This window comes from Mustela nivalis (genome assembly GCF_964662115.1).
Source record: "Mustela nivalis genome assembly, chromosome: 8".
In the NCBI taxonomy this organism is placed as follows: Eukaryota; Metazoa; Chordata; class Mammalia; order Carnivora; family Mustelidae; genus Mustela; species Mustela nivalis.
Window position 1 is genome coordinate 75,748,412 of NC_139027.1, and position 261,792 is coordinate 76,010,203.

Consider the following 261,792-nt stretch of genomic DNA (forward strand, 5'->3'; position numbering starts at 1 on the left):
GTTAGTCGCCACTTAGAGTCTTTTGTTTGAAATGTGTTTATTAATTGATTGTTTGGAAATTTTTGCCAAAGAAAAAAGTAAGTAGTGGCCAGGTTCCTAGAATAATGCACTTACCCAATTGTATTGTAGTATAATCCTGAAGAATTAGCCACCACAGATAATCTAATTTTGCTAGACAAAGACTTGAAGTGTTCCTGGGATGCCGAGAACACATTTCACCTGTCCACCTACTCCTAGCCGCCATGGAATTCGGACCCCCCACCACCACCACCCCCGTGCAGAGTCTCTAGGCTGATTGCTGTGGACCAAAGGCTCCAGGAATGTGGGGACTGAGGGAAGGGAAGTGAGGGGCAGGAACAACAAGGTGGAGAGGCTTCTCTGCTAACTAGTTCATAGAGAAATGGAATCTCCTCTTGCTTTTCCCTATTCTCCTTTACCTGAAAGAAGAAAGGGATCTTACTGCTACAGGATTAACTTTAAACTCCAAATGAAGGGGAGTCTGGCTGGCTCAGTTGGTGAAGCATTTGCTTCAGCTCAGGTCATGATCTCAGGATCCTGGGATTCAGCCTGAGTCTCTGCTCAGCAGGGAGTCTGCTTCTCCCTGTCTCTGCTCCTCCCCCCACTTGTGTGCCCTCACTCTCTGTCAAATAAATAAATAAATAAAATCTTTATAAAAAAAAAAAAAACCTACAAATTAGAGTGCACACATAGATATTTAACATGAAGTAAGATTCATCCTTATCCCGGTGGGACCAAGACTCAGGCTTCTCTTGGACACTTAAGTGGGAAGGTGGGTGCTATAGAGAAGAGATGGATGGTCCTGGATGGAAGCTGGGGTCAAGAGATGAAATACACACGTGCTGTATGCCGTAATTTTACCTGTTGAACTTAATTTTACCTGTATCAAACATAGTCACAGTGATTCTGGAGGCATGTTGATAATCAACATCAATCTGAAGTCTTCATTGTATCCTTTATAAGTAATTTTAGGTCCAGTAATAGTCAAGAAACAAAAACTTGCTCACCAGGATAACATCCATTAGTGAATAATTCCAGAATGAGACGCACATATTCACCACAATGCTTTATACAGGGTTCCCTTCCTTCCAGCACTTTGCTAACAATCTACTCAGTGGGAGTGGTGGGTGAATGGGGGTTGGCAACCCTTTCTGAAGGTAGATTACATTGGTGGCTTGATTAAATCAGACAACTCTTCAAAAGCACAGGTAACAAAGTAAAAAAAAAAAAAAAATAGACAAATGGGACAACTCCAAACTTCACAACTTCTGCACATCAAAAGAAACAACAGAGGCATCCTGTAGAATGGGAAAAAATAGAATGGGAAAATATAATTGCAAGTCATTGCAATAATTGCAAGTCATATATCTGATAAAGGGGTTAATATCCAGGATACATAAGGAACTTATCGACAAAACAGCTTCTTCAGCAGAAAACATGACAATTTCCTCCAGAAGGGGAATGACTTGAGTTTCCTGATTCCAGTTTGAACAATCCAAGAGAAAGGCTCTTCTGGGCCCAACTCTGGTGTTTTCTCTGAACCACTTCAAATGCTCAATATGAAGGGCACCTGGGCAACACAGTTGATTAAGCATCTGGCTGTTGATTCTGGCTCAGGTCATGACGTAGAGGTCGTGAGATCAAGCCCGAGTCCAGCTCCAAGCTGAGCGAGGAGCCCGCTTAAGATTCTCTCAGCCCCTCTCCTTCTGCTCCTCCCTTATCTGCCCCTCCCCCATGCAGCATGTGTGCTCGCTCTCTCTCTCAAAAAATGAAAATTTGAAAAAAGCTCAGTGAGGAGAATGCTTAAATAAATTATGAGAAACCTGTATAGTGGGATATTATACAGCCATCAAAGTTGTGTTTATGATGGATTTTTTAAAATTGAGATGGAAAACACATGTTAAAATCAGAATGTTAATTAACTCTAGTTATTATGAGGACAGATTAGGTGAAATACACCAAAATGTTTAATAGTTATTGCTTCTAGGGTGTGTTCTTTCACCCTCTTCCTTTTTTTTTTTTTTTTTCTTTTCTTTTTTTAAGGGAGAGAGTATAGATTCGGTGCTTATAAACGGGCAGTTCACAAACATGAAGCCTGGAAATCACTGAAATAAACGAACGAGCAAACCTAAGCGCTTAAACTTTACAACAAAAGGAAAGTTACGTTTACAATTGCTTAAACTGAAGTTTCATCGTAATCACTCCCACTTTTTCTTTGCAGTTTCGAGCCGGTTTTAAACAGGATTGAGATTTTTGGATTGCTCGACCACTCGCTAATTACCAAAACCCTGGGCCTCTCCTCCTCCCCTGCCGCCGTTCCCGGCTTGAGGACAGGTAAAGGAGCCTCAAAGGTGCTTACAGCAATGTTTGCCTCTTCTCTCTCCGGAGACTCTTTTGAGGAGCAAATCGCTAGGTGCACAAGAGTACACTATAGACACTTGAGGGTTTGCACCGAGATAGTACCCTGAAGGCAGCGCTCCCGCGGCAAGGGCCGGCCCCGGAGCGTCCTCCCACACCTGGAGGTAATGGGTGGAGGCCACCCTCTTCCTTTTTTTTCCATATACTAGTTTTTCCTACCATAAGCTTATATAACTTGGAAAACAAGGGGAAAAATGTGAAAACTATGTCACTGTCTAGGCTATTGTTAATAGCCTCCATGTGGACCTCCAGACTCCAAAACATCCTTCAAACATCTGCAAAAAATTACCTCACTGAAACTCAGGTCCAGCCATGGAGCACCCCTATTTTAAAATCATATTTGATTTCTCACAACAACACAGTAAAATCCAGACTGCAGGATCCCTCCACGAAGCCCATTCTACCCGCCCGGCCTGGGTTGCTCTCCCACTGTAGCCACCCCAGACCCTTTAAATGCTTCTGCCTCAACCATTCACAATTCCCCGAACACACTCTGCATACATCTTTATTCTTCTGCACTGTTGTTGTTGTTAAGATTTTACTTATTTACTTATTTGACAGAGAAAGACACAGCGAGAGAGGGAACACAAGCAGGGGGAGTGGGAGAGGAAGAAAGAGGTTCCCCACTGAGCTGGGGGGAGGGCGGGGGGGGCGGGGGGGCTTGATCCCAGGACTCTGGGATCATGACCCGAACTGAAGGCAGACGCTTAACGACTGAGCCACCCAGGCATCCGTCTGCACTGTTGTTTATTCCACCCAACAAGCATCATAAAATTTTCCTCTCCTGTATCACTACTATTGAAATCCTTGAGTCTTAGGGGTGATCCAGTAGGGGAGCTCAAATCTTTATATATTCCTACCTTAAGAACAATTTTCATCTACCCAGGAAGGCCACTTATTTTGTCCATATATGAAGCCTCAGGAGGCATAAGGGTAGGAAAAGGGAGCTCATCTGCTCAATGAGATCAGCAGAATCCACTGATTGACCTCTGAACCAGTGCTGGTGACCAGGGCCCAGCCAGACAACTTCTACCTTCTTTGCTACCAGGCTTCTTTCTTCCACTTTCCATCCCAGTTATCCAAACAATTATACCTTTAAGATGCTAGTACTGTGCCTGGCACATAGCAAGCAAATGGCTTAGGTACTTTTGGTATTCATATCAACAGGGCTTCCTAATTAACATTCAAAGGTTCCAGAACTCAAATTATTATAATTCATTACCCTCTGTCCCACACCAGTTTGTGAGCTTATAGGCAGGCTAGCTCCAGTGATTAGATGCTGATTCAGTAACAGATGTACCAAACTCCCTTGAGATCATCCTCTCTCTATTGAACTGGTCTCCCATTACATCCCTTGACATAGTCTGCTATGTCTTCAAAATGCACCTAGGTGTTGGAAGGATTTTGTTCCCAAAGATTTTATGACATGAATGCCTTTCTTCTTTCCTTAAAAAAATGTTTTGTGTCATTTCCAGGAATGTGATCTTTGTGTTTCTTTGTTCAAAGTTGCTGATCAGTAGCTTACAACATGATAATAACAAGCACAAAGAACTTACAATGTGTCAGCCACACCTAATTCATGTGTCACATATATTTATTTCATTTCAAATTCATACATTTCCCTTGCTTTACATGAGGCTCAGAGATACTGAGAGTTTTACCCACTGTGGCAATGAGGCAACTTAGCCAGTGTGGCTGAATCAGAACAGAAATCTAAGTCCATCTAAAGCCCATCTTCTTGAACATCACACCATTACACCAAGCCAAACGGCAGAAAGGTGTAAGGAGAGTATCTCCTTGGATACTCAAGACATCTTGGGCCAGAGAGGCTGGGTCTATGGAGCATTCAAAATAGATCAAATGCGGTCTTGCCCTGAAGATTTCAATAACCCTCTTTGGCATAATTAGTTATTTTTTTAAAAGATTTCATTTATTTGGGGGCGCCTGGGTGGCTCAGTGGGTTGGGCCGCTGCCTTCGGCTCGGGTCATGATCTCAGGGTCCTGGGATCGAGTCCCGCGTCGGGCTCTCTGCTCAGCAGGGAGCCTGCATCCTCCTCTCTCTCTCTCTCTCTCTCAGCCTGCCTCTCTGCCTGCTTGTGATCTCTCTCTGTCAAATAAATGAATAAAATCTTTTAAAAATTTTTAAAAAAAGATTTTATTCATTTATTTGACAGAGACCACAAGCAGACAGAGAGGTAGGCAGAGAGAGAGGAAGGGAAACAGACTCTCCGCTGAGCAGAGAGCCCGATGCGGGGCTTGATCTCAGGACCCTGAGATCATGACCTGAGCCAAAGACAGAGGCTTAACCCACTGAGCCACCCAGGAGCCCCAATAATTTCTTATTCTTATGATGTGATTTTTTGGTACTGCTCTAGAATAGTAAGTAGCAAGCACTGGCTTTTTTTGGGTTATTATACTTAGTTGTGTGCAGGGATCTTGGCTTTCTCCCCTCTTCATTCCATACTCTGTGTAGCACTCTCGCATATAGTAATAACTATTGACTCAGAGATAAAGTAAATGAAGCATCATGGAGATGCGTTTGGCTTATTAATTTATTAATAAGTGATGCGCTATTGCAAAAACCCCAAAACAACTAAACAAGCAGAAAGTTGGAAAATACTAAAATCACAAATATTCTTTGCCTCTAGTAAATCACTAGAAAACAGCTCTGGAGTTTGTTTCGCCCTCCATTCCCAGAGCATTGCTATTGGGGAGGAAAAAGACACTGAAGAGAGAGCAGACTTCCCTGGCATATAGTTGAACTTTAAAAATTTTTATTTTTTTTATTATTTATTTATTTATTTTAGGTTTTATGTATTTATTTGACAGAGAGAAACAGCAAGAGAGTGAACACAAGCAGGGAGATGGAGAGGGAGAAGCATGCGTCCTGCTGAGCAGGGAGGCGGATGTGCGGTTGCAGGGCTGGATCCCAAGATTCCAGGATCATGACCTGGGCCGAAGGCAGATGCTTAACGACTGAGCCCCCCAGGCGCCCCCCAGTAGAATACTTTCTAAGTAAAAGAACACTTCCAGCCCAGAGCTTTTAGATTCCAGGTTTGTCAGACAAGTCACCTCATTCTCTCACATAGAGGATGAGGCATTGAGCCAGTTGAAAAGGAACGCTGAGAACTACATTTCCCATGATGCCCATCTTTCCAACGCAACGCAGCCTGCGACGTCGCTCCCATGGCAACTGAAGAGTCCGCACCAGCCGGCTGGTCTCCGAGCTCGCTGGCGTCTTGGTTTCGAGGTGGCCTCAAACGCTGAGCCCACGACGCTGGCGCGGTCGAGCCACGATGCCCAGGTATTTCCGCAGCCTTGCTTGCCCCCGGCTTCCTCTTCTCTCGAGAGTGTGGCTTTATCCCCTTTCCCACCCCAGCCTGGAAGGGGCAAGGGAGGGAGGGCCGCTCCGCTGGGACTATATTCAGGGAGAGGAGCCCAGGCGGGACCGGCCTGTGGAAGAAAATTCTGGATCTTTTCTTCTTGAAACCGCTGTCTGGATGGTCAGGGTTCCCTGGGAACTACCCCCTGAGCGTATGGATTCGGTCACAAGCAGGTAGAAAAGTTACCCAGGTGGAAAACTAAGTTTTTTTTAAGATCATTAAACTCCAGTTGTTCACTTACTAAGTAAAAATTTATTGCAGGCCAAGGAATGTTCTAGAAGCAGGGGTTCAGTCTGTGAATTAGACCACAAAGCCACTTCGTCAGGGTTCCCCGCATCTCCCCTCCTGGTGCAGGGGCTCAGGACAACAGTAAATAAGAAAAACTTGAGAAAGCTATGTGAAAGTGTAAAATGCAGTTGGGGAATGGGGGCGCTGTAAAATATATTTTAGCTCTTCAGTTCTGTGATGTCAGTTTTAATATCCTCTACGTCACACTAAACCTTCTCTGAACAACTTAATAAAGACTTAGAGGGGTTCTGGGGTCCATCACAGAGCAGGATAAATCTGTTTTTCTCACCTGTGGATCATGGCCGGATCTCTGTTGAATTTATGAACCTTAATGAGAAAAATTGTCAGCTTCCTTCCCATCGAGGTATAATTGGTTGCAGTTACAAAGTTATGGTTATAGTGACAAATTGCCACCAGGGTCACCTCCTGCTCTCCTCTGCTGGGAGCTTGGAAAACAGATAATCACATTTTGAAAGAATGGTGTGTAAATGAAGAGCAGATAGGCCTGGACTGAGTTCCAGGGGGTTCACCTGTGAAATAAATACATACATTTTCGTGTAAACATTTAGGGACACCTCTATTGGTCTTTTATAGCCCCTTCATCCCTGTTTCTTGAATAATAATTATTATAAGCTGTCAGTAATTTTAGATAATTATATGTAGGTCAAGCCCTAAATGAAATGAATTAGCACATTTTAACAATCAATCATGACATTCTTAGAAGGTTGGTATTCTTTATTGGCATTTTAGAGATGGAGAAACAGAAGTGAGCCTGCGGAAAAGCACAAAAGCTTACATATATTAGGTGCTCAATAAATATTTGTTGAATTAATAAAGGAATGAAGAATCCAGAGAGGCTGGGTAATTTGCCCAAGTTGGTATATACAGAAAGTCGCAGAGTCAGGCTTGGAACACCTCAAATCTTGTCTATTTTTTTCAGTTTAATACTCCATTTTTCATTTCAGCTTTAAAAAAGGGCATAATCTTATTTGTGAAAAAGTACAAATGTTTGTAGAGAGGTGAATGAAAAGATGATTTTCAAAATGTGATTTTAGATTATTTTTTTCTTTCACTGTATTTCATACATTAAAACAGGGAATCTTGAGCCAGAAATATAATTTAAAAACAAAAAAGAAAAATTTCAGAAAACAAAGATTGTTTGGTGTGCTGGTTTTACATGCTTCCCATTTTCCCGGATGTTGGTGGATTTCAAGTTGTAGATTTCCAGAATTCTTAGTACATTAAGTTACATGCCTGAGAAACTCACACACACAGCTTTCAACCTTGGCTGGAAGTCCCAAAATAAGGCAGCCTCAAATCCTAGTGACAAAGGCTCTGCTTATCATTTTCAGCTTTCTTCTATGAACCAGGACAAAGAAAATGAATAATCCTCAGAAGTTTTATCCACCACTTATCTCCCAGGAAATAATGTTGATTTGTTTTATAAATTTAACTGAAATAAAACGTCTCTGAGCTTGAAATAAATATTGAAAAGGGTTCCCTTTGATTCTCTGAATTTTGTTTTTCTGCCTCTCCTAGTGAAACTCTCTGGGAAATTGCAAAAGCCGAAGTGGAAAAACATGGAAGTAGTGGAGGTGAAGGTCATGGGCTTGAAATTGGAGAAAAATCTGTTTTCTTCATTGGCAGTAAAAATGGGGTAATGAATTTCTTTTTCTTACTTTTTTCCCCCCAATGATTTAACAACCAGTGGTAAAATTCATTTTAATACTTTGGTAAAAATTTGGATACTTCAATTCTTTAGCCAGTTAACCAGTCTCTGGCCTGCTGGTTATGTTGGAGCTGGTTGTGCCTTGTATGAGGGTGGCCTATGCATGGTGAGTGGGGACTAAATTCCAGCCTGGGCACATCTTTTGTCAGGTGGTGTGCTCCAATCTGGGCCACAGCAGCCTGGAGGAAGGAGCATACATTTCTTTCTTTTTTTTTTTTTTTTTAAGATTTTATTTATTTGACAGAAAGAGATCACAAGTAGGCAAAGAGGCAGGCAGAGAGAGAGAGGGGGAAGCACGCTCCCCACTGAGCAGAGAGCCTGGTGTGAGGCTCGATCCCAGGACCCTGGGATCATGACCTGAGCTGAAGGCAGAGGCTTACCCTACTGAGCCATCCAGCCACCCACCCAGCATACATTTCAAATTAAATTACCCGGCAGAGGATTCCTCTTTCCCCAAAGCACCATAGATGCTAATCCAATGGCCACAGTTTTGGTAACTTGTACAATTGAAACAAACTTATAGATGACAGAAACTGAACCAGACAGAACATGATACATTTACCCTTCACTTCTCCTGACTAGAGTCACAGAAACCGAAGGAAACCTGGAGATACTCTAGTCATCTACTCTGGGGTCCATGGGGTATGTCTTAGGGCCAGTAAAGTCTGGATGTGTATGCAGAATTGTGTGTGATTGTGCATCACTGTGTTGTTGTTGTTGTTTACGGGAGATAGGTTCTCCCAGCATTCTAGCCCCTTTGAAGAAGTTAAGAGCCACTATGAACAGTGGTTGTATACTTCAGGTTTGACTATCTCTAACAATGGAGGTGTTGTCTTCCATAAGGCAGCCTGGTTCCATTTGCCTTAATTGCTAGTTAAGAAGAAAACCCGAGTTTCATTGTAACTTCCAGTGTTCCTAATTCTGACCTGTAGAATTACACAAATATTTGGTATTCCTAATTCCAAAGTCCTAATTCCTGGTCCTAATCCCGACTTGAAACAATAGAAGAATAAGTCTGATTTTTCTTCTGCTTTTTAAATTTTCAATTCTTTTAAAAATGCCCTTCGAATAATTAACAGCAGCCGCTTTGTCTCCCTGAGTATGTTTCAGCTTTAATATCTTCATTACTTTTGGTCATGCCTTCTGTGTCATGGATTCCGTATCAGTCATGGATTTTTCTGTTATAATTTTATTAACTCTCAGTTGTCATTATACTAATGTGTAATTTTCAGGAGGGAACAGAAATTTGGAGGTTTTGCTTCATTGCAGTAGACTAGAAGGTCTGCCAGCTTCTCTTTTTCCAGACGTTACACTCCTGTTATTGTATAGAAAGATTCTAATAATCCCATAACCCTGTTCACTAAGATTGAGTGTGAGATCTGCCTTTCTCATATGTGCCATTTTGTCCTTAATTTTCTTAGATTGGGTCCTTTGTTACAGTCTGTTTGTATTTTTAATTTTATTAAACTGATTCACATGTGTGGTTTAAAAGGTGAATAAAGTAAATTACTAGACCTCTCTACGTTTTCAGGGTCTCTCCTTAAAGCAGCCTTTTTAATATCTTTTACTGTTTTTTCAAAAATAATTTACTTCTTTATTTATGAAATAACTTATAGGCTATTTTTAGATTTAAAATCTTAGACACTATCTTGAATCTTTGATAATAGTAGAAAAGGATTTAGTTCTAGCTCTTTTTCTGTGTTTTGTTTTGTTTTGTTTTTAAGTAGTCGCTACACCGAACATGGGGGTCAAACTTACAGCCCGGAGATCAGGAGTTGCAAGCTCTACTGACTGAGCTAGCAAGGTGCCCCTAGTTCTTTCTCTTTTAAACGCTCATTTCTAGCCCAGCCCTCGTCTGCAACCTAATTGTTGTTATAATGTAGGGCGAAATCAGTATTCAGTGTGAATTTATTATTTCTAAAACTTATTTGCTGCTGAGCCAAATGGGTTACTTTCTCTTTCTCTCTCACTTTCTCTCTTTTTGTTTCTTTCCTTCTTCCCTTCCTCCCCTTTTTTTTTCTTTTAAGACTGTATTATTTGACAGAGAACACAAGCAGGGGGAGCAGCAGGAGAGAGAGAAGCAGGCTCTCAGCTGAGCACAAAGTCCAGGGCAGGGCTCAGCCCCAGGACCCTAGAATCATGACCTGAGCCAAAGGCAGATGCTTAGTCAACTGAGCCACCCAGGCTCCCCTCTATTTTTTTTTTTTAGATTTTGTTTATTTATTTGAGAGAAGGAGAGAGGACCCTGGAGGGGATGCTGGAGAGAGCATCCCAAGACCCTGAGACCATGACCCAAGCTGAAGTCAGATGCTTAACTGACTAAGCTACCCAGGCACCCCTCCATTTTGGGGGGGTTCTTTTTTTAAGATTTTATTTATTAAAGTGCATATGCACAGTTAGGGGGGTGGCAGAGGAAGAAGAGGAGAGAGAATCCTCAAGCCGACTCCATGCCCAGCACAGAACCCAACTTGGGGCTCAGTCTCATAACCCCAAGATCCTGACCTGAACCAAAATTGAGAGTTGGATGCTCAACTAACTGAGCCATCTAGGCACCCCACTTTCTTTTCTTGAATAACTTTTTCAGGAGTTTAAAAAGGCCTTGTTTTTTAAATTTGCTTAGCTTTTATGTGTACCTGAGTTTTTATATGCATTAGTTATTTGTTGCTACTTAATAAATTACCCTAAAACACAGCAGCGTTTAAAATGGCAGACATTACTATGAGGGCCAGGAGTCTGAGAGCAGCTGAGTTTTGTGGTTCTGGCTCAGCGTCTTTCGTGAAGTTGTAGTCAAGATGTCATCTGGGACTAAAGACATGTCACAGCTCAACTGAAGAGTAAGTTTCCAGGTTGTTGACATGGTTGTGGCAAGAGGCCCGAGTTCCTTGATGGCCATAAGCCACGCTTCAGTTCTTCACATATACACCTCTCCATAGGGCTGCTTACAACCTGGTGGCTTGCTTCCCCCAGAGCAAGAGATCCAAAAGAGAGCAGGTGCCTGGAATAGAAGCCGAAGCCTTTTATAACCTAATCTCGGAACTGACTTGCCATCACTTCCGCCATGGCTATTGATCACAAAGACAAAGTCCAGTACAGTGTGAGGGACCACACTTGGGTGTGAATACCAGCAAGGGGGATCTTGAAGCTGGCTCCCCAGCTATGTGTTGTTAATTCTTTCCACAATCCCCAGCAGGCATTCAGTAGAATCTTCATCTAGACCGTTGTATCAGATCATCTGAAAGTTCCCATTTTCACACAGAGTCCTGCCACCTTTTTGACCCACCATGCTAGTCTGTGCCGTGGTTCACAGGAGTGGCTACATAGCTACCATCTTGCCCCAGCATCTTGGAAATTCCCTTTGCCTCTTTCTTGAGTTGGAACTTTAGTTTCCTGGATCCTGTGTCTTCCCTGTTCTTGGTTTACTCACTTATCTTGGTGGAGAACATTGTTTTGTCATTTCCTGGGAAAGCATTACATGGGAAATAAAATTTATGAGACCCTGTATGTCTAAAAATTTCTTTATTTTCCCTCACTCTGGGTTGAATGTCTATCTGGGTATAAAATCCTACATTAGAAGAGTTCCTTAACCTCTTTCTGATCCTACTTTCTGTTTGAGTCTGGATTGTTTACTTTGGGAGGGACGGAAAACTGAATTCAAACTGATGTAGGCCCTCTTTTGAATAGTTGGTATCCTCTTCACCATTAGGCTTTGGCTGTATTCCTCAGTGATGTGTACACGAGATACCATATATTAATTCATTTCATACGGTCAGGCAACAGTCTACCATCACAACATTATATCTGTTCTGCTCTTTATTTTCATCCAACTGCACCCTTCTTGCATGTTTATGAATTTCCATATAAATACACAAAGTGGTTCTGTATTTTCTTTCCCTTTTTGTCTCTCTTTATCCCTTTACACCATATATTGCACTCGCAAGTCTCGTGCCACAAGTTCTGGTAATTCATATGAGGTCGTTTTGCTTCTCTGTGATAATACTGCACTTATTACTCCCCACACTGTTGTGTATCTGTAGCTGTAAAAATTCTTTCCAGGCTTTGTCACAGCTGTTTTCTCTTGTGAATTACTTGGACCCTCTTCCGTTATCATCTTAAAGTTTTTCTTAATGGGATACCTAATGACATCTCAATTTATTTGGACTTTTTTCTCTCATTCTCTCCATTCTGATTTAGATTGTCGAGTCTCTCTTCATGGTCTTATCATCCTCTTGACATAGGTTTCCTCTCTTATCAAGTGATAAATTATTCAGTACCTTAGGGTATGGGCCAGAAAACTTAGTCATTAACTAGCCTTTTACTTCCCAGAGCTTCTGTTCTCATCCCATACCTCATCCTCTAGATAGAAGAAAAGTGGGAAGGAAATGGCTTGACTTGTAAATTTTTCTTTCTCCAGTTTTCCACAGTGTATCATCTGGTTGTGAGACGATGCTTCCCAGTGTTCCTTAAGAGATAGCAGATACTAGTTACAGTCTTCCACATACAATTGTACTGGTCATGGCATCCTTTTTTACTGAGCCTGAAGATGAAATCTAATCCAGCATTCCAGGAAGGTGTTGACAATTCAGATAAAATTGGTTTGTCATCTCTGGCTCTAGTAATGTTTTTTATCACCACACAATTAGGAGAAGTCAGCTAGAATCTGTGGGTTGATATGTGCACGAACCTTCAGATCGACAGAGAGCTGATTTCATGTGGAATACCACATTCTGTCACTTGAGGTCTTAAGAATTACGCACCGTAAGGAAGAAGTCAGTTAAATAATTTTGGGGGCACCTGGGTGACTCAGTTGGTTGAGCACTGCCTTCAGCTTGGGTCATGATCCCAGGGTCCTGGGATCAAGCCCCACTTTGGGCTCTCTGCCCAGCGGGGAGCCTGCTTCTCCCTCTCCGTCTGCCTGCTGCTCCCCTGTTTGTGCTCTCTCCCTCTCAAATAATAAAGAAAGAAATAAGGAAAAGAATAAGAAGCAATTTTGATTAACATATGAATATTCTGACTGAAATGTAATTGAAAAATATTCAGATGAAAGAATGTTAACAAATAATTATTTTATTGTCTAATGTTATAACTACATTTAAAAAATAATATTTAGACATTTTACTCAAATTCATGGTCATGGAGCCATTGAATTTGAAGTTGGTAAACTAACTTTGTACTTAGCTAATACCGTATTTAACAGGAATTAGAAAGTACTTATTGAACTAGGAAAAATTATAAGGGTAAACAAAATATTTAAGAAATGTTTTAACTTGGTTTTTATTTCATAAGTTGAAAACAATCAGGTCTTCTACTTCATTTCAGTATGAAAGCCAGGGTTTATTTAGATAAGTCAGGAAAAATAAATAATAATATCTAAGCATGTAGGTTAATAAGTCAGTGTCTTAATAATATTCATATTTTGGATTTAGGTACTTTTAGGCTTATCATTTAGGAATAATTGGATCATGTGAATGATGTTTGTCATAGGGTTATTTGCTACTGTGGAAAGCCTGAGGAAAACACAGCAGCGCATCCCCAGGACCACTGATTGGTAGGAAGAGACCTCTCCCCGCTCATTTTCTGTTTTATTTAGCCAAGGAGACAAAAAGTTTTTGGAAGTGACCGTACGGAGCAGAAACAGATGTATCATGTCTTCATGCAGCTTTGCTTGACCCGTAGCAGTTCTTGCCAGGAAGGCAGAACTCCTGGTGACACTGTCTGAAAGAGGTCGAGGCTTGCAGATCCAAGATGCTGGAATTTATTTGGCATAATAGTTCATTTCTTTTTTTCTTTTTTTAAAATTATTATTATTTTTTTATTTGACAGATGGAGATCACAAGCAGACAGAGAGGCAGGCAGAGAGAGAGGGAAGCAGGCTCCCGGCTGAGCAGAGATGTGGGGCTCAATCCCAGGACCCTGGGATCATGACCTGAGCCAAAGGCAGAGGCTTTAACCCACTGAGCCACCCAGGTGTCCCTGATAGTTCATTTCTATCTGGGCTTCCTATTACTCTTCTGCTTTTGTGCTTCATGCTACCACATAAGGACATGTTGACAGTGAAACTTTCTGGAACTAAGCTCTGCATCAGTGAGGCTACCTCTTTACCAGGTGGTATCAGTGGCCAGGTAGCCAGAGGACTCCCCTGTCTTGGGCTGTGTCCCAGAAGGCCCCTCCCCCCACCAACAACTGGACATCCATCATTGGGAGATAACATACAGAACATTAATATTCTACGTATTGGAGGGTAATATTATACAACCATAAAAGAATTGTTAGTAATGAAAGGAAGGAATATGAAGTTAATTGAAAAAAGCAAGACAGAAATTTTTATATACAGTATGACTGTATGTCTATAAAAATGCAAAGATTGGGCACCTAGGTGGCTCAGTGGGTTAAGCCGCTGCCTTCGGCTCAGGTTATGATCTCAGGGTTCTGGGATCGAGTCCTGCGTCAGGCTCTCAGCTCAGCGGGAAGCCTGCTTTTCTTTCTCTCTCTCTCTCTCTGCCTGCCTCTCTGTCTACTTGTGATCTCTCTGTCAAATAAATACATAAATAAATCTTAAAAAATAAAAAATGCAAAGATTAAGAAATAGAAATATATATGGCAAAATTTTACTCAGTGTTTTTATTTTGTTTTTAATTTCTGTATTTTGCAAAGATATCTTATTGGCCCACTTTTTAAAATCTGAACTTAATTGTGCAAATAAAATTTTCATAGGGATCACTTATATTTAAAAATTTTAACCCAACTCTAGTATACGCACGCGTCATTTCATGAGTTTATTGTTGTGAGGAGAGTGATTTTTGCATTGGATACAGTACTTTTTCAGTTTCCCACTTACTACTATATAGATACACACACGGATTTAAAACAACGAGTAAATAACTAGTACTAGTGTTACGGCACAAGTAAATTTCTATTACAAAGAGTATTCTGTGTGGGGCACCTGGGTGGCTCAGTGGGTTAAGCCTCTGCCTTCGGCTTAGGTCATGATCTCAGGGTCCTGGGATTGAGCCCCACATTGGGCTCTCTGCTCAGCGGGGAGCCTGCTTCCCTTCCCCTCTCTCTGCTGCCTCTCTGCCTATTTGTGATCTCTCTCTCTGTCAAATAAATTAAAAAATCGAAAAAACAACAAGAACAACAAAGAGTATTCTGCGGAAGAAGCCATCTTGCAGGTGGCTTATCCTAATAGTACTGATTAGGGACACAAATTTTAGCACACAAATGCTCACACCTGAAATGTCCCACCAGCATCCCCAGTAGTCACTCTCTGTTAACAGTTGTTCTAAACTTTGTTGTTGTGACAACCTAGTTCTGTTTTTGTTTTTTTTTTTGTTTTTTTTTTTTTTAAAGATTTTATTTATTTATTTGACAGAGAGAGATCACAGTAGGAGAGAGGAAGGGAAGAGATCACAGAGAGAGGAAGGGAAGCAGGCTCTCCGCTGAGCAGAGAGCCCGATGTGGGACTCGATCCCAGGACCCTGAGATCATGACCTGAGCCGAAGGCAGCAGCTTAACCCACTGAGCCACCCAGGCGCCCCCAACCTAGTTCTGTTTTATTTGTTGTTTGTGAAGCCACCCTTTTCTTTTAAAGAGAAGTATGTGGCCTATTCAAGCCGGGTATTTATTTTCATTTATGTAAATCAAAACTAATTTTGCTTTTGAAGATTGGCAAACTCTCTTGACATAGGTAGAACTTTTGAGGATATTGTTCTCCCTTTTTTGGTCATTAAATGTATATTTTAATGTTCAATTTTACTCACAATCAAGGGAATACAAATTAAAATACAGTAGCATGTTCATCTACCAGATCTGAATTGGCTGTTTTCCCTTCATAAGCACTTCACTCTGCAGCAGACCAGCCTGGGCTGGCTATCATGGCGAGGGGTGGAGAGAGAATGGAAACACATGGGCATCTTGAGGCCCTACCTCAGAACTGGCACCCCAGAGGAACTTTCTGGAACTAAGCTCTGCATCAGCGAGGCTACCTCTTTACCAGGTGGTATCAGTGGCCAGGTAGCCAGAGGACTCCCCTGTCTTGGGCTGTGTCCACCCACCCATAATTTTTTGAGGCAGCTGTTCTTTCAAGTATCTGAGTCCATGCTTTATGCAGAACAATATTTTGAAAAATAAAGAGAAGCAAGCAATTAATGCTTCTATTCTTCAGCTAATCATAATCACCCTTTACCAGAGAAACTAACTGCCTTGCTGCCTCCTCTCTCTTTGCGTACTTCTATTCATCCATTCAGTAGACAGCTCTTTTTTTTTTTTTTTAAAGGTTTTATTTGTTTATTTGACAGAGAGAGACAGAGAGGTCACAAGTAGGCAGAGAGGCAGGCAGAGAGAGAGAGAGAGGGAGAAGCAGGCTCCCCGCCAAGGAGAGAGCCCGATGCGGGGCTCGATCCCAGGACCCTGGGACCATGACCCGGGCCGAAGGCAGAGGCTTAACCCACTGAGCCACCCAGGCGCCCCCAGTAGACAGCTCTTGAACATCTTCTGTGTGCCAGGCATCCTGCCCGACTCTGGGGAAATAGAAATGAAAGATATGTACTCTGCTGTGTGGGAACTTGCTTGTTAGTACTTGTACAGCATCGCACCAGACAGATGCTGTGATGGAAACCAGGGCTCTCACTTCAGCCAAAGAGGCTGGATGACTGGGAAAGCCCCCTGAAGAGAGGGTGATGTCCAGAGCTTAAAGAGTAGGAAGCAAGGAAAAAGAGTCATTCAGGTGAAGAGGAGAGAATCAAGAAAAACCTATGAAATAGCAGTTGCAATAAATGGGAGAGAGAACATACTAGACAAACGTGATAGGATTGTCTGTCATTGCTGACTGCTGTTTTGATGATGGGGATTGAGAATTTAGGTGACAGCGTTCCGCACAGCATGTATAATTTTTTGCCGTCATCACTCACTCAACGTGGATACAGCATGAGGAAAGGAGTTGATTGAGTTTATCAGGGTTGGTTTTTGCCAAGTGGGTGCAGTACAGAGCTAGAAAGCTTGGGGAGGGGGTGATATTTGCAAGGGTAATTGTAATGATAAACTATGGACTGTAGGATGGAAAATGAGAGATGTGGAGGTAGGAGGGAGTCGATGGAGAAGGAGAAATGTTGATTGGTCAGTGGACTTTGGAGGCCTCTTACTAGGGCCAAAGAGTTGTTACTTTCGGGATTCCTGAAAAAGTAGTTGGAGAATGTGTTGGCATGTGTGATTTTGGACATAGTTTCCAGTGGTGACATGATTGAAGATGTAACCTTGGAAGTGATGTATGGCAGAAGTGGAGTGAAGGGAAGAGTCTATGTGAGGAGGCAGAGGCACTGAGACGTCTGCATGTTCGGTGGGTTGCCCATGCCTATGTGGGTCTGAAGTTAACAAGGCTAATGACAGTAGCTGGGAGAGAAAGGGAGACTGAGCCAGAGAAGATGACGACAACCATCACAGTAGACTGGTACAAACCTCTAAGGCTTTTGCAAAAGGAGCGAAGTAGAATAATTATTTGAAGGGGGTTGGGGGGTGGGGGCATGTGGGTGGCTCAGTCGCTTGTGCCTCTGACTCTTGGTTTCACCTCAGTTGATGATCTCATGGGTTGTGGGATGGATCCCATGTTAGTTCCATGCTCAGTGGGGAGCCTGCCTGAGGACTCTCTCCCCCTGCCTCTCCATCCACTCACTCTCCCTGTCCTTTCTGTCTCTCTCAAATAAATCTTTAAAAAAAAAAATAATAAAGGTGACATTGGGGAGGAAGGAGAGCCCTGAAGTACATAAGGTGTAGAAAAGAATAGCCTTCTTTAACAGGATTGCAGAGGAAGTGGTCCAGAGGCAGCCGTATTTTAGGTAAGACCAGCAGGTGGAGAGCACATTCTGAAGAAGTTGAGTTTACTGGGGAGTTCGCTAATCATGGAGCTGGAGCTGTAGAGTGGAAGGATGTTGGAAGAAGGGAGGGGTTTATTGTGCCTGATGAAGGGATGCATAGAGGATTATGGAATTAGAGCTTCAGAGAAAAAGACTGGACTTCCAATGTCACTGAGGTAATGGGAGGAAAGACAGGATTCATTCTGGTATCTCTAAGTGAACTTGTATTAGGTCAGAGTTTACTGAACCAGGAGAGCTAGGAGTCTCTGGATCTACTCTCAGAGGACACTAAGTTCACTAGTGATTTTAAAAAATTTGGATCATATTTTAATGATAATCTAAAAGTTTGTTTCAGTGCCCAGAATTGAGTTTATGTTTATTTGGAATTACCACCACATAATACTACACATTTACATGAAATTTAAATCAATATTTAAATCAACATTATTGGACCATGAGAATTTGAGAAAATTGGCTAATTATATCTAAGATTCCTTCTAATTCTAAAATACATTCGTTCTGATTCTGTGTTTTCTTGTACATAGAGTACATTAGTTTTTAGGTGTAGTGGTCTCCCCCTGTCTGCAAGGCTCCAAGACCCCCCAGTGAATCTCTGAAACTGCACATAGTACTGAACATAGTATATACTATGTTTTTTTCTATACTTACCTACCTATGATAAAATTTAATTTATAAATTAGGCATAGTAAGAGATTAACAACAATAACAAAATTAAACAATTATAACAATATAATACAAGTTGAATGTGGTTTGTCATTCAAAATACCTTACTACACTGTGCTCACCCTTCTTGTGATGATCTGAGATGATAAAATGCCCATGTGATGAGGTGAAGTGACGGGAATGACATAGCATCTGCCTTTGGCTCTAGTCATGATCCTGGGGTCCAGGGACCAAGCACACATAGGGCTCCCTGCTCAATGGGGATTCTGCTTCTCCCTCAGCCTTTTGCCGTTGCTCATGCTCGCTCTCTCTCAAATGAATGAATAAATCTTTCAAAATAAATAAATAATCTGCAAATCCATCACCTAGAAGCATTCACGATTAGCTTAGCAGTACCCCTCTGGATCTGTTTATTTTTGGGTAAGTGTTTCTGTGCTTCTTTCTGGATCTGTTTATGTGTATGTGTAGGTATGTAGATCTCAAAAAAAGCAGGAAAAGATACTTTAAAAATTGAAAACAGGGTTATGCTAATCTATTATAAATGTTTTACGATGTCAGTAAATATGTTCCTATATCACCATTCCTAACAGCTGCGTGTTACTCCATACAAGGATTGTCGTAATTAATTTAGCCCATCCCCTGTTTGGGGACATTTAGGTGGCTTTTAGTTTTTCACTTTGATGTAATACCTGTCAATAGACATCCTCCAATAATTTACATTTTTGGTCCTATTTCAATTATTTATGTTTCCCATTATAAAAAAGTAATAAACTTGATCGTATCCCAGATATAATCTAGAGTAATTTATTTGTGATCATACTTTTTTTGGTTAAAAAAAAATCATAGGTTTTTAAGGACAACACATATCTAGTCAAATGTTCTTTGTTTTTGTCATTCTGGGATTTTCCAAACTATTTTCCTTGGAACCCAAAAGCTTCTTCCATTGGAACTTCACCTGCTGCTCCTCTTGTATCTCTTTTCTTGTAAGAGAATTTTTTTTTTAAAGTTTTACTATTAAGAAAAAAAATCAGGGGTTCCTGGGAGGCTCATTCATTAAACATCCACTTCAGGTCATGATCCCAAGGTCCTGGGATTGAGCTCCACATTGGGCTTCCTGCTTGGTGGGAAGCCTGCTTCTCCCTCTCCTACTCCCCCTGCTTGTGTTCCCTCCCTCTCTTGCTGTCTCTCTCTCTCTCTCTCAAATAAATAAATAAAATCTTAAAAAAAAAAAAAAAAGTCAATGATTAAGCCACTAAGCCAATCCCTAAGATGTAAAGCTAAGTTTCATGATTAGTGGCAGAGATGACCAGAGCCTATATGTTCTGACTCCTAACAAGAAACTTAGAATAAGTTTATTTTCTAAAAATAAAATGATAAACAAGAAATACTCTAACCCAGTATCTGGATTGCTTACTTTGAACATATTTGCAGCATGTCCTTTATTTGTAATCTTTCTTCTTTATTTCCACTTCAACAATTGGAATTAAAAACATTTTAGAAGACACTAATCATCTGCTTAACCAGTAATTAGCATTGATGAATAGAGGGAAAATTTCAGACAGCTGCCAAGTTGACCACTAAAGTGAGGTATGATTTGCTAGTATTTGTCATCTGCAGGACTTTATAATTATAATAATAGCAGTGTAGTTACACTGTGATGGAAAGTTGACAGTTAACTTTTTCCACTTATCAAACTTAGGAACAATTCTGAAAGTTTCTAGTTTCCAGGTAATTTATCATTCAAGTGATTAAAATCTATTTTTGGCCACAATTATGAACAATAACAAAATTTTACATGTGGATGACATTAACAGAGTATTCTTTCTTCTTTAATTTCTAGGGAAAGACTACTATTATTCTAAGGTGTCTTGACAGGTAAGTGTTATGTTAACCTTTAGACTACATTTTCTGTTTATTCTAGTTGTACAGGGCACGTTAGATTCTAAAAGGCATATGGAAGGAGAACAATTTTGAGGCCCAAATAGTATTAATTCTTAGTGAATTCTTAATATGGTCTTTAAGAGCTTCTTTAAAGACAAAAACAACAATAAGCAAATAAAATGTATATACATATTTTTTGGTATATATACACACATATACATATATATAAATGTGCAATTTGTAGATATAAACACACACAGGATTAGTGTTGAATTTTCCTATTTGGGGAATAAATGAACATAACTGTGATACTACTTACCTGCTTTTTGGCTGTGCTACTCTGATACTTGGTTTATTATTTTACCTAGCCCATGATTATTGAACATTAATTCTAATCTTTAAATTGCCCATGGAAGCATTTTTGAAGCACAATGTTGGTCTTCAAACTGTACCTTTTACCATGTGTTTTTTATACTTCCTAACCTTCTGTATGGCCATCAGATTAAGATTTGGGTTTATGATCAGTGGGCATTGCAGGAAATGAGAAGTAAAGTCTTCAACTGATTTTGGAAGAGATCCCTTCATTCTAATACCTATGTCTTAAAACTTCTCCAAAAACATCAACATAGATGGAATTTTCTCTTAAGGTTACATTAAAGAAACATCATCCATTTGAAAAATAAAGAATTCAAATAATAGAATCCTGACTTTGTGTAATTTCCTTTCACCAACAGAATTGTTTCTTGGAAGAACCATCCATACTGACACCTGTATCATCTTTCCATCCCCAGGAATGATGGCTCTTTCTAGACCATATGTGTTTCTTTTTACAAATAAGTTGTCTGACACAATATCAGCTTAGGCTGAAATATGACACTAAACTGAATTTCAGTTCCTTGGTAGTCTACTTAGAAAAAAAGACAGTTCTGCCTATTATATGCTAAATACCAGAGCTTATAAATTTTGTCTTAAAAGTGGCAGTCTGTTTTGTAAAAGAAAATTGGTAACTTTTAGGAAATACAACCGAGGGGCGCCTTGGGTGGCTTAGTGGGTTAAGCCTCTGGCTTCAACTCAAGTCATGATCCCAGAGTCCTGGGATGGAGCCCCGCATCGGGCTCTCTGCTCAGCAGGTAGCCTGCTTCCTCCTCTCTCTGCCTGCTTCTCTGCCTGCTTGTAATCTCTCTCCCTGTCTAATTAATTAACTAATTAATTAATTTTTAAAAAGGAAATACAACCGAACATTTTACTATATATGTATCAAAAAAAGATATATGTAGGGATGATATGCAAAGTACCTAATAAAGATAAATATATAAATCACAAATTTAAAAAGGATTTCTCTTTGTTCTCCAAATTAAAAAAGATATATACCAATACTGTTCACCCTTAAAAAGGAAGAAAGTTCTGATGCATGCTACAGCATAGGTGAACCTTGAGACCATTATACTAGGTGAAATAAGTCACAAAAAGACAAATACTGTATGATTCCACTTCTGTGAGGCGTCTCAGAGCAGTCACATTCACAGAAGCAGAAGGTAGAATGGGAATGGTATTTGCCAGGGTCTGGAGCGGGAGGGGAAAATAGTGAGTTATTGTTTAATGGGTATACAGTTTCAGTTTTGTAAGATGAAGAAGGCCGAGAGTTTGTGCAGCAGTGTGAATACACTTAACATTACTGATCTGTACACGTAAAAATGGTTAAGAAGTAAGTTTATCTTATGTGTTTTTCACTACAATAAGAAATGAAATCAGTAAATAAGTAGATATATTCTATAAAACTGCTTACCAAGCAGTATTAGCTGCTGTGCCAGTAATTCGTCAATTCATTTGTCTGTTTTTAGGACTTGATGTAATTTGTTAGTTTGCAGCTCTCACTAGTTAAATGATGTCTGTGTTTGAGTCATGAGTTCAGATAGAGAAGTACATTAAATCTTCCATTGATGTCTTCAGTGAATCGATAATCATTCGATTCCCAGCTCCCCACGTCAGGGCCAAGCACACATCTGGTTTCTGCGCTTCCCCTGTGACCCGAATGCCGAGAGCTGTGTCCTGACATGGCGCCTGCCCTGGGCAGCCACACCACCTTCTCTGCTTGCCCTGACAGAGCCCGTGAGGGCTACCGCGTTGTGCACGTACCATTTTTCGTCTCTGCAGCTGTGAATAAAATCCTCGAAGATGGTTTTGTGAAGGCTTGTTTATTTTTTATATAAAATTTTTAGCAGCTTTACCTCAGTGCTATTCCACAAATTAACTTCTCTCCCTAATAGAACAAGTTTTTAAGAGGAAGCAAAAATGAATTGGGTAAAATAGGTTAGCATAAGGGAACACATGATGGTAACACTGTCTGTCTTTATCATGCAGGGATGAGCCACCAAAACCAACATTAGCTTTGGAATATACATATGGAAGAAGAGCAAAAGGGCATAATATAGTGAGTGGTTTTTTAAGTGATATTGCTGTGCCTGTAGATGGAGAATTAATAATGCCAACTTTGTTTTAGATTTTTGTCTTATCTATAATCAGTAAACATAGCCAGTTGTACATTTCATCGCTATGTGCTTTTAGACTTCAAATGCACCTTTGCAGATGTGAAGCCAACCCAAACTGTGAAAATAATTTAGCCTTCTTCTGGGTTGTGCCTTAGAATGCTGGAGTAAGTTTCCCTTGTAACTTTTTTGTACAGTTTTTGGACACATTATATTAATTGTGTTAATGTGACTTTTTCTTCTTTAAAGTGGGAATAATATTGTTACATCCTGTCACCCCCAAAAATCTGCTAAAAATACGAGTTTGACCTGTAGAATATTTTTTAAAATATGTTATTCAAGATCCAAATTATTAGCATTTTTACAAGTATATCTTGAAGTTAGTAAAACTACTTGAGACCTAAGGCCATAATTGGTTACAATCCTATTTTCACTTGTTTCGACTCAAAGGAAAGTTGGAGATTAGTTAGGACAGGAGAGTTTATGGCATATGTTAGAAGGATAAAAAAAATTCTGAAATAGAATCCTCATGTGGAGTTCTCCCATTAAAAAAGGTCATTTCTGGGGCGCCTGGGTGGCTCAGTGGGTTAAGCCGCTGCCTTCGGCTCAGGTCATGATCTCAGGGTCCTGGGATCGAGTCCCGCGTCGGGTTCTCTGCTCAGCGGAGAGCCTGCTTCCCTTCCTCTCTCTCTGCCTGCCTCTCTGCCTACTTGTGATCTCTCTCTGTCAAATAAATAAATAAAATATTAAAAAAAAATGTTTAAAAAAGGTCATTTCTTAGAGTTAGGCGTATGGAAGCACAATCATACTGCGCTTCTCCCATAAGAGACAAATTCTTACAGATTGATCTAGTCCAAATGTTAGATCATTAGTTAAAACTGCCTGTTGCTAGATTTGCCAGTGAAGATTGGTTATTAAGACTGTGATATTAAAAAGAAAAGAAACAACATAATATAGTGAGATGTGGGAAAACCTTCTTTTTGTGACTCACATGAATTTTAATATGAACGAAGACAGAGAAATGGGATTATCATTTTCATTGGAAACTTTGAAATAACTTTCATAGCTTCACTTTTGAGAAGAGCTCTAAAAACTTCCCTTGGTCAAATTGTGATTCAAGGGAGATTTTGCAGTGAAAAATTATTTCCCCCATAAACATTAGTGATTAATATATTAACAGCAAATATTCAAATATCAATAGCAAAACAATCTTAGTGATTATGAGATGATAATTTGTCAAAAATACTCACCTAAAGCGTGCTTTTTAAAAATTAAAAAAAATTTTTTTTATTAATGTATAATGTATTATTAGCCCCAGGGGTACAGGTCTGTGAATCGTCAGGCTTACACACTTCACAGCACTCACCATAGCACATATCTTCCCCAGTGTCCATAACCCAGCCACCCTCTCTAAAACTTGCTTTAACGACTGTCTCTTCCAGGTTAATGGCAATAGATATATGAAAACTCATGTGACTTTCTTTTTCCCCTAAACTTTGTGTTGGCAAGTTGGGCTTTTCCATATTCGTTTTGGAAGATTGAATGTCTTTCTCAAATTTAATGTTTCTTAAGAGTTCCAAATGGAAGCAGTGTGTCTGCTCCTCACACAGACATGGTATCCCAAAGTCTCCTGAGCAACCAGGAGGAAGCAGAGAAGCCATTAGTTAGTAGTCAAAGACGGTTGTCACGGAATAGATGCTCTTACTCCCGAGCTGCATGGCTGCCTCACTGTTAAAATCCCCCAGTGCTTAGGAGTCCTTTGAAAGGGAATTAGTTTTTCTGTCTCTTCTTGTTCTCCACCTACCATGTTAAGGTTTCATCCTTGTTTTTTTGGAATAGATGTCTCAGTGCATTTTGGGAAGAGAAAGAGGGAAGCTTTGAATGCCAAGAAAAGGTTTATTGAGGACTGCAATATTTTGTATCCATAATTATTACTAGCTGATGCTACGAACTTAAGTAGTATTGAAAAATAAAATAATAATAATAACATGAAAAATACCTGTTTTTTCAGCCGAAAGATATTGCTCACTTCTGGGAACTAGGTGGAGGCACGTCTTTATTGGACTTAATCAGCATCCCCATCACAAGTGATACCTTACGGTAAGTGAGCCCAACCCAGGAACAGTTGTTCGTCACGTACCCAGTAGTGTCCAGGAATGAATATGCCTGGGCTGTTGGGAGTCAGAATTTGAGGGGGCAGTTTTATGTTGCTGAAGGGTTACACTCCCTTCCTTTCTGTGCTCTTCAGGTGTCGTGCTTTTCCAAGAGATGTTTAAAAAAAGCAGGGTTTGGTTTGTGCTGACAGCTGGCATTCCAACTGGTAACATATTTTGTAAGCCTGCAAGCAAACAAACAAGATATGTCAAATAAGTCAAATAACACTTGAGCAATGAATTCACTTGGCAAACATAAATTTAAAAACCTTGGTTCTTTTGAGTACCCGCCCAAGTGTGAGCTAATTCAGCCCTGTGCATTTTCTTCAGCTGGATATTTAAATCTACCTTCGAATTTAATGCTAATTAGTACCCCAGAAGCTTTACCCAAGGGAACAGTGACTTAGAGGAGGGACAGAGTCTCTCTATTTGCTGACCTTAAATAGGAACTTGAGGAAAACCTCAAACTCTTTGGTTGTGTTCCCTGACAATGACTCCCACATGTTGGCCAAATCAGACATGGAAAATTGTGACATTTCTCGCAGTGTTCCTGGGAATACGTCTTAGCCAAGGAAAACATGCATTTTTAAATCTGAAATATCTTACTCTTGTCAGAGTTAACAGAAACCATTGCTGCTGCCTGGACCAGATACAAAGGGCTTGACAGTTACTTGTTACATTTCAGCTGTTAAGATCTTTAGGGTATGGACTGATTTCTCTTGAACAGAACAATTGTTTTTCCATAAGCTAGCTGTTTGCTGATAATGTTGGCTTTATTTGTCCAGTGTTATTTCCTTCTTTTAAAGAAATTTCATTAGCTGTCTTTTACTTGTTATAAAAGTAGCATATGCTCATATGCTCATGTAGAGATCTTGGGAAAACACTGAAAGGTAGGAAGAAGGTAAGAGTACCCATAATCACCTGAAAATAACTCTTGTTAACATGCCAAGGTATTTCTTTCAGTGTCCTCAGCCTTTATAAATGTACTTTGTACAGTTTAGGGATGTTTTCTATGTGTGTTTAGATCTTGCTTTTTCACGTTTAACCACCATTTCCCCCTGACATTATGTTTCAGCAACATGGAATTTTACCGCTATATAGATTTTCATTTGTCCTCCTTTAACAGAGACAAATCATGGAGGGTCCCCTGGGAATAAGGGCCACTCCTATTGGTGTGGTTGAGAGAAGGCAGGACGGGAGAGATGCTGAGGAACCAGAGCTGCCAGGCATTGTGGCCTGAGGTGGAAAGAAGAGCAAATGGCTGGGAGCTGCTCTTACTGGGCTGGGAGCTGGCTCCAGTTCTGGCCATGACTCTGCTGCCATCACCCTGTCAAATGATCTCACTCCCCTCCTCTGGCCCAAGAGGCTCCAGGCCTGATGGTCTTGTGGAAATTCTGCTTTCTGCAGGAAGCCACATTCTCCCACAGCTTCTTTAATGTCTCACTTTGTGAGTTCTTGGGTCTTCGTTCCCTGGAAGCCCAGGGCAGCCGTGGCTTGCTTTACGAGGGGAGGTCAGGGTTCTGATAAACACACAGAAGGGAAGCTGGAGGCCTGCATCCAAAGTAGTTTGCTGAGTGCTTAAGGAATTCATGAAAAACATTTCACGCCTAATGTTGTTGCAGATCTTAGAGTGTTTTGTGACTGGAATCAATTTGACACATAATTAATTTCCTTGTGTTGGACAAAGCCCAGCAACTTGTGAAAAATAATATTGCCAAATGCTATTAGATACTGTTTATCTTTCATACAATGATTATAAGTGCATTAAACAGACTTTACATAATTTGTAATGGAGCATTTCCTGTGGTTTCATTCCCTGTTTAAAGAGGTGGTTGTGTTTAAAAAAAAAAAAAAAAAAAGTTTGTTTTTTTTTAATAGGAGATCATGCCATTTGAGACAACATGGATGGGCCTACAGGGTACTGTGCTACATGAAATAAGTAAGAATGAGAAAGACAGATACCAGGGGTGCCTGGTTGGCTCAGTGGGTTAAAGCCTCTCTCTTCGGCTTGGGTCATGATCTCAGGGTCCTGGGATCGAGCCCCGCATCGGGCTCTCTGCTCAGCAGGGAGCCTGCTTCCTCCCCTCTCTCTGCCTGCCTCTCTGCCTACTTGTGATCTCTGTCTGTCAAATAAATAAATAAAATCTAAAAAAAAAAAAAAAAAAAAAAAAAAGAAAGACAGATACCATAGGAATCCACTTATAAATGGAATCTAAAAAAAAAGAAACCAAAAGCAGAATCAGACACGTAAATACAGAGAGCACACTGATGGCTGCCGGAGGGAGGGGGTGAAGGGATGCGCACAGTGCATGAAGGGGAGCGGGAGACACAGGCTTCTGGTTATGAGTAAGTCACAGGGATAAGAGGCATAGCATAAGGAATACAGTCAGTGATATCGTAATAGTGATGTAATGGGACAGACGGCAGCCACACTCACAGTGGGGACAGCATCGTGTATAAACTTGTCAATCACTAAGTTATACACCTGAAACTAATGTGACAGTCTGTCAACTATACTCAAAAATTATTTTGCTGTTATTTGCTATGAAGGAAAAATAACACAGGTGTGTACAGTGCAATGGAAATACAAACTTTAATTTTGGAAAAAGGTTGAGTATTCTGTTATGTTTTCACCTCAAGTTACTTTTTATTTGGAAAAATAATAGATTTTTGGTTACATAACATTTTACCACAGTAAAAAAAGTAAAACCATAATCAGTGTGTTTTTTAAACAACCATACTAACCCCCTACAATAAATTTAATTTCTTATAAAGATATATATTATTTATTATTATAGTCAAGTAAAGCTATTATGGGTTTATTAAAATGATGTAGATCTGATTAGCTATACAACTTAATGACGTGCTGATTTTATAGCAAACCTTGATAATTACTGTATAAAAGACTATTTTCTGAAGTTAGACCTATAGTATAGAATTTAGTTACTGTTTCGCTTGAATTACACAAAATAGCTGGTTTTTCTCTAACCAAAAGAACTGATATAATTATAAAATGACTAACATGTATTTGTAATTCCTTGCTATATCTAACAGAATGGTTGCCCTGTTGATCAGGGGGAACATACTGGCTTGTGATTATGGCTCTTCATACTTACTATGACCATGTTCTGAAATACTCCTTTTGTTTTTTGTTTTGATAAAATGTCCTCACATTTTATCCCTTGCCACTTTTAAGTGTACATGTATCTACTCCTTGTGCAGCCATCACCACTATCTCCAGATTTTTTTTCATTCTTCCCAACTTCCATTCTCTGTCCCCATGAAACACTGATTCCCTACAGTCCCCTTCCCGGGCCCTTGGCAGCCACCTTCATACGAACTATGAATTTCTGTGAATCCGACTACTCTAGGGCTCTCCTGTTCATGAAGTGGTGCGGTACTTGTCCTTTGAGTCTGGCTTCTTTCACGCCACAGAATGTCTTCAGGTTCACCCGTGTGAGAATTTCCTTCCATTGGTATTCTGCTGGGTGGATATACTGCATTTTGTTGAAGAATTCAGCCATGGATGGGTATTTGGGTCATTCCCACCTTTTGGCTATTGTGAATAGTGCTGCCATGAGCGTTAGTGTAGAGATACGTGTTCGAGTCCCTGATCTCAAATACTCCTGGAAGTGGAATTGCTGGATCATATGGTAATTGCTTAATTTTTTGAGGAACCAGCATACTGTTTAACACAGGAGGAATTTCACATTTTACATTCTCCCCAGCAATGCTCAAGGATTCTGATTTCTCTGTTTTCTTACCAGCACTTGTTATTGGTGTTTTGTTCTGTTTTTGTCTTACCATAGCTATCCTAAGGAGTATGTTAGTAATCCTTATGTTACTGTAAGGATTAGGGATATTGGGCATCTTTTCATATATTAATGGCCGTTTGTAGATCTTCTTGGGAGAAATGTCTGTTGGTGTCTTTTGCCCATTTTTTTGTGGGTTTGTTGTTGATGAGTTTGATTTGTTTGACAGGAACACGAGTACACATTCATGTGATGATGGCAGTGGTGTGCATGGTCACCAGGGGTGTGCATTCAGAGAGGCCCCATCGTAGATCAGGACGTGTGGCTCTGGATCTACGGCTCTACAGTTTACTAGTTCTATAAATCTGCGCCTCGGACTTCTAATCCATATGATGGGCATCATAACATCTTCTCGGAAGGGTTGTTGCAAAGATTTAGTAAAGGAGATAGTCCCCTGCCTGGGGCCATCCGTACATCTGTTCTCTGTGACCTAATTGTCATGTTGTTGCTTGTGCTCTCATTCTTTGTTTCCATTCTCTAGAGGACACAGTAAAATTGGATTGGATCATCACATTGTTGGACCTGATCACTTGCAGATTATTTGAATTGGATTATTATTAGTACAAACAAAACCTTCAGTGCCACTGTTGGTTATAACACTTAAATATCACTAGAGTAAATTGCTGGAATAAATAAGGCTATAACTTTGGGCTGTCTCTGTGTGTGTTTTGTCTTAGAAAAGTGCTAAATGTTTTGTTTGATCTTTAAGCGATAGTGTTATTCTTAGAGAATAAATTTCATTATAATAAAGTTTCAAGACTGTAATTACTTTGAGTCTTTTTTAAGAAATGTTTTTATTTTTTTTAGGACATTTTCTCTTGTTCTTGTTTTGGATCTTTCGAAACCTAATGACCTTTGGCCCACCATGGAAAATCTGTTGCAAGCCACAAAAAGCCATGTGGATAAAATGATAATGAAACTGGGCAAGACCAATTCTAAAGCAGCTTCTGAAATGAGACAGAAGATATGGAGTAATATGCAGAAGGACCATCCAGTGAGTTACTGTTGGGATTATTCCCGGAATCCTTAGGCCCATACATAGTTAAAGATAACATCACAAACAGCTTCCTTAGATTTTTATGCATGATTTGAAATTCATTTGATGTAGATGAACTTGTTCACTGGAAAATTATAGCAATTTAATAAAACCTCAGTGAGAGAAAAACAAGGAAAATGATTTCTCATGTCTTCTTGTTAGACATTCACTGTGATTGTTATGGCATATTATACCAATCAAAAGAAATAGAGTTTTGAAGTAGTAGTTTGATATTGATTTTATAACCTCTGTAAAATGAAGATAAAAAACGGACTGTACAAAAGTCACCTGGCAAAGAGCAGATGAAGCTACAAGTTTAAGCAGTGAGTAGAGTTTTCACAGCCTTCATTGTCACTCTGTACTTTACATTCATTTAGTGTCTGTCATATATTCAATATCTTTTGATTATCTGACAACTAACTAAATTGAAAAGTTGCAGCGATGGTAACACAGGTCTTTCAGTACAACCATGAATATTATTTTCTAGAAAACCTGCAGCACTATCTTACGTTGCCCAGCTTTATAGGGAATATGAGGATGAAACTGATAGTTTATGGTTTCCATCCGTGCAGTGTAAATGCTACTGCAACAAAAGCTAATACCAAATAGTAAATAATAAAAACAGGCCGATGACATGTTATTTAAGAAAATGGGACAGAATATAACAAATAAATAAATATGGTAATTTAGGAATTGCCATTTCTTGTTTTATTCTTGAGGTATATAATTTAGCAAGTGAAAGTTAAAAATTCAGACAACCTCTATGTCAAGCCAAATCAACATTTCTAAAAAGACTAAAATGGTATATTTTTAGAAGTAAATAGAATTTTCTGAATACATAGTACTAAGCAATTTATAATAATCAATAAAATATGTTAACAGGATCGTGAATTAATCGACCCATTTCTAATACCTCTGGTCATAATTGGAAGTAAATACGATATTTTTCAGGTAAGCTTTTCCACTTCTAGTTAAGGTGGTGGTTTATGCTTACCCAGGCTTTATGGTAGAGGAACAAAAATTATAGTGATATGAGAAAAATGACTCTGTGAGGGAGAAATCAAGGAGTCACACATCTTAAGGATTTTGGAAAAGAAGACATAGTGGGGAAAGAAAATATGTAAAGAACAATACATACAGTGGAGTGGGGATAAGGCAGTCAGGGGGGATGGGTGGATTGAGAAACTGAATCTTTCACTGAGTCACTGAGGGATAGGGCTGATTTCCTAACTTTCAAATTGAAGAAAGTGGAAAATTGGTTTCTTCTTATCTTTGCTTGTCAGAGAATCCCTAGGGTATTCCACACTGTAAAATGTGTGCTCATATCTAAATTCTATTGAGCTAAGTGTTTAAACAAGAAAAGATCTGATAGCTATAGTTCTAGAAGGCTGCAGCTACTGTTCAACTCTCTATAGGAACAAATATCAGGGTAATGGAGTCCTACTCCTCAGGGTATGTTCCAAAAAAAAAAAAAATCATATATTTCTATACTTGATAATTTTCACCTTCCTGCTACAAGAATTTAATTTTCTCAACTTGCTTTTTCTTTTTAAAAACCTATTTCTTCAGGATTTTGACTCTGAGAAGAGGAAGGTTATATGCAAGACCCTTCGATTTGTTGCACATTATTATGGAGCATCGTTAATGGTTCGTACATTTCTTATACTTTGGCTTGAGTGTGGGCAGCATCAAACTTAGAAAGATTAGCAATTTGATGCACAGTTGCAAATACTAATGTTTTTACTAGTACACATAGTCCCATCCTTCCCTTTCCTACTGCCTCCAAATCCTCTTGTTATAGAATGTTTGATAATGTATTTCTAGAACATACTCTGCTAGATGGCCAACCATGTCTTCAGAGCAATTGCTTATGTCCATAAACCCCGGTCAGAATCTCGGGCAGATTCTCTGCCGAACATGGAGCCTAATCTGGAGGGGCGCCTGGGTGGCTCAGTGAGTTAAAGCCTCTGCCTTCTGCTCAGATCATGATCCCAGGGTCCTGGGGTTGAGCCCCACATCAGGCTCTCTGCTTGGCGGGGAGTCTGCTTCTCCCCCCAACCCCTGCCTACTTGTGATCTCTGTCAAATAAATGAAGAAAATCTTAGGGGCACCTGGATGGCTCAGTGGGTTGAGCCTCTGCCTTTGGCTCGGGTCATGGTCTCAGGGTCCCAGGATCGAGCCCCACATCAGGCTCTCTGCTCAGCAGGGAGCCTACTTCCTCCCTCTCTCTGCCTGCCTCTCTGCCTACTTGTGATCTTTGTCTGTCAAATAAATAAATAAAATCCTTAAAAAAAAAAAAAAAAAGAATTAGAACCTGGGGGCCCCTGGGTGGCTTAGTTGGTTAAGCGGCTGCCTTTGGCTTAGGTCATGATCCCAGGGTCCTGAGATTGAGCCCCACATTAGGCTCCCTGCTCAGCGGAGAGCCTGCTTCTCCCTCTTCCTCTGCCTGCTGCTCTGTGTACTTGTGCTCTCTTTCTCTCTGCCGAATAAATAATAAAAGTCTTAAAAAAAAAAAAAAAAGAATTAGAATCTGTCTTCTCCTAAGAGAAAAGAGAAAAAAAACCCTTTAACAATGTGTTCTTTTTTTAAACTTCAAAACAGAACAAAACACTGTTTTGTGTTAGGGGTTAAAACCATGAACTTGAGAGTCATGCTGCCTGGGTTCAAATGTCAGGACAGCCATTTATCAGATGAATGATCTCAGGCCATGTCATCTCACTCAAGCCCCAATCTCCTCCAGGGTAAAATGGACAAAACCCAGTGCCTTCTTCATAGGGTTGTTGTGAAAGTAAGTGAGAGAGTAAGGTGATGTGCTCACCACAGGGCCTGAAACAGTATTCCTTAGTAAATGTTGCTTATTATAATAACTGTTACCCTTACCTTCCATAGCAGGAATAAGGGATTAAGGGTATTCTTTAATGCAATAAGATATAAAAGCACTTTAATTTAAAAGAAATACTATCTTCCCATTTGAATGGTTTCTTTTTCCTGGTACATTAAGTGCTCGGAGGAAGCTGGAGACAACACGGTCTATCCCTGGCCTTCATGGCTAGGATATTATGACTAAAACTGATGAATATGATCTATATTTAAAATTTTTATACTTCTGAAGACTCCAAATTGCATTGTGTATTTTTCTAAAAATCAATACCTTTTATGTTTATACTCTATCTCTTTGTATATTAAATTGACAGAGTGCTTTGGAAATACTTTTTTTTTAACTGTTTCAAAGAGATATGGGGAGTTTAAAATGAATGTATCTAGAATACAGAAGCAAAGACCATGGATCTTGTAGTTTCTTATTTTTACTATAAGATAGTTCTGGTTGCTTAGCAGAGGGAACACTCTATCTTTTTAGGAACAGATCACATTCATGACCAGTTGGAATCTAGTCTAGTGAACAAATATTAGATCAGCCCAGGCCTCAGCATGTCTAGAAGGTCCTACGAGATCAGGGTCTTCTAGGGAATGGATTTGAGAAAAGCTTCATCTCAGCTTTCAGCAAGCTAGAGGGATGAGAGGTTGGGTTAGAGGAGCCCTTCTGGACCAGGAGAACCATAACGATTGTATAGCTTCCCAGACCAGGAAGAGAGTTACAAAGCCCCCTCCTTCCATTTGACTTCTCGTCTTCCCCACCCTCCCATTCAAGAGAATCCGTTTGGTGCTGCTTGAAAAGATAGATGGATACTCAACAGTTATTTTTTTAGCCCTTTAGTTGATCCTTTCTAATTTGGTCAAGAAGATGGACTCACCATTATGAGTTAATAAAAATTTAAAAATAGAAAGACATGGATAGGGGTCCCTGGGTGGCTTAGTTAAGTGTCTGCCTTCTCCTCAGGTCATGGTCCCAGCATCCCGAGATTGAGCTCCACGTTGGGCTCTCTGCTCAGCAGGAAGCCTCCTTCTCCCTCTGCCTCTACCTGCTGCTCCCCCTGTTTGTGCTCCATCAAATAAATAAATAAAATCTTTAAACAAAAAAAGAAAAAACATTGATAAGTAGGACCAGATTCAGTGGAGATCTGCCAGGATGGTATGAGACTTAAAAATGTGATGTGTGGGGGCGTCTGGGTGGCTCAGTGGGTTGGGCCTCTGCCTTTGGCTCAGGTCATGATCTCAGAGTCCTGAGATCGAGCCCTGCATTGGGCTCTCTCCTCAGCAGGGAGCCTGCTTCCCCCCTTTCTCTGCCTGCTTCTCTGCCTACATATGATCTCTCTCTCTCTGTCAAATAAATAAATAAATGAAATCTTTTTTAAAAAATGTGATATATGAGGAGGAGTATAAAATTATGTTTTGTCATCAAGAATGTGATAATGCTCTTTAAATATTCAAAGGATAGGTATTAGAAGGAATCCAAAAGGATTAGGGATTAGATATTCTTTGCTCTCTCGGAGTCAAGAACAAGGAATCAGTGGAGCAGAGTTTATCTCAAAATAAGAAAGAACTTTCTAATACTACCATTATCTGAAAATGGAGTGAGTTGCTTTGGGAGATGATGGGTTTCCGTTGAGTTTATCCAAGCAGAAGCTCTATAGCTATTTGTGGAGGATGTTTCAAGGCAATTGATGTGACAGATTTGAGGTGGGGGGGGAGGTCGGAAAGTTTCTCATGTCCTCCCAGCCCTTCTGTGAAATGACATTTGTGATGAGGTATTTTCCTTTCCACATAGGAAACATAAATAATAATACTAATAAAGTTGTGTTTTAAAAATTTAGTTAGTTTTTTTTAATACTTTTAAGCCTCAAGTATTAAAAAATGTTTCAATTTTCAAAAGTCAGTGTATTAAATTTTATATATTCACGTGAGTAAATACTTTGCCTGGGATCCTGTCCTTAATCCAGAATGAATCTTACCCTGAAAACTGATTTCTTTGCCTTATAAAATTACTTTTCATTTTGCTGCAGGGTTGTTTTTCCCACTTTCGTACATCTTAGCCATTCTGATTTGGCTGATTAACTTCTGGTATTTCCAAAAATCAAATCAAATTTCCAAAAATCCAAAATCAAGTCTTAAAAGATCTGTAGGGTAAGCACATGTCCTGATGTTCACCTGAGGTCTCAGCTTAATTATTAATAATATCACCCGCTTTAATTCTCTGGAGTGTTCTGGTTATGGTCACCCTAGTTGCATACCACCCCTGAGAATGTTTAGTAGCTTCCTTTGCAGACTTAAGGGCAATTCTGAAGAGAAGTTAAAATATCTTTTTAATGAGTATCAGTATTGTTGAACTAGTCTGTAGTTTCCCTGCTGGCTTTTTGGAAGACAGTAATATGCCCGTGGATGGAAAAGTTGTTTATGATGTATACCTCCTATTTTCTACCAACCAGACTGTATTTTGAAAATAATTATGATCCATATGTGGGAGTAGCTGAAATGATTAGTACATACACATGTCCCTTCAGTATTGTGCACTCAGGAAGCTTGAAGAATGAGTTAAAACAAATTTATTGAGATTATTTTCCTTTTTTCAGGTTGCTGTCTGCTCTAACACAAGTGTGTGTTGGGCAAATAAATAATTCTGTCTGCAATTTGTACTTGTTCAGAGCCATATTGTATTTTACCTGTTTCTGTGATTTGAAAGCACAGCATATATTCTCCTGATTTTATTTTTTTAGTTTACCAGTAAATCAGAAGCTCTATTACTAAAAATACGTGGAGTTATCAACCAGTTAGCATTTGGCATTGACAAAAGGTACTGTTAAACTATACTTTTTGTATCTTTTTAATTTTTTTTGCCAATAATCTCATCTGATTATTGTTCTCAACTCATTATTGTTTCTTCGAAGAAAGTGTCCCCAGGTGGCTATTCTTAGAGAAATAATTCCATATTATTTCCTATTTCTTGTATTGTTTAAATATTATCTCAAATTGTACAACTAAAATGTTATATAACACTTAAGAGACTAGAATAAAATAGTAATATTACAGTTATTTCACTGATTTCTTCTAATTCTCTCATTTTAGTAGCTTTCCTTGTGTTACATTTTCTTATATTGATTAGGAACCGAACTGATCATTGTAGTATGTATATTTTTCTTAACATTGCTACTTTTCTTGGTTTTCATTTAAGGTAATTTGGGTCTGTCACTGTTTTTTCCCCTATAAAACTTTATTGATGCCAGACTTTTAGTTTTTGAAAAAGGTTAAGTAGATATTCACTCACTCATTTGGGGACAGTGCTCTCTCAGCAGTAGCTAGATATAAAACTTGGCTCTTGTATTTACAGTAGAGCATGGCAGGATATTCGATTGCTAAACTAAATTAGACTCTCTTTTCTTCTTACCCATGTAGCAAATCAATATGTGTGGATCAGAATAAACCACTGTTTATCACAGCAGGATTGGATTCTTTAAGTCAAATAGGTTGGTGAACTTATTAAGATTGTTCAGTCTTTTTTTAATTGCTTATTGATTTCATCCTAGCCTGTGTTCACTTCATCTCCAATATACCACCATTTCTGAGTTCATTATCATTGCTGTTATTTATGTATTTATTTGTATATACAGTATTGATGCAGCATGCATCACATTGACATATTTGTAATGGAAGGAATGTTGCCACATAAGAAACTGATTTTGGATCTCTCTTTCACTAGAAAATTTTGCATGTATTTCTTTTCCCTCACTGATTTCCTGGTACTTTTAAATTTTAGCTTGTGGGGTTAAAAGAAAACCAGAAACACAAGAGTGGTCGGGAAAGTGAAAGCTATATATTACAGGCCTTGATGAAAAAAGTGATGGACTAAACCAAAAAAGAACAGTTGTACTAATTATGTATGCTTTAATTCTTCATTATGAAAATAGTTTGCTTCAGATGATGGGATGTATTTCCTAAACTTACGGACATTTTAGGCTTGTGAGCAGAAAGAATTTGAAAGCTTTGTATAATCAAGCTCCTTATCTTCCCACAGAAACTACTTTCATTGTGGAGGTTTGGGGCCTAGCAACTCCTTCTACTCAGATGCTGACATAGTTTGGTTTTAATGCTCTAGTAGATAGTAGTTTTGTTCTTTATTTCTTATCCATAATTACTATTACATGCTAAAGTTGACTGGACTTCAAATGTAAATCTTTGTAATGAGATTATAGATTGAATTGGAATGAAAAGAGTAGAGGTTGTTAATGAGTGGTCACAAAGACTGGTTTTATGTTATAACTGTCATTAATACCAACTTAATTTCATTAGCTATGAGAATCACTGTGTGTACCGATAGATAATGCCCCTGAAAATAGCTGGAGGTCAAAAAGGAATGAGAATTAATGAATTTAAAAACCATGGAGCTTAGACCTCATCAAAATTAAAAACTTTTGCTCTTGATAGTCCATTTGAAAAGAATAAGAGGACATGCTACATGATGGGAGAAAATATTTTCAACTGCATATGTAACAAAGGACTATAGATATCTAGAATATATAAAGAACTTAACAGTAAAAACAAAATCCCATTAGAAAACAGCCAAAAGACAAGCATTTCACCAAGGATATACAAATGGCAAATAAGCATATGAAAAGATGTTTAATATCTTTAATCATTAGGGAAATGTAAATTGAAACCACAGTGAGGTCATCAGAATAGCTAACAAAAAATAGCGACAACACCAAATGCTGGCAAGAATATGGAGAAACTAGATACTCCTACATTGCTGGTGGGAATGTAAAATGGTAACAGCCACTCTTGAAGACAGTTTGACAGTTTTTTTTATTTTTATAAAACTAAACATACTATTATATGATCTGGAAATGCATTATTGGGTATTTATCTCAGAGAAATTAAAAGTTACGTTCACATGAAAATATCTACACAAATGTTCATGGTGGCTTCATTTGTAATAGTCCCAAACTTGAACAACCAGATGTTGTTTAAAACTCTGTACTATGGTATGGTATGTCCACACTGTAGAATACTACAGAGCAATAAAAAGGAACAAACTATTGGTACACGCAGTAACTTGGATGAATCACCAGGGAATTATACTGAGTGAAGAAAAGCCAATCAGAAAAGATTATATACAATATGATTCTATTTATGTAAAATTTTTGTGATGAAAAATTTTAGAAATGGGAGGAAAGATTAATGGTTATCAGAGGTTAGGGACAGGACTGTAGGTGGGGAGGTGTAGGAGAAGAGATTCGGAAGGGGTGGTGTGGATATAAAAGGGAAGAGCAAGGGATCCTTGAAACAGTGGCATTGTGCAGTATCTTGTCTGTGGGGGTGGATACATTTACCTACAAAGGTGATAAAACTTGTATAGAACTTAATACACACACACACACACACACACACACACACACAAATGAGGACAAGTAAAAAACTTGGGAAAGCTGGGTAAGATTGGTGGATTGCATCACTATCTTTCCCACCAAAGTGGTAAGGAGGTCCTGAAAGAGCAACATTATAAATACTAGAAAAGAAAGAATGAGAAATCTCAGATTATAGATTGACTATTGCCAAGAAGTGGCAAGGTTTTTTCAAATTAAATTACACAATCCGTACATAAAGATACTCTCATTATAAAATGTTAGAATAGTTCATCCAAGGATCAAGTTTGATGTGCATACTTCCAGACTATTTTCTATACATGGGAAGTAGAAAAACCTACTTGTTTGAACATAACTGGATCATTCTGTAGCTAGCATTTTGAAAGTTTCCCTTTCTACTCAGTATGTCTTAGTGGTTTTCCGTGTTAATACTGTAGCTGGATTTGGTGTTTTGACTGCTGTAGGGTTACAAAGCATAGCTGTGCATAGTGATTTGGTTCACTATACCCTCACTGATGGACAGTTTGTGGCCAGTTTTTCACTAATAAAAATGATGCAGTGTGAAATCATTAATATCTGTGTGCAGGTGTTTCTGGATTATACACCAAAAATGGGGGTTTCTGGGTAATAGCGTATAACCTTTTTCCATATTTGTATGTCAGTTAGTAGTGCCAAATTAGCTTCTAAATTAGTTGTCCCAATTTGTACTCTAATGAGTAGCACATAAGAGTGTTTCCTTACAAATTCACAAACACATGAGAATATCAAACTTAGTAGTTCACCAGATGGCAACATAAGTATGGGGAAAGAGAATCCCAACTCTTTACTCTGTCTCTTCTTCCTCTAGTACTAGATAATCTGTGGCCTTGCTACACTGGGTTGGTGTAAATGTTAAGAGTGGCTGTATTAGGGAAAAGGGGAATGAGTGATCTTGGATTTGTATTTTTCTGAGTGTCCTGCTTTATTGATTGTCAGGTTTTAATCAGTGTAGTCATTTTGTGTACAATTTCCAATTTTAGGATCTCCTCCTGTTCCTGATAATGATATTGGAAAACTTCATGCCCATTCACCAATGGATTTGTGGAAGAAAGTGTATGAAAGGGTCTTTCCACCAAAGGTAAAGATTTCTAATTCTTTTAAAGCAAGAATTTTTTTGCATTATTCAATTTATTAGAAAATGTTCCAGTGAGCCTATTATAATTACTTTGTTTTCTACTCTTGCATGCTCAAAAATCAATTAAATATGTGCCAAAAAACTATTATACATGAGGCACTGTGGGTTTTAAAAGATGAGCAAGACACAGCTCTTGCTCCACTTTCAAATTCAGCTCCCAGGGTGCCGGAGAAGGGAGAGACAGCAACTGGAAGGAGAGGGTGGGAGAGGGCCTGGTGGCATCTGAAATGGGCCACAGTGGTGATGATAAAACCTCAAAAGACCATAGACAGTCTGGCTGAGGCAGATGGTAGTCATGGACGGTTTGGGGGTGTGGGCATAAATGACTTGAAGTGTAATTTCAGAGTATCAACACACTAAAAGATATCAAGGACCCTGCAAGAGACCCTCAGTATGCTGAAAGTGAAGTTGATGAAATGAGAATTCAGAAGGATCAGGTAGTATCTTTATCATTTATTTTATCTCGAGTTTTATCACAAAATATCTCTAGAATTTCATAGATTTTTCTCAATTTATTTTCTTTTTCTTTTTTTACTTTAAATATTATCAAAGGGGTGCCTGGCTGGCTCGGTTGTTAGATTGTGCAACTCTTGATGTTTGGGATCATGAGTTCGAGCTCCATGGTTGGTGTAGAGAGTACTTAAAAATAAAATCTTAAAAATATATATAATTGAAATTGTACATCGTCACTATATAAAAGAAATTCTGATGTGCATAAAGAAGGAATTTAGGGCACCTGGGTGGCTTAGTGGGTTAAGCCTCTGCCTTCAGCTCAGGTCATGATCTCAGGGTCCTGGGATCGAGTCCCACATCGGGCTCCCTGCTCAGCAGGGAGCCTGCTTCCTCCTCTCTCTGCCTGACTCTCTGCCTACTAGTGATCTCTGTCTATCAAATAAATAAATAAAAGATTAAAAAAAAAAAAGAAGGAATTTAAACCATTCCATCACCCAGAGATGACATAATGTTCACGTATCCTTTTTGGGTTTTCCAGTTTATGTTGAAGATGGATAGTGATTCTTACTTTGCTGGGGAGAGAATGTCACAATATTCTTTTGTTTGTGGATTTATTTAGAAAATTCAGATAAACTTTTCTTGTACCAGAAAAATACAGGACTACCCAGTATGAAAGGATGCAAACACAGGATCTCTTAGGAAAGTGGTTAAAAATGGACTGTGTTCCACAGATGTCCAGCTAGTGCCATTTGTGATACAAAAGTCTGATATAAGAATGCAAGAGCTGGTAAATTCATCATGACCTGAAACTTAAAATTTTCTCAGATCTTTGAAATGAGACACTGTGCAGAACCCAAATTTTATATCAGCAAGCATTATAAACTGAATGCCCTGACAGCCCCTCCGGTGGGATTTGTAGAGCTCTGGCACTTGGGCCGTCACATTGTTGTAAGGGTAACCTGAACACAGCCATCCACAGGAGCAGTGACTAGGGTATTTTTCTCAGCACTAATTTCTCACCTTCAGGGACCCTAGAATAAGAAAACAAAACATCCTATTTAAACATAGGCCAGAAGACTTTTGAAAACTATGTCATGAATATTTAAAGGGTTCTGTTGCTGTCGCAAAGTGAGAGGCATGTTGTCAGAACAGTCATATGGCCTCACATGACCTTTATTATGTGTGCAGCTTAGCTAAGGATTAGCTGGAAGCCATCCCTGAATTAATATTTACCGAGGAGTCAATGACTACCTGCCATTGTTGATAAGAATATCTGTTTATATTGCATAGTGACCCCTTTTATTAGTACATACAGGTATTATGAAGGGGCTAGGGTGTTTTTCAGCATCATGATTTTACACATTCAAATCCATATTCCATAACCTAAAACTAGGAATTTTAACCTAAAAATAGGAATTTGGATTGAAACTGGAAAGCGACCCCGAGATACCTATCATTCTTCACTGTAAACTATTAACACAGCTTATGCAAGAATTCATCTGTGTTCCGTGAAATTCTAGCCAGCTGTCTGTAGCTCTTCACATTGCCTGTTTTTTTTGTCTTTTTTATTTTTTAGATTATTTATTTCTTTATCTGAGAGACAGCATGAGCAGGGGTAGAGGAAGAGGGAGAAAGAGACTCCCCACTGAGCAGGGAGCCCGACACAGGGCTGGGGTCCAGGGATCATGACCTGAGCTGAGGACAGCAGCTTAATGAACAGAGCCACCTAGATGCCCCTCTTTTTGATCTTCTAATATCATTATTGCCACATAATATTTTTCAGTGAAAGCAGCATTTTGATCTTTAGATTTGATTTCATTTGCCATTTGGAACAATAATACTCATTTAAAAGAAATGTCTCACTCAGGGTTCTCCATAATTACATGAAAGTCTGCCCTTACTTAAAAACCATCTGTAAATGCTTAGAGAAGCTCATACTGTGTGCCATTTGTCTGCATACCTTTAACCCAGATACTTCTGATTTTGGTGCTACTTGGGAGGACAGTTGCATATGAGTGGAGGGCTGGCCCTGAGTCCATCGGAGACCACATGTGATCCCTCCTCTCGATTCCCTCCCCGTCCACAAGCCCCATTATTAGTGGCTTAAATAAGCATCAGGAAAAAAAAACAAAAAGTTTGGGGACTTAATCTTTGGCAGTGAAATCAGAGCATGTCACTTCTAAGATGAAGAGGCTCGCTCATGAGTTGCATTCAGTTCCTTCAACTCTGGAGCCACTGAAAAGGCTCAGGTCATATAAAGTCATTAGGCAAGAAGGATGTATTCATCCCCGGGCCTCAGAAGAACTGCGTTTGAACCACATCTCAATTCAGTAATCCTCCTGGTGGCATGGAAGCACCAAGCCCCCCCAAATTCTGTAATACCCATTACAAGTCCTTGGTAGTAAAATGTGTCATTTATGATACTTCTCCAGACTCCTCCTTACTCCATCTCCACAGCTGCATGTAGATCCTCACAGGGACTGAAATCAGTCCTCACAGGTTTGAGGATTAGCTTTAAGGCCCCTTTCACCTTTCCTGAAGACTGTCTTTGCTTAATTAGCTCTCTTTTCTCTGCTCAGTTCTTTGTTTAGCCATGCTTCACATGGACACCAGAAAATATTACCTCATAGTCACTTGTCATCTGCAAAGAGGGAGAGTTTGACTACTTCTTTGCCAATTCAGATGCCTTTTCTTTTTGTTGTCTGACTGCTGAGGCTAGGACTTCTAGGACTATGTTGAACAGCAGTTGTGAGAGTGGACATCCCTTACATATTCCTGATCTTAGGAGAAAAGCTCTGTTTTTCCCCATTGAGAAGGATAGCCACTGGGCTTGTCATAGATGGCTTTTATGATGTTGAGGTATGTGCCCTCTATCCCTACACTGTGAAGAGTTTTAATCAAGAAAGGATGCTGTACTTTGTTGCATGCTTTTTATGCATTTCTTGAGAGGATCATATAGTTCTTGTCCTTTTATTTTTAATTAATGTATTGTGTCACATTAATTGGTTTGCAGATGTTCAGGAAAAATCCCACTTGGTCGTGGTGAATAATCCTTTTAATGTACTATTGGATCCTATTGGCTGGTATTTTGGTGAGAATTTTGGCATCCATGTTCATCAGGGATATTGGTCTGTAAATCTCTTTATTGACGAGGTCTTTGGTTTGAGATCAAGGTTATGCTGGCCTCACAGAGTTTGGAAGTTTTCCTTCCATTTCAGTTTTTTGCAACAGCTTCAGAAGAAGAGGTATGAATTCTTTTTTAAATGTTGGGATCGATTCCCGCATCAGGCTCTCTAATCAGCAGGGGGCCTGCTTCCCTCTCTCTGCCTGCCTTTCTGTCTACTTATGATTTCTGTCAAATAAATAAATAAAATCTTAAAAAATAATAATAAATCTTTGGTAGAATTCTCCTGGGAAGTCACATGGCCCTGGGCTCTTGTTAGAGGAGATTTTTTGATTACCACTTCAGTTTCCTTGCTGATCATGGGTCTGTTCACATTTTCTCTTTCTTCCTGGTTCAGTTTTGGTAGTTTATATATCTCTGGGAATGCACCCATTTCTTCCAGATTGCATAATTTGTTGGCATATAGTTGCTCATAAAATGTTCTTATAATTTTTGTATTTCTTTGGTGTTGGTTGTGATCTCTCCTTTCATTCATGATTTTTTTGGGGTCCTTTCTCTTTTTGATAAGTCTGGCCAGGGTTTTATCAGTCTTATTAATTCTTTCAGAAAACCAGCTCTTAGTTTCTTTGATATGTTCCACTGTTTTGGTTTCTATTTCATTGATTTCTGCTCTAATCCCAAAAGACTCCACCCCAAAATTGCTAGATATAAAATCTAGCAGGATATAAAATCAATGCACGGAAATCAGTTGGGTCTATACACCGACAATGAGACAGAAGAAAGAGAAATAAAGGACTTGCTCCCATATATAATCACACCCAAAACCATTAGGATACCTAGGAATAAACCTAACCAAAGAGGCAAAGGATCTATTCAAGAAACTATAGAATACTCATGAAAGAAATTGAGGAAGACACAAAGAAATGGAAAAAAGTTCCATGCTCATGGAACTTTTCACAATTCAAATATTGTGAAAAGGTCTATGCTACCTAGAGCAATCTGCACATTTAGTGCAATCCCTATCAAAATACCATCAACTTTTTTCACAGAACTGGAACAAATAATCCTAAAATTTGTACAGAACTAGAAAAGACCCAAATAGCCCAAGGAATGTTGAAAAAGAAAAGCAAAAACTGGTGGCATCACCATTCCAGACTTCAGGCTCCATTACAAAGCTGTAACCATCAAGATAGTATGATACTGGCACAAAAACAGACACACAGATCAATAGAACAGAATAGAGAGCCCAGAAATGACCCTCAACTCTATGGTCAACTAATCTTTGACAAAGCAGGAAGGAATATCCAACGGAAAAATGTCTCTTCAACAAATGGTGTTGGGAAAATTGGACAGCTACATGCAAAAGAATGAAACTGGACCATTTCCTTACACCACACACAAAAATAGACCAAAATGGATGAAAGACCTAAATACGAGACAGGAATCCATCAAAATCCTAGAGGAGAACACAGGCAGCAACCTCTTCAACCTTGGCTGCAACAGCTTCTTTCTAGACACTTCTCCAAAGGCAAGGGAAACAAAGGCAAAAATGAATACTGAGACTTCATCAGGATAAAAAGTTTTGTACAGCAAAGGAAGGTCATCAAAACCAAAAGACAGTTGAAAGACTGGGAGAAGATATTTGCCAATGATGTATCAGATAAAGGGCTAGTATCCAAAATCCCAAACACCCAAAGAGCAAATAACCCAATCAAGAAATGGACAGAAGCCATAAACAGACATTTCTCCAAAGACCTCCAAATGGCCAACAAAGACATGAAAAAATCCTCAGCTTCACTCAGCATCAGCGAAATACAAATCAAAACCACAATGAGATACTACCCCACACCAGTCAGAATGACTAAAATTAACAAGTCGGGAAACAACAGAAGTTGGCAAGGATGCAGAGAAAAGGGAACCCTCCTACAACTGTTGGTGGGAAGGCAAGCTGGTGCAGCCACTCTGGAAAACTGAATGGAGGTTCCTCAAAAAGTTGAAAATAGAGCTACTGTATCACCTAGCAATCGCACTACTGGGTTATTTACCCCAAAGATACAAATGTAGTGATCTGAAGGGGCACCTGCACCCTAATGTTTATGGTACCAATGTCCACAATAGCCAAACTATGGAAAGAGCCGAGATGTCCATTGATAGATGAATGGATAAAGATGTGGTGTATATATACAATGGAATATTACACAACCATCCAAAAAAAATGAAAATTTGCCATTTGCAATGATGTGGATGGAACTAGAGGGTATTCTGCTAAATGAAATAACTCAATCAGAGAAAGATAATTATCATATGATCTCACTGATATGTGGAATTTAAGAAACAAGGCAGAGGATCATAGAGGAAGAGAGGAAATAATGTAACAAGGCAAAACCAGAGAAGGAGACAAACTATAAGAGACTCTTAAATCATAGGAAACTGAGTTTCCTGGAGGGGAGAGGGGTAGAGGGACGGGGTTAACTGGGGTGATGGGCATTAGGGAAGGTATGTGTTGTAGAGAGCATTGGGTATTATATAAGACTGATGAATCACAGACCTGCATCCCTGAAATGAGTAATACATTGTATGTTAATTAACTGAGTTTAAATTAAAAAGATACTTCCTCAGGTTTTGCTAATTTTTAAAAGCCCTCTAGTTTTAATGTTTCCTTTTTAAAAAAATTCCAATGTAGTTAATAGTGTTCTATTAGTTTCAGGTGTACAAAATAGTAATTTACCAGTTCTATACATTACTTAGTGCTCATCATAAGTGTACTCAATCCCCATCACCTGCTCCCACCCACCTCCGCTCTGATGACTATGGGTTTGTTCTCTAAAGCTGAGTCTGGTTTTTGTTTCTTTTTCCTCTGCTCATTTGTTTCTTAAATCCCACATATGAGTGAAATCATATGGTAATTGTCTCTGACTTATTTCACTTAGCATAATACCCTGTAGATCCATCCATGTTGTTGCAAATGGCAAGATCTTGCTATTGTGGCTAATATTCCATTGTGTATGTACACATCTTCTTTTTCCCTTCATCTATCGATGGACACTTAGATTGCTTCCATAATTTAAGAAATCCTCTAGTTTTAAAGCATTCCTGATTTTAAGGGGGCATATGTTTAGAAAGTATTTGTTGAATACTTCTACCTCTTTTCTATATTTTTATTGCCAAAGAAAGCAAAAAAAAAAAAGTTTGGTTGAACAATATTTTTAAGGTCGTCTTGGCCAGCCACATACATCTATTTTGAATCCGTTTTAAAAAATCAACTTGTCGGGCGCCTGGGTGGCTCAGTGGGTTAAGCCGCTGCCTTCGGCTCAGGTCATGATCTCAGGGTCCTGGGATCGAGGCCCGCATCGGGCTCTCTGCTCAGCAGAGAGCCTGCTTCCTCCTCTCTCTCTGCCTGCTTGTGATCTCTCTCTGTCAAATAAATAAATAAAAAATCTTAAAAAAAAAAAATCAACTTGTCTTTAATCCCTAAGCCTAATAATTTAAATTCATAAAACACACTGATTTACATGTTTAGGGAAAAATGTTCTTACTGTCCTTTATTGAAAATGCTATTTCAAGCATTTTAAGACTGTGGTCCACTTATGGTTGAAAACTTCAGAAATTCTTAAGAGGCAAGGTAGAAACCTTAGTTTGCATTCACTTTCTCAGTGGGTTAAGCCTCTGCCTTCAGCTCAGGTCCTGGTCTCAGGGTCCTGGGATCAAGCCCCATATTGGGCTCTCTGCTCAGCAGGGAGCCTGCTTCCTCCCTCTCTCTGCCTGCCTCTCTGCCTACTTGTGATCTCTGTCAAATAAATAAAATCTTTAAAAAATAAAATAGCTCTCTAAAACAACAATGAAGAATTGCAGTATAAAGAAAATCCTCTTACCTACTCTTCCTTTAGAGAATTAAATCATATTATTTTGACTTCCCATGACAGGCGTATTGAAGGTCTAGTGGTCATCGTGAGTTCTTTATCACACCAGTCATTCTTTGTGATATGACCTGTGTGACCAGCCCTGTTCTCTCGGTTTGCTCTCTGCAGAAGGGAGACAGATATCTTTAGCAAAGAATCTCAAAGCAATGTCCTCACCCTTATCATTGATAAAAATAATACAGTGCTTCCAATTAAAAGCAAGATAAATGATTACTGTTTATTCCTTAGGAGTTAACAGTATTTGAAACCCTTTGTGGGAGATGACAGGTGAACTGAATTAACATCACTTAAAAAAAAAAACCGAGCTGCAAAGACTACTTTGGAGTTACTATACAAAAACTTCCAAAGTCTGTCTTCAGTTTTAAAACTTTTAACATTTAAACTTAAGTAACTTGAATACAGGTATAAAAGAGACAATCCACAATTTTTCTGAAAATGAGAATGCAATTTTCTTTTCATAACAACTATGAACTTCAATTATGTTAGCCAGAGAACAGTGATTGCCTTATCTTGCAGAGTAACCACTTTCAGCTTATCTGAAATAATATACTTTGTACAATTACTGTGACACTGAACAACATGTAAGAAGCCAAGAGGCAATCCCCTGTGATAATCCCTTTACATATGAGTCACTTCATGCAGGGTTTCCACCCATACTAGAATTTATCTTATGAATTGTAAAAGTAACATATGCTCATTACAAAAAAAAAAAAAAAAAAAAAAAACCCTCAAAAGATACACAAGTATATGAAGTAGAAAGTGAAGGTATCCTGTCCTCTCTCCACCCATTTGTTTCTTTCATGTGGCACAGAAGACTGCTGTTTTTGCTGGCTGCCCCTGGGCATTGATGTCTTTAATAACGTCCTTACTAGGAGATAGCAAAGTTGTTTCTCATCCTGCCCCAGTATACACAGTGAATATCCTATTTATATCCTTGCACTCTTCTCTATTATTCTATGAGACACATTTTGAAAGGCATAATCACTGGGTCAAAAGAATATATACATTTTAAATATTGATAATTTGACAACTTCAACCTAGTTTTGGCAAGAGCTGAATAGGAAACAAAAATAATATCACTTGGGGCACCTGGGTGGCTCAGTGGGTTAAAGCCTCTGCCTTTGGCTCAGGTCATGGTCTCAGGGTCCTGGGATCGAGCCCCACATCGGGCTCTCTGCTCAGCAGGGAGCCTGCTTCCCTTCCTGTCTCTGCCTGCCTCTCTGCCTACTTGTAATCTCTATCTTCAAATAAATAAATAAAATCTTTAAAAAAAAATAATATCACTTTTAAATAAAGTATGACAAATGCATTTAAGAATAGAAAGAATCTGTACATATATGTAGTATATAATTTCATCTTTAATAAGTGCCTAAGTGTTACTTAGGCTACACAGAAACTCTGAAGACTCTACATTTCTAGAAAATAAATCAATTTTAAAAATTTACAGAATAATTGTCTAGAAATTTTGAGGATGGTAATACCATAAAGGATGTACTGTCATACCCCATAAATGCTTAGACCATTTTAAGGTGCCTAGTTTAAATTTTAAAGTTTTTTTCTTAAGTAACATGTATTTTTGTTTTAGGAACTGGAACAATACAAAAGAAGTTCTTCCAAGTCTTGGAAACAAATTGAGCTTGATTCTTGAACCTCATTCAACTATACTGTATTTATTTCTTCTCCCCCCCCCCACCAAAAGTAAGTTTATTTTATTAATTAGCTATAATGGTAATAAGTGAAGGACGCCGTGTAATTTGTTAAAGGAAAAGTGGCTTTTCTTGTATTAGTGCAACACTCTGGATACTTTTAAGTCTTTTACAAGGGGAAAAAGTGTAATTACATGCAATATTTTTTTTTTAAATAAAAATCTTCTTTCTCTAATATGTTTAACTAGTATATACTCAGTTCAGCATTTGTAAGTTTCTGCTTATATCATTTCAGGATTATGAAAGCAAGAGCCTTTAGTAACAGTTACCAGTGGAGTTTAAGCATTTATATTAGATTCCTTCTCGAAGGAGCTCTTGGGTGGGTCACTTGCCCAAGTACCATTATTTGACTCTAAAACACAGGCACAACAGGCACCTCAAGAACCCATTTAAAATGCATATTCCTGGGGTACCTGGGTGGCTCAGTGTGTTAAAGCCTCTGCCTTTGGCTCAGGTCAGGTCATGATCTCAGATCTCAAGGTCCTCGGATCGAGCCCTACATTGGGCTCTTTCCTCGGCGGGGAGCCTGCTTCCCCCTCTCTGTCTGCCTCTCTGCCTACCTGTGATCTCTGTCTGTCAAATAAATAAATAAAATCTTTAAAAACAAAAAAACAAGAGGATTAAATGAATATTCACTTAAAAGCATTCACTTTTAAAATAGCTCTCTAGGGGCACCTGGGTGGCTCAGTGGGTTAAGCCTCTGCCTTCAGCTGAGGTCCTGGTCTCAGGGTCCCGGGATCAAGCCCCACATCGGGCTCTCTGCTCAGCAGGAACTCTGCTTCCCTCTCTCTCTGCCTGCCTCTCTGCCTACTTGTGATCTCTGTCAAATAAATAAATAAAATCTTTTTTAAAAATGCACATTCCTAGGTGCCTCCTTCCATGGCAGGCAGTGCATCAGTTTCATAAAATGCACTTTCCTGGGGCTTGTGGGTGGCTCACTCATTAAGTGTCTGCCTTCAGCTCAGGTCATGATCCCAGAGTCCTGGGTTTGAGCCCCACATCAAGCTCCCTGCTCTGCAAGAAGCCAGGTTTTCCCTTTCCCACTCCCCCTGCTTGTATTCCTTCCCTTGCTGCCTTGTCAAATAAATAAATAAAATATTTTTTAAAATAAAGTAAAACGCACATTCTTGAGTCCCCACACCCAGAGATCCTGAATCAGGCCCACAGTAATCTGCATTTTTAATTAGCACCTCTGATGATTGTGACATAATTAATTTGAGCATAACTTTTTTTTAAAGATTTTATTTATTTAGGGGTGCCTGGGTGGCTCAGTGGGTTAAAGCCTCTGCCTTCGGCTCAGGTCATGATCCCAGGGTCCTGGGGTCGAGCCCCAAATCAGGCTCTCTGCTCAGCAGGGAGCCTGCTCCCCCTCTGCCCCGCCTGCACCTCTGCCTACTTGTGATCTCTGTCAAATAAATAAATAAAAATCTTAGAGAGAACGTGAGGGTGGGAGGGGCGAGGGGTAAAAGGAGAAGCAGACTCCCCACTGAGCAGGGCCCTGATGCAGGTCTTGATCCCAGGACCCTGAGATCAAGACCTGTGCCAAAGGCAGATGCTTAGCGACTGAGCCACCCAGGTGCCCAGCGTAACTTTTTGAAGAACAGGTAAATTTAAGGATATAATCTATCAATAAGCAGGCCCAAACTTCATGAATTGGTAATAATGAAAGATCATTTCCAAAGGGAAATAGCTTTTAATTAAGAAGCCTTCTTGATCTTATGAGTTTGTGTACCTGCTAGCCAAATTCAATCTGGAATAAGCATAATTATTGTCATTGACCAAGAAAGTAATTTACTTGTGTTCTTCCATTTCCATTACAAAATATGCTCATTCTAATACACTATACACCCAGCTTCAAATAAGCACATTTAGTAAACCCAGAACACCAAAACCGTTGAGTGGTATCTGAGTGGAGAACAAACTACCTGATCACTGCAGTGAAATAAGACTTCATAAACAACTTGGGGCACCTGGGTAGCTCAGTCAGTTAAGCATCTGCCTTCAGCTCAGGTCATGATCCTAGTGTCCGGGGATCCAGGCCCACACCAGGCCCTCTGCTCAGCAGGAAGCCTGCTTCTCCCTCTCCTCTACCTGCTGCTCCCAGTGCTTGTGCTCTATCAAATTAATAAAATCTTTTTTTTTTTTTTTAATGTTCCTCATTTTTAAAAAAAGACTTCAGGATGCCTGGGTGCTCAGTGGGTCAGGCCTCTGCCTTTGGCTCAGGTCATGATCTCAGGGTCCTAGGATCGAGCCCACATCAGGCTTCCTGCTCAGCAGGGATCCTGCTTCCCCCTTTCTCTCTGCCTGCCTCTTTGCCTACCTGTGATCTCTCTTTCCCTCTGTCACATAAATAAAATCTTTAAAAAAAAAAAAAAAAAAGACTTCATAAACTACTTGCAGTCCATGTGATTCCAGCACTCTTGACAACAGGAGTTTCAGCATGTTTCCAAAGATCCTCAGTCTTAGGTGCAGGCACCCTGCCCAAGTGCTATGGAGAAAGAGCTCCCTTTAAATTAATAGTGAACAATAATCTCAGAAACATCTACTGACTTGGGAAGAAACAGCCTGTTCCACAACAGTAATAGAAATTTCTATTATATAATTTGATTGTCTTACATATCACTGTCCATTTTTACTTGAGACACAGACTGTCACATGTTGAAAGTCATTGTGTTTTTCTAAGATGGTATCAGTTAACATTTAATAGCTTGAAGTCACATGCTATGTCAATTTTCCAAATGTTTCTGAGCTAGAATGAAATTCATCTGCATATGAATAGTAGAAATGTTTCCACTTACAGTGCACACCCATATTTTTAGTAAGTTGAAATCAGCAATTTCAAAAGAGGTTCCTGTGGGACTCTCTTTGAACTACTTTAAGAGATTATCATCTGCAGAATTGTCTATAACTGATGTGACATATATAATCTGTAAGGCATTATGTAACTATTATACCATAATCATCAGTGTCAGAGACCTTTTATAAAAATTGACAATACTATTCTGGTAACTTGCCAATGCCTGCAGATCCTTAAATACAGTTCTAAGAAATAGAATTTTAACATGGTTTCCTTAATGAAATGATCTTTTCTGCTATAATATGAGACATTTCAAATGCTATAATTTATCATTCTTTACAAGTTAGGTCACAGCAACTGAACAAGTTCATGTACTAAGATGTTCTCCCTCAGCATTACCATGGTAACAAGGAGACAGGGTCTTTTCAGACTTGTACATGAATTACCTGAAGATCAATCAGAAAGATAATCAGTCATTTAGTATAGAACCCATTTTTAATCACCTATATACATCATTTCATCCCTAAAAATATGTAATACAGGTATCTCTATTTATCAGCATTATTTCTCTTTATGATTCAAGATCCCGAGTTTTGTGTGTGTAACTTGGTTTTTCTTAGTGTAAATACCATGTCAGTTGAACAGCTTTTTTGTATGGACTTAAATAACGCCTCCTATCTAGCCTTAAGGATGTCACTTCTCAGTGCATACACTTTAGCTAGTAACATTCACTTTTGATTTTATAAGGAAACTACGTGAAAAGTGGAAAAATAGTAAACTAATCTTTTTTTTTCTTTTTAAAGATTTTATTTATTTATTTGACAGAGAGAGATCACAAGTAGGCAGAGAGGCAGGCAGAGAGAGAGGAGGAAGCAGGCTCCCTGCTGAGCAGAGAGCCTGATGTGGGGCTCAATCCCAGGACCCTGAGATCATGACCTGAGCCGAAGGCAGCGGCTTAACCCACTGAGCCACCCAGGCGCCCCAGTAAACTAATCTTTAAAGACATTACCTGAGGTCTGTCTTGTATGCTGTGATCTCTGCTCAGCCCATTCCCACAGGTTTTCACTTTATCTCCCAAAAAATCACCAGGTGCTCTGTGTCAGGGGTCGTCTTCATCCAGCATCTGTCAACATCCTTTCAGTGTGACTGGGTAACTCAGACCCTCATGTGGACGTGCACACATAAATATGGGCTTTTCAGTGATAATGAAAGCATTGCCATCAACCGCCCAATTTTGCAGGATGTTTTGTTTCACTCAAACCCACAACTCTTTTTTGTTACTTACAGTCAGTAACCACTCAAATGTCTTCTTATTAAGCCTTTTATCAAATAGAAGCATAATTTTAAAAATTTTATCTTTAAGTAGTCTCTACACCTAATATGGGGTTCAAACTCACAACCCTGAGATCAAGAGTCACATGCTCCACTGACAGAGCCAATCAGGTGCCCTGTAAGCATAATTTTTTAACTGACTTATTTTGCTATCTAAAACAGCAAAATTTGGGGGCGCCTGGGTGGCTCAGTGGGTTAAGCTGCTGCCTTCGGCTCAGGTTGTGATCTCAGGGTCCTGGGATCGAGTCCCGCATCGGGCTCTCTGCTCCGCGGGGAGCCTGCTTCCCTCTCTCTCTCTCTCTGCCTGCCTCTCTACTTACCTGTGATCTCTCTCTGTCAAATAAATAAATAAAATATTAAAAAAAATAATAAAATAAAAAATAAAACAGCAAAATTTTTTTGTGCCTAAAACAAAGAAAACAGTCACACTAGTCTCCCATAACTTTATGAATTATTACTATTTACATTTTTGGACCAGCTCACTCTCCAAATAACATGTGTCCCTGCAAGTCAGAATATCATTCAAAGCCTGCATGATCTCTGAGTCACAGATGAAGTTACAAGACTTAAGATGTACTATCAAGAAACAAGTGGCTTTCTTTTTTCAGACATTCAAAGTAGTCCTGCACGTCTGGGTCTTAAGGTCATTTTCACAGCCATGTTCTTTACTATCTGCTAATGAGATGATCCCTTATTTTAAAAACAACTATTCCTAGGATGACAAGAACTGGGATAAAGGCATACAGAGCCAGAAAGTTTGTTGTGAATCTGGATGTTGCACCCGGACAGATTCTCTCAATAAATGTAATTCCTTGAGTGAAGACACACATTGGATTATTTGTCACAGAACCATTTGAGCTGCCTGCAGAGAAAAAATGGACAGTGTCAGATGTGATGCTTCCCCAGGTACTTTCTTCAACAAGTATTTACCAACTACCCAATAAGTACACTTCATCATGGACGATATAGGACATTTAAGAGACCCTGGAATTCATTTTTAGATGAAGCAATAGTGAGTGTTCTGGGCCCTGGCTTCATTTGAAGATAGAAATGGGTTTGTTTCCATTTGGGGTATAAACTCATTACCATAGTACTGATAAAGATCATGATCACTTATGATCATCTAGTACTGAATATCCTAAGGTTACTGCTGTTACCACCTAAAAATGTTTAAAACAATTACTAAATTATGCCAATTCTTTAGTTGCCTTCAGGGAGTGGCCTGGGATTTTCATGGCCAGAAGGACCTTGTTATGCTCCCACTGCCTCTAATGGGATAGGGGAACAGACTTTTGCCAAAAATGGCTTTACTCAGCTATACTCTACATACATTTTTAGGGAACAAGAAGCCACTGCAACCTGCTTCAACCTGTTCTGTTCAGTCGGTATAAAAACTGATTCTAGGGGTGCCTGGGTGGTGGCTCAGTCAGTTAAGCATCTGACTCTTGGTTTCAGCTGAGGTCTTGATCTCACAATCATGGGATTGAGCACCGTGTAGGGCTCTGTGCTCAGTGCAAAGTCTGCTCTAGGTTCTCTCCTTCTGCCCCCCTGCCACTCACGTGCACACAGACTCTCTCTCAAGTAAATAAAATCTTTAAAAACAAACAAAAAAACCTGATTCCACCCAGAGTATACCTCAGTGTACTTAGGCCTGTCATTTTTCTTCAAAGATTTTATTTAAGTAATTTCTACCCCCAACGTGGAGCTCAAACTCAACCCCAAGATCAAGAGTCACATGCTCTTCCAACTGAACCAGCCAGGCGCCCCAAGTCTACAGTTTTCTGAGAAAATCAGAGTGGCCTTAAGCTGATGGCCTTTGACAGGTGACTAACTTGCCTTTTACTCAAAACAGTGTTTTAAATCTATTATAAAATATAACTTGTATTTAAAAAATACATTTCCCCCAAGGAATCACTTCCTCAGAGTACTTTGTAAAAAAAATAATATTCCAAAATAGAGTACTTACCACAAGTGAAATTCTGTCCATAGAACTCATTGACTATAAGAATCTCAGAGCAGTATTTTTGGAATGTAAAATAACTGAAGATTTTTAAAGGAATGGACATTTCTTCTGTGTTTCTGAAGAAAAAAAAGAGAGCAAGCTGAAATTCAGTAGGCTCTGATAATAGTCCTATTAGATGAAAAGAAAGGCAACCCTCAGCCCTCATTTTATGTTTCCCATTTTGAAGATAGTTTTTATCTCTCATGAAAATTGTGCTCACTGTGAAAAACAATTCTGAGAAGTACAAAGATAAACCACTGCCCAGAAATAACTGTGGTTAATATTTTGGTGATATGTGTAACATGTATTATAAAATTGTACGTAAGTGGAATCACACTCTTCATGCTCTTTTCTAACCTTTTTTTCAACTAAACATATGCGTCAGGCAGCCTTCGAAGTCAGTAAGCATAGCACTCCATCACTTTTAATTATAGCTCAGTGGTCCATTATAGTAGAAATCTTAATTTAACGCTCCCCCGATGATGGATTGGTGTCTAATTTTTTTTGATAAGCATCATTGATATAAACATAAAACACACACATAACTCATCACTTTAGAGGGTATTTGTGATTAAACAGATATTTGGTGGATCTAGTATGTGAAGTGAGAATTAACTATGATACAAGGGGAGAGGCTAGAGAGAGCAAGCAGACAGATGTCCATTGTAAAAATGAACTCTGTCCCCTCTTCAGTCTTTTTGCTGAACTTAGGGCCTCCTCTGTCCACTATGTAACTTATATCAGTCAACAAATATGTATTAAATTCTATTTGTGAGGCACTAGTTCTAAGTGTTTGAGGAAGTCAAAAGAAGTGTCCTACCCCTAGAGAACTCACAGTGTAATCGGAGACATAGAATATATATCCTTAAGACTATAAAAATACATAGTGGTAAACAATTTGTACCAAGTATAATAATCCAGCACATGTCCATGACATTGTTGTACTTAGTATTTATGGTTTTTACCTATTCCCAGGTGACCCCCCCAAACCCCACGACTTTCAGTTACTGGCAATATTCTAAGGCACAAAATTCAGTCAGCCCATTGAGAGGCTGCTAACTGGAAAGGACAGGTAGGAACCCGGGTAGGAAGGAAAGAAGGGGAAGGACATTCTAGGAAGGAAGGACGGTATGAGCACAGGCATGTCAAGGACTGCATACAGGAGTGAATAGGCCAGAAGGGCTGGAACAGAGGACCTGAAGCTGAGTTTGGAATGCCAGCCAGGAACCTGCTGTTTTGGACCCTTGCAGTGGGTTGATATTGAAAGACCATAAAAGCAGTGTTTTAGGAAAATCAGTGTGGCACCAGCAAGCAGAGGGATCATTAGAAGGGCAGATAAAGAAAAGCAGGAAAGCAAAAGGGAGCAGGTGACGGCAGCAGCTCAAGGATTAGATGACAAAGGATGATGCCCATGAGAGTGTGGCTGCCCAGCTGGCCAGAAGGTTACCCCCTTAAGCAGGAACCACACACCTTCATCTTGCAGTGCACCCCACAGGGTGGAATACTACAGGTAAAGGCCTCACATGTATTTGTGGCGAGACAGCAATGAAAAACCCCAACAGAAGCTGGGGACTATTCCAGTGCAAGGGCCATCCAGGGGAAGAGTGTAGTCATTCATTCACTCAATTCAGTAGATATTTTCTGCAAACCTACTTGGTTCAAAGCCTTGGGCCAGCCACTAAGAAGAACTATAATGATGAATGAGGCATAGCTGCTGGCCTCGAGTCTGCCGTCCTTGGAAAGGAAGGCTGCAACAGAAGTGGCAGGCTTTCAGAGAGCTGATCTATCCAAGGGAACAGCAAGCAGGTTTCGTGCAGGTGGCAAAGGGACACAAACAGGTTCATGAAAGACACGGGACGACAATCAGGCTAAATCACAGAAATCCTTGGAGTATTTCAGAGAGGAATGAACTAAAGATCTAAATTTATTGACATGGGACTGTCTACATTATATCATTAAATGCACACTTAACTCCTTCACAATAGTACAATCTCATTTTCATTAAAGATTATATGAGTCTAGCAAGATACACAACAAAATTTAAGTTGTGAGACTTCAGTAACTTTAACTTTCTTCCTTATACACTACCATATTGTGTACAGTTTTTCCCCCAAAGAACCTGCATTATTTTGTATGTAGAAAGAACAAAGCTATTTCTGTTTGTGTTTAGAGGAGGAGGCAGCCAAAAATGCAAATGTTGCAGGCACGCAGTCAGGAAAGGCAATGACTTGAGGGAAGAATGTGAACTTTATGATGAGGAGGTCAATGGGGCTGGCCCCTGAAGAGCAGAGCTTCAATTCAGTGATGGGAGCAGAACCCAGGTGAAGCCCTGATGTTGAGGTTTTGAAAAAAAAAAAAAAAAAAAAAAAAACAGGAGACTTTGGTAATGCTGGCCACTGCCTGCCTTTTCAGAACAATAAATTTCCTTTTTCTACAAACCAAATACACAAAATAGTGCCAGACTGACTGGAACAAGTAATGATTGCAATATTTAAGAGATGGGGTGCCTGGGTGGCTCAGTGGGTTAAGCCTCTGCCTTTGGCTCAGGTCATGATCTCAGGGTCCTGGGATTGAGCCCTGCACTGGGCTCTCTGCTTGGCGGGGAGTCTGCTTCCTCTCTCTCTGCCTGCCTCTCTGCCTACTTGTGATCTCTCTCTCTCTCTCTGTCAAATAAATAAATAAAATATTTAGTAGGAAAAAAAAAATATTCAAGAGGTGATCCTGCCCAACGTTGGATCTGTACCTTGCTGGCTTGATTTGATTTGTGCATTTTTTATAGAGGCTAACAATCATTTTTTTTTTTTAAGATTTTATTTATTTATTTGAAAGACGGAGATCACAAGTAGGCAGAGAGGCAGGCAGAGAGAGAGAGAGGGAAGCAGGCCTCCTGCGGAGCAGGGAGCCCGATGCGGGGCTCGATCCCAGGACCCCGAGATCATGACCCAAGCCAAAGGCAGCAGCCCAAACCACTGAGCCACCCAGGCGCCCCGAGGCTAACAATCATTTAAGCAACACAAATACAGTGCAATAATGGCATCATAAACAAGGTCCTCCTGGATTAATCAAAACCAGCTCACTTTGCTTTGTGATATTTCACCTTTCTATAACTCACTACAGCTTATGAAGTGCTTCTGATTATCTCATTTGCTTCTCATGTTTCCCTTGTGGCAGAAGGGACCAGATCACGAGCGCCCTTTTATAAATGAGAAAACTAATTTAGATAGAAAAGGGACTTGCCCGCGGTCATGTGGCAGATATAAGGCAGAGGAAGTCTCTGACTCCTGGGTCAGTCCTCTCTCCAGGGAGCCACGTGCAGCCTGGGAGTCTTCACAGTGGCTTGAGTGGAGCAAAGTCAAGTCCAACCTGAGTTTTCTTACCCAAACATGAATTGTTCCGAGAGTGAAATAATTAAATATATAAATATAATAATTTTATCTGTAGATGCTCTGGAGCTTTTTTAAATTAAAGAACCAGCTACCTTCACATTTCCTCAGGGAACCACCGCTCACATCACTCACCTGGGACCACTGTCACCCTTCTAAAATTTTCCATCCTTTCTGCTGCTTTTTAATTTTTTTTTAGAGATTTTATTTATTTATTTGACAGAGCAAGAGAACACAAGCGGGCAGAACAGTAGGAGAGGGAGAAGCAGGCTCCCCACTGAGCAGGGAGCCCGATGTGGGGCTCCATCCCAGGACCCTGGGATCATGACCTGAGCTGAAGGCAGAGGCTTAACCCACTGAGCCACCCAGGCTCCCCTGCTTTTTTAAAATATATGTGTGTATATATATATTTTTTTCTCTTGCTTATTTATAAAGTGCTTTTTATAGAAATTCACAAAACAAAAATATGAAGAAAAAACTAAATTACCCAGAGATAATTACTATTAACATTTGTTAACATTTGTGTCCTTCTAGTCCTGATACTTTCTTGATCTTTTATCATGCAAGCTCTTATCTGACTGTTCTTACTTCCTAAAAGAAAACAGGGGAATAGAGAACCAGAACAGAGACAGTGCCAGGGCGGAAATGAATTAAATGCATGCAGTTTGCTTATAGTAAGAGGCTGTGAGTTTTTCCAGAGAATGGATTGGTTTTCTTCCTCCTGTTACAACATGTGAATCATATGAATAACACACCTAAATTGTCATTTCCTGATTCTCAGTGTGAAGACATTTTACTGAATAAATGGTAAATAGATCAAGGTCTAAATAATGATAAGCAAGCACTATAAACTCCCCAGACCATAACGTGATATCTTTAGCCCGTGTCACATAGCTTTCCTCTTAATTTGTTATCGAGTGATCATTAACCACAAATCATCAATGAAAATCCTCTGAATTGTTGTATCTTACCTTACTAATCCAGAGCCCACAAGTATCCCAGCAATGCAGAGCAGAGCCACTATGCTGTTGACCACATTTGGGTTTTGGACCATACCAAGTAGCACAAGAGTTAGAAATTCACCAATTAAGTGGGGGGCCAAGAGAGCAGCAGAGAAATATCCAAATCTGGCAACCTCGGGATATAAGCCCAGAGTCCTGGAAAAACATAGGGTCTTTAGTTTCCTCTCCAAGGATTATTTAAGAAAAACACCACACGTGCCTTTCATGAATAAGTCCATGGTGGTTAGTCAGTGGGAAGAGTTTGTGGGGTAAGCCACACTCTCCTCTGAGAGGCCTTTTCGGAACAGAGCCAAACTTGGAGACCATTTAGTAGCACTACAGTTGTTTCTCCAGCTTCATGTACCACCTGTTCCCTTTCACAGCTTCTTCAGTTCTCAGAGGAAAATATTAACACGTGTTGCACCTGGGTAGCTTAGTTGGTTAAAAGTTGCCTTCAGCTTAGGTCATGGTCCTGGCGTCCTGGGATCGAGTCCTGCTTCAGACTCCCTGCTTGTGGGGAGCTTGCTTCTCCCTCTTCTTCTGCCATTCCCCCTCACCCTGACCTGGCTTGTGCTTTCTGGCTCTATCAAATAAGTAAATAAAATCTTAAAAAATATATATTAACGCTTGAACAGTGATCACAACTGGAGCAATTAGTAGAGTGGTTGAACTCCCCAGGCTTCTCCAAAAATAACCACGTTCTGCCTATGCTGGCACTGCTCCTGTCCTAGCTAGCCTACTCTCCCAGTGTTAAGGGCTCACTCAGCCTACTTCTCTGCTCCTCCATCCCGGTTATGTGGGGTTGCTGCCAGTGTGAAAACCCTTCACTGCCGCCATCCTCTGGTGAATTAGCTCTCCCAGGTCTGTTCCATTCCATTCTTGTCTTTTATTCTACCAGCCCCTTCCATTGATTTGATCTTCATTTTCTTGTAAACAGACTTTCCTACATCCATGCCCCTTAACTCTTAAACTCCTTTCACTAAATACACTTCCTAGATAATAGTATGTCCTCAACAACCATTAGTTATGGCTGCTCTCTCTTCCATCTGTAGAGTAAGGAAAAGGAGTTGGCATGTCTCGTAGGCATGCCTCCTGACCACTCTCCAAGGCCATCTATCTTTCCTCTCATACAAATCATGAAATTTGCTTGTACTGTTCTCTTTCTCAGTGCAATCCTTTGTGGCTTTTATGACATTCTCTCTCACCTTTGATGATCTTATGATATCTGTACCAGGGTCAGTCTTTGCATTCCGATCCACTGTCATTATCCTCAAGGTCTTTTTAACCTTCCTGATTAGCCATCAACATCAACACTTCCTAATTAGGTATCCTGATCTGTTCCAGTGGCCCCATCCACCTAAGCTTCATCACTCACCAAATCTTGGACTTAAATTTTACTCAGAATTATTCCATTTTCCCAAGATTTCAGATTCTAAAAGTGCTCTGATTATGGTGTCCCTCCAGCCTCCTATTTCCCCAAATCCCAAGCTACCTCAGGTCCTTACTGCCCCCACCCCCTGCTATTCTTTGCCTTAGCAGTGCCCACACCTTGGAAGCCCTGTTCTTTAACTTAAATTCTCTCCCTGAAGGTGTGCTGAACAAGGCATATTGCTATACTTATCAGATCCACTCTCCTTCACCTGACCCCCAGATCCCTAATTTTTTCTCATTGTAGCACCATCTGTTCACTCCTCTTTATGGAGTCTTCTGTTGTACATAATATGGTGCCTAGCACTTAGTAGGCATTCAACAATTATTTCTGTCATTTAATTGAAGTATTTGCTACAGTAACAGCTGTGCTGCTACTGGAAATGATTGACTTTTTATGCCTGACTTTTTATCAAAAATAGTCATGACCTGTATGCTTACACTGAACCTAGTTTAAAACTGCTGTTTTCTCAAATCTTTTTTTTTTAAAGATTTTATTTATTTATTTCACAGCTCACAAATAGGCAGGGAAGCAGGCTCCCCGCTGAGCAGAGAGCCCAATGGGGACTCAATCCCAGGACCCTGGGATCATGACCTGAGCCGAAGGCAGAAGCTTTAACCACTGAGCCACCCCAGGTCCCCTGTTTTCTCAAATCTTAAAAGTACTTTCTCATGCACAGTTTTTCGTGCTTCACAAATTCTAAAGTGCATAGGACCTACCTGGGGCATCCTTTTAAACACAGAACCCAATTCAGTAGCTGGACCGGCGATTCTGCATGTTAGTCAAGCTCCAAAGTATGGCTGATGCTGGTCCATGGGCCACACTGAGTGGCAAGAGTCTAAATTAGCAAGGTCTTCAATTTTCAGCAACCTTGATTTACTCAAAAATAACTGGATTTTTAAAAATCTGCTGGATTTTTAAATCCCTGCATCATGCAGCCTGATCTAGACAGGTCTGTGCTTTACATCATAGATTAGAAATTCAACATGCTCCCAAGTGTCAAAGAACAAGGAGGCTTCATCAGGGCCAGCAGGAAGGCCCTGTGGTCCTTGCCATTATCCTCAGTGAAGAGCCCAGCCTCCTGCTAACTTAGAGCAAGTTAGCACTCGCCAGAATGATGCCAATTTCTAATCACCTGCGCCAAGACCCTCCTACTCTTCATCTGGAAGCTCAAACTTATTAGGCGCTGGTTTGTCTTTAAGTTATGTATCACTTAGTTCATAGTAATTTTTCATCTCACATATCATGGGTCTATACACTGGCTATGTTAGGAGCACCTGCTTATGAATCCCATGGCTCTAAGAAAGACAATATCTCAAGAACTGCCTGAAGTTCTCTTGGGACAACAAGCTAGGTACCATTACTCTACTAGAGGCTCAGAATACCAGGTACTACCCCCATCTTAAGGGAAAGCCATGGGATTTAGGGAAGATACTTCTCCCTAGGATGACAAATCCTACAAATAACTACCCATTTTTGGACTTCTATTTTTTAAAAGCTCTAAGAAACAAATAGCAGCATTGTCTATAAGCCATTACTCACAACCTAAGAGCATCAGGGATACTTCATGGTTTCCCAGTGCCTCTTCCCATAGCCCCTCTCCTGTCACTCAGGCCCACTCACACCAGCCCAACTCTGATGTCGCAGGTGGGTTGGTGGAACCTCAGGCCGAGTTGCCGCTCCGGCTGACAGGAGCCATGCTTCATCAAGATGCAGCAGCTAGTTGTTGCCCCTACACCTGGATCCCAAAGACTTCAGGGCAGTTTTCTCTGCCCAGGCCCCGCAGAGGATGTGGGACATGCCAGTCCGTGGCACCATGTAGTCCTGTGGTTCTGCTCTCAGGTCCCATGTGACTCCAGCCAGGTTCTTTTATTTGTCTTGAAGCAAAGGACACTGTACTGGTCATTGATGGCCAAAGACAGACCTCCAGGGCCAAGAAGAAGGAGTTCTTCACCCTGGAACTCCTCCTCCATCAGTCCCAGTGACCATGTGGAACTTGCCAGGAGGCCTGACCCAGAAGGACTGAACACCTTTGAACACCCCCTTACCAGTAGCATACACTGCTGAATATCATGGTGGCAAGGACACTGAAGGGGAGCACATGCAGCACATAGGCCAGCAGCATCTGCCACTTCTGGTACAAGCCATCTTGGCTCTCCTGGTCGCTGACAGTTCGCAGCACAGGAACTGGAAACAGAAGGCAGGTTTCAGAATAGCCAGTCACGACACAGCTCAAACTGAACTTGAGTTGTCAGGGCTGGGTGGTGGGGACCAGCTGGGACTTCCTAGTCTTGGAAAGTGGGGACTGCTGTCGATAGAACTTTAAGTACTTCCCACCACAGAACTCTACCCTACCTGAATTACAGTATGATTGCATAAGCTGTCAAAGTTTCTTTCTTTCTCTCTAAAGTCAATGGAGGGTTGTCACAAATTCAAGAATATATGTGCATAAGGGTCATGAGGTAGTTTGTCCTCTTTTTGTGCAGGGTCTTGGCACAGAACATCAGGCAATTAGGCACTGCTGCTGGATTCTCACTGAGTTTGAAAATTAAGTGCTAAAATCGGCTCCAAAAAGAATAGAATAATGCCAAGTTGGCAGGTATCTGGGCCTCCAGGGCCTGTACATCCTAATGGCAAAGATAGGAATACCAGGAATGATCTTTTAAAAAACCCTTCCCAAACCCTGCCCCATCAGCAGCTTCTAACTTCTCGTTTCTCTGGATCCTTAGACCCTTAGCGAGATCTACTTGGTGAACTAATTCACACTATGAGGTTAGTAACTCCGTACTTAATCCTTCCCCAGGGGGAGAATCTGGAGAGAGCCAAGTTTAGCTCAGTGAAATACCCTTATAATAGTGGAATCTTGCAAGATGCCAGCTGGAGAGGAGAGATCATCCGGAAGAGGGGAAGTGCCCTCCCCACCCCTAAGGGGGCACCTCCTGGGCATGGGCACTCACACAGATTGACAGCGTTCAGCATGCCTGTGTATGGGGTGGCACCCACTAACTGGTACAGGAGCCCCACGCGGTCCTGGACAGCGCCCTTCAGCACATCGCTTGGCACCCGCAGAAGGTAGAAGATGAGGAACAAACCCATGATCAGATTCTGAACAAGACGCATCATCACCGCCAGCTTATTTCTCATTAAGTTCCTTGTCACTCTCCTGAAAGCCAAACAACCTCGCTTTAATTCTCTTTCTCTTATTGGTGGATGTCTAACCACCTACAACAGGGTGAAGTTCTTACCTCAAGAGAACATCCAGTTTAGAGAGAGCTCCAGGAGAATCTTTGGTTTTGAAAGGAACCATTGGTAATGTTTTCAGGTGTTTTGTTCTTTCAATATTTTCCAAGGTTTTGCGATAAATTGCTGATTCTTTGTAGACAGATTCAATCATTTGAACTCTCTTGTAGGTTTCTATTTCCCGTTCTTTGCTTTGGGTATCCACTGATGTCAGGTCCACTAATTTTTTTTTCCCCAAAAGAAATGACCCATGTGTTTTTAAATGCATACATATGCACAATGGCTCATAATGTATGTTTTATCATTGATTCAGGAGTACTAGCTAGTACCTCATCCCATCAGAATAATACCTGGTGATCATGCCCACCTGTAAAATCAGAATATTTTAAACCTATCAGCTAGGCCTTGAGGATTCAACTGGGGCTGTCTGGGAGAATTTAGAAGCTGTGCTGATTCTTCTCTGACAAAGCGAACATGCAGCGATTTAAGAGAGGCCCCCACCTCATTCTGATAGGTCATCTATGGCAAGTTATCTGATCTAGCCAAGTTAACTCCTTAAAGAGTGAAATTACCAAAACAAAAGCAAGAATAAAATCCACTAGTGCTGTTGACATCTAGGCAGAAATCTGAGATGACAAAATTGAATGATCATTCATCATGGGAAATGTGGGGGAAAAAACTTACTATAAAAGTCAAAAGGGTTTGAATGTTCGGGACAAGGGTAACTGCAACCACTGAAGAAATCAAGCATTTCTGCTGGTGTCCCACAGAAAACCAGCTCTCCGTAGCTCAGAATGGCGATTTTATCAAAGAGCTGGTGGGAGAATCGATGGCATTAGTGTATATCAGGTCACCATATCCTTCTGGAGAATAAATTTCCAAGCAGTCAGTCCCTGTTGATCTCACCCATGCATCGGGATTCTTACTGTGCCCACTGGAGACACACAAAGCATGTTTCTATTTTTTTAAATCTGAGTTGCCAGTGTGTTATTGTGCTGCATCTGGCCTGGGCCCAGATGAACTCCTGGACCTGGCCAGTGGTCCTAGGTTTGAGGGCCAGCCATGTTCCTGAGTGAGTGACCTTGGACCAGATGTTTGTTTGACCTCAGACCCTTGATTCAATTTCGCATCATTTCTAAGTCTCCCTCTTTTCTGTAAAGTAGCAGTACTGATACCCACGTCATAGGATTGTTGTGTGGACCAAAGAACTAGTGCAGAGAAAGTATTTGGTACATGGTAGGTGCCCTTCCCATATCAGGAGCTATTGGCCCCAAGAGCCCTGGTTGACGAGTACTAATCTCTACCTCACGATCCCCAGCTCAACACGTACATCTACCCACCCTTGATGAGTTAAGCAGGAACAAGAGTCACCCTCACCTGGAAGAGCTCAGAGCGTGGCTGATGGATGGTGACAATCACAATGCGGTCCCTGTGAGCCAGCTCTGCCAGGAGGACGACGATTTGATTTGCTGTCATGCAGTCCAGGCCTGTGGTAGGCTCATCAAACAGCATGAACTCTGCAGGCAAGAAGGGTCAGGTTTCTGAGTCACTGACGAGACTGGGCTCTGGACTCTAAACTCAGAATTTTGAATTACTGAGGCATCTTACCCCATCCCATCTTAACCTATCCACACAGTGCACCGTTAGAAGTACCTACATGTAAATGGCTTTCAGCCCGAGTCCAAATGAGGGAACCTTACTTCAGAGACGCAGCTCCAGAGCACATCTTGGCCTTAATCATTAAAGGGTACAGGGCAGCAACAAGATCACGCCTCTCAAATGTACTATGGATTGCTTGGGCTCTGTCCAGAGGACCATGACAAAGAACAAGGGCTGACGAGTGGGCACCAAGTTGTTTTCAAAAGGCTAGCTAAGAGAAGGCTGGTTAAAAAGACATAACCTCAGGGCACCTGGGTGACTCAGTCATTAAGCCTCTGCCTTCAGCTTGGGTCATGGTTCCCAGGGTCCTGAGATCAAGTCCCACATCAGGCTGCCTGATTGGCAGGAAGCCTGCTTCTCCGTCTCCCACTCCCCCTGCTTGTGTTCCTCCTCTCGCTGCGTCTCTCTTTAATAAATGAAGAAAATCTTAAAAAAAAAAAAAAAAAAAAGACATAACCTCACTTCATGTGAAGCACTTTCGAACGTTGACAGGGTCTTTGCACAGCAAAAAACTGCCTGATAAAGTCTGAGCTGGGATAGGCATTAAATTCTTTAGAAGGTTTAACTGCAGCTATCTACCCAGAAAGTGAGAAGGGCTCTTAAGAATGTCTCTCTTGGGGTGCCTGGGTGGCTCAGTGGGTTAAGCCGCTGCCTTCGGTTCGGGTCATGATCTCAGAGTCCTGGGATCGAGCCCCACATCGGGCTCTCTGCTCAGCAGGGAGCCTGCTTCCTCCTCTCTCTCTGCCTGCCTCTCTGCCTGCTTGTGATCTCTGTCTGTCAAATAAATAAATAAAATCTTTAAAAAAAAAAAAAAAAAAAAAGAATGTCTCTCTTGGGGCACCTGGGTGGCTCAGTGGGTTAAAGCCTCTGCCTTCGGCTCAGGTCATGATCTCAGGGTCCTGGGAGCGAGCCCTGCCTCAGGCTCTCTGCTCAGCAGGGAGCCTGCTTCCTCCTTTCCTCTCTCTGGCTGCCTCTGCCTACTTGTGATCTCTGTCTGTCAAATAAATAAATAAGATATTTTTTTTTAAAGATTTTATTTATTTATTTGACAGAGAGAGATCACAAGTAGATGGAGAGGCAGGCAGAGAGAGAGAAGCAGGCTCCCTGCTGAGCAGAGAGCCCGATGCGGAACTTGATCCCAGGACCCTGAGATCATGACCTGAGCTGAAGGCAGCAGCTTAACCCACTGAGCCACCCAGGCGCCCCTAAATATTTAAAAAAAAAAAGAACGTCTCTCTTCTTTGCCTTCTAGTGAAGAGAAGGCAGTCTTAGTGGGCCCCTGTGGAGTATCCAGGTGCAGCATGTCCTCTTCCAAGTGCTTATAAGAGCTGAGAGTTCCCCAGTAATGAGGAGAATAACCAAACCCAGCAGGAAAGGCAGGTGACTGGATACCCCATCTTGATAGCTCCTCCCTCCAAAATACACACTTTTTTGTGTATCATTGAAAGTCCTGCTTTAATTCCTGCCATTTAATATGTTCTTTTAGGCACACCAAAACTCATTGACTTTCTATAGCCACCACCCCCACCAGTGCTGCTACTCTAATAACAAGGGACGGGCCAGAGTCCTGTGCTCACGGAAGACCCTAACTGAACATTAAAACACAGATGCAGTGCTTCTAAGTCCAAGAGCTATTTTGTACTTGGATAGAATAACACCAAGAACTATGTAGTATTTCCATTCTGTGGGTTGCCTCTTTGTTTTGTTGACTGTTTCCTTTGCTGTGCAGAAGTTTTTGATCTTGATGAAGTTCCAAAAGTTCTTTTTCGCTTTTCTTTCCTTTGCCTTTGGAGACATGTCTTGAAAGAGGCTGCTGTGGTTGATGTCAAAGAGGTTACTGCCTATGTTCTCTTCTAGGATTTTGATAGATTCCTGCCTCACATTGAGGTCTTTTACCCATTTCAAATTTATCTTTGTGTATGGTGTAAGAGAATGATCGAGTTTCATTCTTCAACACATTGCTGTCCAATTTTCCCAGCACCATTTATTGAAGAGACTGTCTTTTTTCCACTGTGTATTTTTTCCTGCTTTGTCGAAGATTATTTGACCGCAGAGTTGAGGGTCGGTATCTGAGCTCTCTATTCTGTTCCACCCATCTATGTGTCTGTTTTTGTGCCAGTACCATGCTGTCTTGGTGATCACAGCTTTGTAGTAAAGGAGAAGATATTTGCAAATGACACTACAGACAAAGGGCTGATATCCAAGATCTATAAAGAACTCCTCAAACTCAACACAAATAAAACAGATAATCCTGTCAAAAAATGGGCAGAAGAGGGGCACCTGGGTGGCTCAGTGGGTTGGGCCTCTGCCTTCAGCTCGGGTCCTTATACAGTCCTGGGATCGAGCCCCACATTGGGCTCTCTGCTCGGCAGGGAGCCTGTTTCCCCCTTCTCTCTGCCTGGTTCTCTGCCCACTTTTGATATCTGTCAAATAAGTAAATAAAATCTTAAAAAAAAATGGGCAGAAGATATGAACAGACACTTCTCCAATGAAGACATACAAATGGCTAACAGACACATGAAAAAATGCTCATCATCATTAGCCATCAGGGAGATTCAAATCAAAATCAAATCATTAGCCATCAGGAAGATTCAAATTGAGATTATCACCAGTTAGAATGGCAAAAATTAACAAGACAGTAAATAACAAGTGTTGGAGAGGATGTGGAGAAAGGGGAACCCTCTCACACTGTTGGTGGGAATGCAAGTTGGTATAGCCACTTTGGAAAACAGTGTGGAGATCCCCTAAGAAACTAAAAATAGAGCTACCCTATGACTCTGCAATTGCACCACTGGGTATTTACCCCAAAGGTACAAATGTAGTGAAAAGGGCCATCTGTACCCCAATGTTCATAGCAGCAATAGCCACAGTTGCCAAACTGTGGAAAGAACCAAGAGGCCTTTCAACGGACAAATGGACAAAGAAGATATGGTCCATATACACTATGGAGTATTATGCCTCCATCAGAAAGGATGAATACCCAGCTTTTGTATCAGCATGGATAGGACTAGAAAAGGTTATGCTGAGTGAAATAAGTCAAGCCGAGAGAGTCAATTATCATATGGTTTCACTTACTTGCAGAGCATAAGGAATAATATGGAAGACATCGGGAGATGGAAAGGAGAAGTGAGTTGAGAGAAGTCGGAGGGGGAGACAAACCATGAGACACTGTGAATTCCGAGAAACAAACTGAGGGTTTTGGAAAGGGGGGTGGGGAGGTGAGCCTGGTGGTGAGTATTATGGAAGGCACAAATTGCATCGAGCACTGGGTGTGATGCATAAACAATGAATTTTGGAAGACTGAAAAAAATTAAAAAGAACTATGTAGTATTTCCAAAGAAACTGGATCCCCAGTCTAAAGAACCTCAGTGATGTCTGTTCCACACAAACCCCTTTCCAAATGGAGACTGTAAAAAAAGGACTGAAAATGTCTGCAGACCCATGGAAGACACCCAGGCAGCAGCTAGTAGCAGTTCTGGGTCCCACTTACTGGGATCCTGGAGGAGCTGGGCTGCAATGGAGACCCGGCGCCGCTCGCCATTGGAAATCCCCCCAAGGTTGCAGCTGCCAATCAGTCGATCTGCCACATGGCTCAGACTCAGTTCCACCATAACTGCGTCCACCTGCAGGAAACACAAGTCCAGGAAGGCTGGTCATTGCTGGGCTATTGCTCCAATTCATGGAGTTCTGATGGCATGGGAGAGGCAACATACTTCCCTTGAGTGCTCGGGCCACTTTCAGACTCACCACACCCTAGGGAAAACATGCCTACTATGATAAAATCCAATTTGCTCTAAGTCATAATATAGTACATGTGTCACGTTAAAATAAATTAATATAACTGTTTTTTCAAAAGTCTCTAGAGCAGCAAAAACTATATTTGTTTCAGGGAAATTCACCAGGAAACAAGGAGAGGTCACTGGACTCATATTTTCAGATGCTGCATTAAGTCCAGCATACAGAAAAATCCCCTAAAGGCATAGGGACAATGCAGTTTTTTTTAATGTTTGGTTTTTGAAATTTTATTGTTTTTTTTTAAGATTTTATTTATTTGACAGAGATCACAAGTAGGCAGAGGCAGGCAGAGAGAGAGAAGGGGAAGCAGGCTCCCTGCTGAGTAGAGAGCCCCCGGGATCATGACCTGAGCCGAAGGCAGAGGCTTTAACCCACTGAGCCACCCAGGCGCCCCTGAAATTTTATTGTGTTTTATATGTGTTAAAAAAAAAAAAAAAAAGTCCTGATTTGGTTTGAACGAACCTTGGCTACCTTATGTAACCCAAATAAGTCCTGGAGTCCTGTGTGGTCCAATCTCGGTGTGATTTTGCATCAAATATAATCAAGCTACCAAAAGTAATTAAAAATGATGCCAATATTTATTTGACTCTCTTTAAAAATTTTCCAGGGGACCCAGTTTATAACCTGCATCCACACTTAATATCCTGTCTCACAGTTCTCGCTGTATTTATCTTGGACTCTGCCGCACCCTGAAACTATCTCCTTAGTCTTCCTCAACTCCCCTACAACAATAACAACTAGAAAAGTTCTTGACTGACTTTCTAATCAAGGAAGTTGGGCTTTTCCTTCCCCTCCTTCTTTCCTTCCTCAGCTTAGCCCATCTCCAGAGACCCTTTCAAAAATCTCTACTTCTGGCCCTGCCTTGCTGATTACCCCTATCTGCATAGGGCCCTGGGGAAAGCAGCTAGAAACAGACTGAAAATACTTATATATATGGTAGTGAGTTTGATTCCCATATACCTCTAATGAGATTGTGTTACTTTTATAATGAAAAAAGAAACAAAACACTGCATTAAAAAATAACAACAAATAGGCTGGAGTAAAAGAGGGGATGATTTGTGGGACAAAGTTCCCGTGGAGCCAGGGGATGAGATCAGCAGCATGGGGGAAAGGTTTGACCAAAAGAAGGAACACATATGAAATAAACCTAAAGGAATAACAAGGTTAAAATGCATAAATAAACCAGTATGATTTATTCTGGAAAAAAGAAGGTCCTCCTTTTGCCATCAGAATTGAAGGATTCTGGAATTGAGTTTTGCTTGGCATAGCCAGGTTGAAGTGCTCACCAGCCAGGGCAGATTCCTGAGCATCCCTTTCATCTGCTCTGCAACTCCAAGAAAGGAGTAAAGCTTGCCCCTCCCGGCTCGGAAGGGATGGACATGTATTTAACCTGTTTCACAGGACCCAAAGCCTTTCCCGTGTTTAGCAAACGTTGCGAAACTACTGGGGATGGAATGTACAGTGTCTTAGAAGGAACCCTTGGGATCATTGGGATGCACTGGGATCATCAACCTCTACGCTGTATGTTCTCAGATAAAACTGACTCATTCCTCACATCAACTCCAAGAGAGACACATTATTATCTATTTATTACAGAGGAGAAGATAGATCCTCAGAGAGGTGCATAACTTGCCCGAGGTCAAACTATTTTGCCTGAGGTCAAACTGTTAGCAAGTGGCAGAGCTGGGGCTGAAAGACCTGTCTGTGTTCTCTCAAATGGTCCATGAAGCTCAAGGATTTGCCAACAGTCCAGCAGACACAGCCTGCCCATGTCAAGCACAGCTTTATGTTCAGGTTCCTCAGAGGAACCTGTATTATCACCTGTATTATCACCACCACTTCCTTCTCACTAAATTACTTTATCAGGATTTTATACCCTATGGACTAGATTTGCTCAGAAAGTACTTTCCAGCAGAGAGAACTTTTACAGGACTTTGAGGGACTGCCAGTGCCAGAGGAACATTTACTGGAGGGAATTTTTTTTTTTTTTTTAAAGATTTGAGAGAAAGAGCACAAGCAAGGGAGCGGCAGAGGGAAAGGGAGAAGCAGGGTCCCTGCTGAGCAGGGAGCTCGATGTGGGACTGGATCCCAGGACCCTGAAATCACAACCTGAGCTGAAGGCAGATGCTTAACTGACTGAGCCACCCAGGCACCCTCAGGGGAAAGTTTTTTGCCATCAATCGATTTCAAGGCATCCATGAATTTTCTGAATATTTATGTGAGCATGAGCATTTTCTGGAGAAGAGCTCAGTGGCATTCTTAGATTCACTCTCTCTGTGGGATATGTGATATAAGTGGATCACCAACTCAGAAGCATCTGTTTATGATGGCATTCCTGCCACCCAAATACAAATAGGATCTTCTCCTGCCCCTTTTAGAGACAGAAATACTAAAGCAAGCAGAAAGTCTGCAGATGAACTCCTCTATCACTCACAGTCAGGGCTACTGTGAACATGCCTGTGCTTCAATATGGGCTGAAGACAACCTCCATTTCCTCTCATCGCAATGGGATTCAGGAGATCCCAGAGCTCAGGAAGACATGATGGGAGCTAGAGGGCCTGGGTTCGCATTCCAGCTCTGCCCTTCCCAACTGTCTGATCTTAATCTCGTATTTCAGGAGATATGCCTCCCACATAGGGTTGATGCCAGGATACGGTGAAATACTGTGCATGAGCAAAGCCTGACTGATGCCAGCCAACTAGGAGAGTTCAGAGTACACACACACCTTGTTTCATTGCACTTTACTTTACTGCATTCACAGATAACGCATTCTCTACGAACTGATGGTTTGTACCAACCCTGTACTAAACAAGTCTACTCACCCCATTTTTTCAATAGGATTTGCTCACTTCATGTCTGTCTCAGTAAAGTATTTTTAAATTAAAGTAAGTATATTGGGTTTTGGGTCACCTGGGTGGCTCAGTGGGTTAAGCATCTGCCTTCAGCTCAGGTCATGATCTCAGGGTTCTGGGATCAAGCTCCACATGGGGTTCTCTACTCAGCAGGGAGCCTGCTTCTCTCTCTTTCTCTGCCTGCTGCTCTATCTGTGATCTCTGTCAAATAAATAAAAACTTTTGAAGAAAAAAAAATTTTTTAAGTATATTGGGTTTCTTTTAGACATAATGCTACTGTACACCTCACAGACTGGAGTATTAGTGTAAATGTAACTTATACGCACTGGGAAACCAAAAAACTCATTGGACTTTATTTTGATATTTGCTTTGTTGCAGTGGTCTGGAGCCAAACCTGTAGTATCTCTGAGGTATGCCTGTATAACCCAGTTGAATGGTAAGAGCCTTGCAATGCCTTCTGAGCACTCTACGGTAACCTCCAGGAAGGAACGAGAGCTAGGCATCCCTGTGAGGCTGATGGTCTTTCTTGAGGGCCACACTCCTTGCTAAGACTCCTCTGGAATAAAAGCTATCCTTCAGCACTGTCTAGGACTCTCAAACAAAAAAATGCCCTTTAACCACCTGGGCATTATATCAAACAAATCTTCTGGTACTTGGGACACAGCTTAGACCTAATATCACTCTCCAAGCCCTGTCTGAAAGTCCAGTGCCAAGGACAGATTGAGCAAGTCCCTAGTGACAGACGCTGCAATGCCTGATAAAAATGGTGTACCCTCAGCTGATATGGAGGACTTCCTTGGAGCCTCAATGGCATTAAAAAAGGCCGGCCTGCAGCCTGAACTGTAGATATAATTTGTGTGCCCACGTGGAGCCTCACCACTGTGGCTTCGCTGAAGCCTCTGAGGCTGATGTTGCTGGTCTCCCCCCGTGACTCTGAGGGTTCCCCAGGGAACTGTACCTGCTTTGGAAGTGGCACATCTCTGTATCCTTAGTTCCCTGTTTTCAGTCCAGACAGAAATGAGGCAACAATTCCAGGTAAGGTCCCCACAGGCTTACCTATGACTACTGCCAAATTAGATACATTTAAAGCAATAGATTGAAACGTCAGAAGAGGAGACAAGTCAATAGTTACTTCCTTTGTTAACTTAATATAGTTTGGATGAGACACATTCAAAAGGCCTCAAAGAAAGCTGAGAAAAATCTCAATAGGGCAAAGTACAGTGAGGAAAACAACCATTATTATTCAAACACAGAGCTCCTAAAACAGCACCATCTAATAGAAATATAATATAAGCCACACAGAATTTAAATATTTTAGTAGCCATATTTTAGAAAGAAACAAGTGAAATTAATTTTAACATATTTAACCTGGTGCAGCCAAAATACACCATTTCAAACTTGTTAACCAATATTTTTTTATGAGGTGTAGCAAATGCAATTTTAATTAGGGATGTAATTAAATGCAATTTATTTATTTATTTAGTTTTTTTTTTAATTTCAATCTTTTATTATTATTATTATTATTAAATTAATTTATTTATTTTCAGAAAAACAGTATTATTTTTTCACCACACCAGTGCTCCATGCAATCCGTGCCCTCTATAATACCCACCACCTGGTACCCTAACCTCCCACCACCCCGCCACTTCAAACCCCTCAGGTTGTTTTTCAGAGTCCATAGTCTCTCATGATTCACCTCCCCTTCCAATTTACCCCAACTTTTAAAAATTAATAAGATATTTCACATTCTCTTTTTTCAGACTAAGTTTCTAAAATTCTGTGTGTACTTCCCATTCATAGCACATCTCAGTCAGGCCCGGCCACGTGTCAAGCGCTCAAAGCCACAGGTGACCAGTAGCTACCATACTGGACAACACAGGTCTAGACTAAAGGGATGAAGACTGGAGGGGAGAAATGGGCAAGTAGACGGAAGCAGGAGTGTGAAGCCCCATAGGCTGATACCCTAAGAGGACCGCAGGAGGCCCAAGGCTACCCACCTTTCTCTGGAAAAACCCCGGGGAGCCCTGGCGCACAGCCAGCAGCGCCGCATAGCGTAGAGTCTCCCGCACGGTCAGGTTGCTCAGCAGTGTGTCACTCTGCGAGAGAGGGAGGCAGGAGGCGTCAGCATGGCTGAGACCAGGCTGAGACCAGGCTGTGGGTGGCTGTGGCAGGGTCCCCAGAAAGCACCCACCTGCTGGACATAGGAGAAGCAGTCCTGGAACTGCTCCCTGCGCAATGGCTGGCCGTTAACAAACACGTCCCCGAGGAAGGTCCCTGTGCGCCGCAGCCTCCCGGACATGGCATCCAGCAGCGTGGTTTTCCCTGAGCCTGTGAGACAAGAAAATAAGGCCAGAGAGGACTCCCTCGATGAGGCATTGCTGGGCTGTCCCCAGACACTCAGTTGGTCTAGCACCAACTTGCTCTTTCCTAACCCCCCTGGGTCAAACTCTACCAATGAGCCTTTCTGGCTTGTCTCCTGAGTCAGAGAGGGACAAGCCAGTCAGGACTGGAGGAACTTTGCCTGTTTATGGGTTTTTACAGCGGTTTTGAGTTGAAAAAGAAAATATAGGCAGTTTCTTTCCCCTGGTTTGGTTTTTCTTGGGTTAGAAATTAGGTGATACCATTAGGACAAGGCACCAACCAGTCCCTTCTGTTCACAGTGGACACAAACCTACATGAGCCCAGAGAGTCAATGGAGACAGGAACCAGCATTGGCAGGCTACTAAAAAGTTAAATTAACAGAGGAAATAGGCAGAAGGTTCTGAACTGTCTGAAAAGATAGCAAGAGAATTCTACCAAGGATATGATGATTTGTGCAAAACGAAGAGAAGATCTTTTGTTCAAATATTATAAAGAAACTGCCTCTTGCCATGAGGGATACAAAGATGAAGCCAAGCTCCTATGCAGTGGTTTTCTTAACTAACCCATGGCTGACCAAGCTCAGGGTTAGCTCCAGCATCTTCAACAGGGTGGGAAGAGAGGAGGGGGACTGTAAAGAAATGAAATGTGGTATCATTCGAGCTGTCTTTCAAAACATGTTCTGAAACTTCCTGGTCATGATCCTAGGCCTTGTATGTGGTTCTGAATAGAATCTTCCTTGACTTCCCTTTCTGGGATCCAATCTCCACTCTGACGAAAGGTCCAAATGTCCTGGAGCCTGGATCCCCTCACAACATCAAAACTGACCTGGCTGAGGTCATCAAGGTTGCTTCCTTGTTGCCACATCTGGTGGGCACCTTCCTGTGTGCTGACCTCTCAACAGCATTTATACCATTGCTTGCCTTTCTCTGTAAAACTCTGTCCTCTGGCTTTGATGCTACTTCATCCTCTTGGTTTTATCCCTCTGTTCTGGCTGCTTCTTCCCAGCATCCTCTGGGTGACACTCAGGGTTCTTTCTTAGGCCTTCTGGTCTTCCCATGTGACACATTCCCACTGAGCAACAGAGCCCCAACTTGCTAGCCAGCATGCAAGGGAGACACCTTGGAGGTAGATTCTCCAGCCCTGCTCAAGCCTTCAGATGACTATAGCCCAGCAGACTTCTCACTACTACCTCAAGAGATACCCCAGATAGAACTATCCAACAACGTCACTTCCAAATTTCTGACTCATAGAAATCCTGAGAGGTAATAATGATTTTTATTGTTTTAAGCCACTTAGTTCTGGGATGCTTTTGACATAGACACGGATGGCTTGGGGCGCCTAGGTGGGTAAGTCAGTCAAGTGTCCACTCTTGATTTTTGGCTCAGGTCGTGACCTTGGGGTTGTGAAATCAAGCTGTGTGTTGGGCTTGTGCTCCACACACAATCTTCTTGTCTCTCTCCCTCTGATCCTCTCCCCACTGTGCACACTCTCTTGCTCTCTACAATAAATAAAACCTTAAAAAAAAAAGGTCTCTTTTTGTAAGATATTTCAACTATTTATTAACTCGTTAATGAAAGGACCAGCAGAGTGAAAAAGCTCATTCAAAAAAAGAATACAAGGAGAAAAAGGATACAAGAAACTAACATGTATAATCGATGGAAAATAAACCGTCAAAAATATGATGCAAAGTTAGACATGCAAATAGTTAATGCCCTAGAGTATCACATGAAAAGGTACAGGTAATGAAAGAAAAATAGACAAACTGAACTTCATGGAAGTTTTAAAATTTTGTGCCTCAAAAGACACTATCCCCAAGGATGCCTGGCTGGCTTGGTTAGAGAAGTGTGTGACTCTTGATCTTGGGGTCATGAATTTGAGCCCCACACTGGGTATAGAGATTACTTAAATAAATAAACTTATAAAAGGAAAAGGGACACTGTCCCCAGTATAAAAAGACAACACACAGGATGCTGGTGGAAATACTTGCAAATCACTTATCTGGTATTAATTAATATCAGATTAATATCTGAATGTATAGAGTGCTTCCAAAACTCAGCAACAACCAAAAAAACCCCAATTAACCCAATTCAAGATTGGGTGACAACTTAAACAGACATTTCTCCAAAGAAGATATATGAATAGCCAATAAGCATATAAGCTTTAGGGAACTGCAAATTAAAACTGGAATGAGGGCACCTGGGTGTCTCAGTCTGTTAGGTGTCTGCATTCAGCTCAGTTCATGATTCCAGGATCCTGGGATGGATCCCTGTATTGGGCTCCCAGCTCAGTGGGGAATCTGCCCTCTGCTTGCCCCTCTCATGCATGCGCATTCTCCCCCAAAAATAAATAAAATCTAAAAAAAGAAGACAAAACTGCATGAGATACTACCTTGCACCCTTTAGGATGGCTACTATCAAAAAACTGGAAAATAACAAGTGTTGGTGAGGATGCAGAGAAATTGGAATTCTTATGCACTGTTGATGGGAATACAACATGGTATAACCACTGTGAAAAACAGTATAGAGAGGTTCCTCAAAAATTTAAAAACAGAATTACTATATGACCCAGCAATTCCACTTCTTGGTATATCCACTAAAGAACTGAAAACAAGCTTTCAAACAGGTATTTGTCCACCCATCTTCATTTCATTATTCACAATAGGTAAAATGGGGAAGCAACTTAGGTGTCCATTAATGGAGAACAGATAAGCAAGTATGGTACATATATCAATGGAATATCTATTCATTCTGCTTTAAAAGGGAAGGAAATTCTGACATAGATTACAACATGGATGAACCCTGAGGTCATTATGGTAAGTGAAATAAGCCAGGCACAAAAAGACATACAATATGATTCCACTTATATGAGACAGTAATCAATCATAGAGACAGAAAGTATAATGGTGAGGCAAGAAGAAAGGGGACTTAGTGCTTAATGAATGTAGAGCTTCAATTTTACAAGATGAAGAGCTAAGGGGATAGATGGTGGAGAGGGTTGCACAACAATGTGAATGTATTTAACACCACGGACCTGTACACTTAAAAATAGTTAAGTGGTGGGGCGCCTGGGTGGCTCAGTGGGTTAGGCCGCTGCCTTCGGCTCGGGTCATGATCTCAGAGTCCTGGGATCGAGTCCCGCATCGGGCTCTCTGCTCAGCGGAGAGCCTGCTTCCCTCTCTCTCTCTCTGCCTGCCTCTCCATCTACTTGTGATTTCTCTCTGTCAAATAAATAAATAAAATCTTTAAAAAAAAATAGTTAAGTGGTAAGTTTGATGTGTATTCTACCACAATAAAAGAAGAAAAAAATAAAAGGTTAATGCCCTGAAGGGTAATAAAACCATGACCTTTGGGGTTATCTTCCCTGAAAGGACATAAATTCTAACTAAATAGTCCTCTGCAAGGGAGAAAGCAGCCCAGAGTCTAGGTCCCAACTGATAGTAAATATTGAGTTAAATATAGTTACCCTCCCCTGGAGTGTTGGGTGACCCTAGGCAGACTTGCATTGCACCATTTTGTCAGGTACCCAAGTCTTTTACCTCACTGATAAAAATTTCAGAAATAGTCTTGTATTAGGTAGGACACCAATGAAATCATCATTTTGTGAAACACTAACAGTAATTCATAGAATTGATTTGTTCACTCAGTGATTCAACAAATATTTACCAAGTACCTTCTATGTGGCCAGCCCTGTTCTAGCTGTTGAGACTACACCAGGGAAAAAAAACAAAAACAACAAAAAAAACAAAGACAAAGCTCCCCCACCACTGGGGGAACTTACAGTCTACTATGAGTCCATGGTCAGTATCCAAAATGATAGATGTTGTCATAAAGCCATGATTAGGCATCATCAGAATCCAGCCCAAGAGCTCCCAGATCAAGACCTCTAACCCACTGTCCTAAGATGTGCATAAAGCATGACACTGGCTTGTGGGACACCATTCTGAGAAAGTGAGTTCATTCTTTGTTGTGTGCAATAATACCATCCTAATCCTACAGAAGGCAACAAACAAATCACAGGAATAACTCAGCTTTTCTCCTTCTTAAAGGAAAATTAGAATGGCCCTGGATATTATGGTACATATATATATTAGAAATGGTTTGGGGGCACCTGGGTGGCTCAGTCAGTTAAATGTCCAACTTGTGGTTTTGGCTCAAATCACGATCTCAGGGTCATTGAGACTGAGGGCCATGTTGGGCTCCAAGCTCAGCAGGAAGTCTGCTTGAGATTCTCTCCCTCTGCCCTTCTCCCACCCCCAATAAAAATTGAAAAAAAAAAAAAAAGAAAAAAGAAAAACTAGAAATAGGAACAGAAAATCTCAGCAAAGTATAACAGTTTTAGTCAAAGAATTCCTTCTCATTTAATCTTAATGTTACTACTGTCACCCAGTTTTCACCTGCTATAGCAGGGGAAAGGCTAGGGATTTAACTCTCCAGGTCAAACGAGGCTGTCCATGCTTGACTTTTGTCACAGACTTGTGTTACACACTGATAGTCAAGAGAATAATGCAAGTGGGTAATGCCAGTAAATGTCAACAATATCAGTGCAAGCAAGAACTCAATCAGAAAGCACCTCTGAAGCCAATTTGTAAGAATCTTTCATCCTTAAATTGTGCAGGATAACTTACAGCAGTGGACCCAGTGGTGTCCACACAGAGCCTCTCATCAGACTCAATGCACCCATCCTCCAGGTGCTGAGGATTCACAGCTGTGACGCCTATGGAGCACTGCCCTCTGACACAAAGGGCTTCCTCTCTGGAGGCTAGACCCTCCTAGGACAATAACTGGCTGATACAGTGACACAAAGACAAACTGTAATTCAGTCTCAAGTGTAGATATCCCAGGAAAAGAGGAGAAGATGGGAAATGGGCACACAGATGGCCTCGTGGAGTCTGTAATATTTAGTTCCTTAAAAACAAAAAGGATCTGAAAAATAAATAAAAAACAAACAAAAACCAAAAGGATCTGAAGCAATTATGGTGTAATGTTAAGATCTGACAAAGCCTTACAGGGTATTTTAACTAAGTTGATGTATATTTTTTTTAAGATTTTTTATTTATTTGAGAGCAAGAGTGAGAGAGCACAAACAGGATGAGGGGCAGAGGGAGAAGCAGGCTCTCCACTGAGCAGAGAGCCGGATTCGGGACTCCATCCCAAGACCCTGGGATCATGACCTGAGCTGGTCAGACACTTAACCAACTGAGCCACCCAGGTACCCCTAAGTTGAATTCAAATAAAAAATTTTTTAAAAGATTTGATAAAACCGGGTATTATTATATAAACATTCTTTATATTATTTCCTATTCTTGCTTATTGGAAATACATCGTAATTTTTTTTTAAATAATGAATACAGAACTAAATGGGCATGCAACCTTGTGGCTTGCTTAATTCCTTATCCTACCTCTTGGCAGGGTAGAGATCAGGGGAATTGTGTTTACTGAGCACCCTACGTGCCAGGCACCAAGCTGAGTACTTTCTATACTGAAATAGGAATTATCTGACATGTTAGGCAGGATTTTATTCTTTTCCAAGGATCTCTCTAAAGGCTTCACATTAGTTCCAGATTCTATTCAGGAAGACATGTCATTTGGTTTCATTCTAATATCAAACTTCTAACTTTCTTGCCACAACTTAAACTTATTTCCTTAATGTTCAAAGCAAGCGAAAGCCTTTTCTGAATGCTCCTTGAGGATGTAAATTTAAAGAACTCTTTCCCAAGCTTACCTGAGCTCCCTAAGATGCACAGGATCTCCCCACTCTCGACGTACAAGGAGACATCTTTGAGGATCTGCCTGTCCCACCGCTGCCGGCAAGATGTGAAGTCCCACCAGGGCCCAGCTTGGTGGCTTTAAAGGGAAGAGAGTGTGGGGCTCCAGAAGGGACCCGACCCTTGTCCCTCCAGCACTGATCCTCGCTGTCTCTGGACAGGTTCCTAAATATGGTTGGGGCTCAGCGTCCTTCTCTGCAGACACTGGCAGGTAGCGACCAAGAAATATCATCTATGTAAAGCCCCTGTCCAGGAGCTGCTCTGAATGCCAGCTCTCTGGCAGTGTGGGAGATAAAATATACAGGACATGGTTTATTCCTTCAGTTGACCACGCATTCCTTCGCCAGGCTTCACTACACTCTGGGCTACCCCAAGCCCTCTCCATCCCCATGGCGCAGCTGTACACAGAGAACACAACAGGAAGGGATTAAGGGGCACAAGGCAGAGCACAGCTGCCTCACTAGCATAGCTTCCAGGACTTCCCATGGGCAAGAGAAGGACCGTTTGCCACTGCTCCTCATTTACTACTGGCAGCCCTTTCCCTCCATTCTCTCCACCCTGATCCACTAAGGAGGGAGCCCAGAGCCTCCACACATTGCCCTCATTAGTGAAAAAAGCCAGCAGAGACCCACCTACCTCGGATCACCACCACAACTCAAACAAAGCCCAGCTTCAAACTCCTAGTAGGCTAAAGAAGCATGGACTTACCTGACATGGTAGGAGACATGGAGAATGCCCAGGCTGTGTCGAGGCTTTGAAGCAACTATGGGAACCTCCTCTGGGGAGTTCTGGGGGTCTCTGTTTACTTGGGTCCCCAAGGACCCCATAGGGGTCAAAGATGGAAATTCATTCATGGCCAAGAAACATCAGAAACAGGTAAATTTTGGGGTGGCCTGACTCTCCCCAGAGAAGCCTCAGTAAAGGAGCCAGGAACACACTGCCCCGCCTGCTCCTCACCGTGCTCTGGTATCCCTCCCCAGACCTTTCCAACAGCGGGACTGGAGTTTGGCCACGGATGCCATTATCTGATGTACCTTTACCCAGAGTGTGTGTGCTATCTTGGCAGTGGGCAGAACACACAGCCTGTGTTTGTAGGAGGGCCAGCCTGGGAGGAGTGCTAGGAGAGAGGCGTACTGAACCAAGGCCAGAGACTACCCAGCCCTGAGAAAGACAATACACTGGTGCTGTCCGGTAGCCACTGAGGTGGAAAGGAAGCTGCAGCAGAGGGGCACAGACACCACGGGGCCCCATGGCTGAGAAGGCCTCAGAGAAGAGAGGACTGTGGAACAGGGCTGCTCCCCAGGATGCTTCTGTGAGTGATGGGCAGTCACCTCAGTCATGGGGGGCGGGAGCAAATGGGACCTTTCTTTCCTCCCTCAGGAACTTTGTTTTAACTCGACCAGGACCACAAGGAGAGGGAGAACATGGCAGCAGGACTCTATTTCCTGGGCATCAAAGGGCTGAGGGGAAGGGATTTAGGGGATGGGTAGGGGGCCTCTGAGGTCACTTCCTACATGAAGAAACGCTCCTACAAGGAAATGATGTTCCTGTTTGTGACTTGGGCTGATGTAGCTTTTTCTGAATGAGACTCCAAAGCAGAAATGTTTTCACACATACCAGGGACTCTGCAGTGTCTCCTTCATCTGTGTGTCTGTCAAGCTCAGAGTCCGCTGCTCTAAACTGCTGAGATAGGATGGCAGGTGACTTCTATGGGAACATGAGAATTTATGCACAAACATGGCTACAACAGGCAAACATAAGACCCCAGAGAGAGCTAGAAGGGACAGAGGGCAGCCAGGGGGACAAGAGGTTGGGGCACAAGTTCTCCACCCTTATCTTACATGAGAAATGTTTACTTGAGAAATGGCCTTTGGCTAAAATCAGGGTGTGGGTTGGATTTGAAGCAGGATGCTAAATTGGAAGATGGAAATAGAGCAGAGCCCACCCTCTATCTCCACCCCACCCCAGACCAGCTTGCTGTCTTTGCCTGCCATGGAGAGGAGGGAAAGACGAGAAGGTCTAAGGACTCCACACCCAACAGGGAAGGCCACAAGTCACCTAGTCTGGCCCTGAGTTGCTAGGATGTGACTTCTACCCAGCACGTTCCTAGTTCACTCTGCAGCCATGACAAACAGCCACTTCTGATGTGCAAACACAGCCGGTCCTTGCCAAGAAATGACTCCTAGGGCTGAGACTGCAGTGTTCATGGCCTGAATATGATATAAAGTCAGCGGTGGCTTTGGGGACGCTTTCTGCCGAAAAGGTCTGACAATTCGGCCACCACAGCATGGAATGCAAACAAATGCCCAAATCCAACATCCAGGAATGCCTACTGTTTCCAGTTTCCTTTTCTCCAATCCTCTTACTCAAGGTTCCAAGTGACAATCTACCCCCAACATTTAAGGCATCTGGAACAACAGAATGAGGGCTACATATCTTATGTCTAGAGGTTTTAAAATTATCAATCAAGCTAAGCACTTGAAAACAGTTTCTGTCTTCTGGACATACCTTCCTCACATCCTGAAAGATCAGGTGTAAATTCAGAAATTCTAGGAAATTGTGGAGCAGCAGTTATAATGTGCGGGCATAGGGGTGCCAGCTCCCAGCCCAAGCTACAGCCTGTTCCCCCTTCTCTGCCCAACCCTAGATCTACTCATGACTCACACACCCCTATGTGGTCATACCATCCTGCCTATCCACATTGCATTCACACTCCACAGACAACTGGCCCTCTGGCCTGGGGTGCCTGGAGTGGCAAGTGTCCTTGGCCCACAGACTCCTCAGTCCCTGGGCAGAAGCAGAGCCCAAGAGGGCCCCAGTCCTCAGGGCAAAGATATGTGAGATCTGGTCTGACCATTTTAGTAAAGGCCCAGGCTCACCCTCTCAACCAGGAATAAACCCTGCATGTTTCTACCAGGCATGGAGTCCTCAGGGCCATCACTACTCAAGGGCATGGATTCCTCAACTTAGAATAAGGAACTTGGGCTCTGTGCTCCCAGAGTTCCTTTCTAATCTATGCTTCTGACTCAGGAATTTGATCAGAAGTTAATACAAGGAGAAATTACAATGTAGCCCAGCAGGAGCCAAGCAGGTTACCTACAAATAAAACTGCTTTTGCTTTTTTTGGGTGTCACCTGTCAGAAATTCAAGTGATGTTCTGACAGTTATACTGATTAAGATGTCAGCTGAATAGATATTTAAGTATTTGAAAAATACAGAGGATTTGTCAAAACCTCAGGAAGAGTCTAATAAATCCTTCCTGGGGCCAAGGAAATATTTCAAAATGGAACAGAGGCTGCCCCCAACCCAGCAACGAATTCTTCCTCTGAAATTTTCCCTGCCTGTGCAGCTCCAGGAAGGTAGTCTCTAGATGGCTGGTGCAGAGCTGAACCTGCCTGGAATGCAGCACCTTTCTCAGCTGCCCTCAATCTCCCCCAAGAGAGATCTCCTTCTCCATCTTTGAGGTCACAGACCCTGGGCCCTCCTCCATCTCCACGGCCAGCTCCTGCCTTAGATGTACTGACAACTAAGAGGCAAGGTGGCAGAAGTATTCTGGAGTTCTACTTGCTCTCTCACTCTCACTTGGAAAACATGTTTTAAAATGTTTCAGACACATCAGAATATAGAATAATGAACCCTCACGTACGCACCACTAATTACCAAGAGCTCTGAGGCTCGCTCTCTTCGCCTTTCTCTGTAACCTCTCTCCTGCATTCTTCTCTGTTCCCCAGAGATCGCCCTTCTGCTAAATGAGGCATTCATCTTTCCCATTTTTTTCCTGTATAATTTAGGATCTTTATGGTAATAGTTCTAACATCAGACAAGATAAGTAGCTATGGTCTGTTGTTTCCATACTGCTGTCGAACTCTAGGGACTACTTACTCAGAGGCTGCTGCCATAGACTATCGCCTATACTGATTTCCCTCCTTTCTCTTGGGGCTGGAACATCCTTTCAGAGGACCTCTGACCTCCACTACTACAGCGAAGTCTGACAGAGACTTTTGGATGTTATTTTCACATAAGTCATAAGTCAGTTTATTTTCACACAAAGCACAGGTAGGCATTGTGTACACAGTGTAAAATATACCCTGAATGGATGCTTTAGGTCAGCTTGCCTCTATACCTAGCCTGTCATGCTCCATCCTAACCACCTGTCCCATTCATTAAAACCTAAGCTTCTTTGCATGGTGACAGATGGTGACTAGATATAGTGTAGTGACCATTTTGCAGTGTACACAAATTTGGAATTGTTGTGCTGTATACCTGAACTAATATAATGTTATATACCAATTTTACCTCAATTAAAAAGAAAAAAAGCTAAGCTTCTCAGAAACCATCTTTGTCACATCCAAACCCAAGACTGAAAAGAGTGATATGGGCTCCGAGTAAGTACTGGACGCTTGATTGAAGAACACGTCAGTATGAGAAGAGCAGCTCTTGGGAAAAAGATCGGAGTCAACTGGAACTTGTTAATAAATACGCTTTATCCTGCACTAAAAAAAGAAAGAAAAATGTTATGCATTTAAAAATAGAAAAATAGGGGCACCTGGGTGGCTTAGTGGGTTAAAGCCTCTGCTTTCTGCTCAGGTCATGATCTCAAGGTCTTGGGATCAAGCCCCGTATCGGGCTCTCTGCTCAGCAGGAAGCCTGCTTCCCTCTTTCTCTCTCTTCCTGCCTCTCTGCCTTCTTGTGATCTCTGTCAAATAAATAAATAAAATCTTTAAAAATAAAAAAATAAATAAAAATAGAAAAATAGAAACCTTTCGGGACGGCTGGGTGGTTCGGTTGGCTCGGATCATATTCCCAGGGTCCTGGGATTGAGTCCCGCATCAGGCTCCTTGCTCCGCGGGAAGCCTGCTTCTCCCTCTGCTTCTGCCTGCCATTCTGCCTGCCTGTGCTCTTTCTCTCTCACTCTAACAAATAAATAAATAAAATCTTAAAAAAAAAATAGAAACTTTTCTAGACAGGTTGTTCTTTTGGGGGACCTCAATGATTTAAATGATTGAACTGATAAAATAGAAGGAATTCAGATCTGCTGATGGCTAATACCAAAGATATCAGCTGATCCCATGAAACACTGATTTAACTGATATACAAATATAGGATCACTCCAACAACAGCAAGATGATGATGATGACCATGACAATGACAGGGACTTCTTCTGAAACCTCCCAACAGCATTCTGAATGGCTGTGTTGTGCTAAACTCATCATTAGAATAAAATGCAACTTTTCCAAGGATGGTGTCTTCCAAATATTGAGCATTAGCTTTTTGATATCTATTTCCTCTCACATGTCGGGTACATTGCATTCTGTTTGGCATTAGGAGATAATAAGCCAGACGCAGGAAAGAAAAATTTTAGGCCAGCCCCCAGCTCAGGTGCCCCCAGAGCACAGAAGCTCACAAAGCTCTCTCCAGTCCAGAGTCTGAGTCTTGTCCATCATAGGCTGCCTGGGTCCAGGCTCCACCAATCTTGAGACTGAGTTTTCTAGAGCCAGGAGCTGTGCTGGAGAGAAGTCCCAAAACACCCTCTGCAGGGAAGGACAAATTCGCACTCACGGATGCTCCTATTTTCTCATAGCCCTTGGGATCCACCTGCCCAAATGCATGTTTTCCAGTTCTCAATCTCAACCACACTAGTTGCTGCTCTCACCTCCTGGGTCTCCTCCGTTTTCTCTTAAGTGCTCAGCAGCTTTTGAAGGAACCCCTCACCTGTCATGTCTTCCAGCAGGGCCTCCAGGACAGCTTGTTCTCCTCCGAAAGTGACAACAGCCTATACTTCACCTACAGTGGCCAGTCCAACACCTTGGAGGTCCAAGATCTCAGCTACCAGGTAGAAGCACACCTGAGGAGAAGTGGGAGGAGTGGGCAGAGAAGGCCAAATGATCCTCCAAGTGAGAACTGAAGGGTGAGCCCATGCCGGCCATGTTAATGCCTCATATGTTGAGTGAATGTACAGGAACGCCCTCAACTACACATAACATAGCTGGAGGTTGATAGGCTAAGAGAACGAAACCTTTGTTAAAACATGAATTATGTGAGGAGCGCCTAGGTGGCTCAGTGGGTTGAAGCCTCTGCCTTTGGCTCAGGTCATGATCTCAGCGTCCTGGGATCGAGCCCCACATCGGGCTCTCTGCTCAGCGGGGAGCCTGCTTCCCCCTCTCTCTCTGCCTGCCTCTTTGCCTATGTGATCTCTGTCTGTCAAATAAATAAATAAAATCTTTAAAAAAAAAAAATAAATTATGTGAACTGTGGGGGAGAAAAAAACTTCAAACTTTTTTTAACTTCAGATTTTGGAATAATTTTAGACTTTACAAAAATAGTAAAGAAGGACCCCTGGGTGGCTCAGTGGGTTAAGCCTCTGCTTCCAGCTCAGGTCATGATCTCAGGGTCCTGGGATTGAGCCCCGCATCGGGCTTTCTTCTCAGTGGGGAGCCTGCTTCCCCCCTCTCTCTGCCTGCCTCTCTGACTACTTGTGATCTGCCTGTCAAATAAATAAATAAAATCTTTAAAAAATGGTAAAGAGTTTCCATATACCCTTTGCCCAACTTCCCCTAATATGTTAACATCTTGCATTACCCAGTGGAAAACAAACAAAACTAAGAAATTAACAATACCATGACACCATTCTACAGACTTCAGGTTTCACCACTTTACATTTTATTATTATTTGTTTGCAAAATATACTGTCCCTTGAACTAATAAGACATCCAGAATGCAAGGACTGCTGGCCTTTCAGAGGCTTTCAGTGTACCTCTGGTCAGATTCAAGCCTTCCATTTCCCAGACCCACCTGGCAGACCCCAGTTGGTCCAAATGGAACATGCAGGGGGATGCAATACTGAACCTCAGAGGTCCAACCCAGGCTTCCTGTAAATATATGTTAGAACAAGCTAATGAGGCACACCATAACCTTTCTCTGCTCTGCCACTCATTAGCTGTGTGAACTTGAAAGAGATTTACACAATGCCTTGTACATGGTAAACCCTTAATAAATCATTAATAAATTATTATCCTTAAGTGAAGACATCATTTTGCTTTATGTTGTATTTTCCTTTCTGTTCTGCTGTTGTACTTGCTTCCCATGTCTCAATTTCAGACTTGGAAATAGAAGCTTCAGGTTCTCAGCACAGGGTCTTGGCAGAGGCGCCAAACTCATGCTTGATAGAACCTGGGCATGGGCCCCTCAACCTGTTGTGTATCCTATATAGAGGTGAATAGAAGTGAAAGGTGAAACCCTCTGACCACTCAGCTCTCTGAGGAACCTTCCAATGTTTCCCCACAGGTCGATATGGACTCCCAGGTGCCCTGGTTTAAGAAGCTGGCTCAGTTCAAGATGCCTTGGACATCTCACAAGGATTCTTGTGATCTGGGCATCCAAAACCTGAGCTTCAAAGTGAGAAGTGGGCAGATGCTGGCCATCATAGGGAGCTCAGGTACCACTAAGGGCAAATAGTGAGGCAATGGGTTTGGTCTCTCCTGGAAAGCAGACCAGTCCCTCAGAAAGATGGATGCTCCTCACAGAACCCTTGCTGATGAGTAGAACAGCAGAGCAGAGTGGGTGAGAGCACAGGTTCTGGGTCAGACAAACCTGGATTCAAATCCCAGTTCCTCCATTTACTATCTCTCAGGCAGTTGCCATCATTATGAATCACAAATATGCCTCTTGAAGCGGTAGCCAGGGCCTGGTCCCTAGTTAACACCTATATTGAGACAAAGCAACAACCTTTCCAAGATCATCAGTCAGCTCCAGAATTCAATGTTCTTGTCAGGGGACTCCTCCACCACCAGGGACATTCACTCACTGTTGCCCTACGACCCGGTAGGCACAGCCCCTGCTGCAATTCCCACTTCTCAGAGAGGCTCTCTAAGTCTTAGTGTAGGCTTCAAACACTTGCAAAGATCCAGATTCTTGGAGTGCCTCAGAGTCACTTCCACAGGCTAAACAAACTTATACAATGCCAAAGGTGAATGGAGTCTTGGAGAACAAAGTTTACTCTCTCCAGTGTATTCTATCTTTCTTTCTCCTTACCAGTTTGGAAGCCTCTTTAAAGGAAGGTTTTTAAATTATCAGTATTTTCAGTCATCAATATCTCTAGAGTATCCTCCTGTCTCCCCTCAACACGTGCACACCTTCATTTGACAAATAGGCAGACTAAAGTCTAGAAAAGGTGAGTGATTCACCTAAGAACATATATCTCATGCAGAGTTGGAACTAGAACTTTGATCTTCTGATTCCCAGATCAGGGCATTTCTCTCTTACATGGTGTGAGAACATGTTATACCTTTTAATTAATCATTTCCAGAAGTAAAGATTACTGAACTTTTGAACATCTCCAAATTTTTAGTCTTCTGATAGGGAAATTCTATTTATTATCTAACCGAAGATCAAATAAGATAATGTGTGCCAATGCACTTTGTAACTTAAATAACACCCACAGGTCAAGTCCTGCCCACTTTTGGCCCTGCCTCTATAATTGATCTGAACAAGAAAACAAGAGACACTTCATAGGCCAATTTTATTTTGGTAACTCCTGGTAGTTTTTATGTCCTATATGCTTTTTCCTTCATGAACTGAGAATCTGGGGAATATGTGGGCCCTGTGGAGGCACTTCCACTAAGCCTCAGAGTCATCACAATTAATACTCACTACACTTGCCCTGAGAGCTGTTAGCATCCCTTAGGAAAGTGAAGTTCAGAGAAACTGAGTAGTCTCCAGGACTTCTGACTCTAGGCTCAATGTTATTTAGCTTCAAGTTTATTTGACTGAAATTATTTAAGTGATTTCTTAAGATTTATTTATTTGAGAGAGAGGGGAGGGGGGAGGAACCTCAAATAAACTCCCCACTGAGTGTGAAACCTGCTGCCAAGGGGCTCAATCTCAGGACCCTGAGAACATAACCTGAACCAAAAAATCAGACGAGATCGGGCGCGTTCAGGGTGGTATGGCCGTAGACCTGAACCAAAAAATCAATAGTTGGTTGCTTAACCAACTGAGCCACCCAGATCCCCCTAAATGATTTCTTAGAAAGATTTATCAATTATACATCCTGTGGTTCTTACTCCGCTTAAGAAATTAAGAATGAAACAAAGAATGGATGAATGCTCAACATAATTTATAATAAATAAAAACGTTGCTCCAGATACTTTGGCTGCTTCTGCAGAATCAGTAGTAGTAACAAATGTGTTTTCCAATGAATTAATGTATTTAATTGGAGACTCCTGCTATCTTATAAGGCCCTTGAATGCCTTTGGTGTTGTCTTCTGGTCTGCAGGTCTGCCCAGTTTCACTAGGCAATCTCCACTGGAAAGGCCACTCATACCTCTCATAAAATGTTTATGAAATGTGGTCTTTGAACTCCTGATTGGGAATCTCATTTTACCTATGAATGTTGACAAAGTCCCCAGCTATCTCTGATCCTGCATCTAATATCTGAGGCTGGATAGGGAGCAGGACCAGAGCACTCCACTCTGGTTTCTCTGAATATTTTACTCTACTTATGTTCTCAGGGACCTTGAATGAGGTGTAACTTGGAGGTGGCATGCAAGTCCCTTTCTACTGTGAGAACCTCTGGTCAGTAAGCGTAAGGATTAGTGGGGAGGCTTCTTGAGTTTTGTTTTTTTGCACTGGAGGCATGGGGCTTCTTGCAAGAAGCATGTGTGTATGGCAAGGAGATGTGGTTACATTTGTGTATTGGCTCTTCCCTGTTTGAAAACAAGTTGCAAAATTTGCTGAGGGGCACCTGGGTGGCTCAGTAGGTTGAGTGTCTGATTTTGGCTTGGGTCATGGTCCCAGGGTCCTGGGATGGAGCCCCATGTTGGGGTCCATGCTCAGCTTGTGCTCTCTCTCTCAAAAAAATAAAAACTTTTTTTTAAAATTGCTCTCTGAAAGAAACTGATAGTAAAGAAACCAAACCCTCATATGGGGGGAATGGGGCAGAGCGTCATCCCTAGCTGTCTGCAGTGTTCTCACAGCTACAGCCCAACTGGCATTCACAGCTTAAATGGCTGTCAAAGAGTCTCATCAAACGCTTCTGGAAACCTGATCCAATCAGACACTTCCCCAAATCAATAGCAATCACTGTCACTCAGAGGGGGATGGTGTTAACTTAGGGCAACAGATCACTTTTTCTAGAGAGTAAAAAGTACCACAGATTAAAACAGGAGAAAGACAAATATAGAGAAATACACATGTATACTGTGGTTTAGTTTTAAAATCATGTCCACATCTATTATTCCTCTATTTTTTTCCTCCTTATTTCTGAAAGTAAGTTCCAGTTTTGCATTTTTAAAAAACACCCTATTTGTGAGGTCAAGACCCATGCTGGGTTCCTCTCTCAGCTGAGAGTCTGCTTGAGATTCCCTCCCTCTCCCCCTGCCCTCCAGCCCACACCTTCTCTCCCTCTAAAATAAACAAATATTTTTTTAAAACACCCTATTAATTCTCCAAAATTAGTCTTTCCCACAAAGCCAGCTTCTGAGCCAAAGGTTGCTGGCACTTTTACCACCCAAGAATGGCTAAGCTTCATGGGGCAATTAACACTAGTACTACTTGATAAAGAAATGGGCTTATTAGAGGTGGAAAGAGGCATCTACTTCAGACGCAGCCAGGGCCAGGACTCCAGCCCTCTCCTGCCATGCAGCCCCTGGCTAAATGGCTTGAACCCCCAGCGTCCATGTGCCTCCAGCGCCTCAACGGTATCAAATTGGCTGCAGGTGAGAGGCCTGGAGCTCCAGGTGTTGGGACTGCCCCATTCGGGTCCGAAAGCTGTGCCACTTTCCCTGGGGGCTGGTCACTGCTGCAAGGACAGAGCAGTCCAGGGTGGCTGGAGAGTGTGTGGGCTGCCGTGGCTTCCAGGTTGGCCCCCACACCTCTGCTCTCAGAATGTCTATGGTGGCTTCACAGGCTGTGGGAGAGCCTCTTTGCTGGACGTGATCACCGGGAGGGACCACGGCGGCAAAATTAAGTCAGGCCAAATCTGGATCAATGGGCAGCCCAGCACGCCTCAGCTGGTGAGGAAGCATGTGGCCCACGTGCGCCAGCACGACCAGCTGCTCCCTAACCTAACCGTCCGTGAGACCCTGGCTTTTGTTGCCCAGCTACGCCTGCCCAGAACCTTCTCCCAGGCTCAGCGCGACGAAAGGGTAACTACCTGATCCTGGTGACCCCAAGTAATCATGACATCCTTCCCCTCTCCCACTCTCCCTCCCTGCCTCAGGGCCCAGCTCCAGGTCGACTTCGAGCCTCCCAGCTCACCATCCTTCCAACCGTTCGCTCAGCCTGGCCCTCAGGCTACCTTTAAACCCCCACAACCCTCTGTTAGCCGCCCGGGCCCTGGCCAGTTCCCTCCATGGCACAGGGAAGAATGTGTGAGGCGTCTCAATCTACCTGTTCTCCTGTCTTCCGGGTGGGCAGGGAGCCCAGCTGTCCTGTCCCCAGGGCGCGCCCACATTTCCAACATGGCGCCACGGCCTGCACGTGGGATCCTCTCAGGGCAAGCGGAAAGAATGTGGGAACAAACACAGCGTGGGCCAGTGAAGGCTGGCGCACAAACCCATTCAGAAGGGCAGGCGCTTTGCGCTGGGGGACAACACCCACGTGGCCCCGAGCCAGGCGCACCGCGGGGCGTCTAAAAGCCAGCCATTCGGGGCGCCTGGGTGGCTCAGGTGGTTAAGCCGCTGCCTTCGGCTCAGGTCATGATCTCAGGGTCCTGGGATCGAGTCCCACATCGGGCTCTCTGCTCAGCAGGGGGCCTGCTTCCCTTCCCCTCTCTGTGATCTCTTCCCTTCCTCTCTCCTACTGTGATCTCTCTCTGTCAAATAAATAAAATCTTTAAAAAAAAATAAAATAAAATAAAAATAAAAGCCAGCCATTCTCCGCAGGTGGACGACGTGATCGCCGAGCTGCGCCTGCGCCAGTGCGCCAACACGCGTGTGGGCAACGCGTACGTGAGGGGCGTGTCGGGCGGCGAGCGGCGCAGAGTCAGCATCGGGGTGCAGCTGCTGTGGAATCCAGGTGAGCGCGCGAGGTGGGGCCGCGGCGCTCACCGGGCTCCGGCCCGGCCAGCCGGAGTCCCACTGGCTCACGAGGCCCCTCTCTCCGCTGGAAAGGAATCCTCATCCTGGATGAGCCCACCTCCGGGCTCGACAGCTTCACGGCCCACAACCTGGTGAAAACCCTGTCCCGGCTGGCCAAAGGCAACCGGTTGGTGCTCATCTCCCTCCACCAGCCTCGGTCGGACATCTTCAGGCTGTTTGATTTGGTCCTCCTGATGACGTCCGGCAGCACCATCTACTTCGGGGCAGCCCAGCACATGGTGCAATACTTCACAGCCATCGGCCACCCCTGTCCTCGCTACAGCAACCCTGCCGACTTCTACGGTGAGTTGCCGGGCAGCGCCTCCGCCCACCGAACCCCGCCAGGGTCTGGTGGAGAGATTCCGGGAGGGAAGCTCAGAGGCTTCGGGGGAGCAGGGCCTAGGAGGGGGGCGGGCACAGCGGCTATAGAACGTGTGTCCCTTTGCCAGGTATCAAATGCTAGAAACAAAAGGCCCAAATAAAGCAGATTTCTCCTCGGGCGCCTGGGTGGCTCAGTGGGTTAAGCCGCTGCCTTCGGCTCAGGTCATGACCTCAGGGTCCTGGGATCGAGTCCCGCATCGGGCTCTCTGCTCAGCGGGGAGCCTGCTTCCTCCTCCTCCTCCTCTCTCTCTCTCTCTCTCTCTCTGCCTGCCTCTCTGCCTACTTGTAATCTCTCTCTGTCAAATAAAAATAAATAAAATCTTAAAAAAAAAAAAAAAAAAAAGGCAGATTTCTCCTGCGCACAATGGATAAGAAGCCTAGGAGAATTCTAGGAGAATTCCAGTGGCTGGAGGAGATAGAATCCAGGAAGGTTTGGACCAGTTTCTAGAATTGTGGTCTTTATTCAGACTCTGTAGGGAAACTTAGGGTTCCCAAGGTCAGGAGGCCACCAGGAAATCTTAAAGCCGTGCCCTGGTGCCCTCACAGAGGCAGAGAGCCTGAAGGCACTGGGTGGGAGAGAGGGGCCCAGGGAACAGGAGCTCAGAGCCATTTGGAGGTCCTGGTCAGTGAATCTCTGGGTAGGAAAATTGTTGGGTCAACCCAGAGAGGCCTTTCTGCCTGGGGTTCTGAGCTCTCAGCATAGGGTAAGCCAATTCCTTCATTCCTGGGGAGGCAGTTGTCTTTATAGGTGCCTGACCTGAAAGCAGATGCCTGGATCCTGAATGCTGAGGAGTGTCATGGAGTGTCATGGCTGCTGGCCAGGCCACACAGCTTCACCAGCATTGGGGGAGACGGGAGCTGTGGCTTGTCTAATTTGTCACCTGGAGCTCCTGGCTTCCTCCCAAGATACTCCAGTGTGGCAAGGGCGTCACCAATAACCATGACAACAGGGACCATGTCCTTAAGGGTAGACACTGGTCCCAAAGGCACCAAGCTCCAGAAGGTTTCCCTTGGACTCTCACAGCCCTGCCAGGGTCATCTCCGTCCTTACAAATGAGAAGATCAAAGCCTGAAAAGTTAAACCCCTTGCAGAGAACTTGTAAGGTGCAAAATTGGGACTCATAGCCAGTGTATCTGGCCTCCCATCCTAACTCCTGGCCCTTGGCCCACATCCTCCTCCCAGCATCCAACATCCATCCCCCCACCCCCCAGGAGGACAGGCCACTCTCTCCAGCCTGCAGCCCGTGTGCACTCACACTGTGTGAACTCACAGGGCACCTGTCATCCTGGCCAAAGGGAGCAATGTGCAGTAACCCCAGAGAGGGGTTACTAGAAGCCAAATGTCCACAACAGACCTGAAAAAAACCTTTTTCTTTATACTGTTATCATTTGGGGAGGGGGGGCTCTTGCCTACCACCTACCAATCTGGGGTACAGGGCCTGGTAGTACCCAGAGAGTCTGGTGTTCTGAGCTACAGGCCTACACACTAAGGAGAATATTGCATTTTACAAGACTCCTCCTAGACATTATCCTGCCCTAGGACATGTCATGAAAATGGCAGGAAGGAAGAGACAGAGGTTAAGAGGGGGAATAGTGGGAGGTGAGCCACACTCCGGCCTGGAGTAAAACTGGGCTCAGGAGGGCCCTGGTTATGTTTGGGTGGTGTGCCTTTCTGACATACAGGAGCCCCATGAGAGTAGAGCTGTGGCTGGGGTTCCCAGATGCTCCCCAGAAATAGTACGGAGGTGGGTGTTGAGCAGCCTTCAGAGCAGCAACAGCTCTACTTAGAATTGTCCAGACTTGGACACCCTCTGGCCAAAACACTCTTCCCTTTTAGACAGCTTGCTGATGGAGCCAAATTACTAATTTACAGTGAGAACTAGAACTTCCTGGTTCCCAGAGTGCCCAACTGTCTCATGGCCAGCCCACCTTCTCCCCATGGGCAGGAACACCGGGGAGGCTGAGTCCTCATCTCAAGTTTCTTAAATGGCTGGAGTTGGAGCCAGGACATAATTGTGCCATGACCTTTGGCTCCAAAGGTCCAGTGCTTTCCGTTCTTTTCTAGGGATGTCTCCATAATGAGCCTGGGTGTTGGGATGGGGGCCAGGGCCCACAGGGCCTCTGGTGTTACCTTTCCCCTGCAACAGGCTTTCCCCTGAATTGGATGTGGCCAGGCCCAGCAGGGTGGGAGGCCACCCTGGGTGCCTCTGTGCCTCTCTCTGCTCTGCTTATCACTTCATGGTCCACTCTCAGAGAGTGGAGAGCATGTCCTGGAGCCCCCAAGGGCTGACCAGCATTGTGAACTGGCCTTGCGTCAAGCTCCTCACCTGTGAACAGGTACAGAGACCCAGCCACCCATGGCCCCGCATCCTCTCCTTACAGTGGACTTGACTAGCATCGACAGGCAAAGCAGAGAGCAGGAAGTGGCCACCAGAGAGAAGGCTCAGTCCCTTGCGGCCTTGTTTCGAGAAAAAGTTCGTGGCTTTGATGACTTTCTGTGGAGAGCCGAGGCAAGGGAGCTGGGTGAGGGCACTTGCCCAGAGAGGTAAGGCAAGCCAGGGTGGCTCTGGGTGGAGCTATATAAGCTATATAAGGTGGCTCCTTATAGAAGGCAGTCACGCCCTCACCCCATGTCACACCCTTCTTCTTGACAGCCGGGCCCTCCCCCAGGACACCGACCAGCCCCCAACTCCCATTGAGCTGCCTGGCTCTATGCAGCAGTTCACCGTGCTGATCCGGTAATTATCTGCCATTTCACTCCACTACCACCAACCCTGTCCCACAAGCCCTTTCTATCTAAAGTGAATTTGGAGGAAAAAGCAACAGGTAGCATCATTTTTAAAAACCACTGTCACCAAGACCACCACTAATGCTCTTTGCAACTTTTATTCTTTAAGCAAAATTAAAATGTCCTTACTGGCCAGATGATTGGAGAAATTTCATAGGATTGTGGTGAAAAATTCAGACAATACAGGAGAAACTCAAGTGGAAAGGAAAGGTTACTGTCACATCAGCCCTCAGAAAAAACTAGACCCACATGTTTGGTGTGTTTCTTTCCAGATACTCCCGTGCATGCAGCATTTTAATACGTAGATGTGATCATACTTTGCATACTGTTCTGTAACCATTTTTTTTGTTTTTGGCCTCATATTGAATAGGTGTCTACCTTTCATCTGACTAGGTCTTCTTCAGCATTCCAATATTCGCATTCCATAATATAATTCACTTCCCCGCTAAGAACATAGTCATGTTCCTTTTTTTTTTTTTTTTTAGGCTTTTGCTATGACAAGTAATGCTGTGACAACAATCCTTGTACATATCTCTTTACACACCTGATTGGTTATTTCCATAAGATAATGTCTTTAAGTAAAATTGCACAGTTGATACGTTGATAGTAAGTTGATAGTTGATAAAGTAAATTATTGTGTACCTAGTGTGAGACAGATGCTTTCACCAATGATCTCATTTGAGTCTCACAGTCCTTGTGAGGGGGTAGTGCTATTCCCATTCTACAGATGAGAAAAGAGAGACTTACAGAGATTAAATGACATTGCCAGTGTGACAGGGCTGGTATATATTGTTCCCTTGGCACCTCTTTTGTCTTCTAAGTCGTCAGATTTTCAACGACTTCCGAGACCTGCCAACTCTCCTCATCCATGGAGCAGAGGCCTGCCTGATGTCCCTGGTCATTGGGTTCCTCTATTATGGCCACGGGGCCATCAAGCTCTCCTTCATGGACACAGCTGCCCTCTTGTTCATGATTGGAGCTCTCATCCCTTTCAACGTGGTCCTGGATGTTATTGCCAAATGTGAGTGTTGCTTGCTCTCTTGTGACCCACACCTGAAAGAGCCAGAAGACACGGTGTTGTTCATTCCTCTGAGCTGGTCCAAAGCCAGCCTATATTCCTCCACACTCCTGGGGAGAATGGGTTTGCTGAACAGTTTCACCATGATTGCAAAACAAAAGGTGATGATTGTTTTTAATGTTCACACATTAATATTAGTATGCAAATGAAAGCAGATTATCCAGGAGTCTTAGGCATTCCTATTATAGCAGGAATTACTCTTGACAGCAATGCACAAGTCACAGAATTACAAACATCTAAATTAGGATGGTTTAACTCTGCCTGCTTTTTAAAAATAGAAGACATTTAGTCAATGTGACTATTTATAATTATACTAAGAGAGATTCAAAAACAGAAACACTGAAAATTAATGTCACTTTCATTCTCCTTTTCTACCCCTTTTTAGGTCATTCAGAGAGGGCAATGCTTTACTATGAACTGGAAGATGGTCTCTACACTCCTGGTCCCTATTTCTTTACTAAGGTGACTGGTCAGGGCTGAGAGCAAGTGACCAGGTTGGGGGCGGGGTCTGAGAAAGCTACATTGCATTGTACAAAAACTCCAGAGAAGTATTTTGCTGAACTAGAGGGCTGTGCCTCATCTGGGGTTAAAGATGTCACATTTGCTAGGGGACTTTCAGAGGCATGTTGTTTTTAAAACATTTACCAGAAGACCAGTACTGTGGGACTAGGAATGACACTTTTCTGGTCAGCAGAAACCTTAGGGGAAAAAAGGGTGGGGGGTGGGGGAGGAAGGAAGGAGAAAAAGAGAGAAAAAAAGAGAAAAAGAAACTACCAGCATACTTCACCTCTCTGATTTCACAACATCTCCAGGAAGCCGACTGGCTGTTACTATACTTATTTCCAGGAAGTGGAGGCTCAGAGAAGTTATGCAGTCTCAAAGCCCCATAGCTGTTAGGTCTGGGCAGGCAGGGTGGGGACTTGAAACAGAACAGATGCCTGACTGCCATTTGTCACCAGGCCACATGGCCTCCCTGGGGGAAACTGCTCTGAAGTGTCCCAGATGGCAAACATGGCATCTGCAGAGGGAAACCAGCAGGGAATTCACATTTCAGGGTCCCACACCCGCACCCATGGGCCCTCCTGCTACCGCCTGATGGTCAGTGGGAGGGGAGGTTGGCATCATTGAGGGTTATTATCTTTAAACGTTTAAAAACAATGACAGTGAAGGCACCAGCTGCACACCCTCGCAAGGGCTACTCTTTGCAGATTCTAGGGGAGCTTCCGGAGCATTGCGTCTACATCATCATTTATGCAATACCCACCTACTGGCTGGCCAACCTGCACCCGAGCCTCGAGCCCTTTCTGCTACACTTCCTGCTTGTGTGGCTGGTGGTCTTCTGCTGTAGGATCATGGCGCTGGGTGCCGCCGCCCTGCTCCCCACATTCCATACATCCTCCTTCTTTGGCAACGCTCTCTACAACTCCTTCTACCTCACTGGGGGCTTCATGATAAGCTTGGACAATCTGTGGACAGGTAAGACCTGCTCCCCTCTTTTGCCCAAGCTTTTTGAGGCCTTCTAGGTCTGGATGAAGCCTGCTTTCACCTGGGGATGAGAACTCACCATTTAGAGCCAAGTGGAGCCTGGTTTTTCTGGGAGCCAACTGTCCTGCTTGTCAAAGAATGACTCCATGAGAGGGTGCAGATGGCACCTTCTATCCCCCAGCTGATACCTGGAGGTCACCCCTGATTCTCTCTCACTCTCCACATTCTCTAGTGAGTCAGATCAGTTCTGCCTCTCACATCTTTCTGAAATGTCCACTTGCCTGATCCCCCAGGCTGGCCTTATTGTCGGGTCTCAGACCACCACAGTGGTCCCTGTGACCCTGGTCCTTCTGTGTCCCTCTTGACCCTCTCCCATGCAGAGGGCACTTTGTAAGGTTCAAATCCATATCACTGCTCTTCTCAGGCCCTCTGGGGGGCTAGCTCCCTGTTGCCCCCACCTTGCTCTTCTGAAGTCCCCAGCACACTTCATGCACTCACATCTGAGCATGTGTGGCTCTTCTCTGTAGGGCACTGTCTGCCCCTGCCCACATCTCCATGGCTGCTCTCTTCTCCAGACCAGCCAGGCTGGGCTTGTTCCTTCCTCTCGCTCCTGGCTCAGTGCATCATGGCATCAGGGCATGGACTCAAGATTCTCAGCTCTGCCTCCATGAAGCTGAGCCCATGCTGGGACACCTCATAAATGACTCTTTGAAATTGTTACTTATCCAACTTGTGGGGACGCACCCTCAGCTACGTGGCCCCCTCCACCCCACCCCATGTCCCAAGCTGTCACTCTGGCCCTTTCGGCCTCTCCCCGCCCTCCTTCCAACTCAGGGACCTTGCTTTCCTTGGGGCAGAGCCTCCAGAGCCCTGTGTTCATGAGTCCTTCCCAGGGAGCACATGGCCAGCCTGTGTGAGTAACATAGCTCTCACTGTCTTCAGTGCCTGCTTGGATTTCCAAAGTCTCCTTTCTCCGCTGGTGTTTTGAAGGCCTGATGCAGATTCAGTTCAAAGGGCACACTTACCACTTGGGGGTCGGCAACTTTACCATCCCTATCCCAGGAGACCTAGTAAGTAGCTAAGGCCTTTGAAAAATAGATAACACCCGTCGGAATGTTTTCTCAGGGAGCTCACTGATGTCTGTGTCCCCAGATCCTCAGTTCCATGGGCCTGAACTCACACCCGCTCTACGCCATCTACCTCATCCTCATTGGCATTGGTGGTGCCTTCATGATCCTGTACTACGTGGCCCTAAGGTTCATCAAACAGAAATCAGATCAAGACTGGTGATTCATGTCCAGGCTTCTGCCTCTTGGTGGGGACTAGAGAAGACCCTTCAACTGCACTCCTTGCCTTCCTCCCAAGGAGCCCCATGGGGCACCAGGAGGACCACACAGCAAGCTCAGCTACACTGGCCCTCAGCATTGCAGTGGCACAGGTCGGCCACAGGATGGCAGTAGAATAAAGACAGTAGAAAGGGATTGCAGATCAATGGCCAGAGCTTGCAGTGCCTGGGAAAGTGAAAACTGAACCTGGGGACACCTACAGTGTTGCTAATTTATTTCCTTTTCATATATATTTATATAGGCGACTCAGTGCAGGATGGGAGCAAGTTAGGTATGAATGGAATAGGCTATGCAAGAACTGGATCCAGAGGAAACAATATTGCCTAGCGAAATGTTTGACCTCAACTTCTGGGACCCCCGAACTCTGTGTTAAGTCACTCTCAGTACAGAAAATGATCTGAGACATCCTTTCTTTTGGTGTGTCATGGGTTCCAAAAGCCAAACAGAACAAGTAAAAATTTATTGAACATCTACTGTATACCAGGTATAGCTCAAAATGCTTTATTTATGTGGATCAGAGTATACAATTCTCAACCCTTTGAGGTGGGTGGTATCCCATTTCATAGACGAGGAAACAGGTAAAAATTCAGTTTGCTAATAAGTAAGGTTACATTGGTACCATGTGGTGGAATCACATGTGGGGGGTCAGAAAGCTTTGGAAGCCTTAGGAGTTGGAGGGCAAAAGGTAAGTGCTGAGCCAGTGCATGGCTTGGAATTCTAGGAAGCGTCCAGAAGATGAAGATTGTTGTTGAGGCTGTGCCAGCTCAGCCAGGCCTCCTAGACTTGCATCCCACTGGCCCTGACTGGGCCTTGAACCTTTCACAATGGCCAGGGTATGGGTTAGATCACACCCAATATCGTGCTTCATTGCATGAGCACTGAGGACCATCTGACCCAAAACTGGTACGCAGAGGGGAGCCAGTTGCTCCCAGAGGGAACCCCAGAGTCTGGGGCCAAAAAAGGAGGAAGCTGTGTATTTGGGGGGCAAACAGTAAATGATCACCCCAGGTTCCCTAAACTCTTAACTGTTACTGTCCCAGACAGGCAGCGTGGGCCTTACCTGGAAGCTGGTTAGACAGGCAGAATCTCACACTCCACCCAGACCAGCTGAATCTGAGTCTGCATTTTTAAAAGATCTGCAGGTAATCTGTGTACCTGAGTTTGAGAAGTAGCACTTCAGCACACTGCCCTTTTACAGTGCACCAGCAAACTCAGGGTACTTACACTGTGACCTTACACCATGGTGTATTACAACACTGTTACATTGCCACCATCCAAGGGGCAGGCCCAGTTCAAGATGCACTGATTGTTCTGGCGAGGTCCTTCACAGCAAAAGGAGCAAGCAGATCAGGTTGGCAGTTCTCTTTGGTCTCCTTCAGTTTAGAACAGTCCTCAGCTTTCCTTTACTTTTGTGACCTTGACACTTGAAGAGTTTGCAGGATAGCTCTCAACTTGAGTTTGGTGTATATATATATATATTTTTAAGATTTTATTTATTTATTTGACACAGAGAGAGAGACTTCACAAGTAGGCAGGGAGGCAGGCAGAGGGAGAGGGGAAAGCAGGCTTCCCACCAAGCAGAGAGCCCGACGCAGGGCCAGATTCCAGGGTCTTGAGACTGTGACCTGAGCCGAAGGAAGAGGCTTAACCCACTGAGCCATCCAGGCGCCCCAAGTTTGGTATATTCTCATGATGAAATTCAGACCATGAATTTAATGGGATATCACAGGGATTTCCTTTGGCAGAGATGTCACAGAAGTGACACACCCTTCTCACTGTATCCTGTTTGCCAGTGAAGTTGCAGTGAAGATACACACTTGGATCACTTGAGCACAGGGGTGTCTGCCAGGCTTCTTCCCAGCCGAGTTCCTTCTTTGGTAATTGATAAGCATTTTGTTGGTAGGTGCTTTGAAACTAAGTTATCTGTTGCTCATTATGCTTTTCATTTATCCATTTTTTAATTTCTATGAATATAAACTTGTAGTTTCCTGTTTTATTCAATGGCTTATGACCCCATAGTATCATCATTTATTTTTATGTTCAGACCATCCTGGATTTGACCCTGGAAGCCCATTCAAGCAGGCTTCTACATCCTTCTGATCTGTCCCCATCATTGTGTGAACACTTCTTTTCACAAGAAAGTGTTTCAGGCTTGCTTTTCCACCATCAGTCCTTAGACCCAGTGCTTAGAAAGCAGAAATCTTCCTAAAAAATCTTGGTGCCCTTGAGTGGTAAATGGTATCTAGAAGCCAAGATCTGAGTGGTAAGTCCACGCATTGCTACTTGGGCATCACTGCCCCCAGACCCTTTGAGGAGGCAAAGTTAGGAATGCATATACGTGTACACAGGTCTGTATATGTGTGTGTGTGTGCACGTGAGCACAAACATACACACCTACCTGTACATTAATATATCCAGTTCCCAAATTCTAGTACACCAGAGTTGATTATAATATTCTTCTTTTCTGTGTTTATAACTCTCCTTGCCAATTGCAAGAAACCTGGATTCCACTGGCCTTCATATTTTCATTCATTTTGTTAATTCTCTATATGTAAACCAATCTCCCATCCACACGGCATTTTTTTCGGGTGTGGGGATACTCTCCTCACCCTGCTGGGACTGTATCTCCCCCATCAACTGTCCCCTAGTCCACACAGATGCCGTCCTCATCCTAGTCCAGCCCACCCCGGTTCCTCATTGCATACCCATACTGTGGTCACCTAAAGGCTTTAGGTCTGAAGGGAGAAGGAGGAAGAGAACATGGGGCTTTTTCATTAACTCTCGAGTGATTCTAAAGTTCATGAGGGCGACAGCCCTCCATCATCTACCACTCAGTTTACAAGGGACCTTAAGAACTCAGTGGGCTCTGGTGCGCAGAGCTGTGGGGGAAAGGGGCAAAGTGCCAATGCCGGAGAATGGGAGAAACTCCAGCAGCTGCCATTTCCTTTTTTGCTAGAGGATCCTGCTTTTCCACCCTGGTTGTCCTCCCTGGAGCTTTAGCAAAAACCCACTGTGGACCCACCCTGAGATTCTGATTTCACTGTTTTTTTTTTCTGAAACCAACCAACCAACCAAAAAACTGCTCCTCCCCACTGTGTGCAGGTGGTCTCCTCAGCCCTTCCCTGCCCTGGAAGGGGGAGAGGCCTGCCTGTGAATAATTTTCAGAAGCAAGGGTTGCAAACCCTTCCTGTTAAGGGTCAAATGGTTGCAAGCTTTGAGGGTCACTCAACTCTGTTGCAGTGTGATAGCCAACACAGACAATTCTTTTTTTTTTTTTTTTAAAGATTTTATTTATTTATTTGACAGAGATCACAAGTAGGCAGAGAGGCAAGCAGAGGGAGAGAGAGGAGGAAGCAGGCTCCCCGTGGTGCAGAGAGCCCGATGCGGGGCTCTATTCCAGGACCCTGGGATCATGACCTGAGCCGAAGGCAGAGGCTTTAACCCACTGAACCACCCAGGCGCCCCCACCACAGACAATTCTAAAGCACGCGTGGCACGCTGCGTCCCAGTGAGACAGTGTTTACAAAAGCAGGCAGCACACTGGATTTGTCGCAAAGGTTTTTAAATTTGCAGTTTAAGACCCTCAATTTCAAATTGTGCTATTTACAGGAAAATTTTAATTAAGCAGAAAGTAATGACCTGTGTTGACTCAAATATTTTTTTTCTTTCTCTTTTTTTACGTAGGCACCACACTTAGTGGGGAGCTCAACACAGGGCTTGAACTCATAACCCTGAGATCAAGACCTGAGCAGAGACCAAGAGTCAGATGTTTAACTGACAGAGCCACCCAGGCGCCCAACTTAGTTTTTCATTTTTTAGTTTTTCAACTTAGTTTTTCATTTTTTCCTGCTCTTGTTCTATAAAAATGATTTAAGACCTAATCTTGCCCTGGGTCAAGCAGGTCTCATCAGTCAGCTTCACAAAGAGAGATCTTGCACTTTTCTTTCTCCCTTAGGACCTCATTTCAATTCCAGATTAAATAGCCAGCAGTAGAGGTATTTAAATGGCTGCCAAATCCAGATGCTAATCACAGACCTGGTAGACAAGACTCAAGTGTTAGTCACTTAGTAGAGGCCCCTTCCCTCATCCCAGCACTGGGCCTGGAGCGCCCATCAGACTCTTGAGGGAGAGAGCAAGGGACTGACAGGGAAGCCGACAGTGAGGAAGCCTCTCCCTGGCTGACCTGTTATTTGGAAAATACAGCCGTTGCTCATGCCTGAAAGTAGACACCCCTATTTTCATAGTCAAATCTCAAGTTGTCCATTTGTTTTTGATAGTAGGATTGCTTCTTCCTTCCAAGTGGCTGGGGACAGAGGAGTATCCTGATCGCTCTCACACCGAGACCCCTCTGGCAGGGGAGGCAGCAGGCCGTTTTCTGCCAGCAGCACATGGGCTGTGAGCAGCTAACACTTAGAACAGTAATATTTGAAGCAAGGGGTTGAGATATTTTTAACACACACCAACTCAGAGGCCAGATAACACTTCTCGGCTTCCCACATTCACAGCCTGTGTTTACTGTCTTTCTGTGAAGTTGGAGCTATTTCTCGTTTCCCCAAACTGTGAAAAAGCTCCACTGCCCCGTTACAAGTGAACCTCTTTATTTTTGTTGATCCCACTCTTGCACTGAAGTGGCTTCCATTAAAAGCTCTCCTCCTCCTTTCAGTAAACTGGAACGTGTTTTCATGTAGGAACATGGGTTTTAAATGACTTCTTGGGCCTCAACTCCCACTCTCCTAGCTCTGAGCTTCAAAGTGACATTTTTTATCTCTTTGGAGGACAAGTGTGTGAGGAAACTCTCCATTGCATGTATACAAGTAATCTCTGCTCAGGTCTTGATCTCAGGGTTATGAGTTCAAGGCCTGTGTTGGGCTCCACACTAAGTGTGGTGCCTAAGTTTAAAAAAAAATTTTTTTTTGCATCAACACAGATCATTACTTTCTGCTTAAACCTCAGAAAGCACAGGACTTGCAAAGCAGGACAGGAGCTGGGCTCATTGTTCGTTCGAGGATGCTTACTGGATGCCAACCAGGGCCAGGTTCTGTTCTAATTGGCGAATAGGAAAGGAAAAGACATAAGCAAGTAAATAATTTAGAGCTTCAGCATGTGCATGCCTGGGGCAGAGTTGGTGAAGATACTACTTTCAAGAGATCTCTGTAAGCACAGATCCCAAAGGCCAGCCATTATCCAAACAAATGTTGAAGGATACGAAGTATGAAGTCGCTTAAATGTTTTTGCTCTGCCTGAACTGGATTTTGTTTCTTTTCTTCTGATGTTTCTTTTCTTTGTGCAAAAAAGAAAAAGATAAGTGCTTATTTTGAATTTGCAAATGCAGCCATTTCCTTTATTTGTACTAAGGCTGCATAATGTGGGCTTTGTAAAGTCCGCAGGTCTGAAAGCAGGATACATTCCTAATGGAAAACAGCAAAGTGATAAATTACCATGATTGTGTACCCCCTGCAGCTATTAGCTCGACCATACTTCAGGAATGTTGCTTTCACTTTACAGAAACTCTACAAATATTGGTTTGTCAGAAAGACAAATATTAAATGGGAAAATTGTGCTCAAACACATGAGAAAACATATGCAGAACACACATTGCAGACTTGGGGAATAAATTGTACAGGAAGAACAATTTGCAATATAAGGCTTGCTTAATAATTTACTGGAATTCACAAACTTAGCATTTATGCCAGGCACTGGGTATTTGACTAAATGGAAGAAAACCTTACAATGTAAGGCTGTCCGGACGGGAAACATTTGTTTTAATGTGAAAGCTTGCTTTCCTAGAGAAACACCCAAACAGTTCAGAGGTTCTAATTTGACTTTTAACTGAATTTAAAATTTAACTGGATTGTTTTGGGGAAGTTAGAGACCTAGCCATGTGATAAATCACTGTTGATTCTGATCACCCTGGGGGAATTAACTGCTGTAAGCCTGGATGTTTCTCAACTTGAATGTGAGGGAAGACGGGTGCCCGATGCACAATAGCGGGTGCCCATGGTTAGCCCCGCAGAACTCACAGACCTGACAACAGCAGATGGGGGCTCTGCGGCCAGAACTGTGCAAGGTCTGGGCTTACAGACATGACACAAAGAACCAGGCCCTGGGGAGTTCACAAGCTGTGGGGTACCTGCTCTTTTAAGTGGCTGTGGGAGTCCTGGAGAGACAAGAGGCTAGGTGGGGAGATGGGCCAAGAAGCCACAGAGAGTAGCATTCCCCCCTCTGCTGGCCACCACAATCTCACCCCCACTCCCCAGGAAGGAACAAGGGGATAAGGCAAAGGGGAATGGGGAGTATGCAAGGGACAGCTCTGCAGCTGTCGGATGCTCGTTCTGACACTTAATACAGATAAAACCCCTTCATTTTCAGCGTCCATTTACCATATATCCTCCTCTACTAATTAATTCTCGCCAACTTTGTACCTCAGGGATCTCAAATTAAGTATCTGTCCTTGTAACAGAGAAGCTGTGATACTATCAGTTCTCTATACACAAACTACACCATTTAGCAAAGAAATTCTGGCCGCAAGAGGGGCTACCACACAATTTTTAACTTAAAATTTTAACACTAAAGTCCTTGCAATGATAAAAGTGATTATGTAAAAATTTGATAAGACCAAAAATGAAGAAGCTTACAGGTTTTTGGAGTATAATTTATTCAAAGCATTTCACATTAAAATTATATTAGGTTGAAACACATGAACATAACAATCACATGTAAAACATGATACTTTCCAAAAGTTTACAATGACATTTACTTTTTTAAAGAGCTGTTTGTTTATAATTTTAGTCTAAAACATATTATTGAGTGCTATAATTGTGTTTGTTCTCTGTTTCTATTTGTTTCAATTTGGCTATCAGATATTTAGAAAGCATTTCTTAGCCCACCTAGAATATACAATTACATTGTAAATATTTAAATTCAAAAGGGGAAACCAGTCGAGCCATTAAGAATGCTAGATGAGGGGGGTTTGTACTCCATTTTCTCTGCACTACACCTTGCATTTTACCAGTGTCAATATAGAAGGCTGGCTTAGAGTCACTTCATGAGAATAAGACTGTACTGTCTCTAGAGGAGACAGAATGGGGAAGTCCAGGGTATACCCCAAGGTTACACCTCCTCTGAGACCTCTTTCAATGAACACCAATAAACTGTTGCTCCTAACTGAGGGTTGGCATAACTGCAAAAAAATAAGGTCTGCTTCAGTGGAATCACTAATGGGAGTGAGGTTCATGGCCAACCAGACAATACAGGTACATACACAATAGCTCCAGTTTCTGCCCGTGGGGAGCAAACAAAGGAGAGCTTCATTAATTCCTCGAGGCTGGGACTTGGCACTGGCCAAGGCCTCTGAACCCCTAGGTCTAATTACACATAAAAGAGATAAAGGAAAGCATGGCCAATCCCACCATGTTTACTTCTTGGCTTCGCTCCATCAACCCCTCCCTTTCATGCCACCTGCAGGCTCTAGATGAAGGATGGGTGGGTGCCCAACTCAGGTCAGCTGCACAACCAGCACGAGACCAGCTTACTTCCCACAAGGCAAGGGCTCTCCTCATGGGAATAGCGGGAACCACTGATTTCAAATGGATAAGGAAAACACCAAAATGAGGATAAACCTCAAATAAAACATTTTCAATGTTTTGGATAATTAATTACCTAATCCTCAGCTAGGTCACTGTTACATATTAAGATACTTTTGTAATGGTAAAGTGTTTCACAACCCAGCCTGAATTCTTTTATAGTAGCAACAGATAATATACATGTTAATAGGCATGAAAGACAATTTGGGGATAGCTTTGATAAAACTGAAAACAAACCACAATTTCCTTCATATATAAAATCACACATTCAAGGGAAAAATATGAAGTAACAAGAGCCTGGTGTAGGGGTATACTTGTGCCAACAAACCTGAAACCGAGACAAGAGGAAATGCACTGCTCTCTGCTTCAGGATCAACGTCACGGCTAGGACTCGGTCCTAGAGATGTCTATGAACAGAGCCTCTCAGAAGCCTCCACGGGAGAAGAGCAAACATGGCGGGGAGCATCCAGGCATTGCCAAAGAGCACCCTGACCACGGGCAAGCAACAGTCTCTGAGTTTCTGTTTCTCACCGGAAAATGAGTGCTAGGTGTGACGACTTACAATATGCCTGCCAGTGCCAGCAATTTACAAAACTGGAATATTATGCAGGGTTTCACACATGAAGAGAATTCCTATCATGGAATAGTAAAGCCTTAGAAAGCTCACTGAGCATCATTTTGTCTATGTCCACAATTTTCAGATAAATAATATTAACAAGAAAGTCTTAAATAAAGGAATAACATTTTTATGAAAATAATGAACAAAAAACAGGGGACCTGAAGAGTCACTGGGAGAAGACCCTGAAAACTTACAGCTTCAAACATCAGAAGCTGTGAAAAAAATGCTGTAGATTTATGCTGTAGGTGAAACCCCCAAAACTCTAGTGACTAACTGCACACAGCTCTTGTTAATAAAGTGTTGGACATATACACATTATGAATAAAAAAAATACACAAAGTAACTTTTCATTTATTTATTCTGTCCTCTCAAATGTATTTAAAAAATAGCATTTTAGACACTGAATCACAAATACGCACAAAATAAAGTAGTGCCTGCTTGCTTCACAAAGGGTTTTCCCTTGATTCCTTCAACTGCTTTGCATAAAATTCAAAGCTTTCCTGTTAAGGAGACAAAAAGGGAGGGAAGTTACAGGTACAGTTACCAGCGAGAACTCCTGGGACAAAACTCGAAAGTCCTATAAAACAAAACAAAGCCCTCAAATGTTATAAAGTGATGTAAACTGAGAGCAAAGACCGCCAGGCCCGTGGCAACTGCTCTCCCCTCAAGCCTCAGCACTCCTTTCTGTTCATGAAGTTTTAAGGGCCTGCTTAGCCAGAGCGAGCCATTTTGTTGTTTATGCAGTAAACTTAGATTGACCCTGCCCCCCTCAGAGGAACTTACTTAGAAACAAGTTGGGGAAACCAGAAAAATACGACTGACCAGTCCCTGATAATGGAGCCCAGATACAAGGACGTGTCCGGAGGTGGAAACGTCCAATCAGTGAAAGCGCACGTATTACCTCCCTACCCGCCAAGGATGTGAGCCAAGCCAGGTGGAGACATCCAATCAGGAAAGGACCTCCCTAACCACCCAAGACTGTGGGCCCTGCCTTTTGGGCACCAATTCTGACCAGAGTGATAGGCTAGTTCAAATTAACTACTATAGGGTAAATTGTAATTCAATTGGCCACCTGTGTGTGGCCAGGCTCAACCACATGGCCTTTACTCTATAAAAGTTAGTCTGTGAGGCTGGGAGGGGTCGCCTCTTTGCAAGAGACGGCCCTGGCCGGTCAGCTTGATTCTCGATGCTTGGCGTGAAATAAAGCCCTGCTTAACTTTCGCTTTGTATTAGTCTCGTCCTTTTGTCCATGGACCCTTTCAAAGTCACTAGTTGAAGGGCTGCAAGTCCAGAGTGAAAACTTTACCAAGAGTCTCTGCTGTGTGTGCGCATGTGCAGGCAGGCCTTTACGCCTGGCTATGGGAGGCTCAAATAAACGTGTACTGACTCGCAGCTTAATGACACAATAAAAACGAATTTTGCATGAATGATTTCTCTTATTAAAATAGAACAGAACAAAACAAAATTTCCTGGGCAACTGATTAAAAATGGGCAGAGGATTTGAAGAGACATTTTTCCCTGGAAGACATCCAGATGGCAAAGAGATACATGAAAAGATGTTCAACACCACTCCTTACCACAGAAATGCAAACTAAAAGCATAGCGAGGTAGGTAGCACCTCATATCTATCAGAATGGCTAGGATACAAAAGATAAGAAATAACAAGTGCTGGCAAGGATGTGGAGAAAAGGGAACCCTCCTGCACTGCTGGTGGGAATGTGAAGTGCAGCCACTGTGGAAACAGTATGGAGATTCCTCAAAAAACTAAAAAATGGAAATAGCACATGATTCAGCAAGTCCACTAATGGATATCCACCAAAAGAAACCAAAAACACCAAACTGAAATTAAAACACTTATTTAACAACACCCCCCACATGTTTACTGCAGTATTATTTACAGTAGCCAAGACATAGAAACAATTTAAGTGTGCATCAATGGATGAATAAAGAAAACGTGCTATGATATCCACAGAATATTATTCAGCCATAAAAAACCTAAAATCTTGCCACCTACAACAACATGGATAGTCCTTGAGGACTTTAAGCAAAATGTAATAAATCATACACAAAAAGACAAATATCATATATCTCACTTATGTAGGAATCTAAACAAAACAAAAATCAAAAATCAAATAAACAAAAAGCCCCAAGCTCACAGGTGGTAGAGAATAGACTGGGGGTTGCCTCAGGTGGGGGGCAAAAAGGATGGAGGGAGTCAAGAGGTATAAATTTCCAGTTATAAAATGATTAAGTCATTGGGATGTAATATGCAGCATGATGGCTCTAGTCAGTAACACTGTACTGCATATGGGAAAGTAGCTGGGAGAACATCTTGAATGTTCTCATCACAAGAAAAAAATCCATAACGTGTGGTGATGGATGTTAACGGATTTACTGTGGTGATCCTTTTGCCATATACACAAATACGGAATCATCACATTGCACACCTGAAACTATTAGAAGGTTATGTCAATTCTACCTCAATTAAAAAAAATAAAACAATCCAGGGAGCCTGGGTGGCTCAGTGGGGGTTAAAAAAATAAAACAATCCTTCCTCGATGAAAAAATAAAAACCAACTTGCATCAAATGAACAAGTAGTTCATGGGGAGACAATGAGCTTGGCTATTGAAATACAGGCCATTAAATCCTATTTCAAGTTGAAATGATGAGAGAACTGCCCCAAGGACATTTGATAAATCCATACCTATAGCTGAAGGTCTGAGACTGACCTTGTATTTCAAACCTCAGCCCCACGGGGCTATGTTCTCCCACAGCCAAACCTGCCAGCCAAATGCTCAGTTCCTGAAGCCCTCCTCTGAGGCTTCTTCACAGAGATCTAATCCTTATGTAATTAAGTATTCAACTTTTTTTTTTTTAACACATTAATAGGAAGCATACATGAATCTGTAGAGTTATCTACCCCCCCTTAATTAAGAAATACTCACAGGGGGTTCGGTAAAGGGGACAGGCTCTCCAGCATTCTTCAGCAAAAATGCGTAACGCTTTAGAAACAGATTGTTCAATTTTATATTCCTTGCCATCAGATGTTCATATAGCGCTTTAGCAGATACAACATCCTTGTCTGAGACTGGAAAAAAGATATTAATCACAGATAAATCACTATAAATACCTTCCTCTTTTCCCAACAACAGTTAGCCATTCAGGGACTCCTGAATCCCTTTATTCCAAGACAAATGAATACTTAACTACTTTCAGCAAAAAGCCACATCCAGAGTCTACCAGCTCCCTCACTCCTCCCCACATCTCTCATTCAGCATTATTCAGGATAAAAGAGAAGGAAGATGACAAATGAGGCTATTAAAAGACCCGTAATAGTTAAAGTGACCACAAACCAAAGTCCTCAATCATGGAGTAAACACACACCATTCAACCCTCTTATGCTTAAAACCATACTTGAAATCAAGCTGATTCAAGGACTGTTGTGGTGACGGTCTTATAAAATACGTGGAAATCTAGACCTCCATCGAGATACAGATCATCAACTAAACAATACCAAAAAGACTGGCAGTACATTCTACTGTAAAATAAGCAAATATGAGGAATATATTTGGCTACCATAACAAAAAATATTCTAAATACATTATCTGCATAAGAAAACTATACACATCTACCTAACATTAACAAGTTATACTAATATTTATTTCACTTCAATGACTGATGAAATAGCCCAGGGGCTAAATTCAGCTGGCTCTCTGGTCGTGGCTGCCGGTATGGGGATTTCACTTCCAGGTTTACCATTGAGATTACAAGGGCTCTACTAGCAATTACTGCTGGTAGTTCAACTCTTTAATTTCGCATTAAATTGTCAACACCAACAATCCCCTACCCTACAACAGTGATGCAGGACCAATCCCAACTCTAGCAGCGCCAGGGCGAGCCCCCAATATGGATGCAATAGAAGTCAATCCAAGGATCAATCCAACAAGCCAAGATCTCCCAAAAGGGAGCAAGCATGGATGCCTCATCAGTTCTCACTGGACTTCAACAGAGCTCTGCTGTTTGGGTAAAGTCAATTTCCTGTCTATAGGAAAACTGGTACCTGTAGGGGCCAAAACCTTTCCTGCACCTTCATGGTCTCCTTGCTCCTCCCCATCCCAATTCCCAAGGGGGATTATACAATTTAGTTAGCAGTTTTATACTGTTTTGACACTATTTTGTGGTTATTTACTCATTATTTAACATCTCCCAAACCCCCTAATGGAACTTTGAGAAGTTTTACAATTATTGCCTCTATTTTGGAATGTATCACTGTCCCCTCGTAAGGGTGGAAAAGGGAGAACCAAGTTACTAATTCCGATTGTAGTTTGCTGTCCTGACAACAATAAAATCAATAAAGCAATACTTTGTTTATCCCTTGCCTCACATGAGCAAATCAGTGAGTGGCAGATGGACAGATGATCATAAGTAGGAAGCGAAATGCTCCCATTTATCTTGATTACCGAGAAAACTTTAGCCTGGCTTCCTTTTATGTGTGATGAGCTGGCAGTCGGGGTACAAACTGCTTAAAGACTGAAATTTCAAGTGTGATTTAAAGTAAAATCTTGGGGCCTGACTTTTTTTTTTTTTTTTTTAAAGATTTTATTTATTTACTTGACAAACAGAGATCACAAGTAGGCAGAGAGGCAGGCAGACAGAGGGGAGGGGAAGCAGGCTCCCCACTGAGCACAGAGCCCAATGTAGGACTCGATCCCAGGTCCCTGAGATCATGACCTGAGCTGAAAGCAGAGGCTTAACCCACTGAACCATCCAGGCACCCCTTGGGGCCCGCTTTTTAATTAAGGGGTCTGTTATTTCAAAAGTGTAGGCAGGTTGGAAGGGTACTGAAGGAGCAAGAAGTCACGTGACAGTCTTAAATATGTACCTATTTCATCTTATGTTTCAGGTGGCCTTGGGGAGACTGGATTCCTTCCCCAGTATATACACCCAAGGGGACCTCCAAGTCTTTCCGGGAGCCTGGGGTCCTAATTCAACATAGCTGGGCCTTGCTGAAGATGCTCATGATACTTCTTTATGTTAAAGTTATATGCATAATTACGTATTTTTCTTAAATATAGTTTTAAAACATTTTCTAAAGCTAAATCGATTATTCGTATCATAGTTCTCTGATATTTAGGATTACTGTCTTTGAGTGGAAGACTTAGTTGACTATACTACAAATATCTAAATCACTTAAATAAAAAGTCAGATTAAACTTATTACCATAGCTTTTCATGACTGAAGTATATGCTTCTTCCTTTTCAATTAATTCAGGAATCAATTCTAACAAAGATTTCAGAGTTGATGCCTAGGAAATTAAATATAGGAAATGTTAGCATAACTCGAAAGAAGAATGAAATAAAACACTGTTATGTGGATACTATATCAGGAAATCTTCACAACTACAACACAACCATCTACTGAATTTAATAAACTTTTTTTCCTTCTGTATATCTTAATATTTACTATTCATTTAATAATTTACAGCTAAAACAAGCATTTTTCCAAAGTTAATGAAATTCCATTCACACTTCCATAAATATTTTTCCAAAATATCTTTTGTCAATTGGCAACCTTACCAAGGAAGTTACAAGATTCCAAAGAGTAGAAAGAGATATTATTAACTGTATCTTCAGGTGGCAAGATTTTTAAATAAAATGTGAAGAACTGGGTCAAACATTCTGAAGTTTTCCCTGCTTTGTATATACAGAAGATTTCCAGATCTCACTGGAATATTTACTCCATGACTTTCAGAGGTCATTTGGACACAACAATGGGTTTACTTCCAGTAGTGAATACAGACCTGCTAACCTAGTGATAACCAAATACACGATACTGCCAGATGAATCAAGGATGGATTTCATAAATCTTTATGCCATGTTCCCATCTCACGAAGGAAACATCTGGCTTACTTATTCTGTCAAACAGCTAGACACTGTAACTGCAATTTTTAAAAAATTCTAATTCACTTTTTACACATTTATTCAGTCAATCTATGTAAGTGGACCCGCATCTTTCCAGGACTTCCTACAATTCAGTCTCCCGGGAGGAATGTTCTCAGTAGATAGATTACTGTACGCTCCCTTTCCATCTCCCGAGCAAGTCAGTAGGCCTATGCCTAAATGCAGAGTAACAAGTGCTTTTTAGAATTCTTAATATTTTTTTATCCCAAATTTAAAAAAACAGTCTCTTTGAAAAGCTGCTTGCTGTAAATAAATATGAGTCAGAGATAAAAAGTTCAATTAGGTAAATAAAACACACACACACACAAAACAGTGTGCTAGTGTGGGGGAAATTAAGGAGAACTAGACCTCTCAGATTGGAAACCGAAATGTTTCACATAAAACATTACAACTGGCACTCTGTTTGAAACTTTGTATGCTTCCAAATAAACTAAGAATGGGGTTTGTGGTACTTAACAGGTAAAATCAGATTTACAGAAAACAGAAGCAAAATCTTCAGTCTCTCTAGTGCTTTTAGGTACGGCACTGAACCAAAGCTCTTAGGTGAAACTCAGTACACTGAACAAGACTGGCTTCTAGCATCCCTGATCTGCCAGTAAGTCAAGCACAGTACCTTTCCTGGTCTCTGAGAGCTCCTCATACAGAACACCAAGAAGATTGAAGTTTGTTCAGCAATTGCGCCACATCTCTAAAAATTGAAACATCAGTCAATGAATGTTTTTGATAAACAAGTTAGACCAAGGTGAGTATTTCCAGTTAACAAAGTTCACAATAATACAGTAATATATCATGACCAATGGGAAGGACTAATCGTCAACCGGTCTTTGTATGGTAAGAAAACAGAAAACAAACGTGAGCTACTCTGAGCTTTTGTGAATTATGTTGCCCTTGGCGCTGCAAGTATAAAGTTTGTTTAAAAAGAAAAGGGAAAAATTAAACTAATGCTTCAATAACCACAGAATAAGGTTTAGGACTGCAAAGAAAGAGGAAAAAAAGAAGCACTATTCCTCTCCAATTATTCTGCCAAGCATTCACAAGTGAGCTAGGGATCATAAGGTTAATTATACATTTAATAAGGTGTCAGGGAGATAACTGCTCGTTTCTTTATAAAAATTAAAATGTACAAAGCAAGTTCTCTTTAAAGTATAATTACCTACACTTATGCATACAAAAGGACTGATTTCAATCTCTCTATTTTATAAAAGGCTTTCATTGCAACAGACAGCCAGCGCTTGAGAAAGAGACAAAAGTTAAACTCAAAAAAAAAAAGTTTATATGACAGACCAGATAAATCAAGTGTCTATCCAATCTTAGATGCAATAGTGAAATCAAATATGGCAAGACAATATTTTAGTTTACACTCATCACAGATGTCATTCTTTTAAGTTTCTCAAAGCACATAGTGCTTTCAAAGCTTTAAAACATTGTCAATACTAAAACGAATAGTATAAAAAGAACTTTTGGGGACACACAGAACATTTACATTATAAACTGATGTTTTCGACATCTTTGAATAAAGTATTCTTTGCTGCAGCAAGAATAATCTTTTACTGTTTGACAAGCAGGTAAAGGATGGGTAAAGGGTTTATCAGCGGAAGCCTCCATCTACTGAAGGGATGACAACGAAAAGACCGCGGCTGCCGCATCAGCACACAGCTGTCACTGGGAGCCCCTGACAGGCCACTGTGTGAGTGCGGCTCCGAGGGCCCAGGCAGAAGCCCCACCGCCTCCCGGCCGAGGCTGCTATCAGCGTGCACTCTAGCCAGCATCCCCGAGGATGATGGCTCAGGACAAGCTGGCAGATGAACCGTCAAGTGCCACCTTCTAAAGAACCATGAAAATAGTGTGTTAAAATGGAACGAGGACGATCACATGTATAATGAGAGATGCATAGCCCCTAGTAGGCACACTTCGAAATGTACACACCAAGATAAGGCCTCAGAGTTTATTTCTTTCAGATGCAACCTCTAACATTAAAGGCAGCAAGGTAAGACAATGGAAAAGATTCCTAGAATCCCTCTATAACATAAACTGCCTTTTCTGTTAAAAAAAAAAAGGGGGGGGTGGTGGTGAAGGAAGGAAGATGAGGGAAGAAAAAAAAAGGCAGGGGGGAATCAAATCAAACCAGACAAGAACATTCCCAATTAGCTGGAGTTTATCTCTGTCCAGGAACAAAAAGTGAAAAAGCCTTAGACACAAGCGCCGATTTCCACCTTTTACAAAACCATTCACATAGAGAAACTTCTCAAGAACTCCTTTTAAAAATGGTTTGGTTCTGTCCAACTAGATGGACTTTAAGGATCAAAACCAGAGCTCCAGCACAGGGGTGCAGTTTCACCCCACTTAACTACCACTGAATGTGCTTTGCAGCTCATAAAAATGGAACTGAATCTAATACTATTTACTATCAGAAATTGGTCCCAGGCCTCATTCTGACACAGGGAGTCTACACAAACACAGCCGTTGGCGGGATCACGGTGACTGTTTGACTGCCACCTGCTGGGAAGGGCTCCCCAGCGGTGCCTGTTTGTGTACACTGCCAGTGGCAGCTCCGATCACCCACCGTTCTGTCGGCACTTGGCACAGCTTTATATTTAGTGCTGTTAAAATGGCATGAATGCAGTTGTCTCCTTCCCTGAAGATTGCTAATTTAACTGAGAGTGCGGGCCACAGAGACCTGCATTTGTCATTTAATGTGTCTGTGACACACAACTGAATAGAAAGCAAATTCAACTCTTAATAAACCTTGAATAAGGCACTGAGAATGTTTGAGTATTCAAGTGAGAAGCTGTACTTGAAAAGCAAACATTTCCTACTTTTTGTTTGCAAACTGTGTTGCCATGGTGATGCTCGGTCTTTAGAGCATTAGAGAAATTAAAGTAGGAAACCAAAGGAATGGTTTTGCATTACCTATCTGCACAGAAACATTTGTCTTTAAATCTGCCAGCAAAACACGTCTTCCCTCACTCCCCTTTAAACCACAGAGTGTTTCTAGCCTGGACTGGCATCTTTACTTATAATCCAGTCCTTGTCACGAGGCTGTGATCCACACTGCACATAAAAGTACTGGAAGCACCATGCATTCTACCCCACAACTAGGTCTAGTGATTTCTCAATTTACTTCTCACAAGCCCCAAGCCCCACTCCAGGTGTCATTACCTGTAGGAGAGCTCTGGCATCATCCACTTTGCCTGATTCCAGAAGCTGAAGGAAAAGATCAGTGACGGGTTTGTAAACTGCAAACTGATTGGCCAGTCTCTCTGCCATGATGCTTACTGAAAAAGTAATAAGTAAGAGAAAGCTTTTAACTCATCCACAAACGACATCAGGTCCAGCCTCACCAGAGAGAAAATGTGCTTCTGTGTTCTTTAGCAAGAACAGCTCACTTACTCTTTTCAACTGCTGGTTCCAACTGCTCCTCTATTACTTTTCTGAATAAGTATGCCAAGCCAAAGTACTGGGGTTCCACAGTTCGATTCTCTGAAGTAAGCATATTCTCAATGTTTTCTATTGCAACATCTATGTTATTGCTGCAAGACAGAGTAACATATATTGTTAAAAAAAAAAAAAAAAAGTCTCTGCTTTTGTATTAATATTGCGGGTAGTTTTAGCATGAGAACTTACTTTGAGATTCACATATACAAATACTTTAGGATGAAATGGAAATATAAATACCACTAACCAGATAAAAACCACTATGAAATTGGAATCAATCACATGGAGGTGGCAAAGACAATCACTAGGCAGTTCATGCTACAATAATTGAAATAGCTACTTTTGGGGCGCCTGGGTGGCTCAGTGGGTTAAGCCGCTGCCTTCGGCTCAGGTCATGATCTCAGGGTCCTGGGATCGAGTCCCGCATCGGGCTCTCTGCTCAGCAGGGAACCTGCTTCCCTCTCTCTCTCTGCCTGCCTCTCCGACTACTTGTGATCTCTCTCTGTCAAATAAATAAATAAAATCTTAAAAAAAAAAAAAATCAATGACATTAATCTCACAAAACAAACTGAGGGTTGCTGGGGGGAGGGGCGTTGGGAGAGGGGTGTGGGGTTATGGACATTGGGGAGGGTATGTGCTTTGGTGAGTGCTGTGAAGTGTGTAAACCTGGCGATTCACAGACCTGTGCCCCGGGGACAAAAATATGTTTATAAAAAATTAAAAATTAAAAAAAAATCAATGACATAGCTTTACATAACAAGTTATGATAAAAATGATCTGCATGACTATGTTTCTGGTTAAGGTACTCCTTGATATATACTTTACAGTTATGATATGCCACTCTGAAGCCAAATAATCAATTTTGTTGGAATTCTTACCTAACACATAAGAATTCTCTAATAAAAAATGAATACCCTGTTATAATACATTTTTCTTATGGGTTTTAGTGAGATAATTATTTAATAGTGAATAAAAACACATTCTCCATATCATATAAAACTGTTTAATATGGTAACATTCTAAAATTCATCCAGCTCTTCTTACTCGGATAACTTCCCTGATCTTCTGGCTTAACAGATCTACACTTTCTTATTAAGGGAAAAATTTAAAGTTCTATCTGGAGGGAAACAGTTTTAAAAGGGAAAAAAATAAAACTTCTCAGCCCAGAGAAATGGGAACAAACAAAACCCCCCGCAAAAACAAACAGTAATAAATTTTAATGATCAAACCCATTAGCTGCATGTGAGGTTAACTACTAAAGAACACCTAAAAGCATGAAGAGTGTCAATTTCATAATCATCCCATGAATCTTTAACTTGGGCAATGTACTTTACTAGCCAGGCTAATAAAAATCAAGTATTTATTTATTTCTATACAGTGGAAAGTCTATGCAAGGAATCTATAGATGGTAGTAAGAGAATCGCCTCTAAACACCTTTTTATGGATATGTGTTGACAGGAGGGGAAGGGTAGGACGGTGGGGAAAACTGACATGCACATTTTTAACAAGCTTGTGTGTGCCTCCGCTTCCACAAAGTTCTGGTATAGCGTCACCCTCAAGTGTTGCTGACAATGAAATTAATTCATTTTCCACATTTGTGTCAGTATTCAACAACAGGGGCCTGACACGTATGAGTGAGAAAAGTTATCAACCATGGAAAAAGTTTCATGGATTTAAAATTTTGATAAATGTCATTTCAAGGTCTAATTTAATGCTAAAACACATTTCACAACATATAATTATTCCCTAATAGTTAGAGAACAACCAGCAACTGGCATCAATTATTTCCTCTGCAATTGATATGGTTTCTAACAGCCTAAGAAAGGTTTTAAAAGGTGGTATTTGAGATAATGCTCCTTCCAGTATCCGACAAAGGAAAAGTTGAAAATACTCACTTCTTTATTTGTGCCAAAGCAATATTATTGATGAAAACCATATTTGAAAGTCCAATTGAATGCTCGAGTCCATCTACCATCTTCTGAATCGCCTGAATGCTTTCTACATCACCCTTCAAGGCACATGCCTGAATAAGGCGGGTCACTGCCAGCCTAGAAGGTATCTGCTCCAGATCCAAGGCTGCTTTTAGTGTTGTTAGAGCCTCTACAAAGAAGAGCAGGCGACAGAGTTTTTCTTTTATGAACTATACTGCCTAATGCATTTTGAAAACTAGCTCTTAAATATGAACACCAAATGGCTACACAAAAAGCTATGAATAATTTATTCTAGATTACAGAAAATATTAATACTTTATGATAAAACTAAAAATAAATAATGATTTATTTGAGTATAAAATATCAGAGACCAGAGAATTTCTTCTTTAAGTAAATCAGAGAGAAAATAAAATGCTACTGACAGAATGTGGGTTCCCTTCAGGGATAACATTCAGTGTTATTCAGCGATTTCAAGGAAATTGGCAAATTTAGAAAAATATAAACCAGAATCTTAAAAATCAGAGTCTCTCAAAATATTGTAACTTCTACCACATTCATACTTTCCCAGATTTTATAACATTCAAAAATTATGTGATTATCAAAATCTTCTAATATCCCAGAGATTCTTCCTTGAAAACAATGTCTCTTTCTAGTCTAAACAGGATGGATTAGGCGGCAGCAGCCACATGGGGCCATTCAACTACCACACTATCAAATTCATTTTACATGACTGAACACTTAGTAGGTATTTGTGTGCACTTTTTTCAAAGAAAACAATGATTCCCAAGGGTACAGCCACAGGGTTTTTTTTTTTTTTAAATAAGTACCTGATTATGGATAAATATGGAATATTCTTTCACTATAGGGACTCATGTGCCAGTATAACGAAATCATTAAAGATAAAGTGGCAGACTGGAGGGAAAATTTAATACTCAGAATAACAATCACCACTACCGCTACCAAAAAAAACTTCATGGCTTTTTCAAAATTAAAGCAATGTAACCCAGAAAACACTAAGATTCTGAAGGCAGCTCCCAAATGAGAACAACCTATCTTCTACCCAAGAAATGGGGAAAGGGTAATAATTAAGCAGTCTATTAAAAATGCTACAGTAAAAAACAATGCGTTCAGTGTTTATTACTGTGTCAACAATTTTTAAATACTCCATATCTACAATCTAAATCAGTGATTCTCAAATGGGAAAAGAGAAAAAAGAGGTAGTTTAAGAGGTACATTCACCAAAATTTTATAAATACACGTGTATCTAAGAAACAAAAATGTTACTTATATTATTTTAGTAATATCATCTATTTTTTAAAAACCTTGATAAAATCTTCTTAACTGGTAGTCATAACCAAATAATCAACTTAAAAACATTCCTTTAGCCAAGAGTACTATCCGAAGGATGTTCTCACCACCGGAATTAAAAGAGTTACAAAAACAAGATAATGACAGTGATGATAGTAACCAGCATCCAGTTGATCTCTTCTACCTTTGCTGAACATTTACTACAGGCAGACACAGTAGTAAGCAGCTACACTCACAAGTGCCCTTCTGAGGTAAGTACCGATTTTGTAGGTAAGAAACTGAGAGCGTTTCAATAATTTGCCCAAAGTCATACTGCTAGACACGAATCCAAGAATCCAACACCTAGAGTCTGCATCTATAGGCATATGTGTAAGTGAGAGAGAAAGAAAGACTGGGAGAGTTGATCATTTTACATCTACCTGAAGGGGAACATGGGACCTTAGAACCTAAATCAAATTCCCGTAACAGGACTCGCCTTCTGAAGTTTAGGACCTAAGGTACACCCGGAGTCTTTTTCAGTCACCTTAATTTCCTAGTAATACTGATTATGTTGCAAAGGTGCCACAAATCAGCTATTTGCATTCTAGAACAGGATTTGCTTATAAAATCATGTTAAGATTGAACTGGTTTTATTTTCGTTTTAGATGGGACGGTGAAAAAGAAACCTGAAAAGGAGAAGAGGATTTCACAAACCGGGAACTCTAGTCAGCCATGGAGCAAGAGAAGGAGCCAGAGACTGTGCCAACACCATTTCCATCCTTGCCGACGGTCACTACATTAACGATCGGTGGCAGTGTCACAGCTCCTGCTCCTGCTCTCAAGCCAACCTCTGGCTGAACTCAACAGCTGAGAAGAAAAGATGTGAAATCAATCACATCATAAAGTTTCTAGTAGTTTCCACAGGGCACATTCTTCTACAAGTGAAGGACAGTAGTCAAGTTAAACAAATTCAGTTCAGATTTAGCTCAAAAATTAATCCCTTGAAATGAAAAAAAGTGGATCTTTATTTCCACGTCTATAGAAATACAAGCTTCTTTATATGGGGAACAACTTTAACTTTTCATGTTTTATAATTGTTTATCATTTCTAAAGTATCAACTTGACCAAAAGGCTTTTTTTTTTTTTTTAAAATAAAAAATAAGATGAAAGCTTTTAAAGTTTTAGTAACAAGCTCTGCCCAAAAGGCTGTCTGGATGGACTGGCCCTGCCTGGGGAGTGCTGAGGTAGAATATTGCAAAAAGAGAAACCACCACTTACATACTCAGTCCTAATCAATTAGGAGGACCTCTAAAGACCAGCAAATTTAGGTATTATAGGTAACAGTAAAGGTGCACAATTAGCAACTTCTTCTCAGGGATGTGAAATTATTTTATAAACACGCCAAGTGAGGAATAACATTATTAAAGTCCAAGGAAGAAAAGAGATAGTTAGTTAGTTTTTCCCTTCAAGATTTTCTGCGTGGGTTTTGTTGTATTGACAACACTGTGGTTTTAACAGTTTTACTGTATTGATTAAAATTCAAATGTAAAGCCCAAGGAGAAACGATGCTTACCTAAATTTAAGAGAGTCATCATCTTTCCCCTTGGGAGCTCATTCCTAAGACCTCGGATTCACAAAAACCCTCCACTGAACAAATGGCCCCCTTCCCAGTCCTCCCCGAAGTCGTCTCTGCAGCTTTCTTGGGTTATCTTCTTAACATTAATTGAAAAACGCTAAATTCCAAACTCCAAACAAACACTGTATTTTATTGCTGTTGGTATTATGAACTATTGAAAAAGTATTAGATTAAGTTTTAAAAATCAATATTATAATCATTTGGTGCACAATCCCACACATTTAACACTCAATTTAACTCATTTGCTATCTCACACACAACCAACACAATATGCAAGAAACAACTGCTGGGAATTGTTTCAGATGCTCTCTAAAGTATGTTAATTTCCAAAGCAAAATGACTTGTGCTGTGAATTTTAACGCACTTGAAAGCCTGTACTTTCTCTCGTTCTGGAACACAAATTTTGCATGTCTGAAGAGCTGTGATTCATCTTAAGAAAACCCATCTTGTGTTAAATGGAATGGAAACTGGACTAAGTGGTCAAATGACAAGTACATTCATATTCAAGCTGTATTATAAATGCATGTACAGTAATTTACGTCTCTCAGCTACCACAAAAGGCTCTTGATAAGCAGGTAATTTGCTAAATGGACTCCTTTATCCAAGTATTCGAAGGGCGTTACAAGAAAAATCTGCAGAGGCATTAATGTGACGTAAAGGTCAAGCATTGTGACATACCTTTCAAATAATCCCGCCTAACTTGCGTTATGATGAGGAGGCTGTTGGCAGCATCGTTCAGTGTGAAGCCCTTGATGTGGGTCTCAGCGCTAAAAGAAGCAGACATTTAGAAAGGAATTACTGACATGCTTCTGATACGATAATAAATGGTTGAGCACCAAGGTGAAATTATAAAAACTACTGTTCGTATGTTAAAAATATTGCTGCAAAATATCGACCTGGAGACAGCTTTTGTGTTATCCTGTCAATGGTTATAGAAGGATAATTTTTTTTTGCATTCTGACAGATGACAAAGTTGGAAATGAGCAACAAAAGAAACAAAGTACAAGATTTTTTTTAAACAATCGGTTCAGATTCTTGAATGCTGACATATTAGATGATAAAATAACTGCGTGCCCTGCATTGTTCTGCTGTATCCTAAGCTGGATACTTTTTCCTCTTTTCTCTACATTCACCATAATTATAAAATGTAAAACTATTCTTTCAGCAACAAAAATGAACATTTATTTTCAGCACAGTATATTTTAAATATAAACGAAAGCATATTACTAACTAACACCGTATCATTTGGTTGATTAATTTTCAAATTTCTGTCATCTAGCTACATACAGTTTTTAAAGGTGAGCAAGCGTACTGCTGAACTAAAACCATTGTTACCTTAAAATTAAAAATCTCACACAACAATCTTGTCCCAGCCATTTCATTTGAAACAAAACCCCCCAACTCCTTAAAACTCAAGAGCAAAATTCGGTTTACTTATGGCTAAAACCTACATGATTAAAAAACAACCCTAGCCTGAGATGACTTCTGTTCGCTACACTGTTTGCACATGTCCTGTGATGAAATTTCGGCCTCCTTAATGCCCCTAGGGTTCATCTCCCGATTAGGAAATCTCCACAGGTCACAAGGAGCAAAAGCAATTGCCGCCATTTGCCTTATCAAGCTCAGCGATGATCCTTCTGCCAACAACCTCGGCCTGCCGACATGAACATCTAAGCCGAGGAGATTGTGAGAAAAGCAGGGTCACTGCTAAATTATTCTCGTCAATCCCAAGAAAATCCTCCAAAGACACTGTGACGTGCCCATCCTCTCAGTCACTTCCAGCCTCAGAAATTCACCCCTGCAGTCCCCAGGCACAGGATTTTCTTACCCCACCCCCTCCACCCAATCCTCTTAATCCCACCAAAGCACCCATTGCTCAGTTTGACTTTTTTTCCTTTGTCCCCATCTGTCAAAGCTCTTAAATCAACAACCCGTGCATGAGACCATAAACGGCATAAAATAAAGGATTTACTTTCTCAATCTTAAGCATGATTAAGTAAACAGAAAACACTATTAAAATTAAACTCACTTAAGTCATCATTACATATATTATACCATATTTACATGTAAATATTACCTAAAATTCATTGAATCCATGCGGTAACAAAACCTCCATTTTGACTGACACCGAGTGTGAACCGTTCACCTTTTAAAAACCTCAAACACAGAACATTTTCTTTCCATGATCTAAGCTGCCCATTCAATACAAATACAAAAGCGGGAATTAACAGGAGACAGAAACTCTCCCAGTATTCAGTATTATATACTGAACACTCTATCTTATATATGCACAAACTGACCCATCAGAACCAAAATATATTCCAAACTGAAAAAGGAGAAAAACGACAAAAAGTTACTGGCAGAGGTCTCCGTGTTCAACAATAAAAGAAGTTTCTGCTTCTGACCCATACTATGGATGTGACCTTTTATAAGGAAAAAAAATATCTAGTCCAGAGCTGTCAAATTAAACTTCCTGTGGCGATAGGAATATTCGTTATCCATGTTGTCCAACAGGGTAGTCGCTGGCCACATGTAGTGACTGTGATGGAGGAATAGAAATCGCAATTTCCTAAAAATACAGTTTAGTGTTATCAGAGATCTAAAATAATAATCTCCTTTACTGCTCTTCTTCGAATAAGCAGTTCCCCTCCCTCAAAAGAGTTCCCTACATCTAAATTTTGATTTTGAAACATGACGAAATGTAACTAACTCTAAAAATTTAAGAGAGTTGGCTAATCTTTTAAAGGCTGCGGTTACTGTTACTTTTGAGGTTCCATAACTTGGGAGAAAAGTTTAAATATTCTTGTTGATGACACTCTCCTAAGTAAGGGTGCTTCATTTTAACCAACAAATCAGAGACAGTGAAGGTAGAACAAAAACAAAGACTGCGTTCTTTAGTTTACAGAGAAAACTATTTACTCTTAAGACTTAGCAGGTAAAAACACGGACTGAAACAACAAACAGACTGCTCTTCTGGACTGACAGCAGAGGGCCAAAATTTGAGGGGGGTACTGCTACTTGCTATAGTGACTCATGTGGTCATACCATATTACAATAAACGTGGCCACTAAAAAAAGCAAAATTCTCTTTTACTCAGAGCACAGATATACAACTGAAGAGATGACCCTGTTAATTAGAAACGTGAACTTCAACTACCAGTTCTGAATTTCTAGCCAAGAGTTACTTTCAAAATAACCCAGTGTAGATCTAACCCAAGATACATTTTTTTAGATTTATTTCTTTGAAGGAGAGGAGAGAGAGAGAGAGCGCACGCGCAACACCTCAAGCAGCCCCCATGCTGAGTGCAGAGCCCAAAGGGGGCTTGATCTCAAGACCCTGAGATCATGACCTGGGCTGAAACCGAAAGTCAGATGATCAACCCACTGAGCCACCCAGGCACTTTACCAAGATACAATTTTTTGTAGTTAGATGTAACATTTTTCTGGTTCAAGGGAAAGCATGTGCATCTAATCCCCAGTGAGGTGCCTATAGGCATGGTAAGGCTTTGCATCCAGGATTTTCTTAGGCCCACCCAGCTACAAGTGAAAGGCAGCCACAAAATACTCCTGGAAGAGTAACATAATTAAGATAGAAGTGCCCTCAAGAGTACAGAAAGGCTTTATGAAGATCTAGAGAAGGAGGGAAAGAAAAATCAAGCTACATTTTACACATCGCAGACAGAAGGGGAAATGGAAGGGTTGTGCTTGCAAACATCCAGATCAGTAGCTTTCCCACTTGTGTGAGCAAGATCCACAGTCACACAAAGAAGAAACATTTCATACTACCTATCAGTGCAAATACCAATACAACTCACAAAACAATCTTTACCATACGAAGTGCTTCGATATTTTCTATTCTATTTAAAAAAATGCTGGTTCTGATCCACTAAAGAGATTCCGTGACCCAAGTGCTGGCTGCAACTGTAGTTTGAAAAACCACCTGTCAGTGAGCCATCCTCAGTGAAAGGTATGCACAATGCAAGAACACTCTAGGGTAAGGCAAGAAAATGTTGAAGCTTCTGTTTTTACATCTTATTATCCTCTGAAAAATTTCTGAGTATGTTTTAAAATATACTTAACATATGCTACTTTGGTACAATTCACTATTAATGGTATCTGATCAAAATGTTTACAACATACAATTATTGAATCACTTGGGTATTAAATGCAGATCCCTGGGCCCCATACCAGATCAAATGAATCAAAACCTTTGGGGTGGGCTGTGAGGAATCTTCTCAAGCTACAAGAGTATGAGGCTCCAGGGGGCGGGGGGAGAAGGAAAGGAAATAAAAGAATGTGTGGCTCTGCATTCTAGGAAAAGCCCAATTAAAATGGGGAAAAAAAAGGTAATCTATATTTTGGGGAAGTATTTCAGGATCAACCTCAGGATTAAGAATTTTAAAAAAACCTTCCTTCTCTGCTTCTATCCCCTCACTTAATTATACCCAGTTCTCAACACAAGAGGCTCCTCTTTTCTCTGTCCCTGCTCCTCCCAAATCACTGTTGCTTTAGAATGCTTTTGATTACAACAAGTAGTGTTAGGAGAAGGGTTTAGGTAATAATTTCCTGAGAAAAGTAATTTTAGGAAAAACTCCCACCCCCTTGATGACTCCAATGATTACAGATGAAGGAATGCTGTTCAATGTCAAATTTTCCAAGTCACTAATTTAGCATCTCTTGGGTATTTTAGAGATATGTAATTTAATTAGCAACTGAGCAAACACACAAATGAGATACAGAATACATGAAAGACTTATGTTTGAGAAGCCTTAGTGTGACTGTTCTTGCTATAGGACATACAAGATGATTCAAGACTATAGGTATACAGACGATGTGCATATGTGTATACATACATGTTGTACTTGTATACAGATGGATCTATACACTCACTGTACATACATATACACTGTCCATGTGTTTATATGTATTTTCACAGACAAGTACAGTCATATACTTTTTCCAAAATATAATGAAACACAAGCAGTAAATATGGCCCAATGGTGCATAACTTTAACATAACACTGGTATTAAGAGCAGATCTTCCAGCAAACTGCAAGAATGGTACTTTCTAGTCAGGATTCTAATATTCCAAAAACACTGTGACTTAAAAGCTCTGAAGGTCAAAGTTGAGCCAAGAGAGATCATTTCAGAACTTGTAATACATTAGGAAAAGGCTGACCCTTGCCATTGAAAATAAGGCTACTAACACGTCACCAGGACAGGTCTACATCACAGAGGTCACTGTGCTCCACTCCATTCTAAGCCTTCTCTGGTATCTCCTTTGGGATAAGACAACAGAATCTCTTAACTGACACACCAGGTAGGAAAACTTTCTTGTTCTGATTAATTTTACTCTCAGGAACTAGCCAGAGGAAAAAAACCCCTACCACAACCACCCAACAGATTTTTTTTTTTAAATTCAAAATCAAATAAAAAACAACAGAAAGTTAAAAAGAAAAGGCATTTAAAATGTATTGAGCACCTATATTTTCTCCACTTCACTCTATGTTCTTCAACACCTAAAAGGGACCTTTTTTTTTTTTAAGATTTTATTTATTTATTTGACAGAGGAGAGAGATCACAGTAGGAGAGAGGAAGGGAAGCAGGCCCCCTGCCGAGCAGAGAGCCCGATGTGGGACTCGATCCCAGGACCCTGGAATCATGACCTGAGCCGAAGGCAGCGGCTTAACCCACTGAGCCATCCAGGCGCCCTAAAAGGGATCTTTCAAGTAAGTCTTATCATCTTAGCATCCACTCATCATCATAAGAAGAAATGAGGTTCACAGAGGGGATAATTTCTCCAATAGAAACTCAAGTAAGATTCGAATCCCTGACTAAGTTCAAAGCCCTTCGGCTATTTTCACTTTATCAGGCTCCTTCTACCACAAAAGGCTCAGAGAGCTAGACACTAAGTAAGAAAAAGAGTATGATAAAGGGAAAAATATAATTTTTCAGTATATGGACTTCATAAATGAGTGGAAGCTTTATTAGGGGAAGAAAATGTACTGCACTGTGGAAGGCCAGTAAAACTTATATTTTTATAGATTAAAAAAAGCCCATAAAATTAGAAAACCAGGGGTGCCTAAGTGGCTCAGATGGTTGAGCATCTGCCTTTGGCTCAGGTCATGATCTCAAGGTTCTGGGATCAAGCCCTATGTCAGGTTCCCTGCTCAGCGGAGAGTCTGCTTCTCCCTCCTCCTCTGCCTCTTCCCCTGCTCATGCTCTAAAAAAAAAAATTAGAAAACCATTTCATAGGATTTTTGTATGTAGTTGAGGATAATTAAGCAGCTGCTACTACAACAAATCATTAGGAAAATCCTAATGATAGGTGATACTTTTTTAAATGACAGGTTTAATAAATGGACTAATACTTACAATTCTTTCACTTGCACTGCTTCTATGAAACTATCCTTCTCCAACAATAATTTTATTAGATTGCTGTAAGTCTCACTGTTGAAAATAATGTTTTGCTTTTGTGCCTTCAGGAAAATAGTATATGCATCTACGAAGGAAAAAAAGCAAAAAATGAGATGATGTTATTCTGAAATGTCAAAAAGAAGGAAAACCCCCTAGAGCAAAGCCTCAAAGCCATATACGTGTTTGTTTTCATGTTCACCCACCACAGCACTCTCCAGAGACACACACACTGACCAAAACAACAGATACAGTCACACTCCTCATCTTGATAAAAACAAAGTCACAGTTTTGAACAATCTACTTAAGCCATGTGGTTGGTACCTGAAAGGACTTCCTTATAAAATTACTTTTCTTTTCTTTCTTTTTTAAGAGAGAGAGAGAGAGAGAGAGAGAGAGAGCAAGCGCACAAGCAGGGACAGACACAGAAGGAGAGGGAGAAGCAGGCTCCCTGGAGAGCAGGGATGGGGGACTCGATGTAGGTCTCCATCCCAGGGCTCTAGGATCATGACCTAAGCCGAAGGCAGTGGCTTAACCAACTGAGCCACCCAGGCGCCCCTGAAATTACTTTTCATACTAGCTCTCTAAAGTCAATAAATTATTTTCATGCCAATAAAAATGAGAAGTAGCTCTTCTCAATTTGTCAAAAGATGATACCATTTTCAAAATCAATTGCAAAATGTGTGGTAAAGTCCAAATAAACCACAGGTATAATTTAAATTGAGGGGAGCAAAAGATGCATTTTAAAGCAATCTTTAATCTATAAGTGGGTGGTTACAATGGTTAACATTTCAACACAATAGCATTAAAGTGAATATAGCCTATAATTCTAAAATTAGGAGATCAAATTATTTGGCTACGACAGGACTTATACAAAAACATACAATTTTCAAATATACAGGTATCTAACAAGTAAACTAAGCAACATTTGTTTGACTGATTAACAGTTTTATTTCACTTGTTCACAATAACTGTCAGTGAATGAAAAGATGTTACCAAAAGAGAAGTATCTACACTTTTCAGTCACTTACTTTTCTGAAATAAAATTGCCTGGCTATAAACATCCAACTGAAACTATAATCCACTCTCTGGTGTGTATAAACAAATCACAATAGAGATGGGGCACCGTGAACGATCATGTACGACCTTCAGTGGGTATAAAGCTCAATATAAGAAAATACAATACATGCAACTAGGAGTGAGCAAGATATTAGTACTCTGAAGAACATTCTGAACTACTTCAGAGGTTTCTGAACAAGCAGATGTTATATCTGTATTCCAAGGTTAGGGCAGTTTGCAAGAGCCCTTCAATTAAACTGAAGTGACAATGTCAGAAACTTACTCTTTCGTGCTAAACTCAGAGAAAACTAGAGAGAAAAGGTATGACATTAATATCTGCATCTTAACCAAGGAGAACAGATAAAATCCATCATTCAGTCGACAATGTTCCCTTTTAAGGAAGCTGAGAAGTCAAATGCAGTGCAATTATAGTCTACGCCCCAACAATCATCGTTTGCTCAATGAAAATATACAGGAGGTACAATTAGAATATTTAAGATTAACAAAATAATCGGGAAATCTTACTAGTTGTTTTCTAAAGTTGTAGTTTAAAGATTAGAGAGTGAGCATGCGTGTGGGCACACACATGTGAGCAAGGGGAGGGGCAGAGAGAGAGGAAGCAGACTCCCCAATGAGCGTGGAGCCCAACACATGGCTTGACCTGAAATCCCGCAATCTGTGAGATCACAACCTGAGCTGAAATCCAGAGTCAGACGCTTAACCAATGAGACACAGGTGCCCCTAAAATTACAGTCTTTGTGTGAAATTGCTATGGCTGTTTATTATTCTCTATTAGTTAGAAAAAAGAAAGAAAGAAAGAAAGAGGCAATCACTGTAATGCCCCAAACTCATTTGCCACAGGTTTCTGGTGTGAAAGTCAGTAAGTATACTAAACTATCAGTAATTCGATAAAGTACTAATGTTAACAATCAATTTTCAAACTATTCATGTTTTGCTAGGCATTCAAATCCTGGAATAGACAAAAGACTAGAAACTCTGAAGAACAGGATAAACCAGTTAAATAAATATAAATTGTATATTAAAGCTAGAATAGGGGTATGTTTATAATAACAAACACTGCATTATATTTATTAACTGATTTTTACTTAAATGAAAATAATTTTTAAAAAGGTGACATATGAAGGGGTACTAGTCTTCCAGCAGTTAACTATACACTAATTTTATACTCCTTTCGATCTAATTAAAATTCTACTATTGGAATAGTACCCATAGTCATAATTTTGTATTTAGGTTTAACATATATATGGTAAAGACTCAAGGATGTATACACTGAATATGCCACAAAGGAAAATGACCCAAAGGATAAAGTCACTATTCATGATTGAGAAAATATAAGAGCTTAGCTTATTCTTTCCTCATATACTTCATGTCAGTGTCACAAAATTCTAATTAAGTCAAGAAATTATGAGGTTCTGTAAATTTCTAAATTGATTCTTTTCTACTGAACAGAGTTCAAAACTGTCAATATTAAAATTAAAAAAAAATCTGCTGCATATTGGTTAAAGTATCATAAAGCATACTTGAAAATCCACACAGGATCGAAGGAATTAAAGATGATGCTAGCATGCTATGGAGAAAAATTAACCAAAGTGAAGGATACAATAGTAAGATATTATTTTGAAAGAGTACAATGAAGTCTAAATAGAAATGTCTATCATGTAATAGGCAAGCTGATACCAGAGGGTTCAAGATGGTCATAAAAATTTTAAAGCAGTCATAGTAGTGGTAGGCATGCCACTTCAAGAAAGTCTACCACGAGAGAAAAGGACGTGCAAGACACAGACCTCATGTCCTGCCTCCAACCCTGAAATAGTGCTTGATCAATTCAACATACACAAGAACGGTGCTTAATTGCCCTAATCATTTTCTGCTTTCAAATAAAAGCGAAATACATAATAAATACATCTGCCAAAAAACACTCATGATCATGCTATTTTCAAAGTATACTTTTTAATAAAATGTATACCTATTTTAGTTCTTATTATAAGAGATTTCAGATGTACAGAAAAATATAGACCCTTCCATATGCCCATCACCTACATCTAACAACTATTACCATTTTGCCATTCTTGCTTTATCTTTGTTCCTTATGGCTTAGCTATTTTAAAATATATTATAGATAATCTTGATTTTTTTCCATCTTTTAGTACTTCAGTAAGATCTCAAAAGTTAAGGACACTGTCTGATAAATCTTAACACCACTATTGTATCTAATAAAAATAAGACAGGGGCACCTGGCTGGCTGAGTCAGAAGAGCATGAAACTCCTGATCTCAGCAGGGTCATGAGTTAAAGCCCCATGTTGGGTGCAAAGATTACTAAAAAAAATTATAAGCTTAAAACAAAAAAGAGAGAGAAATAGTTCCTGAATATTATCTACTACTCAGTTGATGTTTACGTTTTCCCAACTACCCCAAAATGTGTTTGTTAATTTAAACTTTTTTTTTTTTTTTTAAGATTCTATTCATTCATTTGACAGACAGAGATCACAAGCAGGCAGAGAGAGAGGAGGAAGAAGGCTCCCGCTGAGCAGAGCCCGATGCAGGGCTCAATCCCAGGACCCCGAGATCATGACCCGAGCCGAAGGCAGAGGCCTTAACCCAATGAGCCACCCCGGCACCCCATATTAAAAAACCAAAGAAAATAATTAATACATGTAAGTTCCATCTCCATCCTAGAGCACTACTAATTTGTTAGAAGGACTTAGATCCCCTGTTGCTATTAGAAGCATACAGATTTACCTTTGCTTCTCTTTTGTTGGCAGGCATTCAACAGATCTTTCTGGATATTACTTTCTGTATGTGAGGGTGATGAAAAATTCAGGGAGTGCTTTTCATCTTCATACCACAACTGGAAGAAAGAAGTATTCAGTTAAACAAAACCTGGTATACAGAGTGATCTTTTTAGAATGAAACTGGGCTAATTATGCCCTACAGTTATACTGACAACAAAACCTGTTAGGTTTACAGTTAAAAAAAAATTACCTCGGGTACGTCAAACGGAACCTCTTGATTACTGTTTCTAAGGATTTCTGCTAATAATCTTAATGTCTTTGCACGTGGAATAATATTTTCTTCTTGCATTTTATTCCACACAGCATCAGCTTTTTGCCAGTCACCATTTACTTCTGCAAAATTTTGAATAAGCAGAAATTAATGAACATACTAAGTCCAATTCTTAAAAATGTGTAGAATATTTTCCCTATTTAATGTTAAAGTAAGCATTATTCCAAATATTGCCTCCAGGGAAAAGAACAGGATGATTGTGGACCCAAGGCAAAAAGACTTCCTTCTGTATGTCTTTTGAGTTTTCAACAATGGAAATTCCTTACTTAATAAAAAACAACAACCCCCATCCCACTTTACTACACACTTTGATATGAATAAAAAGTCTGTCTTTCTAAGGTAACCTGAGAAACCCACTGCTGAAATCAGAATCAGAAATAGGTAACAATTCAACTATACCCATGAGATTTTGGAAAGATAATGTGTACATGTATATAGTGTAATACACAGCTGGAGGTTTGAAGTGATTCAAAGTGCACAAATGTATGATTTTCTTCAAAAGTGTCAAATCAACAAATCCCTTTCACTTAGTAGAATAGGGAGAATTCTTTCTCTTCTGCTGAATTGAAGAATGTCTATGATATTATGTGATAGATTTTTTTTATCCCACTAATGCTATCAGACTAAGTATTATAGGGCAAGGAAATAGGCAGACTCCTTCACATTGAAAAACTGAGTTCCTGTTATGTGTAACCTAATCTTCACAAATAGCAAAAACTTAATAATCAAGACTTAATTTTTAAACATTCTAACAGGTTTTGAAAAGAGAAACGGTCAAGTCATTTAATATAATAAACTTACGCTTGTGAAAAACCAGACCAATATATTAAAAATATCATGACACTAATTAAGTTCAGTGAAAGTATTACACACAAAGAAATACTATTTTAACTGTGGTTTTTGAAATTTTCATATATGAATAATGAGTATCTTCATTCTGTATAGTCAACTCTAGGAAGGGGGCTGTTTCAGAGCACAAATGCTCCAAAAAACATACATAAATATGTTTCTCAAAAATAGCAAAATACTGAAAGCGATGGGATTTTCCTAGATTCCCCCACACCTGTCCAACTGAAAAGCTACATTTTTTGGTAACCAATGACTCCTGGAAGTAAAAAAACTCAAAAGAACAAAAACAAAACACACTTATGCTCCATCAGAAACCTACAACAAGGGGCGCCTGAGTGGCTCAGTCATTAAGCATCTGCCTTCAGTTCAGGTCATGATCCCAGGGTCCTAGAATTGAGCCCCACATCAGGGGGAGTCTGCTTCTCCCTCCCCCACTCCCCCTGTTTATATTCCCCCTCTCGCAGTCTCTCTATCAAATAAATAAATAAAATCTTAAAAAAAAAAAAAAAACCTACAACAAAGAAAAAGGTAATAGTAAGAAAATTTCCCCAGGTCATACACAGATTGTAATGATTTTCTACATACTTTGGTAATAAAAGCAGTCCCATATAAAACCCTTAAATTTACAATCTCTTTTCCCAAAACAAGACTCTCGTAAGCTAATTATGCTTTTCCTTCATTAAAATGTTCTCATGTAATATAAAATTCAAAAGTAACTTCTCAAGTATATGAGTATATAAAACTAACTGGACTAAACAAATGAAAAACAAAACCCCAAGTTCCAGTATCTTTAACTCTACAGAAGAGAAAAGGTGGAACATTCTGTCCCCTGCCAAAAGGTATACCTGTGGATTGTGGAAGACATAGTTAGGGAAGGTTTCCAAGAACTGGTAACAGCACCGCTAAGGTGGTTTTTACAGAGATTCATTTTTAAGATAACATGAACACTGAAGAGAAGATGGATGGAAGATGGACAATTCTGTCTTCAACTACAGGAACTCTATGAAAGTTATTTTCTTCTTCTAAAAAAGGCACACATATATGAAAGCTTCCACTTTAGGAGGACAAAGATATTACAGAGATGCAGCTTTAATTAAAATGGACTAGCAACTTTAAAAAAAAAATCTCAGAGTGCCTGGGTGGCTCGGTCAGTTAAGTGTCTGCCTTTGGCTCAAGTCATGAGCCTAAGGTCCTGGGACAGTGCCCCGGATCAGGCTCTCTGCTTAGCAGGGAGCCTGCTTCTCCCTCTCCCCCCATGCCCAATGTTCTCTTTCTCTCAAATGAATAAATAAAATCTTTAAAAAAAAAAAAAAAAAGAAAGAAAGAAAGAATGAGCTCATAAAAAGTTCTACCAGGCCAAACATTTTCTCAGGTATTCACAATCCAAAATACAAATTTTTCAAGTACAATAGGACCACATTTCATATATTATCCCATATCATATGTTCCTTTTCAAATAAAATGGAGTCCATGGTGCTTTAATAAATTATTTAACTTCTTCAAATAATGGTTCAAGGGGAAAACGGAAAGAGGGGGCCACAAAGGAGAGGCTGGTTGAGAAAGGGGAGGATCAGGGTTATCACAACCACATTTTCAACTTACAGCACCACAAAGGCATGAAGTATACAACCTGGGTTATAAAGTATACTTCATGATAATAATTCCTGACTTCCAGCCTTACAAGAGGCCACCCTCACCTTACAGGGATCTTCAGACTACTGGCTCAAACACAGATCAAGAAAACTGAAGAAGGTGTCCAATACAGCCAAGAAAGGGGATGAAGGAGAAAAAAAATGGTAATAAACCTCAAAGACTATTTATTCCTAAATGAAATTTTAAGATGAACCTACGGGTTGTTTTCTTTTCTTTCTTTTTAAAGAAAGCATCAGCAAAAGGTCATCTGTATAGGAAAAAGAGGTTTGTGAGGCTGGCTACCTCCTGCTCCTCATACATCCTTCCAGTTTTTTTTTTTTCACTCCATATTCTTAATCTTGGTTATAGGCCTAACTGCACAAAGCACTACCCTATCTGCTGCGTCCTCCCCAATATCTAGCATAGTTAGGGATTATGGTCCTCTGTGGGGACTACTTTAACTGCTAAGACTCATTTGGATACATTCAGGGTTTTTCTTTTTTACTGAAGTTGGTATAAAATTAGAATTTAAGCATGAAATAGTTCCTCAAAATAAAGGGGTGGGGAAGGGCAAGAATTAGCACTTGAATAATACAGGTTATAACCCACCAATTAAGGACTACACTCCTAAAACCTAAGTTTGCTAACTGCGTATATTCAATAACAACCTCAGTATTGTGTGCCAGAATTTAACCATTAAACCAAAGAACTGAATTTCAAGAATTTTAAGAGTTTTAAAAATTACATAGCAAAGTGTGCATTTCAATGCAACCAACAACTGAAATATAAATTTTACAGCAAGTCTTATTTATACCATTAACATAGAAGATAACTTTTTTTTCTTAAAGATTTTATTTATTTGACAGAGAAAACACAAGCGGGCAGAGAGGCAGGCAGAGGGAGAGGGAGAAGCAGACTCCCCACCGAGCAGAGAGCCCCGATTTAGGACTCAATCCCAAGACCCTGGGATCATGACCTGAGCCAAAGGCAGATGCTTAACTGACTGAGTTGCCCAGGTGTCCCAAAGATAAAGCTTCTAATGATAATAAATACAAATTCAAAAAGACAAATGAATTAAGTTATTGACTGCTGTCTATGTTTGGTGAAGGTAAATTTCCCATGAGAAAAACAAAATAATCTGATCAAATGTCTGGGGGAGTGGAAGGATGAAGGGATGAAGAGAGGGCGGGGCAAGAGGGAGAAAGGAAGAAGGAAGGAAGGAAGGTAGGTTAGTTACTGACTTGTCTAAGAGTTGCTCTTCTCCACCCAAATACCCTAAAAGAGACTGCAAAGTTCCCAGATGTATAAACTGGAACTGACATACTAGAACACTGTTTGATAATAAAGATCAAGTGTTTCGGAACACAAATACAAATCCAGCCTAAGGAAACAACTATGGGCGTGAACAAAGATTAAGGCACAAAGATAGCACAAATACAGTACTGTTTTATAATGTGTAAAATGAATTTCTAGTCACATGTCTAGCATAAGGAGATTGGCTGGATAAATTCTAGTACAGCCATGCAACGTAGTCATTTATAGGTAAGAAAATGTTTGTAATATAAATTCAGTCAAAACTATATTAGAATATAATCACATTTTTAAAAACTGTTTAGCAATGAGTCTGTGTATCAATATGCATTTTTCTGGAAAAAGATTTTTTTTTTTTTGAAGATTTTATTTATTCATTTGACAGAGAGATACAACAAGAGAGGGAATAAGAGCGGGGGCAAACGAAGAGGGAGAAGCAGACACTCTGCCAAGCAGGGAGCCTAATGTGGGGCTCAATCCCAGGATCCCAGGATCCCAGGATCCCAGGATCATGATCTAAGCTGAAGGCAGAGCATAATGACTGAGCCACCCAGGCATGCCTGGAAAAAGATCTTATACACATGAATGAACACGGTAGTGATTATGGGATTTATAGGAGTGACTGGTAAGTCTACCAGAGGACTTAAATAAAAAGAAAAAAATTAGGGGCGCCTGGGTGCTCAGTGGATTAAAACCTCTGCCTCAGCTCAGGTCATGATCTCAGGGCCCTGGGATCCAGCCCTGTATCTCTCTGCTCAGTGGGGAACCTGCTTACCCCTCTCCCTTTGCCTGCCTCTCTGCCTACTTGTGATCTCTCTCTGTCAAATAAATAAATTAAATCCTTAAAAAAGAAAGAAAGAAAGAAATAAAGAGGAAAAGAAAAAAAAAATTGGTCTCTCCTCGAAAAGTTCTATTAAATTCTGTGGCCCTGATAAAGATTTTTCTTACCTTTTCATTACTGCAGTAAGACTGTCAGAAACTATGAAACTTGTCTGGTGTCTAGTGATACAATAAAACAATCTGTGATAAAATTTAATCTGGCCTCTACTTAAAACTCTGTTGAAGACCACACATTTGACAATCACTAGACCTTCCCGATACTCCTTTCTTGCACCTGCCTTCAACAGAATTAATGTCTGAAGATGAAAACATGACGAACAGTCAGATTACTTACTATACAATTTTAGTAGACTGTAGTACAGCTGGTCTCTATCACATTCAAACAACTTCTGTGTCAGCTCCACTAATTTTTCTAGAACTTCAACCTTAAAAATAAGATTAACAGATGGATCTAGAATGTGTAAAGGACATATTTTATAGCTGACAAATCTCATTTTAATAATCCTTCCACCAAGCTTTACCCAAAGGGCAGATTAACTTCACTTCAAAAGTTAAAGAGCCGAGCACACCAATGTGAATGGACTTACTGCCACTGAAGTGAACACTTACAAATGGTTAAAATGATAAATTTTATGTTATATATGTAGTTTACCACAATTAAAAATGACTTTTTTTTTTTAAGCTAAAAAGCTGAAGAAGGACTCTGTAGTCAAGAACAAAACATGAACAATCATCTGGCTGAGGAAACCTCATGAAGATACATTCTGAGAATTCAAAGACACTACTGGAAGAAGATCCAGTGAATACACTCTCCAGTTAATAAGAACACTCCTACACCCAAGTGTTATACTCCTCTTCCCCTGTGGCTTCCACTTGGCGGGATATGAAAAGATATCTGCACTGGAGGAGATGTAAAGTAGAAATTCCACTGGGCTACCCTAAGTGACTCCTCTGGTCACTGAGGACTGAGGCAGATTTAAATTGCAAAAGAAACAAGGTTAGCCTGCTTAAGCCAACAACTTAAAAATCTTCAGGGCCCAAATTAAAAATTTTAGGGATTCTACTGCACCTCAGGAACAAGAATTAAGCTACTACTTATTTGAAAAACCACCAAAGATAATGCTGCTTCCATTAATAATGCTCTATGTCCCAAAATCCCCGAATGCTCATACGACATGTAGGAAGGACACTTGCTTTCTACTCACAGTTTTAGGTGGTCGAGACCAGAAATTAAACACAAACCTGATTACTTGAAATACATCTTTCACAAAACCACTGAAGTCTTGTGGATCGAGCTCTAATGCCTGGAGTCTATAAAATAAAATCATCAGAGAACGTGTGAAGTAAGGCTCAGCTAAATGTGAATTTTCCCTCAAAGACAATAGTTTTCATCTAATCCACTGCCTCCTTCCTAAACAAATATAAAAAAAGAAACCTATAACTTAATACCAGTTACCAAAGACTTTTAGGATTAAAACAGAGCATAAATAGGAACCTATATTTAACCAGTATCTAGAATATTTGGGTTATGTCAAAATATTGCTTTGCAGGTCAATTTTCATTCAACAGATCTTTAAACATTAAGATGGTTAAACTTTCTTTACTATACAAAGGAACCTTGACTCAGTGTACTAAATCAATTCTAAAAGATGTCAAATTAAACACACACACACTTCAGAGATCCCAATGGATTCAGGAAGCAAAAATTAATGTACACATACTTATGAACCATCATCACAACAATAAACCAATGGCTTTCACTTTTAAAAGTATTGTGACGGCCACAAATGTTTGCCTATTATCTAAAACTAAATGTGTAGAGAGCGAGGTACTTAAGCAAGCTAAGTACTTAAAATTAGTTCATAGTCTTGGTTTATTTCAATTACTGAGATATATGTTATATCCTCAATCAGAAATTACTAGGGTTTAGTCAATAACTCTGGTGGCAAAGCAGTTCTTTTTTAATTTTGGATACTGGAATAAAAGGCAAACTAATTCACACATAATTCCAAGGATTTGTCACTCTAACTACAATATTCTCATCATGTGTAAGAGGGTTTCCCCATTAAATAGTACATTTCAATCACAGCATTATGATAAGAAAACTACATACTCATTAGCCCTGGCTGCTCCAGCTTAGAGGAGGTACCTCCACTGATTTCTCCGCTCAGCTTTGTTGACTAAACCACGGATCCCTCAAATCTGATCTCTTATTTAGAAGTCCTCATGATTTTTTATTCCTTCAAGTAATACTGTACAATGTTAAATTAAGAACTGAAGCAGACAGTAACATCTCAGAGCTCTGGTAGGATGACAGAGAAACAGGCACAGCAGAAGTTGTAAAAGTATTTTCATTCTGACTGTGCAAGTATATGCATTCTGGGATAGAAGAAAGAAATGCTGAATAGATCAATTGCTGAAATATATTCTCAAATACATTAATATTTACATCTCCACACAATTTCTACTCAAGGATTTTCTCACATTACCTCTTTGATTTCATAGGCATTACTCTGAAAATGAAACCAATAAAAATGAAACCAAATGAAATCAAATGTATACAAAAAGCCCTTCCAAAAATACTAGACTATCTTCTTTAGAAGAAGGCATAATCCAAGGCATACAATCAATTATAGCTTCAACTGACTGCTGATGCAAAACCAATGATCTTAATAGCACAACTTTTATGTTTGTAAACGCTTCTTTTTGGTGGCTGATTAATCTGCTTGTCACGAGCAGGACAGCTGACTTTATACAGCAGATAGTCCTAGGTTTCATTTTGAAATTGAGAACTGTTTTCACATTGTAAATCTCAATCATCAAAAGAACATCTAGGTCAGATTAACTAAATCTCCTAGGCTTCTATAATAGTCTACATTTCTGTATCTCTTAACATCTTACTGAATTTTAAACACAAGTTGAAAGCAAAAATAGAAAATATAATAAAACTTGGAGAAGAACAGAATTCTAATTGGGATGTTATATATATCAAAAACCAATTAATTAGAACAGTTTAATTAAAACAATAAACTTACCTAACTTTTTCTGTTTTTGCTACATACAGTCTAATTAATGAACACTGAGAATAAATTAATTACTCTAATAAAACATCTGGCAAGTTTGTTTCCACCGAGGTTACTGTGCTCTAAAATATTCTTTGTGAAGTTCCAATTTAGCACCAGGTTCACTTGTATAAGAATAACAGTAATGCAAAATACAAAATAATTTCTATTTGTTACATTACTCTGATGTAAATTTGTTGTTACCATAATAGGCTTCAATATATACTAGTAAAAAGACCTATCAGGTAATTATTATCTTTAAAGTGGAAAGAAATGAAGATTCTTCAGAAAGAAAAACTACCTTAAATTTGACCCAAACAGAAGTTTTTACCTGTTTGATTTTTCCTGCTGTTAGTGTTAGAAACATGAAATGGAAAACAAATGAACAACTATCCCAGCCTCATATCCTCTATTCAACATAGCAGGGAAAAAAATGAAGTGCATGAGAGGTAGTGGACAAGTAAAAACAAGAACCCAACTATTTATCTTTATAGCTAGAATAGCAAGGGGAGAAAAAAGTATCATGGAACTTGTTAAATCTTTCAATTATCTGTCCTTTTCTCTAAAATCGTCAGGGATGGGGTGACTGGGTGGCGCAGTAAGTTAAGTGTCCAACTCTTGGTTTCAGTTCGGGTTGTGATCTCAGGGTCAGGAGATCAAGCCCCACATCAGGCTTCAGTTAGCATGGAGTCCGCTTGAGACTCTCTCTCCCCTCCTCTGACCCTCCCACTATGTGTGCATGCTCTTTCTCTCAAATAAAAGGACATCTTAAAAAAAAATCTTTGGAGACAGACTTAAAGACCATGTCTAGAATAAGGAGGAAAATATGATTGAGCAAACATGACCCACTTAACCACATGTTACCGGAGATATTAATAAGTAAACTAACTCATGGGTATGAACTGACACGAGAACTGACATCTCTTGAAATTTGGGAGGTCAGGGGAAAAAATATCTCTAAAAATCCTTCTGTATCTATAAGATCCATTCTGGCTTATTAAAGAAGGCAAATTAAGATGAGACCTTGCATGTGATCCAGCAAAGAGCAAAGGTAAAAGCCACAAAGACTGGGAGATCACTATAATCCAAACTTTTGGTCCTAAACACAAAACCATAAAAAGAAGAGTTTTGCCCCTGAGTAGACTCTGGCTACCATATAATGGAAGGGTAACAGCAGATAAGAGGAGAAAAAAAAAATCAAGAAAGAATAATTCTGAAAAAGGGTAAGTTCTTTTGGTGGTTCAGATACTGAGGGGTCAGGGGATCATGGAGATTATACTTCAATGTATATACAAATGCATCAAACCAAAACACTGCATACTTTAAACGATGCTATAACTTATCTCAATTTTTTTTTTTTAAGATTTAATTTATTTGAGAAAGAGACAATGAGAGAGAGCATGAGTGAGGAGAAGGTCAGAGGGAGAAGCAGACTCCCCGTGGAGCTGGGAGCCAGATGTGGGACTGGATCCGAGAACTCTAGGATCATGACCTGAGCTGAAGGCAGTCATCCAACCAACTGAGCCACCCAGGCGTTCCACTTATCTCAATTTAAAAAAAAAAAGATTTTATTTATTTGAAATAGAAAGTGCGCATAGTATATGCCCGTACGAGTGGGGTGAAGGGCAGAGGGAAGAAGACACCCTGCTGAGCAGAGAGCCCAATGCTGGGCTTAATGCCAGGACCCCAGGATCCCGACCCGAGCTAAAGGCAGGTGCTTAATTGACTGAGTCACCCAGGCACCTCCATCTTATCTCAATTTTAAAAAGACAGCGAGATCACAGAGGTAAGAATGAAGAACAAAAAGAAAAAGTGAAATCAGGACCCAATTTCAAATTCCATGACTACCACTAACTAAACAAACTCCATACTAACACTCTGAACTAAAGCTTCCTGCTTTAATTACTTCTCAGAGTTGTTTTGTGAGCCTCATATAAAACTGTACATGAAAATTAATTGAAAGTGTAAAAGTGTAACTAATATTACTTATATTGTTTAGCTTGTAATCTAAATTTGAACCTCAAAGGAAAAGGCTGAAATGAGAAATGCTAACCAAAATTAAAGCAGACTCTGTTTCTACCTAGAAAACTCAGCAGCCCCTGGCACATGGCAGGCATGAAGTTTGTGATCACTGAACTGCTCAAAGGGATAAGAATAAACATAAGTATTTCTTTACAGAAACCTTTAGTGTAGTTATTTAACCTTTCAAATAAAAATTTAACTTTTCTCATACTTGTATGTAACACCCCTCCCTGGACTTAATGTCCTGTCTTAAAACACAAAATGAAGTACCCAAACAATATTAATTCATTAAATGACCTTGCAATACTTCCATCCTGGGAGGTGACTTAAGTACCTTAAAAAATACTTTACTGGGGCGCCTGGGTGGCTCAGTGGGTGAAGCCGCTGCCTTCGGCTCAGGTCATGATCTCAGGGTCCTGGGATCGAGTTCCGCATCGGGCTCTCTGCTCGGCAGGGAGCCTGCTTCCCTCTCTCTCTCTCTCTCTCTCTGCCTGCCTCTCCATCTACTTGTGAGTTCTCTCTGTCAAATAAATAAATAAAATCTTTAAAAAAAAAAAAATACTTTACTGATGGGGCGCCTGGGTGGCTCAGTCTTAGTTAAGCATCTGCCTTCAGCTCAGGTCATGATTCCAGAGTCCTGGGATCAAGACCTGCATTGGGCTCCCTGTCTAGCAGGAAACCTGCTTCTCCCTCTCCCACTCCGTCTGCTTGTATCCTCTCTCTCGTCATCTCTCTCTGTGTCAAATAAATAAATAAAATCTTAAAAAAAAAAAACCTGACTGAAAAAATGAAGTCCTTTCTTAGTGAGAAAATACCATCTTAATATATGCCAACAAACTGGACAACCAAGAAGAAACAGATAAATTCCTAGAAACATTTAACTTTCCAAAACTGAATCAGGAAGAAATAAAAAACTTGAAAAGATCAGTTGCTAGCAATGAAACTAAATCAGTAATCAAAGTCCTCCCAAAAAAGAAAAGTTCAGGACCAGCTTTACAGATGAATTCTACCACACCTTTAAAGAGGAATGAACACCTATTCTTCTCAAACTATACAAAAAAATAGAAGAGAAAGGAAGACTTCCAAATTCATTCTATGAGACCAGAATTACCATGATTAAGGGGGGAAAAAAATGAATTAATGAAAGGAAAAAAGAAAAGATCATCTTATTTTATCGTAACTTCTAGCAGAAGAGCAGGGGAGGCCTGGGCTTTAGACCAAATCTGCTATGATGACCACAGAAGAGGTATCACCTATAAGGATAGAACAAAATTTCTGTATTTATGCGTCAGGGGCTTTAACAGTAATGCATTTCACTTACTTCTAAGAAATAATCCTAAGTAAATCATCTGAAAACCAAATATACCTATACCTATACCTATAGATTAAGATGTGCATTATGATGATTTCTTTTAAAAGTAAATAATTTTCTCAGAAGACAAATGGGCAAATGAACTTTAGTTCACTCACACTATGGGGTGACGTAGTCATTAAAAATAATGATCAGAAGAGTTCTTAATTACGCATGCGTCGAATGCAGAAACAGTGATGTAGGATAAAACTATGGTTCTATGGTTCTATTGATAAACATTATCAATTTACTTCAATTATGTACAAAAGAAATATGTGTTAACTAAAGGACAGAAAAACCACAGAAATGACTAGCTGAGTAATGGGATTAACAGTGCGTCTTCAGACTTGGCCTATTTTAAAAAGGAATCATAAGTAAATTTTATTTGAATCTATTCACAGGGGAAAAAGTCATATCGATCATCATCACTGGTGCAACACAGACTACAAAATACTGACTGGTATTATTAGATAGGTTTGTAAAAATAATTTGTGAAAATGTCCCCAAGTTCATTCCAGAATGTGCCAGAAGAACATTGAGAGGATCTAGGGATAGTTACCCTGCAGATGAGACTGCAGGAGACTAAAGAGTTGACTTCAATACAGGAAACTGTCGCACAGAAGGAAGGGAATAAAAGTTAACACTTACTATTTAATAATGGACCAAACACTCTTTTGAGTGTTATCTGATAAGAGCCCTAAGAGATAACACAAAGACAAAAGATGGAGGCACTTTCCTGCCTCAAGGCCTTTGCACAGGGAGTTCCCTCTACCTGAAATGCTTTTGCCTCCACTCTGTGTGGCTGGCCCCCCTGGCATTCTTTAGTTCTTATGCCAAACATGACTTCCTCAGAAAGACAGAGTCTGTGGTATATCCTTCTATAGCAATTACTGCATTATATAGATTCATTTTTAAAGATCTTTTTCTAGGACGAACATCTTTCTCAAGATGTCATTGATATTTATTATTGGGACGCATAGATGGTTCAGTTGGTTAAGCGTGTGCCTTCGGCTCAAGTCACGATTCCAGGATTCTGGGATCAAGCCCTTTGTCGGGTTCCCTGCTCAGTGGGGAGTCGGCTTCTCCCTCTGCCCCTCCCACCACTCATGCTCTCTTCTCTCTCTCACTCTGACATAAATACATAAAATCTTTTAAAGAAAGTATTTATTATTGATATGATGAAGGGAGAGAGGGAAGAAAGACAGGGAGGGAAAGAGGAAAGGAGAAAAGGAGGGAATAAGGGAGACAGGGTAAACTGGTCAAACAGGATGGACCTCAAGGGCACTATGCCAAGTGAAATATGTGAGGCAGAGAAAGACAGAGTATGATCTCACAAATATGTCGACTCTAAAACAACCGAACTTCTAGAATGGTGTTTGCCAGGGGCTCAGGAGAAATGGGGAAATATTGGTTAAAGGGTACAAACTTCCCTTGTAAGATGAACAGGTTCTGGGGACCTAATGTAGTGCAAGGTGACTGTAGTTAACAATACTACAGGGATGCCTGGCTGGCTCAACAGAGGTGTGTATGACTCTTGATCTCAGGGTCTGGAGTCTGAGCCCCACACTGGGTACAAAGATTACTTAAATAAATAAAACTTTTAAAAAAATGTTTTTAATAAAAAAGAGAAACAATACTGTATATCTATATATGTTTATGTATAATCTATATATGTTCATGTATATATACACCTATATCTAGCTACATTTTTTTAAAGTAGGCTCCACGCCCAGTGTGGAGCCCAATGGAGGGCTTAAACTCCTGATCCTGAAATCAAGACCTGATCTGAAATCAAGAGTCGGACACTTAACCGACTGAGCCACCCAGATGCCCCACTAAGACAGTAAATCTTAAATGTTCTCATCACAAAAAAGAAACTGTAATTATGTGCAATGACAGAGGTGTTAACTAACGCTACTGTGGTCATCATTTTGTAAAATGTAAGTAATCAAATTAACATGCTGTACACCTTGAACAGACACAATGTTACATGCTAATTATATATTAATAAAGCTGGGGAAAAAGAATTTTTTAGAGATTTCCCCTTTCCACCTTTTTGCTTGACCTCTAATATGTGTTAACAGCTTCATCAAACTCTCAGATGTTGAAGAATACCATATGCATCAACCCCTGACCTCATGCTGCATTTCCTCCAGAAAGTCTTGCCTAATTTCCTTCACTGGGAGTAAGTTCCATCCTTGAACTCTCAGAAGTATTCATACTTTTCTTATGGCAGTTAATACTTTTCAGTCTCAAATCATAATTATTCTCATACATTAATCTCACATTCAAGGAGTGGCACATTAGCTCTTAATAAATCTTCATCTGATTCTCTCTTACTCTCCTTCTTTTGGAAGAACACACTTTTTGTGAGTGTAAGAATTTATATGCTCATTATAGAAAATGCAGGAAATTCAGAAAAGTATAAAACAGAATAGCAGCTGTTAAGTCCACTCTCCTGTAATAATCCATGTATGGAAATAAAATGTAAGACAATATTAAAATGTACTGTATAGAATACATGATATGTGTACACCAGTTCATTTAAAAAACATCATGAATCCTATTACACATTGAATTCTGCCTCTTCTTTCTTTATTTAATGTGAACATTTTTATGACTGGCTCATCTTCTCTCCCACAGTGCTTGAACTATAAAGAAGCTTCACTGTATACTTTGCTTTGAAATCTTAACCCTAGCAAATCTACCCATTGATAAGACACTAATGCATTTTGGGGAATGATTAAAAAAAAATATTGCTCAGTATTTATAATACTCTTTCACACGCTGATACAGTCACAATTTATTATTTTCTATTACTTTCTATATTCTCAATAATCCTTAGAACACTATAAGAGAAAATTCCAGATCTTGAATTTTAGTAGTGAAAAAAGCAAGTTCCCATTTTAATTCAAACCCAGCTAATCATTAATAAAAAAAAAAAAAAAGAAACTAGAAATGTGCTTCGGAATATTCCCATGTTTCACACACCTGCTGTCCTACCCTAAAATACCACAGGGGTTCTGTAAAGCCATTCTTTATCCTTTAAGCAATTTTGTACACATCCACTATGAAAATTCTGTCATCAGTAGACAGCATCCCTAAATGATTACACTCAATGATGCTGTATTTGGCAAAGCTTTAAAGTAATTAAGAGGCAGTTTTCTCTTGCCTATTCATGTGACAACATGTACCTTTATGCTAAACATCATACTGTGAATTAAGTGGGGTAAAGCAGATAACGCAATCCCTACTTTTAAGGGGCAAAGAGAATTAATATTATTGATTACTACCATAATCCAGAAACATGCAAGCTGCTTTACATACATTATGTGATTGAATCTTAAAGATACTATGCTCCCTTTTATAGAAGAGGAAGCTTAAGAAGGTTTAGTAACTGTCCATTACCGCACTAGCAAGTAGATGGCAAAAGGAGAACTCGTGATTTTGGCTCTTCTATTATGTCTTGATTATTACGTAAAGAGACACACGAGTTCCTATGATAGAGCCTCTCAGTCACTATTATCTGAATACCTGAGCTTCATTTTCCCTCTGATCAGTGCCCTGCTAATACTGATACCAGGCACACAGAGCAGCAGAACTCAAAAGGCAGACAGCTTTCTGCATTTTCAGACACACCAGACATTTTTTTTTTCTTTTTTTAAAAGATTTATTTGAGAGAGAGAGAGAGAGAGAATCAGCTGGTGAGGGTCAGAGGGAGAAGCAGACTCCCTGCTGAGCAGGGAGCCTGATATGGGACTGGATCCTGGGACTCCAGGATCATGACCTGAGCTGAAGTCAGACACTTAACCAACTGAGTCACCCAGGTGCCCCCACCAGGCACTGTTATTGAAAGAATTTATACTATTTTCTAGAAAATACAAGTGAACTACTTGAGCTACCGAAGAACCTGCCCAAAATAGCATGTCCCACTTCCCTCTGACAGAAGGACAGATTGAGTTGTAAGACAAACTAAGAACGTTCTGAATCAATTGAACAGTCTTCCCTTTCCATACTTTTCTCTTCTTCGAAAAATATCAAGACAAACTATAATTTTCAGGGTTGTATGCCTCCACTTTCAACTTCATGATAAGCAGTCATCAATATACAAATAAGAAGGCCAAACACCACCCTGTGTCCCATCTGCCACGGGAACTTTTGGGAAAAGACATGGAGTCATGACAACGTATGATCTGACAGAAACAGGATTACTGATTTTATTTATTTCACATTAAGTAATTTTTCTTAAGGTAATGGGTCTATCCTCTGTGGAATGTTTTATTTAGAGGAAACAGAACTGCTTAATAGTGAAGTTAATTGTAATTTGGACAGACTTTATAGTTGCCCTTTGACTTACCAATTTCAGTAAGCAAAATTTCAATCAAGCCTAGATAAAATACACTAATCCTAAATAGGCCAGGTTTGTCACCTACCATTTCCCATAAGCTGCTTACCATAGTTTAAAAAAAGAGAAAAGGAGAAGAAGAGGAAGAAATTTTAAATTAAATGCCAAACAGTTGCAGGCAGCACTTGTTTGGCTGATTAACTTGTAGACAAGCATTACAAATAAATCTGAGCATGGTCTGCAGCAAATTAAATTCCACCGCTTTTAAGAACAAAGAATTCCTTGGCAAAGAGGATTAGCAACTTTACACCCAGGAATGTCAGTTTAATTTAATTGTTCCACAATCCAAGATTTAATATGCAAATATCATTCTGATACATAACAGTGAATTTAACAAAGTGAGGAAACAAATTCAATATACAACCAGGCTGCCTTTACTGAGCTGTAATTATATACAATAAAGAAGCTGGCCGAGCAACCCCCCCCAGCCCCCATTATTGGGACTGAATTATATTAACATGAATCAGAACAACGGTAATTAAAGGTTAAAAATTTTAAACATATTCCAATTAAGAGTATAAACAGCTGTACCATTAGAATCCTGTAGTTAAAAACCATACCTCAATGATCTTCTTGGCCTCTTTGTAATTTCCTGTTTGTAGGAAGGCAAAGAAGAGATCATACAGCATCGTCATTTCACCTTGTTCTTGGCTCACAAAGTTCATCGCTAGAAAGTAGAAGAAAACAATATACAAAGAAACAAATTATCACTTGAAGTTCTGGACAAATAAAAAAAAACTTTAAAACAAATATTTACAGTAACTTGAAAACTAGCACTGTATCAACCAATTTTCCATCACATTCCTTACCTGACAGCATACATTTACAACAGTTAAGTACCTACGACTAGCTTCAAAGAGAACTGGTGAGGATAAGTGGGAACAACTCCTCAGAAAAGGCAGATCACCAAGAAGCAGAGCAAAAAATAACAGAGGCAACTATACAAAATGAGTAGTTATTAAAATCAAGGATATTGACAACACTGAAAATCTAGCTGATCCTGTCCTTTTTATTTTAGAAGAAAGTTTCCCTGGATGTGCTTCCCTTCCCGTTAAATTTTCTCTTCACAGCAATTCATTGAGATTAAATAAGCAAGAGGGGAAAAACAACTACAGCAAGATATTGGAGGTGACCAACCTTTCTGAATTAGATCAGTCTCGCCCTTCTCTATCAGTTTACATAAGATATCATGAATCCTTGGTAATACTTTATATTTTTCATAGCAGTCGATGGCGACTTCCAGAGCAGCACCTAAGTCATCCCTTGGAAACATCAAAATATGAACAATGAATAAAATATATCTAGACCCACAACCATGAGCAGTCAAAATGTATCCATTTGAGCTTTAAAAAAGGCAAAATGGAATAAGAGAGAAACAATCCTTATATAGTATAAATAAATGTTCTGAGTACAGACATCAGTAAGTTACTTTCTCTATTTTCTTTCCTTCACCTTTCATTATTTCATTTGCAAAATAGCAGTCTTTTTATTTTTATTTTAAGTTGGGCATGGAGCCCAACATGGGGTTTGAACTCCTGACTCTGAGATCAAGACCTGAGTTAAGATCAAGAATCAGATGCTTACCCAGGCCCCCCTAAATAGCACTCTTTTCAAAAAAGTACAAATAAATGAAGGGATACTCTGAGATTATTATAAATAAAATCTGATTTCAGGGCACGTGGGTGGCTCAGTCGTTAAGCGTCTGCTTTTGGCTCAGGGTCATGATCCCAGGGTTCTGGGACAGAGCTCGGCAGAGCTCCCTGCTCTGCCCCTGCCGGCAGCCTGCTTCTCCCTTTCCTACTCCCCCACCCCCGCTTGTGTTCCCTCTCTCGCTGAGTGTCTCTCTCTCTTTCAAAAAAATAAAATTTAATAAATAATAAATAATAAAATCTGATTTCAGGGGCGCCAGGGTGGCTCAGTCGGTTGGGGGTCTAACTCAGTTTCAGCTCAGGTCATGATCTCAGGGTCCTGGGATCGAGCCCCCACACCAGGATCCACACTCAGCAGGGAGTCCGCCTGTCCCTCTGCACCCCCCATGCTCACACACCCATGTCCTCACTCCTGCTCTTTAAATACATAAATAAATAAATTCTTTTTTAAAAAATCTGATTTCATCTATTAAGTTGCCATAAAAATACATTATTTCTAAAAACAAGGACTACTATCAAATATTTTTTCTAACTACTTATATGTATTTACTATCCTCAAAAATTCTAGATTTAGGAAACATTAAGAAATATCTATCAGCAGTTACCAAGGAATTTTCAAGTATTTACAACTCTATCATCCTATTTTTAGTACTGCCACCTCTCCAGACAGGAGAAGGAGAAAATAACTTCAGGATTCATATATACAGAAACTTACTGTGGCTAAAAACTCAGACATTCTTAAGATCAGTGAATTCTAGGAGAACCCTCATTTGAAGGGAAGCTTTTAAAAATTATTTCCAGGGGCACCTGGCTGGCTCAGTCAATGGAGCATGAGACTCTTGATTTAAGGGTTGTGAGTCTGAGCCCCATGTTGAGATTACTTAAAAATAAAATCTTTAAAAGAAAAAATCATTTCCCGTTGTAAAGTCAAGGTTTCTCTTCTGTGGTAACAAACAAAAAAATTATCTTTCAATATTTTCATTAAGTCAGAATTTCTTGAGAGAGTGGAAATGCAGTCTTTTGAGTCCCCAAAAACTACCTTTTCCTTTAAAAGGAAAATGACAGTATGAGAAATATGTAAGACTTTGGAAAAACTGTAGAAATTATGTGATCCAATTCTACATGCCACCCTCCTTTATTTTTAAACAGATGAGGAAATTAAAGCATGTAAAGACTGAATGATTTGGCCCAAGGTTACTAGGGTAAACAGAGGAAGGCACTGCCTTCCCACTTCCCACTTTCTGTTGACTACATCTACTCGCACTTTATGCTCCAGTGACAACACTGCTGCCTGTTTAATCTAATAAGGTGGTGCAATGTGGAATAAGAAATTAAAAATTTTTGAAAAGAAAGTATGAAATATAGAGAGATATGTGGTTAGTGACAGTTCTTGACAGGCTCCGTGGAAAAAACACCTTTCTCTCACATGCCATAGTTTTCAAAAGGAGGAAAGCATTTTTAAAATTTCTGCTGAAGCCCTAACATTTTGGTCCATTATACAAATGTTATGTTGCCCGAGACTGAATTACTATTTTATCTAGATTAAGATTTTAAGCTGTACTAAAAGGAAAATACCAGGAAGAAGTGTTAATTTTATTGCAATAATACTTGACACAGTGAAAGCCAGCCGATCCTGCCAGAGCTCTCTACCTTATCCCCTTCCCAAGCCCTGTTTACAGTGCATCTTCCGGCACCCCACAGAGTCATTTGAATTTTTGTCATTTGGGGTGAAGACTAAATTACAGGTTAATTTCAAAACCGCAAGTAGATGTTGCAGGCTAGATTACTGTCATACAAGAGAAATGCTACAGAAGCTACCACATATGATATAAACCTTTATATAATCAGTATTTCCCCTTTGCTTCAGACACAGGTTCAGTTATTAGCCTTCTACAATTCCATTTAATGAAAAACTACTAAGATGTTTTCAAGAGAACTAACACATACTGATTTTTTTAATGATCCACTTTCTCTGATCAATTCCCAAACTAGAACAGTGTGTCTCAACTGTATTTCCCCTACATTAGGTCAAAGCTATCAATAAATGAATGAATAATTGTTCTGTCAATCAAAGAGACATGTTAATAGCCTTTGGTCTCCAAATACATGCTTCTGAAGATTATACATCCTCAGAACAACAACAGAAACGACAAGAATAGCAAAATGGAAATAATTCATATATTTGTTAGTGATTTTAAGTACCACTGTCACTGCTCTCAGGTTGCCAACAAAATGAGTTAGAAATCTATAATGAAACATTTCATATAAGTGGACTGATGACAGAAATGAACTACTGAACTGGGGAGGGAAAAAAAAAAAAGAAATGAACTAATAATTAGTCCGTTCTTCTCACAATCCCTATCATTTACATTCTGACTCGTGCTTGAATCACATATTAAAAAGAGAGAAAAATGTTCATCTCTCATATAATATGATGTCATCATTAATCTTTCCTACTAAAGCTTAAAAACCTGGGTGATAAAAATGAAAAACATTAAAAAGTATCTAAAATTGACACTGCTACGAAAACAGTTATATTCTCACAGGACTTTTGAATCTCAATCCCACTTATTAAGTCCTGGCTCGGCTGTAGCCATGTGATAAATTTCCAGAAGTGATGATGAAAAGCAGATTATCACAATGGCTGAACTCAAGGAACCTGTGGGTTCCCTCCCAGTTCGAATTCTCTGATTAGAGAGGTTCTATGTATTGGAGCTTATGAGATTTCAACTCAAATGTATCACACTGGCAGAGAAAATCATCACGCTAAAGTACCATTTCTTCTAGGCAAGATGAAGTCAGCAAGAACAGCAAAATATCCAAAGGAAAAAAGTGGATACTGCTTTATACCTGAGATGTGGGACAGCACTTTACCACTCTGTGTACTTCTAGGTACTGTGATCTAAGATGATTCTGAGACTTCCTTGGTATACTTTAATAAACTACAGTAGATTTAAAACCCTACTCTAAAAAAACAGTAATGTTTTGAAGAAATCTTATTGGTAACATTAATTCTGGATGCAAAACAACTTGTGGTTCTATGCTTACTTCAGTATGTATTCATAATTCTGAAAGCTTTATATACAAACGTGTTACAAATTTTTAAGCCCATTCCTGATAAAAATTTAGCCTCTGCTTTCACACACTTCAAATAATGCTAAAGGAAAGCCAACTCTATAACATACTTATATCTCTTAAAAAAAAAAAAAAAGGCAAACCCACTACAACTTTCTTTCTTTCTTTCTTTTTTTAAAGATTTTATTTATTTATCAGAGAGTGGGGGTGGAGAGAGCACAGGCAGACAGAATAGCAGGCAGAGGCAGAGGGAGAAACAGGCTCCCCGCCAAGCAAGGAGCCCGACGTGGGACTCGATCCCAGGACGCCGGGATCATGACCCGAGCCGAAGGCAGCCGCCCAACCAACTGAGCCACCCAGGCGTCCCTACAACTTTCTTTCAATTAGATCCTCCTCAAAATACTTCAATGAAGTACATAAAACAATCTTCATGAATGAAACTGTATGTCAATAAGTAAGCAATAATTTTTAAAAATCTGATTGATGCAAATTAATATAAGCTTTATCAAAATTCTGTAAGTCCATGAAAGAAGAACAGGAAAAAGAAAGATTCTATAATTCTACATTTTAAGAACAAATATATACCAGAGGCTGAGTCCAGTAGGTAATTAGAACAGTTAAAAGAGAGTTTTTTTTATTGGGGTGCCTGGGTGGCTCAGTTGGTTAAGTGTCTGTTTTTTTTTTTTTTTTTTTTTTAAGATTTTATTTATTTGTTTCACAGACAAGAGATCACAAATGGGCAGAGAGGCAGGCAGAGACAGAGGGGGAAGCAGGCTCCCCACCAAGCAGAGAGCCGGATGTGGGGCTCGATCCCTGGACCCTGGGATCATGACCTGAGCCAAAGGCAGAGGCTTTAACCCACTGAGCCACCAAGGCACCCCCCGACTCAGTTTTAAACTCAGGTCATACTCTCAGGGTTATGAGATCAAGCTCCGCATCAGGATCTACGCTCAGCACAGAGTCTGCTTGAGATTCTCTCCTCTAACTCCACCCAGACCTATGTGTACATGGCTCACACTCTCTCAAATAAATCTTTTAAAAAAAGATTTACTACTAAGAGTTTTACTTATTAATTTCGATGTACTTGGCCCATATTAAAGTATACTCCAGACTCTCCAACTCACTTTTTTAAGGGCACATGGCCCTATACTCCACACTACAAACTGTAACTTTGCATTATTTCATGGAGGAACTTCTAAAACTGTAAGCTTTTGAAGCCCATATGGCAAATCTGATACCACCTTTAGTTTTACTCAGTATTAATGGAATTAAAGTATGCTCTACTGTCACTGACAAAAAAACAAATACTCGATATACATTCATATGAGGCATCCACTGATCATAAAAATATCTACACAATGATACCAGGACACAAAGCACTCCTAAGTCAAATTCCTCACCATTCCTAACTGTAAAAATTGTAAATGCATTTCACAAAATCCCATACTGTTAGAACAAGAATGACTAGTGGCAACTATCTATATTCACCTATCAACTTCAAACTTAATCTCTTTATAGTAACTTACTTTCCAATTCAGAGAGGATACTTACTTTAAACCACCAAAAAAAAAGACAAATATTAATTTTTAATTGGAATAAAGTGCTTCAACATTATGCATAAAGTGTTAGTGAAGTGGCAATTTACCTAAAGGGATTACTGACTTGAAAAGCTCTCAAAATCTGAAATCAGTAGAGAAAAGGGGAGTTTATGGGAGGAAAAAAGTTTAAAACAAGGCAAAAAAACACTTCAACACTCTAAAAACAAACTATTCTGTAAATCTTAAGCAGTTGTTCAGTGTAAAGAGAAATCAGTTCAAGAGAAAGCATCTTCGTAAAAATTATTGTTAAGAGAACCAGCCTTTGAAAGAGCTAAATGTTTTTTTTTCTTGTTCATCATCTATAAATGAGGAATCTTCAAGGAGACTGGTGTTGCAATTACAACTAATCCTCCCCAAAAAATTAACTGTGTTGAAGGCTTTGTAATTTCCCTAGGTACAATTTAGCTGTCACTTACTTTAAAATTTACTCAAACATGCGTTCCGAACAGCACTAACTTCACATGTCAAGTGCTTTCCAGCCAATTGAGTCTAAACTGGAAGTCGGTGTTAAACAACTGAATGATTAGACAAGATAGCTCATTTCCCTGCTCTTTTGTTCAGAATAAAATGCCACATTTACATTATCAGGCTCAACAGGATTTTCTGACAGAGGCAGAAAAAAACCCTACTGAACACTGTCCGTACTAAGCACATGAAGCCTGTCATTTACCAATCATCCTTCAAAAAGCAATAGCCATGAATGTAACTTAATTACGACCCAATGATCCTTGACGAAAAATCATCTTATCACTGTCCTGTCCCCCTAGGGCAAATGAACCACTTTTGTCCTTTGGCACTGATGATGCTAAATTCTTAATTGCAATAATGGAGTAAAAGAGCCAAACCTCCTTAATTTCCTTTCAGCACATAAAGAGTTTTACTCTCCAAGGCAAGCATTCCCATAAATAATAAAAGTATCCAGTACAAATGAAGATGCTAAAATTGAAGGGGAGTGTATATGACAGAATAACCAGCATTTTAAAAAGTGTATTTCCCACTTACATAACATTTTAAAGTGCTACAGTGAGTTTTAAAACTTTTATGATTATAGGTTCATCTTACAGAAATTGTGACCTTTATGAAGAACTCAAGATTAACTTAGCAAGAGTTCTGGGAGGATTAAATATACTAAGTCTATGATTCACTTAAATGAAATGCATGTGGGCACATACAGATTATAGCACAAATCAGCACAGAAAAGTTCTTAATGGAAAGCAGAAATTAAAGCTTCTTTGATCATCTGCACTAAATAATCCAGTTAAACAGCTTCAGATATTGTTCATATGCAATGAAACCAAAACAGATAAGCTATAAAACAAGTGAATCTGAAACTATATCATACCAATTTTTATGCTTTTAAACCTAATGGCCCAGCTTTTATTAATTTCATTTCCTTTACCAGCACATGAAGACTAACCAAAAGGTCTTTTAACCTATTTTAAAGCGTTTTTTTCCTTCCTTAATACGGAAGACCCAGATTATCTTCCAGGATCAGGTAGGATTTCAGTAAAAAAAATTGTTTTAAGTAGTTACCAAAAAAATGTTTAAAATAACATTCATCTGGACTACACACAGAGATGTGGCTTATAAAATAATTCTAACGAAACGAAACACATGAAAGTTTTGTTCAACTCTGCATTATCTTTCCATTTTGATAATACAGAAACAGATTAGTTTACCAACTTCTTAACAATTGTGCAAACCTGTTATTTTGTATTTTCCTTTGCAAATAAACAGAAACAAAATGTTTTTTCCTCACACCCATAAAGTTTTTTTATACATTTTCCAAATAACAAATTGACACAGGATTACTTTCTCCTAGAAAAGTCAGCCTCAAAATTAAGATCTTACTGAATCTTAAAAGATCATCTTTCTGAAAAGCCCAATTTCATGGATTTGTTCCAGAATTACAATATTTAAGGGACAGTCTCTTTAGAGTCTTTGCAGTGACATTCCAAAAAGATGCTTGTCTTTGAATGAAAAGATGAAGATTTTGTATGATGTTCTGAAATGCATTTCATACTTTTATCTCAAATCTGAATAAAAAAGGCTCATTCTCCAAATGAGCTCACACTTGCTGAGGTCAATTACATGATATTACTGAAGATAAAACATATTTAATCAAATCAAATACATGTGGACTTTTTGGCAGGCTAGTGTAGTTAATCCTTGTACTGTACTTGTCATGATTCTGAATTAGTTATCTTCCATCAGTTCGGGAAAACACAACTGCAAAGAAGTTTTCAAAGATAATTTTTCCCCCAACTTATCACAGACTAGAGGTGCTACTACTGTTTTCTGCTACTTTATAAACATGAAATTTCCTTTATCTCTTCCTTATTATTCTCATGACTCTAACAGTCAACAAAAACCTTTTTATTACGATGAACTGAAAGATCTTGCCATGGAGACTGCCTCTGCAAAGCAAAGATAGCAAAAAAAGACTAGGCAAATCAAAATAGTAGGTAATAATTTCTTGATATATCTGAAAGTAGTTAAGAAATCATAAAAGAAAAGATACTAATTCAGATTTCTCTAGCCCAATTAACAGGGACAGCCACATTTTACTGAGACATACAAATCTCTGACTGTACTCTGCAATCAGAAACACAGAGGATGTTCCAGGTTAACATCTGAATCCCATGGTATTTCCATTTTCCTGTGAGTAAGCTCTCCTTGGTTCATGAGCCCCATCTGCAGACCTCTTTCAGAAAACTTTCATGTCTTCTCTGTCTTCAAAGTATTTCTATTTGTAAGATACTTTTCTACAATGGCCTCATTTTCATTATAAATTATTTTATTTTTGCCCAATAGAGGAGGAGGGCCTAATTCTTCTGGGCACAGGGCCCATTTCTTTCAAATCCCTATGCAAAGCTCCACATGCAATTTGCAGAGATGGGTCTTTCAAATAATCAAAAAAATTCTAGTAGGAAGCATATTAATTATAGGATTTCTATATAAAGTTGGCTGTGAACATGAGAACTCAGTAACACGGTAATTGTTTGAATCACTATTTCTTTAAAAGGATGTAATGCTGAGATTGTAGAGGTTAAGATCTGGCCAATCACCTAACTCGATAAACTATTTTTCGATTGGATGGCAAAGAAATTATTTCATCAAACATATATGTGGAATTATCTGTGTGTGTATAAATATGTATACCCCCATTTCCAAACATGGAGCTGAGATAATTTTGATTTCCCATTTTAAATTCAATACTGAATCATTCATTATATTCAATTAATTATACCCTCTAATAAATAAAGAAAAACCATCATAAATTTGGGAAGAATATAAGAACTATTAAGATGTATCTTTTAATTTTTCTCCTGGCATTGACAGGGCCACATCCATACCAAAATCAGAAAAATCCCATACATTTATCATGATGAGCCCTGAGCAATATAAGGAAGTGTTGAATCACTATACTGTACACTTGAAACTAATATAACTCTATGTTAACTACACTGGAATGAAAATGAAATAAATAAAATCAGGAATTCCCGATCACAAAATAGGCAGATTAAAAACTGCATTAAGCCATGAAAAAGACGACAAAGAAGAAAGATCTAGGAAATTTTTAAAAAAAGGAAAACAAACATGAAAAGAAAACAAGATAATAAAGGATGCTTAATGGTTTTAGTAAATGTTTCACTTACAAGAATGTAAGGTTGATTTTAACGATTTGCATTGCAAATAATATCTTAAATTGGGCACCAACTTCAGCATTTCAAATGTAAAAAATTTCAAACTCCAGAAACCTCACCATATCAACAAAATTCACCTTCCTCCTCCCCACCCCCCTCAAGACACAGAGACATCCTCTACAGTATTAATGGAAGCTACAGTCACTGTATTGGCACATGCTATTAAAATCAAATACCACATGGAGAAAAGGAGAACTGAAGAGATGCTGCTACATTATCACCTGAATGACAGTCACGATGCATAATCAAAAGCCCCAGAGAATCCTTCCTTCTTATATTAATAATTAAGACCTATAAGGCTCAAAACTGGGAAAAATTAGATTCAATTTCATGTACTGTCATCACACGCCCCACAAAAAAAAATCACCACAGACCATTTCATGGAGAAGCAACCCACAGGACCACAGACAGGGCTGCTGGTCATTTTAAAGGTCAACCAGTCCATATTAAGTCCTCTCATTCCATGGCAAACACCCCCCAAGGCTTCCAAGGAGCACAAAGTACTGACAAAACATAATCCCCAAATAATCAGACTCATTATTTTAATGCCAACATTTAAAATTCAAAATTCAATTAACTTACTTTTCCAGATACAGAGTGACCAATGGGGAACTTAAGGCTGAGGATGGTTTCGCTAACCCTAGTGTCATGATGGCTTCATGCAACCGTTTCACTGTTTCAGTTTCACCTCTTAGAGCTGCGCCATTTAGGATGTGGAAAAAGGACAAGACTGTTGCATCTTTGATAAGAACATCCTTCTCTTTCATCTCCTTTAGAATGTTAATAGCATCTACAATGAAGTAACACAAAAGACCCTTAGGTAATTTCATGTAGGGAAAACAAACTGCTATTAAAACAGCATTTCAAGCCCAGCAGGAATGTAAATTCTAGTGTATAATGCCGATTTCAAGTTAATTACTACTTGCATTTCTAAACGAGACTACAATTATAAATCCACAATAGCATGGTTTTATCATTTCCCTGCAACTTTGACTACAAATTATAGATAGGGACTGTGTGCCCACTCTGCACCACATAACCCTGTACGGTCTGCCCTATAGCTGTAAGATCCTCCTAAATGGATGCTTTTATCGCTCAGAGCTAACATCTGCTAAATCACATCATTGTTTCTTCAGCAGATGGCTTGTCAGGAGGCCAGATAATAAAGATGTGTTTACACTGTATATACAGCCAGACTAATGGTCTGATACCGATAGGGCCTGTTTGCTATGTCGATACTAATTAGCCAAGCAGAGCCAATGAAAGCTTTCCAAAAGACTGCATGTTAATACATTAGATTCATTAAGCTTCATTAGGAAGGCAGAAACAAACATTTTAGGATATGGAATAAGTGCATTTTTATAATGTTGTTTTTAATTATTGCACAGACAAAATGTTTTGACCGCTTCACGAAAAGTGATTTTAGAAAAGCAGACTAAACCTTATAAAGAGTTTTCTGTTAGAAAGACTTCCTAAAAAAAAAAATCCAACATTCAAATCAAGTATTTTCTCCACACATTTTTTCACTATAAAAAATTTTTAGAAAACATTCTCTAGAAATAAAAGGGAAGAAAGGAAGGCTAAAATAGGAATAAAACCCAATGAGAAATATAAGAAACACGTAACAGTAAGAAGATATGATCAAGTGTAAGTAATTAGGCTTAGCATTATCTCAACAATAAGCAAATTAGAGAATGCATATCAGCTATACAATCAATGAGGTTTTCTCTGCAAACTTCTAAATAAAAACTTACTAAAGTATGTATTTTTGATAATGTTATTAAAAGTTAAGACAAAGACTACAGCAAAATTCATATTCTTAAATAAAGGTTATGTTTATAGGTTTTATGTTCAGCCTTCAGATGTTCTTAAGCAAAAACAAAGCCATTAGTGCAGGCATATCAGCAAATTGTGCCATAAGTCATGATCTTCAAACTCAATCCAAACAGCAATGCTAATAAAAACTAGCTGTAGAAATGCAAAAAGCACTGAGCTGTGCAAATGCAAATGACAAGCTTGCCAATCCATTAAAACTAATGGCCTACACTGTCCATGCAGCTCTGGATGGATTCACATGCAAATTTGTATGCAAAGTGTTCAAGCACTTTGCAGGACATGATATACCATTAATATCAATTCGCATGTTATTCCAGTGGCAAGATACTTGCATCACACATTTCCTTTATGTGACTTACCTTGGAGCTTGCCATGTTTTCCCAATACTTTTACAAGGCCTACGTACTTGCCGGTGTCAAGGACAGCAGATGAATCTAAACGGTCACTAGAAATTAAAGGCACATTTTAAAAGTTGAATGTGAAAAGAACTGCAATAGCCATTTTATCCTTTTCAAAAATGCATCAGTTGTTCTGAATTATTATTAACATAGGCCTCTACATTTCAGTGAAGGTGTATTTTTGAAGCCATATTCAAATGCACATACCATTATATTCAAAGTGACAAAAGAAGTAAAAATCTACCACTACACATATATTGCATCACCCCATCTGCAAATGATAAAAATGAAGGAATTCTTTTGCTTCACAGCACTTTGGGTGATTCTAACTTTGTCATAAACATTGAAATACTCCAAAGGACATATTTTTAATTAGTAACTCTATAATGATGGGAAACTAAAGATACCTGAGAAATGGACAGAATGTTGTTCACACTATAGAGAAAGGGAAATGTTAAGCCTTATAAAATAGTTACCATCACCCCTTGTGTGATCTGCAGTTATATAGTCAATGGGGAAAAAACCTTGGCTTTAAGGGACAAGATGTCTTATCATACTTAAACAAAGACTCCTTGCTGAAAACAAGCCATAATTAATCAAAGGGAGGCATATTATGAAATTCTAAAAACACGGACAAAAAGAATTTTTAAAAATTACATTCTGTAGGAGTAATATTCAATTTACATGATCCATCAAGTACTGTCTATCAGCATAAATGCTGATGATTTGCTTCAGTGCCAGGGTACTCACAATTCTTGTTTCAGGTTCAATGCATCTTCTGCATTATCATGGCGACAGCACAAATTTATTAAAGCAGCATAGCCACCAACAACCATGTCGGATTCATATTTTGCTTTCAATTCAAGAGCTTTTTGCATGTTCTAAAATAAAGGACAGAAGTAAAAAAGAAGTAAGAAATGACACAAAAGTAAAAATGAACAACCTCTAGGTTTAGCATTCAGAGTACAGAAAAGTTAATAGCACTTTAAAAACAAATGGATCTATGTTATTAACTTCATCTTCCTCCTTTGTATTTTTATTTACCTTTCAAAAAGCAGGCAAAATACGTCTATAGGGTTTAAAAGATTTGTTACATGTAATGCAAAAGAAGTTGCTGTGCCAAATTTGATATTTTAGCTTTGTAGGTATTATAAAAAAGATGTCCAAATTAAATATGTACAAAGCCAGCCCCCCACTCACAGTCCAATTGCCATACACAGAAATATGTATCATGGCAAAGTTTCTCAGAGTCTAGTTTAATATCCAAGCAAAGTGAAAAAATCTTTTAGAATTCAACAGTACTATGTTATAATCTTAAAGTCAGTTATGTTTTTTTCCCCTAAAAACACAGGCATACGACCAAATCATATTGAACCAGAAACTGAAAAAGTCTAGTGAAATACCGCAAATTGCAGGCACACACTAAAATGAACACAAAGTACAGCTGGACGCCTGCTGAAAAAAGGCAAGAGACCCTTTATCTCAGAAAGAGCTTTTTTCCAGCAGGAAAATGGAATTTCAATCCCTGCATTAACAACCCAGTAATATTTGACTTGCAAATGACTACTGCATGTATCAGTTGCTTGACAATCTAGATATAAGAGACCGGAGCCATGGCTTGAAAGGACATTTGGCATGTATGATAAACCTATCACGGCTGTTACTATCATTCACTTTGCAGATTATCGTAAACAAACTACAGCAACCCGAAAACATGCCATTCAAGGTGTAGCTGAAATTAGTTAACCTTTCATTTAATTGCATTCTTCACACACATGCCATACAATAATCAATTGTGAAAATCATAAATATTGTATTTGGCTTTGCTTACTTTTATCTATGAAGAATTTTTTTTACCTTAATAGCACATTTGAAATATTTAAACAAATGTTACCTCTTCTGAACAAAGCGCTAGTATGAGTTGCTTTAGGACATCTCCTATAGGTTGATTTGCAGCTTTTAGTTTTTCAAGTGTAGACTCCAAAACAGATGATGGCAACTGCACAGTCTACAGGAACAGAAAGAAAAGGAAAGAAATTTACTACAAAAAGAAAATGCACCCCTTGTCACTCTTCCCTTTAAGCTGACCTTTCCTAGGTATCATAAATGCTCTGAAGTACATTAATCTGGGGATCTGTGGATGAACTCCAGGGATTTTTGAAGCTCCTAGGTACATACACAAATTTCTTAGATACAGCTGATTTGTCTGAGATAGGGAACAGAATAGCTCTTACCAGCTTCTTAGATGTACCCTGATGAAAAAATGTTAAGAACCACTGGTTTTATAAGGACACAACGTAGAATTCTCTTTAAATGTGGTTATAGCATGCAGAATCTACTCAAAAACCTACTTACTTTTCGAGAGTCTATCTTCTCTCTTTCAACCAATATATTAACATCCTAAAATTGAGATTTAAATAAAAATTAGAAAATACATGGAAAAATATATTAGCAAATGTCAAAAGCGAATTTTAAAACTTTCAGCTCATATTACTATTTTTCCATCTTCTCAAAATCTTTCAGAAATTTTATTCATACTTCATTAACCGTGGTAATAAGTATTTAAAACATATCCTTCAATATATAAACAGTATTTATGAACCATCAATGAAAAGCTAGCGTTTAATGGTTGTCATTTAAGTAAACTGTTTTTGGCCAAAAAGCATCATAGTTAAATACAATTTTAACACGCTTTTATATACAAATTAAGCATTTTTAAAAGTTGATTACTATTCCACACACACCTTAATCAATTCAGGAACATGGTAGCTATCCAGTAGATTACGAATGCCTCTGTAGATATTTTCAGGAATTTTTACATTCTGTGCAAAGGGAAAGGAGGAAAAACAAAAAAACAAAAACAGGCTGAGTTTTAGACAACCAAACTGAAATTTGTCTAACAGAAATTATCCCAGACATAATTTAAGTCTCCAACTCGTGTATGTCATTGAGAAGTGGTCTGGTTGTACTTAAAAGCAGCAATTTCAAATCTAATAGATACATGTCAGACAGGACAGGCATTATATAGCAAAAAATGAAATGGTACCATCTCCTTCAGCTGATGGAAGTATTGTCTCAAACGCTCCTCCTTGGCCTGTACCTCTGAGTCACTCATGCTGTCAATCAAGTTATAAAGAAAATAGCCAACAGCTTCTGTGGAAAAAAAACAAGAGAAAGCATTCCACTAAAATTACTGAGACTGTCATGTTATCAAGATTAATTTATAAGAAATCATTTTGGTGTGAGATGTCACCCTGATGAGAGGCTCTGAAATGGCAACACTGATCACTGAGGCATAGAGATTATGTGGTTTGGGAGCACATATCTAACTGGTGAGTGAAAGGAATATTAATTATTTTCAGACCGAGTGACAGCTTTTCAGTACTGAATCTTACTTCAATCTATTTTTTTCCACCACTCTGTGACAGAAGTGGTCCTGCCCAAGGCCTTACCCATTTCCTGTCCAAATCACGAGTAAGAAGAATAAATAAATGCTTTGTATACATTTCTGCACTAATTTTTTTGTGGGCAATATTTAGGGAACACATAAAATTAGAAACGACTGTCAAATGTTGAGTACAGAAAGTTAAATAATTTTAATAAGCAGATACAGTAATCCTGTGGAGAGCTGCCTATTAGCCAATGAAAAACCAAGATTAACAAAGATGTTTTGTAACAACAGTAATTTTCCTATGCGTTCAAGCATAAAATGTATAGGGCCATGTGTTAATACCTAGGATAGAAAATCTGAACTTTCAAGAAGGGTGCCTTCTTAAAGAAAGCCATGTATTATTCTAGGCCTCATTATATGGAAAACAAAAATCATTAAATGTCAAAATAATGTATTTTGGATAATAAATTATACTTAAGTGGGAAAAACCTAAAGATCTCCTTTACTATTTTATACATTTAAAATTAACTATACCTCAAAAACATTAAAATAACAAACACTAAGAATGACTGGTCTTTAAGCCTATTTTCACACGTGCTGTAAAAAGCATTTCGTCAGTGTCTAACCAGAAAAAAGCCTCCAACCCTGTCTTTAAAAACAATTTACAGTGATAAAACCGAACACCTCAGAGGTCTCAAAATGTTGTGGTTATCAATATAAAGATTTATAACCAAATGTTTTCAAATTTCACTTTCAAAAAGAAAATGTTTACTGCTGTAATCCTTCTAGCCCATCATTACACAGAAGAATGGATTTGTGGATAAGTTACAATCATCGAAATTGAAACGCTACCCGTTGGTCCTGGAGGCTCCTGGCAATAACGTCCATCCTTATACAACAGTTCTGTTATCTGGTAAGACAGAAAATGCACGCATTGCAGCAAGAGAAGCAAACAAGAACAAATGCAATCTGAAATTGAATTCTTGAAATAATAAAGCCTCTCCCCAGTAAGGTATTATTCTATATCACAGTAATTCAGCAATACCCCCACCTGCCAAGGAAATTGTTTCATTTTTAAACAATAGGTTTGTCTTTAAAAACAAAAACAAAACAAACCCATGTTGAAGGAAAACTCAATGTTTCATGAAATATCCCTAAGAAACCCTCTAAATGGATTTGTTTATAGATTGTTTTAAATAAACTGTTATAAACGGGAAATAGCTTTTAGGAATTATCAATCAGTATTATTTCTCATCGTGTTGTTTTTGGTCTTCCTGAAACTGGACCAGTTTCCTCCTTTTAAATAAAGTATTACAGAAATAATAAAGTAAAACTGGTTGGATCACTAAACAGCTTAATTTTTTTTTTTAGTTTTTTTTCCCCCCCAATGACATTTTCCCAGTTATTTTAAAGGCATTAAAATCAAAGGGGTGAAAAGCTCTCATGTGCTTGTTCTCAGATTCCTATCAGTTGAATGCACAAATACTAAGACATACATAACACATATTCTTCAACATTAATTCTGCTGGCAAAATTTTAACTGAAGAAAGCCAAATATGTATTTTGAAATGAAAATGATTATAAAACCTACAGTACTGGACTGTAACTTTTGAACACAGTATCTGACATCCTTAGTCTGAAGACAGTAATAATGGAAACATATGACTCTTTTCCAAAGTCACATGAGTTAGGAATGCTGAACTACTTTATGTATATTCTATGATTGCACTTGCTCTTAAAATTGTGCCTAGCACATATTTAAAGTGTTAACAGCTCAAAATGCAATTACTTCTACTACTATTAATTTGCTAATACAGAAAATTAGGCAAAATTGACCATATCCCACTTCACTCCACCATGAAAATCATGCTGGACTTAATGACAATTCAAAGGATAGTTAAGGTAGAAATTACTCAAAAACAAAGCAAAAATGGAAAAATTCTCATTTACAAACTGTTTTTTAACCAACACAGATATGTTTAGAAAGTGGAAAATACATCATACCAGAAGTTACAACCATACAATAGATCCAAGATAGCTACATTTAATACCAAATTTTGAATGAAAACACATTTTATGAATAAACCAATAAAAAAAAAATTTAGTAAAAAAAAAAAAAAAAAAAACCCACTTCTAAATACACATTTCCCAATCATAAATTATAACTGTGTAGTTTGGCAGTGTAATACTTAAAACAGAATTCAGTGAAATTTAGATCTTAAAAAATATTTAAATTGGGAATTCCAGTTAATAATGTACATTTATTTTATTTAGCTACAACTATTTCTTGCAATTTAGCAGTAAGGGTAATTGTACTTCCTGCATAAAGGCAGTTAATATCTTAAAAAAACAGCAGTTTAAAATTAATCTATATTTCATTTATACAGAGACAAATATGTGTGTGTATATGTTTCTTAAATTAGTTATTAGATCTGTAAATCAAATTTCAGTGCAATAATGTTAACAGCTTATGAAGAAGGATCACTTCAATAATAAATCTCGTGCTCTAGGAAGACAGTTTTAAAACTACCAATTTCAAAATCTAAAGTCATTAATTTATAACAGCACATCATAAATGTATGAGTATTACAACTTTGGCTCTCAATAGCTTTTTATACATCATCTTAGGAACTGCAGAATTAGTAGTACTTACCTTGCTCCAAAGATTTATATCCATAGACCTGCAGAGGGCAGCAAAGGATTAAAAATAAATACAGAGGTTTTAAAAACCATCTTAAGTTAAAACACACTAGCAATGATTATTTGCAATGCATACAGATCCAACTCAAAAATAAGTAAGAAAATGTTTCCAAAGTTAAGCTGAATTTTTAGGACAAGATACTTTGGAAAAGCTGATTCTTACTTTGAACCATCAAAATTAAAGATTAGTATGGACAGGAATTAGTAAGAACCCTATCTTTGGGTCCAAGTTTGACAGAGCAGGATACGTATATACCCTAAAGCATCTGCTTAGAGACGGATTATTATTTCTAATGGTAAAGATAGAGCCCATAAAATGGATTGAACAACATCTTCACTAGGTGATCAGAATTAACATCACTAATGAGACACCGATGAACATTTTTTTTTTTTTTTTTAGATTTAACTCCCTGAGGACAGAATATCTATCACTGCTATGGTATTCCAGGTAGTAATGGACTTAAATCAAGGGGAACCATCGTAAGGAACATACTATAAACTAACTGGCCTATATTCCCCCAAAATGTTAATGTCATAAAAGACAAAAGCTGAAAAAGTGTTCCATACTAGAGAAAATTAAAGCTAAAGGACAACTAACTTCCTTCCCTAAAGTAGATTTCAGAGAGGGGAGGAAACACAAAAAAATTAAAAAAATTTGATAAAGTTAGAACAAAAATCTATAGAAGGCAAAAATGTTCCATCAATGCTAAATTTCCTGAATTTGTTAACTGTACTGTGGTTGTATAAGAATATCCTTGTTCTGTAGTGGAGCCTCTGGCTGGCTCAGTAGAGCATGGAACTGTTCTAAGTTCAATTCCCAGGTTTGGGGTACAGATTACTTAAAAATAAAACCTTAAAAAGTAAAAAAAAAAAAAAAAGAATATCCTTGTTCTATAGAATTGCATACCGCCATATTTAAAGGAAAAGGTTCATTATACATGCAGCCTAAGCCCAGAGAGTTAAAAAAAAAAATTATAAAAAAAAAAAAATTTATTATGTGCATGTGTATATATGGAATGATAGATGGGTAGATTCATTCATTAAGAGTGATGTGCCAAAATGCTAAAAGTTAGTAAATGGCATCTTTTAGAGTTCTCTGTGCCACTCTTGTAATTTTCTGTAAATCTCAAAATTATTTCAAAGAAAGCAGAAAGAATGGCTCACCCAAATTGTTCCTATTTAAATGAAAAGCCACTTATAAAACAGGATAACCAGTGAACTCTGGTCTTATACTACTTCCAAGCTTTGTAAATTTAATGTTAAGTTCTGTATATTTATTTATTTAGTATCTACTTATTTTGATTTGAGAGAGAGTGAGCTTGTGTGGATGGGGTGTGTGTGGGGGGGGACAATACAGAGGGAGATAGAGAGAGAAACTGAAGATGACTCCATGCAGAGCACAGAGCCTCACAAAGGGCTAGATCTCAGGACTCTGACATCACGACGTAAAGCCGAAACCAAGAGTCAGACTTTGAATCAACTATGACATCCACGTACCCCATATAAGCTCTTTATTCAAGTATGTCACCTACTTTTTCGAAAGAGTATGTGTTTTGGAGTGCCTGGGTGGCTCAGTAGTTAAGCGTCTGCCTTCGGCTCAGGTCATGGTCCCAGGGTCCTGGGATAGAGCCCCGCATCGGGCTCCAGGCCTAGGAGGGAAGCCTAATTCTCCATCTCCCGCTCCCTCTGCTTGTGTTCACTCTCTCGCTGTGTTTCCCTCTGTCAAATAAAATCTTAAAAAAAAAAAAAGGCTATGTGTTTTAATGGTAATTTTATAATGTAAATGTAATATAACTGATTAAAACTTATAGAATAGGGGTGCCTGGGTGGCTCAGTGGGTTAAGCCTCTGCCTTTGGCTCAGGTCATGGTCTCAGGGTCCTGGGATTGAGCCCCGCATCGGGCTCTCTGCTCAGCAGGGAGCCTGCTTCCCTCTCTCTCTACCTACTTGTGATCTGTCAAATAAATAAATAAAATAAATAAAATCGTTAAAAAAACTTGTAAAATATACTACATATATTTATTTACATTATAAAATGTCCATAAAATCTATAAGCCTTTTTAAACCTGTACCCTTACAAGCCTTTATAGGCCTCATAGGCCTTTTAAAACTTGAGGTTGGGCAGCTTTGAGTGGGCTGAATTTTGGTACAGTGAGTTAACAAGGCACTTATTTTTATTTTAAATGGGGGTGCTTGGCTGGGTGAGTGGGCAGAGCACACAACTCTTAATCTTGGTTTGGTAAGTTTGAGCCCCATGTTGGGAGTAGAGATTACTTAAAAAAAATTTTTTTTCAGAATGAACTACCAACACATGCAACAACTTGGATAGATTTCAGGGTCATTATGCTAAGTAAAAAAAGGGCAGTCTTAAAACATGACATACTTTATGAGTCAAATTATAAATATCTTTGCAAAATAACAAAATCATATATATGGAAAATGAATTAAGTGGTTGCCACAGCTTACAGGAAGAGTGGAGAAGGAGGAAGAATACAGGGGGGTCACAAGGGGGGTATGTGTAGTGATAGAATAGCACTTTATCCTCACTGAGGTGGTATTACAAAGCTATACATGTAATAAAAGTCAGAACTACATACACACACCTTGTGCCAATGTAAAATTCCTGGTTCTGATAATGTACTATAGTTAAGTAATATGTAACCAGTGAAGGAAAACAGGACACAGAGGGTCTGGAAAACAGGACACAGAGGGTCTATGTGCTCTCCACCCATTTTTTCCTGTGATTTTATAATTATTTCAAAATAAAATGTTCCATGCCCCTGTGGAATCCTCTTCCTTATGATGAAATCATCCCTCCCACTGAGGCACATTAAGAAAAAGTTTTGAAAAAGAAGATGGATTCTTATCTATAGGTAGGGAAAAAATGTTTACGAAACCCTATGCTTGGTAGTGTTTATTTTGATTTGAGAAAAAATTTTTGAGAAATCAGTTAACAGAAGAAATGATGAACTGACCTAAAAAAAAATTACAGCTCTGGGCTTTGGCAGAAAACAATCTCAATTTTTACAAGCTTTCATCTCACCCATCTACTGATTACAGAGCAGACTCCTCTGACTACTTGACATTTCTATATGTAAAAATAAAAGAAAAAACCTTTTTTTTTTTTAAAATTTTGCCAAATAGTAAATGAAAAGTGAGAACTCAAGATATGAGGATAAAATGCTATGCAGTGAACAGTAAGATACAATAAAAGTCTATATTGATAAAAAATAAGACCTCTTTTTTGACCAGGCTAGGAACAGCTTTAATTCCAAGGAATTTTTTTTTAAGATTTTATTTATTTATTTGACAGAGAGAGATCACAAGTATGCAGAGAAGCAGGCGGGGATGGGGAGGAAGCAGGATTCTTGCTGAACAGAACCCCCTATGTGGGGCTCAATGCCAGGACCTTGGGATCATGACCTGAGCTGAAGGCATAGGCTTAACTGACTGAGCCACCTAGGCACCCCAATTCCGAGGAATCTTTTTATTTTTTTTCCAAGATTTTATTTATTTATTTTGACAGACAGAGATCACAAGCAGGCAGAGAGGCAGGCAGAGAGAGAGGAGGAAGCAGGCTCCCTGCTGAGCAGAGAGCCTGATGCAGGGCTCGATCCCAGAACCCTGGGATCATGACTTGAGCTGAAGGCAGAGGCTTTAACCCACTGAGCCATCCAGGTGCACTTCCAAGGAATCTTAATCTATAGGTGCCTACCAAATCTAAGAAATTGGGGGTGTGTGGGAGGAGAAGTGAAATCAGAGTTTGCAAGCAAGAGGCCAATGCCCAAAGTTCATAATATTAAGTGGCAAAACTTATACTGGTTTGTTAGCTTGTGGTATCATTAGGAAGGTGATCTTAATTACTGTTCATTCTGTCATATGTGATATTATAGTACTTATATTGTTATATTTAAAATAAGTTCTGGGGGCACCTGAGTGGCTTAGTCGGTTAAGCATCCAACTCCTGATTTCAGTCCAGATCACGATCTGGCTGCTGAGACTGAGTTCCCCATCTGCCTGAGATTTTCCCTTTCCTTCTCCTTCTGCCCTTCCTCCCATCCCCCTCTAAAAAAATTAATAATAAAAAATAAATAGGGGTGCCTGGGTGGCTCAGTGGGTTAAAGCCTCTGCCTTCAGCTCAGGTCATGATCTCAGGGTCCTGGGATTGAGCTCCGCATCAGGCTCTCTGCTCAGCAGGGAGCCTGCTTCCTCCTCTCTCTCTCTGCCTACCTCTCTGCCTACTTGTGATCTCTGTCAAAGAAATAAATAAAATTAAAAAAAAAATACACGCACACATATTATAAAAAAATAAAAATAAGGGGCACCTGGGTGGCTCAGGTGGTTGAGCATTCAGCTCTTGGTTTTGGCTCAAGTCATGATCTCAGGGTTGTGAGATGGAGCCCTGAGCTCAGTGGGAAGTTTCTTGAATATTCTCTCCTTCTACCCTTCCTCCAATTCACGTGCATGCCCTCTCTCAAATAAATCTTTAAAAAATAATAAAATAAAAAAATAAGTTCTGAGCTGAATTACTAAGTATTTATAGGTAGAATGACAAGAGATCTGTAATTTAAGCAGTCCATCCAGAGGTAGAAGAAGGGGTTGGGGAAGGGAAAAAAATGAAACAGGATGGCCAAAATCTTAACTACTGAAGCTGGCTGATGGATCCTTTCCAGAGTTCTACTTCTCAAATGTTTGAAAACTCCCATAGTAAAACACAAAGACATACCATCTCTGGTCTAAATGCTGCACCTCCACTCCAATTCTCAACATTAATCAGTTGGGTTTACTTTTTAAGAAAAGCTACAAAATCCTATCTCTCATCAAACAACCTCTAAAAAATAAAAAAAATATTAAGACTGTAAATTGCTCTCAAACTTGGCATTAAGTACCCAGGGAAGGCATGGAGATAAAACTTCATAGCTGTATATGCATCTAAAACAGCTGACAATGACTAAAAGCCCTATCTTTGAATGTGAACCTTCAGGACAGATGGCACAGGTTCAAAAAAAAAAAAAACAGAATCTTTTAGAATTAAGCTTTTGTATGAACAGTCAACACTTCACTGTACATTTACTCCTTAATTCAATGCAACCTAACTTCTGGCCCCAAACCTCCACGGAAAGTACTCTTGTTAAAATTACCACTAATCTCAACTCAAAATTCAACTCAAAATTCACTTTTTGGTCCCCTCTAAGTTTTGAGAATTGTGTTGCTGATCATTCTCTGCCAATCTCCCACTGATGCTACTCAATCCCTTTCAGAGATTCTCCTTCCTTCCTTATCCTTAAGTAATCCTCCTTACTAAGTTCTGAGTGCCTTACATTCTTTTGTTTTTAAGACAATCCTGCATGTAGATATTTAAATTCCTTGTTTCACGGAAGAGGAAACAGACTTAGAACGGCTAAGGAGGGATGCCTGGCTAGCTCAGTCCATACAGCACATGACTCCTGAGCTCAGGGTTGTGGGTTCGAGCCCCACGATGAACATAAAGATTACTTAATAAACAGAGAACAAACAGGCTAAGTAAAGTATCTTCACCTGAAATTCCACAGGCACCTCAAAAGACCCCATAACTGATGATTATCCACCCCTTACCTGCATCCTTTTCTCCCCTCTTTGAATATCCATTGTCAGTCTTATGTCATTACACAAATCTTGCAATGGCTCAAAGTCCAAACCTCATGCCTTGGAATGAGATCATTCATGAAGGGCCCCAGGCTACCGTTCTGGTTTTATTTCTTGCCATTATTTCATAGTTTCTTGGGCTATCATTACATCAATCTACCTTCAGGTCCCCAGATGCACTGTTCTGTCAGCCTCAATTCCTTTGCCTAATGCCCTTCTTTCATGTTGGACAAATTCTTACTCATCCCTTGATACTCAGCCACAGCCCTTCTCTGCACACCTTGCCCTGACCCATTCCTCCCTTAATCTCGGCAGTACCTTCACCTCCACACACATATAATTATCAAGATACCTCTGCAGTTCCTTTCTTATTTTCTGTTCTCCAACTATAACAACTTGGCAAAAAGAAGTTTCCTGTTCATCCTTGACTCCCCTATTATTTTGTGGTCCCAACCCTCGGCACACACAAAAAAGAGTTAATATTTCTGAGTACTCAAACTGTAATTCATTAGGTACTCCCCCTCCTCCTTTAAGAATATCATGAGTGGGAGCCTCACTGGTTGATTAAAAAGAGGAGTGTACCATCTGGCATTTAACTTGGTGAATTCAATAGGGCTAATATCAGAAATCTTATTTGTGCTTTCTTTTTTTAAACCTATGAAAAGCAGCACCACTTCAATGGCATAAAGCCCCACTTGCCAAATTCAGACTACTGCCATCGGGTCAGAGAATCCCTCCTTCAATCACAGGACTCTTCTGTGGCAAAAAAGATTTAAATGCCTGCCTGTCAATTCTGAAGCATTTATCCTTTTGTTATGTTATATCCCCAGCCAAGTTTTGAAATAGTTTCAGTGACATTTTGTCTCTCAGAAGTGACTCAGTATTTCTTGTGGTGGAGTTCTCAAAATTACACAGTATGTATACTGCCTTCTTTCTTATTTGAACTTTGCTCAGCTAGCACTATTGTTAGAAGGAAAGTCTTACTCATACTTAATATCATCCTACCTTGGATCTGACATAAGAATTTACGAATTTTATCAGTCAGATCTAAAAATGCCCTTTAATGTATTCTTAAAAATAGCCTTATGTTTTAAAAAAGTTTAGAACTGGGATGCCTAGTGGCTCAGTCAGTTAAGCGTCTGCCTTCGGCTCATATCATGATCCCAGGGTCCTGGGATCCAGTCCAAGTTGGGCTCCCCAATCAGCGGGAAGCCTGCTTCTCCCTCTGCCTCTGCCCGCTGCTCCCCATGCTTGTGCCTCTCTGTCAAACAAATAAATAAAAATCTTTTTTTTTAAAAGATTTTATTTATTTGACAGATAGAGATCACAAGTAGGCAGAGAGGCAGGCAGAGAGAGAGAGAGGGGGAAGCAGGCTCCCCGCTGAGCAGAGAGCCTGATGCGGGACTCGATCCCAGGACCCTGAGATCATGACCTGAGCTGAAGCTGAAGGCAGCAGCCTAATCCACTGAGCCACCCAGGCACCCTAAATAAAAATCTTTAATAAATAAGTTCAGAAGCAAAAATTCTCTAGTAATCTTCAATAATCTCACCCTAACTAAGCAGTATTGAATTTAAATAGTATTCTACAGATGACTTTGTCTGCATATAATAACAATTTATAAATTGGAAAACTTCAGGAAGGCATATACTTGATTGGTAATTAATGACCATGTCTTGAGCTTATGAACTTACAGAAATACTAGCTCACCACTCAAACAGTACTCTTAAAAGACATGAAGAAAAATAGTATTAGTATTTCAAAAATATTGTGGGAGAGCATAAAGAGTTAATCTGGGCCAATAGGTTACAGAACACATGCTGGGAACTACTGACTCACAGACCCTGGACCTGCCACTTAGGAGGAAGTTTACTACGCCAAAATCACATGCCAATATTGAATGCATATCCAAGGTTCCCTTAGAATTAGCTAAAGTGACTGATAATCTCATTCAATGCTCTATAACTTCTTACATTGTTGATGATTATAAACAATTACTTTGGTAAGGAGTAACTAAGTGAATCTGTTCTGTGTTAATCCTTACAGGAGCTGCAGTTAATTTGGACTCTAGTGGGAATGCCAATCAGCACTCAGTTTTCTTCTACTCATTCAGCCAATTCTAAAAGTTGCTAGAGTACAATGGGACTCTGGAGAAGCACACGATAGGTGACCGCATAGCTGTATTAAATGTCCTGGGGATTTTTAAAAAAAGATTTATTTACTTGAGAGAAAGAGAGAAACAGTGCAAGCACACAAATGCACTGGGTCCAGAGGGAGAGAAAAGATAGAAATTTAAGCAGGCTGCGCTCAGCGCAGAGCCTGACATGGGGCTTGTTCTCACCACCCTGAGATTCCCCACCCAAAAGTCAGACTATTAATTGATTGTGCCACCCAGGTGCCCCCCCTTGCAAAAGGATTCTAAAATATACATACTATTTGATTCAGCATCAAATAAAAGAAGGCTACATTTTAACGCTAAGATACTGGATTACAACAACACTGATTATGTTCTTAATTTTTAATAGTTTATGAGGTGGGAGAGAATACATCACCTCTAGTCACAAATGTTTTAAAATTTGCACATATTCCTATGAATATTGCCAAATTACCACAGCCTGAAACTTTTCTATATCTACAGTAAGAAAAACTCACCAACATAATATAGTTTTAGAACCTACAGATTTAAAATACTTTCCCAGAAGGGACTAGTTACAACCTGACACAGAGCAGAATACCAGAGAGGAGAAACCCTTAAAGAGAGCTCTGGAGACCTACAGCTGTCTTTAGTGCAGTACTTACAATCATGTGGGAGTGAGGGAAGCCTAGGGAACTATCTGAGACCTTTCCAGAGACTGAAGAAGACAAAACCCACACAGGCATGGGAATAGCTCACATTCCCAATGATCTCAAAAATACATCATGAGGTAGGTATGCCTGGTTGGCTCGGTCGGTGGAGCATATGACTCTTGATCTCAGGGTTGTGGGTTCAAGCCCCACATTGGGTGTAGAGAGTTCTTTTAAAAAAAAAAAACAACTTTAAAAACAAACCAAAAAAACCCCATGGGCTAGTGGACAGAATATTCAGAAGGACACTACCTCAGTAGTGGGGCTGAATTAATTTAGTGGGAATAATCCTAGACTTAAGGCTGCTCTAATCCTGTGTAACAAAGCAAAAAAGCAAGCACTAAGAAAAGAGTTCCAAGAAACTTCACTCAAGACATCTGAGCAGGGCGCCTGGGTGGCTCAGTGGGTTAAGCCGCTGCCTTCGGCTCAGGTCATGATCTCAGGGTCCTGGGATCGAGTCCTGCATCGGGCTCTCTGCTCAGCGGGGAGCCTGCTTCCTCCTCTCTCTCTCTCTCTGCCTACTTGTAATCTCTCTCTGTCAAATAAATAAATAAAATCTTTAAAAAAAAAAAAAAGACATCAGAGCAAAGTTCAAAAATATTTAAAGGAATAATTAAAAAAAAAAATATCCACCTTCAGCAGAATAAATTCCACATCAGGCATCCAATCAGAAATTACCATGAAGCAAAAATATATGATGTACAATGAGGGAAAAAAAATTAACCAAAGAAACAGTCCCAGAAACGACACAAATGATAGAATTAATAGACAAAGACATCAAAACATCTATCAATAACATTTCCACACAATCAAGAATGAAGAAAAAAGCATAATGAGTATGTTAAGGAGATATGGAAAATGTATTTTTAAAAATCCAAACTAAATTTTCAGAAATGAGAAATATATCTGGGATGTACTTCTGCCTCCAACAAGCCTCTACACTGCAAAAATTAGTCTACTTTACTCAAAATAAAGGCCATATGTTGTTTACCATATTTCAGTCTGATCCCAAACAGCATCTCCAAACTCTACAATAAATACTTGCTGAATTAAAGGCAATGCCTAAACACACAGGAATTCTGTAAAAAGGCCTCTGTAATTAGTTCAACAGTATCATTCATGTGCCAGGTATTAATCTAAGCACTGAAGATTGTGCAATAAACCAAACAAACACAGAGCTTATGTTCTAATCATCCAAACAGCTGCTACAAAATCTGTTATAAAATAGTAACAAAAGATACGAATGTTTTTATTTAAACCATTTATTTTCCCAAATTACCACAATTTAGGTTGCCTAATTTCCCAGCCCACAATAAATCAAAAACAGCAATTATTTAAGTGTGTGTAGGTTACTTACGGCAAATATACTGAAAGTTGTAACAGTGACAGCAAAAATTCTTACAAGCAATGAAGCAATGTGATGACATAAAATTAAAAAGCAAAAACAGAGAATGCAGCAAGCAGATGCATTTACTGGAGGGACAAGCAACTCTGCATACTTTAATCATTAAGGCACTTATGAGCTCAATGAATGACCCAGGTTTGTATCGGAATATACAACTTGTTCTTTTCCCATCACACCGGATCAACTTTACAGTCTAAGTACCTTGTTTAAGAAGTCTAGGAGACAAACCATAAGAGACTCTTAATCACAGAAAACAAACTGAGGGTTGCTGTAAGGTGGGGGAGGCGAGAGAGGTGCAGGGGTGGAGGGATGGGGTAACTGGGTGATCGACACTGGGGAGGGTATGTGTTGTATTGAGCAGTGGGTATTATATAAGATTGATGACTCAAAGACCTGTACCCCTGAAATAAATAACACATTATATGTTAATTAAAAAAAAAAAAAAAAAGGGGGCTAGGGCGCCCGGGTGGCTCAGTTGGTTGAGCCCCTGCCTTTGGCTCAGGTCGTAATCCCAGGGTCCTAGGATCGAGTCCCACATCAAGCTCCCTACATGGGGAAGAGCCTGCTTCTTCCTCTCCCACTCCTCCTGCTCATATTCCCTCTCTCACTGTATCTCTCTCTGTCAAATAAATAAACAAAATTTAAAAAATAAATAAATAAATAAACAAAAGTATAACATAACGTTAATCGAGTTACAGAAGGAAATACACATGACCTGTAAGTTTATATGAAAAACCTTTCAAGACATTTGTCAAGGACAAATGACAATGTTACTATGCTTCACTTCATAATATATTATAGGAGCTTAATTATTTTTATGGGTTCTTTCTTAAAAATCCAGCTCTACTAGCATTTTTATCCAGCTGATTATGTATTCTGCATTTTCAAACTTTAGTTTTAAAGGCACAGTCCTGGGTGCCTGGGTGGCTCAGTGGTTAAGCCGCTGCCTTCTGCTCAGGTCATGATCTCAGAGTCCTGGGATCGAGTCCCGCATCGGGCTCTCTGCTCAGCAGGGAGCCTGCTTCCTCCTCTCTCTCTCTGCCTGCCTCTCTGCCTACTTGTGATCTCTCTCTGTCAAATAAATAAATAAAATCTTAAAAAAAAAAAAAATAAATAAAGGCACAGTCCTTGGTTTGCTTGTTTGTTAACCTAACATAAAACTATCCCTGAAAAGAGCAGAACTGCACTGGCTAAAGAAAGGGAAGTAACAAGGAATCCCACTGACCTGTTCTACCTCTCCTTTCCTGCCATGGAGTATCTGGAGATGTCTAGAGAAAACCCTTCTCCCACCAACAAACAGGCTAAAAATTACTGAGCTTTTTAGTATCAGAAGTCATTAACATTAATACAAAAAGAATGACAAAATTAGAAACTCGTCTTTTTATAGCTACCAGTGTGAACAGCCAATTCAACAAGGTTACCAAAGGCTGCTAAAACCGCTGAATCAAAGGTTCTAAGAAACAGGACAGACCCACTGTCTGTCACAAAGTATCATCCCATAGACTTCTTACTAATCACAAAGGGAATGCGGTTCCTTTGCAAGAGATATGGTGGCCACCAGCATAACCAAGTGATCACACTTAGCTGATGGCACCACCATTATATCTCCTGCTGCAGTAGGAGATGCCATCACCTATCAAATATTCTTGCTAAAAATATTCAACCTGAATCTGATACTGGAAAAAAACTAGATGAATACAAATCTACAGAGAAAGTAACCTAGACTCTTCAAAAAAGTCAAGGTCATAAAAACCAGAAAAAGGCAGGGGAATTATTCTAGATTAATAAAGAGACAGCCACCACATGCAATGCGTGTATTTACTGAATCCTCAATCAGAAAGTAAAACAGCCATAAAAGAGGTTTTTAGAAAACTATCTAAACATTAACTATGTATGTTAGATGATATTAAATATTATTATTTTAGGAGTGACACTGGTATTATGATTATACAGATGATGACCTTATTCTTATGAGAGAGAAGCTGAAAGATCCAGTACCCTAATGTCGACAGCTCCAAGTGGTTCAGTAAGAAAGAAAAAAGTCTATATACATATGTGCTTGAGTGTATATATTAGAAAAAGTGTTTAGATAAAGCAAATATGGCAAAATATAAAAAACAGTGAACCTACTTAAAGGGTATGTAGGGTTTTTCTTTAATATTCTTTCAACTCAAAATGTCTGAATATTTTCAAAACAACAAAATTGAGGGGTGCCTGGGTGGCTTAGTCTGTTAAGCATCTGCCTGCAGCTCAGGTCATGATCCCAGGGCCCTGGGATGGAGCCCTGCATCAGGCTCCCTGCTCAGTGGAGAGCCTACCTCCCCCTCTACCCCCTCCCCATCTCTGTTCATGCGCACACATGCACATGCTTGCTCTCTCTCACTCTTCCTCTATCGCAAATAAATAAATAATCTTTTTAAAAAAATAACAAAATTGAGAGGGGAAAAGGTCACTAACACCCCTGAGCACAAAGAGGAAGACAGCAGTATTACACTGACTGAAGTTACCTTGAAATTAAATACTCAAAACAATCAAACACACGTACAACTTTGTAACTCCAACCCACCATTTTCAAACAGTGCTTTCTTCTTTGAAACACAGATTTTGCCAAATTTGTGGGTATTTTTTGGAAAGATGATATAAAAGACTGCCTACATTCAAGTCAACTAGTTGGTAGGAAGAATAACACAGAAATGATTATTTTAGGCCGCTGGTATATTGGAAAATAAGAATATCTAAATCTTTCCTTATAAAGGTCACAAAAACAGGAGAAATCAGGTAAATAATATAATAAGGTAATCATCTTACCTCCTAAAGCCTAGACTTAGACTGCCTCTCAAAGAAGAGAATGACAAAGGCTGTATATTTGATTCCACTGCAAAAGAAAGTGATCATAATTAAAACCCAGACCAAAACCCCCCAAATTATTACTTCTTTGGAAACACATAACCTTTTAATTTTCATTTTGGAAATTTTACTTTTAAAATGGAAATGTTCTTATACAAAATTAATTATATAATAGTTATATATATATCTGCAATATAAGCTACTCTTTAAAAACATTTTTACTTCATTTTCATGAATATATACAACTACTGAATTTATAAATATTCTTTGGTATAAAGGGTAATATCTAATCATCTACCGGCACACTGAGAGTCGGTCTGGTACACATACCAAACTGTATGTTATTAGACAACGTGGCACTATGAAGGAAGAGACTAACTACCCTATAGGACTTCGGTCCTTTAAAGGAGAAAAGTTCTTTTCCCAAAGCAGCAGTGGGTCTTACTGAACCATTCATACTTTGTCATTCCACCGTCCACTATGATCAATGACTTCATTCATGTAGGAGTGACAACCCAGAGTCATAATAAGTCTTTACCTCTGTTGTGTAACTGATTTAGTCACCTTTCACTTTTCTAAGTATCTGTCTGCTGTACTATTCATTTTGTCATTTAACAATCTCTATATTGTATGTTTCAAAGCTGACACTGTAAGCCTGATTTGCCTTACCACATAGGCCTGATTCATGTAACCCTTACCATAACTAGCAAGAGCAAAAATCAAAGTAGGCATCTCCTGATTTTATTTTTCCCTGTCATTGTATTAAAATGGTGCCATGTTAAAGTAACCGATTTAATCTCTTCACATGTCATATGACTATTAAACGATCCAAGATGCATAGAATTACAGAGGAGGTCATAGTACACATAAAATTCTGAAAACAGATTATAGTTTAGAAAAGATCAAAATACCTGGGTAACTTAAAACAATAACAACAACAACAACAACAAAAAACAGCTCAAGGAAAACATCACAGAGGATTTTAAGAGTATTTGTTCATCTCTCCTAAATATGAATAAAAATTTAACTCACACACATAAGGAGAGCTGTTTTAGATCAAGTGTTATATCCCTGAACAGAGAGGACAAGTTCTCAGCGGTTTTATGCAGCACTTGAAAATCTAAAAATCATTTTTTTAATGTTCAGCATTCACTCACTCAAGGAACTTTAAAGTAGACATGACTACGTGTCTTTCAGCAACCTCTACTCTGCTTAATCAAATTAATTTTCCATGCCTACAAACCCAAGTGGGAAAATGTTTCCTACTACCGCACAAACTGGATCAAGATAAGCCAGTACTCTTTTCTACCACCTGAAATTCCTTGTGAGGTAGGAACCAAAAGTGCCTACCTAGGAGCTGCCTCACAGTGAATATCAACAATTACAGAACTGTTCTTCAAAGACCTGTAACTCAAAGCAGGAGGGGACGGCACTGACATGAGTAGTCTGAAGTACTCTTTAGAGTTCCTGGAATTTTTCTTTCTCAAATTTAAAACATTATAATCTCTTAAAAAGTTATTTTTATACTATTCAAATTAGGATTTTACAGAATACTGTCAAATTTTTAATCATTAAAAAGGTGACCAGAAACATCTCAGCAAGATGAAGGCTGCTGACAAAAAGCATCTAGTTTCCTTAGCAACAAACAAGGCTGAAAAATCAAGGCTGACAACGAAGTGCAAAGGATGGTATGATAAAGGGAAAAGGCAGCTCTCGTGTATGCACCTTGTGCACCCGGATTCCTCTGCTAATGCCTCTGTTTTCATCCTGTCAGTAAGGCAAATCTATATATTATTCTGAGTGGAAGGCAAAATCAATACCCTCAGACAGCAGCTGGCATTAAAACCCAACCTTTAACTCAAATAACTGTAACCTCTAACAGTCACCATTTTTCAGATTGAACACTTCGCCCTTCCCTTACAATATTAAGATGAACCATTTTAAATACCAATAATAGGGTTTTTACAATGCTTCCACCTATACAATTTGAGTACACATTAATCTGAGCTTAACTTCTAACATTTCAGGAGTTTGGAAACTGATGTTTGTGTGTTTTGTTTTTAAATGACATCTTTTTCACAAGATTAGAAAAATAGTCAAGTAATGTTATAAATGTATTCAAAAATGAAGACTTTAAGAAATGTCTTATTTAGTAAACTGTAGTAGGGGTGGAACAATAAGGTTAAAATTAGAAGACCCTGATTCTCACTCAATCACTAACCTTGACCAAATCCTTTAACCTCTCTCTGCCCGTCTTCATCAGTGTAGCTAATTTTATTGACACGTGATGAGGACTATAAAGCACCACAGCATTTGTAAGTGTTTAGTAAATATCTGCTATGTTTTGGTTAATGAGGATTAGGATATGGGCTTCATGTAACAGTGGCTATAATAGGAATTAGTTTAGAAAACACTTTCAGAAACAATAGCTCAAATGTTTTCTTTTTGCCACAAGGACTCCCACAAGGTAGATGAGTAACTATCCCCATTTCATGAAACTGAAACAAAAAGACCCGTTCCAGGTCCCATAATCAGCGGCCAAACTGACTTTTAGTTAGGTCTTTTTAACTTTAAAATTATTTCCAAATTATCCACAAGTTCAACAGTCTTATCAGTCTAACTTAAGCAAAATATATAAAAACCACATAAAGTTACCTTGACCTTCCCTGAGGTAGGTGTCGAGAGCATGAACTACCCTGTATGCCCTTAGTAGTAACTGAAATCAATACCTGTCAGGTTTACTGCTGTTTCATACTTACAAAATGATAAAATAAAGGCTAAGTTCCCATTAATTGCTTCACTTCTCAATTCAGCTTGTGAAAACACATTACTTTCATGTAGACATCCATTTTCCTAGGGATAAAGCATATTTCAGTGATAATACACCTCAGCTACAAATATCCTGATATACCAAATTACGCGCTTTCCCATTTCTTTATATCACCACATTCTTTGATAATCTGTACTTTTTTAAAAAACCCAATTTTCTAGAACAATATGTAAACTGAATAACAGAACTTTAGCAAAAACTGTAAGATGGAGTTCCAACATTCCAAGTTAAATGCTTATCTTCAAATTCAGATAATATGCTACCCTTAGAACGCCTTCCCTCTAGGAAGTTAACTATTGAAGGCCCTAGAACAAATCTCTCATTCACAACAAACAGTGCACTGATCTAAAGTGATACTTCGGGACATACAGTGAGGTAAAGATCAATTTTAATTTTATTTAACTCCAAATGGTTAATCAATGTCCCAACATCATCACTTCTTTAATAACTTAAGTTTCTGAGCCAAAATTCAGTTCTAACACATTTACTGAAGCTGTATAATAGCACAATATTTAAAACCACCCAATCAATAGTAAGCAATAACTAAAAATAAATTATGGTATATCCATACAATAAAACAGCATGCAACCATAAAAAATAATTGGTGGAATTACATACTGTAATAGAAAGTGCCGAGTGAAAAAAAGCAGGTTTTGGGGAAAGAAGAATATGTGGGAAAATTACTCTTTTAAATATAATTTTTAACAGTAAAATATGTATTGCACAGGCTCAAAATACTCTAAGTACTTAGGGAAGAGAAGTAAAAGACACTCAAGACATATACTCTGCCTTTAAGAGGATTGTAATTATGTAATTATTTCAATGAAAGAAAAGAACACTCCAAAAATATTAGAAAAATCTAGGCATTATGTGAATAACCACCTAGGAAACAGATCTTTTGAACAAAGCAGTTTTTATTAAAAGTGTTTGGTGCTCTGCCACATTGCTCCTAATTGTATAGCATTTTGTTTTCCAAGTGGAAAGTACAACCCTTGCTGATCCAATACATGCTCCAAGTCAGTTTCTTCCTGTGACCCTTCATAAATGCCTTGCCTATTCTGATGGGAACAGGAAATGCTGGGTAGGAAAATAATGCCTTGGAGTCAAACAAAAGAGTGTTAAAAAAAAAAAAAAATGAGTAGTACATATACTAAGAGTATATTATGAAAATTCATACACAAGTGAAAAGTAAAGACCAAAAAATGAAAACTGCAGTTACACTGCAGAGTGGGATTAAGGAACATCTATTGTTTTATTTACATTTTCCCCCGGTTATTGGCCTATCGTCTTTCAACACACAAGAAATGCTGCTTTACCTTTTAAAGTTTTTTAAGTTTAACCACTATAGACTTCACACTAACCAGTATTTTTACAAAACTTTAGAAAATTCTATATAGACAATGACCATTTTTTAGTAAGCTTAACGACTTTTTTTGGTTACCACTAATGAAAGAGGAAAGCACTCTCTTAAATTATGAAATTAAAACCACACCTGCTTATACTTACCTGCAGAACAGCACGAGCTGACCTCACACTATCAAAGGATGGAAACACATAATTTATATATGTCTCTTGATCAGGACTTACTCCCATTTCACGCATTGCTTTGAGAACTTCAATTACGCCTATAAGATTAAATTTAGAAGCACACAGATAAAGCACTTGGAATTAACAAAAGATCAGAAAGTTTAGTTCATTTACTTTCTGAATCACAACATAAGAAAAACTACTCATTTTGTTTGTCTAAAAAAGAAAGCAAAAAAGCAACATAAGTGGGAAATACGATAAATGAAATTAATTCCTCCTTTCTTCATCTGTTAAGTAACAAGTGCTAAGGAAATATTCTAGAAATGACAGCCATAAGAAAGTCTAAAATAATTAAGCAAAATGCCTCATGCTCTGTATCCCAAATGAACAGAGGCCATAAAACATCATTGTTATTACAGAGCAGTGATAGATTTTCTGACCTAAGAAAACTGGACCCAATAAATGCTACAGAGGGCAGGATGAGCAGGGACTCAAATAAATAAAATCTTAAAAACAAAAAACCCAAAGCTTCCCCCTGGAAGTCCCTATTTTTACCCTATCATAGCCCCCACAGAAAAACTGTATTTCTATAAACTTGTTACATAATGAGCTCTAGCACAAATACTTGATTGTAAAATTCCCGCTGCACACAGAAATACAGAGGCAAGTGTGACTACATTATGAATATCTGAACATTTTTAAGATAAAATTCAGATTATTATTCAGGGTAAACAGTTTATTATATTTAAAATCACCTAATGGGTCTTCAAAACCTTAGATGTTTAAATATATTTCTTAAGATATTAATACAGGAAAAAAAAACCCTCAAAAGACAAAGCACATGTTTAGTGATAAATTTAGGAGAATATGCATATAAAGTTAGTCCAACAAGCCTAAGAATACTTGAAAGCAAAATTTAGTAAAAGTATTCTTCTAACAATTCACTAAAAATTACTAGTAATAACATAGGTAACTACTGTAAAAAATGGCAAATCAGACTGCACTCTTCTTCATATGCAAAGATTACTAAGTACTTGAGAGGAGGGCATATAGGTAGTTGTTTTTCAATGACCTGTAATAGACTTGTGTTTAATCTAATATCCTCAATGTCCTTCCTCACCAATAATGACTGCTTTCATGACCACAGTATAAAGTAAGTAGCTATGTTTCTGGTAAGACTCTCCGGTGAAATACCCAAAACATAAATAAATAAATAAAATTTTAAAAATTAAAAAAAAAAAAAAAAAAGCTCAAAGTTTAATGAGACCTAGCTTTCAACCCTGTTCTAGCACTTAATGGCAATGCAAATGTGAACAAGTAATGTCACCTTTCTGAGCCGTAATTTCTTAGCTTACACATCTGAAACAGCAATATGGCAGAAATGTGCCATCTAGATACTTTATCAAACAACACTTGGCTTGGGGCGCCTGTGTGGCTCAGTCATTATGGCTCAGTGATTAAGCGTCCGCCTTTGACTCAGGTCATGATCCCGGGGTGCCAGGATGGAGCCCAGCATCACGTTCTCTGCTTGGAGGGAACCCGGCTTCTCCCTCTCCCACTGCCCTTGTTTGTGTTCCCTCTCTTGCTCTCTCTGTCAAATAAATAAATAAAATCTTAAACACACACACACACACACACACACTACTTGGCTTAATCCTTCCTAACTGCCACTAGTGTTAGATTAAGCAAATCAACCTGTGTCAAGTCAGTCAATGAATGGAACAATTTTCTGACCTATAAGGGTCTAGGCCTAGTGAAGGGACAGAAACAAAGTACCAACAATTATAAATATTACCCACAGGCAGAAATTCTTGTGGCCTAGGCCTAGAGGAAGGCTGAGGGCAAGAGGAAAAATAGAACACACTGAAAAAAAAGAATAGTAGTACCACCTTAGTTTTGATCAGTATCAACAGCTGACTCTTGAACACACAGGGGTTAGGAGTGCCAACTCCAGTGCAATAGAAAAACTGCATGTAAATTCTGACCCCCTAAAAACTCACCTACTAATAGCCTACTGCTAACCAGAAGCCAGACCAATAACACAGTCGATTAACACTTATTTTGTACGTTCTATGTATTATATATTGTATTCTTAAAGTAAACTAGATTAAAAAAATGTTCTTAAGAAAACTGTAGGGGCACCTGGGTGGCTCCGTGGGTTAAAGCCTCTGCCTTTGGCTCAGGTCATGATCCTAGAATCCTGGGATCGAGCCCCGCACTGGGCTCTCTGCTCAGTGGGGAGCCTGCTTCCTCCTCTCTCTCTGCCTGCCTCTCTACCTACTTGTGATCTCTGTCAAATAAATAAATAAAATCTTTAAAAAAAAAAAAAAACTGGAAGGAAGAGAAATATTTACAGTACTGTATTCATCCCAAAACAAACAAAAAAATTCTGTGTATAAGAGGAGCTGGGCAGTTCAAACCTGTGTTGTATAGGGGTCAACTGTATTAACAAGGCTTCAAGTCAGTCTACCGTGGTGATATACTTCTCTATGTAATAAAGCAAGCCAGGAAGGTCTTAGGAGTCCAACAATCTTTATTTTAACAAAAGTGTTAAAGTGAGTGCTCCAAGACCAAAGGCATACCTTAAATAAGAAACCAAGTCTCATAGCTACTGGCAGGTGCTTGTAACATCACAAAATATGCAAAAACCTCTGCTTTTTCCTGGAATAAGAACCTGGGATCAAGTCCTTAATGTGCCACCAAAAACTGGTTTTTAGCAGCTTCTTGTCCATAATATATGATGACAGTAAACCTCTCTATTTAGCTCTCGGGGTCATCATTTAAAGGAAAAAAATGTGTGAAACCCTAAAAATACTAAATAAATGTTAATAATAACAATAATGACTTAATATCTTAGCTGTCTTAAAGTACCCTAGTAATCTTTTATATTTCCTTAGATGATACAGAGAATAAATGTAGCATAGTAAGGTAAATATATATTTGATTTTCTAATGTTTGATAATAGGCCAACAAATTGATTGTAAATAGAAGAGTCCTATTTCTGTACAAAACACTTCACCCCAATATTTATGCTTCAAATACATTTTATTCTCTTAATTCATCATTTTTCCAATGATGTGTATTAAAGGGAGGAGTGCATTCCGCTCATTTAGATGACCTGTACTGCCAGCATTTTTAACTTGTGTCTTTTTCTAACTGAAGCTAAAGCTGGTTTAGGAAAACCTTGGGTCCACACCTTCTAATCCAGTAAGTTCAGTCACTCCCTCAGGCATTCTGAGGGAGCATACAAGATATTTACTTCAAGAATTGGCTGAGTCGTAGGCAGACAGAAACGTTTATCAACAAGGAGAAAAAAACGTGATTGATCTCACATACTTACCTCCTCCTAAAAAATATAATTTGTGTTTCTTTTTAAAGAAAAAAGACTAAAATAATCATATATTAACTTAAATATAAACATGGATCCCAAATTTCTGTGTATGTAGAAAACATAAACTAAGACTAAGCCATCTAACAGAAGTATTTCAAAGGCAGTCATGACAAAAGTTTATCAGTCTAGAGGAAAGTCTCCATTCAAAAAGTTTTATAAGAACTGAAAAAATTGGGGCACCTGGGTGGCTCAGTGGGTTAAAGCCTCTGCCTTCAGCTCAGGTCATGATCTCAGGGTCCTGGGATTGAGCCCCACATCAGGCTCTCTGCTCAACGAGGAGTCTGCATCCCCCACCCCCCCGCCTTGTCTCTCTGCCTACTTGTGATCTCTCTGTGTCAAATAAATAAATAAAATCTTAAAAAAAAAAAAAAAGAGAGAGAGAGAGAGAGAACTGAAAAATTTTGAACTTTTAGGAAAGATAAATGGTTTACCTCAACAATTTTCACCAACTGTAACTGTTTACTCCACATGACTTTACACTTGCTCGTAGCCAAAAGGCTGAGAAGCCTTCAGGCTCTACCCGGGGCATGCACTCTATTAAATAGAGGCAATTCCTTATTTTGGAGAAGTAGTCTCTATTCAACCCCTTTACTCAACTGGCATTTAAGCTTTCATATTGGTCCTTCCTTCTATATTTTACCCCTTCCAAATATACCCAGAGATGTAAATCCTCAATCATTCTGGGTTATTTCCTCTCATTTGGGCCAATCTGCTAAAATTGTAAGTGGTGACTTTCCCATTTGTACCCCAGAGAAAAATACTAGTAAGCCATGGGGAAGTCGCTCGGAGAATTGTTCTTAGGGCTTGGTGATGGCTGAACTGTTCGAGAACTCAGTATGCTATCATCACAATGTTGCTGAAAACTCTTGGTTCAGTTTGATCTGACCTCTAAATACCTGTCTCTGATTTCCTGAAGGGTTTTATTTAGTCCTTACAAGAAACTCCTCTACAAGCTCCATCACGGCAGCCATTAATTTTCTTCTGTTCTTTCTACCAGTTTACATAGGACTTTTCCTGGATGAAGAAAAAAGCTCATTGCACTAATAAAAACGTGCCCTTCTTACCTTACCCTAAAGAAACCTTATAGAATATGTAGAACCATTTTATTATTACATGAAGGAAAATTGCAGAATACACACTTAACTATATTTCTGGGCCTCCGGCAAAGGAGAAACTCGTTTTCAAAAACTACAACAAAACTGGCACTGTCTTGTACCTTTCTCAGTTTTTATGTTTTTCCAGATAAAACCTTCCCTGATTAAAAAACTTGACAGGACTTTTTTAAATGTCCTTAATGCAAAAACCGGCATCTAACTTACACTAGTTAAGACTTTTTATAAAATAAATATAGCGTAACACTTAAAAATGTTTAATGTGGAGGTGTTCCAGTATTTTAAAAAAGTGTCTAAGAGAACAGAAATCCTCAGTTCTAATCCCAGCACAACTGAGAGCTAAGTGTGGAACCTAAGGTTGGTCATCAAATCTCTCTGCCCCTCTCAGTTGTTTCATTAATATGAAGTGAGCTTTCAACAAGGCACTCTTGAAATCTAAATGATAAGATTCCATGAAAGGATGGATTGAAAATAAAGCCCACTTGTCTATTAGTTCCAGCTACAACTATTGGAAGAAATTACCTGAATTCTTTCATGTTTACTAAGTTGCTAAAAAATGTGGTAACCAGCTGAAGTCTAGATATAGTTGTAAGGTTGAAGAACGCAAATTTTCCTGATGAACAGACAAATATTTCAACAGGGGGTGTTTTCGAAAGTATTTTCTTATCTGTGTAAAAATGGACAATATCAATATGCCCAGAGATTGCCATGGAATGATGGAAACTTTCTCTGGTTCAAAAATACTAGGTTAAAGGTTACTTCTTGGAGCTTTCAGAACTGGAAGATAAGCAAAGAGTTAATCGACTAGCATATTGTTTTGACAAAGATTTTTCTAAAAAGGATTTTGAGACTTTTATAGCCAGAAACAATTAGGGAATACTTGTTTCACTATTTCCTTTAGACCAGGAGACGACTATATATTTAAAATAAAATTGCAATATGAAAGTCTGCTAAAAGCACTTTTTTTGTTGTTTGTGCATTTTGTTTGTCACCCAATGTCATACTAACAACTCTGCATCTCATTCTAAAGCACATTATATTGCGAGATAAAATGAAAAAGACCATTTTTTGTTTCCCCAAGGGGGAAGTACTTCTGTTAAAAGCATCTTTTTATGAGACTACTCTTTCTGAATTACCAATAATGCAAACCAAAGAATTAGATACTGTACTCTAAAATTTAATATTTGTTCAATTCTTATTCATATCCTATAGGCATCCCATGTGTACAAGGGGAAAGTATGCTAAATGCTTAAACGTACTTAAGAACCTGAAAGATTGAACATTTCTGTCCTTCAATCAGCAGGCTGTCAGGTCATGAGCACTCATTTCACAAGAAAAAAGTTTTGCTGTCTTTCCTATTATTGTAAGTCGGCTCAGTTAAGGAGACTGGTCCACAAAGAAAATGGCTTGATTATGCATAACTTTATCTTGAATAAGGCTAGACAAACTAATTTCAAACGGTATATGCAAAATCAAGACTAAAGAGTTTTTCGAAAAATTTAAAAATAACGAACTTCTTAAAACTACACCCACAACTTTGAATATCAAGATCAGAGATAAGTTAGTAGTGAAATTAGGATGAAAGAAATCCACTATGTTTTTAAAAATGCTTATGTGAGGGGCGCCTGAGTGGCTCAGTGGGTTAAGCCTCTGCCTTCAGCTCAGGTCATGATCTCGGGGACCTGGGATCGAGCCCTGCATTGGGCTCTCTGCTCGGTGGGGAGCCTGCTTCCCCCTCTCTCCCTGCCTGCCTCTTTGCCTCCTTGTGATCTCTCTCTCTTTCTCTCTCTGTTAAATAAATAAATAAAATATTTTAAAAAAATGCTTATGTGATTCCTGACTGTGATTTAAATCAATTCTATTTTCTCAGAAGATCTACTACTCAGAAATAAGTCTGCCTTCCCAAAGACTTCAATTAGATGTGTGTAGAAGCCTATTCTGGACCTCTGAACCATTACAAATCTGTGAAAGGCAACACCTAACCTTGAACATCTTTCTCCTTCTGACGTCCCACTAGCAATGGCCAGAAATAATGAGTTCTGACAGGAAAACCTTCTTCCTTCAGAGCCTTCATCAGAGCTTTTGCCAAATCTGCAAAAGATACCATAAAATATTACATAGCTATCTCAGCAAAACTTATTTGTATCAGTTTTAATGATGAGAATATAGTACCAGTTTTATTGGCTAGTAAAGCGCTCTGAAGTGTGAACTGCAAAGGAGATGCGTGCATCTGGGACTCCTTTAACTTCTTGCAGTAGTCTTTCAGCTTCTCTGCAGGCTAGGAAAAAAAGACACCACATCAGCTGGATCCACAAATATCCTACCATTTGACCTTCTGCAAACATTCTGCCACTCCTGGGATGAAAAATTTGAACCTCTCATCCTCTTTCTACCTCATCAACTTACACACAGAAACAAAGTTTTCATAATGCTTATAATTGGTCTAATCTCATAATATGGTCTTACATTTTGTAGACTCTTACTTCACTGCCTATTACACTGTCTACAAAGTAAAAACAGACAGAATACCGTATCCATAGTCACGCAGTGTCGCAAAAAGAAACTGCCAAAATCACTCAGACTGCCTTCCCTTGATACAGGACATGCTAATAAAATTTGGAATGCTGTATCTTCCAATTTCTCGGTGACTAAAAGCAAAATGAGGTTCATTGCATCTGGGAAGAGAACAAAGATATTTTCTGTTACTGAACTGAATAATATTTTTATACTGCAATCACTACGAAAGACAAACTTATAAAGTACAAACACCAAAAGGACTATCTGCCTAAATAATAGTGAAATACTTCCAGGGGCGCCTGGGTGGCTCAGCTAGTTAAATGTCTGCCTTCAGCTCGGGTCATGATCCCAGGGTCCTGGGATCGAGTCCCACATTAGACTCCCTTCTCAGACGAGAGCCTGCTTCTCCGACTCCCTTTGCCTTCTGCTCCCCTGCTTATGTTCTCTCTTTGTCAAATAAATAAAATCTTAAAAAAAAGGAAAGAAACACTTCCAAATCAAAACATTCTGACCTGCTCATTAACTCAAGCTATTTAGCTTATTAAGCTGACTTTTAAGAGTCCTATGTTCATGTACAATACCCTGATATTAAAGAACTGTAATTCAGATTTTTAGAAAAATCATGAAAATAAATTTTTAGTAACTACCTGGAATATATCTTCTTTCGTATGTAATTTTTTCCAAAATTTCTGGGACATGTTGAGAATATCCAGCTTTACTGAAACTAAAAATAATTTGCAATAAATCACGGTCCATAAGGTAAAGATCAGACTTCTCCACCTTCTCCAGAGTCTGTAGGCAGTTCCAGAAATTAGAAGAACAAGTTAGAAACCAGTATTTTTAAATTAAAGCCAAATAAATTAAAATACCAAGATTTTAAAAATCAGGAACATATACCATCTAAAGGTTTAGGACTTTTCTTATAAAGCAGAAAATATTATATTTCGTTAATAACTGCTGAATCAACACCAAGGTACCAAACTATAAAAATTCTCTTTCAATACTAGTGTCTATAAGAAATACCTTTAAAAATAGATAGAAACTATACTTTTCTGCTTCATGCAAAATGAACACAAGTTTACATCAATGATTTTATTTTTTATACAAATGATTTTGATTTTAAGTATTTTTATTTATATGACATAAGTCATACCTGCTTAACATGGTCAATGTCACCCTTTTCAGCGTATGCATTCAATAATGCTAGGTATGTGTCTGGACCAGGCTCAATTCCAGCCTCTTTCATCACTGAGAAAATATTTTCTGCATTCTCTATATCTCTGGAAGTTATTCAAAGAATAGAGGTTAGATTACTACAATACTGCCCAATATAATATTATAATTCAACCTAAAATGTACTACCCTATTCTTAATAAAAATTCTTATGGTTCATAAACCACTGAGATGAGTTAGCAAAGGACATCAGAAAAGGGCAACTACATACTAAAATGCTTATAAGTCTCTGAAATAACAAAAATAAAAAACACCTCAAAGTCTGACAGGCAACTTTTTCAAAAGAAAAACCAAATTGCATAATAATCACATAGACCTTAAATTAACATGTCCTTTTTAAATCAAGTATGCTATGACTCAAAGTTACTTTTCTAAGAATAACATTTAGGAAATTATCCTTCAAAAATGAAATTGTTTTCCACAGTATCAAGAGAGCTGTATAAGAGAACTGACTTTACAAAGTCAGTTACGTTGGATCTGGCCCAATTTTTAAAGTTGAAATTTTCTAAATCGAAGTTGTATTTAATAAGTCATTTAAAAGTTGCATGTTCTATCTCATACACTCAAAATTTTTGAGGGAGTAGATAAACATGGCTTAAAGATCTTCTAAAATTATTCTAATCTGAACCTTGCTTGAGAATAAAACCTTAGGTTGAACATTACCCGGCTCTTGCATGCCCTGTAACAAGGGCACTGAAAACTGCCTCTGTGACAGGCAGATCCTTAGTTTTCATGAATCCAAGAATTTTGCTGCAATAAAAGAGAAATGAAAATATTTCCTTGGAAATATACATCAAAACCACTTTTTACAAAATAAGTACATAAGATCTCATTCCCTGAAATTATTTCCATTATATCAAATTATATAACTTGAACTACTCTTGGTAAAAATAGCAGGTAAGTTTTTAAAACCTGATTATTTCTTCTATACTACTAATTAACCTTAAAAAGCATAGAGTTTAGGCGATTCATAGACCTGTACGCCTGGGGCTAATAATACTTTATGTTTATAAAAAATTTTTTAAATTATATTTATATTTTAAAAATCATAGTTTAATAAAATCCATTTAATTAAAACAGAATTATACATTTCAATTTATCCTTTCTTTCCTAAAACCTCCATCCAAAAGTAGGAGTAATTTTTACACAAAGAACTAAATGTCACAACTGATTTCATATGAATCAACAAGACAGAATATTGTCAGTTTTATAAATGAATACAGTTTAAATGGCTAAGTACATTTCCTTTAGAAGATACCAATTTACAAAGACTAAAGCTAACTCTATACACCTCAGCATCTTTAAACCTCTGCTCTGGTAATCAAATTTTTAATTAAAATAGCAATATTCACTTGTCTTTCTCCTCCTACACAATTTTATATTTTATCAAAGTCATATTGCCAAATTTGCTATATTAAAATACTTCTGAAGTAATTTTCCTAAGAAGAAACTTTAATTAAAAAAAAAAAAGGAGTGAATACAGAGAATATATTCTAGGCTTACAAGATTTACAAATGTGTTCACTTAAACATATTTATAGAGCTCCATACCTGGCACCTTCAATATCTCCCACATTACAATACGCAGCAATCAACCTCTGATATGTCACCTGTCAATGAAATGGGCCAGTTAATATTTTTTAAATACTATTTCTTTCCTGGGATTAAAAAAAAAAAAAATGCCGTAACCAATGAACATTTAAAATATCAACTACTTACTCGATTTGGTTGAATGTTTGCTTCCTCCATTTTTGCCAAGAAGTCAGTTGGTGAAAATTTATATTCATTTTGAAGATAGACTTTAAGTAAAGCATTGTAGTGACTTACATCATACACAGTACCTACAAATAAAATTTAAATCAAAATTTTAGAAAAGTACCTAAAATCAAACCCTTTATCACAACTAAAATATACATAAATTTAACAAACACAAAGGATAAAATGATCACGTCAGCATTTCACTCCATACTTAGACCCATCTATACAGAAACCCTCTCAGAAAAGAGCAAGCTAAGCATTTAAGACAGTAACTAACTGAATTACTATACAGTTACAAGTAACTGCTTATTCAGATGTTAAGAGGTCTCTTACCTATGAAGCACAGTATTCCCTTCCTGTTGGAAAATGTTGACAATACCTCTGTGTTTAAAGTGACAAAGGTTTTTCAACAGAAAGCAGTTCTTGCCACAGTACAGACACACCAAGATGGACTAGGTCTTGTAGTTGTTTTACACAGGTAGGGTGGTACTATCAACTTTGCTTATTTACTCAAAGTGTTTCTTTGAAGGCTCCACTTCCAGTTGCTGAACACCATTACTGGTCTGCTATTGTTAATTTACCCCTATTCCAAAACCCTTTGTTTTCTTTCCGGGTCCATCTTGCCTAAGGCCCCATCAATCAAGGTTACCATTCAGCCTTCCTCAACCCGCTGATGATATTATGTCATCATGATGACATATGTTTTACTAAGTTTGTATGAATTAAATTTCATATCTTTACTTAACTGCCAGTAGCACCACAGGCCTATAGTAAGTATCTGGTGTTAGTTTGAGATTCTAGACAGCAGAGATCTATTCTATTAAATTAATGTTTATCTTACTAGACATGTAGAGTGCTTACTATGTTCCAGGAACTGTGCTAAGTGCTCTGCATCTAGATCCAGTCCCAGTTCCTCCTCACAACAGTTTTGAGACAGTTTCTCTCATCCCCAATCTTATTGATGAGGAAAACTGACTCTTCCACTTGCCCAAGGCAACATGGCTTTGAAAGTGACCACAGACTTGAATGCAGGTGGTCTGCCCTGAGTGCCAAACTGTTAACCATTATAATGGGTTATACAGGAGGGGAACCAATTGCAACTCAACACCTCCGATGCGATTATACAACATGGTTACCATAAAGTGTCTGGAAACTTCTAAAACATCATCAATTCAAGTTGAACTCTAATAATGGTTGGCTATAGCTCTAAAGGTGAAGGAAGGTACATATATTTCACAAATATCTCTCCCAGTTCCACATGTGTTTTTAAGTTACATGACTTATTGACATGTGGAAATTTCTTTTTATGAAATCAATTCTTTATCTTCAACTTTTCTGCTGCTCTTTTACTGAGAAAACTCTTCCCCATTCTGAAGTCCAATATTCATCTTTTCTTTTAAAAACTTTTAAAAAACAAACTTGTCATCAAGATTAATTCTAAATGAATTCAGAACTGAGGTGAGTCTGTGTTTACTCTGTAGACTTTTCCATAGATGTATAACATGTTTGTTGAAGGATATTCCTAGACATTTTACATATTTGTGACTAGGTATGTCACATAATATAAATTTATGCATTCTGCTTTCTAACTAGGAAAAGTTATAGATTGTTGAACATTTAATATTTCCTATTACTTTATTATAAATTGACTTTCTGGGATTTTGCAGATAAATAAGCACATCATCTAAAAAACAGTAATTTCTGGGCACCTGGGTGACTCACTGGGTTAAAGCCTCTGCCTTCAGCTCAGGTCATGATCCCAGGATCCTGGGATTGAGCCCTGCATCAGGCTCTCTGCTCAGCAGGGAGCCTGCTTCCCTTCCTCTCTCTCTGCCTGCCTCTCTGCCTACTTGTGATCTGTCAAATATATAATAAATAAAGTTTTTAAAAAGCAAAACAAAACAAAAAACCAAAAAGTAATTTCAAAAATAAATAAGTAAAATAAAAAACAGTAATTTCTAGTATTGTTTCCTGTCTTATTTCATTGTGAAATATCAATATCATGTGATCATGATCAATGATAAATATCATATGATATTGTTGGCTTTAAATTTCAACATGTTAAAGAAGCATCCTTCTATTCTTTGTTAAGACTAAGACTTCTTCTTCTTTTTTTTTTTTTATTAAGAGAGCTCCGCGTGCTATATGAGCCAATGCAAGGCTCACACTCACAACCTGAGCTGAGATCAAGAGTTGGACACTCAACAAATTGAGTCACCCAGGTGCTCCTTTTTGTTAAGATTTTTAAAAATGAGGATTAAACACTGGATCTTTTCTAATGGTCCTTTTAATTATGTTATTTTCCCTGAGGGTTGCTGGGGAGTGGGTTATGGACACTGGGGAGGTTATGGTGAGCTATGGTGAGCATATGGAGTGCTATGGTGAGCAATGTGAATGGTTTAAGACTGATAAGTCACAGACCCATACCCCTGAAGCAAATAATACACAATATGTTAATGAAAAAAAAAAAGATAAATTATGTTATTTTCTGAACAGATACAATGTTCACAGCTCAAAATTCTAAAGGCATTAAAAGGTAGGGAGCAAAAATTGTATCTAGTATTTATTATCCTTCCAGAAATATTTTAATATTATATGCATATACAGATATAAACACTTTTCTTCAAAATGGTAGTATTCTATATATACTATTCCGCACCTTAATTTTTGTTTATATTGTGGAGAACACCCACATTAGTAAAGAAGAACTCCTTCTTTTTTTTAACAAGTTGCACAGTATTCCATTTCATAAACTCATCATAATTTATTTAACCAATCCTAGCAAGACACCCTAGAGTTGGTTCCAATTTCTTACTATTACAAACAAGCTACAATAAAGGATATCTTTTTGCACATTTGAGTATATCTGTACTGTATTCTAACAAATGGAACTGCCTGGTCAAATGATATGTGCATTCCTAACTTTGACAAACCAACTGCCTTTTTTTTTGTTCTTTTTTAACTTACCATAAAGAGTAATAATTGTATGAAAACTTCATTTTTTTCATTTGAGTATAGCTGACAGACAATACTACATTAGTAAATTATTTTATTCTTAATGCCCCTAGATGTCACTATAACTTACCAAATAAATATTACCAAGTAGCTCTTCTATAAAATCGAATTAGAACATTTATGTAAAGAAATTATTTACCAAAAGAAAAAAAAACTACATCTTTTACATATACCCATATTTTTCAACAATCATACCCAATTTCTGAAGTTTGTCCCATATCCTATGAGCAAATTCTGTTCTCTCTGAGAGCTGTAGTTCAGGCAAGAGAGAACCACAGCTGCGCAAGAGAAGCAAGGCTTGATTACCACCTGGGCTACCTATGAAAAAAGAGAACAGATAATATTTAACGCAGTAGCAGTACCATACAGATAAATATCAAAACATAAACCAAAATCTGTAAATATTCAAAAATCTCCTGCCTCAGACAGTATTAAAAGTACCCACAAGCTGGGAAAAAACCTTACCCAAATCTACAAGTATCATTTACAATGTTACTAAAAGTTATGTTTTTAAAATTAGTTTGTTTTCTAAGGGAAGCTAAGATTAGCAATCTATGTAATCTGCAAGACTCTATACCATATAAAAATACCCAGAACTGAATTTATAAGCAGTGCTTACTGCAATTCAAAGGCTAAGCTTCTTAGTATCTTAAGAAAATAGTACAATACAGTACAGTTAAAACTCATCAATACCAAATTTAGGTTTACAATCAATTACAAAACAATACAAACTTCCTTCTCCCTTTTTCCATGTATCTAACGTGTCCCTGAAAGCTGACTTTTAAACCAAACAAAACCAAAAATAAACCACTTACTATATGATTCCATTTAATAAAAGTATCCTTAATAAGTAAATCTGCAAGTCCAGAAAGTACGTTAGTTGTCGCCTAAGGCTGGAAGGGATGAGGGGTTAGGGGATAAAGGCTAAGGACTTGGGAGACTTCTTTTTGAGGAGATAAAAATGTCCTAAATGTAACTACGGTAATAGTCATACAACTGAATATATCAAAAAGAGAATATAATACAATAGCCATTAAGTGCACATAATTAGAACGGATACGTCCTTTGATACCCCCCTCATCATTAGATTCCACAGCTTCTTAATGTGAATGAAATCCAGATGGGCTTTAGGAAGCTGGTACATGTTGTGTAACTAGATGCAAAATTATGAGTGTGTTTGCATGTGGGTTTGTTGGGGGGAGGGTGGTAAGGTCCATAAGCTTCTACTGGATTATCAGAGTAAGTGGCTCAAACAGATCGTAAAACTAAGTGAAAATGAAAGGGAAATAAGAATTACCAGTCTTTCTGGAAATCCATCATGCATAAGCATCTTAAAGAAAGCGGACATTATACAATGGAAGGTAAGAAAAACAGTAACTGCCAAGACAATTTACCACTGAAAGTGACTCTCTTATAAACTAGGGAAAGGAGAAAGACCCATTTTTAGTTGCTGATATTGAAATAAACATATAAAACAAAATGCTTTACTCAAAAACTTTGCCCTGATGAGTTGAAAAGATCACAATCATAACATAAAATCGTGATGATCAAAAAAATAACAAACAAAATTGAAAATATCAAATAATGTGTTCTACAGTGAGCCTGCCCACAAGCAGGTATTTATTAAGACATTCAACTTTTTGCACAGAAAATTTTCAAATACCTGAGTTACAGGTATTGTCAAAGACTTTTTGTAGAAGAGTCTTTGGGATGCGGCCAGTTCTTCGGACAGAATTATCCAGTCTCATTAGAGCCCAGTCAAACTGACTGGCAGTCCTTCTATGAGAAGAAGCAGGCTCCTCTTGAAGATAATTCTTTTTCTCAACAGCAATGGCATATCGCCTGGCTTGGTTCAGTAGCCCTCTATAAAATGAAACACAATTGGCAATTAACTAAGACAATTCCTCATATAAGAGAACTTATATATGTTCTCTTCTTGAGCAAAATTTATACAAAGTTTATTGGTTACCAAATACCTAATTTGGCAGGTAAATATCAAATTAAATACTCCTAAATATCAAATACCTAAATTCTGGTGCAAAAGCAAAAATGCTCAGAGTGTAAGAAAGAAGTTTTGCCTTTTGCTTCAAATAAAATCACATGTACACACAAGTATGCAAAGTAAATCCCTTAAATAATTGATTTGGTCTTGAAAACCTTCTGCACGGAATCATTTCAAACTAAGACAATAATATGGTATGCTTTAAGTGTTTTTTTTTTTTTAATTTCCCTTAAGCAAAACCAGGTTAATGAAAGAAAATGAGGCAGTTTATGCTACAAAGCTCTTCTCACCTCTACAAATGAGACAAGAGATCTAAAATATATATATAATTCTGATAACTGCTTTCAAATGTTTTCTAGGTATAATCTCATTATGAATTTAATAGAAGACCAATGTCCAAGTTCAAATTATGCAGGGTTTTTTTTAAAAGAATCATTCAGGACAAAAGAATTTCCAATCTGTCTAAATAAACTTGAAACATTTTATATTAACAATGTTTCAGTTCCCAATTCATATCTGCTTTTCATCTGTCAAACTGCTAATTACATACTTTTCTACTTATTTTAACAACTACAATCATAAAAAATAAAACTGGTTATCTAGGGGCACTGGGTGGCTCAGTCAGTTAAGCATCTGCCTTCAGCTCAGGTCCTGGAATTGAGCCCTACATCAGGCTCCTTGCTCAGTGGGGTGCTCAGTGGGGAGCCTTCTTCTCCCTCTGCCTGAGGCTCCCCCTGCTTGTGCTCTGTGTCAAATAAATAAATTCAATCTTTAAAAGGATTTCTGGTATTAAACATTAATTTTCAGAAAGTAAAAAAAGGGTCTGTCTATTGGGTAACGTCAGACTAGTACATGTGTGTTTATAAAGAGCAAAAACCTTCAGTATTTTAATACAGAGTTTAACACGTAAACCAAATGCTTTAAAACAATGAAAGCAGAGGTATTCCATACTATAGAAATACAGGCTGTACTTGATTTACAAATATCAAACTTAAAAATAATCCTTATGTGTGAGGATAACCCTGTCATAAATCTCTGAATCAAATTTACATTTACTCTGTATTCCAACACCACTTTCTAACACAAATTTTCTGGGGTTTTCTTGGGTTTTGTTTTGTTTAAAGACGTTATTTTCGTGAGAGCCAGCATGAGCATACACATGAGCAGGGGGTGGGAAGGTGGGTGGGTGGGGTTGCAGAGGGAGAAGCAGGCTTCCAGCTGAGCAGGGTGCCTTTGCAGGACTTGATGCCAGGACCCTGGGATCATGACCCTGAGCCCAAGGCAGATGCTTAACCAACCACCTGAGCCACCCAGGCACCCTATCACAAAAGTTCTAATGTGCAAAGATTTACACATTTATCCCAAAATACCTTAAACTTTCCAATAGCAGCCAATAAATATAACTAAGTAATATATACAAAGCACATATTAACGAAGTATGATGTAAAAATACTTACTAATCCAGGATGCCTTCAGGATGATAACCCCATTTTTCTTGTATATGCACATCTTTACCACAAGTACCAAAAAAATATTTACAAAGTAGTGAGTTTAAAAATAAAACTGTTAGGATGCCTGGGTGGCTCAGTCAGTTAAGCTTCAGGCTCCCGCTCAGATCAAGATCCTGGGGTCCTGAGATGGAGGCATCCTCCACCCTTAAACCCCTCCCCCCAATCAGGGCTCCCTGCTTTGTGGACAATCTGCTTCTACCCTCTCCCTCTGCTCCTCCCCTCCTCCCCCACCCTGCTAGTGCTTTCTCTCTCTCAAATAAAAAGAAAACTTTCCAAAAATAAATAAATAGGGATGGCTAGGTGGCTCAGTAGATTAAGAGGCTGCCTTTGGCTCAGGTCATGATCCCAAGGTCCTGGGATGGAGACCAACGTCTGGGCTCCATGCTCAACGTGAAGCCTGCTTCTCCCTCTGAAGCCTGCTTCTCCCTCTGCCTGAAGCTTCCCCTGCTTGTGTTCTCTTTCTCTCTGACAAATAAATAAATAAAATCTTAAATAAATAAGTAAAACTGTTGGTTTCTTAGCCTGTTATTAACCAGGAAAACCAGTCACAAATTTAATAATTGAGTATGTGATGCTACAATAAAGAAAGCTATACCAAAAGTTTCACCACAAGATTATGTAAATCACAAAGGCAGTAACTTGATGCTAGACCAGAAACTCTACCACCATGATCTGGGACAAATCACAAGCACTCTGGCCTTCAAGGATTCTATCTATGTAAACAAATCGGAAAGCAATGGAAAAAATCAGGACACTAAGACAAAGTCTTCTTACTTTTACAAACCTAATGTTCAGCACATTATAGATGGCTAATTGATTAGTTTGTTAAAATAAGCTGAGTTAATTAAATGTTAACCACCTACAAACTACAGAAATATGTACCACTCCTAAATATTTATCCTCTATTTTCAAAGGTTTTCTCTGGCCATGAACCTATACCTACTGGATCAGTTTTTACTGAACTATACCCTTGTTAGGCAAACACAAAATAACATTATTTTAAATCATCCAGAATATGTGAAGTTCAGGTGAGTGTGCAATCAATAATATTGTTCAACAATGAAAACTGATTAATATGTAAATTTCAGAACTGCAGGAGTGCCTGGCTGGCTCAGTCGGTGGTAAATGCAACTTGTCATCTCGGGGTTGTGAGTTCGAGCTCCATGTTGGGTGTAGAGATCACTTCAAATTTAAAAGAGAAAGAAATTTCAAAGTTGTAGCGAAATATATTTGCCAAGTTTTTTTTACACAACTCAAATCTTGTAAGCTGTGAAAAAGCGCAAAAGTAAAACTTTTGCTAAAATTCAGTTTTAGGGGCACCTGGGTGGCTCAGTGGGTTAAAGCCTCTGCCTTCAGCTCAGGTCATGATCTCAGGGTCCTGGGATGGAGCCCTGCATCCAGCTCTCTGCTCAGCAGGGAGCCTGCTTCCCCCCCTCCACGTCTCTCTGCCTACTTGTGATCTCTGTCAAATAAATAAATAAAAATCTTTTAAAAATAAAAATAAAATAAAGTGCAGTTTTAAAATGTAAGATCTAACAAATACAAAATTTAGACAGAAGACAGGTTAATAAACCAGAACATTATTCTCAACATTTTAAAGCTAATTTTTCTCACAAACAGATCTTTAATGAGTCCAAAGTCTCCTTCGCACAAGTATACTTGACTTTAATTAGATATGCTGAACTATGAATCCACCATAGAATGAATGACGGTGAAGGGTTACATACTTAACTAAAGGATGCTTCACTCTTCAAAAGGAAGTCTCCAGTGCTTCCCTACATGGCAGTGCTTTCTACATTGATTATTTGGCCTAAAATTTATTTTTAAATTCCACAGAAACACACCCAGTAGGAAATTAGGAACTCCATGCCTGGAACAGTACGTATGTTATGACAGAAGTAAAGAAGAAGTCCAGGGGTGAAAGTACGTCCATGTAGTGTAGCACCTACCTATCAGACTTGCACAAGCCAAATTCTGATGACCAAAACTGGTGTAACCATGTAAGGGAACATTATTATTACTTTTTTTTTTAAGATTTTTATTTATTTATTTGACAGAGAGAGATCACAAGTAGGTAGAGAGGCAGGCAGAGAGAAAGAGAGGGAAGCAGGCTCCCCGCTGAGCAGAGAGCCCGATGCAGGACTTGATCCCAAGGACCCTGAAATCATGACCTGAGCCGAAGGCAGCGGCTTAACCCACTGAGCCACCCAGGCGCCCCATGTAAGGGAAAATTATTAACTTTTCATCAATGTGTCATAAATTGCTCCTTTGCATTTCTTTATTTTTTTTTTAAGATTTTATTTATTTATTTGACAGAGAGAGCAAGCACAAGCAGGGAGTGCTGCAAGCAGAGGGAGAGGGAGAAGCAGGCTCCCCACAGAGCAGCGGGAGCCTTATTTGGGCCTCCATCCTAGGACCCCGGGATCATGATCCGAGCAGAAGGCAGTCCCTTAACCACCTGAGCCACCCAGAGGCCCTCCTTTGCATTTCTGAGTTAAACATCTTGGGTTCCCTCCAGAGACTCTGGCAATCACCACTGTATTCAGATAACCCTTTAAGTTTCTCTGGCAAAATCTGGCATTATTATTCTCAGTGTTGTTGTTGTTGTTTTAGTGCTGGTGGCAATTATTTTAACTCTTCAGTACAAAAAAAATAATGATTTTATGTTTGAATGTCCCTATTTCAAAAAGGCATGCAGTGCAGATTATTTTAAGCAAGCTTCCATGGGACTCCTAAGTCTGTACTTTTTTCCAGTATTTTACCTTTTCAAGGCATTTTTGGGTTTACAGAAAAACTGTGCAGTGAGTACAGAGTTCCTGTATATGCTCTTCCCCCTCCACCCAGTTTCCCCTATTTATATCTTGTATTACTGTGGTACATGTGTTATAAATAATAAACCAATCATGATACATTACAGCCCGTAGTTTACAAGAGGGTTCACTCTGTGTATGTACATACTTATGGGTTTTGACAAATGTATGGCAAGCATTACAGTAGTCACCGAATTGTTTCACTGCCCTAAAATTGCACTGTGCTCCACCTATTCTTCCCCTCCCCCATCCTCCTAAACCCCTACAACCACACTTCTCCTTCTCTATAGTTTTGCCTTTTCCATAAATCCCAGGACTCCAGGATCATGACCTGAGCTGAAGGCAGAAGCTTAACCCACTGAGCCACCCAAGCACCCCACTCATTCTTTTTTAGCTTCAAATGTGCACCAAACTAATCACACATGTTCTCAAACTCTCCCTCCCAAGTTAACTCCGTTGCTCTTATGAGTCACTCTAGCATCTAACACTTTGGAGCTCCCAGAATTTTTAAAAAAAAGGAGGGGGGGTATGGATATGTGATAGAGTAGGTATAACCAGTAACTGACGTTTATCAAGCATTTAATGATGCATGCTAGGTAACAAAACTTATTACCATAATCCTCATTTTATTGATAAGAAAACTGAAACAACTTGCCCAAAGTCACAATAAAAGGTAGTTAATGACAGGATCCAAGTCCCAGATCTGTATTTAGGTAATCTCTCTGAAATGAGTTCAACATGGCAGAAAGGCATCAAGGAAACGAACATGGCTGCAATAGGGGGTTCACACTAGAAGTAATGAAAATTAAAACTGGACTGTGAGGGTGAGACTAGAGAATGGAAAGCCTCCAATGGCTGAAAAGAAAGGCATTTGGATTTTATGACATGTCCATAAATACAAGACTGATGCCCATAAAGCTGCTCTCCCTGCTTATTTTGCTGTACTGTTCTGTAGACAATGGAGATCTCAAACTTATTTCATGGGCTCACCCACCTCTCATTTTACCTATTCCGCTTGAGTTTCCCTTAGCCTGTTGGTATGTATGATTACATGGACTGATTTTCAAATGTTGAGTCAGCTTTGCACACGTGGAATAAACCCAACTTAGTCACAGTATGTAATTCTTCTTAAAAAGTTGCATACAGATACTGATTCCAGTTAAGTTTTAACATGTTGAAAACTCAAAAATATAATGCCTCCGTTTATTTATTTAAAGTATGCTCCATGCCCCATGTGGGACTTTAACTCACAACCATGAAATCAAGAGTTGTATGCTCTACCAACTAAGCCAGGCAGGTGCCGAATAATGCCTTTTATTTAAAGATTTATTTATTTGAAAGAGAGACAGAGAGAAAATATACACATGCATGTGGGATTGGAGGGAAGTCAGAGGGAAAGGGAAAGAATCTTAAGCAAACTCCCCATAGAGCATGTCTCAGTGCTCAATCCTAAAATCCTGGGACCATGACCTGAGCCAAAATTAAGAGTCAGACGATTAACCAACTGAGATGCCCAAGGTTAAGGTCAGGGATACATCTTAATTAAACCTGGACTGGGAGGGTGAGACTATAAGAATGGATAGCCTCCACCAATTTTTTAGCTGAGCATTAAAAGCAGCAGCCATGCACAACAGAGAAGTACTCCAAGCAAGCCAGACAGTCAGCAGGCCAAGCAAGTGAGCAACACAGATGGGATGAGGTTGAAGAGGAAGACTGGGCTAGTGAGTGGGCTAGATCATGAAAGATTGTGACAATAAATGGTCTGGATTTTATTTTCAGTACAGATTTTATTCCAGTTACAGAACTCTATCAGAACCCTATTGACGGTTTCTAAGCAGGGGATGTGACATGATCTATTTCCATTTTAGAAAGATTAGTCTAGCTGGGGAGTGAAGAATAAATTAGAAGGTAGCAACAATTAAGAGAGAGATGCCATTTAGAAAACTATTGCAGTAGTCCAAGTAAAAAAGCTGAGGGAAGTTTATACCAGAGTGGGTGTGGAAATGGGAAAGAAACACCTATCACCAAAGTTCCCTGACCATTTAACTGCAAATTCCAAACAAGCCTCACCAATGCAATTTGTTCATTCTCACTTCCTTAAATATGATGAAGAAAATTTCATGTAAAAGTGCCTTAGAGGCTTACTTAATCCTCTTATACATCCGACCCCATTATGTACCATTTTCATGAACACTTAACAAGCACAATCTTAAGAGACAAAAATAGGGGCTCCTGGGTGGCTCAGTGGGTTGGACCGCTACCTTCGGCTCAGGTCATGCTCAGGGTCCTGGGATTGAGTCCCGCATGGGGCGCTCTGCTCAGTAGGGAGCCTGCTTCTCCGTCTACTTGTGATCTCTCTCTGTCAAATAAATAAATAAAACCTTTAAAAAAAAAGAGAGAGAGACAAAAATAGAAGGCTCCATGGCACTGCAGAAACACAGGAGCTCTGAGCTGTACGAGCACAAGCCTGAGTCCTATAGACCAGCCTGACTTCAGGCTGTGCCATTTTATAAGATGGGTGGCCAAGTTACTGCAACTCTAAGCCTGTAAAATCCGGAAGTTAACAGTATTTACCTCACGAGGCTATCACAAAGATTAACTGAGATACTGCAGTGTTTCCAAAAATATCACCCTTCTGCTAGGCAAGATGGTTTTAGGTAGTATTTAAACAAAAAATTTTCATTTCAGTCGTTTTATCTATTTTAATTAATATTTAAAAGTAACTATCACATCAAGCTCTTTATTTTACTAATATTTTTGCTTAAGATAAAATTAAGTTATAATAACATCAGTTTAAACCTAAAACCAATGTTAAGAAGAACGTTAAATACAAGTAACAGTGTCAGCAGTACTTAGATCGGACCAAAAAATCTGAAGGCAGTACATAATCGCCCGAAGGTTGAGCAAAACTGAGAAAAGTATACATAGAGGACCCTGCAAAGTCAGCATAATAAATATTAACTGCACACTTCCCAGAGCACCTTCTTTTAAAAGTGTAATAGCAGAAAACACAACACTTATTTCTAAAGACCTAGTCAAATCTAAACTATGCCTATTTAACAACTATGTGACTCTGGTAAAAGTATTTGGTCTTTCTAATCATTAGTTACTTCCTCTGAAGAAAAATACCTACCTTGCAAAGATCATATAAGGAAAAAATATATAAAATTCCTAACAAACAGGGCTCAAAAATAGCTTTTGTTATAGAACACACTCGGTAAGTGTCTGCTGAGTGACCTTTGAAAAAAATACTTTGTAAAGCTATCTCAATGACCTTTCTCATGCAACTATTTCACAAGACCTCAATTCTCCAAAGTCTTGTCCAGTTAAGCTGTCCCCTAAACACACCAAAAATTTTAGACTAGAAAAGCCACTTACAACTCTTCCACACTTAAAAGTCTCCTGGCTTGAAACACCAATTCCTTTCCACCTATCCAGACATCCCCTCCCCCTCAAGGTCTTCCAGTCCAAAAGTATGTCTCCTTTGTCTCAGCTATGACAGGAAGTGATGAACAGTTACACATGTTGGGACCTATGATGTGACATGAACAAGACACTCTTTAGGCTCTATAAAGTGAGACAGGGATAGACAAGATTTACTCTCAAGATTCCTTCCAGAGTTTACATTCTCAGATCTTATGTGCTTAGTTATCTGTGATAGTCTTTAATTTCTAAATCTATAATGTATCATATCACCTTTTTAAAAAATGTCTTTATGTCCATAAGCAATCCCCTCAACACCTAAAGCACAATATTACTCAAAACACTTCAAAACTGGGCATCAGTGTCTACAGTTAAATCCCCAACTGGAGATCCCAGATAAATTACTTGACTCTTCTAAGCTTGTTCCCTAATTTGTAATATGAACCCATAGAAGATGAAATACATGTGTGATGTATTCATATAAACAACTTGAAAATGGACAAGATATAATCCGAAGGTACTACTATTTATCCTCATCTCCAAATCCAATCTGCCAACATGCTGACCAATCTCCTGTTCACTCCCTCAAGAAGAAAAGGAAGTGGTTTATTTTTATTTTTGCTTCAGTTCTGCACCATCTAGCTGAAGTCCTATGAGCCCTTATCTGTGGATCAATGTTGCTCCTATTGGTCTTTCCATCCCCAGCCTCTATCTCTCCTGAGTCTATATAAACTTTGTCAAGACCTGTACCTCTCAAAACCCTCCAATGGCTCCCAATCATCAAGTAACCAGCTTCTAATCAACCTTAATAGCTAGAAGGAATCAACGGGCCTTGGTAATATCAACTTCCATGACACCTAACCCCAAGTAGCCACACAGGATGGAAGTATGGTCTCCAAGTCCCTCCATGCTCTCCTCCCCTAGAGCACTCTGACTACTTATTACCATGTGTCCTCTTAAACTCAATTGAGCCCCTACCACAAACAAATGTGACTGCTCTTTTCTCTGAAAAACCACAGTATTACGCTCTTCTTTTATGGACAACATATAGGAGTGGGACATGTGCCTATCACAGCCCTCTGTAACTGATAAATTTATAAACACACAGAAACCAGAGGCTGAATCATAACCCAGACAGATTCTTAATATTTGCTGAGAAAATCTTTTTCTCATTAAGAAATAAACAAGGGAAAGTTTTCTTTCCTTCCAACCTTAGAAGTCACATCATTCTGTCATAGGGCAGTATGTGCTCTTCACCCTTAAGCCAATCATCAATCTAGATCCACTTCCAAACAGATTTAATTCAAAGCTTATCTTTCTTCTGAAGCACAAGTTTGCAAACTCTCACAACAAAGTATAAGCAGCTTCTGATTCAGAAGTATGAGAAAAATTAAAAAAAAGTCTGGGGGAAAGCAATAGTATTTGCCCCTCAAACTTCCCACAGAAAATAAGGGAAGAGCTGGTTTTTAAGAAAAATTTGTTGTTTTTTTTTTAAAGATTTTATTTTTTATTTGACAGAGATCACAATTAGGCAGAGTCAGGCAGAGAGAGAGAGGAGGAAGCAGGCTCCCTGCTGAGCCGAGAGCCCGATGTGGGACTCGATCCAAGGATCCTGGGATCATGACCCGAGCCGAAGGCAGAGGCTTTAACCCACTGAGCCACCCAGGCGCCCCTAAGAAAAATTTGTTTAAAAAAAAGAAAAAAGTACTGACATAGGAATGAGAAGCAAGACTAAAGAATACAGAAGTATATACCTTCTGGCACTTCAAGTCTGAAAACAAATTAATAAAATTAATTATTTTTTTAAGATTTTTTTTATTATTGGGCGCCTGGGTGGCTCAGTGGGTTAAGCCGCTGCCTTCGGCTCAGGTCATGATCTCAGAGTCCTGGGATCGAGTCCCGCATCGGGCTCTCTGCTCAGCGGAGAGCCTGCTTCCCTCTCTCTCTCTGCCTGCCTCTCCATCTACTTGTGATTTCTCTCTGTCAAATAAATAAATAAAATCTTTAAAAAAAAAAAAAAAAAAAAAAAGATTTTTTTTATTATTCATTTGACAGAGAGAGATCACAAGTACGCAGAGAGACAGACAGAGAGAGAGAGAGAGAGGAGGAAGCAGGCCCCCCGCTGAGCAGAGAGCCCGATGTGGGACTCAATCCCAGAACCCTGAGATCATGACCCGAGCTGAAGGCAGCAGCCCAACCCACTGAGCCACCCAGGTGCCCAATAAAATTAATTATTAATAAATTAATAATTCTAGAATTTGACTCAATAATCCTCATCTGTCTTTCATAAGACATACTTAGAAAGCAAGATCGGCATGAATTTGCGGACGTTCACTGCACTACAGGCATGGATTAAATATCCCTTCAAATGTCTTTGCATGTCACAATATTCCTTCCTCAATGCCTAAGATTTTCAGTGATTTACTCAAAAAATATTTGATACCTATTATGTGCCACAAAGTCAGACACCAGGGGAGGGAAAAAGACAAAATCACTGCCTTCAAGGAACTTACAGCCAGGTCTGGAGGGCTGTTTGGTACATATAATAATGCTTAATGATTCAGGATCTAAGGGAAACACAAAACAGCAGAGGTCAAATGGGAGAAGCAATCAAGATTTAACAGAGAAAAGGAACACCTGAGTAGAAGAAAGGGGCGACACATCCCAAGAGTAAACACCACATTCAAAGGCAAAGAGATGTGCAACATGGACCCACAGAGCTCTGGACCAATAGTACCTTTACCATCTGGGGCTTGTTAGGAATGCAGAATCTCAGTTCCCCTGTCTAGACCTACAAAATCAGAATCTCCATTTTCATGACATCCCCAAGGAATTCTTATGCTCATTAAAAAGCCCTGCTGTAGAGGACTCAGAAGTAGTAGTTTGGTATAGCTAGAATACAGAACACCATGGAAAGGAACCCTAAGAAGTGAGGCTCCGAGGCGCCTGCGTAGCTCAGGTCATGATTCCAGAGCCCTGGGCTCAATCACCACATCCGGTTCCCTGCTCAGCATAAAGCCAGTTTCTCCCTCTCCCACATATAAATATACATATATATATGTACACATGCATATACATATGTCAATGGCTGTCTCTGGGTGACAGAATTAAGGGTATCTTTTTTTGTTTCATTTATTTATTTAATATTTTATTTTTAAATAATCTCTGCACCCAACATGGGGCTCAAACTTAAAATTCCAAGACCAAGAGCCTCACACTCCACCAACTGAGCCAGCAAGGCACCTAAGGGTGATTCTTAATTTATTACTATTCTCTCTGTATTTTGCAATTGCTCTCCAAGGAACATGAGTTTTATAATTTAAAAATATAAAATAGAAGCACCTGAGTGGCTCGATTGGTTAAGCGTCCAACTCTTGATCTCAGTTCAGGTGGCGCTCTCATGGTCACTAATTCAAGTCCTATGTCGGGCACCACGCTGGGTGTGAAACGTACTTATTAAATAAATAATATAAAATAAAAATATTAATAAATAAAAAATTAATAAATAAAACAGTGTGACTGCAGTAGGTGGAAGAGTAAATATAAAGTGAGGAAATAAGGAGACAGAAACAGGGACAGGGGGAGGGAAACTGACTCAGAGAGGAGTCCAGAGTCCTAGGAAAGGGTTTGTTTTTTCAGACGGGAAAGATCTTGGCATGCTTGCAGGCTGTGGGACAGGAGACTGTATAAAAGGACTGTTAAGAGTACGAAGAGAAAGAGGGAATACTCTTCTCATTGCTTGTTATGAGCTGAGCATAGTGGTGAGCAAGATAACGTTCTGCTCTTATGTAATTCACTTTTTCTACTGAGAAAACAAACAAAAAGCAGATTAATATTAGACAAGTCAAACACAGCATGATAAAACTAAAATAGGGTAGTTTTTACATTGAGTGCGGAGATAAACCTCTGAAGAAACAGCATTTAAGCTGAATCCTAAACAAGAAACCATCTTTGCAAAGGAGAGAGAAAGGCCTTGTTATCTCTTACTTTACAAATCATGAAACTGAGGATCAAAGAACTTAGGTAAGATTATACAGCAAGTAAATGGAATCCAGGTCTGATGAACACCCAGGCCAATACCCTTTCTACGAGATTCTGTTCTACTGTTTTCCTCAAACACAACAGGAACGATGAGAGATACCATCCACCCTCCTCTGGCCTCACAGGGATAGTTAAGAACTAAAAAATAAGAGTAACTGACACAACTTTCTCCAAATAAAGTCTTTGAAAGAAGAGAAATGCTTTCTGAGAATGCAGAGGCATGGCTCCTGAAGGTTAACTGTTCAGACCTAAAAACAAAATCCAGGAAGGCGGTAAGTTACAAGTAGGCTACATTCCAAAGATCTATAACTGCGTGGTTAAGAAGTCATAAAACTTTTCCTCCATATAATTTTATGCAGAGAATAGGTTTCCAGGTTGCTCCACAAAGACCCATGTAATCATGGCTATTACTATTATTATAACTAATAAAGCACTTACTAGGTACCAGGCCTTATGCTAGGTGTTTTTTATAGATAATCTCATGCAGTACTACCAACGATATTACCACTCCATCTAACTAAGTAAACTGAGGCCTAGAAATGTTAACTTGTCCAACGGCAAATCCTTAGCTCTTAGTCCTAAATTGTCTCCCAAAGTACCTTTATTTATTAACAGTATTTCAAAATCAGTTTTTCTCCAATACTAAAACCTCAGTGCCCATCTCCCTTTCTCAGATGGTCAGAATACTACTCCAGTACTTTTTCACCAGACTTCCTTATCCCCTCTCCAAGTCTATGCCAGACCTACTTCCTGATAAACTTCAATCCATGAAGCATTTATTCATGCGCTTAACACCACTATCCCCACGAAGTGCCCGCACATGTTCCCTTATTCACTCACTGACACTTACCTAGCCCTACTGTGACAATTCCCAACCCATACCGCACCCCTGTAAATATCGAGGAAAACTCCACTCCAGAAAATGTAGGCAAAAGCCCAAGCTGATCACAATTAAACGTCCCTATCTAAACTATCCCTTGTTCACCCCAAATTCCCAACCTACCCCTCCCACCCCCCAAATATAAACTTATCGAAACCTAAGTTTTAGCTGGTTACTGATCACCGATAATGTTCGCACGTGGGCCAGCATCCAAGCCCGTGAATCCTAAGGAGAAGAGTAACATCCGATCCCAGCAGCAGCCTTCAAAGCCCCCCGCCCCTCACTCCCCGCTTGGTCGCCGGTAGCCCGAAGACAGGAAAACGCAGTCCCAAGCGAGAGCTAAATCCATGCCGGAAGCAAACCCAGCACACGCCCGTGACCTTCTCAAGTCGACTGACCCTGTCACCCGAAACCCCCGCTGGGGAGCGGGGTCCAACACCCCGGGACGTTTGGCCTTAGGGCGAGCAAGAGGGCACAGAGAAAGACAGGCAGGTCCGGCCCCCGCCAGCACCATGACCCCGGGGGACGCCCGCGCTGCAGACAGGCAGCGGGTAGCGCGTGGGCACTCACCCTGCATGGGGCCCGCCGCGGCCGGCGGGCAGACAAGGGACAGCGTGCGGCCGGCTCAGGCCTCCTGCGAGGAGGCGCAGGGAGAGCGGGAGGCGCGGGGCTGCCCCGGCTCGGAGGAGCCAGCGAGCTGGTCTCAGCAGGGCTGCCATGGCTCGGCCGTCCCCACCGCAGGATGCACGCTGGGCGAGAAGGACAGGGGGAGCACGTGACCGCGGGGTCGCCCGGCGCGGGAGAGACCAAAGGCCGGACGCGCCAGACGTAGGGGGAGCCGCGCGTTGTTTTACTCTTAGAAGATAGACAAATAGATTTCTCCAAGGACATATGAGCCCCGTGTGATATGTTATTAACAACGTATCGTGCCTGATTATCTGAGCGGGATTCTCTTTTCATTTTCTAACCTTTCTCTCAGCATGTTCAATGCCTCCACCCCTTCACTTTCCAGTTGGTAGAGTCAGCAGAGGTCGACTCCTCCCAGGTTAGCGCAGGGGCTTGCGGGGGGCCAACTAGCAAGGACACCCGGGAACTCGCGAGAAGAGCCGACTATGAAGGTCCCAGCGTGTGGGACAGTTCGCGGGCGTGCGCGGTTTTTGTTGCCGGCTCAGCGCCGGAGTTGCCGAGCGGATGGCAACGTCCTGATCGGAAAGCTCTGAGAGGTGTGGGACTGAAAAACGTTGAGGACCTTTGCACTGTGCCAAAGTTAAATAGGATGTGATTTGTGTTCCTGTGGGGCTTGAACATGGTGTGAAAATACGTGGGTCCAAGCCTAAATCAGTAAGCAGCGCCTCGCCTTATTTCAGAGGTGGGTGCTAACCAGGGTCGTCTGGTTTTAAAGGTGGAACTGAATTCATTATCTGCCCCAACTCCCACCCCGCTTCTTCGTTCGATAAACGCACCAGTATCCGAGGTGAGATAACGATAAGGATAAGAGTCTGGAGCCAAATCTGGGAGAAAACCGGAAGCCCTTGCCTTCACAGGGTTTACAGTCTGGGCTTCCACTCCCTTTTCTTTCTTTCTTTCTTTCTTTCTTTTTTTTTTTTTTTTTAAGATTATTTATTTATTTGAAAGACAGATCACAAGTAGGCAGAGAGGCAGGCCGAGAGAGAGAGAGAGAGGAGGAAGCAGGCTCCCCGTTCAGCAGAGAGCCCGACGCGGGGCTCGATCCCAGAGCCTCGGGATCATGCCCTGAGCCGAAGGCAGAGGCTTTAACCCACTGAGCCACCCAGGCGCCCCTTCCACTCCCTTTTCACCCAGCTGTATCCTACCCATTGCCCGGTGAACACTCAGAAGTTTTCCCTGGAAGCCCTCGACGGTAATTCCCCGTATGGCTGTTTATCCACTCAATAACCAGCTCCTTGACAGCAGGGACTGTGACCTTTTCTTGTAGCTGAAGCACCTATACAGTGCCGAGCACACAGTAGGTTGCATTAAATATTTACTGAGTAAATGAGCATTTTGAGATTATCTAGTTTCTCCTTTGAGCGATGAGGAAAATGAAATCCAAAAAAAAGGTTAAATGATTTATACTGAGTTATACTACTAGGCATTAGTAGTATAATTTATTAATTCACTCACTCGGCGCTGATTTATTGAACACCTGTTTAATGCCAGGCACTGTTTGAGATGGGAATCCAGCAGAGAACAAAACAGGCCGAGTCTGGACTCTTCATTAAGGGCTCCAAAGTTTAGTTTGGGAAGACGGATAAGAACTGTCCTGGGGCACCTGGGTGGCTCAGCGGGTTAAAGCCTCTGCCTTCGGCTCAGGTCATGATCCCAGGGTCCTGGTATCAAGCCCTCTCTGCTCAGCAGGGAGCCTGCTTCCCCCTCTCTCTGACTCTGCCTGCCTCTCTGCCTACCTGTGATCTCTGTCAAATAAATAAATAAAAATCTTAAAAAAAAAAAAAAAAAGGAGAACTGTCATGTAAAATAAGTCACGATAAAGAGATTGAAGGTGGGGTTCGGAAAAAAAAAGGAGAACTGTCATGTAAAATAAGTCACGATAAAGAGATTGAAGGTGGGGTTCGGCCCCTTCAAAGAACAGGGAGGAGGACTTTGTGGATTAGAAGAAGAATGAAGGGATGCCTGGGTGGCTCAGTTGGTTAGACGACTGCCTTCGGCTCAGGTCATGATCCCGGAGTCCCAGGATCGAATCCCACGTCGGGCTCCCAGCTCCATGGGGAGTCTGCTTCTCCCTCTGACCTTCTCTGCGCTCATGCTCTCTCTCACTGTCTCTCTTCGGCTCAGGTCATGATCCCGGAGTCCCAGGATCGAATCCCACGTCGGGCTCCCAGCTCCATGGGGAGTCTGCTTCTCCCTCTGACCTTCTCTGCGCTCATGCTCTCTCTCACTGTCTCTCTCTCTCTCAAATAAATAAATAAAATCTTAAAAAAAAAAAAAAAAAAAAGAAGAAGAATGAAGTCAGGGAGAGGAGAGAGGGCCCGCCCACATCTGAAGTAACTGGGGGCCAGATTCTGAAGATTCTGTGTGCTTGGCACTGTGTAGGTGCTTCAACTACAAGAAAAGGTCACAGTCCCTGCTGTCAAGGAGCTGGATATTGAGTGGATAAACAGCCATATGGGGAATTACCATGGAGGGCTTCCAGGGAAAACTTCTGAGTGTTTACCGGGCAATGGGTAGGATACAGCTGGGTGAAAAGGGAGTGGAAGAGGCGCCTGGGTGGGGAGCCTGCTTCTCTCTCTCTCCCTTCTTGTGCTCTCTGTCAAAAAAATAAATAAATCTTAAAAAAAAAAAGAAAAAAGACTGCAGTAAGTTTAAGAATACATGAAGGAAAGCAAAGTAGATACAGGGAGTATAGACAAACATTTTGTACAATATACTATGAAGGAGGGACCAAAGAGGGGTGGTATCTTGAGGGGGTGTGAAGTCAAGGGAGGCTAATTATTTTTTAAGGTAGAAAAAATAATAACATGTTTGATGTTGATGTAAATCATCTTTATGTAACTATTTAAGTTAATTTAAATTAAACTTCAAGAAAGACAGTTTCTCAGTGATTAACCACATTTCAAGTACTCAGTAGCCACAAGTGGCTGGTAGCTACCAGATTGAACAGCATGGGCATAGAAAATTGTAGAAAATTTTGTTGCATAGGGCTGCAGTAGGGAGTGAAAATTTGATAAGGCATGAGAGAGAGAATGAGTAACACTGAAGAAGCAAGAGGGAATAGGACCCAGTAAAAAGTGAAGGGGTTGAGTTTAGATAAGAATCTAGACTGTTCAGCCACCTACACAGAAGCAAAGATAAGGCAATGGTTGCAGATGCAACAAGGCTGATAGAACTAGTGGTGAGAATGAGTGGATGTTCTCCTAATTGTTTCTAGCCCCGAGACCCTTTATCCCTAACATTCTTTATGTTGCTGTACCAGGCTTCCTCTTTAAGTATGAAACAACTACTGATGAAATTTGTCTAGGCATTCATCCATTTATTCACTCATAAACGGCATTCACTATTGAACACCTAAAATCTGCCAGGCAGCAAGTTAAGTGCTAGAAATACTATGACGAGCAAAAGCAGGAGTGGTCCTTATAGTTAGGGAGCTTGTATCCCAGAGGACAAAGCAGATATTAATCAAATAATAATATTAAATAAGTTACACACTGAAACAGGTTTTGAAGAGATGTGTTTCCATGAGAGAGTATACCTCACCTGGGAATCAGAAAGATCCAGAGAAAGGATCATTAGGCTGTGGTCTGAAGAATGAATCGTTAACACCTGCAAAGTGCATGCACACAGGTGTGTGTCTGTGTGTTTTGTGCATGTGTATAAGAGGGAAAGAGTGGTGTTTGCTTGTTTTTCAGTTTAGACTTCCCATATCCTCCCATTTCTTTAGATTACAGAAGCTGTGGCAAAGTGGAAGAGAAGTCCAAGTTGATCATCCTGTTTCTCCCTTAGTTTATTCTGAACTATGAAGTGGATTCAAAGGTTGGTTAAAAAATTTGGAGTCCCAGGGCACCTGGGTGGCTCAGTGGGTTAGGCCACTGCCTTCGGCTCGGGTCATGATCTCGGGGGTCCTGGGATCGAGTCCCGCATCAGGCTCTCTGGGAGCCTGTTTCCCTCTCTCTCTCTCTGCCTGCCTCTCTGTGTACTGTGATCTCTCTCTGTCAAATAAATAAATAAAATCTTAAAAAAAAAAATTTGGAGTGCCATAGCCTCTGAATAGAATCTTATTAGGAAGGACAGCTTAGATGCTAGACTTTGCAAAAGTACTTAACTACTTGATTTCCTTATTTGTAATGCTGGTAATACCCTTCCTCCCAGGATATTTTGGGAATGTTAGATAAAATAAGTAAAGTTCTTATAAGTACCAGGCACATAAGAAACTCTGAAAAATGATGTAGCTACCATTATTGTTGTTGCTGCTTTTTGTGAGCTGGTCTAAACCTCATGAATTTGTGTTCTTCTTTAGTCTCTCCTTGGAGTCTGATATTTTTTTGACACTGCCTAAAAACCTAAAGCTAGTGTCTCAGATTTCCAACTCAGTTTATTCATTTGTTAAGTGCTTAGTGTAAGCAAAACACAGAGCAAGTTACATCTCAGGGCAAAGTAGTTACACCTGATACACTTAATGAGCTTGATATATACAGTAGTACAAAACGTATATTGCATCCAGAGAACAGTTACCAAAGGCATTGTGATGAGTGGAACAAAGAAGAGGCAAACCAAGTGACAGCTGGGCCGGAGAACAGAAAAAGGTTCCATGACCCTTCAGCCCTTGGAGGCTGGGGAAGACATGAAATAGTAGGCATGGTGGCGAGGGGAATTCTGGGCAGAGGGAACAGGAAGAGCAAAGATACAGGGCTTTCCTTCCTATACATATATCCTTCCTTAAATTGCAGAATGTGTTTTTGGACACTGAAATCTGCCCAGAGCCTATGGAGTGGAGGAGAAGATCACTAAACAAGTGACTTTCACGCTTCTGTGGCTGACCAGTGATAAGAAAATACATAATAGATGACACAGATACAAGTGTATAAAAAGAAATGTCATAAAACAGTAATGAGGCTTACATGTGATGCCCATGGATATTCAGTAATCTGTTCTTCTGTTTCACTTTTTTTTTAATGCTGCAATTGAGGGGCACCTGGGTGGCTCAGTCATTGAGCATCTGCCTTTGGCTCCGGTCGTGATCCCCAGGTCCTGGGATTGATCCCTATGTGGAGCTCCTTGCTTCTCCCTTTCCCTCTGCCCCTCCACCTGCTCATGCTCTCTTATGCACAGTCTCTCTCTCTCTCTCTGTCTCTCTCTCTCTCTCTCATTAATAGAATCTTTATAAACTGTTGTTTGATCCTGATTTGAACAAACTGTTTGTAAGAAAACATTTTTTAGACACCTGAGATGTATTGTCCAATACAAGGAATTATGGCTCACTTTTTTAGGTATGACATGGGCTGGGTGGTGATCCAAGAAAATATGTGACAATATCTTGGTAATAATGGGATATGGGTGATTTTACTATTCTCTCTACTTTTCTATGTATATGAATGTTCATAAGGAAAAAGCTGAAGTGCTGACTGTATTTTGATTTCACAATACTCATTAATGTAGCGTGACTAGAAGTTTGAAAAACACTGTACTCAATCATGTCAATGTAAATGCAAAGTAAACAGCACCCAGCAGGCAAGTGTACCTGTGAGAGCTGGAGACCTGTTCATAGGAGCAACAGGGTTGACTGACTTCAAACATCAAAACTTGCTGTTGTGCCTAAATCATTTTTTTAAAATTTCTTTAAAGATTTTATTTATTTATTTGAGGGGGGGGGGGGACAGTAGGGTGTGGGGCAGGCAGAGGGAAAGGAAGAAGCAGGCTTTCCACTGAGCAGAGAGCCCTATGTGGGGCTCGATCCAAGGACCCTGGTATCATGACCTGAGCCGAAGGCAGATGTTTAACCGACCGAGCCACTCAGGTGCCCCCTAAATCATTTTTTAAAAATAATTTTACATGTAATATGAAATATCTGAGATTGTAGCCATTACAATCTAAGACGAAGATTTTCATTTAAGACAAAAAAAAAAAAAAGACCAAAGTGATGGGTTTTTTTAACTCTTTTTTTTAATTAGTTTTAAAGTTAGAATTTGGTGATTTATCAGTTGCTTGTAATACCCAGTGTTCATTACATCACATTCCCTCCTTAATGCCCATCACCCAATTATCCCACACTCTCATCCACCTCCCAGCAACCCTCAGTTTGTCTCCTAGAGTTCAGTGTCTCTTATGGTTTGCCTCCCTCTCAATTTTTGTCTCATTTTATTTTTCTTTCCCTTCCCCTATGCTCATCTGTTTTGTTTCTTGAATTCCACATATAAGTGAAGTCATGTGGTATTTCTTTTTCTCTTACTGACTTAGCCTAATACCTTCTAGTTCTTTTTTTTTTTCTTTAAGATATTATTTATTTATTTGACACACACACAGAGATCACAAGTAGGCAGAGGCAGGCATAGAGGGGGAAGCAGGCTCCCTGCTGAGCAGAGAGCCCAACGCCAGGCTCCATCCCAGGACCCTGAGCTGAGATCATGACCTGAGCCGAAGTCAGAGGCTTAACCCATTGAGCCACCCAGGCGCCCTAATACCTTCTAGTTCTATCCATGTTGTTGCAAATGGCAAGATTTCATTCTTTTTAGAGACTAATATTCCATGGTATTTATATATATATACCACATCTTCTTTATTCATTCATCTGTGAACAGACATCTGGGCTCTTTCCATATTTTGGCTATTGTGGATTTGCTGCTGTAAACATTGGGGTGCAGGTGCCCCTTTGAATCACTATGTTTGTATCTGGATAAATACCTAATAGTGCAATTACTGGGTCATAGAGTAGCTTGGTTTTTAACTTTTGAGGGACAGCCGTACTGTTGAGTGGCTGTGGTGGTATTTTGATGGGGTTTTGTTTTTTGTTTTCTGTTTTTTGTTTTGTTTTGTTTTGTTTTGTTTTGTTTTGTTTTAAGAGAACATTTGTCTTCAAAATTCAAAATGAGAAAAAAAAAAAAGGAAAAAGAAAAAAATTCAAACTGATAATATGGTACTTGACACCCTAAATGGAAAATTTACAAGGCAGTGGACATCAATCTCTTTTTACTTTGGTCAATTAACCTTTTTTTTTTTTTTTTTTTTTGCCTCACAACAACTTATGATGGATCACAGAGAATCAGAAAATAGTACTGATCATTCATAATTGTTGGCTTCTTTGGAGTCTCCTTCAGTTTTCACACAAATACATTCAAAATAGTGGGAACAAAGAACCGAGTGATTGTCTTGAGTTTAAAAGCTTATTTTGCTTAAAAGCTTTAACATATTTTAAGCACCAGATTTAATGTTTAGTTATGATTGTATTTCCTCTTAAGGCACTTGTCTGATGAATCAAGGGCTTCCTCCATCTGTGACTACATTTTTCATATCCAAATTTATTCATGTGTGTAATTCTTAATTATTCAAAAAATATTCTGCTCAGACCTTTATTTGCACACAGCTCCCAGATTCTTATTATAAGTGGAGGTCCACTTTGTCATTGTTACACCCTTCAGTAACACTTCTGTCAAATAATAATTCTTTCATAAGCACACAAACCAGGAAGACAGATGCAGGGTCATTTATTATAAGAAAGTAACCAGCATTGGCAACAAGGGGTTGTTGCTGATATTTTCCCAGTGTTGCCATGTGTGAAGGCTGAAAGTTTATGTGTTTCCCACAGGGCAGATAGTGTCTGGATAAATCAATACAGAAAAGTAGTCAAACATAATTGGCATTTCAGTGTACTATAAAGTGAGACCCTTCAAGACAGAAACCGGTTATAATCCTTGCAACAACCAAGTGTAAACTTTAGGAAATGTATGTTAATAGTCATTAATTCCTGAAATGTGTCAAAGGTCTTTTAAGTTTCCTGGTTGATTGGAGGTTTTTGTTTGTATTGTTTTTAAGGAACTAGAAAATGTATTTAATTTTCTTAGAGCAATAGATAATGTGGAGTTCTTGCTTTAGCTTGTGTCTCTCCACATAATTTACATTTTAAAAGTTGGACACTTTGGGGCTCCTGGCTTGCTCAGTCAGAAGACCATTTGACTCTTGATCTTGGGTCCTGAGTTCAAGCCCCACAGTGCATGAAGAGATTAGTTAAATAAATAAAACTTAAAAAAAAAAAAAAAAGTTGGATGGGGCACCCGGGTGGCTCAGTGGGTTAAGCCTCTGCCTTCAGCTCAGGTCATGATCTCAGGGTCCTGGGATCGAGCCCCACATCGGGCTCTCTGCTCAGTGGGGAGCCTGCTTCCTCCTCTCTCTCTCTGCCTCTCTGCCTACTTGTGATCTCTCTCTGTCAAATAAATAATTAAAATCTTTAAAAAAGAGAAAAGTTGGACACTTTTATGCAACTTGCTTTCCAGTAATTTCAGTTCAATTTGGAGTGGGAGATACTAGCATTTACTTGGGCTAAGTAAAAAATATATGGATTTTCCATTGCATGAGTTGCAAATACACTGACATGGCTCTTGTTCTTTGCTACTCCCATCTTGCTCTCCAGGCCTTCTCCCAAGAAATGCAAGTGGCCTGGAAATAGGTTATAGAAAACAGGATATAGAAACTACGTGTGACTTTAGGTTGTCTCCCACTGAAGAGTGAGCCAGTATGTTTTTAGTCAAGGTGGCACAGTGGAATTATGTTAGATTAAAGCATTTTTTGAATTATATATGGGGAGTCACCTGGGTAATGCAGTCTGTTGAGTGTTTGACTCTTGGTTTCTACTCAGGTCCTCTCGGTGGTGAGTTAGAGCCCCTTATGGGCTCCTCTCAGTGCAGAGTGCTTAAGGCTCTCTCTCTCCCTCTTCCTTTTTCCCTCCTCCCATGTGCTCTCTCTTTCTCTCAAATAAATAAACCTTTTTTAAAAATGAATTATATATGGGAAGAAAGATATGTGTTTATCACTGCATGTTAGAAGGGTTTTTTTTTTAATTTTATTTATTGATTTAAGAGAGAGCATGGGGGTGGGGAGGGTCAGAGGGAGAAGCAGACGCCCTGCTGAGCAGGTAGCCCAAACCAGGACTCAATCCTGGGAGGGCTGGAGAATGACCTGAGCCAGAGGCAGTCGCTTAACCAATTGAGCCACCCAGGTGCCCAGGATTTTTTTTTAATATTATTTATTTATTTATTTATTTGACACAGAGAGAGAGAGGGAGCATAAGCAGAGGGAGAGGGAGAAGCAGGCTCCCCACCAAGCAGGGAGCCCAATAGAGAGCTCAATCCCATGGCCCGAGCCAAAGGCAGTTGCTCAACCTTCTGAGCCACCCAGGGACCCAGAAGGGTTTTTTAGTCAGCATTTTGTTTTGGGTTGATCTACAGTATTTCCCAAACATATATACTTTTGATTTCTGGTAATATCCCCCACTTTTGGTCACCAGATTAGCACATGACCCAGGCCTAGCCTATGAGGCAGTCCCATCCTTTTGGCTAGAGTGATTGTTTGGGGATCCAAAGTAAGGCAATTGATGTAATTTGTTGAATTTTACTGACTGTGGCTAGTAGGTGAGATATGTAATTCCGGAGTCATCAGCCATGAAGATGCAAATCAGTAATTGCTGGGAGACATTCTTCCTGGCCCATGATGACACCTGTATTTGGTAAAAATGAGAATGTATAGAGAAGCAGAGCCAAGGAGTGGAGAGAGGACTGATGACTTCATTAGTGTTTCTATATCCAGCTGTGTTTGAGGATAAGTTTACCCCTGGACTTCCCAGTTATTTAAGCCAAAAAATCGCCTAATTTGAGGTTTTGCTGTTGCACAAATAAAAGGTCCTCTTTAATGTCATCTTGAGTTTGGATAGGACCACTATTCTTTGATAGCATGCTTCCTCTAAACATGGAAGAGTATTTATTCTTTTTCATTATTATTTAAGTGTTTTAATTCATTCTGTGCTCTCATCATTTCTTTTGTCATTTTGTTGATTATAAATTCATTACTTAAGAAAAAATAATGCACTGAAAATTCCAAAAGAGTAAAATATAACCAACCTATCCATCAAAGTTTCAAAAAAGGAACAAATCAAGGATGATTGAATTTTTTTTTTAAATCAGATATACTCCCAATTGAAACTAACACACCAAAAATATTCCACAGCCAAATAGTGCAAGAGGTTGAGGAGAAATACCCTGGAACAGAGGTGGAATGGCCTACTGGCCAAGTGGCTTGGAAAGACTTTCAAAAAAAGTCTCAATTAAATTCTACACTACACACTACCACCATCTCCCCAGATATAATTAGGTGCTCTAGGGGGCATAGTTTCTTCAACTTCTACAGATCCCATGACATACATATTTTGCATAAACTTCCCAGGTGATACTGATGTACACCAAACTATGAATGTATTGAATGAACTACATCAGTTAAATCATTTAACGTTCATAATGGTTCTATGATGTGGATTCTGTTATCAGCTACATTTTTAAAATGAGGAAATCGAGGCACAGAACAGCTAAGTTCCCTCAGATCCCACAGCTACTCAGTGGTTGGACCAGGTTCAAAAGCCAGGCAAGCTGGTTCCAAAGCCACTGATTTAACCACTGCCTTGTACTTCTTTAAAATAATGCCCTTTGGGGTGCCTGGGTGGCTCAGTGGGTTAAGCCTCTGCCTTAGGCTCTGGTCATGATCTCAGAGGCCTGGGATTGAGCCCCACATCAGGCTGTGTGCTCAGCAGGGAGCCTGCTTCCTCCTCCTCTATCTCTGCCTGCCTCTCTGCCTACTTGTGATCTCTGTTTGTTAAATAAATAAATAAAAATCTTTAAAAAACAAAAACAAAAGCAATGCCCTTTGTGGCAGTAACGGTGACAACTGCAGGCAGGCCAGGGGGAGAAATGTTTGGATTCACCTGAGGTCCTCTGCCTCCTAAGAACTATTCCATCCCAGCCAACTCTAGTTTCTCTCATTTCTGAACTTCTTATACTCAAATTAAAATCAGCATCACACAATTTGGCATCAAATTCTATCCTCTCTTTGTCCTCCCTTTGTTACACTTGCCTTCTCATCTGTGTCAGAAATTGACTAAGTGGGGCGTCTGGCTGGCTCAGTAGGTAGAGCATGCAACTCTTCATCTCCGGGTCATGAGGTCAAGCTCCCCATTGATTGTGGAGCCTACTTTAAAAAGCAAAAAGGGAACGCTTGGGTGGCTTAGTGGGTTAAGCCTCTGCCTTCCCGTTAGGTCATGATCACAGGGTCCTGGGATCGAGCCCTGCATCGGGCTCTCTGCTCATCGAGGAGCCTGCTTCCCCCTCTCTCTCTGCCTGCCTCTCTGCCTACCTGTGATCTCTCTTTGTCAAATAAATAAATAAAATCTTTATAAAAAAGAAGAAGATAGAAAAAAAGACTAAGAACTCAGGTCCAGTTTTCTCTCTCCCCTTACCTGTAGCACCTGGTGTGGTACACCATTATTTGCTGAGCAGACTCGAAAGTGGTAAACGGACTTTACAAACCTGAATACTTGTGAATTTTAGATGCATTTGACACTAGAATTCTTGAGACTGTCAGTACATTTTATTAGTTCCTTCCCTTTTGCAGTTGTAGATGTTTAACCAGCTACTTCCTTCAGTCACATCGGATATCCTTTTGTTGATCCTCACCACTCAGAGCCCACATTTCTTCTGCTAATCAGATTGGTGTGGGAACATTCCCTTCCTGCAGCAGTTCTTGAAATTTTTTCCTTTTGAACATGCTTCCAGCAAGCTCTTTCCTCTTTGACTTTTGTTTGCTTCCTAGAAATGCCCATGCTGGGACAAAATTACTTTATCCAGATACGAGTGATTGAAAAGACCTTCTAATTATCTGTCGATGGTAAATCATAAAACTTGTTTGGGAACCCATTTGTTTAGCTTGTGAATGTTCAGGGGAAAGAGTGGTTTACCTAGTACCACTAAAATAATCTTGGTATTTGGAAATGCTGTAGGCTTGAATACATTGAATTATAAATTGAATCATTACTAACTTAACCTCTGGGAGGTTTTCAGTGATTGTTTTATTCAGCTTTACTGACTATACTGCCCATAGCAAGTCTGGCAATGATTCCCCTAGCGGCACAAAGGGGCTGCCCAGCTGCAGAAATTAATGGTGGCTGCAGATGCCTGCAGAGTTTGGAAAGATCTAAGGTCTTTGGAGACTAGAAATGTGTTTTTTCCTTGTCTTAACTGGCAGTATGAGCCTCTGGCATTTCAAAGTGCAAGTCATTAGTGTCCACCGGGGTGATGTTAATCTGTCTGTGTTTCAGTCTCAGGACATTTTCCAGTTGCTTCTGCCACAACGATCTCTGCCATCTCAGTGCCTCTGATGCCCCCTGTGAATTCAGCAAGCTCTGCAGAGCTTGCTGCAGCCCCAGCAGGACTTGACAAAAACCCATTGCTAACCAATCCTCATTCCCTTCTTTCTTTCAGTCATCGTTAAGTCTCAAAGCTTGTCTAGAGGGTGGAGCTTCTGCTTGGCATTTTCAAATGTGAGCTGAGAGAAACCTGTTATTGTTTTGGTTTTGGTTTTGTTTAATTCTCAGCAGGGAGGAGACTTTTATTCTGAGTGTAGGGTTCAAATCAGAGGAAGTTAAGCTGATGTTGATCACATTCACATTCAGGAGAAACATGATGCTATAGGATGGAGAGGAAGGGGACATGAGAATTGCCAGAGAGCAAACAAAACAAGGCACCTGAATGGTTGGAGGGGACTCAGGAAAGCCAGACGGTCACAGGTGATGCTTGAACTGGGTGTGAGGGGTCAGAATTGTCAGGACATCCCATCTTCCGTCATCTCTCTGGAGTGACTAGCTGAACCCCTGCTGTCTGAGCTATGGTTTGGTGAAGAGCCAAAAGGGGGAGGGTGTTCTCCTTTCATCAGATCGGTCCAGACTTCCCGGTGTGTTAATATGACATGGAGCCAAACCACACCGAAGAGCTAGTTGACGGTTGTTAAGAGCCTTGGCCTTTTATTTAATCATCAGAAAAACCGAGGCTGGTAGGTGCTGGTAAAGTGCCAGATTAATTATTCAGAAACAAGTGCCTGGGATTGGACCAAGTGTTGTCTCATTAGCATGCAGTGTCCATGCTGGAGACCGGTTGGAAAAGCTGCAGAGACAGCAGGAGAGGTCATCGGGAGGGAACCAGGAGAAAAATAAAATTAACTTTCCCCTATATTGTGCAGTATAATAGAAGCCATCCTTTCCAATAGAGGATCCAATAATGTGCCCTGGCCCAGGCTCTGTTCTGAAATATTCAAGACAGCTATTCTACCAGTCTCTTGCATCCATGCCCGTAAACTTAGCCTTGTTTCCTCTTATAATCCATTTGTCTAAGGTTAATCCTCCCACTTACATTCAGATCTCATCTCCTTTTGGCTCCCCAAAGACTTTAGTCCTGAAATTCTCCCTTCTTTCTCCTGTACCATTAAGTTCCCATGTCTGCTGAATGATCCCCATCAGCATGCATTCTAATACATTTTCCATCTTTAAAAACAAATAAACAAACAAACAAACAAACAAACAAAAAAACACCTCCAGGCTTTACTTTTCCTTCTAGCAACTCCAGTTTTTTTCCTCTTTATATTAAAATTCCTGCTAGAGTTGTCTATATTGGTCTTTCCTCGACTACATCAGTTTCCATTCACTCTTTTTTTTTTTTAAGTTTTATTTATTTAAGTGATAACCTATACCCAGTGTAGGGTCCAAACTCACAACCCCAAAATCAAGAGTTGGATGCACTATTTTTTCTTTAAAAGATCTTATTTATTTATTTGACAAACAGAGATCACAAATAGGCAGAGAGGCAGGCAGAGAGAGAGGAGGAAGTAGACTCCTCCCCCAGGAGAGAGCCCGATGCCGGGCTCGATTCCAGGATCCTGAGATCATGACCTGAGCTGAAGGCAGAAGCTTAACCCACTGAGTCACCCAGGCGCCCCTGGATGCACTATTGACTGAGCCAGTCAGACACCCTGGTTTCCATTCACTCTTTTTTTTTTTTAAGATTATTCATTTATTTATTTGACAGACAAGATCACAAGTAGGCAGAGAGGCAGACAGAGAGAGAGGGGGAAGCAGTCTCCCTGCTGAGCAGAGATTCCCAATTTGGGGCTCAATCCCAGGACCCTGGGATCATGACCTGAGCCAAAGGCAGAGGCTTTAACCCACTGAACTACCCAGGCTCCCCTCCATTCACTCTTGAATCAGGCTTTTGTGGTAACCCAAAACCACATTTTACCAATACTTTGTGTTGCCAAATCCAGAAGTGAATAGTTCTCCAAAGTCTATTTTACTGGATTTCTCCCTTTTTCCAGCCTCTAAACATTACAGTAACATGGCCTCATCCATAGGTTCTTTCTCTCTCTGCCTTGGCTGACCTCCTCTAGTCTCATGGGGAGACTTTATACCATTTTTATGATAATGGCACCCAAATTCTTGTCTCCTCCGAGGTCCAGTCTCTAAATCCCACCTGGAAAGAAATCTAATAGAAGGGGCACCTGGGGGTGCCTGGGTGGCTCAGTGGGTTAAGCCGATGCCTTCGGCTCAGGTCATGATCTCAGGGTCCTGGGATCGAGCCCTGCATTGGGCTCTCTGCTCAGCAAGGAGCCTGCTTCCTCCTCTCTCTGCTGCCTCTCTGCCTGCTTGTGATCTCTCTCTGTCAAATAAATAAATAAAATCTTAAAAAAAAGGGGGGGGGCACCTGGGTGGCTCAGTCAGTGAAGTGTCCAACTCTTGATCTTAGCTCAGGTCTTGACTCAGGCTTGTGAGTTCAAGCCCCACGTTGGGCTTCACACTGGGCATGGAGCTTACTTAAAAAAAAAAAAAAAAGATAAAAATTTTTTTTTATATTTTATTTATTTATCATAGAGAGAGGGGGAGAGAGCGAGCACAGGCAGACAGAATGGCAGGCAGAGGCAGAGGGAGAAGCAGGCTCCCTGCTGAGCAAGGAGCCCGATGCGGGACTCGATCCCAGCACCCTGGGATCATGACCTGAGACAAAGGCAGCTGCTTAACCAACTGAGCCACCCAGGCGTCCCAAAAAAGATAAAAATTTAATAGAAATCTCTGACCCCAAATTTTTCTCCCACAGTGTTCTCTGTCTCATTCATGACTATTCCATTCTCCTAATTCCTTAGAGGAAAAAACCTAAAAATCTCATTTTTCCCTCCCCTCTCCATGCATCTAGTCCATCAATAACCCTTGTCAACTCCACCAACAAGGCCTAGTGCACTTCAGACCAGTTCTTGCCACCTGCACCATCACCTCTCCACCGTCAGCTCTCACCTGAACTATGAGAGGAACCTCCTGATTGTTCAACTGCAGTCTGTTTTCCACACATATTTTTAAAACAGATCTAATCATTTTATTCCCCTAGTCAAAACCCTTTATGGCTTTTCCATCACCCTTAGAACAAAACTCTAAAGTCCTTACTGTGGTTACATGAGATCCTATATGATGTGACCCTTGTTCCTTTCTCCAGACCTACCAGCTTGCTCCCTCTTGGTGCTTCTTTCCATCCCAGTGTCCTTCCTCTGCTCTCTCCAACACCTTCCCTGACATGTTGCAGTTCCAGCTTTCACTCTAAAATAACAGCGTATCATTTATTGAGCTCGTACTACAGACAAGCCAGTATGGCCAGTATTTTACATATTTAATTTTTGAGCCATGACCCCTCAACATAAATATTACTATCTCCTCTTTACACAGGAAGAAACTGAGGCTCAGAGAGATTAAGTATTCGCCCAAAGTCGTAGAGCTAGACAGTAACAGAACGGGGATTCACATTCAGGTGTGTCTTGTTTTAAAGTTGAAACTCTTGGGGTGCCTGGGTGGCTCAGTGGGTTAAAGCCTCTGCCTTCAGCTCAGGTCATGATCTCAGGGTCCTGGGATCGAGCCCCACATCGGGCTCTCTGCTCGGCGAGGAGTCTGCTTCCTCCTCTCTCTCTGCCTGACTCTCTGCCTACTTGTGATCTCTCTCTGTCAAATAAATAAAATCTTTTAAAAAAATCAAAAATAAAAAAATAAAGTTGAAACTCCTTCCATTGCATACTGGCACTTCTCTGTGACTGGGATGGACCAGCAAGGACTTCATGCCCTTGGTAAAATGTTATTTTGTAGTGGGGGGTGTGAGTGCGTGTGTGCTGATGTCCTTGAGCTCATTATAAAGCTGGCTTTAAGTTTGTGAAAGAGGTTGCTGAGGAAATTGATCCTGTTTGTGAACTCCTTGATTCTCCAGAAGAGACATGCATGGTGAGAAGAAGAAGGGGAAGGAGGTACGGCCTCTTCCCACCTGAGTGATGGAGCCTGGAGGGCTGGGAAAGAGTCCCTGGGGGAGCTGCTGCAGTGAAGACTCTTTTGTTTTCAAATGCTAATAGTTCTGGATTCAAAATCTTTTTTTTCCTCTTTGACTGGACCCAGAGATAATGAAACAAAAAACTTACAGCATATAATTTGGCATTTTACTGGTATGGTAGGCTCACAAAATTTTGTTCTCTCTGACAAGGCTCAGATAATTCTATCAAAATAAATCTCTGAAGGAAAAAAGCTTTCTTTTAAAGTCTATGAGAAGCCTTTTCAGGAACAAAAATAACACTTAAAACCGATATTCTGTGTATCTTCTTCTCTTTTTCAGTAGAAATTCTGCCCTTTCTGATAATAGAAAATAAAAAAATGTCAGTGGGGAAAATGTCAAAATTTGGCATGCTGTAGAGAGTGGAAATTTCTCCAACACTGTACTTTGAATTTTAAAAAGTTTGAGGCGCAGGTTGTTCAGAGTCAGAGCTCCACATTCACTTATATTCTTTTCCAGTGCCCGTGTCTGTGAATGGCTTCACAGTATTTGTACTCATTCTTCAGACCCTGACTGAGAACATGACTATATTAGTCAGAGTTCTTCAGAGAAACAGAGCCAATGAGATATATATACAGATATTTGAAGAGGAGATTTATTATGGGAATTGCTTTATGGGATAAAGAAGGTCTGATAGTCCCACAAGCTGTTATCAAGCAGTCAAGATGGAGAACCCAGAAAACTGATAGTGTAATTCCGTCTAAATTTGAAGGCATGAGAACCATGGAGGCCAATCCTAATCTCAGTCCAAAGACCCAAGAATTGGGGGGGGGGTGTGATGGTGTAAGTCCAAAGGCTTAAGAACCAGGAACTCCGATGTCTAAGAGCAGAAGGTAGATGTCCTAGCTCAGGTAGAGAGCAAACGTGCCCTTCTACCTTTTTGTTCTGTTCAGTCCCGTGGATAGAATGATGCCCACTGTAGTGGGGTCTATCTTCTTTACTCAGTCTACTGATTGAAATGTTAACCTCTTTGGGAAACACCCATGCAGACATATCCAGAAATGTTTTACCAGCTCTCTGAGCAGACCAGTCAAGTTGACACATAATATTAGCCATCATAAAAACCGTTTCAGGAACCAAGTATTTCAACATCTTTAGGTCGTGAAGGTCTTTTCAAGAGACATGAGGTCTCTCTTATGTTTACAGTCTCTTTCCAAAATGTGCTTGATCAGAGATGGCCAGTTTTTGCAGGTGGATCTTACAGCATAGTTGGGTAGACACGCTGAATTTTCATTTCAGTGTAGACACATTTACCATGTGTTTAACATGTAGTAGGTGGTGTGAAGGCTACAGTGGGGGAAGAGAAAGAGAGCAAAAATTTATTTGTTAAGAGCCTATTGTCTCCCAGATAATTTATTGCATGTATAATTTTATGTAGGGTAAAGATTATTGTTCATGATTAGAGAAGTGAGGCTCTGAAAGGCGAAGTACCTCACTCAAGCTAGGGAATGGAGGAGCTAGAATTGAAATCGAGAATTGTGTAATACTAAAACACAGGCCCTTTCCATTGTATTGCATTGGTATAGAAATAAAATTGAGATTCCCTTCCAAATACGCTATGGTTCAAGATGAAATGCCACATTTGTCAAATACTGAGTTCTGAAGGAATTTGGAGAGGAGGGACAACTGAAAGTACTTGGGTTACTGGGTCTTGAAATCTGCGTATAGCTTTTATGAGTAGAAAGGGAGATCATAACAATGAAGGGAACTACAGTCTGAGAACCAGAATGAGCTAAAAAATAGAGGAGAATGGCTGTGGCACATGATGGTAAAGAGGCAGTTGCTCTTGCTTTTACTGAAACTAGGAGATAGTGCCATGCCGGTATTATGATTGGATTGTAGAATACTTTCAGAGCCAGGAAGAGTTGTAAGTAGAGAGATGTGGGGAAGGAAGGATAGACCATGTGCTTTCAGAGGGGGAAATTTTGTAATTAACTGACACATGATAGAACTCAATGTATGTGAATTTTCTGCGTACAGTGGGATATGTACATGATCATTGTGTTCTGCAGTATAGTAAAACTAAGTTACTTTTCAGAAAGAAAAGAGGATACATACAATTATGGCCATTGTGACATAAGTGCTTGCAAGTACTTTAATTCAAGATGATTATTGTCTCGGAGTTGAGAGAAACAACCGAATCTACCCAGCACACAGTGATGTGTCAGCACCATGGACAGCGATACCATGACCACATGCTGTATCCCCAGCAACAGAGTGTAAATCTGTCACACCAAACTAGTGGAATATACTCTTTTAGTACATTTCAAAGACTAATCTTTCTACCAAGTTTCCCTTTCTTTGTATTGCCATCAGGGAGAGGAAAGCCCCCCAGGTATTCTCTTTAGAGACGGTGTACAAATGGGTGCATATATGCATGCATACACACACAGAAAACTCAAAGCTTTCAGAGAATTGAAACTAACTCTTTTTATGAAGATTGAAGACCCTAGAAGAAGAAAAGGAAGATTTTGAAGAAAAGGAAGATTTTAAAGTGTCACGTTTCCCATTCTCAACTCAACTTTCCCTGACATGAAACTCAATTGTCCATTATATTGAACACTCTAAGACTGGTCATTTATCCCTAGTCTGAGGCCCCCAGCTTGACCCTTGCTGAGGCCCAAGACAGAAAAGGAGAAAGAAACAGCAGAAGTTGGGTAGCTTAATTCTAGGAGCATATTTTGTTTTTCTTCCAGTTTCTTTTTTTTTTTTTTTAAGATTTTATTTATTTATTTGACAGAGAGAGATGACAAGCAGGCAGAGAGGCAGGCAGAGAGAGAGGAGGAAGCAGGCTCCCTGCTGAGCAGAGAGCCCCATGCTGGGCTCCATCCCAGGACCCTGGGATTATGACCTGAGCCTAAGGCAGCGGCTCAACCCACTGAGCCACCCAGGTGCCCCTTTATTCCAGTTTCTTAATTCTCATCTATGACATCGATCAGGCTTAACTTGAAGTTGAGCCTAAATTACATCTCAGGACTGGAGCCAGGGAAGAATGGTATTCTTTGCTTAAGAGAAAGAAAGAAAGAAAAAAAAAAAGATGGAAGGACATTTGTAAAGGGATTTAGAATCTATAAAAAAGGATCTATAGCACATCTCCTTTTTTTGAAAAGGGGGACAGTTCTGTCACTGAAGGACATTACCAATTTTTTCCCTCTTATTGGAGACATTTACACAACTCTGCTGGAACTACTTTCTGATGACAAACCTTCAATAAATAAGGTAGTCTTACTGTTCCAAGTCTTTAGCATGACAGGCTCTTCTCCAGGCTGACCTCATACTAATGACTATCACCCACTGGAAGTTTCTGCTTCTCTTTGTCTAGTACTGTGCCCATTCAGACGTTATGGGCCTCCAGACCATAGTTCTCACTGTATCCTTGTGCCAGGCATGCTCTAAACACTCCTCACTTTTGTCTCTTCCTGAAGACTTTACCCATCTTTTAAGCTCTTAGTTTTCGTAGGCTTTTTCTAATCTCCTGACTAAATAAGGAAACTTAAGGCCCAGTAGCACCTACAGTGTATAGCTTTGCATTTTGGCACTTTGTACATTTGGATTATCTCTCTTCTGCTGGATTATAAATTCCTTGAGAGTGGTAATTGTGACTTGTGTTGTATGTACCACAGGGCAACATGTAATCATTGTTGAGTTTAATTATTTGGGAAAATTCTGTCAGGCTACACTTAGGTGCCAGTTCTCCAGTCAGACCTTCAACATAAACTACGAGGGCCCAGAATCACTTAGAAGTGAAAAGAAAACAGATAGGACCTGAGTGGATTGCCACTAGTCACCCCCTTCTCTCAGCTCCCTTGAATTCCTTTGTAGCAAAGAGAATGCAATGTTGGCTTCTTCATTTAATCATCACTGTGGTTTTCAAGGCTCATAAAAATTAACTTTACCCTAATGCTTTTCTCAAATGCCACTTGATGACAGTGTACAGGTATTTTACATAACTACGTATATTGGAGGTGTCTTCAGTAGAATGCAGTGATCAAAATCCAGATCGTAATTATATCCCATCAGTATTTTCATTATAAGCTCCTCTCCAGAGGGTTTGTTACTCATTTGTTTAATTTGTATCAGGCTTCAGCCTGACATGCAAATTCTCAGACCCACTATAATGTAGGGAATCTTTCTGCCTCAAAACATACATTTTAATCAGTACAGCAAATCTGTAGGTGGAATACTGTGTTTCTGGGCCAGAGAAACAGATGAAGTGTCCACACACAACATAGCAACACTGGATATTCATATTGTTTCACCTTCCTAGGACAACTCTGATGGTCAAGGCTGCTAGCCTACACAGGGTCCCCCATAAGACATCCTGTGGATTGGGTGTCATCCCTATGACAGAAGGGCTCTTGGGAAAATGAGTGAGTCTGAATCCTCATGTTAAAATGCTAATGACAGGGGCGCCTGGGTGGCTCAGTGGGTTGGGCCGCTGCCTTCGGCTCAGGTCATGATCTCAGGGTCCTGGGATCGAGTCCCACATCGGGCTCTCTGCTCAGCAGGGAGCCTGCTTAAAAAAAAAATGCTAACGACAGGGGTGCCTGGATGGTTCAGTCAGTTAAGCAACTGCCTTTGGCTCACATCCTGATCTCGAGGTCTTGGGATTAAGCCCCACATTCATCTCTCTGCTCACTCTCTATCTGCCCCTCCCAAGCATTTGTGCTCTCTCTCAAATACATAAAATTATTTATTTATTACTATATATTCTTTATTATAAAATAAAATTCTTTAAGGATAAATAAATAAAATGCTAGCAACAAGGGAAACTCAAAACATTTCTCAGCCAAGATGCTTAGCTTCCTCTTACCTGCTGACCCACACTAGCGGTGGATCCTCAAGAATACTGGAGATTGGGACACCTGGGTGACTCAGTGGGTTAAAGCCTCTGCCTTTAGCTCAGATCATTATCCCAGGGTTCTGGGATCGAGCCCCACAACAGGCTCTCTGCTCCTCGGGGAGCCTACTTCCTCATCTCTCTCTCTGCCTGTATCTCTGCCTACTTGTAATCTCTGTCAAATAAATAAATAAAATCTTAAAAAAAAAAAAAAGAATACTGGGAGATCCTCTATCCCCCATCCCAGAAGTTAGTCATTCTTTCTCCCAGGTTTGCCTCAGCCTTTGGAGACCCAAGTTTATTGCCCCTTCACTCTTAATTCTGAGAACTTTGTACCTGGCAGCGTTGAAGGTTAAGAAGGGAAAGGCTTGCTCCTCACAGGTCTACTTTAGGGTGAAGGACATTTCCCATATCTGGTCTTCCCCTGCCTCCCACACCAGTTGTTATTCTTCTTCAGATTCTGTTTGTTTTTAGACATCTTGGGTGGATTTTTACTCTTCTTGTCTTTACGTTGAATTTTCTTGGGATGCTTCTATGATATTAAAGGGTAGAGAGAAGCAGGGACTGAAAGAATGGAGGGAAGGAAAACAGGCTGTTTCAGACACATGGGTGGCTCAGTCGGTTAAGCGTCTGCCTTGGGCTCAGGTCATGATCCTAGGGTCCTGGGATTGAGTCCTACATCCGGCTCCCCGCTCAGCACAGAGTCCTCTTCTCTCCCAGTTCCTCTCTACTGCTCATTCGAGCGCATGTGTGCTCTCTCTCACTGAAATAAATAAATAAAAATCGTAAAAAATCAAAACCCCAAAAAACAAAACTCATAAGTTTGTTGTGGGAACTCCTCTGAGGAAACTTCCTATTTAGAAACTTACTGCTTGGGGACTTCTATCAAAAGACTTGCTCTGTAGCTAAGGCTGATTACTACTTTGCCCCATTTTTTTCTGGCATGGAAGGGGCTTCATCATTTAATGCACTTAACAGACACTTACTGAGCCAGCAAGAGGAATACAAGCCATATCCATACGCTTTTCACCAGCTGGCCGTGGTAGTAAACAGTTAAGCATTGACACTATCAAAAAGGAAGTAAAGGGATTCCTGGGTGGCTCAGTCAGTTAAGCGGCTGCTTTCGGCTCAGGTTATGATCTCAGGGTCCTGGAATCGAGTCCCACATTGGGCTTCCGCTCTGCAGGGAGCCTGCTTCTCCCTCTGCCTCTGCCTGCCACTCTGCCTGCCTATACTCTATCTCTCTGACAAATAAATAAATAAAAATCTTTTAAAAAAAAGAAAGAAAGAAAGAAAGAAAGGAAATATGGTCTCGAGGGGCTCTGACTGGGGAAACTTTAAAGATGGTTTTCCAGAAGAAGTATCACTTTAACTAAGGCCTGAGAATGAGTAGAGGTTAACTGGCAAGAGAAAGAGAAAATACAATCTGGGCAGAAGTCCTGAGTAATAAAAAGAGTCTCATTGGAAGACTACATGATTTCTTTAAAGCTCAACAGTGACCGCAGCAGTTGTTTAGAAGTTAGACCGATAAAAAAGATTTTGCATTTTATCCGTGCCCTCTGCCTAAACACAAACAAGGACACATATGCAGTTGAAGAAGTTGTGTTTATTGTTCGAGCAAGGGAGAACACACGCCATGGGGAACTATGGATGTCTCGTAAAAGGGTGTTAGAAGGAACCTACTTGGTTAGGATTTGGGCTTTAGTTGCGTAATTTGGGGAAGGATCTAAAGAAACAAGGGCTCATTCTGGATTGGGTGCTACTAGAAAATAGGGCAGTACTATGATTGGGCATCTCAGTAAATCTCATCTGTGAAGGGAATGGGGAGTAATCAAAGCTAAAGCAGTCAAGTTAGCAGGAGAGGAGCTGTCTGGTATTTGGTGTTGTGCAGTGACCAGGTGTCAGGAGCAGATGTTCTACACAATGTTTATGCCCAACAAGAGAACAATGTGACTTAGCTGTATTACATCAGTTTGTAATCATTGAACCTACTTGCATTTGATCTGTTTCTGGAGATTGTAGGCTGGCTTCCCCCCAGTCCCGCTCACTGTCATCATCTAGACTTGCTGGTTCAGGCTGCCTTGGACATACTGTTTTGAGCTGAAGTCTCTTAAGGAACAGCAGGTACAGGAAGGGCTCTCTGACCTCCCCTTTTCTACTTAAGTCAGGTCCTAAAATTTCCTCTCCCTGGATCAGGAAGAGAAGAACATTTTTACCACAGGACACTGGGAGTCAATTCCAAAATGAATCTGGACAAACCTAAAGTAACCCTGATCTTCCATTAGTTTCCTTCATGTATTTCTTTCTTTTTTTTTTTTTTTTTAAAGATTTTATTTATTTGACAGAGAGAGATCACAAGTAGGCAGAGAGGCAGGCAGAAAGAGAGGGGGGAAGCAGGCTCCCTGCTGAGCAGAGAGCCTGATGCGGGGCTCGATCCCAGGACCCTGAGATCATGACCTGAGCCGAAGGCAGAGGCTTAACCCTCTGAGCCACCCAGGCGCCCCCCTTCATGTATTTCTTAGTCACTGTCCCACAATTCACTGTCCTAACCCAAATACCTTCGTCTTGCTACCTCTCCACACATTTACAATTCCTTTGTTTAAAAAGTAGATAACTGGGGGTGCCTGGGTGGCTCAGGAGGTTAAGCAGCTGTCTTAGGCTCTTGTCATGATCCTGGAGTCCTGGGGTCCCACACAGGGCTCCCTGCTCAGCGGATTGCCTGCTTCTCCCTCTTGCTCTGCCTGCCTCTCTGCCTACTTGTGCTTCTCCTCTATGTCAAATAAATACAGTCTTTAAAAGAATAATAAAATGTATTTCTTTAAAAAATTTAAGAAGTAAGTAATTAAAGTAAAAAGTATATAAGCTCTCAGTCTTCAGTGCTTATTTGGGTCTTTGTTTTCCATATATAGTCTCCTGTGTGGACATAAAAATATTAAATAAGATGTGTGTGCTTTTCTCATATTAATCTGTCTTAGGTCAGTTTAATTCTTGGGCCCAGCCACAGAATGTAAAAGGGTAGAAGGGAATTTTTCCTTAGTAATTGCTTTTTTTTTCCCCTAGTTTTTTTCCTGCAAAAATTGGTGTTTAAACAATACCAACTTAGATGGAAAAATTTCCTCTAGGCAATGCATCAGACAGCCCATTGCTACCTCCATCCAGGAAAGACTACTTTAATCTTTACCCTCATGCTTCACCACTGCTTGTCTGTTCAGAAGGAATAGTTCATCCTGTTGGATCAGGGTTGAAGGGCTTGAGGAAGTAGGTGACAGAGATTGGTCCTGACGGGCCTGGTGAGTCAAGTTAAGTCAATTAAACTACATCTCAAAATAGCGCAGAACCATTGAAAGAATTTTTTAAGTGAGGATTACAGATGTGTATAAATTTGTACTTATTGGGGAGGGTGTTGAGACTACAGGAACCTTTTGCAATAATTCAGGCAAGAGATAAGGTTGAGTGGAACTAAGGCACTGGAGAGGGGAGTGCAGATTTGAGAGAGGATGAAAAGTAGGATCACCATGCCTTAGTAGTTGGTAGATATAGATGAGAGGGTCTCAAGGGAGCCTTCTCCTTAAGTAGGAGGGCTGTTGGTGAGGCTATTGTCCAAGCCAGGGTGGACTAGCAGTCAGGGTTTGGGTTGATGTGGGAGAAATGATGAGCTCAATCTTGGATATATTAAGTTTAAAGTTCCCACAGGACCTTCAATTGAAAGTATCTACCAGGCAGTGGGTAACAGAGTCAGAATTTCAGAAGAGAATTCCAAACTGGAGAAACATTAATTAATTCATCAGACAACTATTGCTTTGCATTTACTGTATACCACCCATCATCCTAATGATGACATACAAGTGAGCAAAATGTAATTCCTATCTTTATGACAAGTAAGCAAATAATATGTCAGATGGTGATAGATCCTAGGGGAAAAAATCAAGCAGAGACAGGGACACGGAGAATTAGTAGAAGACAAGGTCAGAAATACAGGTCTGATTTATTTATTTGTTTGTTTGTTTTTAAGATTAGATTTATTTATTTGACAGAGACAGCAAGAGAGGGAACACAAGCAGGGGGAGTGGAAAAGGGAGAAGCAGCCTTCCTGTGGAGTAAGGAACCCAACATGGGGCTCCATCCCAGGGCCCTAGGATCTTGACCTGAACCAAAGGCAGACTCCTAACAATTGAGCCACCCAGGTGCCCCTAGAAGTACAGGTTTGGATTTAATTCCTCAGCTCCAGGAATTTATGAGAAATGCGATTCTCAGACTTCTCAAGAAATGTCCAAGATCCAGTCTCTGATGGCCTGGTCCTCTCTATTTAGATCGAGAACAGAGTCTACTCTGCTGTTTGACAAACTTCCCAGATGATAAGAATCATCTGGGAGTACTTGTTGAAATTATATAAATTTCTGGAGTTTCTTGGGGAGGAGCCTATGTGCCTTAGGGGATTCTTGTCATCAGGGAAGTCTAGGAAATACTGATCTCTTCCTTTTCTTTAGAAGGGCAGCTTTATATTAGATAATTTAACAAGTGGCTTAAGGGTACCTGGCTAGTGGTTGAGGAAAAGAATAAAGCTAGATCACTCTATCAAGGTAAAATCCTGATGAGTCAAAGAGTTAATATAAAAACACGAGTCCATCAGAAGAAAGCAGGAGTGGCAATCCTTATATCAGATCAATTAGATTTTAAGCCAAAGACTATAATAAGAGATGAGGAAGGACACTCTATCATACTCAAAGGGTCTGTCCAACAAGAAGATCTAACAATTTTAAATATCTATGCCCCCAATGTGGGAGCAGCCAACTATATAAACCAATTAATAACAAAATCAAAGAAACACATCAACAATAATACAATAATAGTAGGGGACTTTAACACTCCCCTCACTGAAATGGACAGATCATCCAAGCAAAAGATCAACAAGGATAAAGGCCTTAAACAACACACTGGACCAGATGGACATCACAGATATATTCAGAACATTTCATCCCAAAGCAACAGAATACACATTCTTCTCTAGTGCACATGGAACATTCTCCAGAATAGATCACATCCTCGGTCCTAAATCAGGACTCAGTCGGTATCAAAAGATTGGGATCATTCCCTGCATATTTTCAGACCACAATGCTCTGAAGCTAGAACTCAACCACAAGAGGAAGTTTGGAAAGAACCCAAATACATGGAGACTAAACAGCATCCTTCTAAAAAATGAATGGGCCTACCAGGAAATTAAAGAAGAATTGAAAAAAATCATGGAAACAAATGATAATGAAAATACAACGGTTCAAAATCTGTGGGACACAACAAAGGCAGTCCTGAGAGGAAAATATATAGTGGTACAAGCCTTTCTCAAGAAACAAGAAAGGTCTCAGGTACACAACCTAACCCTACACCTAAAGGAGCTGGAGAAAGAACAAGAAAGAAACCCTAAGCCCAGCGGGAGAAGAGAAATCATAAAGATCAGAGTAGAAATCAATGAAATAGAAACCAAAAAAAACCAATAGAACAAATCAACGAAACTAGGAGCTGGTTCTTTGAAAGAATTAATAAAATTGATAAACCCCTGGCCAGACTTATCAAAAAGAAAAGATAAAGGACCCAAATAAATAAAATCATGGATGAAAGAGGAGAGATCACAACTAACACCAAAGAAATATAAACTATTATAAGAACATACTATGAGCAACTCTACGTCAACAAATTTGACAATCTGGAAGAAATGGATGCATTCCTAGAAACATATAAACTACCACAACTGAACCAGGAAGAAATAGAAAGCCTGAACAGACCCATAACCAGTAAGGAGATTGAAACAGTCATTAAAAATCTCCAAACAAACAAAAGCCCAGGGCCAGACGGCTTCCCGGGGGAATTCTACCAAACATTTAAAGAAGAACTAATTCCTCTTCTCCTGAAACTGTCCCCAAAAATAGAAATGGTCATTGATGTCCAAGAGTAGAGGGGGTCCTATAAGATGAAAATCGAAAAATGCCCATTGGATTTAGCAACAAGGAAGTCACTGGGGACCTTTGCAAGACTTTTGGCAGAGGAGTGTAGAGAGGGGTTTCATGGCATGGGTTGAGGAGGGATTGGGAAATGAAGTAATACTTGCAAAAGGCTGGTCAAGAAAAGAATTGGAGAAGAAGGTGGCAAAGGGGGATAGAAGGTGGGAAGGGGGCAATTTATCATAGTTTTTAAAGGTTGGTGGATACAGGGGTACCTCACCCCCTCTTGCATGCTCTCAAAAGAATGAATGAATGAATGAATAAAATCTTTTAAAAAAATAAAAACATGTTCATATGCTGAAGGAAAAGTTCCGGTAGGGAAGGAGAGGTTAAAAGAACAGAAAAGGAGACAGGAGGGCAGTTGGTGGAGGAGGATCCTGGATAAGGCGGGAGGGCTGGAAAGCCTGACAATGGGTGGAGGCCTGTTGAAAGGAGGGAGGACGTAGGTCACTGAAGCTGGGACATCAAGGAAACCTCTTTGCTCCCAAATTAAAACCACTTAGAAAAATATGCTTACGAAGCAAATGAAAAGTATGTCCCAATATTTCAAAGAAGCTAAAAGAGACCGGGAAAACGATAGAAGAGATAAAAGAATGGCAACTTTGAATGAGAAAAATTCAGAAACGAGGTGATAGACCCAGGAGAGAATTCGAAAAAAAGGGAAAGATTTATTTTAAAAATGAAGAGTAGATTAGGAAAACTCAAAGAGAATAAGCAGAATAGAAAAATGACTGAAGAGAAATAGTAGAAAGGAAGAAAGATGTTTTTTTAAAGAAATATAGGCCCAAGCAAAATAAAAATGTAAAAATACTTCCTGTGGGAGAGGGAGAGATAAAGGAGAGAGGATAAGGGGTCATTATAATTCTCTGAATATACATTGCTCTGTAGAGTTAAGTTTGCAACCATCTCAGTATGTTACACAGCAATAAAACAAAATATATTTTTTAAGATTTTATTTATTTGAGAGAGAGAGCAGGAGCATGGGGGAGAGACAGAAGGAGAGGGACAAGCAGGCTCACTGCTGGACAGGGAGCCCGATGTGGGGCTCAGTGGGTTAAGCCTCTGCCTTCAGCTCAGGTCACGATCTCAGGGTCCTGGGATCGAGCCCCACATTGGGCTCCCTGCTCAGCGGGGAGCCTGCTTCCTCCTCTTTCTCTGCCTGCCTCTCTGCCTACTTGTAATCTCTCTCTCTCTCTGTCAAATAAATAAAATAAAATCTTAAAAAAAAATCAGTCCTGAAAATACACACATACAGGCACACTAGTTTGATTTAATCTCTCTAAAGATTTCAATGTTCAGGGCTGGTAATCCTAGTAAGGTCCTTTCTTGTTTATTCCTATGCAAAGTCAAAGAAGAATTGAACACTTTTCTCATAATAGACTTCGCATTGCAAGGGAGTGAACAGAACTTCCCTTATTCTGGGCCAAGTGACTTCCCTTCTCTTTACCTTTCTGAAGTTCAGTTTTAGCTTGCTTTCCAAACTTTCCCTTCATATTTTACAGTTTGTTAAGATTCCTTGGGTTCATACCTAAGGTAGAGAGAGGGTCTGATTCATGGCAAGAACATTTAAATTTGGCTATCTCTCACAGTGACCTGAGGCAAGGGCATCACAGGGAGATTTAAGAGTAATGAAAATGGCTTGAAAATTGCCAGAGTGACTGGGGAGATCCCAGGACATACTACTTTTTCTATGGGTATGGCTTAGAAGTTTGTTTGTCAAGACCCCAAGTGATTTGGCAAAAACAAAATGAAAAACCACTCCCTCCAAGCTAAATCCTCTAGGTTACAAGAGATGATATGCGACCTGCCTTCACAGAACTTACGGTTTAGGGGGAGTAATGGCCACCACACATGAAACCAAGAATGGAGCCCAGATTTAAACTGAAAGAATCACACTTCAGCATCGTTGACTTGTCCCCTATATCTTCTCAGTAGGAAAGGTCATCTGTTCCCAGGAGGAGGTTACTGTGTGGTACCCTTGGCCCCGACTGGAACTACCATGTATAGACATGTAACGGATGAGATAGCCATCTGGAAAGAGACTAGATGGGCAGAAGATGGGTGGTGGTGTTTTAAAACACCCTGAAATGAAATCATCAGGCACCCCCTGATTTCTGAAATCAGGCAGAAAAAAGGAAAAGCGGTGATTTTCCTGGGATCTGAAAAACAGGCTGAGGAGGAAGGAGGATACAGAAAAGGATAAAACCCTTAGGGGGACTTGGGGTAGGGCAACTGACCTTCATCATCTCACTTAAGCAGTAAGCTTGTGAGGCCAGTTGTACCTTCCCACTTTGCCCATCATAGAAAAGTAGCTATCCTAAAATAAAGAATTTGTGTAAGATCCATCTAGTTTTGGGGCACCTGGGTGGCTCTGTCTGTTGAGCATCTGTCTTCAGGTCAGGCCATGATCTCGGGGTCCTGGGATGAAGCCCCTCATCGGGCTCCCTGTTTGGCAGGGAGTCTTCTCCTCCCTCTTCCTTTGCCTCTCCCCTCCCACTCATGCTCTCTTTCTCTTTCCCTCTGTCTCAAATAAATAAATAAAATCTTTTTTAAAAAAATCCATCTAGTTTTGAAAGCCATAAGCCTTTCATCTGCGATAGCATTCATCTCTCTCCTCTTTAGGTGATCCTTGATATCTCCTGTGGCATCCGTTCGCAGGTAACAGGTGTGTTACCTGCCGTGGGAGTGATACAGAGCCAGGAAGTAGCAGCATTTCTCCATCAGTGGAGTTGGGAGCTTCACAGATTCATTTCTGGTCCCCTGTCCCCCCCCCCCCCCCCGCCGCCTTGGCTCTTATGGGATCAGGAGTCATCAGAGACACCACTCAGAGGTATCATAGGTTGGGGCCATCAGGAAGCAGATTCCAAGGTGGGGTTTAGCAATCAGTTTACTTATTAAGGAGTGCTCTTGGGTTTGATGCCTATGAGAGGAGAAGAAATGAGGATTGGATAGGAGAGAAATTGGGCTGTGCTGCCATCCCAGCAAAGGCATTAGCCAACCCCACAGGGAACTCTGGCATCGGGATGACCCTCACTTGTCCCAAATTGGGCTGGTCTTTGTACCCTGACATTGATCAGTAATTGGTTGTCAGCTGCCTCCAAAAGGAAGTGTGACCTTGTTGAGGAGGGGCAGTTTCCAAGGCTAACAGCCGAAGGCCAGATTCCAGCATCTTTCCCAAGTGCTGGAGGAGTAAGTCCTTCCTTTCTGAAGGGGGTGTGGACATAGCATCCATTAGAACTTCCCACAATTGTGGAGGCTGAGCCAACGTCAAGACTTAAACCCAAACAATTACAGTCCCCTTCTGTCCATTTCCCATGACACATCAGTCTTATTTGCCCATCTTGGTTTATTTCAGAGCTTGGCAAACCTTCCAGAGTAATTGAAATGCAAAGAGAAGAGGTTTTGACTGGAAGAATAAGCCATCTGACTGGAGAGAAGAACAAAAGAGGAAATCATAGAACAACCCCATTGTCATGGTTGATTGGCTTACAGTAGGGATGAAATCAGAACCAGTGATGGATCTACTTCAGGTCATTGTGAATGGCTGGTGAGCAGGTGCCATGTTAGTTCTGGATCAGATTTAAAGGTCATCCATGGTTCTTCTATCTGCTGTTCATTTCAGATATACTAAGAAATCACTGGGTGGGGTGGGGTGGGGGGGCGGGTAGTGAAGAACATGCCCTCTGACCTTGACCAGCCTTGTTCCCCTCAGTTGCTCCACAGGGCCCCACTGTTGTAACCCAGGGCCTCTAGTGCAAGCCGAGAGATTAAGAATGAGGAAGAAAATATCTTTTAAAAATGAAGATAATATTCCCATTCTCTGCTCACCCTGGAGGCTTATTTTGAAAATCACAGTGATTTAACTTGTTAGCAGTTTAATTCACTTTTAAAGATTAACCAGACTAATTATTCATCAGATTTCACCACCTTTGTCAGCCTCAATAAGGATCCTTTGTTACAATGATTAATGTGTTTTAATTGCAACTTCTCTCAGAGCAATAATTCGATCGCACAGTATTTGCCGAATCTATGGAAATCTTGGAAATGCTTTGACAGCTGAGCTATTCTTGGGAAATGAAAGTAAAGGAATATATATAACTAACAAAAAGTGTTTTATAGCATATCATTAATATGGATTTTCCCGCTCTGACAGACCTTGCTCTACTCGTCTGTGAAGCCACTTGCTGTGCACATCAATTTGCCATCCAGGAGCTAGAAATCAGTTAACACAGGTTATGACTTCCTCCGAGTTGGTGCCCTCCAGCATATGCTAGTCATGAAAATAATCACAGCAAACATATGTAGGTCCCAGGGAACGTTAACTAGCCAACCAGTATCCATAAATCGTCATCCGGTTAAGTCTGGATGCCGCATTGATCGTTCTGTTTTCTACCAGGTGCTGCATCTTCATTCATTTAACTGGTGGCTGCTGTCCAAGTTAGGGACTTTTACAATATCAAAAAGATGTCCGTATAAGCTAGTAGAGGAAGTGTATTTGGGCAATACTAATTTTGTACTTAAAATGTATTTTAAGGCTTTTTTTTAAAGTCCAGTGATTCTAGGACCTTTGGAGTCAGAAAAATCTGGAGTTGATTCTTGACTCTACCACTTATTACCTGTGAGAAGTTGAGGGGAAAATCAACAGTATCTAGCCTCCCTGGGCTTTTCTTTACTCATCCTTAAAATTGGTATTATCATACCCATCTTGTCCTGAAGATTAAAAGGAGACCTTACATGTAAGACCAAGTATGCAATTAGACTACAGTAAGCTTTCAATGAGTTATGTCTGAAACAGCAATAGGTCTTTCCAGTATAAGAAAATCATATGTACATGAGCATCTCTGGGTCTTGCAATAATCCCGGGACAAGCAGGAAAGGTATGCTGCAGGTTTGATTTCTCACAGATGGGAAAGCTGGGCACAGAAGTGTGCTAATCTTGGTAAATATGTCCTCTGCTCATCAGCTAACTCCTCAATTAAGCACAAAGGTGCACTAAAACCCACGCATGTCAATTCCTGTTCCAGTGCTTTTTCCACTGTAACCTAGAGGCACCGAGGCCTCTGAATGAGTAGAGCATTTGGGCAAAAAATGACTGGTTCTATCTGTTGGCAAATTATCAGCCCCTCTGTTGGGATATATGCATCAACAGTAGCTGACAGAGCCAGGATTCCCTCATTTAATTGATCTAGCAAGACTGGGAGGTAAATAGCCCTACCTATCCCATGTCACAGCTGAGAGCACTGACCACTTGAGATAGGAAATCACTTGCTGGACAGATTTTTTTTTTTTAAGATTTTTTAAAAAAATTTATTTATTTGATAGACGGAGATCACAAGCAGGCAGAGGCAGGCAGAGAGAGAGGAGGAAGCAGGCTCCCCGCTGAGCGGAGAGCCCGACGTGGGGCTCGATCCCAGGACTCTGAGACCATGACCCGAGCCGGAGGCAGCGGCTTAACCCACTGAGCCACCCAGGCGCCCTGCCGGACAGATTTAAACTTAGGTCTGTCCTACTCCCGTGTCTAGGTTTTAACCTTACACTCTTCTGCCTCCCACAATCCCATTTTACAAAATACTGGGGTTTTTTTTGTTTGTTTGTTTGTTTGTTTTTGTTTTTAAAGATTTTATTTATTTATTTGACAGACAGAGATCACAAGTAGGCAGAGAAGCAGGCAGAGAGAGAGAGAGAGAGAGAGAGAGGGAAGCATGCTTCCTGCAGAGCAGAGAGCCCAATGCGGGGCTCGATTCCAGGACCCTGAGATCATGACCTGAGCCGAAGGCAGCAGCCCAAACCACTGAGCCACCCAGGTGCCCCTGTTTTTTATTTTTTATTAAAGATTTTATTTATTTATTTGGCAGAGATCACAAGTAGGCAGAGCAGTAGGCAGAGAGACGGGGGAAGCAGGCTCCCTACTGAGCAGAGAACCCAATGCAGGGGCTTTCTCTCAGGACCCTGGGATCATGACTTGAGCCGAAGGCTGAGGCTTAACCCACTGAGCCACCTAGGCGCGCCGAAAATACTGTTTTTTAAAGAGAGTATTTTGAGACCTTTGAGGTCTGTATGGTAACCAGTTACCATACTTTTAAATTACTGCCTTGGGGGCACCTGGCTGTCTTGGTTGGTGGAGCACACGGCTCTTCACCTTGGGGTTGTGAGTTCAAGGCCCACATTCAGTGTAGAGCTTACTTAGGAAAAAACAAACAAACAATAAAGATTAAAAATAAATTACTGCTTTAGTGGGTCAGGCACCATGACTCAAAAATGTCTTTAACTCCTGACCCAGAATTTGGGCATACTGCTTTTCCTTCACTTGAGGGACAGCCTTGGCTGTGAAAGGGCTTATAGGATAAATATTAGAAAGCAGATTCTTCCTTGAGTGTTCATCATGTATGTTTACATAACAAAGGCATGAAAAAATACCACAGTTAAAAAAAATTGCTTAATTGTGTTAAACCTGACCACTGAACCCTTCCTTTTAGTTACAGTCATTAAGAACCTATGGAGGGGGCGCCTGGGTGGCTCAGGTGGTTAAGCCACTGCCTTCGGCTGGGGTCATGATCTCAGGGTCCTCGGATCGAGTCCCACATCGGGCTCTCTGCTCAGCAGGGGGCCTGCTTCCCTTCCTCTCTCTGTGATCTCTTCCCTTCCTCTCTCCTACTGTGATTTCTCTCTGTCAAATAAATAAATAAATAAAATCTTTAAAAAAAAAAAAAGAACCTATGGAGGGGAGGTGGGAGGTTGGGGGAGCCTGGTGGTGGGTATTGTGGAGGACACGTATTGCATGGAGCCCTGGGTGTGGTACATAAACAATGAATTCTGGAACACTGAAAAGAAATTTAAAATAAATAAATAAAACATTTTTAAAAAAGAACTCGTGGAAACCAACTCTTTTTTTTAAAAAATATTTTATTTATTTATTTCACAGACAGAGATCACAAGTTAGGCAGAGAGGCAGGCAGAGAGAGAGGGGGAAGCAGGCTCCCTGCCGAGTAGAGAGCTGGATGCAGGGCTCAATCCTAGGACCCTGGGATCATGACCGGAGGGGAAGGCAGAGGCTTTAATCCACTGAGCCACCCAGGTGCCCGTTTTTTCCTATTTTAAATATGGAGTAAGTATGCTGCACTAAATTGCCTTTTCTTATTAAATTGACCCCACCAAGAACAAAAAAAACCTGGCGGAACCACCTCTTTGAATCAGACATTCAACACCATCAAATTTGTCTCTCTGATATTAATAACTGCATTTTTTCCCTGTAGTGCTATTTGATTCTTAAAATACTTGATCCAGTTATAGACATTTACTTACATTTTGTGTCAGACACAGAGGTAACATCTTATCTCTAAGTCTCTTCCCAGATAAGAGTCACTTCAGTTTTCCTCCAGGATGAATGCACCAAGATCAGACAGATGAGAATTCTGAGATACAGTCAGGTGATCGCCCGTCTGAAAGAGGAGACAAGCTCTTTACCCTAGTAAGGCAAAGGCACGAGCATTTTCTCTTCTTTTCTCTCCATTGCTTTTCCTTTCCTTACTTTTATATTATTTTTATTCATTTCTTTGGTTTTATTTATTTTTTTAATGATTATTTATTTGACACAGAGAGAAAGATCACAAGTAGGCAGAGACATAGGCAGAGAGAGAGAGGAAGGGAAGCAGGCTCATGACCTGAGTCGAAGGCAGAGGCTTTAACCCACTGAGCCACCCAGGCGCCCCTCATTTCTTTGGTTTTAGATGGAACAGTGGTTTGTGCAGTGGGACTCACTCGCTTAACTGAAGATCCCCCAGTAGAGAAAAAGGACCAGGGGAAAAAACTATGTCACCAAAAGCTACGGAAAGCCCAAAGAAAGCTTCCAAGTCCTGTTGTTGCCTTTCTTCCTTTTGATCCTCTCTCCCCATAGAGTGGCTTTTTTTTTTTTTAAAGCATACTTTTCCAAGTTGTTACATTAACAAATTTGCACTGATTTCTTTATCCTTGTCATCTAAAGACCACCTTGTTGGCAGACAGTGAACTTTTCCTTCATGCCAGGCCTGCTGCACTGTCTAATGTCACAAGTGTCTGCTCACATTAGCTCCCAGAGACTGGAGAAGATTCCGCATGGGGCCTTTCCAGCAAGTTGATTTGACAGAATGAGTCCCCATGCTAGCTCGTGGCACTTATCAGTTAGTCAGCCTTCCTTGGGGAGGAGAATTTAGAGTGCACCATATTCCGTTTCCAAATCAACGGCTGTCCCCTCAGGAAGCTGTGTGTTGCATTATTAAAAGAGATGCCTTTGACTACAGCACCATACTTAAACATTCAACCACATTAAAAAAAAAAAAAAGGTAGAGTTGGGGGACAGCAAAACAGTGCCCCACCCCCTTCCCTGTGTTAAATCTTTCTCTAGGTTTTGGGTCTCCCTCACCGAACAGTTCTATAGCCTTTACTGGTGAGCATGAATGCTTGTTGTTTTGTGCCTTGCCTTTATTTTAAAAAGGGTGCTTTTGCATTATTTGGAAGGGTACTTTTGCATTATTTGAATGGCTATGAGACCTTCTCCTAAATGGTAAGATCTTGGGGCTTAGATTCCCCTGTTCCCCACCTCTGCTCTTCATTGAGCTCCCATAGCAAAATCAAATCCAAAAATCTGGCTGCCAGGAACAGCAATGACTTTGGTGTATCTGTGACCTACCTCTTCCGGGAGTTCAAATGAAATGCAAGAGTTAGTTCTGAGTTGAAAATTAACTGATCCGAAGCTCACACTTCAATTATTATAACTTCATATATTTCTAATTTAAAAAAAAATGAAGTTTATATCCAGTTTGCCTTTATCTTTCCAGAGGAGGAGTTGACAAGATTGGTGGAGAAAAGAAGGGATCCTTTTTAGAGCTTCATGTTGATATAAATATGAAAATGGATTAAACTCTGCTTCCAATTTCCAAACATGTGTACTTCAATGAATATTAAATGGCAGGCTCCTATCACCATCATGACTTATTTACTCACCAGAGTTTTTATCAAAAAGGGACTGAAATTGCCTGTGGAGCGTGGAAAGTCTCCTGTAATTGAGTTTAGAGTGGTAAATCCACTAAACAGGCCACGGCCCCAGAGACACCCCAAAACCCACCTGTCAGCTGGTGTTAGATCACAGTGCAAACAAGGCATGGCTGCCTGCTCCCGTTAAACACTGCTGTGACCCAAAAAAAAAAAAAAAAAGAGAGAGAGAGAGAAGTTACTCCCCAGGGGATGAGGAAGGGCTGGGGGCGCATTATGGGGGTTGGGAGGGCAGGCAAGAAACTCTCATCTAGCAGCTGCCCAATGTCAGCCGGAATCATGATCTGAAACTCAGCTCAGGAGGGGCACTGGCGAGGGCCTCATTCGGTAAGGTGTCATTTCCTTCTCCTAACGTCCATTAGGTAGGAACGTAATGGAGTGGACAAGAAGCTTTTTCATCATGGTTGAGCCATGGAAATCAGAGCTCAGAATTTCAGTGAGAATAAAGGTATAACAGGCTTAAGACTGGTGCAGAAAGGTCCACATCTGGAATGGAAGGAAGTGTCCAGCTAAGATGAGCTGAACCAGCCGGGGATGGGAATAGGAGCTTTGCAAGCGGGAGAATCATAGCTCATAGGACAAACATGGATTCATTGTTTACTAGTGCCGGTTACTGTATCAGTTGCTCATTGTGTAAAAATAAATAAGACCTTGCCCTGAAGGAAAATGTAAACTGTGCTTGGGGAAACACACAGACAAGTCAGCTATTGCGGTACAGTGCGTCAAGGGCTATGGGAGCAAAAGTATGCGCCCAAAGTAATAAGTTAAGAAGTCTTTCTGCAGAAGTTAACATTTAAACTGGGTTTTTCATAATGACTAGGATGTAGCCAAGCCAAGGTACAAGAATATGGTGGGTGTGGGGATGGTGGTAGAAAGGAGCACCCTTCTAGGACTCCCAGAAGCTGGATGTGGCCTGAGCATGGGTGATGGGTTAGAGCCTGAGAGGGGCAAAAGAGAAATAAAAAATCAAGGATTTTATCAGCCTGGCTAGTCAGTCTGAAGTTTATCCTGAAAGCCGTGGGGAACAGTGGAAGGATTTTAAGCAGAAGAGCTATGTGGTCAGGTTTGCATTTTAGAAAGACCGGTTTGCCTATTGCGTGTAGCATGAATTAGAAGGGGTAAGGCTGGAAACAGGAAGGCCAAGTAGGAGGCAATTACAGAAGTCTTTGAGAGAGGGGGTGAGTCACAGTTAAGATGGAGAAGAGGGAACAGAATCAGAAATATTATGGAAAAGCATCAGCAGGGCTTGGAAGGGAATTGAAAGTGGGCAAACAAAGAAGGAGGAGCTCCTGGGTGGCGCAGTTGGTTAAGCGTCTGCCTTTGGTTCAAGTCATGATCCTGGGGTCCTGGGATTGAGCCCCCATGTTAGGCTTCCTGCTCAGCAGGGAGTCTGATTTTCCCTCCCCATCTGCCTCTCTCCCCACTCATGCTCTTCTCTCTCTCAGATAAATAAATACAATCTTAGAAAAAAAGAAGTGGGAAAAGAGAGAGGAATTCAAAATGGCTCTAAGGCTTCTGGCTTGGATGTAGGGCTGCCGGATTTAACAGATAAATAATATATGTAATATTTGGGACATATTGATACTAAAAAATGAACCCTTTTTTATCTGAAATTCAAATGCAACATTTAACATTTAATTCAATATACAGCAAACTGATCTGGGGAGTTGGATGATTGGTAGGGCATTTGTCAACCTGAGAATTGGAGGAGGCACTGTTGGAAGCAGAGGCAGAGAACATGATGAGTTTACACTTATTTATATTGAGTTTGAGGTATCCAAGGGATATAACTGGGTTCTGATTACCCCCCGATACCTTTCTGCCCTTCTGCAAGGATAGTGGTCGTTGGCACATGGCCCCCAGCTAATGATTCTACTTCCCAGCTTCCCCTGCAGAAAGTAGCCGTATGACCAGACTCTGGCCTATGGAATGTGCGAAGTGATATTTGTCTTGCTCTTAAAAGGATTGGGCATAGGCTCAGTTGGTTAAGTGCCCGACTCTTGATTTAGGCTCAGGTTATAATCTCAGGATCCTGAGATGGAGCCCTGCTTCTGGCTCTGCGCTCAGCAGGGAGTCTGCTTCTCTCCCTCTCTCTCCCCTTCTCCCTTTTGCCCTTTACCTGTCTTATGCATGTGCTCTCTCTAATAAATAAATAAATTTTAAAAAGAAAAAGATAGGGCTCCTGGGTGGCTCAGTGGGTTAAGCCGCTGCCTTCGGCTCAGGTCATGATCTCAGGGTCCTGGGATCGAGTCCCACATCGGGCTCTCTGCTCAGCAGGGGGCCTGCTTTCCTTCCTCTCTCTCTGTGATCTCTTCCCTTCCTCTTTCCTACTGTGATCTCTCTCTGTCAAATAAATAAATAAAATCTTAAAAAAAAAAAAAGAAAAAGATGGATTGGGCATGAACCACTCCTGCCTTTTTCCTCCTTTCCACTGGCCAAAAGATCACTAGCACTGAAGGAGCCAGCTTGGGCTGAGAGATGAAAATGTTGAAGGTGGCCGTGCCCTGCCACTGGGCATGTCTACCTTTGAATTGTTCCAGGAGGGAGAAATAAGCTTAGCCTGGCCCTTAACTACAGTATGACATCCAAGAGGAGATACTCAGTAGCAGTTGAACGTAGAAGTCTGCAGCTGGGGAAAGAGGCGAGAGCTAGAGATCCAAGAACTAGGAGTGGTTAGTAGACCTGCGCTGAATGAGGCTTTAGTGTGGACGAGGTCTCGTAGAGGGAATGTGTGGTGTGAGAAGAGTGAAGGTTGAGAAAGTCAAGTGCTGTCTTTTTCCTGTGGACTCTTCTTCTTCTTCTTTTTTTTTTTTTGAGACACAACTTTCAGCTTACCCTCAGGTTAATCGAGATGTTTCCGTCATTGTAGGATGGATGTGGATGTTTGAGAGTTTGGTTTTCATTCGCCAAGACTTTTGCTTCTGTCTAGCCACGTGTTCACGTTCAGCGCTACTAAATTCATTTGTTTGTCTTTGGATTTCTGTGTCAGCAGGGGTCCAGGAAGCAGGTGTGTTCTGGTGCCCTGGGGACATTCAGGCATTGGGGCAGAGGGGTGGCTGTGCTGGGGTCAGTTTCCATGTACATAGCCTGTGTGTGCCTTCCTGGGTATGTCGGCACACATGGGCATCAGCTCCTCTGTGTCCTGACTTGTTGACGTGTGTGTGCCCTGAGGATGTCTTTGCGTGTGTGTCTGTGACAGATGCTGCTTATTTCAGCTTAGTTAGTAACCAGTTCCCAGTACTGCCAAGAAGTAGCCTTTTGAGTCTTCTCACATAGAAGTCCATTTTGTACCAATTCTGTCCATTTTGGAGACTGTAGAGTAGCTTTTAAAATGTCATTTCAATTGTCTTGGCTTTTTTTTTTTTTAAGATTTTATTTATTTATTTGACAGACAGACATCACAAGTAGGCAGAGAGAGGAAGGGAAGCAGGCTCCCCGCTGAGCAGAGAGCCCGATGCGGGGCTTGATTCCAGGACCCTGGGACCGTGACCCGAGCCGAAGACAGAGGCTTTAACCCACTGAGCCACCCAGGCGCCCCTAGACTTTATTTTTTAGATCAGTCTTCAGGTTTGCAACAAAATGGGTAGGAAGATACCGAGATTTCACATATACTTCCTGCTTGGACAGATGCATAGCCTCCCTCAGCGTCAGCTTCCCCCACAAGAATGGTACATTTGTTACAACTGATGAATCTACATTGATGACATCATTATCACTCAAAGTCCATAGTTTACATTAGGATTCTTTCTTGGTTTTATGCATTTTGAGGCTCTGGGCAAATGTATAATGACATGTATGCATTATGATACTTTCATACAGAGTAACTGTACCATTTTGCATTTGGTGTTATCAATGTTCTGGATTTTGGCCATTCTAGTAGGTATATAGTGCTATCTCATTGCTGTTTCCAGTTATCTTTTCAAATCCCAAATGCCTGAAGGAACAGTCTCCCAAACTTGCCAGGGGCATTCCGTGCCTTTTCCATCTGAGTCTACTGTTTCCCCCTAGGCCCCAGATTGAGACTGGGTTTTACATAATATGATATAAACTAAGATCTATAGGGAGTCAGGGGCACCACAGTGTGTGTGTGTGTGTGTGTGTTTATGTGATTTCTAAAATTACTCAAAATTAGAATAAGAAGACCTTCCTGTAGCCCTCACCCAGCTTCAATAATTAACATTTTGCCAACCTTATTTAGTCTATCTTTCCCTTTTTTTCTTGTGGCATATTTTAAGCAAATATTAGATAGCTTATCATTTCACCTGAAACATTTCACTTTGTATCTCTAATTTTTTTAAGGTTTTATTTGTTTATTGGAGAGAGAGTAAGTCAGAGAGAGAGAGAGAGCACAAGCTGGAAGAGAGGCAGAAGGAGAGGGAGAAGAAGACTCTTTGCCTAGCAGAGAGCCCGATGCGGGGCTTGATCCCAGGACCCTGGACCATGACCCTGAGCCAAAAACAGGCTTAACTGTCTAAGCCACCCAGGCACCCCTGTATCTCTAATCAATAAAACTTTTTTTTACATCCCACAATGCCAATATCTACCTAACAAAACTAACAATAATTCCTCAAAATCATCTAAACCCAATCCATATTCTTAATTATCCATATTCTTAATTATCTCAGACCCCTCTTTTACATTTGGCTTTTTCAAAATCCTGTGGTTGTGTCTCTTGGTCTCCTTTATTCTGAAGCAGTCCATCTTGGCCATTGATGTGTGGTGGAACTGGGTCATTTGTTCTGTATAATGTCTGTGTTCGCTATTTGCCTGATTGTTTTCTTGTGGAGTCAGATAGCATGTTCCTCTAGCTTCTATTTTCCCTATAAGCTGGGAGTTATCTGTAGGGCCTCGATTAGATTCAAAATCATTTGTAGGCACCCCTACTTCATCGGTTGGTGCTGGTGCTGTGAGATGTAGAATATCTGGATGTTTCTCTCTTAGTTCTGCCAGCATCGATGAGTAGGTTTGGGTAGAGTCAGCCCACAGAGTTCCCATTAACCTTTTACCTGATGATTTTAGCATTCACTAGTGATTGATACCTGGGTCCATTATTTCATTTGGAATATTAGTAATTTTTTGAAAACTCCTTTATTCCTTCTGTGATTACAACCTGGGATTTTTCTAGCTCCAGAATACTGCTAATCAAGGGAATAATGGAGTTGCTGGGCACTCAAGGTCTAGTGAGGGCCCTGTTTTCCTGACCTTGTTCCATATTAAAAAAGATTAGTTCACTGTCCTCATCACCTGATGGTCAGGCTTAAATTCCAGGCTTGGTCCAGCTGACCCTTTGTACTCAGATAATTTTAAAGTTAGCAAGTGTCCTAAGAGAGGGGTCTACCTTTTGCTTCAGGAAAAATGGGCTCTGAGTGTTGTGAGAGGGGTCTTTTCCTAAGACACAAGGAACTCAGGGCTGCTCAGGAAGTTTGCTGGTTTGAGTAGGACTTTCTTTAGCCTCTCCTACCTCAGTCAGGCTGTCTAGGACTCTCACTTTTCTGCTTTACAGGGGAGCAACAACCATTCAACCAGTGATCCCAAGGACCGCATAGCTAAGTCTTTGATGCTTTCTGGCACATCCCTCCAGATGTGCCAGACCCTTTGCCCCCCACCCCTGGCTTGGGCACTGAGCTCCACACTTTTTCTGAGAAACAAGAACAGAGCTAACATCCTGCCTGATGTCCCTCCATTAGCCTTTTCCTGGTTCTGAAGTCTGAAGAAAGCCCCACGACAAACAAGACCCAGTCTCTGGGTTCAGTACTCAGTTCAGAGGGACCAGCACTTGAGGGAAGACTGGGCTCTGTCAGGCTGTGTGGATGACTCCCTTCCCAGCAGCTGACTGCATCAAAGAAACCATTCTTCCTTTCTTATAGAAAAGATGGGTCTGCATGGAAAAAGCCACACCAGAACTCATTTCTGGGGGCAGATTTTAAATTCCCTATTTTAAATTCTCTCTATATTCTCTATATGTATTTTCGATTCTCTGTAAAAATGTGCTTTAGTCAGATTCCATGGTACACATATTGGCTTGAAAATAATGAGACTTTTAATCTCAAGACATTCCTTGAAAATATATACATTCTTCAAAATACTCACTAGCCTTTAGATGGTTACAAACCCCAGAGGAAAATCTGTTATTTCTTTGTATTGCCATCAGTAACCATTTGTCTTAGAGTGAGTTTTAGCTATCTGAAAAAAATCAAATGCACCCTGAAAACCAAGTGGGGTGCCTTCATGGAGGGTGACTGTAGGAGATGCCACAGCCTGAGCGTGGCCAACGGGGCCTGGAGAGCTTGCTTTCCCCTGCACCGCTCAGACTAGGACACTAGATGGCAGGCTTACCTTCCAGATAGAGATGCCTGGCGCTGGCCGCCCTGACTTGGGGTCCAGCTGCCACACACGCTCCAGCAGATCCCAGGAACACCTGATGGGCTCCCCAGGGAGGGTATGACTCAGCTTTGGTGAGAAGCAGGGAGAAGAGGGGACTGGTTTGGGAATGCCTGCCTGACTTGCAGCTCTAGTAGGCTCGGCGGAGATGGACTCACTGTATCCCACCCCTCTTGGCTGTGGCTAAGGTGACTCCAGGGCAGTGCCCCACCCCCCTCCTACTGGCTGCCCTAGGTGCGGGGCTTAGACATGTCTCCAGCTTCCCCTGGGCTGGCTGAAAGTGCAAGGTCCTTCAGATCTCCCGAACCCAGGGAGGTGATGTTTTTTGCAAGCCTCTCTCAAATAGAGGGTTCTGCCCTGAGTGGGGGAACTGCTGAGCACCAGCAAGGAAATACATAAGCTGAGGTCTGTGGTTTCATTAATATTCAAGCCTCATAGTATACTTGACACTTCTTTCTGCTGCTCCTGCCCTCCTCCCATCGTGATCAGGTTTTAGATAATCAATGCGTGTAAATCCTCCATGGGGGAGGGCAGAAAACTTTCTGTGTTTGCTTCTCGATTCCTGGTGTCTGGCACAGGGTGAGGGCTCAGTGAACGTTTGCTAAATGAAATTATTGAATGAATGAATGAATGTCAGGACTGAAAAATCACTTCGTTTAATCTCATAATTCTAGAAGGGGTCTCAAGTGGATGGGAATGTGTGTTTTCCGGGATGCCTGCCTTCACCTGTACCCCTTCTTCCTCACCCCACATGAGATTCCCCCCCCCCCCCAGGATCTTAATTTGGGTTATTCCTGAACCTTTCTTCCATCTAGCTGAAACCTCCAACACTGTAATTTGAGACCATTCTTTTTGCTATGACCTCACACAAGTCGATGATGGGATTGGGAGAAGATACTGTTAGGGGATGAGTTGTGTCCCCTAAACCATACACTGAAGCCCTATCCACCCCCAGTACCTCAGAATGTGGCTCCATTTGGAGATGGGATCTTTTCTTTTCTTTTTTTCTTTTTTTTAAAGATTTTATTTATTTATTTGACAGAGAGAAATCACAAGTAGATGGAGAGGCAGGCAGAGAGAGAGGGAAGCAGGCTCCCTGCTGAGCAGAGAGCCCGATGCGGGACTCAATCCCAGGACCCCGAGATCATGACCTGAGCCGAAGGCAGCGGCTTAACCCACTGAGCCACCCAGGCGTTCCCTGGAGATAGGATCTTTAAAGAGGTAATCAAGGTTGTTAGGGTGAGCCCTAACCCAATCTGACTGGTGTCTTTATTGGAAGGGGAGATTTGGACACACATGGAGACACCTGGGATGTGGCCACAGAGAGATGACCATGTGAAGAGGCAGCAAAGAGGCCACCTGGGAACCAAGGAGAGAGACCTCAGAGGAAGCCAACTCTAGCACCTTGATCTTGGACTTCTTGTCTCTGGGAACTGTGAGCAAATAAATTTCTGTTATTTAAGCCAACAACTCAGTGGTATTTTGTTACAGCAGCCCTAGCAAATGAACAGAAATATGATGATAAGATAGGTTAGGACTGGATAGGAATAAATATGTTATGATGCATAATGTTTTGCCCCTTTTGTCAGCCTGTCCATGGTCTAAAGAACTATTGTCTTATTGATGTGATGGCAGCTGAAATTTCCACACCACCTCTGGCCCCAGTCCATGCTGGGTAGGCAAGAGGGAGAAAGAAAGGTCTACTAAGAAAGGAGAGATATTGACAGCTTTAGTCATGGTGTGGGCTGCCTTCCCAGGTCCTCTTTGTTTTTTATTTTTTAAAAGATTTTATTTATTTACACATTAGAGAGAGAGAAAGAGAGAGAGAGAGAAAGCAGGCACAGGGGGTGAGGGGGAGTGACAGAGGAAGAGGGAGAAGCAGGCTCCCCGCTGAGAAAGCAGCCCAATGTGGAGCTCCATCCCGGGAGCCCAGGACCATGACCTGAGCCAAAGGCAGACACTCAACCAACTGAGCCACCCAGGTGTCCCAGTCCTCTTTATTTTTATTTTAAGATTTATTTATTTATTTTGGGGGGAGGGGCAGAGGGAGAGGGAGAGAATCTCAAGCAGGATCCCCCGGGCCCCCCCACCGCTGAGTATGGCGCCTGACATGGGGCTCTATCTCATGACCCTGAGATCACAACCTGAGCCAAAACCAAGAGTCAAAGGATGCTTAACCAACTGCACCACCCAGGCAGCCCTCCCAGGTCCTTTTTAGAAAAACCTATCATCCACTGTGATGAAGAATAGGGTGAGAGAGCCCTCAGAAGGGTGGGTTCCTGGGCACCACAAAAGCTCAGCTCCCCAAAGAGGTCAGCACGGCCTCAGGGCCCAAAGGTTGACACATCAAGACAAATCTGTCAGAGAGAGAAAGCAGCGGAAGAGGCTGCTTGTTGGCAATTAGATTAGACCAGAGAAGATTGAGTAAAGGCTCCGAGCCTGGGGAAGGAAGACATGGGAGGGAAGGAGGCAGGGCACAGGGCTCGCTGTGGAAGTGTCAGCAAGAAGCTGAAACACTGAAGCAAAAATCAGCTCAGCAGACACAGAAAACCTTGCGGTCAGAGACCATTGAAGGGGGAGCTGTGAAAAACAAGGCAGTGCCTCTCTCCTTCCAGAGTCACATTGACATGGTAGGATTTGGTCTCGTGAGGACTGACTATAGGAAACTCACTCCCTAAAGTGGAAACTCTGGGTCATGTTACAGGTGGAGGGGGCCAGGATGGATGGAGGAAGCTAAAACTGAGATTTAGTTCTCCTGGGCATGTGGCCAGAAGTGACTGTGACACAGTGAGGCCGCGCCTTCCTTGCGCTGCTGGAGACCTTGCCTCTCCTCCCCTAAATGCCAGTATCAATAGACATGATTGGGGAGAAGAGAGAGACACCTCAATAGGAGTTCACATAGTAAGGAAATCCTCACCCATACAAAGGGTCTCTCACCTTGGCACAGACATACAAGAAGGGAAGTGGAGAAAGGGGCTTTTCTCACTTCCCTAATTTCTAACTTAGTCTGGCTCAGATGAGGGAGCTAAGAATAAACCCTAGTCTCTTGGTCCTGGACTCGGGATTAGCCCCCCTCTTCCCTCCACCCACTCCCCTGTCTCACCACATTTCTCATCCCAAGGACAGATGAAGGAGAATCGGTCCTGCTGCTCCAACTATTTGTCTGTGGGCAGCATAGCTGGGTGGTTGCACTTCAATATTGGGAAACACTTGAGCCCCTAAGAAAGAAGAACAAACCACGAAAAGCATAAATATCATCACTTAACACCCCATTTCCCTGATGAAGTTATCAAGACCCCAAATGGGATAAAGGACCTGCCAAAAGTCACACAGGACTAATCAGATCTTCTAGTAGATATCACCCGAGTGTAGCCATGTGGGCCACTTCAAAACACATTCCATAGGAAAAAACAAAACAAAACAAAAAAACACATCCCATAGAGTAATAGCTCAAATACAGGCCTTTTTTTTTTTTTTTTTTTTTTTTGGGAGGGGGGCCTATGTACCAATCTAGTCTCTTTAAAAGCCAATTCTTAAAGCACTTTAAATATCCCCTAACTACTTTATGTCAAATAAAATTCTAACATGCACATGAAAATAGAGATTGCTCCTGTGTAACCAAGTCTAGGTGGATGGTCATTTCTAGGCCCAAGTTTTGTAAAGCACATCAACATGGAGCAACAAGCTAAGGTGGTGGAAAGCTTCTGGAAGCCAGGCCGTACAGAGGAGGAACTAGGGAAATTCAGCCTGCAGAAGAAAATATTGAAGAGAACCATGGTATAAGCTTCAGGAGGTGAAGGTTGATGGTAGAAGAGGCATGCGTCAATGTGTTCCTCAGGGCAAAACTAGGACCTAAGCCTGCTAGAAGTTGGTTTCAGATCAAAGGAAGCAAGAACTTTCCAGGTTAGAATGGGCTTTTCCTTCCTCCTCTGTCTTTGGAGAGGGTTGTCTTAGCTTGGGCTTCTGTAACAAAATACCATAGACCAGATGGCCTAAACAACACACATTTTTCAGAGTCCTGGAGACTGGAAGTCCAAGGTCAGCGTGCTAGCATGGTCAGGTTCTTGGTATGGGACTGGCTCCTAGTTTATAGATGGCCAACTTCTCTCTGTATTTTCACATGGCAGGGAGAGAGAGAGAGAGATGGATCTCAAGTCTCTTACTCTTTTTGTAAGAACATTAATTCCATCATGAATCCCACCCTCATGACCTAGTCTAACCATAACCATAACCATGACCTAGTCGAACCATAACCCCAAAAAGTCCCATCTCCAAATACCATCACAATGGAGATTAGGTTTCAACGTGTGAATTTGGGGAAGACACATCTATTCAGTCCATGGTAAGGGTCTTTGGTAAGATGTAACTGATTAATAAGAGAATGGCCATTACCTTGTAGATGTTTCCTTCTGACAGACCTAGAATCTCCTCAGGGACCCCAAGGAACTGAGTGCTCTCTACAATGACACCGGCATTCCACAGTGGGCAGAAGTAGAGGAAAAACCCTGTGGAGGAGGGCAAGAGAAGTGAGGGAAGGGGCTCCTGAATGCCTGGGTGTTACAGTGCTTTGGAAGCAGTGGGAGCTAGTGGTTCAGACTTAGCTGGGCATGTGCAGAACATGGGTTCTCTGGCTACCATGAGATTATGGTACTTCCTGTATAGAGACCTAGGAGTTATTTTTCTGAGTACATAGAAGTAGAGCAAACTTACAGTTGTATTGTGGTTTGTTGTTGTTGTTTGGGGGTTTTTTGTTTGCCTGTTTGTTAGTTTTTTTGTGCATCATGGTTGCTGACCCAGCAGTCAATATGACATGTGGGATCTTTTTGAACAGTATGGTGGCAGTGGCACATTTAGTGCCCTCAGCCTTCTACATCAGAGTGGAGCAGAGAGGGACTCAGTGTCCATAAAGTCAGGACCACTGTTGAAGAAACTCCCAGCTCTTTGTACTCTGCCATTCTATTCTTCTATCCATGTAGGCCGCCTGAAGTAGGACCATAGTTGTGTAGGTTGTGCACTGCCCAAGTCCAGGAGTTACCTTTCCCAACTTGTGCAATTTCAACTGGCAGCTCTATGTGAAGTCAGAGACCACAGGGAACCCAGGAGCCAACCCAAACCATTATTTCGAAAAGACTCATTGGCTTGGAGCACCTGGCTGGCTCAGCTGATAGAGCATGTGACTCTTGATCTTGGGTTCTGAGTTTGAGCCCCACATTGGGTGTGGAGATTACTTAAAGATAAAATATTGAGCCTTGCACGGGTCCCACCTGTCCGTGGTTTGGGGGTGCTGCATACCTCAAAAAGCGAAGTAGAGGGTTTGTCTTCTGGGAAGACAAAGTTGTCTTCTCCTTTGAAAAAGCCTCCTACGTAGTTGGCTTTGGCATCTCCTGAGAATAGGGAGTCAGGGATTGAGGCCTCATGGGTTTTCCATGGAGGTAGAGAGAGAAACCAGTGCTTATAACCAGAAAGTCTAGAGTCCAGTGTAGTTACCTCCAAGACTCATTACTGTTAACTCAGCCTGGTTTCATTTCATGACAGTCATAGAAGTGGATTCCTTAACAATAAAATAATAATAATACAGTTAAAAATAAAATAAAATCTTAAAAAAAAAATCCACTCATTGCCTTGAGAGGGGCGATTGACCTCTTCACAAATATTGGTATGAGACTGACAGGATTCCAGCCACACAGCCAATGAAAGATGAGTGGCCCTCCCAGTTATTTCCCTACTGGAGATGATCTTCAGGAAAATTACAAAATGACTGGTTCTCAAGTTCTCCTACTAAGTTGGATATTTTTATTTTATTTTTCCTTTACATTGCTCCAAAGCAAGTTAACCAATATAATACGCTGATGGAAAATGTTGCATATTAAATCCCAAAGTATAAGTTATAGGCTTAATTTCAGCCTAATGTCATTTGAAATGGAAAACCATAGTTGCAAATAGCCCTGAATATGATTAAACCCCAATGGGGGTTGGGAATAATGGAGACATGACAGACCCCCTCACAATAGCTCGCTTAGCACAATAGGCTAAATGAATTATGTACCTGACACACGGAGTATTTTCTGAGAACTGCAAATGCACTTAACATCTCTACAGTTGATATGCCAGATACATTTTTTTCTCCTACAGAGAAGAACATTAAAATTTTAAATTATTTATATATCTTTTTAAGTTGCTAGGAATAACCATGATTTGCTAGTACTACTTACTGGAAAATCTGTGACTCTCCTGAAGAAGGTCCCCCTGACCCCGTGGGTGAAATTGAGAAATTTGGAAAGAATGACAAATTGGCCATGATGTTGGGAAGGAGAGAGGTGGCGGTGGCCAGAGCCACAGGACTGGGCTTTCAATAAGAAAGAGTTCTCCAGTTTTCAGAGAAACTTGGGGTGAGGATTCTTTCCGTCACTGAGAACTCAACGCTGCACTTTTTTCTGGCAAAACCCTGAAACACTGCCTGTCTCTGGGTAGTACAGGTGTGGGCAAATGTGTCTTGAAGACACTGTTTTTCCCATAGAAAAATCAGTTTTGATTCCACTACTCCGCCCCACTAACTGACTTCCCTTTATGGCAAAACTTCTCAAAAATTCACTCTTCCCTCTTGAAACCTCTCAGGTTCGGGCTTTCGTGTCTGTTACTTTGCATAGCCAGGTTTGCTAAAGTCGCAAAAGGCCTCCGCACAGGAAATATAATGGTCAGTTTTTGTAGTCATCTCACTAGGCCTCTCAGCTATGTATTGGACATGACGGCTCATGCTTTCCTCCTTGAAATACTCTTCCAGGATCCCACCTCCCCTAGTTTTCTTCCATCTTACTACCTGTCCTTCTCAGTCTTGACATCTCTATATGGATGTGTAAAGAGGCCCCTTAAGTAAGTCCAAAACTAGACTCCTTTTTTTTTTTTAAGATTTTATTTATTTATTTGACAGACAGAGATCACAAGTAGGCAGAGAGACAGGCAAAGAGACAGAGGAGGAAGTAGGCTCCCCAAGTTGCAGAGAGCCTGATGTGGGACTCGATCCCAGAACCCTGGGATCATGATCTGAGCTGAAGGCAGAGGCTTTAACCCACTGAGCCACCCAGGCGCTCCCAAAACTAGATTCTTAATATCCACCATCCAAGTTTGTTCTTGCTGCTTACCAGTTAATACGCAGGCCAAAAATCTCATGATTGACTTACTCTTTTTTTTTTTTTTTAACACCCCACCACCAGTCCTTGGACAATACCTTTCAGATCTGCTTTCAAAATATATAACAGAATCTAACCTTTGCTCACCGTCTCCACTGCTATTTTCCTGGTTCACACCACCCACCTTCCTCAGCCCATGATTACAAGAACCTCCAAACTGCCTTCTGCTTCAGCAGCGTCCCTGCCTCACAAACTAGTCTCAACACCCCAGCCACAGAGAGCTTGTTCACCTGTAAGATCACTCTTGCATTTTTTCTTTAATATCCTTCTGCCCTCCTCCTTCTAAGAAGGTCACATCTAGGTGGGGGACAAGGAAAGGATTGGTGGAATTAGAATTTGAATCAAGCTTGAATAACAAATAGCATTCGAATGGGGGGGGGCGGGGGGGGCACAGTGAGCCCTGGGGAATGCCGCAGGTGGGGTCCCTAAAGCCACAAGGCTCACATGTATTCAGAGATGGGAGAAGGGCCCTGTGGAGTGGGCGTGAAACATTCATGCTGGGAGGTGCCTGGAAAGATGGGCGGAGGGCCTTGAATGTCACGCTCAGGAGTTCGGCCTTTATCCTGAGTTTTCCAGGAGGCTTGGGCATAAGGGGAGTGGGAGCACAACTAAGGAATTCACTTAGCATAGTTATCTCAGCTGCCTGCCAAGTAGTCTATTTAGTCCAATTCACAGGCAGAGCTTTGTTGAGCATTGAGAAGTCACTTGCTCCGTGTGAATCCAATC

The 261,792-nt window shown here is 40.4% G+C and overlaps 4 protein-coding genes across 19 annotated transcripts; 2 read left to right on the forward strand and 2 right to left on the reverse strand.

Annotated features, from left to right (window-relative positions):
• Positions 1 to 5,536: 5,536 nt before the first annotated feature.
• On the forward strand, positions 5,537 to 73,858 carry DYNC2LI1 (dynein cytoplasmic 2 light intermediate chain 1). Of its 10 annotated transcripts, XR_014315994.1 has the most exons (15): positions 5,572 to 5,740; positions 7,647 to 7,764; positions 20,206 to 20,240; positions 22,608 to 22,677; positions 24,744 to 24,832; positions 29,505 to 29,691; positions 30,616 to 30,684; positions 31,303 to 31,380; positions 35,346 to 35,422; positions 36,022 to 36,092; positions 39,008 to 39,105; positions 39,507 to 39,599; positions 48,245 to 48,357; positions 68,290 to 68,426; positions 72,234 to 72,436. XR_014315994.1 is itself a non-coding variant. In XM_082746959.1 (14 exons), the coding sequence occupies exons 1-14, from the start codon at positions 5,733 to 5,735 to the stop codon at positions 73,751 to 73,753; spliced, it is 1,149 nt and encodes a 382-aa protein (XP_082603085.1). In that variant the 5' UTR covers positions 5,552 to 5,732; the 3' UTR covers positions 73,754 to 73,858. The 10 variants fall into 10 exon arrangements, 5 of the variants coding, with proteins under 5 accessions (XP_082603086.1, XP_082603083.1, XP_082603085.1 ...); XM_082746959.1 differs by lacking the exons at positions 48,245 to 48,357; positions 68,290 to 68,426 and adding an exon at positions 73,656 to 73,858 and having other exon boundaries at positions 5,552 to 5,740; positions 72,234 to 72,291; XR_014315995.1 differs by lacking the exon at positions 68,290 to 68,426.
• Positions 39,613 to 80,962, reverse strand: ABCG5 (ATP binding cassette subfamily G member 5). Of its 4 annotated transcripts, XR_014315991.1 has the most exons (15): positions 80,689 to 80,962; positions 79,938 to 80,059; positions 74,047 to 74,183; positions 73,853 to 73,951; positions 68,699 to 68,831; positions 64,927 to 65,066; positions 64,234 to 64,363; positions 63,555 to 63,768; positions 63,267 to 63,472; positions 62,358 to 62,496; positions 58,851 to 59,036; positions 54,461 to 54,573; positions 52,172 to 53,356; positions 46,612 to 46,761; positions 39,613 to 40,646 (listed from the first exon to the last, which is right to left on the reverse strand). XR_014315991.1 is itself a non-coding variant. In XM_082746948.1 (13 exons), exons 1-13 carry the CDS (start codon positions 80,832 to 80,834, stop codon positions 53,163 to 53,165), a joined length of 1,959 nt encoding a protein of 652 aa, XP_082603074.1. In that variant the 5' UTR covers positions 80,835 to 80,962; the 3' UTR covers positions 52,009 to 53,162. The 4 variants fall into 4 exon arrangements, 1 of the variants encoding a protein (XP_082603074.1); XR_014315992.1 differs by lacking the exon at positions 39,613 to 40,646 and having other exon boundaries at positions 46,299 to 46,761; XR_014315993.1 differs by lacking the exons at positions 39,613 to 40,646; positions 79,938 to 80,059 and having other exon boundaries at positions 46,299 to 46,761; positions 80,689 to 80,773.
• Positions 80,963 to 81,009: 47 nt separating this feature from the next.
• ABCG8 (ATP binding cassette subfamily G member 8) lies at positions 81,010 to 99,602 on the forward strand. 4 transcript variants are annotated; one of them, XM_082746944.1, is made up of 13 exons: positions 81,092 to 81,292; positions 85,709 to 85,813; positions 87,265 to 87,415; positions 90,886 to 91,124; positions 91,863 to 91,995; positions 92,091 to 92,360; positions 94,821 to 94,983; positions 95,093 to 95,176; positions 96,048 to 96,247; positions 96,690 to 96,766; positions 97,513 to 97,780; positions 98,732 to 98,859; positions 98,942 to 99,602. In XM_082746944.1, exons 1-13 carry the CDS (start codon positions 81,230 to 81,232, stop codon positions 99,077 to 99,079), a joined length of 2,019 nt encoding a protein of 672 aa, XP_082603070.1. In that variant the 5' UTR covers positions 81,092 to 81,229; the 3' UTR covers positions 99,080 to 99,602. The 4 variants fall into 4 exon arrangements, with proteins under 4 accessions (XP_082603073.1, XP_082603070.1, XP_082603071.1 ...); XM_082746945.1 differs by having other exon boundaries at positions 85,712 to 85,813; XM_082746946.1 differs by lacking the exon at positions 81,092 to 81,292 and having other exon boundaries at positions 85,796 to 85,888.
• An 8,075-nt stretch (positions 99,603 to 107,677) lies between these two features.
• LRPPRC (leucine rich pentatricopeptide repeat containing) lies at positions 107,678 to 211,466 on the reverse strand. The gene is made up of 38 exons (XM_082746943.1): positions 211,308 to 211,466; positions 197,734 to 197,933; positions 196,266 to 196,388; positions 193,017 to 193,138; positions 192,849 to 192,907; positions 191,962 to 192,048; positions 191,219 to 191,345; positions 190,713 to 190,857; positions 190,078 to 190,223; positions 189,721 to 189,826; positions 189,532 to 189,639; positions 183,025 to 183,143; positions 181,448 to 181,541; positions 178,650 to 178,716; positions 165,924 to 165,951; positions 164,123 to 164,180; positions 162,926 to 163,032; positions 162,624 to 162,701; positions 162,235 to 162,279; positions 161,774 to 161,887; positions 160,630 to 160,760; positions 159,841 to 159,926; positions 158,228 to 158,435; positions 148,754 to 148,878; positions 148,177 to 148,283; positions 138,019 to 138,087; positions 137,111 to 137,201; positions 132,064 to 132,206; positions 131,821 to 131,929; positions 127,962 to 128,088; positions 122,266 to 122,354; positions 118,629 to 118,833; positions 116,689 to 116,828; positions 116,458 to 116,573; positions 113,912 to 113,986; positions 112,559 to 112,643; positions 110,284 to 110,426; positions 107,678 to 107,837 (listed from the first exon to the last, which is right to left on the reverse strand). Exons 1-38 carry the CDS (start codon positions 211,454 to 211,456, stop codon positions 107,781 to 107,783), a joined length of 4,188 nt encoding a protein of 1,395 aa, XP_082603069.1. The 5' UTR covers positions 211,457 to 211,466; the 3' UTR covers positions 107,678 to 107,780.
• Between the last annotated feature and the right edge of the window lie 50,326 nt (positions 211,467 to 261,792).

What these genes read in the sequence shown, in the direction of transcription:
- ABCG5 (XM_082746948.1), bottom strand. Translation starts at nt 80,834, where the DNA reads ATGAATGAATTTCCATCTTTGACCCCTATGGGGTCCTTGGGGACCCAA. An exon ending in TTCAGCAGTGTATGCTACTG is followed by an intron (nt 59,037 to 62,357) that starts GTAAGGGGGTGT and finishes ATGTTTTTCCAG; the next exon opens with GACTCTGGGCTTATATCCCG. An exon ending in GTGGGCTCTGGATTAGTAAG is followed by an intron (nt 54,574 to 58,850) that starts GTAAGATACAAC and finishes TTTTTTCTTCAG; the next exon opens with AAACACAGAAGAAATGTCCA.
- DYNC2LI1 (XM_082746957.1), top strand. An exon ending in TCATTGGCAGTAAAAATGGG is followed by an intron (nt 7,765 to 20,205) that starts GTAATGAATTTC and finishes TTTAATTTCTAG; the next exon opens with GGAAAGACTACTATTATTCT. An exon ending in ATCACAAGTGATACCTTACG is followed by an intron (nt 24,833 to 29,504) that starts GTAAGTGAGCCC and finishes TATTTTTTTTAG; the next exon opens with GACATTTTCTCTTGTTCTTG.
- ABCG8 (XM_082746944.1), top strand. Translation starts at nt 81,230, where the DNA reads ATGGCTGAGAAGGCCTCAGAGAAGAGAGGACTGTGGAACAGGGCTGCT. An exon ending in TCCAAGATCTCAGCTACCAG is followed by an intron (nt 85,814 to 87,264) that starts GTAGAAGCACAC and finishes GTTTCCCCACAG; the next exon opens with GTCGATATGGACTCCCAGGT. An exon ending in TCCCTATCCCAGGAGACCTA is followed by an intron (nt 98,860 to 98,941) that starts GTAAGTAGCTAA and finishes CTGTGTCCCCAG; the next exon opens with ATCCTCAGTTCCATGGGCCT.
- LRPPRC (XM_082746943.1), bottom strand. Translation starts at nt 211,456, where the DNA reads ATGGCAGCCCTGCTGAGACCAGCTCGCTGGCTCCTCCGAGCCGGGGCA. An exon ending in CAAACATTCAACCAAATCGA is followed by an intron (nt 192,908 to 193,016) that starts GTAAGTAGTTGA and finishes TTTCATTGACAG; the next exon opens with GTGACATATCAGAGGTTGAT. An exon ending in GCTTTGGCACAAATAAAGAA is followed by an intron (nt 116,829 to 118,628) that starts GTGAGTATTTTC and finishes TCTGTCTTGCAG; the next exon opens with CAATAACATAGATGTTGCAA.